General features: G+C 45.8%; 5 protein-coding genes across 8 annotated transcripts in view; 3 read left to right on the plus strand and 2 right to left on the minus strand.

Moving 5' to 3' along the window:
- Positions 1-57,922, plus strand: part of LOC8044009 (ral GTPase-activating protein subunit alpha-1) — an 85,758-nt gene extending 27,836 nt beyond the window's left edge. Inside the window, exons 13-44 of the mRNA XM_029993773.4 lie at positions 101-174; positions 2,116-2,227; positions 2,781-2,903; positions 3,699-4,068; positions 9,625-9,762; positions 11,109-11,177; positions 13,071-13,154; positions 14,386-14,538; positions 16,196-16,392; positions 16,941-17,039; positions 17,544-17,699; positions 18,903-19,034; positions 21,317-21,445; positions 23,726-23,784; positions 24,308-24,416; positions 25,016-25,126; positions 25,224-25,292; positions 28,706-28,816; positions 30,499-30,768; positions 31,745-31,948; positions 33,288-33,435; positions 34,191-34,381; positions 38,019-38,200; positions 41,093-41,200; positions 42,473-42,544; positions 44,626-44,749; positions 47,609-47,764; positions 48,885-49,043; positions 51,234-51,361; positions 52,444-52,574; positions 53,134-53,304; positions 54,621-57,922. Coding sequence (XP_029849633.3) covers positions 101-174; positions 2,116-2,227; positions 2,781-2,903; positions 3,699-4,068; positions 9,625-9,762; positions 11,109-11,177; positions 13,071-13,154; positions 14,386-14,538; positions 16,196-16,392; positions 16,941-17,039; positions 17,544-17,699; positions 18,903-19,034; positions 21,317-21,445; positions 23,726-23,784; positions 24,308-24,416; positions 25,016-25,126; positions 25,224-25,292; positions 28,706-28,816; positions 30,499-30,768; positions 31,745-31,948; positions 33,288-33,435; positions 34,191-34,381; positions 38,019-38,200; positions 41,093-41,200; positions 42,473-42,544; positions 44,626-44,749; positions 47,609-47,764; positions 48,885-49,043; positions 51,234-51,361; positions 52,444-52,574; positions 53,134-53,304; positions 54,621-54,676 — 4,395 coding nt within the window. The 3' untranslated portion in view covers positions 54,677-57,922. The remainder of the gene's footprint in view (positions 1-100; positions 175-2,115; positions 2,228-2,780; positions 2,904-3,698; positions 4,069-9,624; positions 9,763-11,108; positions 11,178-13,070; positions 13,155-14,385; positions 14,539-16,195; positions 16,393-16,940; positions 17,040-17,543; positions 17,700-18,902; positions 19,035-21,316; positions 21,446-23,725; positions 23,785-24,307; positions 24,417-25,015; positions 25,127-25,223; positions 25,293-28,705; positions 28,817-30,498; positions 30,769-31,744; positions 31,949-33,287; positions 33,436-34,190; positions 34,382-38,018; positions 38,201-41,092; positions 41,201-42,472; positions 42,545-44,625; positions 44,750-47,608; positions 47,765-48,884; positions 49,044-51,233; positions 51,362-52,443; positions 52,575-53,133; positions 53,305-54,620) is intronic.
- An 819-nt stretch (positions 57,923-58,741) lies between these two features.
- LOC8044008 (cytochrome c oxidase assembly factor 6 homolog) lies at positions 58,742-66,952 on the minus strand. Of its 3 annotated transcripts, none has more exons than XM_029993771.4 (4): positions 66,567-66,952; positions 64,894-65,044; positions 63,589-63,650; positions 58,742-58,931 (listed from the first exon to the last, which is right to left on the minus strand). In XM_029993771.4, the coding sequence occupies exons 2-4, from the start codon at positions 65,035-65,037 to the stop codon at positions 58,856-58,858; spliced, it is 282 nt and encodes a 93-aa protein (XP_029849631.1). In that variant the 5' UTR covers positions 65,038-65,044; positions 66,567-66,952; the 3' UTR covers positions 58,742-58,855. The 3 variants fall into 3 exon arrangements, with proteins under 3 accessions (XP_029849631.1, XP_029849629.1, XP_042144402.1); XM_029993769.4 differs by having other exon boundaries at positions 64,894-65,047; positions 66,567-66,940; XM_042288468.1 differs by lacking the exon at positions 58,742-58,931 and having other exon boundaries at positions 63,360-63,650; positions 64,894-65,047; positions 66,567-66,856.
- A 316-nt stretch (positions 66,953-67,268) lies between these two features.
- LOC8044007 (N-alpha-acetyltransferase 30) lies at positions 67,269-89,567 on the plus strand. The gene is made up of 4 exons (XM_002416510.5): positions 67,269-68,080; positions 81,994-82,117; positions 82,735-82,790; positions 87,941-89,567. The coding sequence occupies exons 1-4, from the start codon at positions 67,529-67,531 to the stop codon at positions 88,076-88,078; spliced, it is 870 nt and encodes a 289-aa protein (XP_002416555.2). The 5' UTR covers positions 67,269-67,528; the 3' UTR covers positions 88,079-89,567.
- Positions 89,568-93,766: 4,199 nt separating this feature from the next.
- LOC8044005 (probable proline--tRNA ligase, mitochondrial) lies at positions 93,767-113,104 on the plus strand. Its single transcript, XM_042288469.1, has 13 exons — positions 93,767-94,034; positions 98,862-99,039; positions 99,681-99,754; positions 100,199-100,279; positions 101,156-101,228; positions 103,226-103,333; positions 103,960-104,053; positions 104,229-104,266; positions 104,428-104,489; positions 105,097-105,176; positions 107,817-107,952; positions 111,726-111,908; positions 112,904-113,104. The coding sequence occupies exons 1-13, from the start codon at positions 93,870-93,872 to the stop codon at positions 113,033-113,035; spliced, it is 1,404 nt and encodes a 467-aa protein (XP_042144403.1). The 5' UTR covers positions 93,767-93,869; the 3' UTR covers positions 113,036-113,104.
- An 11,778-nt stretch (positions 113,105-124,882) lies between these two features.
- LOC8044006 (cysteine-rich motor neuron 1 protein) lies at positions 124,883-242,736 on the minus strand. Of its 2 annotated transcripts, none has more exons than XR_006077321.1 (11): positions 241,833-242,736; positions 175,168-175,282; positions 157,699-157,820; positions 149,955-150,146; positions 147,327-147,497; positions 137,476-137,761; positions 135,567-135,785; positions 133,031-133,231; positions 130,250-130,444; positions 127,933-128,142; positions 124,883-126,176 (listed from the first exon to the last, which is right to left on the minus strand). XR_006077321.1 is itself a non-coding variant. In XM_042288470.1 (11 exons), the coding sequence occupies exons 1-11, from the start codon at positions 242,149-242,151 to the stop codon at positions 125,986-125,988; spliced, it is 2,154 nt and encodes a 717-aa protein (XP_042144404.1). In that variant the 5' UTR covers positions 242,152-242,736; the 3' UTR covers positions 124,883-125,985. The 2 variants fall into 2 exon arrangements, 1 of the variants encoding a protein (XP_042144404.1); XM_042288470.1 differs by having other exon boundaries at positions 137,476-137,694.
- Positions 242,737-249,064: the final 6,328 nt, after the last annotated feature.

The raw sequence follows: 249,064 nt of genomic DNA on the forward strand, positions 1-249,064 counted from the left end.
GATATTTGTTCGACTAGTCCTGTGTTGCTACTGGACTGCAGTAATCTTTGGTTGATGGAATTAATTTTTCACGACGGATTTTTTTTTCTCTGGTGTTAAGGTGGAGTTGTGTAAGCGTGTGATGAACATCTACCGTTACATGGTCATGAAGCAGCACATGGATAAGGCAACATGGTAAGTGGAGGTCTTTGCCGTGTTACATTTTACTCCAACGACGAACACCGCAGTTGAGAAAAAATTGCTAGTCAATTGTGTTGCATACGTGAAATGGTCTAGCATAACAAACATTTAGCGATACTCTGAGTTGCCGGACGGCACACACCTACGTTCACGGTGCTCTTCATCAGATAGTTAACGCAAATCATGTGTACACTCAAGTTCTTAGAATGAAGCTATACTACCGCTAATCTTCCAGAGCCTTCCATACTCTCAAGCTCCTCTCCCTCAGTACGCACAGGTGGTTGAGCTCCTCCTTGTCTACCTCACTCCTCTTCGCCTACCCCTCTGGTCAGACGAACTCCCCTTTAGCCAATCTGCATGAAGCATCTCACTTCTCCTCTCTCACCCCTCAACCAATCAGTGTCGAGCCTCGCGGCCATGCTTTGATCCGGTCTTCACGGAATGCCAAACACCTAGCCGAAGAATGTTTCACGTTGAAAGCTACAGCTTCACGGTGCTCGTACTGAAGTACGGACTTCAGTATGATTCCATATGGAACCATACGAATTTCTAGGATTCATGTCGATTTCAATATGAGTACCGATGTAAGATCCACACACTGTTGTCAGACGCTTTATTCTATAGCTTCATGGTACTCGGATTGGAATTTGGATTCCAGTATGAATAGATTACATTCTAATATGATTAATTGTGGTTAATTCAAAGAAATTCAAAATTTTTATTGGCCCATTGTGTTTTTAATGTATATTTATGAGCCTTCTAATTCGAACGTCATTTTCGTGTAATTCATACATTTTGTCCTCACGGCCCCATTGAGCGCGCTTCTTGTTGAGCAACGGTGCACTACGGAGAAGTAACACTCACGGAGCTCGCTTCTGCAAGTGTTGCTTCTCTGTAGTGCATCGGTGCTCGGTAAGAAGTGCACTCAGCAGGGCGAATACCTTTTTTTGCTGTGTGCACAAACTTAATTTTGTTTTAAAGCGCCGTGTGCTGTCTTAACAGTCCATGATAGACAGCACGTTTGAGGGGTGAATAATCTTATCTCACACATTTCACCAAATGCTTCATGTGCGGCATGCCTGCTTATATTTGTAGGACTGCATAGAGGAAACCATCAAATGTCTGCTTTGTGTGTGTAGCCATCCATATAACAATTCATAATTTTGCCTTGCATGATGTTTATATGAATTTTTGATAATTAAACAAAATTCATGGCTTCTTGGATTTGGAATTAATGAAAGTCTACTGTACATAAATTCGGCAGACTATGTTTCTTACCATGGTTTACTACCAGAAAACAATGTTTCATACTGATTCTCACGAGGGTCGTGTTCTTATGTGGCATATATTTAAAATATTCCCTTGTTGAGAGAAGAACCTAGTGGGGCATGTCAGACTGGTCTCCGACATCTTCAGCTATCATTGGAACCTTTTCAGGCAGTTATTCCTTCAAGTTTCTTCTGCAAGCTTCTGCTGGACATCTATACATTAGTGGAATTTGGACGGTTCGATGAACACTGTACCGAGCATCGATAAAAATAGCCTAAAGCCTGCAGTCCCAAACAACGTTGGGGGTTTAATACCGATTACAATCGTGTCATATCAGTTTAAATCTGTCGTGCTAACTGGAAGCTTGCCCATCACTTTTCTCTCATTGCATTGGAAACCAGTGTTTATTTATGGGAGAAATGCACAAAAGAAGATCTGGGTGAAGTGAAAAAATGAAGCAGACAGGACAGGCGCTGACTCACAAATAACAGGTATTTAAAAAACTGCAGACAAAGAAAACAACCATACGTCGACGTAACTAACATGAGTCCATAAACCTCTTCTTTTGCACGCCACGCATTTCTCTCGTAAACACGATTTGGCTCATCCACAATGCCACTCTAATCCGCTCGTGAGTTGCAGTAAAGGCCTTGCCATTGATTGCAGGGAACAGCTGCTCGTGGTTCTGCTGCGCGTCACTTCGCTCGTGCTTAAGACGACGCCTCCCTCGCGCAAAGAGGAGGTACTTGGAGGCAGGCTGGCCCCGGCGCTTTTCCAAGTGAGCCATTACTCTATGCAGTGCTTACTACTTGTGGTTCCGGCGAGATGTGCGTCTATGACTCGTATTAGCCTGTGACGCGGCCGGCTTGTGGCATTTGGGCGCCCTCGTAACCTGCGTCTGCAAACGAGCTTCGAACATAGAGCTTTATGCTCTGAGTTTGAGTTGCGCATCTACAGATTCCAGCGCACTAAACAATATTTGTTTGCTGTTCGGTACATTCTTCAAGAACACGTGATGTTTTAGCACAAATTTTCTGTTGTTGAAAATGGAAATAGGATTTCCTTTTGTGCTAACTTTGTGCCACTTTGTAAATCAGTTGCTTGAAGTGGCACAACTAACTGTGGTGATGGTGCACATTGTCCAAATGCACAGCAAACAATGCCAAAATTTTAAGGATTTTTTGTTTTTTAATTGGAGGCATAGTTTTGTTATATTTTGCTTGTGTTGAACCTTCTCGTCTGGCCTCTCCCCAATTTTCATTACGTTGAGCGCTTATTTAGAGCTTCGTATCGTCTCCTGTTCAAAATGTGACGGTTTTCGTACTTTGCAGACGCTGATAGTGACGTGGATCAAGGCCAACCTACACGCCACCATTTCGTTGGAGCTGTGGGACGGGTTTCTTAACGTTCTCTCATCGCTAACACAGTGGGAGGAGCTGATACGAGAATGGGCGGTAAGTTTCCAGTAGCCTTTTCCCCTTCTCTATTAATTTTTTATGCTTTGTGTCTTTTTGTGGCATTGGTAGACAAGTGATTGTACGTGTCGCCAACCACACACTTGTCTCCTTGTCAAGCCATGGAATGAGCATCCCCTTTTATGTAGAACCATGTTGGTCTCAGGTTTGGTTCAGTCCTGATGGGGCCAGGATGGGGCTCAGCCCATTCGCTATGATTCCGGATTCAGTTCAATAAGGAGTCTTGGCCGGGTTTACGCCAGAGCCAAGTTTTTGTCAGTGCCAAGTTCATGCCAGAGTTGGGGTTATGCTGGGCCCGGTTACGCCAGGCCCGAGTTATGCTGGGCTGGGCTTTTGCTAGAGTGGTTTGTGCCGAAGTCGGCTTTATACAGTGATCGACATTAGGCCGGGGATGGTTATCCACTGGGGTTGGGTTTGTGCTGGGCCGGGCTGGCACCAAAGTCTGGTTCTGGCCGAAGCTCGGTTTGCGGGGGGCCAACTATGAACTGGGGCCGTGTTTGTGGTGAGAACGGGTTTACAGTGGGGTTAAGTTTGTGATGGGTCTGGCTTCGCGCTGGGGTCGAGTTCACATCGAGGGTGGCTCTACGCCGGACCTCGGTTTGGTGCCGCGTTTATTCCGAAGCTGGGTTTGCATCTGTGCCGAGCTTACACTGCGGTCTGGTTTTGTGCCGGAGTCAAGGCCGCACTCAGGCCATGCTTACACCCGGCCTGGTTTTGGCCGTAGTTGGGTTTGGTCTGGTCCCAAGTAACCACCACGCGTTCGGTGTCCCGCAGAAAACGATGGAGACACTTACACGCATCCTGGCCCAACACGTGTACCGGCTCAACCTGGCAGACCTGCCGCTGCAGCGGCAGCAGCAGCACAGGAGGAGACGGGGCCTCAAGCACCACCACGCCGCCTCCAACCCCAGTGCTTCCGGCGCCACGGCAAAGGCGGAGACTGGGCGGGGGGACAACACCGGAGGCGGCGGAGCCGGGAACGCCACTGCGGGCGGCGCCGCCCACGTCAACGGGGTGGCACCACCCTCGCACCGAGCCTCACCTTCATTGGCAGACTCGCGGGAGGGAAGCCGCGAGTCTGGGGTACCACCCTCTCCGCGGTTGCGAACCGGCAGCGTCGGGCAGCGTAGCTGCAGGACGGAAGGTGAGAGCTCTTCTTAAAAGGGTGCTCTGGTGATCTTAATGTGCTCACATTAATATCCACCTGATGGCGTCCATCTGTGGACAAAACAGTGGAAAGGGAAGTGCGCCACATAGAGAGGACGAGAGTGGCAAAGGACAATGGCGAAAGGGAGTCGACGTCGCGTGGCAGAAGCCAATGCGTGCGCAGATGCTGGGGCGAGTGTGAACTTGCGAGTGTGCGGAGCGCGTTTGTCTTGGTTTGTGCTACAAAATGGAGTGTGAACCGAGTACTACCGCTGGTCCAAGTAGGTGGCAAAAAGATTAAAGGAAGATTCATTGGTGGATCTTTAGGGAATGCATTAGGGAAACACCACACATGTCCCCCTTTGGGAAATGCTAACACTGACCCCTTCATTTTTCTGCTTTAGCTTTCTCTTTTGGCTTTCTCATTTCCTTCCTCTATTTTTTGCTGCCTCTTTTCAACTTAAACGATGGAAATTTTATTCATAGACATCTAAAAAAAAAAAATATACCAGAACGCAAAAAAGAAATTTTCCCACGCAAGCGCTCTCTTTTTATTTTTGTTGCCCTTCTCTCCCGCTCCTCATCTCCTTGCTTCTTTTTATTTGTGAGCAGTCAATTATGAAATTTAGGAGCTTTGTAAGCAACCTTTTATAATATTTAATAACGGCATTCGTAAAGCATGTTTTTTAACGCAACTGCGAACACGCTACGGCCCTTCTTTTTGAAATATTGAAAATCAAAGTCCGGAGTGATGTCGCCTCCTGGCTGTTTATCCTCCCTCGGAAAACATGGCGGCGCCCGACGCACGTAGCACTGAGGATGATCGGTGGGTCGGGGAATCGGGCGAAGTTGTCTTTTTTAAGTGCCCAACGACCTCTCAGACTTTGAAAAGGAAATCGCCAAATGGTCAAAACAACTGTGTTTGGTGTCTGTGTGTCGTTGTTTCGTTTGCGACTTCTTCGGGGCAGCCTTTCACGCAGAACCGGCGCGACGTGGCCCCTCACGTTGTTCACAAAAGTCCACTGTTGTTCTCTTTAACCTCACACTGTTTCAAAGAATTTGAGATCGCTGAAAGAGCCCTAAAAAAAAAACTTAGAACTCGAAAGGGAAGCGCTTTTTGCTCACAGCAACGTAACTTTTCTCTAGCACCAGTTTCTCTCAAACTAATATTATTCAAATCTTTGGTTCGCTCAAAATTAGAGTATGCAGCTTCAATCTGGGATCCTGGTCAGACGACGCTCACTTCTCATCTCGAGTCAGTTCAGAACCGCGGCGCTCGTTTCATACTTAACAATTATCACCGTACAGCTAGTGTATCATCCATGAAATCTCTTCTCTCCTTGCCACTGCTTTCTTTGCGCCGTAAGTGTTCTCGTCTATGTCTTTTCTATAAAATATATAATTCTAACCCCATTCTTAAAGAAAAGCTCTTCCTTGTCCCACCTTACGTTTCTCCACGCATTGATCATCAGTACAAAGTCGGCATTCCTCATTCTCGAACCTCAGCCTATCACGAATCTTTCATTCCTAGGACATCACCAGAGTGGAACCACCTTCCGGCGTCATTAATATTATTACCCTCGTTAGATCTGTTTAAAAGTGCTGTTACTAATTATTTTTGCGAAAGTGACCCGTGACCTATTCCATGTCTTCTATTACTGTTTGTTGTTGTTTTTTTCACTCACTCCCCTCTGTAACGCCCCCAGGGCCTTGAGGGTATGTAAATAAATAAAAATAAAAATAAATTGGCAGCACGCACTAAGCGGTTGATGGCGGGATGCGGGCGAACACGGTGCTGAGGCGTGAGCAAAACTCGAATTGCAGGACGACTCAATCTTTGACATCGCTGCACTGGCGCGGATCGCTCGGGAACTTCAAATTCGGCTCTCAGAAAATGTTTCTTTGCTTCACAAATACTGAGTTCCCAAATTTTGAATTTTGAGGCTAATGTCCAGCTATCGTTTTCAATCGTTTGGGATAATAACAAAGAATAAAATGATTTTGACCTGTCAGTGCCCCTTTAACGTTTCCCAAAGGGGGACGTGTTTGGTGTTTTCCAAGGGTCAAGCTAACGCGTTCCCTAAGGATCCACCAACGAATCTTCCTTAAGTTTTGTCGAGCTATTCAAACTACATGAATTTTTTAATGCAACGGAATCTCGTTAATACACTCCCTCATAGTACAAAAAATTTTTCAAACGTTTTTTTTTAAATATGGAGAGGTGCGGCCCATACAGGAGTGTGGCCCATACATGCAGTTATAGAGCGTACGCCGCACATTCGCTTAGTGCTGCTGCGTGAGCAAGCTTTGAAGTAGGCATGTACAAATAGGGGATTTTGAGTTTGAAGCGAATTCAAAGCGAATAGTAGTTTTCGCCGAACACATTTTTGAATCGAATATAGAATAGTTTATGCAAGCTCTTCAGTGCTGCTCCATGCCTAGAAAACCCATCTGTGCTCGTAAAGGTCGTTCCCAAGCCTCCACTTTTCCATATCTCGGCCAAGTTAATTTTAATACAGTCGCTGACCAATCTTTCGGACTCGGAGGGGACCCCGAAATTGTCCGAATAATCAAGTGGTCTGAAAAATTTATTTGAGCCTAATTATCAAATTTCCGTGCATATTCCGCTGCGGATCGGCCACTTGCTTGATGTCAAGTTTAAGTTCTCGTGCAACTTCCGTTTTATATTGTTCACTTTTCACTTGTTTGTTTATCTGTCTGATCACAGTGCTGCAATTTGTTGGTGCCTTCGTTGGCACAAACAGCAAAGTTTAAGTTGGCACCATTTGGCACTATTTGGAGACTATGTTTAGTCCACCAAGCTCGCTTCAATACAGTCTAAGCTCGTTATAACAGACCTTGATTTTAACCAAGATTTCGGTCTATTGTAACAGGAGTATGTTGTATGCAGATATGAAGTTGAGACAATGGAGCATAGAGGAAAACCAACCAAACTTCACAAATCGGTATGTTATATCCAAATGTCTGTAGTAACCAGGTCTGTTATAATGAGCTTAGACTGTACTAAGCCTATCAGCAAAAAACCTTTGTGCTCAAAGACCACAAGAACGACAAACTGCCAATTTTCTAGCGGTCGCACTCGAAAAACACGGACCACGAGAACAATTGGAGGAACCATAAGAACGGGCAGATGGCGACCACGTTGGCTATAGTGGAACCGGAAAACCCCAGTGGAGCCTCAACCCACCTTATTTTTTGCGTAGGACGTGGTATCGAGGCTAGAGGGCAAAATAAGAACAACCAAAATGGCAGCACTAAGCTCGCGGCGCTATTGCAACGGCTGTTCTGTGGCTTGTTATCTGAGAAAATCACACAAATTATTTCCGAAATATTGGGCAATAAGCTTTATGGCATCCGAACTTTCGGTACATGTCATACGTTTACTCTATGGGGTGAGTGACGGTTCGGCGAAGACGACCAAATAATCAAACGCGTCTGAAAAATTGGCGTCCGAAAAATAGGTCGGCGACTGTATAGCTATATTTATGGGCTGTGACCTGAGAAAATTCATTGCTTAAATGAGGATGGCAAGTGAACAATGCACTTGACATAAATCGTCTTTATTAAATATTCTTTATTAAATCTAGATTTCGAGAAAATAAAAAAAGGACTGTCATGAATGATGAACGTAGGTTGTCAAACATCTCTGCCTAACATGTACTCTTGCATAATAGCCACAGTTTAATTTTGAAATTTTTACTGTAGTGTAGATATCAGTATTCACAAAGTTGCGATTTCTTTTTACACACACCACGCGCACGCGTGCACCAGTCCTCTTTGAAAGTGGGCTTTCCTAACATGACTGCAATATTTATACTTTTCGAATTATTGATCTGGGAGGGTTAGCCCCATTTAGCGCGCTTTTTACCAAGCGCCAGTGCACTGCAGAGAAGCAAGACCCGTGGAAGTGAGCTCTGCAGGTGTTGCTTCTCCTTAGTACTCTGGTGCTCGGTAAGAGAAAATATGAATATTGGAGTTCATCTCGAAGCGTATATCAAATATCATATTATTTGAAACTACTATTCAAAAACTCGAATATTTGCGAATATTGAATAGCGTATTATTCGAAACTTCTATTCGAAAACTCGAATATTCGCACAGTACTACTCCCAAGGTATTCATTTGACACCATCAATCTTGCAGTCCGTTGGTAGCCAATTCTATTGCCCAAAGAGCAAACCCCTGTCTGCCACTGGCATCACTTTTTCATCGTTCCCAGTATAGACGATAAAAAGTGTAAGCACCAAAATTGCAAATTTATTAATTTGAAGAAAAAGAAAAGTTGGGGCGTTTTATTTGGGTTATTGGTAGTGCAGCTATGTTTAATGGTGTGTTTAGACAGTCTCGAGGTTAATCAGAGACCAAGACAAAACGCCAACGTATCTGTTTAACATTACTGGTGCCGAGTTTGGTAGAATGCCCAAGCAGGGTAAAGTGGACCTCTTTAAAGTAACGAGCGCTGTTTGGGATGTTGTCTCCAAACTACAGACAAAGGCCATCCAAAATGCGTCCGCGGATGTTGACAGAAAACTCTCCGTTGGTTTTGTGGCAAGTATGAATAAATAAAAATAAAACGGGGGGCATCGTGAGTCAGCCTTCTTTGGCATTATTAGATAGTGAGGTCCTGATCCCTTGTCATCATTTCTAGGCATCAGCCGAGAGGTTGTCCTCTAGGTCGTCTTAGAAGTCGTCCTAGAGGTTGTCCTTGAGGTTGACGTAGGCATTGCCCTCTAGGCGACGTCCTCGAGGTCGTCCTAGAAGTAGTCTTTGAGGTTGTCCTGGGCGTTGTCCACTAGGCATCGTCCTCAAAGTCATCCTAGAAGTCGTCCTTGAGGTCGTGCTAGACGTCCTCTAGGCGTCGTCCTCAAGGTAGTCCTAGAAGTCATCCTTGAGGTAGTCCCAAATGTTGTCCTCTATTCATCGTCCTAGACGTCGTAAAAATAACAGCTTCACTGGTCCTCCATCTTCACGTGAAGTGGAAGGGCTCTTTAATTTCTTAACCCCCTTAACACCATGGGGTCGTGCCCTTTGAACATGACGAAAATGGAAAACAAGGCCAGGGGAGAGGGTGAGCACATGTGCAGAAGCTTACGGGAAAAAGATCCATTTACCTGTACCACGAAGGCACTGCTGTACTATATTTGTGTATTGTACCACTGTGTCTTTTTGGCAGAATTTTCAGCGTCCTGACGCACCAGGGATGAAATTCCAATGTTGGACGGAGATATTTACCACGTCAGGACTTTGCTGTTGATATTTCGTCCTGCATTCTTCCCTGTTGATATTTCATTCTGCATTCTTTCCTGTTTTCTCGTCTCTTGCCGAGTCTCTAACTTCCGTTTTTTGAGGAACACAATCGCAAGTCACCGAGTCTGGAGACTTGTCGCCCGTCCTTGGCTTTTGTGGACAAACTGACGACTTGTATCTCAGTCTTTACCCTGGCATCACGCTGAGGTTGTGTTGTTGTGGTGTAGTGTTCTTTTTTTTGTTTTCATTGCTACTGCAAAGGTGACACTTCTTTAACGTGTTGCAGACGAGGATCGAAACGCGGACCGGGCACGCTGCAACTCCGGGGATAGTTCTCTACCGAGCCACCAGGGTGACAGGGCGTCGGAGAAGCCACCCCTTGTCATCAGGTGTTATTCCGACGGCCATCTGTTGCTGCACAAAGGTCGGTGCCATCGTTATTTAGACAGTGTGGAGTAAATGTAATTGTGATGCATACATGTTAAGGCATTGGGAAGTTGGTTAGTTCCAACGGTCGTCAGGGTCCCGATCTTGGTCACTGGGAGTGTGAGAACAAGATCTAAATTGCTTCTTGTGGAGCAAGTGAAAACAGCATTCGTAAGCTGTTTGTCTGCTAATGCGAGCAAAGAACGCAGTTTATCTTCTTTGAAGTGCCATTCGCAGACAAAAATGAATAAAAAAAAACATTGTACTCGTCTGCAAATGGACCAGAAAAAAAGTTGTCTTCTATGAACCGAGCTGTGCGGCGATGTGAGACTGGGCGCGGGATGAAATCGTGATCGACTGCTATTTCACTTTGGAGACCGTCTAGAACCTGTGCTTTTTTAGCAAATCTCAAGTTGTTCTGCTGCTATGCGCAAGCCGACATCGACCGGTGATTGATGGAGTACTTAAGACAAGCACATCAAAGGGCGCGAGTCCTCCCTCGCTATTTGTATGTTGGTGAGGCGTTCTCACCAAAATGTTGCTTGACTGTGAACTGGCGAACAGGTCAGAAATGTCTCGTCGACTGCATGCCGGAATGATGCTCACTTAGATCGAAACAGGCTGGGGTGAGGGGATAGAAGCCAGGATCTCTGGGTTCTGCAGTGCAAGCTTTAGCTCCACATGCTCCAAGTTGAGGTTTGTTAGCGCACTCAGTGGAGTCTTTCAAAGTGGAGTCTTTCATTTTAAAAAAAAATATTTAATTATAAAAACGGGAATGAGTTATTTTCTGGGGGTGAACATTTGTCCACACTTTTACATAGTTCTGTGTTGTCTAGAAATTTTACCTACAGGATTAAGCAATTAAAAGTATTGTTATGAAGCAGGATGTTGGATTCACATCTTCTGTATAGTGAACAATGTAGCTCTTTTTTGCCACATTTTTTTCTGGGTAGGAAGTTTTTTTTGTAAACCTTTTGTTGTGGCTTTGTAATTTTTTTTTTTTTTTAACGCATTTTTTTGTTTTATGCAGTCTTCCAGGTGTCTTTTTTTTTTTAAGCTGCAGACTGCTCCACAGCTACTCTAAGATGTGCATTTTACTCTTAAAAACTACATCTGAACACAGGTTTTTCCACTCTAAAAATTGCTCCAAAGTTCCATCTCTAGGTACGTTCCTTGCTGAAGCTGTACAACAAAGCAGGAACGAAAATTTCGATGTTTGCAATTTTAAATTTATTGTTATTTATTTTCTGCACTCTAGAAAACTAGGCTAGATAATAAAACTACATATGGGACAAAAAAAAAAAAAGCACAAAAGCCGAGTTCATGTTTGTTTTTTCTCTTTAGTCGAGCGGCTGCGACGAAATCACAGGGCACGGGCTTTTCCAGCTCAAGACAGGTTTGACATTGCGTCAGGTAAGGGTCCACGCTTTCAAACATTCGTCAGCAGTGTTGCAACAAATGTTACGCCAGGACAAACATGTCGTTTTCTACCTCCTAAGAATCTCGCGCACGACTCGTTGAAAACGCGCAATTCTGAATCTAAACACTCGCGGATTCGAGGTACCGAATGTTCATATCACTCCGTTCGGTTTGGCGCATAAGCACCTTTCGTTTTGCCAATTCACAAAGGCTATGAGTGCAAGCTGATGGTTGTATCAAAAGGTTTGTGATTGCACTTTTGCGCGAGGTTGTGAAAAGAGGTGAATAAAGTTTTAACACCTCCCATCTGCATAAAATACACGCAGATGGGACGCAGAAACATGAAAATCGACCTTGAAATTGTGTCAATCATTCAGTGTGTATTATTCAAACTGTAGACTTTGTGTGTAGCCAGTTTGCTCATCTCTCTTCACTCTGTAGTTTGCACAAATTGTTCCGTTCTCTGCACAGCCTTTTTTTTTTTTTATTTGCGCAGCCACTCTTTGTAGCTCACACTTGAGCTTGAAGGGCAGCTCCGCCGAGATTTGCATAAGCAGGCAACGGCGTCCAGCTTGCAAACATGCAGTTTATGTGCTACGTAAAATTGATGCTGATACCATCCTTTTGTGGTCCGACCCTGAACTCTGCTGGGTTTCTCGGATGGGGCACAGTGCCGACAAAAGAAAAGCATTTGTGGGATCCCATGTTATTATTTGCGCAAATTATATTATAGGGGAGGCTATCTAAAAAAAAAAAAATACCCGGAAAAGCTACAGGAAAAATTAAGGTGGAGGTGATGTCATAGGCGCCGCATGACCATGTGATGTGGTCACGCGAAGTAGCATGTTTTGTCGTGTGATATGTCACATGACATGACGCAGCGTGAGTGTGCAAGTTTTGGTATAAACATGATTGCACCAACGTTGATGACTCTAACATATTTTGTGTACGGGAATATTTTTTGTTTTGGCTGCTTGATTGTAGACTTCGTCAGTTTGTAAGCCGTGCCTTAGTGGGTCGCATCAGAGGGCCAGTCCTGTTATTAATGATAGCTCCAGTTGTGTGTGACAAAAATGTTTAAGGAATTGAGCACGTATATCATATACATTAGTACTTAGCGTAAGTTTTAAGTTGAGCCATCTATAGGGCGACGTCGATCCTAAAGCCGTCTATAAAACGAGCCGGAAAAAATTAGCATCTGCACGTAGCTAGATGAAGTTTTAATTGGAGGTGTACTAATGTGGTTGGTTTTAATGCACAAAGTTTCGAGGCAGTTTTGTTGCTGCAAAAAGTTCGAACAATAACGTGGAAAATTTGAACGGCGCATACCGACGCGTGCGGACACATTAGATGAACAGTCAGGTTCGAGTGTTATCAAGAGGCGACGCAACACGTCATAATTGGAAAATGCCACGACAGCAGCAATCGATCGGAGTGAAGATAACCTTTGCATAATTTTATTTCCACTTATTGAGAGGTTAACTTCGGAACTAATACAAGTCAAGACAAACAATTGTGCAGATCTGGAGTCAAACTTTTCGATGACGTTTTAGTTTTTCGAGGGAACAGAGTCTTGAAATTTCACACGGTAAAACCGACTGCTGAAACGAACGTTTGACGACGATCTGAGAAGATTGCCGCGTGCAGACGCCGATTAATCCATCTTGCTTCAAAGTTCATACCCAGGATCGACGCCCCCCCCTTAAGGAAGCAAATCCTTACGACAATGGTTCGGAGACGTGCTGAACTCCGCGTAGAGTGGAGTCGCCCTCTAACGGTGTTCCCTTCTAGCTGTTTCTTTTGTGTTTTTTTCACCGGTCCTTTTTTTCCAGCAGTTCTTTTGTTTGTTTGTTTTTCTTCTGTCTCTCTTTTTCCCGGTTCCTTCAGTGTCGTCCGACTCGAACGTTCAGTCGGACAGTCGCCAGTGTCCGCTCACGAGGAGCAAGTCTTTGGATTACTTGTCCCTCCGAGGTGAGGGAAGAGTGTGCATGCCCTCGTCCTTTCCGGGCCGCTTTTTCACGCCCGCAGATTTTGTTTTTTGCACACCGGTAGCGTGGTATGTGCCTGGAGCGCATCTTTGGCTGGCGTGTTTACGACATCTCGAATTCTGGTCTCTCGATCTCTGCCCGATGACACGACACGATAGCTCCTGTGGCGTCGTTTGTTGTCGCTTTGGGACCATTCTCGACGTGTGAGCGGTGTAGGATACTGAACACGCCGGTGAGAGATGTGCTCCATGCTCTGTAATCAATGTATCGTCGCTTTGCACTCTAACCTGTCTTGGCTCTCTCCCTGTCCTACACTTAGTTTCACTTGTTTCTGTCGTTCTTGCCTTTGTAGTCCAGAATTTCCTTCCCCATTTCTTTGTTACCCAAATCGCGAGACTTGTTTGTTTGAGGAAGTGTGCTGGCCGCCTCATTAACGAGGCCTTTTTTGTATCGTAAAAGATTGTTGGACAAAGAATTGGAGATAAAATAGACCAGTGTTCCCCCTTAACAATGTTCCGGGAGCACCGAAACAATCACTTTGGTGGAATTACTTCTTTGAGGATCTAAAAAATATGAACATAGTGAGAATCGTAAACCAGTTTTATTGACAGCTGCCACGGGACTGTAACCTACTAACATTCTCTAGTGTTTGCAGGCCATCGAATGAATTCTCAATACACTTCATTCATTTATTAACCCACTTTAATTGTAACTGTTTTGTTAGCGGATTCTATCTAACTGTAAGCATTGTTAGTAGTTGCCCAGAGCTTTTTCTGTGTGGTTCGTTTGGCCCTGTACATGCATAGTCCCATGCTCGCTTCAAGGTCACGCATCTAAAACATTGTCCAACTGAACAATTTGTTGTTCCTTGGTTTGTAAACCAAGTTGAACAACTTGGTTTATAAATTTACTTTTTTTGTAGCTAGAGCACAATAGGACTTCAGTACATTGTAGGCATAAAGGTAAAAATGAGCCTGGTAATGATAAGTATACTGCTATGCTCTAGTACTCACCGCTTCAAGAGGTACTGCTAAAATAAATTTCTACAAAAATTAAAGCCTGGTTGAATGTAAAGACAGCTGTTTACTGTTACTAGTTTGCAAAGCATATGAAAACTAAACCGTGTTGGCCAGCTGCAGTTTTGTGTATGTAGTACTATGTGTGTATGCATGTACGTGTGTGTGTTTATGACGTGGGTGCACGTATGTCCACAGTGGAGTCCCCGTGTATGTCGCACGCATCTGAGTACCGCAGCCGGTCGCCATCGCCAACGCCATCTAGTGGCCTCGAGAGCACCAGCATCAAGGACTCGCCCATTCAGATCGACGTGCTCGGTGCCAGCAGTGACAACGCCTGCAACGCTGGGGGTAGGCTTTCCCTCTTCTCCTCTTTGTCTTGACGTCGCATCATTCATAGTGTAAGTCTCGAGGGGGATCAATCCTTGACATTTTTCATGTGGATTGTTCCGCTATATATCGGGTGTCTGTGAAGATAATTTGCAGTGTTCTTTTACAAACAGCTTTTCCCTAACCGTAACGGCCACTGCCTACAGCACATTAAGGTCGGGGACTGCTGTTTCATATAGACGAGGAGAAACGCTTGTGTTGCGGACAAATTGGCATTCTTGTATGAGATTTGATTATTGTCTGCTTCCTAGGGCATAGTTTTCTAACGTTTGGTTGTAAGGCAATGTTTTATAAGTGGTTTTGTTCTTTTGACAGCTGAAGCATATAATACAGCATGCCCCCCCCAAAGGTTATTGCGATTTTTTCACCACAAAAAGTAACTATGCATCGCCCGAATACCGATTCGCCGCCCAGATGTAGCTCTAGCAGTCCGAACTGGATGCCAAAGTCTCGGAACTAACCGTTGTCGCAATCAAAAGTTATTCCGCAAAATACTGCGGAAGCACCCACTTCGTATGAGCACCCGCTTATACCATTTCCCAAGCTTGGTAACTGTGCCAATTATACATTAAGCACCCACACCCTCGAAGTGCTGCCGTCAGCTGAAAATATTCGCCCCGTTGCGGTGGCCACGAACCCCCTGTGGTGATGACGAGGATATTGGGTGAAAACGAATGTTTTCTTCGGTTTTGTTCACCCCGCCTTCAAAGCCCCTTATTGCCCGGCTGCCATCTTTGTTTTTACCACATTGGCCGGACAAGTGCCCATGTCTAGATTAACTCAGTTTTCGGTGGAAGTGGAGGTGGGTGCCTCTTGGGTGTCTCACGGCAAGTGATTTTTTTTAAAAATTTCACTAGGAAAATGGGGTTGGTTTCTGCCCGTGTTTGGTAGCCGACGCCATTCAGCTCCACGTATTCGAGCACTCCGTCGGTTTCCATTGTCCCTTTGAAAATTTCAGAAAATCACTGGTGACTTTTGAATAAGGTAACGGCATGTTCGGAAACGTTGGCATTTGGTTCAGACCGCTAGCTCAATATTTCGGCGGAGAACGAGCGTTCGGCCATGCCTAGCTTATTTTTGCGGCGAAAGAAAACAACCTGTAAATTGTTTTGGGGGTTACATCCTGTAGTTGTCACATGTACATTGTTGTTCTGCTAAAAGCTTTCCAATCCTTGTCACCGGCCAGGTCTGTCAGAACGGAAAAGAAGAGGTAGGTCTCGTGGGAATCATGGAGTTTACAAACAACCTTTGGGCACATTGCTCACCTTTTTTTTGCATATATTTTAATCATACTTTAGGGACGTTACAATGCATGCTCCAGTGGGGCATGATGCAATCTAACTTGTCAATCGCTGACTAAAGAAACAGCAAAAAATCTAGAACACTTTTTGTTTTGCAAAAGGCGATGATTGGCGTACCAGAGTGCCTCGACTTTTGCTAATAAAGATGACCAAAATCGTGATTATTATTATTAAAGCTAGGGTGACAGCTGTCTTAGGTGATGTCGTTTGCACTTACCTAACGTAGCCAATCTGAGGGATGGAGCTGATCAAACAGTGTGTGTGCACTGTCAGAAGCAAGGACCGTTCAGCACCCCATGCATTCACATATGCCGTAGATGCAGACGTGCCACCTGGTACGGATAGACGTAGTGTCCTGGCCGGCGGCGGGGTCAAGGGTTGGCTCCCCGAAGTGGCGGTGGTCCTGTGGCGCCGCATGTTGGGCGCTCTGGGCAACGTGAACGCCATACGCGACCCTGCCATCCACGCCCAGGTCATGGAACATCTCATCGACCTTTCGGAAACCCTCGTCAAGGTGCGAATCCTGGCCCGTCTTTTTCCATGTCAGTAACGTGTTCGCAGTTGGAAAGATTGACGATCTGGGGCAAACGGATGTAGCACGGTCTATATGTGAGGGGAGGGGATTGCAGGTTCAAATGGAATTCAGAGCGAATAGTGACTTTGGTCATATCATTTCTAGTTTGGGGAGTATACTTTGTTTATCTCAAGTCGGAGTGCATTAGACTCTACAAGCCATTGTGGCCAATCGAGCGGTGCCTGAAACGCAACGTCGGGGTGTTTGTCATATTTTTGTGCATGTACTATCACCTGGTAGACCAATCAAGTGCAATAGATGTGCCTTATCTTTGCGTTTTAGTCTATACTTTTATGTATATTACATAGAACTTTGATCAAAAACCTTTTTAATTCCTCATCCTGGAGAACTGCGTTGCGCCGAACGTTTCACCAGCTGGTCTGTGCTCTCGTTTTTCCCTAGTTGCTTCCCTGTGCTAGGGAAGTAGGCTTCCTAGTCAGTGCTTTTGGTCGAGGAACTCGAGGGGGGGAGCTCTATTGCAATTTCAGATGCGGGAGAATCTGGGAGTCACCGAGGACAACACAGCCACACCGCCGCCTCCCCAACTGATCCCTCCACTGCTGCTCATTGCACCCTGGCTCTTCGAGGTGAGTTTCTTGTCAGCCGAAATGTAGGTCACGCCATGTTAGGAGCAATGCACATTGCAGCAAAAATTCATGGAATATGTGTTTTTTTTTGTTTTTTTTTATCTGGGCATTTTTGAGACCCCTACAGTAGCAAACGGTGATGGCCGTTATCGACGAGGTATTGTCTTGTGACGTTGCATCGCATCGCGATGTCCTGCGACAACTTGGCGTCACATTACGCCACATTAGACGTGACGTGGTCGCTTCGCTCGTAATGTCACGTGACGCGACGTCGGTGGCAGCAGGACGTCACACCATTACGTCATTTGACACTGTGAGGTCACGTGATATCATGCATGCCAGTGCGTTCTCTTACTGTGAGCAGTTGCAGGCGGGCACAACATACGCTATCGCACTCCAGCACAAATGTGTAAACCAACCTTAAAAATCTGGTTTTTGTCGCACGCCGTGTGTGCGTCGTTGTCTCGAGACGAGGCAACTTTGTTGCGCGCCTGTCCTCCTTAGGCCCAGGGTCTTCCGGAGGGCTACGAGCGGGGCAAGCTGTTGGCGCTGCGCCTCCTGTGCTGGCTCACGGTGCGCCGTCACGACGTGCCCCTCTCCTTCGACCTCCTTGCCCGGTTCTACAACGTCCTCCACACCGGCCTTCTCGGAGAGGATCAGGTAGTCTGCGTTGAGTCTTTTTCGTGGCCTTTTCCGCCTCCTCGCTGGCGTCTTGAAAACTGAATGTGGTTCTGGGCAGACGATCGATTCGAAGGCGGTGGCCATAGTTGCGGCTGCAATTCTCGGTTGTGTTCGGGGGCGTGGGGCATAGCTGCGAAATGAGCTTGTGACACTGCGTTTCGTGTGCATACCTTTGCCGTTCAAAGCGCTTTGCTGGCTGATTTCTTAAGTGCTGCTTACACCCACATTGTCAGAAACATTCCATTGAGGGTCGAAGAACTGGGTATGCTCAATTAGTATTCAAATTGCTTTGTTCAAATACAGACTGGTCATCATTATCAATTCTGATAATCTTCTGACTTTTTTTTAAACTTTTGGCTCACACAAAGCACAGCAGCTCTAAAATTTTTTGCTACTCACAACCGACAAATTCTGCAAGATGTCTGGACGAGCAAAAAGTTAGGGTGCAAATGAGCTGGTGAAGGTTTAACATGATTTAGGACAAAACATCAACACTGGAGAAAGGACAACACAACACACAAGGTTTCAAACAGAGCTGAATTTTATTTCACGGAAGTTTGTGTTTATTTAGGGTTTCCCAAAGAAAAGAGCAAGAAAGTGAGAACACTTTTTACACAAACAGATAAGGAGGATTGAAGTCAAAAGACAACCTGCACAGGACTTGGCACAATGCCGAAACAGCAAGTAAAAAAAGAAGTTGGGTTGAACCTTTATCATTTCACCGGAACCTCCAGATAAGACACAAAAAAAAAAAAAAGCTAGATCCACCCTTTTCCGGAACAAACAGGACTGTAGGCAAAAACCTCAAACATCAAAACACCCAAACGAACACAAAACAAAAGAAAGGACACAAAACGATAGATGGCTAGGGCTAACAAAGGAACATGCCGACACTTAGTTTGTAGAGTGACCTTGCTCCAAAACAAAACAAAACAATTGATTTGTAGAAATCTTCTTAACTTTGTATCTAAACGAAGGGTTGGAGTATTTACTGCATTACCACGATAAATTACTGCCTTACCATGATCAACAGCCTTGCGTTCTATGGGTCAGATGTTTCCGCAAACCTTATCTGAGCTCCTCTAGCCACTGTAGTAATATTCTAAGTATAGTCCAGAGAAATTTACTTTTTTTGTTTATGCAATGCGCTGAGCAGTTGTTTTCGTCGTCATTGGTTCGCAGAAAGTGATCAACGCCATTGTGAAGTACTGTGGGACCAAGTTCTTCGCAAGCAAGCTCCCAGGCCACACTGTGCTACTCCTGAATTTCGTGCATGGTGCGGGCAGCGTCGTTAGCTCGAATGTCGTTAAAGGGGTGAGTGAATACTACAATAACCCACTTCAATGTCAGCTAATTAATGAGGGAAAAGTAGAGAGCATTGTTTCTTTGTTTAAGCACTGGAGGTTGGGGAAGTATTTACTAACAAACTGGCCGGTTGTGTTGAATGCATCAGTTATATCTAGGGGTGTGCGAATACTTGAATATATGAATTCAATTTGAATAGTAAGTTTCCGAATAATTTTGATTTCTGAATCGAATTCCTAGTATTCAGTTATTCGAATATTCAGTGTATTCGGCAAAAGACGCGCGGTCGGTGCTGAGTTGACATGAGAGCTGTTTTTTCTCCCGACATTAGCTCAAGGATGTTGGACGGACTATGCGAGAAACACCTCTTGGTTCTACCATTGTATAAGAATCTACCAAACAGGCTAGAAAAGAAAAAAAGGCAATGAACGCCACAAACTTTACACGCAGATTTAATCATGTTCGTGACAATCTAATCCTGAATCACAACCAAAACATCTCGTTCTCTTAACTTGCAGATGCGAATTGTTGGGGGGCCGAAATTGCACGCCATATCTAATCTCTTTCATTAGTAAAGCCTCTCGTTTCAAATTGAAGCATAAATCGGCGACTGCAAGATCGCAGAAAGAAAACCACAATAACCATGCCGATAAAACAAGCCAAGTTGTCTTGGTCGTCGTTTTGGAACCGCAAGCTGCAAGTTTGGATTCTGAACGAAACAGAATGGAAAAGAATTAGTGTGCCTAGATTTGAGAGCGTTTCTAACTGTTCGCCGATTGAGAAATGCGAACCGCGAGAACATTACGAAAGAACAAAAGTGTCGATAGCGTGCAGATGTCGTCGCTCTTCTGTTTGGTTTCCTTCTTTCTATGCGACAACACAACACATGCACACTTACGACCAATCTGCACAGGAACCTTATCCGTGGGCTTTCTAAAACAGGATAAATGGACCGAGCAATGGATGCATAGCGGCTGTTGAACGGGGACGTGCGTCACCTAACCACATGTCTTGTTACTTCGGATAAAATATTGTTTAAATCAGTTTAATCAGATTTAGATTTAACTCCTAGCCGTGTATTTTTATAAAATAAAATCACATGTGTCCTTCTTCGCCCTTAAAATCGAGAATAAATATTGCGGCATCTTTTTTGAGATGTACAGATATAAAAAAAGAGGGCGTGTTGGGGTGTTAGGCTGTGCCTTCAACAAGGAAAAAAAGCCACGCATGACTGTAACTTGTTTTTTTAGGACGCTTAGGGTAGATAGATTGTTTGTGCCATAAAAAACTGGATCTCAAAATCCACTTTAATGCCAAACGTCCAGCAGCTGCTTTTTTTTTTCACCAATTTTTTTGTACATTGAAGCTTTTGTTTTGCATTAGATGCATATTCTGCACCAGGTGCATACTCTTCACATGTAATATTCTCACAGCCCACTTAGCGAAATTCTCCAAGTAAAATCACTATTCAATTTTCAATTTTATATTTCTTTTTTCCTAATTCGATTCGGTATTTGATTCAATAACTACTATTTGGTATTCTCACACCCCTAGGTTTAACAATAGTGTGGCACTGCAGTTTGTTCATAGTTGGTGCTTGAAGTCTAATTATTAAAGTTGTGCGAATATTCAAATTTTCGAATACTAGTTTTGAATAATATGTTATTCGATACTCGCTTCGAGGTGAACTGCGATATTCATATTTTTCAAATTGTTGGTCACGGCAGGTTGGCCACGCTGCGCGCGCTTCTTTCTGAGCACTGGTGCACTTTGAAGAAGCAACACCCGCGGAGCTCGCTCCTGCGAGTGTTGCTTCTCTGCAGTGCACCAGTGCTCGGTAAAAAAGCTCACTCAACTGGGCTAAAACGCAGCTTCCTTAGGAGGAAAGCACATTTTCAAAGCGGGATAATGCACGTGCGCACCTGGTGTATTTAAAAATAAAAAAATGGAAACTTTGTGAATGTCGATATCATAATTGCAGTTAAATTTTCAAAATTAAATTGGTTATTATGCATGAGTATATGTTAGGCAGAGATGCCCTAGGTACCTGCATTAGTTATTCGTAACTGAAGAAAAGATATTTGCATGTAGCAAGAATACTTATTGATCCCCTCGATTAGGTATAGCTGAGCATCTTTATAGGTTTAATTTCTCAAATATGTCGAATATTTGCAGTTTGTGAGTTTTCTTTTGTGTCCTGGTAGTGGTGGTTTTACCACCAGTAATTACGATTATCCACCCCAAATGCCGCAGTTTGTGATCTCCCGCCGTCTCTTTGTTGCCGGACCCAGATGCCTCGGGTGGAGGCCGTGACCCTCTTGGGCAGCCTGGTCTGCTTCCCCAACATCTACCGGGAGTTGCAGGTGCTTCAGTGCCAGGTTTCCGAACCCCCAGCACTGACCTCGCTCACGGACGTCAAGGTACCAGTGGCCCCTAGTACATAAACTAATGTGAGGAATGTGAAAAGAATTGAAAAATAATAGTCCTCGATCGGTGCCCTTGTACAGTATCCTCAACCGTTAAACATATCCGCGAGTACGGCCGTAGAGAGTGCCTGCGTCGTCTGCTTGCGCGATCTGACAACTCTCGCCGCCATTCTTTACTGGTGTTGCGCTCCCAGTGTGGATGCGATGACCGATGCTTGCATAGGCGGTAGCATAAGAAAAAACATTGTCTTCTGGCTTTTGTAGGGGCGAAGCTCTTTAGGGGCTAGCCATGTCCGTATGTCCGTCCACCGTCGGGTGCACGTGCTCCTCCTCGTGAGCTCACGTGCCGTCTAGGGCAAAAATAAAAAAGATGCATCTCCACGTGGTGAATGATGTTGATTGGGGCGAAGCTCTGGTGGTGCTTGTCTGTGTAGACGGTGAGCCGCAGCATGCCGAGCCTTTCGTTCGTTTTCATTCATGTCAGAAAGAGAATGTGTGGTATGGAACGTGGTTATATACGCATTTGAGCATTTGACTGCAGCATGACATGGATGAAAACGAACAAAAGGCTCGGCATGCTGCGGCTCAGCATGCTGAGCCGCAGCATGCACCACTAGAGCTTCGCCCCAATCAACATCATTCACCACGTGGAGATGCGGTTGTTTTTTGTTGTTGTATTTGCATTGTTTTTATCGCAAAATTTTCTGTGGTGATGGCATGCTTTCAATACACTGAATATAAAGAACCATTGTATCAAGGATGATAACAACAATGTAGTTGTAATCAAATGCCATACTGGGTGGCAAAAAAAAAAAAATTAAAAAAAGGACTTAACAGAAAAAAAAAAGAAAAGACTAGGGGGTAGGGCTTGCATTTATCCAACCTTGCACTGAAGTCCTTTTCCACATTGCAGAGGCATGTTTTTACCCTTCGCATATTGCTGCTTCCCCACGTTGTGCGACTGTGGTCCCCCACGATGCTTAGTTATGCTTTGTCTCAATTCAAGTATCTGCTGTAAATAAGAGTGCTACAGTCAAATCTTGGTACAGCAAACACCACTTTAACAAACTTTTCAGATTAACAAACTTCTAAAAAATCCCGTGCTGACTGCCTATAATTGTAATGCAAAATTATTTCACTACAACATACTTCAGAATAACGAATATTTCAGAATAACGAGCTCTATATTTAGCTTCGCATCATGTTAACAACACCTCAGTTCTACGAACTCATATTCTGAAACGCGGGAATTCTAAGGTTTGAGGGAATCTGACACGGCAGTTGGAGTGGCAGGCTAGCAGACGACACGGCGAGCGGATGCCTTCCAAGTTGCAATTCGCTCCATTGAAAATTCGAGACGGCGCGAGAGGTAACGGAAGACAGACTACTATTTCTTTTTTTTTTTTTGTTGTTGAAACGACGACGGGTTTTACAAGCGCAGACGGCACAGAGCGCAGAGGCACCGGGTCCGGCAAGGGCGAGAGGGAGGCAGGGAGCACATGCACAAAAAAATCTGAAAAAAATAAAGAAAAAAAACGCAAAAAAAAAAAAAAACATTTTTTTTTTTTTTTTTATGGCGGAAGCGTGGCGAAAACGTAAATCTTTTCTTTTTTTTTACAATTTTCTTTTCTTTCTTTCTTTTTTTTTTTGTTGACGGCTATTTTACGAACCACGTCAGTCTACGGTGGCTGTGTCGCTGGCGATGCATTGGGTTTATCTTTGTCATCTTTGTTTCTCACTTCTGCGTGTGCTCTTGGCCTTGTCAGACGCAGCTTTTTTCGGTGTGTATTGTGTCAACAAAGCAAGCCCGTTCGTGCTGCCTTGGTGCCGCATAAAAAAAAAAAAAGGTCTTTCGTGCTGCAAAGTTTGTGCTGCATGCATCAAAAAAAAAATCACCGACTACTTTAAGTAAATGTGCTTTGTCTGATGTTGACTTGTGCATCTTTGTGAAAAACGAGTTCAAGGACCCACCATTGTAAAGGTAGGACGTTTTAATCATTGGAAAATAAGTAATTATGGTTAATTTCGCGGTTTTCACTATAACGACGTTTCCGAATTAACAAACAATTTTCTGCGGCCCCCTGAAGTTGGTTATACCGAGATTTCACTGTAAAAGGGTCAGATTTTTTGTCTAACAAAAATTTTGGAGCTTGAAGTGGTAGGATTTTGTTTTCTTCACCCACCCGTTGACACAGATCTTTTCTGGCATTCATGCAATATTTTGTAGTTAGATAAGCTCATTTGCCTTTCATCAGACGAGACTTTATTTTTCAGGAACGCATCCTAGGCCTGCTGTTAAAGGCGGGCAGGTCTGACCCAGACGGGCTTGCCAGGTAAGAAACCATTCAGTGCAACTTTTTTGTTTTGCAGTTTTGTAAGGTGAGCCTCTCTATGGTGGTTACTATGTTACAACTGTCATAAACGAATGGACATTTTCTAGTTTACCCTTGCATTGCCTAGTCAACACATCTTGTCAGTCTCTACTGCATTCTTTATCAGGAAATGATTGAGACATGCAAACTATCATCTCCTACTGGCTCAAGGCATACTGTCTTCATAGTTTAAATTCCTGCTCTTACTGGTCGAGCTATGTGATGGTTTTGACACCCTGATCACAACCCAACTCGGGGAAGACGTTCTAGCTGCTGTAGTGACCATTTTAGCTTTGAGCTGCTGGCATTCAATATTTAGTTAATCGAGTAGCGGCGTTAAGTTTGACGAGCACTGTGTATCACTGTACGACCTGGACACAGATTAGTGTTCCGTACGAGTTCTTATTTTTAACGAGCTACACAAGAGGGAATGGGCAGCCTTCTTTTACCTTGTTTTCAAACTGATTGCTTTTTTGCCTTGCAGGTGCAATGCCCTGTGTGCCTTGGCGATCTTTGCTTACGAGGAATTGTCCCACCAGACCAACCATCCAAGGACTCGGGAAGCCATTGGAGTCCTCCTCATTTCCATCAGGGTAACGGACGTACCTTCAAACTCGTATTTAGTACGTGGACATAATCCTACCGTAGGCCTAGAACATTTTTAATTTCATATGCTGCATGTTTCGACTTGGCGTCACTGCGAGTAGCATCGCAAAATGCAGAATGATCTGGCTGTCGCAGTGATGGCCTTTCTGTTTTGTAGAAAGGGCCTCACCCCCTTGATGTATTGATGTATCGCCATCACATCTTGGCAATCTAAGCTCTGCTGCCACTTTAATGTGAAACAAAGCACTTCATGGGCTATGACCTGACTCTCCAATTTCTGAGAACTCCTAACAAAGGCTTCATTATCAAATAAATCGTGCTCGTCTTTGGTCACGAAAGATGCGTCGCGCAATACGTGACTACACAGATGCATGACCACGCTGCAACGATCTTCCACATTGAAATCCTGAAATGCACAACGTTTTTACAATTAGCGCGCCAAACATTGTAGAAATGATCACTTATTCTAAACGTTCAACATCCCGACTTTGGGTCGATGCGCCAGCGGTCGCAGTTCCGACCTCTCGCACTGTTGCGAACTGGCGGGGACGAGGGGCAAGCAATGACGCTCGCGCCTGTCACGCAGCATTACAACCCGGTAATCGCGCAAGTCGCCGGCGACAACCTGCGGCTGCTCTGCGACCACGCTGCCTACCTCACGGAACACATGGCCCAGGTGCCGGGGATCGTCATCGAGGTGGGCACACTCTCGGAAGTCTGTGGCTGTGTTCGCGAGTCAGATTTGTTCCGTGAGAAGGGGTGACTTTGATGACGGCGGCTTGTCCGGTTTCCAGGTGATTGCCGCGACCCTCCACTCCCTCCTCCCGACCAGCAGCGCCGACGTCAGGGAAGAAAGCAAAAAGGTGAAACACGATCACGATTAGACACTCTATACCATTGTTTTTGTACTCCGACGGAGCCGACCAAACAGCGCCAAAGGTGCATAGTCATCTTGCTCGTCTTCCTTGTGCGTTTGCTATTCACTGTGCATCCACTGCGAGTAACTGGTTCGGCCCGTGATGGCGATTGCACAGAGATGAGCGCCATGACGATACACTGTTGAAAATGCTTGATTGGTTTCATCGAATTGTGCCGTTGGCTGCGTTCGGACTTCATGCGAAACAGGGTATAAGGAGTATTCACTGGGCGCCATATTTGTGGGTGATGTCTAGAGCGCATGCTCTGAACGAGCCCACATTAATAGGCTGCTAAGACAGGCTATCTTGAGGGTGCGGAATGCACGTTACAAAAGAACTGCGGAAGCTCGCCATCAGCACGCGCTCAGCAGTTGTGCACACAGCTATGGCTGCCAGTGAATACTTCCTATAGAGAGTGGCTCCCCTGAAAATTTTTTCTCAATGTCACAGCGTATCAGGAGCAGTCCAGGTATTTCTGCTAATCCTGTATTGCACAAATTATAATATATAGAACAACACTGTATACACAAAAAACCCTTATTTTATTGGGCTCGGATAGATATTTTAAATTTCACAAAAATAGCTTGCAGTAATAATGCCACGCGCGTCGGCGAGTGACCGTGTGCGTGGCCGAGTGTTTACCGTGCTTGACTGTCGTGCAGAAAGTCTAGGTTTGATTCCGGTCAGTGGAATGTTCTTTTATTTATTCTTTCGACACTGCGTTCTTGTGAGTTCGAGAACATTCTCGTCTGATCGAGTTTTGAATGTTCTAGTCGCCGAACCTTCTAGGCTGATTGTTACAGAAGTCAATGCGCGTGCATAAGGGGCTCCGCGTGGCGATCTGCAATCAGTCTTGCCCCAGTGTTCGACTTTGCTGTTACGCCGACTTCGACGCTCGCGACACTCTGCTATTATCTTTTATTCTTTTTTAGAGCGCAGCTCTTAGGGGCCCGTTTCCAGCCTGAGCGGCGTCGGCGTTGGCGTAACCGTGCACCCCTCCTCCTCCTCCCCCTCCTCCTCCTCCCCCTCCTCCACTCATTATCTAGTATGGTCCGAGGGGGCACGTGACCTCGGGGGGAGGGGGTCACATGACCAGTTTCCAGCCTGTGCGGCGTCGGCGTAACCGCGCCCCTCCCCCTCGTCCTCCTCCCCCTCCTCCTCCCCTCATTATCTAGTATGGTCCGAGGGGGTCACGTGACCTCGGGGAAAGGGGGTCACATGACCCGTTTCCAGCCTGTGCGGCGTCGGCGTAACCACGCCCCTCCCCCTCCTCCTCCTTCCCTTATTGTCTAGTATGGTCCAAGGGGGTCACGTGACCTCGGGGGGAGGGGTCACATGACCTTGGGGGGGGGCGAGGAGGAGGAGGGGGAGGTGGAGGCGAGGAAGGAGGAGCTTGAAGGACGAGGAGGCGGTGAAGGAGAGGGAGGGGGTGGAGGAGGAGGAGGAGGGGAGGAGGACTAGCAGGCATGATCACGAGGGAGGAGGAATATACCCTCCCCTCAGTACCCTTCCCTCCTCCTCCTCAAGAGCTGCGCTCCGATTCGGCGTTACAGGAAGTTGTAAACGGCTTTCACTTTTAGAGCGCAGCTCTTAGGGGCCCGTTTCCGGCTTGAGCGGCGTCAGCGTCGCCGTCGGCGTCGGCGTAACCGCGCGGTGCATCATGGGAAATGTCCCATAATGCACCGCGCGAGCCCCCCACCGGGGTCACGTGACTTCGTGGGGGGGCACGTGACCCCCCCCGAGGTCACGTGACCCCCCGAGGTCACGTGACCCCCTCTTCGAGGTCACGTGACCCCCCGATGACGTCATCAACACTGATGATGTCACCGGCATCCACATCGTCATCATCAGTGATGATGACGATGCGGATGCCGGTAACGTCATCAGTGATGATGGCGATGACGATGTGGATGCCGGTGACGTCATCAGTGATGATGACGTCATCAATGATGATGACGTCATCAGTGACGATGACGATGTGGATGCCGGTGACGTCATCAGTGATGATGACGTCATTAGTGATGTTGACGATGACGATGCGGATGCCGGTGACGTCATCAGTGATGATGACGATGCGGATGCCGGTGACGTCATCAGTGACGATGACGATGCGGATGCTGGTGACGTCATCAGTGATGATGACGATGACGATGTGGATGCCGGTGACGTCATCAGTGATGATGACGTCATCAATGATGATGACGTCATCAGTGACGATGACGATGTGGATGCCGGTGACGTCATCAGTGATGATGACGTCATCAGTGATGATGACGTCATTAGTGATGTTGACGATGACGATGCGGATGCCGGTGACGTCATCAGTGATGATGACGATGACGATGTGGATGCCGGTGACGTCATCAGTGATGATGACGATGACGATGTGGATGCCGGTGACGTCATCAGTGATGATGACGATGATGATGTGGATGCCGGTGACGTTACCGACATCCACATCGTCATCGTCATCATCACTGATGACGTCATCAGTGACGTCACTGATGTCGTCACCGGCATCCGCATCGTCATCGTCATCATCACTGATGACGTCGTCTGCGACGTCACTGATGACGTCACCGACATTCGCATCGTCATCGTCATCATCACTGGTGAAGTCATCAGTGACGTCACTAACGACGTCATCGGTACCCGCATCGTCATTGTCACTGATGACATCATCAGTGACATCAGTGATGATATCATCGGCATTGGGGGTCACGTGACCCCCAAGGTCACGTGACCCCCCCCCCCCTGGTTAGTCTAACCCCCCCCCCCCCCCAGCGCCCTTCCCTCCTCCTCCTCAAGAGCTGCGCTCTAATTTGGCGTTACAGGGAGTTGTAAGCGGCTTTCACTTTTTTTTTTGTTTTGGGCACAAGTTTGCCTCATTAAACGTCTATTTCTTCTTTTTTATTTATTGTACTTTTGGTCACTACCCATGACAATATAAATGTTTATTTTTGCAAAATTTAATGTTGCCTTTATGCACTGCCTATTTGCATTATATTTTTCAGAATTTTGCATTTACATTGATTGGCATATACTACTTCCTGAGTTATTTATTAACATAAAAAAAAATTTCTCCACATTTTAATTGAATTAGTACAAGCATAATGCTGCTTGGAACAGAAGGCTCATTTTATTGCCTACTTTCATTGTAGGGTGCACAGAAACAAGCATGGTGTCAATAGTGGTTAGCACTGTGTAGAGGAAGAGCAGTACTTCAAACGCTGCACTTCCTCTCTATATATCTACCTCTTTCTTGAGACCTATGGGGTGCAACGAACGATCAATTGATGCAAAACAATGTCGGTAATGGACAAAGTTCACACTGTCGTCTTCCGCGGCCCATGTTGCAGTTGGTGTTGTCGCTGCTCTTTTGTCTGGCGGACTGGTGTATGCACATGGCTCTCCCCGTCCTGACAAGGACAAAGCCAGACGGAACATCTCCACTGCTCTGCACCCTCAATGTGAGTGATTGCAAATCTGTCGGACTGGTCTTTGCCCTTTCATACTGAGTTGTGCTGCATTTCTACACAAGTCTTACTTTTCTTAGTCACTCTTTATAGTGAGTGGCCTTTCTTGCAAAAGTGCTCAGGGGCTAGGAATTGTGAACCTGCTAACCTAAAAAACTTAACTTTACACAACACAATTTTTTTGTCTTTTATTGGGAGTACATATTTTTATGTAGAGTGCCATCAACAAATTGTGCCTAAATTGTAATCACAGTTGAGCTAGTCATTTAGCCAGGAGTTTGAAGGACACTTTTTTGGACTCTACCATTCAGTTAGGAGGTTAAATCGAATGCACAGATAATCTAATCGATGTGTCGGAATTTGCAATTTCTGGATGTATCGATTCGCCGGTTGAATTGAATACACGGATATTTGAATTTGTTCTGAGGTTCTAAAGCAAAAGCCTTAATTGTCTCATTGAGCAACAAATCGGAGTAAAGGGCCATAAAATGCGGTTGGGTGGCACGCTCTGCTCAATCGTGTGCTCAAGGACGACCTTCACCCTTGCGGTCTTCCTAGAAGTCGTCCTAGACCTCTAGTACGATTTCTCTTGTCACAGTACGTGAAAAACGAGTGGTGTCCATCGGCGTTGGGTCCAAAATATGGCCATAAAAATATGTTATCAAGCGTCATCAGCGTGATGTCATCAAGCATCATCGTACGTCATCAGCGTGATGTCACTGCCAGAGCGCTGTGTGCAAAAGGTGCGCTTCGGACTTCATCTGTGCTTGGTGTGTGCTTCGTATGATGGACTGTGAGGTGACCACGTCTAGTACATCTACGGTGGCTTCCGCAGGCAAACGTGGCTGCCCACACAAATACGCCACAGCCTCCTTAAGTGCCCTCCTTTAGGCGTCGTTCTCGACGTCATCCTGGACGTTCCTAGAAGTCCTTGACGTTGTTCTTGATGTCGTCCTAAAGGTCGCCCTAGAAGTTGTCCTAGATGTCACTCTTGACGTCGTCCTAGAGGTTGTCCTCTAGGCGTCGTTTTCGACGTCGTCTTGAAGACCGTTCTAAAAGTGGTCCATCGACGTCATACTTGAGATTGTCCGAGAGGTTGTTTGAGATGCCATCCTTGACATCCTCCTCGATGTCGTTCTAGAGGTCGTCCTAGACGCCGTGCTTGGCGTCAATCTCGAGGAAGTTGTCCTTTATCACGTGTAGAGACAGTACTCGCTAACATTTCTCCCGTGGGACTATTAATAATGCTTTCGCCTTCCTACACGTAATGTTTGGACGTGTCAGATTTAAAGTTGAATCCAGTACACAGAAATTCGAATAACAGAATTGGTGTTACATACTTTGGAACGTTTGGACTCGAAGGTTGAATCGAACGCACAGATGTTAAAATTGATGTTTTGTAGTCTTATCTTGTATGTGTCATATTCGAAAGTTTAAATCAAATACATGGGTATTTGACTCGACGTGCCAAGGTTTGCAGCATTTGAAAATGTCGGATTCTAAAGCCGAATACACAGATATTTGAAATCGACATGCCCAGGTTTTGGAACGTTTGCATGCGTTGATCGGGGTCTCTAGTTGCGTCCGACGTGGCAGTGTCGTCTTTTGTACGGGAACCTTCACAATTACATTTTTCTCGACCTAATCTACCGACTCTGTTCCTTTCTTTCTCCCAGGTCCTGGAGCACGTGCTGACGGGCAGAGCACCGTCCGTCCAGCCGGACGTGGCGTCGCTACTGGTGACGCTCTGCCCCGGCACCAAGGTCGCCGACACGGACCCCCAGCCGGCCGAGATTCAGCCGAGGACCCGGTCGTCCAACCCGGCCGGGAGCAACCCTGGGTCGGGAGGGGGCAAGATTGCTCGCTCCATTGCCAGTTTCGTGCCGCCCGCTGTGCTCCAGAGCGACTTGCGGAGGAGCGGCAGTGTCAAGCTGGCTGCCAGGATGGTGGGTTATGTTTCGTCTCGCATTGAAGGGGCATGGAACCCTCAAGTCATTCTCTACAAGAAAACCGCCTCGAACGAGCGACACTAGGAGTGAGACGTTAACGTTGCATATAAAGTTAGTATATAAAGTCCGAGCTTCTGCGGAGCTCAAACCTGGGTTGGTGCGGTAACAGTCGGATGCTACAGCCGCTGAGCCACTAGCACGGCTGCTCTTGAAGAGTAAAGGGTTTCACTGGAATGCAAGCATGCTGGCGAGAGGGAGACGTTTTGAACGTAAATAATGAAATAAAATAATAAGTGCAAATGAATAAATAAAGAATGCAATGAATAAAGAAGGATAATAAAAAGAATGAAAAGTGCCTAGCACAAGTCCACCCAAAAATGAGGAGATGATAATGAGGGGGAAAAAAGGGGGCATTTGGGCAAAAATGGGACCTCTCGTCAGGACCACTGACCCTCTGCTCTGACCAAACGTATTTGTAGAAAACCATTTATTTCATTTTTTTTCCGGTCGTGACATTGAAATTTGGTGTTTTTTTTTTTTTTGATAAATCCAAATTGACGAAAATTGTACTGGGAAGTGTTTTTCGGATTTTGAATCCAGAACTGTAGTTACTGTCGAGATCGGTTATAACGCAGTCAGTTATAACGAAATAGCGGCTACAGCGAAGCGAGAACGATTTCCCATTCCCTTTTGCACTTCGTTGTAACCGAAGTCGATTATAACGAAATAGCGGCTACAGCGAAGCGATCACGATTTCCCATTTCCTTTCGCACTTCGTTATAACCGAAGTCGGTTATAACGAAATAGCGGATATAGCGAAGTGATTTCCGATTCCCGTTGACTTCGTTATAACCGGTCTCGACAGTATATTTCAAATGTTTCCAAAGTAGGAGTGGGCGCTTACTGCAATGTGGGCACGCGCTCGGTATTTCGTAACAGGTCCCGGACCACGGTTCCTTGTCTGGTCTTTCAGATCCTGAGCCACCTCCTGCACCAGCTGGGCCACTTTCCGATGGGGCTTGGGGCGGCCCAGCTAACAAGCCTGGTGGGGGAGCAGGATGACGTGCCCGCCTTGCGGGACAGCGAACTCTCCAAAGAAGTCTTCTCGGCTCCCAACATCCAGCTCTTCGTCCTCAACAACGCCGCCATCATCTCTCTCGTCGAGATCCCCGCCCAGGCTAGCCTCTTCGTCCTCCTCCTCTCTGCTGCCACACTCCCTTTCCCTCTTTCATTCTCTATAGTCATTGACGAGATGAGAAAGGCAGATAGAGGTCCTTCGAGGCTGGTTCGCACGGTTGTGTTTGAGTGTGCTCGGCTGTATTGCGCTTCCTTTGGCGATGGCCGTTACGAGCTCTTCCCAGCACTGGAAATGACGTGGGCTCAAAGCAATTCTAACCATGTTATAAGTGATCATTTCTCGTGGGTCGTGCATAGATTTAATCTCGCAAATACTGCATAACCTTTGGTGTAAAACCTTCGTAGATGGTGCATTGATTTGATCTCGCAAACGGTGCGAAACCTTCAGTCTAGTTACACACAGATTGGAAGTGCTTCAGGGCTTCCTAATAGATGGTGCCAGTTCGTTTTCTCCACGTTAAGAGGTTGCAAATGGACGCGACGCTCTCGAGCACGCTCGAATGCAAATCTGTGAACAAGCCTTAAAACCGCTCTAGCTGCCAGAGTAACCCAATAGACAAAGGTACTAGACCCACAGCACTAGATGCAGTAATGGTAGTCTTCATTTTTGTCTGCATTGAGGGGGTTTATAGTCCTCTTGCTATACCTGAGTGTCCTTTCTTCAGTCTGGAATATGAAGAGAAAAAAAAAAGAACAAGTCCAACCAATGATGCTTGTAGCCTGTCGGGGTGCCGCTGGCCAGCATATATCCTTGCGTAATAATCCTGGTTTTGCGATATTCTCTGCAAGGTTGATATCAACATCCATCACTTGCAGATCTTTCCTTTTCCCCAATTAACCACGCTTGGCGAGTGCACCAGCCCGATCTGAAGGTGTGCGTGCCGTGATGAAGCGTGATTCACGGGATTGTGGCGTCCGCCATGCGCTTATCACTTCTCCGCAGCACACGGGTACTGGGTGAGAAGCGCGCTTGACAGGGCCAACCTACCCGTTGTGGCTGTGAGTTGGCCACCACTTCAAAAAAGTATGAACGAAGTGAATATACAGGTTTTTTTTTTTTTTTATGCTGAGCAGATTTGTTTAAAAAATTGTCGAGGAAGCTACATTTATGCAGTTTGTGCAGGGTAGTTACATGGCCAGGGGGACATATTGTAACAGTCAGTTGGCTAATTAAGTAAAATTTGTTAATTTGCTTTTTAATTAGTGCAAATAGACATATGGTTTCAATTAGAAACTTGTCAATAATTTGTTTATAACTGAAAATACTAATGCTTATTTTATATTTCGAGGCAAATATTCAATAGCGTGTTGTTTGAAACTACCGTCATAAATTTGGATTACTGTATTCTCACGATCGTGCTGTTACGTTGACCCCTCAGGAGACTCCTGGAGGGGCGGCGAGCGTGGGGCTGACGACGGGCAAGTCGCAGGTGCGAGCCATCGTTCGCGACCTGAGCGGCAAGTTTGCCTGGGACTGCCTCACCCTGTACGGGCCCCACGGGTGTCGCGCCGGTTCCTACCCGCCCGGTCAGTGGCCCTTGTTTTCAGGCTCGATCTCGTTTCTTAGTTGGTGGGGCAACTTGTTCTAACATTATGTCGACTCGTTGGAGTTGTCCGTCGTGTTCGTCGGGGTTGTCTGTGAAGGTGTAATGTGACAAGGGGGGCATATTTCGAATACTTACGAGCACGGCCCGTGGGCGTTAGTCGGGTTGCGAGTTGAAGGTGGTCGTTCTTTTCGTGAACGGGTGTTCACTAGCTTTGCTTCTTGGGGTTCTGTAGCTGTGTCTTGAGCTGCCAAAGTGTTTGAATTCTTTTTGACATATCTGTGATGGAAGCATTTTGTTCGCTTTGACAGAACTACCAGATGGAAGCGTTATGTTCATTTTGACAAAGCGTACAAGTTTATTTCGACGACACTAAAAGTATGTGCCAGCACCTGACCATATTTTTGTGGCATGGTCGGAAGATCAGTTTGCGCAGTTCGGCGAATTGACCTTTCGTTTATTCACTCGGTTCGTTTACATTTTTTTTGTAATCTGTGTGCATCTTAAACATACATCAATGTGTGACGAATCGCAATACTTCATTCTGACACGCATTTAACAATTTAGCAACGGGCCGGGTCAAGCCACGGAGTTGAGTAGCAATATTTGGTGACAATCCCTCTGGGTCCGTCCTGAAATTCATGTAAAACGAAATTCGGGCGCGCGCAGATCGACTCGCCGCTTTTTTGCAATTGGGGCCAAACCGGTCCACCAACGAGCTCTTTCTGCGTGCGGTAGGTCCAGTGCCGGACCCGTGCCTGCACTACACAACGCAGCGGCAGCGCAACCCCGAGCTGCAGGAACAGCAACAACAGCAGCAGCAGCGACAGGGCGGAGACTCTTCGGGAAGGAGAAGTCCCCTGCATAGGCCCCCCAACCTGCTTCCGCTGCTGGACAACACGCAAGAGAACTACGACAACTTGGACGACGTGAGAGCAACGGAGCGTTTTCTCTTTCCCTTTGAAGTTACATTCACACCGCTTATTTTATCGTGCAAAAATGCGGCATTTGCTGGAGACACAATGACAAACTTATTTGTGGACGTGCAGCACGTTTACTTCGCATGTGTATGCTTCGAACAAATCTGCAGGCCGTTTGTGCGACCAACGGGACGGACTGTCGTACAAGGAAGAAACATGCCTCGGTCGTTGCCCGCAGGCTGTTTTTTTACAATGTATTTCCAGTGTGACAGTGACTTAAAAGGACCGTGGAACTGTTCTTTATCTGTCGCATTGTGAAAAGGTCTCAAGCTTCTGGGGGACGCATCGAATCGAGAAACTGTCGCCTCTCATTTTCAAGATTGTGCCATGGAAAGTACCTCATTTTCCGGTCTTTGTAAGTTGCATTGTTGCACAAGTCCCTATAAAGAAGTTTGTATGTGAGTCACACCTGCCGTAAAATTTCTTAAGAACACCCACCTGAAATGAAGAGATAGATGGCGAAAGATAATGGGGTGGGCTATCTTTGGAAAATGCCACAGCAAAACTTTATAAAAATTAGTGATAAAACACCCGGGCACCCACCACAAACCACGTAATGTGGGAACTGATGCCACAGATCGCGGACACAACAGATTTGCGTTTCGCGATGCGACAAACACGCGGGAGTTCGCTACGAACTCCTATGTGACGGGAGAGGATACCTCAGGTTGCGGATGCAGCAGATCCGTGTTTCACAGTGCGAAGGACCCACGGAAACCTGCCAAGAACTCGCATCACACAGAAACGGATAGTACGCAGGCAGCGGACGCAGCTCAGAGCGCAGACGCAGCAGAATTGCATCTCACGATGCAATATACACGCGGGAACAACTTGCGCGTTACAAGAATTAATATCGCGCGTGCATATCGCAAACGAAAGCCTGGAAACCCGCTATGAAGTTGCTTGTCAGACGTGCGGGTACCGCAGATTGTGCGGCTGATCCGATTCCCATTCGACATCGCGTGGCGTCAGATGAGAATGGGGGGGTGGGCAATGTTTCAGAATTTTTATGCTACAAATATTTAGCCAGAAAAACGGGATGGGGGATCTCTTGGAGGAGGGTGTCTTTACGGAATTTTACAGTATATGTTTGTAAGGTCAGCGTGTGGAAACTGCATTGATAAACCTGCACATTTGCATTGGGATTTGATATATGTGGAAGCGGGAGCCAGTTTCAAAATTCTTGTCAACAAGCTGAACGAGAGATATAACCCCTGCAGCAAATTTGCACAGTTAAGGTCCATACTTAAAGAAAGAAAAAAAGGCACAAAAGGTGCACCATTCCATGAGGTGCACTGACGGAAATCGTGACTTATACAGGGTCTGTCCCAAAAGTTCCCGGAATTGTTTTTTTTATAAATCATCTATTCAATATCAGTTTACAATCTTTTCAGAACTTTTCAAAGTAATCTTCCCCTGCTTCGATGCACTGTTGCCAACGCTGAACCCAATCACTGAAGGCGCCCTGGAAGCCGTCAACAGGAACCTCCTTCAGTGAGGTCGTCGCAGCTGCTTTTACCGTCTCCAGCGTCCCATGCCGAGTTCCTTTCAGGGTTCTTTTGATTCTTGGGAATAAAAAGAAGTCCGGTGGTGCCAGATCGGGGCTGTACGGTGGCTGGGGCAGCGTTGGCACACACATTTTGGCCAGCAACTCGGAGACAATGAGCGCGGTGTGGCTTGACGCATTGTCATGGTGCAAGATCCAGTTGTCGCAAATTTCTTTTCGGACTCGTCGAACCCTGTTTCGCAACCGTTTGAGCACTTCACAGTAAAACTCCTTGTTGACTGTTTGTCACTGTGGCACGAATTCACTGTGAACCACACCTTTTCTGTCAAAAAGCACAATGAGCATTGCCTTGATTCGCGATTTGCTCATCCTTGCTTTTTTCGGGCGAGGAGACTCCGTGGTGTGCCACTCGCTGCTCTGACGCTTTGATTCGGGATCGCACTCGAAAAGCCACGTCTCATATCCCTGTGATCACTCTGTCCAAAAATTCTGGGTCTGTTTCGAAGCGTTCGTGCAATTCCTGACACTTCAACAAACGCTCTTCCTTCATCTCACTCGTCAGGACCTTTGGCACCATTTTCGCGCAGACTTTCCTCATTTGGAGATCCTCTGTTAAAATGCGATGAACGATTGTTTTGGGTATTCCACACTCATCTGCGACCATTCGAACGCTTAATCGCCGGTCCTTGTTCAAAACGTGACGCACTTTTTGCACCGAGTCATCCGTTTGTGATGTCGACGGGCGTCCCGAGCGGTCGTCGTCGTTGACGGACTCCCGACCTTCCCGGAACCTCTTGTGCCACATGAAAGTTTGGCTTTTTTTCATCGCGTCGTCGCCGTAGGCTTTCCGAAGCATTTCGAGCGTCTCCGCCCCGTTTTTACCTAGTTGCACACAAAACTTGATTGCATAACGTTGCTCCAAAAACTGGTCCATTTTTTTTCTCGACGAGGGTGCTGTAGATGCCTCTGCGCGGAGCGTGACCTGCCTCAGCAACTGATAGCAGACAACTGAGACCGGTCTCGTTTCGAAGCTTATATCCCCCACTAACTTCTCCACCTGAAGCCCCACCCCGCCAGGCGGCGTTGCCGACCACAAAAAGTCATTCCGGGAAGTTTTGGGACAGACCCTGTACACCGGAGAAACTGCGGTAGTATTTTCGGTGTAAGAGCTTCTGTCGTTCTAAAAGGTGCATTCTTACCAGATTGCACACTATGGACCTTGAAAAAACTATCTCAAAATTGTTTCGTGGTGCCAGGGCTGGTCTGAGAAAACACAAAAATCGTGCGTTTTCTAACGGAGGTGTTGTCCTGGCGAAAGCCGAACATCGGCTCCTTGACATAACACTTCGGGACAATTCGTTGGAGCACTACGTCACGAAACTGTTGCTCAGCTGCCACCAGGAGAGCCCTGCCGTGAGAAAAGACAGTTTGCACGTTCAGTACTGTAGTCTCGGTGCGAAGAACCCAGCATGAACATAGGCCGACTGCGTGTTTATTGGTGCTTGTAATACAAAGGAAAAGGCCCAAGACACAGGCATGGCCACTTCTCACAACGGTAGCAACCTCTGTCCTTGTAAGATAGTGATAACGATCGCAGTTTCAGAGTTTCTGTTTTCTAGCAGCAAACAACGCTGCAATCTCACTGGCAAAAAAAAGCTGCAAAGACAGCTTGACGAGGCCAAGGACAGCAAGAACGCAAAAGAACACAAACGCACGAGACAACGAACATCATTTGCTCTACTATACTGAGAGTAAAACCATATCTACAATAATCAAATGAGTACTAAAGCTTCAGTAGGAGTTAGAAGTGTGCTCCATTGTACTAAAACTTAGATAATTATTGCAAAAATAGTAAAACCTTAAAAATTCTAGAGTTAAACTCTAAATGGCGTCCAATTGACACCCATACTGAAAGGGTGCGCGTAAATTCGTTGGTTTATCGACGATTCCCCTGATCTTGCTTGAGACACTGTAGGATAATGGATGGCGGACACCGTACTGCACAATCGGTTGGTGTCTCCGGATCGAGAGGCCACCTGGGCCCTGAACGGCGCGCTTTCCGCGCATCCGTCTCTGCAGCTGCTGCAGTACGTGGGGCACACGAGCCCGGAGTGCGTGCAGACGCCGTGCCAGCCACTCAACTCCGCCCCCAAGGCAACGCATGAGCTGGCGGGCATCCGGGAGGCGGAGACCATCCACTTGGTGCTCAGCCAGCACTCCCAGGAGGGTCACCACACCGCCAGGGCCTCCTACAGCCCCGAGTGAGTGGCACCCCCTCGCCGGCGACCCCCGCCGACTCGACCGGTCCCCGAAGGCCGGGTCACGCACTTTCGACAGGTTGCAACTCCGTGCCTTAAAACCTTTTGGCCCTTTGAGGTCATCTGTCAGATGTCGCCCGACAAATGCGTATACTCATTGCGGTCAGTTGTTGTACGTGCCTCGACTATGTTAACTTGTGTCATCTATCATCGGGTGCATAAGGGTGATGCCTGTTGACGGCGTACGCAGCCTACAGGGGGCGCTCTCTAGCTATCATCATCATCGTTTCTGACGCTTTGTGTAGGATAGCGGACTGGGTAGACCGTGCAGATCTTGGATCCCATGGCTTGTAAGCTCGCTTCATGCGCTGTTGTGGTCACGCGCGGCCAAGCCTGTTTTACGCTTTGTGTTTATTGGTGAAGTGATACTTGTAGTAGGACATTTTATCAAAGCTTGAAACCGTGGCACGTGTATAGTCGTGCTAAGAAACACTTAAGCGCTGAGATGGTGGTGTGCTGTTCTCTACCCCTACGAAAAATTTGGATGATGAAGGTAGAGTATCCAGCGCTTAAAGGGCCCATGAAACGATTTTTGGGTTGGGATAAATCATTTTAGATTGGGATTTTACTAATAGCACATCGTTCAGTGGGCCAAAAGAGAAAAGGTAGAAAGTCTAAAGCCTGACTTTCAGTGCGAAAATTTGAAAACACAGCGGACTATTTCGTACCCCCTCCCCTTCGTAACCTCTCTGCCTTTTCACTGTGATACATCCGTGGTCCCAAAAGCGCGTCATCGGGTTCAAACTGACGTCACACGAAACCGGACCTCATTTAGTCCCTTCATCCCTAAGCTGACATTGTGGTGGAAGCTACGCGCTTGCCGGACCAATCAGCCGCCTCCGTTTCATCACCTGACCTCATTCTCTGCAGCCACATTTGCCACGCTCACGTGGCAAAAGTGTGGCTAGCCCAAGGAGCACGTAGCTTCCACAGCACTGTCAGCTTAGGGGTGATTGGGGTGGGGAAAGAAACTTGTGACTGAATTTTGAGCGACGGGTTAATCTTCTAGGGGGACAATGGCTCTCTCAGGGTACACAAACCAGGTTCCAAGCGAGAGGGGCCTCCCCTTTCTTCGTCTTCTTGAACTGTTTGGTGGAATGCGCGATTTATGAGTTGAGGAGGAAAGCGAAACAGGAAAAAGTTGGAAAAGCGTTTCATGACCCCTTTAAGGACCGACGAGCAGTCAGAAAGGAGGAAGCGCTCTCTCAATTCCTCCTTTCCATTTGAGAAAGGGGGAACTCCTCCTCCTCCCGGCGGGGAGTAACTCGGAGACCCGCTCCTGTGTGGAGAGGAAGGGAGAAGATTGCTTGAGGGAGGGGACAGAAGGAAACTGGGAACCGGTTTTCTGCCCGGCAGAAGACTATTCTGTAGGTCGGCCTTTAACCCCACTACATCTGCCACGGCGAATAGTGTGTATTTTTTTTGTGATTCGGACAAGATAAAACTGAGAAAGGAATGTCTCGTCAAATTGAAAAGAGGAAAACGAAATTGGAGAACCTCTGGCGTAAACACTTCAGTGAAAGCGACTCCGTGTATCCTGTTGGTTCCAATGTGTTCCGTGAGTCCTTGTCTCTTATTAGTCCCAAATTGATTCCTTTTTCAATTTGTAAACCAGTAAACAAACATTTCCTTAAAATAAGTGGCAGGAAGAAGCGGTGGCTGGCTTCCAGAGTTGTTTCAATTAAATCCCTGCTTAGTATTCACCCGGTTGATGCGAAACGTGCGAGGCTCCCTCGTGATCAAAGTCCTAAATCTTGTATGTCGGTGACACTTTAGCGTCCCCCAAAATTTAGGTACTTAGTAACAATTGAATATCAGTGCATCATATTTTAACCGAACGACTCGGGAACCTCCTCCAGCGACGGGGGCGACCGTCCTGGGCTTACTACTGGTCACAGCCGCTAAAAGCTTCTTTTCAGTCGAAATACAAAATATAAGTGGCGTGAACCGTTTCAATTGTGTATGAAAGTAGTTTTTGTTCAGTATTTTAGATCAGAAAAGAAACAACCACAGTTTATAAAGTACGGAAACAAGAAATGACTCGTCGACATGCCCGCCACCAAGCGGTGGAAAAGGCGGCGCATACTAGAAAGGAGTAGTGGGATCAGGCGCCGACACAGAAAGGTCCCGGATGTACGTGGCGGCGCTGCGGTCGTTTACGGACTGAAGGATCCGACCGGCTCCAGGCGTTTTGAAGGCCTTCGGCTAGCGGCCTTGTCTTGCGGTTTGGCCATTTCGCGGTATGGCAGCGCAAAGAGGCTCCCATTCTGAACTGATCTTTACCCCGTGTTTGCTGTCGTTTGTGGCCAATGAAGTGTCATGCCGAATTTGTGTTTAATCGCGCAGCAAATGCAACGCGAGCCGCCCTGGCTGCCCGCTTCATACAGCCTAGACAGAACACGCTTTAATGGCGCCCTCTCGAGCCATTGACACGGAGTGCGGCAGCTGTGAGCGCTCGCTGAGCTCACTCTAGTTCACGGCCACTCGAGCAACCAAGGATGTCATGAAGAAGGTTATTTTTTGCTTGTTTTTATGATTTTAATTTGCCTATAGCTTTTAAAATAAAGCGAAATTCAATGAAACAAAAGTTTCATTAAGTTACTACGTTCAGTGCGCTCAGGTTCGGTGCAAATTAAAAACCAGTAAAAAAGTGCTTGCAGGGCCCCTTTAAGATATTGATGAAAGTCACAATATCTTAACCTCAATTGTGCAAAAAATAGCAATAGTATCTTCACCTAATTGTCAGGAATTCGAAACATCCTATGCAGGTTTGAAATGTGGCTTTAATGTATATGCGAGGTTGGTTACGGACTCCATGGTTTTTCTTCTTGACAGGATGTTGGCCAGAGCGGCTACTCCACCCAATCCGACGGAACCCCTGTCGCCGTTTCAGTATTCGAGGCTACTCCTGGAGAACTTCAACTTCTTTGCCTGGGAAAAAAGGTGATGCCGTCTGGTCAGCTTCCCCTTGTGTGCCTAACGGCTCAGAAGTATTTTGATTCGAGGATTCCCATTTTGAAGATGAGTGCTGTGGAATCTGTGAGATGTCAAAGCATCCTACACCTTTGACGTTGTGTGGGGCAGGACTTATTTCGTTGACGTTTGATCATTGTTGTAGCAAAAACTGAGGCATGCAGTTGTGTTTTGATGACTCTTTCATAAGCCCTTTTTGCGCATTAAATTTGAATCATCATTGGCTTTTTGTTTGGGATCAGAGTCATCATTAGAGTTCTTTGTTTTTGGTTTAAACCGAAGAAAGTTGATAAAAGTCTGCCCAATTTATTTTGCCGCATTCGTTTTTAATCAGAAGAGGTCAGTTTCTTCAACTGCCGGGTGCCTGGGGTGAGGGGGTCGTTGGTCGCCATTGGGTTACTATTGACCCAGTGTCCACTTCCTTTCGGAGGTGGTTTCTGGAACTCCCTTTGTTAAGCTGTAAGAGTGTTCAACATTCTATGAGGACTTCAAGGGGTCATTGTTCCTTTAATATTTTGGTCAATATATCTTTTTTTTTTTTTTGGTGGGGTTTTGTGTGGTCTCCAAGTGCTGGAGTTCGGGTATGGGTTGTTTTACATACTTTGTGCGCACTTGACTGCAGAGGGCACCCGGGAAAGTCCTGAATAATTTTTTTAACCTTCTCCCAAGCTTTTTGTAGTAATTTAAAAAGAAAATCCCACAAAATAAAAGATAGGAAAGAGGTGCCAGAGCTGTGTGAGTATCTGTGGTGTGCTGTGCTTGAAAACGTGGTACCGGTTGTGGCTTGGCAATCACATTTGATTGATTGGATTGGTGTACAGAAACCTGGGCAAATACACGTGTGTGTATCGCAATCAAATTAAGTAATCGTGACTTGATTGGAAGTGAAATGTATAGTTGCTGTGTGGATCAATATCTCCCTCGCTTGTACCCAAGTATGCTTGTTTCTTAATTCCTGTTCCAGTTTGATTTATTAATGCTATGTTGCTATTTTCCTTCCTGTCATTTTACGTTGTTTTATGTTAACAGCAATGCTAAAACCAAAATACATATTCGCCGAAAAAAAAAAAAAGAAAACTTGTTTTGTTGTATATATTTTCACCGATAAAAACCGAAAATTTGCGTTCAAAATAAAAACAAAAAAAGTATGCAGAATTAAAAATTAAAAAAAAATAAAGAAAACGAAAACTTTGAACCTTAGTCATAATCAGTGTCATGACCGAGATCTTTTTTGTTGTTCAGGCCAAAGTTTGACCTGGTGAAGAAGAATGAAAAGCTGCTTCGGGAGTTGAGGAACCTCGACAATCAGATGTGGTATGTTCGCCGATTTCATTTGCTACGCTTACAGAGTCTTTCTTGATAAACAAAGAAATGATGCTGAACTCTTGCTTCTAACTCATTGACCATCACAGTTAATAACATGAAGGATATATTTAGTGATCAAAGTATTTAGACTATCTTCGCTTCTTCCTGTCCTTTATTAGTTCTGCTTGAGGAATGTCGGCTTATTTCACAAACTGTTGTTTTGAGTTTTAGTGTTATGCTCCATAATTTTGGTGCACCGTCATTCCTTTCCCCACATGGGCCGTCATTTTATTCGCGACTCCAGCGACCTATAGGGGGCGCCACCACCAAACAAACATGGCGGCTGAGTCCAGGTCGCGGCGGCTCGGCAGGGCCGCCTGAACAGGTGGCGCGTTCAATTTAACAGATTTTCTTTTGTTTAGTGCCCAATTTTATAGGTATTTGAACTGAGACGGTTAAGTGTAGCCGGTGCAGATAAACTTGCAAAGCATAGTTTTGTTTTGCCGGTGTTTTTTTGCTCTTTTCGTGTCAAACTTTCGTTTCAAAGATTTCGTTCAAAACCGAAACTATGGGCTCCGGAGAGACGGTAATATACTAATCAGTTTTGATCATCTAAAGAAAGCGGCGATGTCTACAGAATTGTTCCACAGAGAGTAACTTTTCAGCTAACTCGCATGCCTCGACCATGCGACTTATCTGTCCGCGAAATCGAGCTTTTGTGCGTATCCGCATTACGAAACAACTCCAGTCGCCTGCTTGGCCAACAACACAGGGTGCACAAAAATTACGAAAATTAAGCAACCGCTTCTTGAGCCAAGGACCATGTTAACCCGCCGGCGCCCCACTAAGTAGCTGATACTCGTATTTCAATTCAGGTTTTAGTAGCAATCGAGAAGTCATTTTGCCTGAGCGGATTATGTGTTATATTACGTACTGGGGGGGGGGGGGGGGGGGGGTCGGGTCGGGTCCCACTAAAGCGATATTAGTATATCCTTCGGGTTGAAATATGAGCTTAGTTGACTAGCTATTAGGTGAGCTGCTGAATAAAAGTATATTTGACAGACGGAGATGTACTACTTAAACTTAGCCAAATGGTTCTATAGCCGGCAGCACGGAGACAAACTGAAGAGAGTCTTCATTGAAGATCCACGCAGAACCTCTCTGCATTGAACTTTGCTTCGAATCCTGAACGGAGACAATGAGTATATTTTTTTGTGGCCGGTTCACCTGACCAATGTAGATGTATATTGCTGCTGGCATTGACGTCCTCGTAATATAAATATTGGAGGCGCGATAGGTCAAAATGCCGTGACAGCATCTAACGTTGCGAGACTTGTCTCCCACCTTTTGAAAACATATAATTTCCCTCATTCATCATTTGCAGCGAGCAAGGTTTCCTGAATCAAGTAATTGCGAAATCAGCCCAACTCCTTCAGTGTGTTCCAGAGGCTTTTTCGGCGAAAAGCAGCCAAGATGAATAGCCCACGCACCGACCGGCGTGGGTGGCTCAAACTTGAAGCTAACCGAACACAACCAAACTCAAGAAAAGCAGCTATCGAACCTCCCCATTCACTTGACTGCAACATTGATGTTCCCTCCAGTATCAGTTACCAAGCAGTCGTCACTTTGAATGTGATTCGAGACAGACAAGAAATCAAAAAGTTTTTCCGTGATTCCTCCTTATCCAAGAAATCGAAAGTACGCGACCGTGTGCTGTGGAGTAAACGGGCTTTCAAACACGTAATAGAAGAAGACAATCTACTGAGGCTTCACCACACTAATGATCACTCAGGCGAACTTAAGAAATATTCGGACCTTAGTCAAATTACATTGTTCGCCACCGCGCCGACAACACGTCTCCGCGAAAGCCACCAAAGACGCGGAGGGGCGCGGAGCGACCTGGACCGGCTGGTTCCCGGTTTTCCCGCTTGGCGGCGTCCATTTTGCTGGAGTCGCGAATAGTTGCTTTGACTACAATATTTTCTTTTTTGACGTTTAGGTGGCTGGTTACTTTCTAGAGGCATGCACTTGCACAGTAATGGCTTTCTTGCTTAATATTCTAATCAATAATTTTTTTTTTTTTTTTTCAGCCGGGAAACGCACAAGATAGCAGTGATATATGTTGCCGAAGGTCAGGAGGACAAGAACTCCATCTTTATGAATAGCTGCGGCAGCCGTGCCTTCGAGGAGTTTGTCTCGGGCCTGGGCTGGGAGGTGAGGTTCAACAGAGCTACCGGGAACCTTGGTTACCCAAAGTCAGTCAGTCATCTTCATCTGGCAGTTCCGAGACTTCTAGGCACTGTGCCTAGAATACAGCCCCTTTACCAACTAGCAGACACAATTCCCTAGGGAGCCATTTTAGGGAGGTTTCCTCCATAGAGAGTCGCCTTGGGAGGTTCTCTCCCGAGAGCATCACCTTAAGGAAGTTTTTTTCCTGCTTAAGCCTCTCTTAAGGCCCACTTCAGACGGGCCAATTTCACCCAGTTACTTGATGTCGCAACATCAGCAACACGGACCGCTCGCATCCACACGCAGCAACCAAGTGCTGCGATTCGCCATCATCATCATTAAATTTTATTTTTCTTGCACTATTTAGACACACAGTTACGCGCTATAAACATGTTTTTATACATTTAAATTGCGTTGAGAATATATTGTCTCATCTTTCTGAAACAGTCTATTATATCAGAAACGATTGGTTTCAAACCAGAACCCAGTCTTTAGCTGTCATCGTCACCGGCACGGGGTATAACGGGAAAATATTGCGCCCCCATTTCCTGCTGCTGCTCAAATGTCTTTGAATTGCTCCGAGTTGCTCACTTGTTTCGAGCTGTACCCGACATCAGCAATTTGTGTCTATTTAGGGAAAGCTAGGGAACAACCCCACAGCCACTCCAAAATTGCTGAGAAAGTTTGCCTTGTCTGAAGCGGGCCTGAAGAAGCACCCTAGGCCCTAGAGAGTCGTTTGTTCCTCCTCGGAGGCAAACCAGACTCCCCAATCTGTACTGCTTTGTGTCAAGCGACATGCTGCGTTAACTCAGCTTACCTTCCAGATATGACAGAAAGTGATTTGTTGCGTATCATTCACGCTATGTCAATAACAAAAACGCCAGGAATCGACAATATTCGAGTTAGAGACATAGGCTGCAATGTCGATAAAGTAAAACACATTTTGCTTAAAATAGTGAATGACACATTGCATACCGGAAATATTCCTAAGGGTTTAAAAGTATCTGTGATAAGGCCGTTATACAAAAAAGGAAAGCAGCAAGAGGTCGGGAGCTACAGACCCATATCAATCCTACCATTCATGACACACATAATCGAAAAATGGGTTCAAATAGCAATGAATAATTTTTGCGACAAATTTTCCCTGATAAGCACTATGCAGTATGGCTTTCGGCAACAAAAAAGTACCATTACTCTACTGGAGGATTTTGCTGACTGCATTACCGAAACACTCGATAACAACAAAATAGCCCTAGCTCTTTTCATAGACCTGTCAAAGGCATTCGATACCATTGATCATTCGTTATTGTTGGAAAAATTATATAGTATGGGGTTTCGAGGTCCTTTTTATCAATTTTTCGAGAATTACTTCAAGGATAGATTCCAAATGGTTAAGATAATGAATAATCTTAGCAGCCCGGCTCAAGTTCAATTCGGGGTGCCACAAGGAAGTACTTTGGGGCCAATGTTATTTAACATTTATATGAATGGGTTAGGGTTTCTGCCCCTTCAGTCAAAAATGTTTCAATACGCGGATGACACCGTATTAGTTTTGCCACATGAAAAGTATGATGAAGCAATTTCTGTTTTTCAGAGAGACATTGATATGATAATTAGATGGTTTGCTGCGAATTTTATTTCTGTGAATGTTGCAAAAACAAAACTGATGTGTTTTCGAAATCCGCACAAACAGATAGTAACATCTCCAAATATTTGCTTGCACTCGGTGCAGTGTCTGGATTGCAGCTGTAAACCTTTAACATACGACAGTTCAGTTAAATATTTAGGCGTCTTTGTTGACGAACACATGCTGTGGAATGCGCAGGTGGAATGTGTTGTAAAAAAACAACGAGTCATATCAGCGTATTTGTATAAACTCAAAAGTATGTGCAGCTTGAAGATAAGATTACTTGTGTTTAAATCTTTGGCGGAAGCTGCACTACGGTACGGTATTACACTGTACGGTCATTGTTCAGAATACAAAACACGAGCGATAGATAGGATACTAAAGCACATGATAAACAACATATCATATGGAACTTCATATCAAGTATTGGAAACTCAAGAGAAAGCTAAAGAGCTGGACATCCTGTTTTTTAAAAGCTTTTTTATATATGTAGCAATAACAAATAATTATTTCAGTAATTCCTACAAAACTGTCGTAAATAAAAATAGAAATTTGAGACGTACTGAAAGATACGTCATTCCGAAAATATACACACTGTATGGAAAGAAAAACAGAAATCATTACATTCCTTCTTTACTTAACGAACTCCCAGAGTCCCTTATGAATATAGATTCCACTAGGGCACTAAAAAGGAAACTAAGGAATTGGTGTCAAGCATCTGAGCTGTACATATCGTAGCCTGACCGTTGCAGATATTTCATACTTTTATTTTATGGTTGCATGAGCAGACTTGGCTATAAGCACCTATATTTCATGCTTCTAACGTGTTCCATTTTTGTATTTATTTGTGTTGCTATTTGGGTGTTCCTTTCATTTTTGTTTTGGGCTGCGGAGTGCTTTCTTTGTTTTTGTTACAACATGTATTCTAGTTGGTCGCCTGGCCCCACATACAAGCAGAATGCTGCTTTTGTGGGCCAGCTCTTTATTTTGTATTACTTGATCTGAAAATAAAAAAATTGAATTAAATTGAATTGAATTGTCTTTCTCACTAAAGCTGTATTATCAATTTATGTGTTCTGCTAAGCTCGTTGGACACTGCACTATTCTGAAGTGGAGGCAGGGTGTGAATGAGAGGGTGTCTTTAACTGGTCTACAGAATTACTCGAAGTTGCGGCAGAACGTTTTAGCGAATTTAATTGCAATTTTATGTTATGCAGATTGACCTCGAGATGCACACGGGCTACAATGGTGGACTAGAGGCCAACCGCAGCACTGGCAGCACAGCGCCTTACTGCGCCACCTCTTTCATGGAGGTGGTGTTTCACGTGTCAACCCGCATTCCCGCCATTGAGAAGGATTCTGTCACCAAAAAGGTGGGCCCGAGGTTGACCTCCGTTTGCCTTTTATTTGATATTGAACTTGTGAGGGTGGCCTCTGCCTTCCTCGCGTTGCACTGCTGTGCTGCCAAAATGTCGACGCACATAAGGTGTCGCTTTGCCCTCGAGGGCATATAAGTGCGAAAGTTGCCCTTGCGTGCAATCTTCTCAGCATTGCGCCGCTGTAGTGCCGTAAGGTCGCCTTGCTGGGAGCTTAAGGCCCGTTCTCACACTTGCGTTTGCTTGCGACCGAATTCTTGCGATTCGTTACGGCGAGAGTATACACTGACATGGCTGATGCCATTTATGAGGCCACCCTGGAACTTTGTTTCACTTTAGCTGGGGAAGTTGAGTTCTCTTGAGGAAATATTTGTTCCTAGTAGGGTGACTCTGTTTGTTTCTAGAGCAAGTAAATATCTGAGTCGTAGAAAGACATTGTTTTAAAAAATAGTGTCACCGTATCCCTTTGGCTTAAACATGCTGTTTAAATTTCTGCACTTTAGCTGCTGTGTAAGTGTAATAACATTTCATTCTAGCATGTTTTATGCTAGCGTAAGCATATATATTAACCCTCTTGCTTTCGAGCAAGTTCTGTCGAGCCAGTACTTTTAAACTAAATTAAGGCAGCTGCTGATATTACAGAGATTCATTGTGTGATATCAGCTGTATACATGCATGTTTGTTTCATTTTCTGAAATATCATGCGAATCTATGCATAGTGTTTGTTTGTTTGTTTCATCGATATATTGTTGTTTACATTTCTTGTTTTCTCGGCAATGCATACCCAACAAAGTCATCCACGGTGCAAACGCCAAACTAAAGAAGATGGCTCTGACCTGAAAACCTGTAACTTCACTTATAATAAACAGCCATTTCTTAATTGTGTTTTGTATGTTTTAAGTGGATGTCATTTTCTTAAAAAAATTATATTTTGTGGAAAGGTCATTGTTATAATAGAGGTCTATTACGAGTGGGTTTATAATAAATTGCCCTCCGCTCTCTCAAGACTCTTACGGAGTTTTCTTTCCATGGTTTCCGACAAAACGTCAAAGGTGGTGCACGACAGTGCAGCCCAATCGCATTCCAACGGCGTTTATTTTTATTTTTTTTCCCCCAGCTGCGTCACCTTGGCAACGACGAGGTGCACATAGTGTGGTCGGAGCACACGCGGGATTACCGCCGGGGTATCATTCCCACCGAGTTCTGCGACGTGCTCATCGTCATCTACCCCCTCGGAAACTGGCTCTACCGGATACAGATCAACCCCAAGCCGGAGGTGCGACATTGCAGTCCTCCGTCTGCCGTTACTTTGCGCATCCTCGTCTGGAAGCCGTGACGCTGGGAATCTGGCAGTGAAATCTGCGGTGCCGATTTGACTAAAAATCACGATAGACTGTCGGTAGCTCGCTTGTTGACTGCTCGCATTAATCTCTTAGACGTTCGTTAAGTTACGCCGATACACGGCAGCGAGGAGTGAGCCACGAAGGCAGCTAGGAGACCGTCGGCGTCTGAGGTCGATGGTGCGTGTGTGACAGGGGGGCAAAGTTCAGTTTGGCTCGGTGCAGCGATTCGTTGACACCCCTAAAGTGACAGACATATTAAACCTTTAATTGGAATCGCGTCAGATGGAAGTGCAAGGCCTTTGTCTTTAACCACCCTAGACTGGGTGGAGAGGGAGAAGAATTCAAAATGGAATGCCTTCTCTTTCTTTTGTAAAAAGGTACTTTGTTATTTCAGCAGTTCATTCATTTCATTTCATTTCATTTATTGATACTGTCAGCCCTTGCACAGGGCTATTACAGGGGTGGAGAAAAAAAAGGACAATAACAAACAAACATGTACGCTTACACGCAAGCATACACAAAGGTTACAGACATATTGAGAGGCTTCGTCATTTCGGCAGTTTACGAAACGAATATCACTTCGTAGTTGTGAAACATTTCTTTACACAAGCTGTAGTGGTTTTAGTTTGTAGCACATACAATAATATCACTGACACGGTCCAGAAATTCATTTAGCGACATAGATGACACAGCAGAATCAGGTAATATATTCCAATCTTTAATAGCCCTCGGAAAAAAACTGTACTTAAAGCAATCGTTTTTAACAGATGGATTAGGAATGTACATGCTATGACGATGTCTTGAGGATTCGGTGGAGGAAATTTCAAAGTACTCGGATTTCCTTATTTTTACGCAATTATGAATAATCTGAAAAAGAAACTTTAACCTTTCATACTTCGTTCTTGATTCAAATGTAGGAAGATTGGCAAGTTCACATAGTTTTGTGGGGGAATGAACGTGGCTGTATTTATTAAAAATAAACCTGGATGCGAGTCGCTGGATTTTCTCCAGCTTATTGCAATTTGTGACGGTATATGGGTCCCATACAATTTTAGAATACTCGATGACGGGTCTTACCAGTGTCTTATAAGCTAGACTTTTTATTTCAGGAGTTGCAATAGCGAGGTTTCGTCGAAGGCACCACAGTGCTTTATTAGCTTTGATGCATACGTTATCAATGTGAGTGTTCCATTTTAGATCAGGAGTAAATATTAAGCCTAAGTATTTATGTTCTTTAACTCTCTCCAACTCAGCACCCGCAATGCAATAATTATAAGCCAAAACATTTATTTTTCTCGTAATAGACATGAAGACAGATTTTTCAGGATTTAGCACCATTTGCCAATTTTGACACCACTTTTTAATTTTTTCTAAGTTACAGTTTAATTCGACTTGATCAGCCGATGTTTCAATTTTATTGTAAATCACACAGTCGTCGGCGAATAGTCTGATTGGAACCGAGATGTCATTGCGCAGATCGTTAATGTAAATCAAAAATAAAAGAGGACCCAAGACACTGCCCTGGGGTACGCCTGAAACAACTGGGGACATAGTGGATTTGCTACCCCCAACTTTAACGTACTGTTTCCGTGATGAAAGATAAGAGGAAAACCACTTCGTGATGGCTGGATTCTTAAAAACAGCACTGATTTTCAATAGCAATTTGGGGTGAGATACTTTGTCGAACGCCTTTGCGAAATCTAGGAATATTACATCAGTTTGACCACGACAGTTTATCCTTTGAGAGAGATCATGAACAGTTTCTATGAGCTGGGTAGTCGTGGAAAGACCTCTGCGGAAACCATGCTGCGATTTAAATAATATGTCATATTTTTCAAGGTTCAGTTCAGTTTATAAAAGGGAACTTTTGTTATGGGCATGATTGAGGTACCGTACAAACAACTTGTGCAGGCTTTACATGAAGCTGGGCTGACAATCAGAATGATTGCCGTTTCATTTTAAGTTGGTATTTCTTGTCTGGGTCTTCTTACGCTTATATCCATCCCGAGCGATTTCACCCGAGTTAGTTGCGCTTGGTAGCCAGGTTAGTCACCTAGCCCTTCTTTTGTATCGATAATTGATGCAATGGTAGTCTTTCTAATTATGCATGTGTGACCGTGCAGGTGCCGTTCTTCGGACCCCTGTTCGACGGTGCTATTGTGGACCACGTCGTTCTGCCGAGGCTGGTCAGGGCGACTGCCATCAACGCGGGGCGGGCAGTCAACTCGCTCAAGCCCATGTTCCGCACTTAGTATCCTTTTTCCTAGGCAGGTTCTGTTACTGGGAAATGTGGAGACGAACGAGCGAACAAACAAGCCTTTGGTCATTACCATAAAGTATGCTAAGCAGCGAACTAAGCACACTTAACAAGAAAAATCAAAATAGTGAAATTTTTTAGCTAGGCAGATGGAGGAACAGTGATCCTTGTGCTTAGCTAAGTAAAAGAAAGCAAAAGAAACAACCGAGCCAAGCAGACAAGTGGGCAGGGAGCAAGGTACTTGGCGTAGTAACTCACTAAGGAATTGCTAACTACACTCATTGTCAATTCAAGGAAAAAGCAAGTTTTGCCCATTTTTTATACACCGCATGAAGTAGTTCATACAAGATTTGGTTGTCAGGGGAAGAAGAAATGCTTTTGGCGTTTGAAACATGTACGGCTTGATAAGATAGCATATATCTAATGTAAAATGCCCTTGCATATGACTTAATTATTCACAAAAAGAGAGAAATTTGTAATGCTTTGCAAGGTGCCAAAATTTTTTTTACTGTGGTTCTTGAGGTGAAAACGGGCGTAGTCAATGCTAACTAGTAACAGCTTGTGGGGAGGCGCTTTCCTCAGGAGCTCGAGAGTAGACGTAATCATTTTGGGCCACCATCAAAAACTGATGACTGTGTGTTCTCTCAGAATAGCATAGGAGGACTTTGCTATCCCTCTTACTCTGGGTAGTTGAAAAGTTGAGTGGGGTGGCGAATTTAGGAGTGAAGTGGACAGTAAAGAAGGTGGTAAACTCTCTAACGAAGAAAGTGAAGAATATAAATTTGATACAGAGAATGGCAGGGCACTTTTCTAGAACACCCGATTGTTGCCTTTCGCAGCACTTTGCTGTGTGTGCGCGCTTGAGGCTTACCAGACGCTGAAGCCTCCTCCCTGTCATTCTTATCCTGTCAGTAACTCTAGTAAGCTAATAACGACTGATGCTGTTACTTAAGACGTCGGATGAAAGCTAGAAATGTGACGAGCTTTGGCGTGGAGATACTTTGAAGTGATGTGGGAGCCCAAAAGCGGGTTTTAGTCGCGTGCTCGAGGCGCTTCCTGAGCTGCGTGCACTCTAGCTACGAGCAGCGAGCTCAAGCCTTGGAGACGATTGTGCAGAACTACAAGGAGCCGACGTCATTCGAGGAGTTTGCCTCCAAGGTGCTGGCACCGGCTCCGGCCAAGAGCCCCCTCCAGCTCCGCAGATCGGGTGAGTGGTCGATCTGTGAAACGTTCAATGGAGGCTATGGTGATTGCGGTGTAGTGTGATAACTGCGAGTTTTGTAGATTGAAGCAAGAACTAAAAGAAAGGGCGAGAATCATAATTTCTGGCGTAGTGCAAAGAGTTTTTTTTTAGGTCTGGATCGAGCGTCAGCAGTGTCGGTCGTTCTTGTGCCTTGACTGATCGCAGTTTCCGACATTACCGGTCTGTCCCATCATTGAAACTAAAGTGAAGGCTAGCTTGCTTAGATCCTTTTATTCCACTATGGTCCAGTCGTGGAGCGTAAAGTTGCGTTGCGCAACTGCTTCACACTTTCTGTCGACCGGAGGCTACTGGCGCTTCAGTGGGTGTGTGCAAGTGATAAATTGAGTGGCCTCTTGAAAGTGGTGCATTTGGTTAACCATAGGATGATGAAGGCACGCTCGAGAAAGGTAAAAATGCGAGTAGTGACGAGGGATATTGCAGCAGCCTGCGGCAACGGGCAGGGAAGAGCGAGTGAAATATTCCAAAGACTGAGCGTCGTTTCGTTGCGTCTCCCCGTCGGCAGCCGGGCCGGCCGGAGCAGAGGGCGGTTCTCCATCGATGGGATCGACGTTGGCGGCGGCACTGCTGGACAGTGACAGCGGTTCCTCCCCGCACCTCCACCACCACTTCCCTCGCCCTCGACCGGCCACAGTGTCCACTTCCGCCGGCGAGCAGGGCTCCTTTCCGTTCACAGGTGAGCGTGCGGCGAACACGCATTTCAATTGGCTGCGCGGTTTAACTGCGAGGCACTTGGGCCTAATGCTGCCACGCGCGGCATTAGGAGAGATCTGGCAAGGGGGGTTCTGCAAATACTCCTAAACTCCCAGACGTCGAAGACACTCTATATTCGGTTCAGGCTTCAAATTGAACAGGACTAGTATTCGGAGGCTTAAAAATTCTAGAGCAGGGGTTCTCAAACTTTTTGGTCTTGGGGAACCCCAGCAACCTTTAAAGAGATGCCGAGGAACCCCCCCCCCCCCCCCCCCCCCCCCCTTCCCCGCTGTTTTTCTGCCTAAATACACTTTTCAATAGAAGAGTTCACAAAATATTCATTGCGCACATAAAACAATAAAGAGCGGAACACATATTAGACTGAAGGGTGGGATTACAATGAAAGACAGTATACATATTAGTGTGAAGGGTGGGGTTGCCTTGCTCGCAACGGCGAATCGATGCTGGGCTCAGTCACGCTTAGGGCCAGCCTCATATATGGTGCCGGGTTCAGTCAGTTCCTGTACTCGCGGAACCCAAGCGAGCACTCCGCGGAACCCCTGTGTTCTGCGGAACCCAGTTTGAGAACCCATGTTCCAGAGGTATTTCAAAGTTTCAGAATGCCGAAAAACGTATCTTCAGTCAGAAAACAGGAAACAACACGCAAAAGATGACATGAACGGCAAAGAGCCGTACGGTACAGTTTTTATATGGTTAACGTTTGTTTTCTGCAGAACCGCTATTTGAAAGTGGGGTCAACCTATAACTCTTAACCAGAAGTCAGAGTAAACTTTTCTAGTCAACCGAGATGCTCTGCCGCAGTGCACCGATGCAAAGCAGTAAAATACTGCCCCATTGTACTGGCTTCAATGAACCACGTCGCTGCGCTGTGGGAAAGCAGACCTGCCGAAGCCCTCTCACCACCAGCACATGCATGTCTCGACTTCTAAAACGTGCATACCGTAAAATACCGGGCAAGCGCCCACTCAAAATTGAGAGATAATTGCGAAAAAATGGGGGATGGGCACTTGTCTAATCATCATTTTTATGTATAAATGTACTGTGCCTATTTTCTCAGATGTTAGAAATTTGTTTATGGGCGCTTAGTGTGGAATGGGCGGATGCGCGGTATTCTACGGTAGTGGTCGAGTTCACCTTTTGGGAAAGTCTTTTCTATCGCGATTTTGCCTCGTACGTGGAGTTTTAATGAATTACTATTAGCTTACCTACCGTGTTTTGTTACTTCGAAAGCCGTGCACTCGGTTTCCTCACCCAAATGCCGTTTCCGTCTCCTTACAGATCAACAAGCCATGTCTGCGTCACAGAGCCACAGTTCACCGCCTGTACCGAATTGACTCTGTCGTGGGCACCATTCAGTTCTTCACCCCGTTCTGATTTTTCCGCTTACACACGAACGACTGATTTTTTTTTTTTTTTACATTGTTATCGAGGTTGACACGCCTGTCCTGTAGTAGAGATCGGCGTGTCCAAACTTCACCAAGGCCATTGTTAATCCTGTTACTGCGGTTGTCAACTCCCTTCGTTGACGGCAGCAAGTTTGTGTTTTTCTGGCACGAGCCCTCGGAGCCTGCTGTGCGTCCACTAGAATGGCGCGCATCTTCTGTTTCTCTTCTGGAAAAAGGCGCCGAATGCTCTTTCGTACGTGGAACTGTGATCATCGGAGCTTCGTTTTTTTTTCGACAGGTTATTTTGGTACAGGAAAGTGTTTTGTTTGGTGGACAAAGGAGTGGAAGGGTGCTATGTTCATGGTGCTGTTTCTGCAGAATCTTCTCTTCCTTCCTTTTCTTTTTTATTTTGCGTGCGTGTGCATGTCTGTGTACATGTGTTAAGTTATTTAGGTCGAGCACAAACGTTTCCTCTTTGGTCCTTCGCATTTTTTCTTCCCGCAATTCAGCATGTCGAGAAACGGTGGAGCGTGACGTCGTGTAACCGAGGCATTGGATCATTTCATGCTAGTAGTCACATACTAGTGTCACATATTCAAATCAGTTATGTGCTCTCCTGCTTTGCTTAAAGGGTATTTTCGTTCTTTTATCATTTGAGGTCTTGCTTGTTGCTGACAGAGATTGTTGCATATTCTTTTGTGTTTGGTCTGCCCTAAGCCTAAGGCTTTTTTCTTCTCTTTCCTCTTGTCTAGTTGGTTGACGCGACACTCCTTTGCTTTTAGCCTCGCATCAGAGGCTCATTTGGGCTTCGCGAACGAACGGGACAGATTTTTTTTGCCTTCTATTCTCCGTTTCGCACCAAGTCCAACCGTGGCCAAAGCTACATTTGGTCTTGATGGAGTCAATCCATCAGCAGAAAAAGTGCACTGTCGCGGCGGCGGCGTCTTTGTACATCTGCTATGACCAGGTATAAAACAATCATGTGCAGAAAGAATTGCTGGATCGCAACGTGTTCACTGTGCATGATTAATTTGGCCGGCGATGGCAAACACTAGTCATGTGCGAATAGTGGATTTCCAGTTTGAAGTGAATAGCAGTTTAGGCCGAATATTTTCTAATCAAATATCAAGTAGTTTCTCTGAGCCTTTCACAACTGTTGCACCATGCTTAAAAGGAAACCCAGCTAAACTCGTGAAAATTTTTCCCAAACTTCTCTTTGTCCATTTATGAGCTCATTTTCATCCAACTAGGCTGTGACCTCAAAAAGTCTGGTTCCTTGGGATAGCGAGTAAACGACGGATTTAACATCAAATTAAACCTATAGAGGTGGCCAGCTATACCTAATTGAGGAGATTTATAAATCTTGCTATGTGCAAATATTCTTTACTCTCTCTTGAATTAAAAAAAAAAAATGTTGTGAATGATTAATGCTGGTTTTTGGGGCATCTCTGCCTAACGTATACTCTTGCATGACGGCCACAGTTTAATTTTGAAAATTTTGCTGCAATGTAGATATCGACATTCACAAAGTTTCTGGTTTTTTTTTTTTAATAACACCAGGTGCGTGTGTGCACCATTCCAATCGAAAGTGTGCCTTTCTCGAAAACACGCAACTGCAACGTTGTTACCTTTCGAAGTGCTTGTCGCAGCGGGTTACTTCGTTGAGCGCGCTTCTTACCAAGCTTCGTCGCACTGCGGAGAAGCAAGACCCGCGGGGCTCGCGTTTGCAGGTGTTGCTTCTTTGCGGTGCACCTGTGGTCAGTGAGAAGCTTGCTCGACGTGGCTAACCCACCGTGATCAGCTTTTCAAAAAATATAAATGTTGCGGTTCATCTCAAAGCACGTATCGAATAGCGTATTATTCGAAACCATTCGAAATTTCGAATATTCGTGCAACACTGGCAAACGCACAAAGACGGCGAGCGGTGCGATGACACCCTTTTGCCGCCGCTCGATTGGCTCCATCGGATCCTGGCATTGGCTGCAGTCGTACTTAACGCCAAGCGGAGTATAGTTTTATTATCGAGACATGCGAGTCGATTTGTTTCCCTCCTTTATTTTACATGTTGCCATTATCTGACCTATAGTATTACATACTCAATCCAGAAGAACACGAAAAGGGGCCAAGTTTGTGTGCGTTTCTAACGTCCGTGTATTTTGGTGGAACTACCGCCGTGCACAGAGCACCAGTTCTGTACAGCACCGCCGGGTGTACTTAACACACACCGCAGTCATGGGGACGTCTCTATCGCTTCTGGCGTACGACGACCACTGTACATAATGTAGACTGCTCGTCCGCCGCGAGCAACGTCTGATCCACTTGCACGGTTGTTTCAACCCGTCGGAGAAAGACGTTTGTGTGAGCTCGCCGACGACGGACATATTTTTTCGTGTCTCACCGTTCTTTTAATGCGCGGACAAGCCTCGTTCGCGCGTTCACGGTGCACCGCACGCTCTTCCCCCAAGGGTGCGAGTTCGAACTCCAATCTCCCTGAGCCGTGTCTTTCAGAAGGAGCGAATGAGATTGTCCCAGAGTTGCCAGCTCGTTCGATTTGGATCGCGTAACGTGCGGGTTAAGCGGTCCACACGTTTGTCTGGAACACCTTTCCTAAAGAGGTGCCATTTTTCGACGCGAGCTTAAAGGGATGTATTTCTTGCGGTGGACGGTTTCTCTTTTCCATACTGTACATATGTACTTAAAGCTCCGACGCTGTAAGTGGCGGCCCTTTATTGTTTCAACTTTACGATACCGGTTTTCGGACGAGACTATGGGATTTTCGAGGACGACTTGGCACAACCGAGACATGTTGGCAATTTGCGAGGGTGTTTAGAGCATGCCTTCCAACTTTGAGTGGGTGCAATGTACGCTTAAAGACTGTCTAAGGGCAAAGACGACCTTGACGTTTAGCTTGCGAGTCCCAGTCCGGTCATCCGCGGAAGCTACGGTTCTGCCGTTTGTAAACGGATGCCATTTGCACATAACTGTGTGTGAATCTAATGGAACACATTCTGTACATAAGCTTGTCCTGGCACAATCCACTTTTTTTTTTTTTTTTTTTGTAATTTAACAAGATTGGATGTAGCGTCGTACAAAGGAAAGCAGAGATCCCCGGAGCGGAATCTCGCTTTCAAAGTGGACAAGAAGACGCTCTTGTATGTGCAATCAATGTGCAATAAAAATGCAGCGATTGTCCGACATTGTCTTGTTGTTGAAGTTCTTTATTGCCAGGGCTCTAAGAGAAGTGGTAATGACTACATCTTAGCTTCTTGACGAGATTGGTTGCAGCAAGACGGGCTTGAGAAGAACTATTGTTACAACTAGTCTGCTTGTTATAGTATTAATGATTCGTTTTTAGCAAACATGTATTTACACGTGATATACACTGCACGACACTGTTAGCGCAAAGATGACTTCGGCGCTTTCTTCCATTTTACGCTGTAAGGGCACTGGGTGGGCATAAAAATTTACCGCTTGAGTTGGTACCCCAATTGAGCACTTTCGACCACTGTACTAATTGTTTTGATGACAGTCCCGGAATACCTAGTGGAAAAAGGATCAAACTGAGGACTGCTTGCTTGTGCTAACGGTGTCAAAGAGTGTACCTCGTACAGAAGTCTGTGGTTTGTTCCAAACGTCTGTTGTAGCATTCCCTTGGTATGAACGAAGATGTACTAGCAGGGGCCCTATGCTACATCGTGCGACCAAGGGACTGGGACAACGCCGTCTGCTGTGATTGGTCAGCGGCGCGGTGCTGACCAATCGCAGCAGACCGTGTTGTCCCGATCCCTTGGTCCTGCGATGTAGCATAGGGCCTCTGGATAGGTTTAGGAGCGTCTGGAAGTTGTTGAGGTGAATTTCCCAAACGAGTCAGAGAGTCTGACGTAAAATTAGCTTAGGTTGCAGAAGCCGTTCTCGTTTATCAACGTGGCCGTTTCCCTTCCTCCCGAAGGAGGAAAGGAAACGTCCACCGCCGAAAGAATCTGACTAAATTGGTCAAAATTAGATTTCAAAATGTAATTGCGCAGACGTCCTAAAGGAGGAAGTGCTGCATTTTATTTCGATAAAATCAGGTTTTGTACTGAATAGGTTTGAAAGACTGTGGCGATCTATACGGAGGGCTGTCTTCCATCAAGTGACCGCTCTTTTTAGCTTCTCCTGACTGTCTCCGGGGTCGAGGAGGAGTTCTGTCTTGCCAAGACTTCTCCTAGAAGAAATAACCATGTTGTAGTTGGCATGAGTGGAACACAGCAGTTATTGCAAGGTTTGCAGACGTGGGAAGACGATCCCTGCGCTATTGCACGCTGTGTCCTGTTGAGCAAGCATACTCAATCGTTTCAACATGCATATTGTTACCAGTAGGGGGGCAACATACTTGGCCATCAAGTTGTTTTAAATATTAAATTGCAGTCGCTTCTCTGAGATTCTTTGACATTGCAATAAAAAACACTATATGTAGCACTGCACAATTTAAACAAAACAAAATGAGGTCAAGGTAACTTTAAAACTTTGCTGCCAGCAAAAACAAAACTACCCATAGTTGATTCTGTTTTGTCAGAAAACATTTTAAGCATTTCAGGGAACAAGTCTTACCTTTAAAAATGGGTGAAGATGTTATAAGACCTAAAATACTGGTGTATTCCTTTGACTTATGAATAGCCTAGTTGTACTTTAAAATTTCCAGCCTCTTCAAAATTTCCTACCATTTCAACTTAAAGTGCTTTTCTCTTGTCATTGGGAGATTGTGGTAAAGCATGCAAATATTGTTTGTGGAAGAAGCATTATTAGTTTTTTTTTAGCTTTGTCTTTATATATGATGCGATATGCTGTTCTAGGCAAAGGAATCGATGCAGTTGCTATGAAAGTGTATTACAAACGTGAGGAGGTGGAATCTGTGCTTTTAATGTCTAGATATATGAAATTTTAATATATAATGTGATTTCTACTTCAATTACAGTAATTTTACTCCCAATCATTGTTGGCTACAAAAATTCAGTTAGCTCTTGCAGGGAACATGTGATGTTCTTATCCTTCAACCATCCTGTCTGTCTAATTTTCTTTCAGAAAATATTAATTAGAGATTGTATTCAAAATAGTAGCAGTTTCCAAGCGCAATAAGAGGTGCCATAATTTTTTTTCAACATGATTTTTTTTATATCTTGCATAAATTAGCTAACCCCTTGCCCACTCATTTTTTTCTTCAAGGAATGTACAGCAAAATTTTATTTTAAACAGGCAATTTGCATTAAAATAAAGCAAACATTTTCTCAACTTTCAGGTGTCGTATCTTACTGGTCCAAGTCTCACTCACGTGCAGGAATCCCAGAAAAAAGCTCACCGGACAAAAGCTCACCCATTTTTTCACAGACCCGGACAAAAGCTCACCAAGAGAAAATTTCATGTTGGTCTTAACATGAGTGCGGACAATTTAGGTGCATGCGTGCAACACTAAAATGCAACGCTAAATAAATGTGACAGGCGCATGGTTTGTTAATTAGAGTAGAAACAGGTTTAATTATCGACTGGTCAGAAGTGAATGCAGTCCCTTAGCAGCTCCAGCAGTCTTGGTAAATCTGGGTGTACGGGAACCCCTCGAAAATATTTTTCAGACGATTCTGCAGGTGCAGAGTGGTTTTTGCACCCGCTTCTCTGGCGGTGCCTCTCCCCGGGCTTGTGTCAATGCCGTGGCAACGAGCGCCTGACTTTCCTGTAGGCATCCAATCAGCCTCATGCATTAGTATTGAAGAGACATTGTGCCTAACCTTCATATGCGTGTTTAGCGTGACATAAGCACAAAGGAAAAGCGAGGTTACAGAAGGGCGGCTTTGCTTCTTCGGTCACTCTTTGGGTTCAAAAGCTTCGGTTCACAGTTTCTTGGGCGTGGCACAAGGGTGCTCCGGCGTACCTTGAGTATCTTATCAGCTCCACTCAGTTTCAGCGACCTAAATTTTGGTCCCAAACCGTTGCTTCCCTGCCTGTTATGGCTTATCTTTCGACACCTTTCCATGGGATGGGATGCCAATTTTCCTAAAAGTGGTGCTATGTCCATCGCCTCCGGGTAGAAAAAAAAAAAAAAGAATGAGGTGAGCTTTTGTCCGGGTCTGTGAAAAAACGGGTGAGCTTCTGTCCGGTGAGCTATTGTCCGGTTACCGACGTGCAGACGCCGAAGTTGATGGAATGCTTTCATCTCTCCTGTCGCTACCCATCAAACTATCGTCAGATTCTTAAAATCGGAAAGACTGAAGGATTTGTCTTCACATTTGTCTGAGCATTGATCCCCTTTAAAAAGGTTTTCTATTTTTTCGTCAGCTAAAGCGGACCTCCGTGCCAAGGCCATGTGGTTTTAGCATAAACGCTCACAAACATTTTTTTTTTTTCTTGGCTAAATCGAGTGTTTTTTCTCTGTCAAACAGCAAAACAAACGAGCAAACTGCCCAAGTTAAATGGAGCAACAGGGGTGGTTTTGCCATCTGGCAGAGTGCACTCTAAACAAGCGCTGAAACCGAAATGCAAGTCACACTCTCACGGTCGGGCTTTATGGTCCGAAAGGGGTGGCACAAGTGACACAGGCAAGGGGTTAATTCAATGTTCAGAATTACACTTAGCTAAAATCAAAATGATTCTAGTGATATAAAAAAGCAACCATTCACCACTTACCTTAACTCGAGTGCTTCTCAGAAACACATTTTCCCCTGTTTTTGGGAGGTTCGCTCACCGACTCCTTCCAAAACTATTTCGAGCAATGACACAATCCATTTTCGAGAGTTCCCCCACTTGCCCAGACTGAAACCACTACATAGCTGTAGGGTTGCACTGAAAGTCTCTTTTTCCAGGAGCTGATTCAACTAGAACAATTACTTCAATCTGTCTCAACCCTCCCAGATTCTTCCGATTTGTTTATGAAAATAGTGGAGTGTTGGCTATCAACGCTGCAATCACTTGAGGACAAGCCAAATTTCAATTAGCGTTATAGTAGTATGTATTTGGAAAGCAGAGGTTGGCAATTTTTGGCACGTGCTTGATAGAAATGGCAAGCACTAAAGTTAATTACGTCCCTCCCTATTTTCCTGGATTCCTAGTGTACAGAGGCCAGGTTCCCTAAAATGTTCCCCATCTTCCCAAATACTCCCCAATTATCAGGGGAGTATTTGAGTCAAAGACCTGAAGTATCGCGTTGTACGGACAATGCAGCACAAGTGGTTAGGTGAGAAAAGAGGAATGGACTGACAATTATGAGCATCTGAGGTTGTTAGAAGGGCATAGCATGATACAATGCAAGACAAACAGCACAAGGAAAAAAGAATGGTGTCATACATGCCAATCACTTTAATGATACCCCGAGACCACCGCCATAAGGCACCAAGGATGCACCGATCCAGAATTGTAAAAACAAAAGGTGAGTCTTGCCACTTGCCCAACCACCACAGGAATTTTGCGAGCGCCAGTCAAAAAGAACATGCAAAAACCTCTGTGTGATTTTGACACCGGCCCAACGCAGCGATATAGCTTAGTGATAAACCTGAACAGGTGCAAAACTGTTTGACAAACGCGACGACCAAACCGACGACAAGTCCAGCATACAACTCGATTGGTTCAGAGTTGGGAGGAAGACGGCCGTGGAGCAAATCAAATGTGCGTACATTTCGTGCCCCTTATTAGTCGGCGACAGGTTAAGAATTCAATAGAATATCTGCCTCCAATGTGAGATTTCGGCCTTTGATAAGACTTTGTCACATGCCCAGCCAAAACCTAGCGGAAGGCTGCAGGTGTGTGCTCTGGAGGCAGAACTTTTGCTGCATTCTTAGCATGTCGCCGAAGGCAGTAACTGATGACACCAAAGTTCCAATTTTCATGTAGTCAATGAAAGTTGACTGCATCATGCTGGTTATTTCATGCTAAACCATTCATGGTCACTTTGTCCAAAAAGAAAACAAAAAGTGGAAGGGGGGGGGGGGGGGGGGGGGTCATCTTATTTTACACATGTGTAAGTGATAGTTACCAGACAGATGTGGAAACAAATACTTTTGAGACTTTGCTTTCCGTGCTGCTTCAATTTGAAATTGGTGTTTCGAGCAATAGAAGCCAGAAATCTGTGTTAGAACCTGGGGGGGGGGGGAGGGGGGGGGGAAGGGAAGTATTTTACGCATGCATAAGGAACTTTTAGACAGAGTAACTTCCAGAGCTTCTCAATCTTATCGTAGAAATGATCGAGGGAATCACTTTGAACAACATAAAGGGTGTAATATGAAAGAAAAGAATTCGACACAGGAAGCAGCGAAAACCCAAATTCCAGTTTTGTGCCTTAACTAAACCACTCTACCTAATACCTATAGGTAGAACTCTGCAGTGATAGGGTCACCAACAAGACAATGTCAGGGAGGAGCTTTCAGTCTTCTTGCTTGCAGCATGAAACTATTTCCACTGTCTTGGGCTCCTTCCGCAAAGCCCTCAACTTTTTCTACTAACTGAATGCTGGAGAGGAGGAAATCGTGAACCATATGGTGAGCTCAGTTTTTCTTAATCCGCAACAGACTTTTTAGCCTTCACAATATGGCAGAAAACCGTTGACTCTGATGACATACCAACCGACAACGAGCAAGTTTTCTTTTTTAGACCCCAAAACAAAAATAATATGTCGTGTAGAAAAAAAAAAAAATTTATTGCAATGAGGTGACCAGGCAAGTTACATGAGCCAGGCAAGCATGGAGTGAACAACACGGGCTGCAGGGAACAGCCAAGCGGCAGGATGATCACACGCTCGACTGGTCAGGTGTTCTTTCTACGACCTATGTACAGTAGCTAGGGTAGGACAAGGCCACGCCTAGCTCTTGGGCCGGGACGAACTCTCGTCCAGGGGGTCGTACCCTTCATTCTCTATCTTGTCCTTGAACTTGAGGTACTCCCGCTTGCGATTGAAATGCTTTACCTAAAGATAAAAGAAAAAAAATTAAATAAAAAAAAAACATGAAATTTTCATTGAGATGGATCATCCAAACGTTTCCAACGATAGCAAATTGGTCCACAGCCAAGCAATTGGTATGTTTGTTGGTTTGAGAAGTGAGTACGATGTGTGCCATATCCACAAACACTGAAAAAGGCACTGGTCAGAAGGAATGAAATGGCCTTATAAAAGATTGTCTTGCTTTAACACTGGTTGCTAGACAAGCAATCGGAATAGGAATAACCTTGGAAAGCACAGAGAATGGCTGTGTTCTCCCTGGATACACTATACAGGGTGTCCACCCCAAAATAAAGCTTCCTGTTGTTTTTTCACCGCAAAAGTAAACTATGCATTGCCAAATATTGATATTCTCCACCCAAATGTAGAGCTTGCGGCCCGAACCAGGTATCAAAGTTTCAGAACAGTTATCTTACTCAAAAGTTATGCGGAGTGCAAGTTCGTCTGCATCTCTTGCAGGGGTTGTGGTGATGTCAAAACGCCGAGCTCTGATTGAAGGACAGTGGGTAGACCTCAAATGTCGTGTTATTTGCTTTCGTTGTATGTGTGAATGTATATGTTGTATCTTACACCTACTTGGGCCTTCAATGGCCTGTAGTATCCTCTAAATAAAATTTTAAAAAAAGCAAGCTACCTTGAGGTCTACCCACTATCCTTCAATCAAAGTCAATCAGAGCTCGGCGTTCTGACGTCACCACAACCCTCGAAAAAGGGGGCGGACAAACTTGCGCTTCGCATAGGTGATTTTCTGAAAAATGCAATGGGAAAATAACGACTGACGAAGCCCTTGGATACGTGGACCTGTATGGCACAAGTTACCAAGAACGTGCCCCATTTTCCTTTTAAATTTTCATAAAATAACTTGTAACTTTTGAATAAGGTAATGGTTAGTTTTTAAGCTTTGGCACCTGGTCCTGACCACTAGCGCTACATCTGGGCGGAGATAAGTGTTCGGCTACACATGGTTTGTTTTTTCAGTGAATAAGATGCTAAATCTTGGGGGGAAGACACACTGTACGTGGCAATTCTGAAGAATGTGTTACTGGTTCATGCTTAATTGCGCACTGTTAAGTGACTACCTGGTATGAGCAGAGAGAGAGAAAGAGAGAGAGACAGAAAGTGCTGCTAATTTTTTTAAAGACTTTTAAACAAAATCTAAGGCACACTCCGGGTTAATGTCACGTTCCAGAAGCAGTGGAGGCACACTTACCCACTGGCTCGGGCACAGGGACTGGTATTCGGCCTTGATTTTGGCACATGGGCTGGGGTCATCAGGGTTGCGATCGAGGCATTCCCAGTAGCGGTCCCTAGAATCCCAGCACTTCTGTCTCTGCTCCTTATTGGGGAACGACATGGTGGGGCTGCTGCACAGCACAACACGTTGCCGATCAATGGCTGGTAAACTAGCTTACCAGGAGTACCAACACGTCTATGATTCACTTGGAGTAGTTTGCCAGTTAAAGGTACAAAACAACGCTGACATGGGAACAGCTTAAAAGGGCGGTTCGAACTTCCAAGTTGTAATTAGACATTTTAAATGTTTCTAACAAACAATTTTAGAAATCCCTTTCCCCCGTCGCCGTCCCATCTACCAAACATTTCCAACGCTCCTGCGTCCTGCGAAATAATCTAACTTAGCCTAACGTAGCTTATCTCAACCTTAACTAGCCTAACCTCGCCTAACCTAACCTAGCTTAACCTCGCCCCGCGCTTTTAGATTAAGAGCGATGCTATATGCACTACGTAGTGCACTTTGGACGGGAATTGCTATATTCACTACGCGGAGAGCTCATGCCGCTCGGGCCACCCTTTTTCGAACTGCGCGTGTATCACTGGGGGGCTCGTTAACACAGCCCCCCGCCTGCGTTCACGCCGCTTCGCGGCGACAGTATGCGGCTGATAATTAGAAAAGTTAACCAGTACACGCCGCTTCGCGGCGTGTACTGGTTAACCACCCAAGCCCCGCTGTCCCCGATCTGCGACACCTTAACCCCTACGCTATGCCACCGCTTAGAAAACTTGTGATCATTCATTTTATACGAGACATACGTAGTGCATATAGCAATTTCCGGCCGAGCTGCACTCCGGAGTGCATATAGCATTACTCCTAGAGTAAAGCTATACGCACTCCGGAGTGCGCTTCGCGCGGAAATGGCTATACGCACTCCTCCGAGAGATCATGCCGCTCGGGCCACCCTTTTCGAACGGCGCGTGAATCACTGGGGCGCTCGTTAACACAGCCCCCCGCCTGCGTTCACGCCGCTTCGCGGCGACAGTATCGGCTGCTAATTACAAAGCGTAACCAGTACACGCCGCTTCGCGGCGTCCAGCCGGCAATCCAAGCCCCGCTGTCCCCGATCGCACCTCCGGAAAGGGAGTCCGATACCATTTAGTTCTGCAAAGTTTCTCGACAACATTAGATTTTTTTTTTTTTTTTTTTTTTTTTTTTACTGTTCATCGCAAAAGAGGAACTGTAAATATCGCCAAATGCCCCGACAAAACAAAATGATTGAGAAAAAAAAAAAAAAAAAAAAAGTAGGGCCACCGCGGATCGAACCCGCGTCCACTTGCGTATGAAGCGGAATCCCTAACCCCTATGCCACGGCACTGCTTAGGAAACTCATTGTGTCCACTCTTTTTATACGAGAAAAGCGGAGTGCGTATAGCCATTTCCGTCCGAAGCGCACTCCGGAGTGCGTATAGCTTTACTCTTACTCCTAAGAGTAATCGTCCCCCACAACAAACACATGACCATGTAGAATGTTTATAAGATAACTGTTCGCGGAAAAAAGAAAACTCGTAACATGCATTAAAACAACGCGCTTTGGTTTCCGCCGCCCCACGAAATTCAAAAACAGTTCGCACGCTTTACTCAGCACTTACCCTTGAAACTTTGAGACCGATGGCACCCGTTTTGTTGTCTTAATTCTTCAGTCAAGCTACTAGGCGATAGCGAGTAAGCACACGCAGATCATCCGACTTGCTTCAACTCCAACTTCGTAGCATCTGCAGCTCTGTTAAAACGATCGAAGTGTCTAGCGTTACGTCCGACGTAACTTCCCGGCGGCTGAGAAACTCGCACTAAACTCTGCGAGCGTACGAGAACCGAGAAGGTGGCTTTAGAAAACAGTTTCGAAACTAACTGTGCTTCGTTCAGTAACTCGATATTCGCACTGCTCTTGCTTATCACGTGGCTATAAAGTCGTGGAGTAACCCTTTTTAACTCGCAGCTCGGGTAGTAGGTTTGTAAACGTGACGTCAAAAAAGCGTTTTCATTCGCCAAGAGTTATAAAGTGTTTTTTGTGTTCTGCCGGTGAACGACGGAACGGGAAATGTTTTGCGTAAAAAGGCAGAAAAGAGATTCCTCCGCGAGAAAGTTTAAAGCGAGGCATATTGTTTATTTTGTTTGCCTTCTAGAAAATTATTTGACTTCGGACCAAATTTTTTACATGAATACTCATAAGTTTAAAATTATTAAAGCATCAATAAACCGACCTACCTTCTCGCAAAAGTTTCTTACGTGCTTTTCATTTTCCAGTATCATGCGCATCATGTGTGCATTTTAGCGCGGAGCACTACACTTCTGTAATGAGCATGCGTCACGGGGGGCGAAAGGCGAAAGAGAGCGAGCGAACGGAAGGAAAAAAGAAGAAAGAAGTGTGATGAAATCGTAAGCAGTGTGCGAAGTCGTTCGAGGTGTTCGATTAAAACAAACAAGAAAATTAATTTAGCTGAATTATGTGAAACGACGGGTGCCCCGTTGAATGGAGTGTGCGACGACCGTGCTACGAGCCTCGAAGGATGTGCCGGGCCCTTCAACGTCGCGGAGCAGCACCCCGTGAACGATGGAAGAGTCCGATCGGACCGAGTCGTCGCCAGTAGGCTTAGGGAGCTACCACGACCACGGCTCCAACGCTGCAGCTGATCGCCTCGTGGACGGTCTGGCCGACTTGGTGGATCCGCAGGACGTCGGACACGAGTTTTGGAAGACGTCCGAAGACATCGCGACCCGCCTCAAAAAGAAACTGCACCTCGGTCGACCACCCCCGAACGGTTGTTCTGTGGCGGCGGCGACGGAGAAACTCAACGGTGTCGTTCACTGGGGCCGCAGCAACTGCGACGAGCCGGCGGTAGCGGCTCGGTCGCCGTGTCACGAGGCCCCGGGCTCGAGTAGCGGTTGCAGTCCATCCAGTGACTGTCGGTTGGGTGACGATGTCGTCGTGCCGAGTGCGGTCGACGCGTGGACGCCGTCTGAGGACGGCATCGACTACGTCGCCTACGAATCGGAGAAACAGATGCCGGACATTATGCGTCTGTTTCAGAAAGACCTTTCCGAACCCTACTCCATATACACGTACCGGTACTTCATACACAACTGGCCCCGGCTGTGTTTCCTGGTAAGAGTGCTCGCGCGCGTAGTTGGAAACGATTCAAGCTAAATCGTACGTCTACCGTTGGTGTGCTGTGTCAACGGGCGAGCTTTTCGCGTGTACATAAGACACGAATCTTCTGTGTTTCCCTTTAATGTCGCCTAAACACGTACATTTTACCCTCAAGTTGCGCCTACTTTCAAAACGAAAATCTGCTCTGGTAATGCGGCCTCTGAGCGCGCTAGGACAGTACTCGCGCGTTGTTGCGGTGTTCGTCAAAACGCACGCGTAATTAATTTCTCGATCATAGAATGGAAGGCCTCGTTTGAAAGCATTCGGTATTAGATTTCCCCCGGGCAGAGCTCGGTGCTTCCAAGGTTATCCGAAGCGGTCAACCTTGGTCAAGAAGGACAGATAACACCCTCTCGTCTCTTATGTATGCTTATGCGTAGCGGAAGGTCATCACTCTAGTCTGAACGCTTTTCTGGGTCTTCACCTCCGACGCAGGTGCTTGTATAAGCGAGTTTTCACGCTCCAGCAGAGGGTTAAGGTCATCACCGGCAAGCTAGCTCTTTTGTCGCTGCTTGGTCTTGTGTGGAGCCGTTTGCTTGCAGCTGGATTTCCGGAGCGTGTTGACAGGCAGGCGGAACAACTTTTGATCGATGCTGTCAATGGAATGGTGACGACTTGATTTCTGCTCTGACGGAAGCTACTCATGTCCTGCTTTTGTACCACGAGCACGGACAGCGAACGGTTGGAAAGCATGCAGCGGAGTTAAGGCACCCCATATTCATATTTGCCACTCATGAGTTCACGTATACAATGCCTGAGGAGATACCAAGCTCAAGATGTAGGACACAGCTCTTTTCAGTATATAAGGATGGTACACAAACCACTTGCTCCTCTTATTATATATTCTAGATACATAGCCAGCAGTCTCTAGTACAGACCAGCCATCTGTATGACTTGCAGTTTTCCTTTATTCATCGCTAAATTCATCGGATTGATTGTGGTGGCATGCAGTCTCTGTTCTGTGCAGGCAACAGTAAGGAATAGTTGTCAGTGCAGCAGAGTGACACCGTATTGCAACCACGGTGTAAAGATTTTTTTTGGCTTGCCATAAGGCTCCTGCGGTAATTTGTTTTATGGACCATTAGTCTTTATCTGTTAAACCCACAGAGTATAGTCTCTTAAAGGGGTACTCCACCAATCTTTTGAGCTACCTCAACTAACTATATTTTCTGACTCCCCGGCCTTTACTCTCTCCGGTATGCTATTTAGAATCGCGAAACTCATAATAGTTATTGCGAAATCGGCAAATGAAAATGATGCAAAAACCAACATTCAAATATATGCGCGCTTTTCAGGGCCGTGACGTCAGTGGCAGGCAGGCTTGCCAGTCGAGCAAGCAGCCAAAAAATAGAATATGCCAATCATTTGTTCCATGCTGGAGCGCGGGTACTGCAGCGAGCTTCCCAAGCATTCATTTGACACCATGAAACTGCTTCGAATCAGTTTAAAACGAAATCTACAGCCCAAAGAGTGAACCCCTGCCTTCCACTGACGTCACTTTTTCATTGTTGCCAGTAGAGACTTCGAGCTTGAAAAACACGGTGAGGACCAAAACTGTAAATTCAATAACTTCGCGAAAAAACAATATTTTGACCTAATATTTGGGATACTATTTTCACGATGTTTGTTGGTTAGTTTAGCAAAATTTCAAGCAAATCGGAGACAATGAAAAAATCGGTGGAGTAGCCCTTTAAGAGTAGGGTTCTACCTGTGTATTTGTTGTAAATGAGGCCACCCTTACTGAGCCCAAGCTATGCATCATACAAAGAAAACAGTTGTTTTCAGACACTGCTATAAAGAACTTTGTTCTTGTAGGCTGAAAATTCCATGCTAGAATTCTAGAACATATTGTGTATCCTAAATTTCTTTACAACGGTGGAGCAGAATGATAGGGCAATGCTTCAGCTAGTTTTTGCCAAGGCCATCATTTGCACAATTCAATAGTTTGTAAAAAAAAAATTAGTTTTTACAGCAGTCAATTTGTGTAGCACTTATTCTTGCAAGCTTCCTGTCCCTGATGCCCTGTCCAAAATTTAGGGGAGAGAGAGAGAGATATCACTTGCATTTAACCTTTGAAACTGACTCATGTGGCACGCAATGGAAATCGGTTTTACTCCGTCGCATTTTGCTATGCAGGAGTGTTGAGCGAGTTGGCAGGTGTTTTTGAAGCACTTTCCAGCTGTTTCGTAAGCAGGCTCTACTCGGTTCACCCCTAGGTTGGCAGTACGGTGGAAGCTACGGGCTCGTTGGACCAGTCGTATGCCAATCGTCCGCCATGTGATCGCGCTTCCGCCCATACCGATGCACAGAGAATGGGGTCAGGTGACGAAAGGGTCGATTGGTCCTTTGAACGCATAGTTCCCACTGCACTGTCAGCTTAAGGGTGAACGATGTATAGAGTAAGTCATCCATCATAGGATTGGCATTGTGTTAACATCCGGTCGCGGGGCAGGAATAATTCTCCGCTTGTGCGGCCCGCAGGCAGATTAACGCCACAAAAAGCCGCGTGTCAGTTGAGAATTTTTCATGTCTGTTTCCAGTTAACTTAGTGTACATTTTAGGAAACTTAGAGAATATGTGCTAAATGTTGCAAATGCAGGTTATCTATAGCTAGGCAGCAGAAAAGTTGTTTTAGTTACGACTTATCTTTGGCAGGTCCTGTCTGTCCTGCGCTAGACTCGTGACAGTTTAAATTGCTTTGTGAGTACTACCGTGAAATCCCGAGAGATGCCCCACCCCCGAAAGATAGCCTGAACCCCTCTTTTTGGCTTGATTTGCTATATTTCTTGAAACACCAAAAGATAGCTCACTCCTAGTAATAGCTGTGTTGGGATCAGTGATGGCCTCGGCGTAAATGCGGCTAGTTAGCTATGGCGGGATATAACCGTTTGTTGCTGACTGGAAAGTACAGTAATCTTTGCTTCCTTGGCCCTTGCCACGATAACAAGCTTGGAAGGAACACATAACCTAAAGGTAGCTTTTTTTAAATTTTTCTTCACTACATTGAAAGTTCGCCCACTCCATATTTTTACCCGATTCGCTCTTGATTTTATGTGGATTATCTCGGGATATTACGGTAGGTGCTTAGCAAAACAATTTTGTGGATGGGAAGATTTTCTGAAGAGTTGTATAATGCCAGGAACTGCTTGAAAACTTGGTTTCTATATAACTTGGTTGTGCTTTCGGCAGTTCTGAACATTCTATGATTGGGAAGTGGCTGCTGAAAAGCACTATTTTTTGGGGATATGAAATCATAGCCGATTTGTATGCATAAATCTCGCTGCTGAGAAGTGCTCCTATTTGTAAAGCAGTGCCTTTGTGCTTCATTTAAGGGTGACTCTGAGTGTAACTATAGAGGCCATTCTAGGGTACCCCCGCTGTGCGTTCCAACCAAAAAGAGAAACTTCAGGATTAACATCAGTATTTCTCTAAAGGCCAGTGGTCAAATAGCAACTTTCCTCTTGCCTCTCCTGATTTGTAGGGGAGATGGGGGTGCTAAGACTATGTTCTATCTTGCAGAAAGGGAAGTTTGTGCACGCTGTGACAGCTCTGCAGGGGACGTAGCAGATAATGTGGGCTCTCATAGACTCATGTTCATGTTCCAGCTAAGTTGCATTATCAAACCTAAAACAATTATACTTCAAGATTCACTTCAGCGTCCCTTTAGGGGCCGGCAGTCGAATCACACTTTCTATTCTCCTCTGCCTGCTAGTTGGGGAGAGTAAGATACCAAGGCAATGTTCTGCCTTGCAGTTTGCATGTGCTCTCACAACCCTCTCTCTGCAGGGGCCGTAGCAGATGGCATATGCTCGTGTCCCAGGCAGGTTGCATTATCAAATTTAACAATGCAACTTCCAGATTTATAACAGCTGGCAGTCAAATTGTGTTTCACACCCTTCTCCTCTTCCCAATAGTATGCAAGAAGAATACACAAAGACGACGTTCTGAGTTACACAAAGTCAAGTTTTTAGACTTTGTGTAGCGGGCGTGCGCTTCCAGTATACTCCCGTTTATGCCACAGCCAAGTTCTGTTATCAGCGAAGTCGAGTGTAAAAACAAGAAGCAAAGAAAAAAAAAACTAAGTTTGAGGGAGTTTGTTGTCGACAGGAGATCACGGTCGCCAGGGGGGTGGGGACGGGGAGGGGGGGGGGGGGGAAGGGGGGGGGGGGGGGGCAGTCCAGTCTCCTGTACTTGCGGGACGGACAAGACCCACAGTGTTCCTGAACGATGATGGGGGGGTCTGTGGTTTCTAGAAATAGCCCCGAGGGCGAAATGCCAACCTATTTCGGGAAGAGGCGACACTTTTGTCATCGGTTGCTGGGTCCCCATGCATGCACGTGTTGCCACCTCTCCGACTTCGTAACTGGCATTGGGACACCCCTGGTCATCACGCTTCGCCTCGGCGTAATGGATTTTCTTAGCAGTTGGTGACAGTGAAGGGCCTTAATTGGACGACGCAGATTGTCGCCCTGTCGTTCGCAGTTGTTTTCGAGGAATTGTTGCTTTTTTTTTTTGCATTTCCAGGTTCTGTTATTGTATATTTTCAGGGTTCCTAGAGGTTTTGAGAGTCTCTAAAACAAATATAAACCTGTCCTTTTCGAGGATTTGAAAGCTAAAATTAGATCTACTTGTGTGTCTACTTTAACAAACCTGTGCAACGAGAGGGCTGGAAGGAAGGGTAACATCACTCTTGTTGGGCAGTAAAACAAAAGCACAAAGTGCAAGAACTCCAAAGCATGAGCAAGGATATTAACCCTCGGACGTTTACAAAAAAGAAAGGCAGTGAGATCCTTGTCGTCATTGTACTTTGCATTGTTTCATCCACAAAATGTCTCTAAAACGAGAAAAGTTAAATACATAGTGGTGCTTCCAAAAGGCAACATCATTGGGTCTTTCGAGGGAAACAACTTGGGCACACAGCTTAATATGCTGTTGGGTAGTTCAAGTGGACATTGGACCTGCATGCAATGCCTGCAGAATGCGAGGCATTTAGTCCAGACAATGAACGGTGTATTGCCAATGATTTCATGTGGACTGTAACAGTTGCTTTCCAGTGTTCATACTCTTTCACAGAAACACTGCTTGGGAATAGTAACGCTAAGCTGGCCAAATTCATTGCAAGTGTCATACGACGAAATTAATTTTATTGGGAGTAACACATCAGTTGCAATATGACTTGACTGAGTTGTGTGGAGGGGGGGGGGGCAAGTGGCACGTTACTATTATTAAAATACTATGCGAGCGTGCTGCTAGGTATCCATCTTTTTGTGAAGCTCCGAAAGAAAATAAGAGGTGCTTTCATTCCATTGCGGCAGTTCCCTGCTTGAGAACAGGCCTCCCGGCAGTGGTGCATCGAAGGGCAGCATGGGCGGTGGCCAGAGTTCTAAATCGAGTTGCTCCTTCGTGGAGCATCCATCAGTACCCCGTTTATTTCGAGGAGTCGTGAAGGGGGGCGAGGGTTTGAGAGGTACAAACAAACTGCTCCTGTCATTTCGTCTTGGTGCAAGGCTTAAGGCTGCGGTACCACGGCGGCCATCTTGAACAAAACATTAGTTGAACCACCAGGGCGGCGTTGGCTGTCCGTATGAGCAAATGCTGCAAAACCTGCGCGCCAATTTCGAAACCCTTTTTCCCGTCGCTTGCGACCTTGAGTTTCCTTCTCCACTCTTACGCCCCTCCTTTCACGTGTTCACCCTCTGGCGCGTCGCGCCCACGTTCATTGTTGGGAGGACAATGTACCGGATAATCCCCAACTTGAGGCCCCCTGCCAAAATTGTCCGGCTGCCAAGTGATTTGAGCGAGATGGGGTTTTGAAGCGGTATGGAAAAGTGGGACCGTCAATTTTGAACTATGCCTTTTCGATACTGCATAAGTTGTGTACGGGGCTGGCCAAGGCACGGGCGCGAGGACGTAACTGTATACAATGCTTGGGTTGCAGGAGCACTCGCGCGTAGAAATGGTAGGACGCGCTTTCTGAAATCACACGCCTACATTCCGCAGGGTTGCAATCCTGCGAGTAAAACAGAGTACATCTTCGGACAGTGCGTGAGTTGATGCCGGCCGTACGAAAATTGTCCTTTGTCCCTCTTGTTCCCCTTCTCCAGGGTTTACTTTCGTCATTCTTGTCCAGCTCGCTTGCACCTTTGCATTTAATTGCATTATAATAAAAAGACACACCTCGCGCTTCCTGTCACTACTGCCTATGCTTGCACGCGCTGCCGATTGGCGGTCCTTTCTTTATTTTGTTTCGTCGCTCTTTTGAAAATACTGAAACTAATATTTTCTCAGACCCTGCTCATCGTACCTCTGCACTACAGTTGTGTAAACACATTGTGATGTAATTTGAGATATGGGACGGAGTGTCTACATTCTTATTTCGTGTGTAATGCCGGCATAAGATTCCTTTGCTGCCAGAGGGTCAAAATAATGGTAGGGTCGGCAGCAAAAACTATTTCAATGACCGAATTATGATCAAACACCAGTAAGAACATAAAAAAGAAATCACATGGGGACAATAAAAATATTGCTACAAGAGGATGGTGCGCGGGGCACAAACAATATTCGGAGTGACGTTGAGGGAACGCGACAAGCCAGATCTTTCCTGATGGCAGCCGTAAAAGTTGATCTGGTGCCTCGTTTTGATCGGCTTTGCACGGAAACTCGTCGACTACCGACTATCTTGTCAGTGGTGAACATAGTGAACATGAACTGGATGATTCTTTTGTTGTTTTTGTTTCTGTAGTTAAATGAGAGTATGGAAATATGAGACGTCCGCTGACGCTTGCGTCGGCTAACGGAACCTCAATCGCCGATCGCGGCCGATGTCATGGGCGTATACAAATACATCAAGTCGTCTGGGCGGGAGCAGTTGAAGCGCCGCACTTTTTTGGCCGGTCAGTAGAGACTCCGCGAATTCTGACTCGAGGCTACTCTGTGCGGAGGGAGCCGCTACTGAGCGCGACAAATCGGAAACCAAGGATGGCTGAAATTTCCTAATTGCCATGAGATTTGCAAATTCGTTCTTCCCGCCGTAGTAAATTCGTCCGAATCGCTATTCGATTTATTAATCGATTATTTGGATGAAAAGATATATTTCAAAATTCGTACGTGGCTCACCAAATGGCAATAAAATTGGTATAGGATTTCAAACCTATATAGTGTCGCCCTAATTTACAAACTTGTTTCACTTGAAATTAGAGTTCACGCGCAAGCGAGCTGGTGGAAGCCTATACTAAAAAGGCCAGAAACAAGAGAAACAAAAAATAAATAAATAAGAGCGGGATAAGTGACAGTCTCAAATCACAGCTGAAAATGGTTACTTGGTAAGTGTAAATGTCCAGACATTGTATTAGTAATATATATATATATATATATATATAAAGTCAAAAATGCGTACTGTCGGAGTTATTAATTCGAAGTTTATTCCGACGTTTCGAGCGGGGACCGTTCTTCATTAGGTGATGAAGAGTGGTCCCCGCTCGAAACGTCGTAGTAAACTTCGAATTAGTAACTCTGACAGTACGCATTTTTGCCTTTGTATATATATATATAGAGAGAGAGAGAGAGAGAGAGATAGGTAGATAGATATTTTTCACTATTTGCTGACGGCCGAAACTAACTATGCAACACAACAAGTAAAACCACAGAGCTGCCCCGCCTCATATCACCCTCAGTTGGAGCTCGACTGACACATTGCGCCGATCAAGCATCACCAACAGCTCAACACCTAAACGCCACGGCGTTCACTATCTTTGTTTGGGTGATTCCACCCAGTAATATAACAACTCATACAATGCGCCGTGATAAAGTGCTTTTTGTCTTTGTGTATGTGTTTTCGTGACATCTAACCTCTGTTTGCGCTCTGACTAAGAATGAAACCATGTATACTAAAACATCGATAGTGGTCTCTATTTTTAGCGACGCTCGCACACGTCTTGCCTTTGACGCAGTGGCATTCTCATCTCCCATACACGGACATTTGGACAAAATAGGTTGGTCGGCCTTCACTCATTAGCTGCGGAACGTTTTGACCGTGACGTATGTATGATTCAAAGAAGCACCGACAGGCGGGTGCCCCTTTGAAAACAAATCATGTTCGCGTAGAGATATTTAGCGGCTATAGTATAGTCCGTGGGTATTTATTTCTAGGCCAACTCGTCGGCGTCAGTCGGTACAGGCGCTGGAGGCGTGATGAAAATGCTGGCAGATGTCGGCTTGACGAGCCCCACACTCTCCCCTTACAGCAGATGGCAAATAAACCAACAACAATATTTGTCGACGGGCAATTGATTGAAGAGGCCAATCGGTAGTAGGATGACTCGACAAAGGGTAATTCATCAAAAATTCCAACTCGTTGACAATTGTTTTTGAGGCCATTCAGTTTCCACATTGCACTCATCTTCTGTATTAGAACACATACACATGTTAGACATTTTAATATAAGCAAGTTTTGGGCACCGGATATTTTTTTGAAAAGCTGTTTCACCGAATTTCGCATCTCCCGGTTCGTCGAATTTTGATATGAAATCATAATATAATTATTATACTTGTCACTTATTCAATTAGAAATGGTTACAGATAATTATAAAATAAAAGTAAGCTTTCGCAAAAATTATGTCGATTATAGGCTATGCCAACGTAGCCGAACAGTAAAAAAAAAATGTTATGAGGGTGTTTTTGTTAGGGTTCAAAAAAGACAAAGGCGATTCTTCAAATGAGCACTGGTCACACAGGCCGACTGGTAACATAATTAAAATAAAAGCACCGACTTCACAGAACAGGAAAAAACAATTTCACTAGACGTTTCGCCTCCATGAATAAACGCCTCCATGAATAAACGCCTCCATGAATCATGAATAACCAACTCGCCCAAGCTGAAGTTCTGACCAGTTTCGCCTCCCTTGCGGGAGGCATCTTCAGTAGTCACACAACAATGCCTGTGTAAGCTTTGTGGAGAGGGCCGCGTTTTTTGTTACACACGGATGTGTGTGTCCCTGCGAACAAACCACGATTCTAGGATTTTCGGGACCCCCATCTGTCCTCCCTCGCCAAGGTCGTCGCGGCCGGGAAGTCAAAATAATGCCCTATTGTCCACACATAGTACACCAGTTCAGACTTCAGTCGGGTCGCGTGGGATGCGCACGTGACGTCACGCTTGTGTTTACAAAGCAAATGAAAAGTTCAACCTCAAGTCAACGCTATTTATCAAATATGTCCGTACTTCGTGGAGAGGGCCGCGGTTTTTCTTACACACGGATGTGTCTCTGAGAACAAACACGATTTTAGGAGATTTTCGGGACCCCCATCTTTGTCATAGGGTGACTCGTTTATCGGACTGTTCGTCGCAGCGAGAGTACAGGGAAGGATAATAATTCATACCCTATATCGTGCAGAAGAGAAGAATATAAAAAAAAAAAGAAAACGAAGCGAAAATTTCGATTTCCTTTCTTGTGGACAGGGCATTGTAGGTGAACGTGGCTTCCTTGTTTGATTCGCCAAAGTAGCAACAAAGCGACATTTTACGATTGAGCGAGCACCGTCGGAAACACTGCCCAAAATAATTTTATAGGGAGTTTCACGGCTTTCCACTGCGACATAAGCACGTGGATAGAAAAACAAATATTGACAACAATAATTGTCGAATATTTTTGGCACGCTCACACCTGGTTTTTCTTCATAATTTGATGACTCATATGTTGATTTTGTTTGCGGAACCGTACTTCTGACCGGCAATTTTATTGCGTACGCGAAGCTTTTGCGTGCGATCCACTACAGTTAATTATTTTGGGGTGTCCAAGTTGAAGCGGTGCGTGTTATTTTTCAATCTCTGTCCGAATGATACAAAGTTTCACGTTTTCACCCTGTGAGTGAAGTGAGTTGGTCAGTGCCAGCATCGAAGGCTAACTTCGAACTCTAATTTGGAAATAATGTCTCTGTTGCCGCATCGCGGACAAAGATATATATGCTCTTATCACTGTAGCAAAATAACGTGGCAGGATTTGTGCTCTTGTTATGATCGTGTACCATTGCGGTCGACGTCATCCCAGCACGGCGTATCGTTTTTGTATTCGGTTCAGCCCTGCAAACCACACTTAGGAAAAAAATGAAAGTTTGCACCTTGTTTGTTCAATTTTTTGTTATACTGCAGAAACATATTGCGCCCCGTGTTTTTGAAGGCACGGTAGACGGTGGTGACGGTGAGGTGACCGACCCCCATGTCAGCCGGGGTCTCGCTCGACCTCCTCGGAGGACAGGTCGTTTTTACTGGTGACTGGTGCATACGTGGAGCAACTCCGCGCGCATTGCGTTCTTCATCTCAGAGAACGCAATACATGACTCAGCTCTATCTCGTCATCGCTCCAAAATGACAAGTGGAATTCGCAACTGTAGTCGGTGACAGGTCAAGAACGAAGTGGGAGCTCCTCCCACCCTGTTCCACTTCAGCGGAGCGAACGGGGGAGAGGAGGTCGCCCCCTCTCCAGCGTTCGCAAATGGCAAATATTAGTTTATTAGGCCACTAACTGTCAATTTACGCTCGTTCCTTTACGTCCGCCGCAGCCGATAATGTTATCCCCGGGAATACCAAAAGTATAATTTCTTTCAGCAAAAAAAACAACAAAACAAAACAGAATAATAAAACGCCCGGTATATCACAGCTTTGACAACGCTTCACGTGTGTGAGGTTCGATGACCGACAGAGAACCACCGCTGGCCGTGCTCCCGAAGCGGGGAAGTGCAATTTATGGAGACCGATCATATTATCAGAAAGGTGCAGACTAGGGAGCCTTCATGTGCGCGAAGCGCACATGGAGGCACTCTAAGGCAGACAATCCAGGAAAAGTATTCTTGCAACTATGAGGTTCCAGTTGTACTTACACATGCATTATCGTCAAATTTGACGGAGTTCCTTCCAACATTAAAGAGTTGTCAAGAGTGAAGATTATAAAGGAGAATATCAGCAGGAATCTATTGTCTGTTTACTGAAAACAAAACAAGCATCAGAAAAACGCATTTGGGCGGCCGGGGAGGCCAGAAGCACGGACTGCGCACACCCAGCGTGGAACCAGCCAATAAGAGGGCACTCCTAGCAATCTGTTTTCAGAGCCACGGTATGCCGGCTGCCGGCCAAATGTCCACTTTAATTCTATTATGGCTTTCGAAACGTAAATACACGCTCGAGAATTTTCAACAATATCACGCGAGCGCCGACCGGCCTGTAGATCAGCGCATCGTCACGGCGCGAAGTAGCGATATCAATGACAGTACGCGCGTGCGCAGAAGAAACGCGCCGAAGTCGGCGTCGGCTGCTAAGCTGTTTCCCCAATCACGACCCACCCCTGGCGCGACGCCCACCGCTTGCTCCACCCCATAAGCAGGGGACCTAGTAATCAAAGCGACACGCACGGTACGCAAACACGAACAGCAGCCAGTAGGAAGGACACCGACACGAGCTTAGTCAGCGAACGAAAAGACAGACACAAACTTCACTCTAGGCAAACAGAGCAGGGGTAGTTACAAGGATGAGATGCGTGCGCAGACGGAGGTAAGCAGTGCACAATAAATACGCGAAAACTCGCAGCAACCGAAGAACTACGCAGCAAACACGTACGTGAACACGCACCAGAAGCACGTGCGTCACGCTGCGTATCTACGCAGAACTGGCGATTTTGGCATTTCGGTAATTTGAAACTTCGATATCGCTTCCGTGAACAATTTATTCAGCAAACTGAACCGGTGGAGCCTCGCATAAAAAAAAATCGTTTAACAATATGAAAGCGACTGAAATTCTTCCTAAAAGCTATATTAGCAGAAAGTACCGTGTTATAAAGGACCTCACGAGTTTCGACCAAGTTTTCCAGCACGTTATTTTGCAAGAAACGGAAGAAGCCAAGTGTACAACCAGTTTCCGAAGCTGGCAACCACAGCTGGAATCAGCGCCATCCTCGGCAGTTTCCTGAACCTCGCGTAGTCACATTTCAGCCACCGCCACATAGAGGGCGCAACCAGACATCCAATTTGTGTTTTCTGTGTGTTTTATGATTCTTTTTAATAAATAGGCTCGATTAGTGAAAATGTGGGCTAATAATCAGGACCTGGAACAGTAATCTCCATTTAATACTAAAAATATCGGCCTAAATGTCTGCCAAAAGGGGTCAAAATACTCGTTTTTGACTATCAACAAATACGTGATTTCACCTATATTCAAACTTTTTTTTATGGAAAATCAAAAGTGAAATTTAGAAAAAGGGCCTCGCTTTGCAAAGCAGAATATGTTTTTCTTTGCGGGCCTACAATTTTATTCATGTGTGCCAATCCCTAAGCGCTGTACCACTGTACTACCAAATGAAGTTTGCCAAAATTAACGGTTTTTGTCACTTTTCACGTGAGCATTCCGAAAAAAGTTTAAGCCATATTACAATGAAATTTAGCGTAACTCTTTCGACCATAATTACAAACTGATGTAAAAAGTTTCAAATAAAATGACAGAGTAGGCGCCCAAAACTTCGCGACTGAAGTGCTTCCGCAAAGTCAATTTTTCTAAAGTAAATATCTGTCAAAATATAATAAAAAACGAAAAAAGGGCCTCCGTTGACAATGAACGCACTCTTCTTCTATAACATTCTAAAATTAGAAAGAAATTGCTCCAATAGAGCACCCTGTACCACTGTACTACGAAACCATGTTTTGCCGAAAAGGTCAATGTTCGCGGGTGCCCTCTGAATTAGCTTTTTGCACTAGGAAAACAAGTCCTACATCAGATAAAAGATAATGTTGTACACTACAAGATGATATATAGCACATAATTTTAGCAAGCTTGAACACGCCACGATCGCATTTCGAAAACGTGCTGAAAGCGTCATATGTCATGGCCGCCGTGGGACCGCAGCCTTAAGTGGGAGGCAGTTTGGGTTTTTCTTTTTTTAACGGTGCCAAGCACGTGGGAGGTGGTATTTGCATTCCCAGACGAAAGGGAAAACAGACTCAGTGTTGCTTCAGTTTAGTTCTTGGTTGAGTTGAGCAGTTTGCTGCTTCTCCGTTATTCGCGACTGCAGCAACCTTTAGGGGAAGCCACTATCGGGCAAATATGGCGCTCTAAAGCAAGTCGTATTGTGCCATGTGCCAGCTCGACACACAGTGCTGGGGCATCCGCAAGCAAACATTGAACTGAAAATGGTTTGCTCCGATTTTTATCCTCCACGTTTCGAACCTGCGACAAGGTGTTAGAGTAAGCGAGGTTCCAAAGGCTTGACTTAGTTCGAAGAAGCGATAAAAGGACTGCCCTTCCACAGTGCTGATGAACGTTGTCTGGTTCACGCAGTTACGTAGGTTGCGTTCAGAGGAACCTGGGTAACAAGCTGATACTGCAGTTATGACAGAGGCACCGACAACTGTTCCATTCCACAAACCACCGACAACATGTAATCACGGAAGCCACAAGAGACGTGCAGAAATTGCAAAAGAACCCTTTCTGGCCATTTCAGTGTTTTCCCGCTAGGTGCCATCTGTTTTGCTGAATTCGTGAATAGGCCACCTTAGTTTTCTTGAGTGTTATAATATAGTTCTAGTGCCACTGCCATGGCATGGCTTTTTATGGGAACCACTGGAACAGTGACCAGCATTTCGCTAACAGACTTGCCTTTCTTCTTTGAGGTTGCCTTTCTGTGAAGTGCAGATTGGTATTCCGAGATCCTCCCGAACAGCTTGTTTGCTACATTGCTTTTGGGTGACCTAGATTCAGCTAATACTCTGTTTGGGTGAGTCAGAATCATGTCTAAAACTCTTTCAAAGTGTTAAGGTGGGGCTTTTAAGAGCCGAAGCTTGGAGTTTGTGTCACAAAGCGTTTGCAAATGTCGCCCCCCTCTGCCCAGGCAATGGACGGGGACGCGTGCGTGGGGGCCATCGTCTGCAAGCTAGACGTGCACAAGAAGCTGGTCAAGCGGGGCTACATTGCCATGCTTGCCGTGGATGCCAAGTACCGGAAGCGGAAAATAGGTGAGCACCCTTCTTCCTTCTATCCCCTTCCCTTCTTCCTTCTATCCCCTTCGTCTTATGATTAGGTCTAGCTACAGTTGGTGACAGGGTAAGAATGCAATAGAAGTACAAACCTTCTACCTTCAATAACACTTTGGTGTCTCAGGGGCATGTACAGCCCAAGCACGATAGAAGGCGACAAGCTCTTGAGGAAGTGTTGCGTCTAGTGCATTTTCAGTTTGTCGAGCATTTAATCTATTTTGTTTGTAGGTATATACACTCTGACGGCAGCTATTACAACATAAAAACCATCCAGGAGACAGGTGGGGTACCAGATCAGTTGTGATGACAAAGAGGAACAAAGTGAAATTCATAGTGTGGAGAATTGTGATATAGATTTACTTCTTTGCTGTGTTTTATAAATTTACTTATGTAGATACGAACAATGAAAACTTCTAGAAGTGGTCGTTTTCATTCTTGTAAATTTGCCTGAGGCTGTTTGATTTCTTCTAGTTTCCTGCTTTTGGCAACATCTTTCTATTGTGTTCTTTTTTATTTTTTCTAGTGAAAATTACGGAACACTTTAATGTTTACAAAAGTATATGAGTAGTTTTGACTCATGTCGTCGACTCGTGCAGGTTCAACACTGGTGCTAAAGGCGATACGGGCAATGATTAGCGACGACGCCGATGAGGTGAGTGACCGATTTCGGCTCAGACGTCACAAAAACAAAGCATCCCAAAATGACGGGTATTTCCACTGCTGGGGTAGGCTTGTTGGATTGTAGTTTCAGGACTTAAAAGACGGCAGCCACATTCAGATCAGCACGTCTCTGTACTAAGTTCAGTGGAGTCACCAGTAATGCTTACCACTTACACTCGGAAGCTACTTCCGTTATAATCACGCTCGATTTGATGCTAGCGTGGTAGATGGTCAGAATTAGAGAATTAAGAGAGCCTGGGCATGCCAAGGTATAATCTGGGATCTGGTTGAAATTATGTTGAGGAAATCTGGAAATGCGTGCCATTTAAGGCCAGTCCTTGGGCGAACATATCCCTACTATGCATGGTGTATCGATATGGCACACCAGTAAGAAGCACCTCCCAAGAAAGCGGAGCAGAGGGAACATGCGAGTGCATGCTGTATCTCATCCGACACAAGTTTTGTGCCAAGTGTCTCAAATAGAATCCTCTAGATGAAGCCATTTGGCTGCTCGGCGCTCAGATGCATGGTTTGCGGACATTGGCAACAGCGTTAGAATCATGCAAACACGTTAACCCCTCTGCCTTCTTATTCTGTCTGTAGTCATCCATTTCGTCTTATTCTGTCAATGCAAGAAACTCTTGTTCACCATTTAAACGCCTTTATTGACCAGTATTATCGGTTGGCAAAAGGGGAGGGGGGTTTCCTTGGGCCTTTTTGAGGCTTGCCGGGGTTCCTTGGGACGAAAAAGTTTAAGAACCCCTGCTTTTGAGTAACGACATTCCGATCATCATGGTATTCAGGCAGTTTAAAGGGGTTACAGGACACAACTCTATCAATATTTTTTCTGCAGAATTACATATATATTTATTGAAGCCTAAAATCTCAACTGCTCCGAAACTGTAACTGAAACATGAGCACGGAGACTCATGACATACCAGCAGACCGAGGAGGAGGGGGAAATGTGGAAGAGGAGAGAGTTGCTGGAAGTCAAGTGGCACGTGCCTCCCTATGTGACCGCAAGATTTTTTTTTTTTTTTTTTTGTGTATGAAGCAGAGGAGGCCAACAACATTGCATGTACCATATGCCGTATCTGTTCTGCTCATTGTTTTGTGCTTGTGCGCGACAGTTTCGAAGTAGCAGTCCCGCGTCTGTCGTGCACTGCCATCGTGCGTCGTGCAGACTGCAATACATCGCCATATTGAGAGTACTTCTGGTGATCTGTGCAACTTCTATTTTCAATTAATGTATTTGCGGTTTCTTGAAAGCTGCAAAAAGTAGGTTTCATGTTTTTTCTCTTTTTAATAGGGGTGTGCGAATGCTGAATAGTAGTTGTTGAATCGAATACCGAATCGAATTAAGAAAAAAAAAAAGCTGAATATTGAATTGAATATTGAATTTGATTTTATTTGTAGGAATTTTTCAGAGTGTTCTGCGAATGAGATTATTATATGTGCAGAGTATGCACCTGGTGCAGAAAATGCATCTCGTATAGAACAGAAGCTCAAACGTATAAAAGTTCTGGTGGAAAAAAAAAGCAGCTGTTGAAAGACAATGGGCACTAAAGATCCAATTTTATGGCGCAAACATAATTTATCTACCCTAAGCGTCACAAAAAAACCCAGAGTTACAGCCACGCGTGCCTTTTTTTCTCGTTAAAAGCACGACCTAACACCGCGACATGTTTTTTTTATATATATTGGTAGATCTCGGAAAAGGGGCATTTTGCGATATTTTGTCTCAATTTTAAGAGAGAAAAAGCGTAACCGGGATTTTATTCTATTTAAATAAACATTTAGCTGTTAAAATCTAAGTAAACAGACCTAAACAATATAATCTGAAGTAAAAAAAAAATGTGTGTGGTTAGGTGGCGCAAGTCACCGTCCAGCGGTGACTTGCGCCACCTAACCACACACTATGCGTCCATTCCTCCGTCCATCTATCCTGTTTTATAGAGCCTAGATTTAAAAGAGGGACCAGGTGAAACTGAAACCAGGGAGACGGCTCCTGCGCAGATTGGTCGTAAGTGCGCTTGTGTTGTGTTGTCGCGTGGAAAGAAGGCGAGCAAATGGAAGAGGGACGACGCTTGCCCGTTTGACACTTTCGTCTTTTTGTCACCTTCTCGCAGTCCGTAATTCAAATGTGGCTATCAAACGGTTGGAAACCCTTTCAAATCTAGGCACACTATTTTTCCATTCCGTTTCGTTCCAAATGATATTTGCGGCTTGCGGTTCCAAAAGAATGACGACGACAACTCGGCTGGTTTCGTCCGTTTCGTCGGCGTGGTTGACGTGGTTTTCTTTTTGTGATCATGCAGTCGCCGATTTCTGTGAGTGTGGCAAGTGTGTTGTAGATCGGCGCTTCAATTTGAAATTAAGGGCTTTACTCATGAAAAGAATTGGGCATGGCGCGAACTTCTGGCCTCTCAAGAATTCCTCTCTGGAAGCGGCGCAAGCGGGATGTTTCGGTTGTGATTCAAGGTTAGGTTGTGTCACGACTATAAGCAGTGATGTGATTGTTGCACCAAACTGCGCCAAGGGGTTAACCCTGCTACATCCTGCTACATTTTGCCAAAATATGAGTAATCTGCGCCAAGCCTGCGCCAAAGGACCAATTTCGGTCGCTTTTCAAAACCTAAACTAAACTGAGTACCACAATTGAGCATAGTGGTTTTTCCCGCCGTCTCCCGCGCTCTGGTCGTCTCGTATGGCGTCTATTTAAAATTTTTGTAACGATAGACGCAAACGTGTGCGTACACTCCGGTGCTAGCGTGCCAGGTACCAGCCATGCCGTAATGTTGTGAAACGAAACCATGTTTTTGCACGGCGGGAGTTACTTTGTGAGCTGAAGCACTCACTCCTGAAAGCAACGGCCAGGGGAAAACTATTATTGGTCCCCGTCTACCAGTCACCGTGGCTGCATGACGTCGGGTGCTGCCATCCCCACATCGCTGCAGATATGGTGCGTTTTAAACTGAAACGTAAGGACCACCGCAAGATCATTAACATTGCTGTTCTTGTTTAAATCTCTTTAACTGAAAGACTGATGTGTCGAAGTATTGATTACGTAGTTTTTTCTCGGTAGGCTTTCTTTTGAGAGGGACTCCGGAACGTGAAATGTCTGCCTCGAAAGAAAGTTGGTGAAGAGAAGTGAGCTAAAGCGAAGAAGGCAATGTCTGCACTCTGAACCCGCACAGCGCGCTTGTTTGTCTCGAGTTCAGTCGGTGCACAAAGCGCGCCAAGAACGTTTTGACCCTGACTCGCGATGTCTTGCATCAATGCGCACAGGTTCTTTTTTTCTGTGTGTTTAGCTTTTACCTCGCCTGCCGGCCTGGCAAGCTCGCGCCGCTGGACTGTTTTTTGTGGTATGCTGGACCATACATTTTGCATACAATTTTGGAAACAGCTGGCGGCGGAGCGGAGTGGCATGATTTCGGTTTCGATCGAACAGCCATCTCCGCGCGTGCGACGAAGCACGTGCAACTGCAAGCTGCCGAAGTTCCCCTCACTTGCATGCAAACATGATTGCACGACAGAGGCGCCAGCCGGGACGATTGCAATTCATTGCTTTACGTTTGCTTGCTTTTGACAAAAATCTGGCACGTCGGGAACCAGTAAAACGGTGGCAAGCGGTTTTTCGGAATTGCTCGGCAACGCAATCAGCACTGTACACTTGTGGGATGTCTCAATGTCTCTTTGGAGACATTGAAAGTGGATATTCTTTACTAGCAGAAGGCAAAGCGAGGCTTGCAGCAGCCTTGCAGAAAGTTTCGAAAAGCAAAAGGAAATGTACCCGTTAGTCGTACTGCATCTTTTCTCGTGTGCAGTTCCGCATTGCACTGCAGTAGTTACATGTTTCATCAGTGGGAGAGTGCTTCCAATTTATTGTATTATATAACTAGGTAGTCAAACTTTATGCATTGATATTTACTACTAAGCTGGTCATTTTCAAGTACATTTAATATGTGCAGTTTGAGTCTTAGTTTTCTATAATAATAATAATAATAATAATAATAATATTATTATTATTATTATTATTATTAATAATATTAATAATGTTTTATTTTTATAGCGGGTACATGTAATTTTACTGAAGCATTGCAAAATGTGTCATGTAATTGGCATTTCAGTTAACATTTTGAAAAACTCCCAGGTGGTCTAACTTGATTATAATTTGTGTATTGTGTCGAGCAAAGTGCCCTTCATCTGCCCACTCCTAAAACAAATATTTGTATTTTTCTAAGAATATCTGCTCCAAAAAACACTTATTGCTGCTCCAGAACGCTGTTCTGGCTGCTCCAAAGGCTGCTTTTGCTGCTCCAAAACACTGTTTTGGCTGCTCCGAAAGGTGCTCCAAAACGGCTTAGGCCAGTCACATCACTGGATAAGTAAATCTCCGTGCTATAAGTTTGTGGCATTCGGTTCTTTTCTTTTTTCTAACCTGTGCGTTATGTTTTTGTGGAATGGTAGGACCAAGAGGTGTTTCTCGCATGGTCTGTCTAACATCACGGCGCTAGCATCGAGAGAAAAAACGGCTCTTCTGTCAGCTCCGCGCCGACCGCGCGTCTTTAGCTGAATATATTGAATATTCGAGTAACCGAATACTAGGAATTCGATTTGTGAATCGAATTATTCGGGAACTTGCTATTCGATTCGAATCGGGTATTCGCACACCCTTAGTTTTTAATATTGATCATCTACCCTAGGTGACGCCCGACTCCGAATATATGTGGTACGTTAGGGCATGTGACCACGTGCCATTCCTCAACCGGCTGTTTATGGGCGAGTAAGAAAACGAATTTCAAGCCTGAAATTGTTTCCCGGGCGGTTGGGCTCTACTAAGTCACTTTAAAAGAGAAACCTTTGTGAGCATAAATATTTTCGTCAGTGTCCCTTTACAGTCATCGTTCCCAGTCGTCCGGAGCTCTATCTGAAATCCCAGCAAGCGCTTTTCCATCCTCCAGAAATGTGAGAACAGTTCGCGACAGAGCAAAACAATTTTGCAAGAGCTTACCGACAACGTTCCTAAACCTCAGGAAGTTGCATTCATTAATTGTAACTGTAGATTTCTTTGGTTGTAGCTTATTCGGTAGCTTTAGGAGTGTGCCGTCATCAGAAATTTGTCTGTTTCCCTGTTTCCAGGTGGTCCTGGAGACGGAAATCACCAACAAGCCCGCGCTGCGTCTGTACGAGAACCTTGGCTTTGTGCGCGACAAGCGGCTGTTCCGCTACTACCTGAACGGCGTGGACGCCCTTCGGCTCAAGCTCTGGCTGCTATGATCGCTGAGGGAAGGATGAGGAGCGGCGGGAGTGCAGCGGCGGAGGCTAGCCCTTGGTTTTCCCCCGAAAGCCTGCGTTGTTCTAACTTTCCTCGCCACCTTCGAAGCAACACCTCCACGGTAAACAGGCTGCCGGCGCGCCGCCTGCTGGAAGCTAGCGGGGGACGCGCGTCGGCGTTAGTTCGGGATCTGCGTTCGACCGGCAAGAGTACTTCACATCTCCGTCGCACGGACAGCTAAAACGCCGTTCACGCCAAATGACGTTTCGTGTGGATGCCGCGTGATCGGTGCCAAGCGGCGACTCGTATGGCATTTGGGCTAAATGGCACTTGCGCTGAGCTTCGTTTAGCGTGAATGGCGTTTCAGGTGCTAGTTTGACGGAGGTGTTGGTGGTCTGTTTCAGGTTTAGAATAGAGGGGCAAGCCCCTCCCAGAAAGCTCTCTGCTCGCCGCGATTGGTGGATTTCTCCTTTCCTCTCGCCTTCCCACCAGCGTTCATTCTGCCAAAGGGGAAAGGGTGAGGGCTTTTGGGAGGGGCTTGCAATGGCTTGCGGTTATTCTTACATTGCAACAGACTACACTCCCAGCCGAACGCCGATGCACCATCCGTGTCAACCTGTCCCTCACACTGGCTTCCAGTAGGTGACATACAAGTTACGGCGTTGCAGCCTTTCTTTCTAGGAGGTGTTGTTCAAAGACATTGTCTTTGTTGTTTTTTGCGTCGTCAAAGAAAGGCATTCTAGAGCAAGTCGTCGTTTTCAGGGCGTTGCGAGCACGGACAGTGACGGGAGTTTTCGGAGGGCAATGATTTTTTGCGGTAGCGTTTGCGCATAATTAATTTCATAGTGCCAGATGCGCCGCGGTGCAGGATTGGCACGAGGTAATGTTCGTCACCGAGAACGAGTGTTGGCTAGTATTTTTTAGAACGAATGATCGAACGTGAACAGCCTGAAGACAGGATTGAGTTTCAACGGTGGCAGCTTTCGATAAAGGCTAGTCTGCTTCTTTTTTTTTTTTCTGTGCCGATGGATCCCCTAAAACTAAAGATTGGAATTCGATTTTAATTTTTTTATTTCACTCTCGCGTAAGCTTTGTCTAGTGGAATAGTGACAGCAGAGGCAGAAAGCGGCATTTCAAAAGCGCTCGCTTGAAACACGTGTGTGTTGAGGTCCGCCGAAGTCGTCTGGAGATTTCTATTGTATGCAATTTGCTCGCGTTGGATCGGCAGTCCGTATTTCTGGGGGTCAGCTTGCACGGATGTCGTTGCCACCGACTAAGCGGTCGTCGTCGTCGTCCCTTTTCTTTTCTTTTTTTTTTGTTTGTTTTGTTTTAAAATTCCGCTTTGCGCCGCAGGGGCCGCACTTGCCAAGAAAGTGTTCTGGTCGTAATACGAAGGTCGCCCTTTTCCCCCCGTCGGGCGGTTTTTGTCGCTGGTGCGGAATAGAAGTTATAAGCCTGTTTCCTGGAAGTTTAATAAAATTTAAGTATGTACTTCCATGTGTTTGTCCCATTTTCGTTGTCTGTTTGTCTCCAGTTTAAATTATGTGTAACCTTAATCAACTTGTCTGTTTGCAAACTTTGTCCTCTACCTTGGTGTGTCTTCGTTTAAAATGGTGGTTGTGGGCTGTCCATTGGGCTCCTTATAGTGGGGTACATCGTAGCCAGAAAAAATGTTAGCATATTCTAGGTTACTACATCGAGATGCATCGAACCTGGCTCCTGGCTCTCTGCTGCTTGAACCTTTGCAGCCTGTTTTAGCTGATTCATAGATATTTAGATTTGAAATCTGTTGACGGACTTCTTTTCGTTCAATTGATGTGGCGTTTTTATACAGACAGCCGTCTCAGCTACATTTAAGGCAACCTGCAATGCTGTTGGGTTTGGCGCTATCTAGCAACTGAAGCAAGAAATATTGGGTATGCCAGGGAGTGGCGACTGTGTTTTTCAAACGTGAGCTATTACTCTGGTGGTGCCGCTTAGCCCAGTGCAACGTTACTGGAACCTCTCAGTTGGGAAACTGCCATAGAGCCTGTTCTGAAAAAGTGGTGCCGATCCTTATCTCAGTACTGAGCTAATAGCGATCGCAACACTGCCATTTCTCCCGCAGCGGCCACTCCGTGAACTGCACGGCTGCACTTACTGATCCTGTCGAGCCCTATTAGCTTAAAGCCTCTCTATCCTGGGAAAAGTGGCGCCATTCATTGTTGTGGAAATTCGCGAGACACATGCCGCGCGCCACTTCTGGGAAGAACATGGCGTCTGAAATTTAGCTCGGTGCTGCGCTGTGCCGCCATGATCTTCCCAAAGGCTGCACATGCATCGATGCACCTTGTGCTACTTTTGAAACATGAAGGGGCTTTAATTTAGCTCGGTCTCTGTGGACGCCAGCGGCCCAGGTTTCAAGGGCAAGTTTCCGAACTGAGCGTTTTAGCAACATTGGCCTAGTGTCTGAAATAAATACTGGGCAGGCCAGAAAATCGTGCCAGTACAACAGAAGCTACAGCCCTGGTGGGCCAGAACTGATGTTGGCTGACTATTCCTTGGGTATTCATTCTACCAGAAAAAGGAAAATGCTGACAGGCGTTGGCCTGGTGACTTGATTACTGGATAAGAGGGAAGGGTCCCTGCTAGAGTCTAGTCCCTACTAGTAGCCCCTGCCATGTTCCAGAGAATTTGTCAGCATCTGCCCTCTTCATCATGCCTGATTTTGGCTGAGGGTCTTGTATTCTTCAGCACTTACCAAAGTGCTCATCATCAGACCTTGGCAATAAAGCCAAAGCTGTGGGTGCCCGTGCGCCCGCGCACATTGAGCGCCGATCGCAGCTGTGCCATGGTGCTTAAATGCGTTCCAGACACCATCGCTGTGCTCGCGCGCTCTTCACTTCAAAAATGCCAGAAAAAAAAAAAAAAAAAATGCAGAGCTCTTTCTGCCCTTCCACTTCACGTGAAGATGGAGGACCAGCGAAGCTGTTATTAAAACCAACTAGCCATTCTTATTTCTACAGCAGAGTTGATAAGGGCTGGTTTCCCCAGGATCGCGTCCGGTACCAAACAAATGTCGACACCCGTGGTCGACACAACACTGGTTGCCGCCGTTGCTCATAGATAGCGGTGGCTGTCCAGAGTGTTGTGTTTGCTGGCTGTCTGCTTGCCGCCGTCGCTCGTATATCGCGGCAACCTTTCCAGCCTCAGCAACCAGACAACTCTTTGCTGCCGTTGCTCATAGATGGCGGCAGCATTTCTTCAGAGGATCTTCAGCTTGGCCACTGAACCTCAAACAGAAAAGGAGTGGGTGAGCACAGTCCGGGTAGAAGTGAAGAGGGTTGAGAGGGACCGTCGGATGAGCGGCATGCTACAACACCCTTCCATGCACATGTAGGCGTCTCTGAAGACGGAGATTGCCCCGTTGACTTTCTGCGGGAACACACTGGGCGGTCGACTACTTATAAAGGCCCGTGGTGGTGCCCTACGTATGATAGCAGCGTGACTGACACGGTATGCAGTGCGTGTGGAGCGGGCGAAGAGACAATCGACCAAGCTTGCTGCTTGCGTGCAGGGTGCTACACCCAACGCCTGTCGTGGGTGCCGGCTTGGAGCAGGCACTTGGTTTCACGAACGAACAGACCCATGTAGTATGCTCAGCAGGAACGGAACGAGCGGCGATGTGCGCAGCAGCGTGAATGGTTCCGCAATCTAAAGTTCCACTGCGTCGAGCGCTTCGGATTCTCTCGCGAAAGAAGAGCAGATCGCTCGCCCGGAAAGCCACCGCCGAGAACAGAAGCTACAGCTCCGCTGCTAGCTTCCTTCTTCACCAGAGTGGAAAGGCTGAAAGATTTTTTACGTCTAGGACGACCTCAAAGACGGCCCCTATGACGACCTCAATGATGACTTCTAGGACGACCTCAAGGACGACTTCTAGGACGACCTCGAGGACAATGCTCAGAGATGATAACAAGGAATCAGGACCTCACTATCTATACTCTGTTTCATACTAAGCGTGCAACACTGTTAGAGTGTACTCGAAAGGACGAGTGGGGCCACCGGAGTGCTATTTCGGTACCTCCGCATGTGGAAAAAATGGCTGATCCAAGCCACTTCCAAGTGAGAGGGCGCTACGAGCGAAGTGGTTCGGATTAGATGCTTCTTATGAAAAATGTGTTTCGTTCCAACGCCAAGCTCGACTGGCACACTGGTCAAGGTCATAGAAACGATAGAACTCCGGACTATATTTTTTATACAACCTAGACGTCGGGCGTCACATATATAAAGTCACCGCGACCTGACTTGTTGTCATAACGCCATGCGACATCAGGACAACACCAAGACGTCAACGTCATCATCGACGTTGACAGCGTGTGTTACACGACATCAAGACTGCATTCTCAAGTCATTGCATCGACAATGACGACGACGTCAATGGTGACGTTGATGACAACGATGACAACGTCGTGGGACATCAAGACGATGGCGTCCTTGTCAATCAAACGTCATAAGGACGCTTGGGGTCAGTTCGTTGACGTCGTCGTCGACAGGACGCAACTCGACGTCACGAAGACGTCATCGTCGACGACATTGCATGACGTCAAGACTTTGTCGTGACTGCGCGTCGACATTGATGCTGGCGAAGGCGACGACGTTTCACACCGTCAAGGCTTCGTCGTGACGTTGACGTTCACGATAAAGTCAAAACGATGTTAACGTGATGTCATAGTGATGTTTGACGTTGCATGGGGCATCCACGACAACGTTGGCATCGACGACCACATCCTCGATGTGGCGCGCAATGCCATGACTGCGTTACAACGGCGACTTGATGTCGCGTAATGGCGTCCTCAACGCGACGCAATGTCACGACTGCGTCACAACAGCGACTTGATGTTGCGTAACGGCGTCGTCCTCGATGCAACGTCACGACCGCGTTACAACGGCGACTTGATGTCGCCAAATGGCGTCGTCCTCGACGCGACGCGATGTCACGACGGCCTTACGACAGTATCTTGGCGTCGTCTAACGTCGTCAGCGATGACGTGGCGTCGTCGTGTCGTGGTGCTCTGACGTTACCTCTGACGTCAAAGTCATAAAAAATACAATATAGCCCCTAAGGGGATATATTGCCCATGTGACCTTGACTTGTGTCGTTGCTTGAACGCAGTGAAGGTGGCGCTGCGATCAAAGTTGCTTGGTTCCATCTGATCGCTTTCCACATTTTGAGGTGCGACTGAATGCTTGAGCGGAGCCTGTAACTCGTTCCACTCGTACCTTCTAGTACACTAACGCTGTCAAAGCTACGGGTGGCTTCATCTATGGTTTTGTTTGTGCGAGAACGCGTTCAAATGATCATCGACATCAAGCCGCATGCTCGCGCCAGTAGCTTTGACAGCGTGGCACACTAAGTATGAAACAGAGTATAATCAGTATAATAATGCCAAGGAAGGCTGACTCACGCTGGCTGCCGTGCCCCCCCCCCCCCCCCCCCCCCCCCCCCTCTCTTTTTTAACCTGTTACTACCATTGGGGGAGTTTTCTGTGAATATCCGCGGACGCATTTTTTCCCAGATCTTGGCTCATAACAGCTTCACTGTAAAAGATTTATACTTTGCTAGTTTTTGGAAACTGCAGGACACTATGGCCAGACAGCAGCATGAAGCGGAGTGTGGCGGCTTCCGCACTGTGTATGGCAACACTGGATTTGCTCAAATGTCATGGCGGCCTCCATGTAAAATTTTCCGGCGTGATCGTTGTGCTGCGAGCATGTTTCTTTAAACGCGCCTTAAAGGCAGTGAGTTTTAGTCGAATGGTGTGCCCACGCACCACGATGTTGTTGAGACGTTTTGTGAAGCTTTCGAGGCACCTGAGCAGCAGGGCGAACGTGGAGAACTTCGCCCGCTGCTCTCGCCTGTTCCAGCCGAATTCGTTCACGAAACTTGATGCCAAGCAAGGGCTCTGCAAAAGCCAGAAGGTATGACTTAATTTCTACTAATTATCACAGAGTCTTATAAAGAGACAGGGTACCTGTAACGCGACGTTTAATTAATGTTAGAAAAATATAGTCTGGCTGTGCTCGGATACGTTTCTCTCGGATCTTTGATACAAGTTCGTAAAAGTCGGTCAGACAGTTTGTCAAGAGACAAACTGTGTGATCGTGCGTACAGCCCCTTCCGGTCGAGGTGCACGACGTCGTGCGTATAGCCGTAGTATTGTTTATTTGTCTGGCTGTTTGCGTGTTTTGTTTAACTTCACACTGTTATCCAACAGGGTAGGAATGTAGCAAGCAAAGCAAGCATCAAACCGATGTATTGAGAGGGAAACAGAAATCTTGTCCTCGTCTTATTTTATTTCCCCACATATAGACCTTTCCAGCGGCAGTCTTGAGCGAAGCGATTTACAGCGCGCGACCCTGGTTTTGAGTGTGCATCAAAGTTGCCTGACCGCGCTGGGCTGTGGGTTTTCTTGTCAATGGGCTGCGACAGCCGGCATAGGCGCAATTCCGGACACTGGCGGTGTTTGCAGTGCCACGTTTTGCAGCTGTTGAGGGCTAATTTCCCAGTTTCGTGTCCGGTACCAGACAAATGTCGACACAAAACTACACAAAACTCTGGACAGCTACCACCATCTGTGAGCGACGGCGGCAACCGGTCAACCAATCTGGTTGTCACCGTCGCTCATAGATGGCGGCAACCTTTCCAGCCTTTCCGTCAAGGTGCGCATGGTCAGGTGGTCGCCGTTGTGTACATCTTCCCCGCGACGCCCAAGAGAGACATTGAAGCATTCATGATGGACGTCTTCGGCTGGGTCACGCTCGGCGACGACACGGACACGGACAGCAGAGAGGCCATCACTAGGCTTGGGCTCACAGCCTGTCAGGGCTCCCTCTGCCAGCACATTAAGACCCTATGCGCTGAACAGCACTCCACCCACAACATAGAGGTGCGGGTAAATTGGGTACCGGGACACGCGGGCGGCCGAGGCAATGAGGCTGCTCATGCGTGTGCGAGCATGCAGTCAAGTATCCGCTCCGACCCGGATATTTCGGTCCTACCTGCACTACTTGACCCCGATCCCTGGGGAAAAAAAGGCCGCAGCCAAGAAAGTGGATCGCCTTAGTCTCAAGGAGCAGACCCCAGCCAACCCTTCACTCCTACTGAGAGGTCTGCCAAGAGGTGCACAAGTGCTCATTCATAAGGCATGCACTAGGGCCGCTTTCACTGAACACATCCTGGCCCGATGGAGAACCTACACCCCCAAGAGAGGGCGCCCGCCTGCTACAGAATACCCAGGCGGTACACCCACTTCACGCATGAGTTCCCACTCCGAGTCGGCGCAGTCAACCGAGGCTCCCAGCCCGGCGGTGACCTGCTCTAAATGTTCTGCAGGCATTCTCCCTACGGTCCGACATCTACTGTGGGAGTGTGTAATGCTCCAAACTGAACGGAGTTGTTTTCTAGTCCCCATTGTGCGTGCCTACGAGGACTGGATTAACCCCAAGAGTAGTGCCGGCGCGAAAGAGACGCTGCTGTCCCTCTGGGACTTTGCGCGCGACGGGCATTGACTGAAGGTTATAACCTTAATTTTCGTTTTCTTTGATCCTCCACTGTAAACCGTCCCCTCCAGGCCGTCGTGCCATCCTTATCTTAATAAAGTGTAACAACAACAGTTAAAGAATATAGAAAGCAAACACTTGACACTTGGCATCTTCATAGATTTTAGCAAGGCTTTTGATTGCCTGAATCACAAAATAGTTCTTGACAAACTAATCAGGTATGGTATACATTGTTCATCACTTTCTTTTTTGTGTTCTTACTTAAATGAACGCGAGCAATATGTAATCATCGACGGTAAATTTTCATCGCTGTTACAGATAAAGTGTGGCATGCTACAAGGTAGCATTTTGAGTCCGTAGCTCGTTAATATCTATAATAATCTTGTGAACACTACTGAAAATGTATTTTTTTGTCTTGTATGCCCATGACACTGTTCCTCAGTGACGCAGATGCAAATGACCTAATAACCAAGGGAAATTTGATATTGTCTAGATTCTTTTTGTGGTTGCAAACAAATGGTCTATATCAGGGGACTTGAGTGTCGGGGTCAGATATCCCACTTCTGAAAGGCTGAGGGCCGACGTAAGGAGAGGGGGTCAGTTAGAATATTTTATTGAAGGGACCATGTTCTCTGCTTTTTGTAAACTCGCAGTTTGGCAGTGACATCTTTAGCTTTAATTTGTTTATGGGACCGACTGTGTGCCCTTACCTGATATAATAACACAAATTAAAATGGCACCACTCCGCCAACGTGCTGCCCTTTTTAATAAAACAAGAGAGCTATCGTTCCCGTTGCTCACTTCACTTGGAAATTGTTCCAACTCAACGTGTGTTCCCCCCCCCCCCCCCCCTTCCCCCCCCTCAAAAATTTTTTTTTTTTTTTCATAAAACAGTTTTTGCTTTATTAACAGTTTGTATAGCAGCAATTAACAACAAGAACAAAAACTTGCGTTTTATTGGGGATACTTTTTGAACATGAGAATCTCGAACACGTAGGTTTATTTTTGGCAGATTTTCCTGCTGAGCGAAAGGATGTGCAGCCAATGTCCGTCCTTGAGTGAAGAAAGCGGGGACGCAAAAATTAATATGAAAACAAAATAATATAAACTATGTGATATTTTATAAGAGCAGAGCTACAGATCGAGCAGAAACAAATTGGCGACATGAGATTGTTATGGCACATGCCATTTCTAGCGCTCAAGACATGCAAACGGGTGCTCGCAGCCGGTCGCCTGCGAGCCGCATCCCAGCGAGTCGCGGGCTGCATGTTTGAGATCCCTGGTCTGTATGTTAATAAAACAAAAACAAAGGCAATTCAATTAAAATCATTCAATAAACGTGTACATATACATAAAAAAAAACTGTTCCCAATTCATTTCGATATAATCAGTAAAAGAACATAAAACATTAGGCATTATATTATCAGAAATTCTACTGTGGGATCAACACGTAAACCAGATCGTCAGCAAATTATGTAAAATTGTGGGTGTGTTTGCTCATTGTTGGGTCATTCTCCGCAAAAATATAAACCTACAAGTATATCATGCATTATTTAAATACCACATATCTTGTTGCCATCTTGTTTTGGGTACGACCACGAAAACAATTCTTAACAAAACATTATTACTTACAAAAAGAAAGTTTTGTGTTTTATTGAAAACTTTAATTTCTTGGCCCGCACAAAAACCCTGTTTTTACGATACAAAATAAAAAATATACATCTATTTTATGACTACCTTTTGACTCGGCCATTTCGTTTCTCATCCCCTGAATTCATTAGCTTTCCTAAGCAGACATCAGGATTAAATAAAAATGTGCTCGCATCTGCACCCGCTGCCCCAAGGAATGGAAAGCGTTTCGATTTCGCACAAACTACAGTTCACAGTTTTAATCTACCCTCATTGCTCAAAAATTCACAGCGTCTCTTACGTTATCCCTAAGATGTTTGGGGGCGAAATCCCAAGCGCCGATGCATTAGAGAAAGACACTTGATTTACTTTAATTCAATTCAGTTAAATTCCTCTTAATTTGCTTTGTCATCCTTCTTAATTTCATTGCCTCTGGTTCGCCTGAGTGGTCACGCAAACGTTTTGGTACCTTTCGTGTCGCGGACGTGTTTTTGCTCAAGGACTTTGAAGGTCAACTGAACGATGAGACCATATAAGGCTTTCGCGTTAATAAATATTGCATAGATGACATGGACATTTACTCTATGAATCTTAAATCATCGTATCTACTTTTTGTATAGTATGTGATGTAAACCTGTAAAAGCTTGACCTTTTTCATGTATGTATTTATTTTGTTGCTGAAATCTCTGTAGTTATTTTTGTATAACTGTAGCTGTCCTCAAAGTGCGCGGGGCACAGACCCCGTCAAGTCAACACTCATTCAAAGTCTGTAACCTGTACAGATGCAAAAAGAAAAAACATATTATTATTATTGTTATTATTATTATTATTACTGACTGCTGACGAGTTACTGTGGGCTCGGGTCAGGGTTAAGAACTGTGTTCATAGCCTTCAATACACTACTTCTGAAAATCTCTGCACGCAACACTGCGTTTGGCCATGGAGAAGAGTGGCATGGTTCCGGTTTCGATTGTCGACTGCCCATTGACAAATTAGTGCATCTCAGTGCTGCCTGAAAATAAAGTTAACGCTCTCTTGCATTGCGCCCGTTCATCTTCCTGAGAGTTGAAAAATGGAACTCTAGTAGCCGTAATGACCTACCTGCCTAGGCTTAGCGAGGAGTAGGAGTATGGCCGGCCGCGTCTCATACCTATCTGGCCCTCCCAGCATGGCCCTCCCGGCTTTTGAGGAGACAGTGGAACAGGATGGACCGATTCAGTATACTTCTTCCATGTGTTACTGTAGTCCTGTGCTTACCTGTGCACAAACATTGGCACGTCGGGAGCCCAAACGTGCCCCTCAACACTACACAGCATTCTATTCATATTGGTAGGCAACACCGACAGTACTAGAAATTTAAGAAAAGTCACATATTCGAAAATGGGAGCATCGTATTTGATTGTGACAGGACGTCTTGAAGCGAGTTTGGAAAATCGAAGCCGAAACCTAATGGTCAATGGGTTCCCAAGATGCCTTGCGTGGCACTACGCCGCTAGGATCGCTTCGATTTTCCGAGAGGTCTATTTAGGGGGAGGGAAGATGCCAGTGCCCACCTTGGAAGTATGCTATTGCTCTCAACGTTGCTAGTTTTATAGCTTTGCGTAACTTCTTTTTCAGTTGATGCTGGACTACGGTCTTATAAGTCCCTCCGGTACTGGAACGTTCGTGCTCCTACCCCTCGCCACCAAATCTTTGGAACGCCTCGTCGACCTGATTGACTCGGAATTGCAGAGTGTCGGTGGCCAGAAAATTCTGCTGCCTTGCCTAGTGCCTGGATCCCTTTTCAAAAAAACAGGTAAGTGTCATTGTGCGCCGGCAGCCGTAATCTATTTCATTACATCGGTAGGTTAATGGGCTTAGCCTGTCTGCAGCTGCCTTACACTCCTCAAGTGAATAAATAAGCAAACAAAGGGTCTGTCTTTTGCTGACCACTAAGGAAACATCAGGAGCAGGAGTTGTCCTTTTTCAGAGCTTCAGTTTGGCATGGAAATGCAGTGGTATTAAACATTTGAATGTTTCATGTAAAAGCAGAGTTGTATAAGGCAGTGATGATAATGCAATTGATGCAAAGGCCCAGGACACAGCTGAGCTGGCTGTGTCCTGGGCCCTCCCGGCTCCCAAAATTTCCCCCTGAAGTTGTACTTCTCGCAAAATCAAGATGTTGCCTTGAAGTCTTGTGTATCACATCAAATCGTATGTTTACGCTATTAAAATGCTTTCTGTAAGAAAGAGACAACAACCGTTAATTGAGGAGGAGGTTTTCAACTTATGATTCTTACTTTGTGATCATTTGCTTAAATTTCTTGAGTGAACACTTTTGTTGTATGCTTTTATCTTCACGAAACATGAGGTATGGTAAAACCCTTGAAGGCGACATGTTCTGAAGTTTCTGGTAGGGGTCGCGTTTTCTTACTGCTTGATCGTCTTCTGCTCCAGGTAGGTGGGAGGACATGGGAGATGAACTCTTTAAGTTGAAGGACCGTCGGGACCATGACTATTGTTTGGGGCCCGTAAGTATTTTTATCCACTTATGTATTGTGGAAATACAATGTGCCGAAAAGCATACGACTTTTACAAGCTACCTACTGTAGGCCTTAATATCTTCATGGTTTTCTAGGATACAGAAAAACAGAACTTGTGGCATCCCAGTAATCAAAGTGTTTAAGAAAATAATATTCTTCAATATATTGCACCTTTTTGTTATCGATAAGCTAAGCATTTTTCTTTTGCGTAATTGCAGTTGATATACTGCTTATTGTGGTGCTGAGCCAACCTACTGTTAAAATTCAGCTAGTACCTTATTCTTTTTCTCTGTGCCACCTTAATTACGATCTAGCTGTCCTGGGGGTATAAAACAAGGAAGTAAGTTGAGCATTATTGTTGTGTGATTGTTATTTCTTTCATCGCTAATCTTTATACCTCTGTAACGTCGTTTCCCACTCCTCGCGTTGCAGACCCACGAGGAAGCGGTGTCTCAGTTGCTTGCGTCTCTCCCGTCGCTGTCGCTCCGTTGCTTGCCCATTCTTCTGTATCAGGTCAGTGCACCCAGCTTACAGGGTGACTCAAAGTGTGTCGTCCTTTCCTCATTTTCTATCTTCGAAATTAGTTTGGAATCTAGTACTACAGCATAACGTCCGACAGTGGCCTTGAACCTCTCAATCTCAAGGCACATCTGCCTCCAACGAGAGCCAAAGAACACTGCGGCTTTTTCAGCACCATTGCAGCAAAGCAGTTTTGAAGTGTCCTTAGGACTCTCAAAGATTTGTGTTGAGAGTTGGGCACCAATCTATAGTATTTCAACTACAATAGCTTTAGGTTTGCTGGGCCTATTATGACGATATACTGCCAATGAGAACAATCAGCAATGCTGGCAGGGATGTTGCAAAAGCATTGTTTATCCTTGTGGCATCTTTACAAAAGTTCGTCTCTTTCTGTGAGTGTACCTGTGAGTCTAGATCAGGGGCGGCCAAGCTGACCCGGTCTAAGAACCGCAAACAAAACCATGAAACTTCCAAGAGCCGCAGGGGGGGGGAGGAGCAAACTTGTCCAGAGCAATAAACGAAACTCGGACTACTTTCATTCAATCTGACTCAAAAGCAGTCCAACTGTACGTAAGGTAGCAGTAGCACAAGACTACCAAACCGCAACCTGTCTTTCGATTTAAAACGCGTTCCACTTTTCTTTTTGGGGTTTTGGGGGAAGTGCTCGTGTATTCGGGAGGGGAGCGGGGAAGTGGGGGAAAGGAGGGGGGGGGGGGGGGGAGAGAGCCGCAAGCCGCACTTTAACACACGAAGAGCCGCATGCGGCTCGCGAGCCGCAGCTTGGCCACCCCTGGTCTAGATCAATTTAGGACCCTTAGCATTACATTGTAGTATGTGAGCATCATTTAAGAATAATTTCGTTTACGTCAGATCAGCCCCAAGTTCCGTGACGAGGGCCGTCCGAAGTTTGGTCTCCTTCGTGGCAGGGAGTTCATAATGAAAGGCAAGCCTCCTCCAAGCAACATAACAATAAACATTTTGTAGGGGTGTGCAGATATTGAAATTTTCGAATACAAATCAAATAAGAATATTAAAAAAAAATAGCTTTGAATATGGAACATGTTTCGAATATAAATGTGCCTCTAACAAATGATAAAAAAAATGCAAGTACTTTTCTTATTACCTTCAAAACCAAAAACAATGCAACTGGTAACACTCCTTGATTAGTAATCACCTGTCAACTGTGCATCAAAGTAGACAAGAGGTGCAACTGATTAGTAATACAAATTGACAAAATTAAGAGTGTGCAAAACTGCACACATCTAGATAGCATGTAAAAATCCAGCCTGTGTCACACAAACAACTGGTGGTAGTGACCGTTTTTTTATAAATATAATTGAAATTTCTCTTGACTACCCAGCATGTTGGATATCAGCTACTAAAGCAATTGTTGCAAATTATCATGCAAGAAAATTAATTGCTGCACTTGTTCAGTATATAAGCGGTCCCTTTTTGCAGCGACAACTTCTCTTGCAGCAGAAAATACCCTTGCTCCTGCAGCAGAAATTATAGAGTCTCTAGAAAAGTTACTCACAATGCAGGCTTGGCAAAACAAAATCCAAAGCTACTCTTTTGTTTTGAGCTAATGCATACCTGTTTGCACAATTCTAATGCCTCTTTTTTTTCCCCCAAAAAATCGGTGCCCAAAAATACATGCGCGTTACAATCGTAACCAAGAACCGAAACTTAAAAGAAAAACGCAATACTCGGTATAAAGTGACTAGCTCCATCGCCATCATGACCGTTTGTTTACAATTGCCATTTTGGTACCCATATCACGCAAATGGACCTTTTTCCAGTAAGTTTCAGCACATGCGCACACCCTCTGCCCTGGCCTTGCTTCCCGCTGTCTCCATTTTCGCAGGGCACCATCCCGCACGACCAACATTGTCAGCACCTATCTTTCCGTGTATTTCGTCATTTTTTGACGATTCTTTTTCTGGGTATCAGTAGCATGGTGCATAAAGAGCAATGCTCACCGATAGAACGGCACAATGTCAATATGTTTTGACGAACGGAGTCCTATTGGGCTGCCCTTTAATTGTAATTCACAGACAAACTACCACCCGGCACTCGTTACTTGAAAAAGGTTCATTCTCTTGTGTCTACAAACTGGTGTCTGCTGTTAAGGTGGAAAAGCAAAAGACATTCTACTAGGAGGTTTTATTTAAACTAAAGGGCATCACGCTCGCAGGTAAAGTTAACGGGGTAGCACTGTGTGACCTCCCAATCCCAGCGACCCGACGAGCCCGCAAAGTGTTTGGAAGACGACCCTCCCAGAGGTTATGGTCCTGCACTCGTACAAGCACAAGAAGCGCAGCACCTAAAACGCTTTAGACGAAAGCAAGTATTACCTTTGTGGAGAGCAAAGAACCATTGTTGGACTCCGACAACGGCGGCTAATGCATGGTATTTGTTTTTGTGTTGGCGTGCGTTTCATAAAATCCGTTTTATGAAGTGAGCTATGTATTCAACCTTCATTATTTCACCTGTGCGGTAGAATCGGCAGCAATTTACTTTTTGAATATCTGGGAGCTGCCTGCGTGTTACATTTGGGTGCGGGTTAGAATTGTGCAAACACGGTAGTTCTACGTATAACGTAAACGGCAAGGGTTTATAAGAAAATGGCTACAATACCTGCAATTTAGTCGACTGAGCACGGCTTTTCAGAAAGCTCTGAATGATCAGGGCATGTCCCGCGCGCGAATTATTTGCTATTTGCTTGGAATATTCGGCCATAACCGAATATTTGGAAATTTTCAAATATGCAATTCTCGAATCGAATACAAATCGAATAAGAAAAATATTCTAGTCATATTCGAAATTTCAAATATTTGCACGCCCCTAACCTTTTGTCTGGGGGTGGAGGGGGGAGGTTGTCACACTACCGCCGGTGTATGGCTCCTGGTTTTGTGGCAACGTGTGGCACACTCTTTGCAGATATGTATAGCTTCGACAGAAGTGCTGAAAGCGCGGCAGAGACGTACGACATTGTCTGCACTGCGTACAGCCGGATCCTCGAGCGCCTTGGAGTGCCGTTTGTGAAAGGTGGGATTCTGTTGTCTTCAGCACATTCATGTCTTAGGTAGCAGTTGTGCAGAGCGGGCGACGACACATTTAACCTGTGCCAGACTGCCCTCGTCTGTCTTTGTCAAAAAGGCTTTTGTATCTTGAATATATTTATGCCAACACGCTCAAAAACCTCCTCGAACCTGTGGGTGCCCATTTTTTATTTATTCATCTTGCGTGTGGCACTAACTGGGGTGGTTAAGTTTAACATTCTACACTGATCTGTCTGAATTAATTGCAACGAAGTGCCAATGTGATGTCTATGCTAATCATGTTATGCTGTGTATCTGTTGTACAGATGGGCATAGGGTAAACATGTTTGTTTAGAGTCAATGAGAAAAGGCAGTGCACTCGCTTTCTTCTGTGGAATTTGTGACTCTTCATTTGATCTGTTTTGGAGCTTTTGGATGTTAGCATTATTCAACTTCGACTTTGATCTTGCACTTCCCCAAAAGCTGGATGGCCTAGCTGAACTCCTATTTTAAGAAAGGTGAAAGATTCTTTGCAGGAAGAAAAGTTGTTTACGTGGTGTTCGTTTTTCTGGAACTTGCTACAATATGACATCTGCTTGAGAGAAGCTTCATTTAATACTTTTTGTTGTGCAGTCAAGGCGTCTTCAGGCGCTATGGGTGGAAACTATTCGCATGAATTCCACTTTCTGAGCAACATTGGAGAGGATCGCCTTTTTGTCTGCCCAAAGTAAGTTCTAAGCTTCAGGCTTGGGGTGTTCTTTTTTCTTCTTTTTTTTAGCAATCTACATTAGAATGTGGCATTGCTGCTGTGCTTGGTGACTGTTCTACACTGTGCCTTTGTGGTACAAATATGCCGCCTCCAGGTTTTTGAAGAAGCTCCAAATCTTTATTTTTATTCGCAGGTGTCATATTGGTGTAAGCGCCGACAAAGTTGAATCAGGTGAAGGTTTCTGCTTTTTTGGTTGCTAGTACTTTGAGTGACTATAACAATTTATAAAAAGTTTTCATTTAATTTGTGGTCTTGTGGAATGACTCATAATGTTTTTTTTCCTAAGAACTTCCTTGCAAAAACTGATTGTTTTTTCCCTGGTTTTATTGCAGAGACAGAGAATCAACCCTGTGATCAGTGCAGCACTCCCCTCGAGGAAGAAAGGGGTGTGGAGGTACATTCTTTGTTCTTTTTTTACTTGTTATCGCATTGTTGGACTTTAGTAGCACGACTGTACTGCTGGTAATTCATCTCGTACATCTGATCCTTGTATTGTGTCTTCCGTTTAAAAGTAGAAATTCTGCCCACTGCAGACTATACAGGTGCGGACTGTACAAGGATTTGTTTTTCTTCTAGATCGTTCACTGTGACAAAACCTGAAGGATTTTATGAGTACCAGAGTATATTAATGTTGATTTATGGATGATAAAACCCTTGTGAGCTAATACAGCTGACATTTGTCAAGGCGTAATTTATACAATAATTTTTACGTTTGAATTAGGCACTAAGTGCAGACTATGCAGCAGGTGTGGACTATCTAAGCAAAAGCTCTTATTTTTGACCCCAAATGTGTCCCTGCAGACTATGCACCAGCTGCGTACGATGGTCCAGAAAATGGGGTAGTTACGGTTGATGCAGCTGTCACCAGACTACGCTCGAAACGTTGGCGGCACGACTGTCGCCAATTGTTGCGCTCTCACAGGACGACGTGTCTACAAAGCGGAGCTGGCAAAATTTGTGTGCATAACCGTAACTGTTGCTCATGCTTGCTTCTTCACAAGGTTGCCCACGCATTCTCCCTGGGGACTGTTTACTCCGATCCACTCAAGGCAAGCTTCATGGACTCTGACGGGAAGAATAAGTAAGTGGTTGTTGACACTCCTGTTTTTGTGCAAGTCCTTGCGAAAAACGCACTGGCAGCTGGGAATGTTCTAAGCCACGGACCAATGGAGACACGGGGTTTTGGCCATTGTTCTAGTTTTGTACTTTAACACCCATTGGCTACTACGCGTGTCGTGTGCTGCCGGGCCGTCTGTACCGCAAATTCTTTTCCGCTAAAACAGGGCAATAAGTTTGTACAGTAAAACTCTGTGCAGGAAACAAGAAAACTTTTTTATTTACATGCTTAACTGGTTTGTTCCAGTCTACAAATCACTAGGCCCTCACAGAACCTTTCTTGTATGAAAGATCTTGAAGCACTCCATTCTCGGTCGCTTAGGCATCGCAAAACCAGGGCTATCTTGCTGTGATTCTGACTCGTAACTGCTGTCGGAATCGCTCCCGTTGCCGACAGAAGGCTCTGAAAACTCACTATCCTCACCGGACATCCTGTCATCATCTGTGTCAAAGAGGTGTCTATGTTTTCATCGTCGGAAAGGCCACGCTGTATACTGGACTCTGCCATCTTCTCCAAGTAGACAACGATCGAGTGGGAAGGACGACTCACAAAAGAACAAGCTCAAACAAACACAGCGAACAGTATGACTCTCGTCATCTGTTGGCAGTGTATCTAACTACACTACCCCAAGTCTACATAGTGCATCATCTTTGAATGGCTTTTTAAAACATATGTATGCAGCCCGGCGAATCGCCGGTTTTGGCAATATGGCCCCTGACGGCACGCCCAGCGATTCGCCGGATTCGGTAGCGAATGGGTTAAATCCCCTAATTTTTTTAATTTTGTTTGGCAAAGTTGAAGGGTCTGTAAAGAATAAACGTCCTGCTTGCAGGCCCGCATTCCAGTCTCGGGAATTTCAGAAGTTTAGTGGCCATGAACATGTCACCTCTGCCTTGCTAGAAAAAAAATTGTGGCCTAGAAAATTATGGGTTTTTACTCCTTTTCTGCATTTATCGTGAGTTTAAAGCCTGGCTGTAGTTGTCACAGAAGTCGATTGCAGCCAAACTTTGGTTTTAGAATTATGTTTCTGTCAATCAAAATGGGGCAAGAAATGTGTACTCCAGTTTGCATTGAAATTTAAAATTTGTTTCATGTGCTAGAACTGCTGTATGTGTCAATTCAAACATCACTAGTGCATTGTGCATTTCAAGACCCCAAGTTAGCTATCACACTTCACTAGCAGTACTATAAATAGCAATAGCTGGTCGCCTTCTTTCAGGGCAGACTTAAACTTCTTCCTGCCCTTTGACCTTTGGCTCAGCATGGAAGCTCTGGAACCTCATTTTAAAGTCTTCAACCTGCATCACTACCTTTGTGCTTCGCTCCAAAAACATACCCATTACTGCCTCATTCTTTGACGTTCGTTTTCCCAAGCCGACAGAGAACGATAACCCTGCTCCCGCAATACTTGCCTTTTGTTCTAAGTTTTCCTTACTCATGGTCACCTGTTTCTTTTCATGGGCAGTCGCCAACCGATTTTTCTAACTTTGCGGGGACAGTAAAAACGTCAGAATAATAGAGCCGTTCGAAAAATCAGCAGATTAAAAAAAAACTTACCTTTATTACGTCTAAGCGGGCTTAGAAAAGCCGTCAATAGTGACTTGCTTCAGGTTACTCCTCCGCTTGCGTTCGGTCACTTTCTATTACCTTGAGAACCGCTGCCTTCTTTTCTAGCATTATGGTTGAGTACTTTCCGCGCTTCTTAGCGACACTTCGCGGCGGCGACAGACCAGATGAGGCCCTGACGTCCAAGCCAGCGTAGTCTGAAAACACAATTCACGGAGACAAGATGAGAGGCGCAAGTCCACGACTGCAGATTGGCGAATTAACAAAGCAAAATGGTAAGAATGATGATGATAATCACGTGCAGCTAGAGAGAAGAAAAAAAAGCCGTAGCATAGTGTCGCCTAGCGGTAGGATTTGGCAGTACTCGAGTGGCACTGCCAAACCAAACCAACCCATGTGCAGCCAACATAGAATCTAAAATGGCGGCTTTTCAGTGGTGTCTCCCGCCAAACGTTCGCAACGCTTCTGTCCAAAAAATTGAACTTTCAGACTGTTTTTTTAAAACATCGGTTGTGAATACGCACTCTTCCTATCGGGTAGGTCACTGTTCCTCCTTTAGGTCTAAAAATCGAACAAATCCGAATTATCGGCGTGCGGAAAATCGGTCGGTAACTTATTTTCCAAGTCATCAGCATTCTCAACTTAATATTTGAGAATATATAGTCATAAGGAGCTTAGTTGCTGCCCTTGAAGAAACGCCAGTGAAAATTGGGTTGGGGGTCCTTTTGCAAAGGGACGGTCGATGACAGAGTGCATTGACGCACTGAACTTGCAGCACATAGCGCGAAAGCTCGCACTACAGAACCCAGGGGTGCTGGGTTCAATCTCCACCCCTGCCCGTCTCAATCTCGATGAACATCTTACGGGCATGCGGTCATGTGTCACTGCTGTGCAGAGCACATTAAAGATCCCAGTCAAGCAGCAGTACTGCTCTGGCTAAATTTATTGTTTAGAGCAGAAACACCAGACGCACATAGGGGCTGCCTAACTTCCCGCCGTCTGAGCACACACAAAGCACTATTGCTTCTACTTTTGCAGAGCACTGGTGATGAACTGCTTCGGAATCGGAGTGACTAGGTTGTTGGCCGCATCTCTCGAAGTACTCTCGACGCAGTCCGAGCTGCGATGGCCATTGGCGATTGCTCCCTTCAAGGTGGCGGTGGTCACTCCTAAGGCAAGTGTCTGGTGATAGTAGACATTCGTACGCCGCTCGACAGCTCAAAAACCCCGACGTTTCTTCTGTGGGCCTGTACAAAGATTACGCTAAACCTGCCATACTCCATTTCTCCTTGCGGCGGATCGCAGTGGGAGCTACGAGTCATCCTAGCCAATTCACTGCCCGCTGTAAACATGTCATATGATTACACCCCCCCCCCTTCTCCCCCCCGCACGTCGGTGTGCCCCTTCCCTAAGGTCACACAACACTCGCGTGGCTTTGGATTTCTCGTAGAGTCCTCTGCAGTTCATCGTAAGGTAGGTGGCGTGGTTGCGACATTTTGGTCATCGTGCTTTCTGGGAGCTGCAGTTACGATGGGCACGAGCTGTAGGTAACAAACCATGGGCACTTCGTTTAGCCGTGAAAGTGTAAGAGCATGCTTTAGAAATTAGATACTCTTATGGCGCGTTCACACTGGAAACGGATCCGCAGCCGCCAAGCGGTTGAAAATGCTCGGATCCACTTGGCGGCTGCGGCATTTTCAACCGCTTTGGGATCGATTTCTCTGAACCGCTTTTGTAAACCGCAAAGTAGCAACCATTTGCAATGCGACGCTGACATAACGTTGGTAGCTTTCAAAACAAAATTGTGTCTGTCGCTGATGAGGCGTCCAAGGCGCTGTAGTCCTAATGTTGCAGCAGACAACTCCATGAAGAAACAATATGATCACATCCGTCACTTGAATCTGTCGCCAAAATAATTGAATAGTAATTTTAATGCGCTTCGCTTCAGTGGTTTTGTTCAGGTAAGCTAGTTTATTATTTGGGGTGCTAAAGCTCGTCGCTGCACTGCCTTGATAGTCTTTGACCATAGAACCTCATACTCCCCTCCCACCCAATTGACTGAAATGATAGCTCTTGTACCCACTAAGGCAATCGTGTGAACTACTATAGCTTTCGGCGCCGTGCTTGACCGGCAGAAAAATTTATAGAGACGTCGTGAGCTTAATTGCATAGCCAACACACTATGGTGGAGCTGGCACGTTCATGCGATAGCTCTACCTGTAACGTTTCTGCTACCAAAAGGAATGAAGGGATCCTATTCAAGAAACAAAGTGTATGTACCAGACGATGCATAGGTAATTCATGTGGCATTCATTTGAGCTTAATGTCAAAACATACCTCGGACTCGATCGACGCTTGAGTGACGAGAGGAAAGTCCGCCACCAATGAAGCCACGACCGGCTGCTGAACACATTCCCTGCACCACGGTCCACCAGTGACGCTCACTACTCCGAAAGTGGAGCAAACAACGCGGGGAGAAAGCTGGCTCATATCCCCAGAACAAAGTCAGCTATTTATGCGGGAAGGGTCCACTTTGAAGAAAGGGTCGGGGGCATGCTATTCTGAGTCACCAAGGTGCGCCTAGCAATTTTGGGCTCCGCGCATGCGCAGTGTGGAACGCGCAACGTTAACGCAAACACGCAGTGCTTGCCTTCGCTCGTATACGCAATACTAAACCTTGCTACTGTTTCACCGGTTTTCCAACGCGAACGAAACATGCTGCAGTGAGCAGACGTGCAAGCAGGGAGGCGATCCTTCGAACTGGAAAACGTTCTAGGAAGTTTTGTAATTATAAAAGAACAATGGAATCTGTTTTTTGTATTTTGGGACATTTGTTCCGGAAGGATTGGCAACGAATTCGGAAGTCTTGCCGATTGCCAAAAAAGTGGGTGACTTTGATAGCACCATATGTTTGACCCACAATTAATGTCCTTTACATAGATTTCTCAGACTAGCTAGAATTTTTTCATTGATTTTATACTATTTTTATTTTATAACCTCTTGATTAAATATGCTGAAATTGGCACCAGTGATGATAATCCACCAACTTTGGGTTACCGTAGTTGTTTGCACAATTAAAATGAGATCATATGCAACAAATTACATTAGGGCTTGAAAAACTATGTATTAAATTTTCCTAATGTATTATCAATAATGCAAATTGCAGTAGTGTAGGCTGCCAATAAACACCGCAGTCACAAAAATATATCACTTAACCATAAGTGTCTTTACAGAAAAGTTTAATTTTGTTTTCTTTTTAGAATATGAAAAATTGTGACATTGCTATCAAGATAAACATAAACCCTGAATGGAATATAAAGTCCTATGCATTACGCGTTGCCTTAAGAAACATTACACACTTATTCCGCCCAACTTGGATTCCATTTTTTTTTTACTTTTTGTAGTGAGAACAGTTTTTCCTAATTTATGTTTTGTGAAAATATCCTGAACCCGTTACCCGTGGCAATATTTTGTAGAATTTGGATTGATTTTGTTTTTCTTTTGTACTGGGAATAGTGCTAAAGCAATTATTCATCTAAATGCACAAAGACCCACAGTTCATTATTTGACATGACAATTATTCGTGTGAGAAGAAGCATCAAGAACACACAAATATTAGCGCTGATTTTTTAATAAATAGCTCTAAGTATGAAAGACCCTGTCTTTAAAGGGTCACTGATCACTCCAAAATATTTTGAAGTGCCTAAACCAGAAACTTACGTCACAAAATAAACTTTCAGCTAACAATTTATTTAGCTCAAGAATTATGCTGCGAGACACATCTTGAGTTAGGTGAGAAACCAAAATTAACACTTATATCGAGAAATTAAGTCCGAGGTAGAAGTTGGTTTTAGTTTCGTTCACAAATCAAAAAGTGCCTTCTGGTGTAAATTTCATGCCAAACACCGTTTTGCTTTCAGGATAAAGAGGTGGTCCATGTGCATAACACCCTAACTTCCTTGTATACATGGGAATAATTTGAGTCACTCAATGAAGCCAGCTCACTAGGCAGGCTCAGCAACTGGTATACCAGCACACATCTCCGGCCCTCACTATATCCGCCATTTTGTAAAACGAGTGGCACCACCTATAGACAGTTGTAGTCGCGAATAAGCGACAGTTATTGAGACCGAAACTTCTGCCAACAGTCTGAGAAAGGATTGTGCGAGTTACCTGTTGTCCCCTACCCATATACCGTAAAATACAGAGCGAGCACACTCCCAAAAGTTGGAGACGACCTTAAAAAACTGGGAGACGGGCGACCGGTAAATCCGGAGAGCATACAATCACAAGCAACACGAGACGGAGTGGGCTTCACTGCTCAGCACTGGTGCACACGCGTCAAGCTTGATTGCAGTGCGCCGACGTGCTAGGTGAAGCATCCGTCGCGGAGCAGCAGCTCGGCAAGCTGGGTGTTCTCAAAAGTCTAGCGCAGGCACCCGATACGTCCTTTGATTATTTTATAGACCGACGCGCTGTTTACAAACAAGCCCGTGTTGGCCCTCACTGGTGTGGGCACTGCACGTGCGCAGAAACGGAATTCGCGAAATGTGAAGCGTCTACGCATGTGCAGCGCCGTCGACAGCGCCACCGCAGCTGCGTGACGTCAGGGCTGCGTGTTGGTCTATAAAGATCTATAAAGATTTCAAACGTAGCCAATCAGTGTTTGTTGGAGACAAGAAAATGCTCAGCGTTTTACGGCAAGTATGAGAAACTAATGTGTCTCGCTCACGCACCTTTTTTATTCCTCGCCGGCGAGCACTGTGCCGCCATTATAATCGGTGCGTCGACTTTTTGATCAATTTGTTGGGCATGAAATCTTCATTCTCTTGCTCGAACTTGGTCAGTGTTGCCCGTAAATCTTACACCGGTGCAGAAAAGTGTAGTTCGATCGAACGACCCTACTGACTGCCACATGTTCCGCCGTCCAATTCGATCTCGGAGCAGAAAGGGAGTCACGAAGAGGAGGTTGGGCTCCCCCTCAGCCTCCACCTGACCAGCTGCCTGAGCTCCCAGGACATTCTGGCGGGGGACGTCCTCCTGGACGACCGGGACTCCTGGACCATCGGCAAGAGGCTCAAGGACCTGGACCACATGGGCGTACCTTTCGTCGTCGTCGCCGGCAAACGGGTGGCACCCCCTGTCCCTCTTCCGGCGCTGTTTTAATGCAGGACGTGTTATACGATTGGCTCGAGCCACTTGCTGCGATGCGCTACTGGCGTCGCAGCAGCGCACCACGTGGCGTCAGCGTTTGACCGGGACTTCAAAACGGCCGTCTTCCAAGACCGCTTCATTTATAGAATTCTCGTATATTCCGAGATGCGAGTCTTCGAATTTGCCGCTCAATCCGGCTAATTATGAGATCGAGACGGCAAAGATTGGCGCAAAAGCCATTTGCGGTCCGATGCAGGTTGTTGCGCGCGACATTTCATAGTATGACGGGGCGCGTAGCTAGTTACAGTTCTTCGTCGGCTAGAAGTGAGAGAGGAACGGTTATTGACTCTGCCTCACATGGAGTGTCGCATGCAACGGCCTGCTTCGCACCTGGGAGGGCTTTTCGTGCTAATCTTTGCAGTTTTGAATGCATAGTTAACCGGATTGAGTGGGGAGTTTGGTGACCCATATCTCCGAACTCTGGCTAGTTAGAAATCTATAAAATGGAACTCTCTTGGAATATGGCTGCCTTTATGTTACCAGTATAAACATATGACTAAACTAATTAAAAAGTTTGTTAACGAATTTTAGTTAATTAGAAAATTGACAGCTATGACTATACTTGCTTAGTGTCTGCCCGAAAGCGTAACCTAGGGGCAAAAAGGGACTTTGCGACCCTTCCATAGTGCCTTTCTTAGAAATGCAGAACTTCATTTTGAGAGCTCTGTGTAGTTCCCTCAGTTGCAATGCTTTTGTGCCTTTCTTTCGCATCTCGCTTTTGTGTTTCACTTTTGTGTCTTACTTTGGCGCTTTACATAACTTACCTATTTCATGTTAAAAAGGTGACTTTTGTACTATTAATATATACCAGAGTTGTGAAGCCCTTTCTTTTTAATAATGTGGCCACATGGGTTACCTCAATGCTATCGGCAGCACTTGTTTGAATGGCAACTTTTTTCTTTTCTTTCCAGAGTGCAGAGGCTATGCCACTGTTTGAGCTTCACGACGTCTACCGAGGATCTGTGACGGAGGTGACGCAGTCGGAGTTGCTCCACTTCTTCCAGCATGGAAAGTTCAGAGAAAAAATCGGGGACCACCTGTAGATATAAATGTAGGAACCAGTAGAGACATTACGGAGGTTATGTGAATATACATTACTGTTTGAAGCGAAATTCCTAGACTGGGTCGCCACAGCGTGTTTCCTCAACTGTCCGAGGCAGTTTCTGGGGTCCAGGGGTGCTATGTTGCGCTTTTTGGACTCCCAGAAGACTAGGAAGAAGGAAGTGACGTCAACAACGCAGCAAATGCAGATTGGATGTTGATTTTGTTTTCTTCTGTCAACATCCAATCTGCGTTTGCTGTATTGTTGACGTCACTTCATTCTCCCTAGTCTCCTGGGAGTCCAAAACGTGCAACATAGCCCTCCAGAGCTGTGCCTTGCCACGCGACTTGCTGCCGTCAAGCGTATTCTCCCGCAGTGCGCCTGTGCACTGTACAAGAGCGAGCCTAGTCGCTGTATGTTCCCCGAGTACTGAAGGTCCCAAGCTTCATTTCAGAACCGAGTCGCGGTGCAGCGTTTGCAATCCCCAATATGGCGCTACCCTGTGCAATTAAAGCGAAGTGCGTACGGTGTAGCCGTTCATTCTCGTGCGAGCTCTTCAGTCCATGTTCCTGGCCTTTGGCGACACTAGTTTGTCTTTATTAAAGTTCTTTCCTTCGTTCTGAGCGGTGCGTGACTCGCTCCTCCCATCTCGTCTCTCGCTCGCCTGGAAACACATTGAAGTTGAACGTTAGGCTTAGCGTCCGAGGTGTAGAGTTTGAAACGCAGCACCAGCGCAACCAGGGCGAGCAAACGAGCCAGCTATCTTCTTTGGCAAACCAGATTAGCGGCTGCTTGATATAAAAAAGGAAATAAAAACGGAGAAAAAACACCTTTCGTTTAGTCTTAACATTGATGTCCAGCGCTCCCACCTGTGCGTACCCGCCGTAGCTGTAATAATTCGAAAACGAAGTGGTGGAACCGGTGGAACTGCTGCGTTTGGCGTTGTTGACATGACATTGTTGGCGATGCCACTAAAAATTAAAAAAAGTACAGTTTTTTTTTTGTTCTTCTATGCCTAAGTACTATGCGCAGATATTGGAATTTTCCAATAGTAGTTTCAAATAATATGTTATTTGATATTCGCTTCCAAATGAACTGCGATATTTGTGCTTTTCGAAGTGTTGATCGCGGCGGGCTAGCCCCCTTGAGTGCGCTTGTCCTCAAACACAGGTGCGCTACGGAGAAGCAATACCCGCGGAGCGGACACTGCAATCTTGCGACCCGCTTCGCCGCAGCGCAGCCGCGCGCTTAGGCGAAAAACACACCTTCAAATAACTAGTATGGTGCATGCACGCACCTAATGTACTAAAAAGAAAAAAGGGGAAATTTTGTGATTGTTCATATTACATTGTAGTAAAATCATCAAAATTTAACTGGCTTTTATGCAAATGTATATGTTCGGCAGCGATGTTCTAAAAACCTGTGTTCAATATATTTTTTTAAATTCAGAATTGAAGAAAATATTTTCATATAGGAAGATGACTTATAAATCCCCTCAATTAGGTAGGGCGGGGTCCTTTATAAATTTAATTTTATGTCAAATTTGTCAATTACTTGCCATTCCAACGTGGATACTGGATGTTCTGAGGCTACAGTTTATAAATATAGCTATATTAAATTTGACAGCTCATGAGTGGGCAGTTAGGAGCTTAGGAAAAACCTTCGCGAGTTCAGCTGAATTTTCGTTTAAGCATGGTGTAACAGTAGTAAAAGGCGTGGAAAAAGGTGCAACAACTCTTCAATATTCAATTAAAAAATATTCGGCCAAAACCACTATCCACGTTGAATTTGCTTTGTACCCAAAATCCATTATTTGTACATGCCCAACGAAGAGTTATTGGTTACATCTACAAAATTGCCGGCATATCATTGTTCAATAAATGAATATCTGTAGAGGCCAGGTCCCTTGTAGGCAGAACACTTTAGTCCCCCAACATTCCAACAACAGCAGTTTTTTCCACAAGCTAACTTTCAAAGAGATTGTATAAACTTTTCTGACATGAAAGCTCAAATTTGTCTGCTCCAAAAAGCCGTTTTTCCCTGCTACAAGAGCTGCTCCAAATCACCATTTGCCATTTCCACCACTGGAAACGTTTTATATACAGGCTTTTGTTGTTTTGGGCCGATCCACAAAATGGCCGACTGATAAATTTTTGCCACGGACGAAACCGGCCAATTGGAATTGGATTCTTGGGGGGATTGACTTCCGGTAAGCGAACTGAATGGAATTTGGTACTCTGGGAACATTCAGCGACTTTAAGCGAGACTATGCAAGGCGGAGAAGCATTGTGCCATTTGCTCGGTCTAGTGTGCTTCTCTGTACAGCGGATGCACACCGCCAAGAAGTGGAACCGTGCAGTGTGGAAAAGCAGCCAGCACTGTGGAAAAAGAAAATTGAGGCTGAATATATTTGACAGCTTGAACCAGGGGAAGATATAGAGAAATTGAGACAGGAGAGAATAGACAGCTGACTACCAACGATTATTTAGTGGGAACTTCTTTTTCCTTGCGTGTTTTCAGACACCAACAAAAATTATTACATATTAAAACCTATTATACTAATATAATAATGCATGTGTATGTTTACAAAATTTTCACATTACCTAAACCTAAACTAATATTTTAAATTCACCCGCCACAAGCTCATACTGCCATTTTCTGGACCGTAACGCACCGTAGATATTGTCTCTCCTTTTTGTGAATAGTGATGGACGGGGTGCTGACGCACCCACTCGCTTGTTCTTCGATAGCAAGCGCCTCGAGCATCTCACGCGCATGAGTATTGTTATTACTGGCTAGGATGGTTATGTCCTTGAACGCTGCACTGCAGTGGCAAGTCCTGCAATGAGCTGCAAGATGCCCTGCCGACGTTCCTTGAAGGGATGCTGCGTGCTCGCGGGCTCTGTCGTTAATGCATCGGCCCGTCTGGCCGATGTAGCACTTCCCGCATGAAAGGGGAATGTTGTAAACCACTCCTGTCATGCATGGTACATATTGTGTTCTGTGGGCAATGTCGCACGTTTTTTCTTTGCCTGTTCTGTTGTTCACTCGTCTGCACATGGAGTACGCTTTGTTAGGCGCGGAGCATACTACTTGGATCTCATTCCTCGCGGCGATCTTTTTCAATTTGTGCGTAATCCCGTGAACGTATGGTAGCACAGCGATCTTCCTTCGGGTTTCCTCGTTTACTTTTTTGCCCGACTTTGCACTCTTCAAGTTTCTGCAGATGGTCTCACAAACGGGTACCAAGATACTTGTTGGGTATCCCGAATTCCGTAATCGTGACATCTGTTTTTCAAAGCTCGGCCCTATCTGGTGTTTACATGATTTGTTTAAGGCAGAAACTAACGCCGTGCTGGCGATACCTCTCTTAATAGTTCTTGAGTGGCCGGAGGTAAACGGCAGAAACCCTTTTGCTGACCGGGGTTCGTACCTCCAGCAAACGTGCCCTTGTTGGAAAATTAGCGCGAGGTCTAGGAATTTGATATTTTTGTCCACAGGTGATTCATGTGTGAACACCAATTCGGGGCAACTTTCTTGAAACACTTGCAGAATAATATCCTTGCATTCTTCACTCTGGTCGTCACCTTCTGTGGCACAAAGTACTAAAAAATCGTCCACATATCGGAAGATGGCTGTGACCCTTGTATCTGTGAGATTACTTGCGATGATCTTTCCGCATGCCCCCAGGAATAAGTCACACAATTGCGGCGCTACCCGAGACCCAATACATACTCCACTCTTTTGCACATATTGTTGATCTTGAAAGTCTACTACAGTGGAAGTCAGATATACACCTAATAGTTCCAAGAAGGTGCTCACACTTAGTCCAGCATTATTCTGAAACGCTGTAGAGCCCTGCTCCTCGATGGTGGATCGGAGAATCGCCATGAGTCTTCTGTGTGGGATTGAGTAATGCATATCTTGGATATCGATGGAAAATCCAGATGTGACGCTTTCTCCATTCTTCTTAAGATATTCAATTAAATGTTCCGAGTTCTTAATTCTGTACGGATCGTCGGATTCTATCAAGGACAACTGTTTCGCCAGGAACGTCGACAAATGGACTTGCCAGGTTCCTCTTTCCGACACAATGGCCCGAAACGGTATGCCTTCCTTATGTGTTTTTGCTGAGAAAAAAACTTGCAGGTGTCCCTTCTTCGTTTTCTTTATTTTTGTGCTGAGGCTGTTAAGTTCGTTATTATCAAGTAGCTTCAGGGCTGCTGGTTTAGACTTCTTGCTTCTTTTTTCTTCCACATGAATGAAGTTCTTAGCCATTGCAGCAGAAGCTTTTTCTTCGTATGCGTCTGAATCTAAGACCACAAATCCGCCTTCCTTATCAGAAACACAGAGCTTAAGATCTTTGCTGATTAGCTCATGTACTGTGGTACCAAAGCTCCTATTTGCTTTTGCTGAGCTTCTTTGGCTTGCGATGCAGTCAATCCCTTCACTGATTATGCTTGACGCGCTCTCTTCTTGAGCCTTGGATGCGATGTTTCTGACCAAGGCAACCTTGTCAATGGGCTGTAGCCGTGGTGGTAGAGCAAACTTCGGCCCTTGTTCTAGTATGTTTCTCGCCTTATTTGAGATACTAATATCTCCGATGACTTGAAGGGCCTGTCTTTTTGGATGTTCCTTGTCCTTCCTTGCCAGGTGCTCCTTGAAATATGGGAGATACTGTGTTGTCCACATGGTCTCTGTTGAATGCCTTGCGATAGTCAGGTGGTTAATAAAAACATTGTAGTGGGGACACTTGGCACGTAGAAAATCTGTGAGAAGACGTTGTTGTCGCCAAGTCTCTGACCTGAGGATCTTGCTTACTCGCATAGCATGTCCCTGCGACGGAGCTATAAGGCCGAAGACTTGCCTTACATCATCTAGGATGATATTCTTGTTGATGCTACGTGCTAGTAGCCTACCTTGGCACGTGGTGGTGGCAATAAGATGGCTTAGAGTCTGCGGGGCCATTGATTGAATGCGTAGGAAGGAGGGGCTCAAATAACTAGAAAGAAACTGAGTAACGGTTGATAGTGGAGCTTGTTGGTACATACTTGTATATATTTGACAGCTTGAACCAGGGGAAGATATAGAGAAATTGAGACAGGAGAGAATAGACAGCTGACTACCAACGATTATTTAGTGGGAACTTCTTTTTCCTTGCGTGTTTTCAGACACCAACAAAAATTATTACATATTAAAACCTATTATACTAATATAATAATGCATGTGTATGTTTACAAAATTTTCACATTACCTAAACCTAAACTAATATTTTAAATTCACCCGCCACAAGCTCATACTGCCATTTTCTGGACCGTAACGCACCGTAGATATTGTCTCTCCTTTTTGTGAATAGTGATGGACGGGGTGCTGACGCACCCACTCGCTTGTTCTTCGATAGCAAGCGCCTCGAGCATCTCACGCGCATGAGTATTGTTATTACTGGCTAGGATGGTTATGTCCTTGAACGCTGCACTGCAGTGGCAAGTCCTGCAATGAGCTGCAAGATGCCCTGCCGACGTTCCTTGAAGGGATGCTGCGTGCTCGCGGGCTCTGTCGTTAATGCATCGGCCCGTCTGGCCGATGTAGCACTTCCCGCATGAAAGGGGAATGTTGTAAACCACTCCTGTCATGCATGGTACATATTGTGTTCTGTGGGCAATGTCGCACGTTTTTTCTTTGCCTGTTCTGTTGTTCACTCGTCTGCACATGGAGTACGCTTTGTTAGGCGCGGAGCATACTACTTGGATCTCATTCCTCGCGGCGATCTTTTTCAATTTGTGCGTAATCCCGTGAACGTATGGTAGCACAGCGATCTTCCTTCGGGTTTCCTCGTTTACTTTTTTGCCCGACTTTGCACTCTTCAAGTTTCTGCAGATGGTCTCACAAACGGGTACCAAGATACTTGTTGGGTATCCCGAATTCCGTAATCGTGACATCTGTTTTTCAAAGCTCGGCCCTATCTGGTGTTTACATGATTTGTTTAAGGCAGAAACTAACGCCGTGCTGGCGATACCTCTCTTAATAGTTCTTGAGTGGCCGGAGGTAAACGGCAGAAACCCTTTTGCTGACCGGGGTTCGTACCTCCAGCAAACGTGCCCTTGTTGGAAAATTAGCGCGAGGTCTAGGAATTTGATATTTTTGTCCACAGGTGATTCATGTGTGAACACCAATTCGGGGCAACTTTCTTGAAACACTTGCAGAATAATATCCTTGCATTCTTCACTCTGGTCGTCACCTTCTGTGGCACAAAGTACTAAAAAATCGTCCACATATCGGAAGATGGCTGTGACCCTTGTATCTGTGAGATTACTTGCGATGATCTTTCCGCATGCCCCCAGGAATAAGTCACACAATTGCGGCGCTACTCGAGACCCAATACATACTCCACTCTTTTGCACATATTGTTGATCTTGAAAGTCTACTACAGTGGAAGTCAGATATACACCTAATAGTTCCAAGAAGGTGCTCACACTTAGTCCAGCATTATTCTGAAACGCTGTAGAGCCCTGCTCCTCGATGGTGGATCGGAGAATCGCCATGAGTCTTCTGTGTGGGATTGAGTAATACATATCTTGGATATCGATGGAAAATCCAGATGTGACGCTTTCTCCATTCTTCTTAAGATATTCAATTAAATGTTCCGAGTTCTTAATTCTGTACGGATCGTCGGATTCTATCAAGGACAACTGTTTCGCCAGGAACGTCGACAAATGGACTTGCCAGGTTCCTCTTTCCGACACAATGGCCCGAAACGGTATGCCTTCCTTATGTGTTTTTGCTGAGAAAAAAACTTGCAGGTGTCCCTTCTTCGTTTTCTTTATTTTTGTGCTGAGGCTGTTAAGTTCGTTATTATCAAGTAGCTTCAGGGCTGCTGGTTTAGACTTCTTGCTTCTTTTTTCTTCCACATGAATGAAGTTCTTAGCCATTGCAGCAGAAGCTTTTTCTTCGTATGCGTCTGAATCTAAGACCACAAATCCGCCTTCCTTATCAGAAACACAGAGCTTAAGATCTTTGCTGATTAGCTCATGTACTGTGGTACCAAAGCTCCTATTTGCTTTTGCTGAGCTTCTTTGGCTTGCGATGCAGTCAATCCCTTCACTGATTATGCTTGACGCGCTCTCTTCTTGAGCCTTGGATGCGATGTTTCTGACCAAGGCAACCTTGTCAATGGGCTGTAGCCGTGGTGGTAGAGCAAATTTTTTAGTACTTTGTGCCACAGAAGGTGACGACCAGAGTGAAGAATGCAAGGATATTATTCTGCAAGTGTTTCAAGAAAGTTGCCCCGAATTGGTGTTCACACACGAATCACCTGTGGACAAAAATATCAAATTCCTAGACCTCGCGCTAATTTTCCAACAAGGGCACGTTTGCTGGAGGTACGAACCCCGGTCAGCAAAAGGGTTTCTGCCGTTTACCTCCGGCCACTCAAGAACTATTAAGAGAGGTATCGCCAGCACGGCGTTAGTTTCTGCCTTAAACAAATCATGTAAACACCAGATAGGGCCGAGCTTTGAAAAACAGATGTCACGATTACGGAATTCGGGATACCCAACAAGTATCTTGGTACCCGTTTGTGAGACCATCTGCAGAAACTTGAAGAGTGCAAAGTCGGGCAAAAAAGTAAACGAGGAAACCCGAAGGAAGATCGCTGTGCTACCATACGTTCACGGGATTACGCACAAATTGAAAAAGATCGCCGCGAGGAATGAGATCCAAGTAGTATGCTCCGCGCCTAACAAAGCGTACTCCATGTGCAGACGAGTGAACAACAGAACAGGCAAAGAAAAAACGTGCGACATTGCCCACAGAACACAATATGTACCATGCATGACAGGAGTGGTTTACAACATTCCCCTTTCATACGGGAAGTGCTACATCGGCCAGACGGGCCGATGCATTAACGACAGAGCCCGCGAGCACGCAGCATCCCTTCAAGGAACGTCGGCAGGGCATCTTGCAGCTCATTGCAGGACTTGCCACTGCAGTGCAGCGTTCAAGGACATAACCATCCTAGCCAGTAATAACAATACTCATGCGCGTGAGATGCTCGAGGCGCTTGCTATCGAAGAACAAGCGAGTGGGTGCGTCAGCACCCCGTCCATCACTATTCACAAAAAGGAGAGACAATATCTACGGTGCGTTACGGTCCAGAAAATGGCAGTATGAGCTTGTGGCGGGTGAATTTAAAATATTAGTTTAGGTTTAGGTAATGTGAAAATTTTGTAAACATACACATGCATTATTATATTAGTATAATAGGTTTTAATATGTAATAATTTTTGTTGGTGTCTGAAAACACGCAAGGAAAAAGAAGTTCCCACTAAATAATCGTTGGTAGTCAGCTGTCTATTCTCTCCTGTCTCAATTTCTCTATATCTTCCCCTGGTTCAAGCTGTCAAATATATACAAGTATGTACCAACAAGCTCCACTATCAACCGTTACTCAGTTTCTTTCTAGTTATTTGAGCCCCTCCTTCCTACGCATTCAATCAATGGCCCCGCAGACTCTAAGCCATCTTATTGCCACCACCACGTGCCAAGGTAGGCTACTAGCACGTAGCATCAACAAGAATATCATCCTAGATGATGTAAGGCAAGTCTTCGGCCTTATAGCTCCGTCGCAGGGACATGCTATGCGAGTAAGCAAGATCCTCAGGTCAGAGACTTGGCGACAACAACGTCTTCTCACAGATTTTCTACGTGCCAAGTGTCCCCACTACAATGTTTTTATTAACCACCTGACTATCGCAAGGCATTCAACAGAGACCATGTGGACAACACAGTATCTCCCATATTTCAAGGAGCACCTGGCAAGGAAGGACAAGGAACATCCAAAAAGACAGGCCCTTCAAGTCATCGGAGATATTAGTATCTCAAATAAGGCGAGAAACATACTAGAACAAGGGCCGAAGTTTGCTCTACCACCACGGCTACAGCCCATTGACAAGGTTGCCTTGGTCAGAAACATCGCATCCAAGGCTCAAGAAGAGAGCGCGTCAAGCATAATCAGTGAAGGGATTGACTGCATCGCAAGCCAAAGAAGCTCAGCAAAAGCAAATAGGAGCTTTGGTACCACAGTACATGAGCTAATCAGCAAAGATCTTAAGCTCTGTGTTTCTGATAAGGAAGGCGGATTTGTGGTCTTAGATTCAGACGCATACGAAGAAAAAGCTTCTGCTGCAATGGCTAAGAACTTCATTCATGTGGAAGAAAAAAGAAGCAAGAAGTCTAAACCAGCAGCCCTGAAGCTACTTGATAATAACGAACTTAACAGCCTCAGCACAAAAATAAAGAAAACGAAGAAGGGACACCTGCAAGTTTTTTTCTCAGCAAAAACACATAAGGAAGGCATACCGTTTCGGGCCATTGTGTCGGAAAGAGGAACCTGGCAAGTCCATTTGTCGACGTTCCTGGCGAAACAGTTGTCCTTGATAGAATCCGACGATCCGTACAGAATTAAGAACTCGGAACATTTAATTGAATATCTTAAGAAGAATGGAGAAAGCGTCACATCTGGATTTTCCATCGATATCCAAGATATGTATTACTCAATCCCACACAGAAGACTCATGGCGATTCTCCGATCCACCATCGAGGAGCAGGGCTCTACAGCGTTTCAGAATAATGCTGGACTAAGTGTGAGCACCTTCTTGGAACTATTAGGTGTATATCTGACTTCCACTGTAGTAGACTTTCAAGATCAACAATATGTGCAAAAGAGTGGAGTATGTATTGGGTCTCGGGTAGCGCCGCAATTGTGTGACTTATTCCTGGGGGCATGCGGAAAGATCATCGCAAGTAATCTCACAGATACAAGGGTCACAGCCATCTTCCGATATGTGGACGATTTTTTAGTACTTTGTGCCACAGAAGGTGACGACCAGAGTGAAGAATGCAAGGATATTATTCTGCAAGTGTTTCAAGAAAGTTGCCCCGAATTGGTGTTCACACATGAATCACCTGTGGACAAAAATATCAAATTCCTAGACCTCGCGCTAATTTTCCAACAAGGGCACGTTTGCTGGAGGTACGAACCCCGGTCAGCAAAAGGGTTTCTGCCGTTTACCTCCGGCCACTCAAGAACTATTAAGAGAGGTATCGCCAGCACGGCGTTAGTTTCTGCCTTAAACAAATCATGTAAACACCAGATAGGGCCGAGCTTTGAAAAACAGATGTCACGATTACGGAATTCGGGATACCCAACAAGTATCTTGGTACCCGTTTGTGAGACCATCTGCAGAAACTTGAAGAGTGCAAAGTCGGGCAAAAAAGTAAACGAGGAAACCCGAAGGAAGATCGCTGTGCTACCATACGTTCACGGGATTACGCACAAATTGAAAAAGATCGCCGCGAGGAATGAGATCCAAGTAGTATGCTCCGCGCCTAACAAAGCGTACTCCATGTGCAGACGAGTGAACAACAGAACAGGCAAAGAAAAAACGTGCGACATTGCCCACAGAACACAATATGTACCATGCATGACAGGAGTGGTTTACAACATTCCCCTTTCATGCGGGAAGTGCTACATCGGCCAGACGGGCCGATGCATTAACGACAGAGCCCGCGAGCACGCAGCATCCCTTCAAGGAACGTCGGCAGGGCATCTTGCAGCTCATTGCAGGACTTGCCACTGCAGTGCAGCGTTCAAGGACATAACCATCCTAGCCAGTAATAACAATACTCATGCGCGTGAGATGCTCGAGGCGCTTGCTATCGAAGAACAAGCGAGTGGGTGCGTCAGCACCCCGTCCATCACTATTCACAAAAAGGAGAGACAATATCTACGGTGCGTTACGGTCCAGAAAATGGCAGTATGAGCTTGTGGCGGGTGAATTTAAAATATTAGTTTAGGTTTAGGTAATGTGAAAATTTTGTAAACATACACATGCATTATTATATTAGTATAATAGGTTTTAATATGTAATAATTTTTGTTGGTGTCTGAAAACACGCAAGGAAAAAGAAGTTCCCACTAAATAATCGTTGGTAGTCAGCTGTCTATTCTCTCCTGTCTCAATTTCTCTATATCTTCCCCTGGTTCAAGCTGTCAAATATATACAAGTATGTACCAACAAGCTCCACTATCAACCGTTACTGAGGCTGAATTGCTGCCATGAAACGTAGGAAACTTCTCACATTTAGCTTTTTATTAAAGGGACCATGCAATGATTCCCGGGCTTTCGGTAATTACCGCTGATTTTATGAGTAGATTTATGTATTAAGTAAATTAGAGTAAAATTTCATGAGCAGCAAGTACAGGGTTTTATGAGTTTGCATGGAACTCAAGAATGAGCCTATATACTCCATTTCACTTTTAAATACAAGCATAGTCAAAGCTACAACAGTGAACGTCGCTGCCAAGCACGCATTCTCGTGCAGCAAAGCATCGTTGAGGGCAATATGCTCGTGCTCGTAGCTTTGGCTTTGCTCGGGCATAAAGTGAACTAGACTATGGTCATGGTGAAAAGCACTCGCACCGAGCATACGAATCCGTCGGATTGGTAAACATTAAGCTGTACAGAGCGCGACACTGTTAGCGCGAACGAGCGATCTCCAGTTTTCTGCGTTTTTCTCGTGGAACCGAAAGGTCGTCATCAAAGGTATCATTGTTATAGAAAGAGCTCATTTTGGGCTCTAATGTAAGGAGTAAAATTGTGTGCCCACTCTTTCCTAATAAAATGCGAAAAGGCGCCGATGTCGTGTTCGCGCTAACAATGCCGCGATGTGTACATCAATGTCTTCGCACAACTTGCCTCGAATCAAGAAGCTCGAACCGTAGCCAAAGCAAACCACCGAAGAGTGTCCCTCATGGAAATGACGGCAAACTAAAAACGACCAAGTCACACTCCACAGTGAAATGTTTCGGCTTTATTGAGGCGCTACACCGGTGAAGGAACGCTGAGAATGCTTTCCTCTGTCCTTTTTTTGTTTTCATCTTGGTGTAACTCCGAAGGAATATGTAAGAAGTTTATATACACATTGTTTTAAAAAAACCGAACAAGAAGGTGGTGTTTTCTTTCTCTCGCTAGTGGCAAAACTAGGAAAAAGGGAAGAGACCAAGACACTCCTTTTCACTTTACGGCATTGTACAAAAAAAAAAGGGTAAGGGAAAAACGCACGCTTAAAAACGGCGTCGACCCGATAAAAGTGCTCTCGAGTGCGACGACCACACCACCAAACGCGACGTGCGTGACTACCGCACTCGCGTGCTATCGTACAAAAACGTCCAAACCTTGCCGTGGTGGTCGGTTTACGCGTCTAAATGCAGTCGCGGCTTCTTGTCGTCCCCGCTTTATTTTTCTGCGTGTCGAGGGACAGTCGGCCGGGAGTGAGAGTTTGCATTACGGTTGCGTCGAAAGTGCGGTGCCGTGCCGGACCACGTGCGCCGGGCGACTTCCGCCCCGTCGCGTCGCACTCCATCGTATCACACAAAGAAATGGATGCTGCCCGGTTTCGCCGTGGCAGCCCTTCGTCTATGGCACGTTTTGGCACATGCAAACTGCGGCGGCGTCGCTGCAGTCACTTCGCCGAAGGGTGCACCCGTCATTCGCGGTAAGGGAGCGATCCACAAGTAGTTCGTTTGTCGTGGGATAGAGCTACCCTGCGGCTGCCGCCAGGATCGATGTGCAGATAGAAAACGTAGCTTGCAGGTCACGTCGTCGTCGCGCCACTTCACACCCCACATGGTTTGTCACAAACGGCCGCGGGCACGAATCCTTGGGTGAGAAACCTGGCGTATGGCCGTGGGCGAGAAAGCTGGCACGTGGCCGTGGGCGAGAGACCGATTTAAAAAAAATTTGCGGAAGTCACAACAGGGGACGTGGTCCTCGTTTCCTGCCCGCTTTGGCATAAATACTCGATATCACAAAGGCTTCCGCATGCCGGTGGGCACGGAGAATTGGGGGGAGAGGGGTGTTCCGGATGCCGTGCGGCTCTTGTTGGATTGGATTCAGACGTGGCCGTTGGGTGTCTTCTGGTACGGCTGTCTGGCCTTGTTGAAGCCCTTGGCACGGTGCTTCCTCCGTTGCTGGAACAGGTTGTAGCTGAACAGGGAGATCAAGAGGACGACGAGGAATACGATGGCTACGATGTAGCCGACGTCGCCGGGGCCCACCTTGGTGTCGTCGCCGTGGCCCAGCTCTGTGTGAGGAGATACGTCGGAAGTGGCGTTAGGTCGCCATACTCCGTGTTCAGGGGGTGGCACACACTTTCCAGCAGTGCAGTAAACTGGAATTACTATTTCAACTCCCCCACTCTTCTGGGGCTGTAAATGAACTAATTCAAAGTATTTTAGTTGTAGCGATTACCTATAGTTTTAGTACCTAAACACTTCCAAGTTAGAATGAAATTCCAGTAACTCCAGCTGTAAGTTAGTTACATAGCTTGTAACTTACCGTAATATCCCGAGTCATCGCCCATCCCCGAGCCATCGCCCACCCCATTTTTTGGGCCAATATCGATTTCCGAAAAAACACCTAGTCATCGCCCACCCCTTCAAATACCCCAGCGCGAACTCTGCGATCCGCGAACACTCATCCTACCCGAATGACGCGGCCGCGGACCTTACAGTTGGAGGACGTCCGTGACAAAGTAAAACGGAGGGAAAGACACTTCTTTTTGTTTACGCATTTCCTCCGTGAGCGACCTCAAAGTGGTCGTGTATCCGTGCGAAAAGAAAACGATGGAGATAACAAAATAAGAGTTTGTTAATGTAACCGCGGAGTGTTAGGTCAAAGTCAGTCACCGCCGAAGTAAGGTCACCGCGAACCCGCTCCTTCTTCCCGCCCGTCGCGACCGCGGTTGTGCAATATTTTAGGCAAAGCTAACGCGTAAATAAAGCTTTGCTGGAACGCCCAACACACACGTTTGCAGAGCGTCCGAACCGTGCATTGATAGCCCGCCGTGCACGGACGCACGTATGTACGCACGAAACAAGAAAGTTGCGCAAGAGCTTGCAATTGACAAGGCGCCCGACTTGGCCCGACGCCAAAGTATTTGCCAACGCGACCGCCGGCTTTCCCGCATTCCCAGCATTGCTCTTGGTCGCTTCTTTGGTCCGCTCGCTCGCTCGCTCGTTGCGCCTGGTCGGTTTTTCTATTTTCTTGTAGACTTTTGTTTCTTTATTTACTAACTAGGAGAACATAGTGGTGACATTCTTTCACGGAACAAACGTTCGCGCTATATGCAGATCGGCGGTGTTTCTAGCGCGTATGCAAGCAACGAACTTCGCTATAGTAAAATATTCTTTCGTGAGCATTTTTTTCTATAAAACAATGAAACTAAATCGAGTTTTGAGTTTGATGTATCTCTTGTGCATCAGCGCTAGATACGCAGAAAAAAATAGGCGGTTTTTTCCGCTTTTTTTCAAGTGTTTGTGCTCACCCACCGAGACATGGCCCACCCCACTTTTTTAATGAATTTCAGGCGGTAGGGGGGTGGGCGATGACTCGGGATATTACGGTAATTTAGCTACAGTTACCTAAACATTATCTTCACAGGTGCACAAATTCACATTGATTCTGTCTTGGGCGTTGAGAGCTTCAATTAACTATTTATTGTTTGTTTGTCTATTGATCCTAATCTCCTGCGGACTAAGGAATTTTTTGGTGATATCTTGGGCTTCGCTTTGTCTCGCATAATTACTCTGATGGCTTGCTTTTTTTTTTATGAAAAATGAGTTTGACCACCGTGCAGTTCTGCTCCTGTTGCTCACACTTTTCCTTTTCCTAATCTAGTATTTTGGCTACTACAAGGTGACATGCGTGCCCATACACCTGTCACAATAGTAAGACGCACGCGCTGCTTGCTGCTTGTCCTGCGCCTCAGGTCCGATGTAAAATTTGCAGCGCGCGATGACCAATTTGAATTCTAGGAGACGAGCGTTTTGGGTTCTCACCTCGGCACTGCGTGCAGCAGTTTCCGGAGGTGTGGTTGCGAGTGCGGCACAGATCCTGGTGGCAGACGGTCTCGCGGCAGAGGAGGCGGCCCCGGTCGCACTGGCACCGGTTGCAGTTATCCAGGGCACGATGTTCGCCGTCCGACAGCACCAGTTTGCCCAGAGCGCACTGGGTCGCCGAGAGCGGCGACGAGGGCCTCGATGACCCTTCTGAAAAAGGGAGAGGAAAAGGGTTGGGGCCATGGACTCTCGAGCTTCTTGATCTAAAGGGCATTTTCCCGTTCTCAACACTGCCGCTGCAGAATAGTTGAACTGCACTGACAAGTGTTGTCAATCTGACCCCCATAATCGGTTTGGCTGACTCTAAAGTTTTCTTGGGTCTAGGGATTTCCTGCAATCGGTGGTTCCAACTCCAAGAAAGTTTCTGTGGATCTAGAAATTTTTACAATTCCCGTTGCCAACCTCAGGGAAGTTCCCTGGTTCTAGGAATTTTCCAAAAATTAGTGTTGCCAATTGTAAGTTTTCTGGGTCTGGGAAATTCCTACAACCATAATTGCCAACTCTAGGGAAGTTTTGCTGGGTGTAAGAATTTTGTACATAATTGGAGGTAGAAATGTGTGTTCTATGGAGCTTGTTCACTGCATGTACTAAGACAATAAGTGGGAGTTTTTGACTCTATAGTACAGCCCAGCATTCCAACTTGTCTGTGGGTGACTGCAATGGAAAGAGGGTTCAGGTAATGGCAGGGGCAGATCCAAGAGGGAGTGCAACAAGGGCAACCCCCCCCCCCCCCCCCCCCAAACAAAGTCTACCTCCCCCCTCCCCCCTTCTCGGAGGGCAATTTGACAAGGGTGGACCCTCCGGTGCCCACGAAAGAATAAGAAAATTGTACCCTTACAAATTTTCTGCCCGCCCCCCGGGTAATGGTACTTCATTTCATGGACAGCAGATATGATATACTGCAGATGCAATATGCTCTTATCCAAGGTTTATACTTTCAATGGAGACATCAAATGCTCCAGATATGCAGGGCCACTCTTTGCCAAACTAAAAATAATTAATGCCCTGATAACAGCCTTTCGTCTTGCTTGGAACAAACACTTGCCTCGCATCACAAAAAACAGTGCTCAGTGCCAGCACCGAAAAACATTGCCTGGATTATAGGCCCGCTTCAGACGGGACGACTTTCCCAGCAATTTTGGTATTGCTGGCCAGCTGTTCCCTAGCTTTCCCCAGCACAACAGAAATTGCTCGGATCGCGTCTGGTTCAAAACGGACGAGCAACTCGGACACGTTTGAAGCAGCAGCAGCAGCCAATCAGGGATGGAATATTTTCATGTGGCAAACCAAGCCGGAGATGATGACAACTAAAGACTTGATTCTGGTTTGAAATTCATTGTTTTTGGGAATGAACCATTTCAAAAAGATGAGGTAGTATTCTCAATGCCGTTTAAAGGTAGGCGGAGTGCACGTTCGTCTGCTTCTTTTGCAGGGGTTGCAGTGACCTCAGAACACCAAACTCTGATTGGAAGGATAGTGGGTTGACCTCAATGCTAGCTGCCTCAAGGATTACCCACTATCCTTCGATCAGAGCCAATCAAAGCTCGGCGTTCTGGTGTCGCCACAACCCTTGCAAAAGAAGCAGATGAACTTGCACTCGGCTTAAGAATATGTTTATAGCGCGTAACTGTGTCGATAATAATCCCTTGAGAAAGGGAACAAGGACAGCAAAGGACAAACACAAATCTGTGTCTAAATAGTGCGCAAAAAAAAAAATGAATGATGATGGAAAATCACAGCAATCGATTGCTGCGTGTGAATGCGGGCGGCCCGTGTTGTGACATCAAGTTGCTGGCAGAAATTGCCCAGTCTGAAGCGGGCCTTGCAGCTTATTCTAGGCATAGGGAAACTTACCTAGTTCAAAGCTTCATTCTAAGGGACATGTTTTAGAAGTCTCCTAGATCTAGGGGCAAATACGACGATGCTTACTGGATGCAGATAATTTGGTCACCCTCGACGCACAGTGGTTCGTGATTTTTGCTTGATGTGTGCTTAAACTGCATAACAGCTTACTAGGAACAAGAATAAGCCGAAGGAATTGAAGTTTGCTAGACTACCATAAAATACCGAGCATCCGCCCATTCTACAACAACCGCCCAACCCTCAACTTTGTAACATTCGGAAAATACAGAAAGCACATATATTTACATACGGTTGACCTAGGAAGCGCCCATCCCCCACCCAGTTTACACAGTCGTCCCCAAATTTTAAATGGGCGCTTGCTGGGGATTTTACGGCAACCTCCCCTGCCACGCACCCGTGCACGGAATGCAGCAGCTTCCGGAGGCGTGGTCGGCCGAGCGGCACAGCCCAGCGGGGCAGCCCATCTCGGAGCAGTGCACCTGTCCCTGGGTGCAGTGGCAGCGCTTGCAGTTGTCTGGCGACCACCACGACCCGTCCGGGTACGACTTGCCGTCCGTCCGGCAGCTGGGGGACGGCTTGGACGCAGACACTGCATTCGGGAAAGGTAAGAACAGACGGAGGGTGCCGTGTGAGCACGTGCTGTGAAGTTTGTCCCTCTTTGTGATATTAACACGGAATGCAGCCAAGGGCTGGAATGCTTGAGGAAAGTGTGACAGAGCATCACGGAAGCCATTACAAAATCTGTAGCGCATACTTCGAGGACAATCTGTACAAAAGAGTGGTAAACTGAGAAGAACGTAATTCTATAGGTGCCCCAACGGGATTCCAACCGAAGACCCCTGGAACGTGAGCTAGACATTCTATTATTGCACCAATGGGTGGGTTGGATGCAAATCTAGCTAGCTTTGCGTCTACTGTGGTGGCCTCTACTAACTGTTTGAAAGTGAGTGCCAGTGCTCGAGTTCATACAGTTTATGGAAAGAAACAAGAAATCCAAGACGTGCTCACCATCACATAAAAATGGGGAGAGTTTGGAATAAATTAACATGCCATAACCTAAGAAAAAAAATGAAAAAATTTGACATGCATTACAAACGAATGCAACGAAAGCATATTCTGTATATACCAACTCTATCCATGGGATCCAGATAAATTGGGCATTTTTCTTCAAGGTCGAGACTAGAATACTTTTTGTATGAACCCAAGAACAGGCAAAACGACACATCTTTGAACTTTCGGCACATCGAGTATCAATGTGTTGAAAGTCGAAAATCCTTGCGACTAATAATAGTCATTTTTACGATGAGGCACTCTTTACGAACAATTCTGATTCGAACTGCATCTTGTGGTTGGGACGTGCAAATTGTCGATTGTACGCCGTAAATATGGGGAGACTTGCCCAAGCAATAAAAATGAAAGACGTTTGCAACTCCCTGTAACGCCGAATTAGATCGCAGCTCTTGAGGAGGAGGAGAGAGAGGTACGGAGAGGAGGCTATGCCCCTCTTCCTTTCCTGCTCGCCTCCCATTTAGGGGAAAATTTTCCACTAAATTTAGCGGAAAAAATTCTCCGCCAAATTTAGCAGGGGAATTTTTTCCACTAAATTTAGCGGGGGAATTTTTCTGCTAAACTTAGCGGGGAAATTTTTCCGCTAAATTTAGCGGGGAAAGTTTCCCGCTAAATTTAGCAGAGAAATTCTTCTGCCAAATTTAGCGGGGAATTTTTTCTGCTAAATTTAGTGGGGAAATTTTCCGCTAAATGTGGCGGGGAAATTTTTCCGCTAAATTTGGCGGAAAAAATTTTCTGCTACATTGGCGGGGAAATTTACCCATAATGCACCGCGCAATTATGCCGACGGCAACGGCGACGGCGTCGCCGCTCAAGCCGGAAACGGGCGCCTAAGAGCTGTGCTCTAAAACAATCTGCACGTGCCCCATGTGCACACACAATCCCTAACCGATCAACCCGGTAGATTAGAAAAGAAGCGGCTAGTTTCGAGATAATCGTTCAAATTTGCTTCATCTCGTACAATCCTATCAAATACCTCTTGCATGGGAGCACAGTCGTAATTATAATGAATTGCTCCATTTTTGTAACCCTAAAGCAAACTTTTTCGGTAAAAACATCTTCAGTGCATCATTCCTGTATTAGTATTTCAAGCGCATTTACATCTGCCTCGCTACATCAACATCTTTGAATACTATATATAATCTTAGTGAAGTCAGAATTTACATGAAAACAATCTTCACTACATCGGTACACGCTCAAACGCCTGCTTTAGTGTTTCAAGCGTACTTGAACATTGGATCACTAGTAGGTATGTCAAAATTGCACGATGATAACACGACGCAATGCGTTCAGACAGCGGCAGCTGTGCTGCTTATTCGGCAATGTGACAACAATTGATTGACATTGCGCCGATCGTGCGTCATACAGTGATCTGATGTTTAAATGACGTTGCGTTGATTTAGCGTCAATATGTCGTTGACGAATATATGAGTTTAAGGTTGCAATGCGTTTTCCCACCAAATTTAGTAGAGAAACTAAATTTGTGCATAGATGACGTGACGCCAATTTTTCCGCTAAATTTAGCGGGGAAACTGAATTGGTGCATAGGTCATGTGATGTTAATACTTTTGCTGGATTTAGCGGGGAACACGAGTTAGTCTGGTATGTCCCATGACGTCGGTCCATGTGACATCAATTTTCCCGCCAAATTTAGCGGGGAAACTGATGTGGTACATAGGTAGGTCATGTGATGTCGATTTTCCCGCCAAATGTGGAGGTGAAACTGGATTGGTGCTTAGGTCAAGTGACATAAATTTTTTCCGCTGAATTTAGCAGGGAACCTGAACTTGTCTAGGTCTCGCAACGTCCCGTCACGCAACATCAATTTTCCCGCCAAATGTAGCAGGGAAGCTTTTTGTTTACGCTCACGCTGTCGCGAAACCTGGGGATGGGCCACTAAAAGCTACCGCAGTAATATCCTTACCATAGTCGCGGACAGGACGAGAAAGACGGGGAAGTCGTTTGGTCGTCCCACCCCTGGCATCCTACCTTCGACAAAGCTTTGGCGTCTCGTAAATTTCGGGCACGTACGCGGAGCCAAAGCACGAAGGGAGTCGGCGAGCGCATGCGGAAAGCCGTTTTTAAAGCTGAGACGGTCTTTGCTCACCCGGGCAGATTGGGCAGCACCGGTTCTTGAGGTAGAGCGGCTCGAGACAGGTAGTGGGTGGGCATGTCTCCCGGAAGCAGCGCTCCTTCCCTGCCTGGCACAGGCAGCTCAGGCAAGGCTCGCTGCGCCACGACTGCCCGTCCTTGAGGCCCCCGACGCACGGCAGCTGGTTGGATGAGTTGCCCCCAAGGTGGGCTTCCTCTGTGGGGATCGAGCAAGCATCACGGTCGTGCTTGATCCGTCGGCGAAGGACTTCGTCAGCGAGAGACGAAGAGCGCGCGTGCCAACGTCTTTTAAATTAGGTCGACTCATTCGTGGAACTGCCACTAAGGGGGCCCTCTCCCTCTCAAGCCTGCCAGCCATCGTTTGAGGTACCATCTAGATGCTGCGTTTCAAAGCTGTGTATTTCAGAGGCACGGCGAGCACCCTCTAGATGCTGTGCTTCGAGACCTGTATAACCATGGTTACCGTTGCAGCTGTCCCCCCAGAAAAACGGCGGTGCATTAAACAATGAAGGTGGAATTGAGGGGGGTACTGCTTGTGGAAGTGGCATCTATGGGCTGTTCCATTGTTTGAAAAATCTAATGATAATAATAATAATAATAATCTAATAATGTTGGTTAGCTCTTAGCACTTCTTACGATCCCGATAAATATTGTAATAAATTGGTGTCACGATGACGTCACTTTTATTTTTTTTTATATCAGAAATTTGTGGGAAGGCTTCGGGATTGCAGTCAACATGTCGCCAAAAGATTTAGCCTGTTTAGAGGCAAGAAGGATGCCAGTGTCATTTGATACTAGTACTACTAATGATAATGATCTTTATTGGCCCAGGAGCGATGCATGCAAGAGCTCTCGTTTTGTCTTAAGTTTATTTTTGCTTCTGGGGTTTTTAGAAATAAATCTAGGAAATTGGGAATGGTTAAAAGTTTAGAGCAGAACGGCAGAACGGACGACAGAACTTCAATAAAAGTTTGATCTTCGAACGTCCAGCTTGAAAGTTACGGCACCTTCAGTCGCTACCGCATACCTGCCAAGTCTCTCGTATTACCCAGGAGACTCCCGAATTTCGACCAATTTCTGTGGTTGTACGATTGACAGAAAAATCTTCCTGGAAACGCGAATTACCAATCCTCCTCCACCTCCCTCTCCACACTTAAATAAGGAGATTTTGCCGTCGCAACAAACAGCTGCAATGATAGTGGGGCCCAGCTGTTGCTCGCTAGCATGAGCACTGCAATAAAGATGTAATGAAGTTGTCTTCATGTACATTTGTTGTCAATATTTCTTTTTATAAAACTGCTACTCCCCCACCCCCCTCCCCCTTCTGCTTAGAAATTCTCACGGATTTGGTTTCTCCGAACTTGGCAGGTATGCTACTGGTGATGCAAGTTTGTAAAAAGAAACACCGAACATTTGTGAAAGAAAGTTATCTTTGTTATGTTTTTACGGGGCTAAGCACAGAAAAAGGCCTTAAATCCTTGAAAAATTTCCAGGCAATTTTTTTTTTCTTTAACGCTATTTCTACATTCCCCGATTAGATTGCATTAAAAAAAAATAAACATTCAATCAATACCACCAAGAAGATGAGGCTTGCTCACGACATTGTCGCAAGTGGATCCCCGACTCGCCCCAAGCGACAACCACGTCAAAGCTCTACGAGAGTCGCCTCAAAGCGGCAGACGGGTCCGTCTCGGTGATGCCGTGTGCCATCGTCGCGCCTACTGTCCGACGTTCTGAGACACGCCGACGGCGATGCTAGCACAAGCCGGGCGCACTGCGTGAATTCATTAGCAACGACGTTCAGTGCAAAAAAGCGCATGCCTTGTCTTCTAGGCGGTGTTGGTTCAATGGTACTGGCATTCCGTCCTCTCTCGAAGACAACCCACGAAAATCTTTGACCATTGAAGATTTACAAAAGCCTTTGCATCTCTATACCCGTTTTCACCTAAAAAAGAAAAAAAAAAAATGAAGATTTACTTTTTGTTTACGTGCCGCGCGAAGTAGTTCTTATAAGATTTAGTTGTTTCATATTTCATACACTTTTAGTGTATGAAATGTGTCCGTCTTGTTAAGATAACATATATCTAATCCAAAAAAGCTGCTACATATGAGGAGTTTTTTTTACTTTTTCCAAAATGAGCCAAATCCGTGAGAAGCAAAACTGAAATAAACAGGAATGTGTGCCTATCGGACTAGCTTTGAGCCCTGTACCATGACCACCTTTACATAGGATTTTCTTGCATAATGTGACCGATTTCGGATTAATACTTTTTGGTAACGATGGACTCCACATATACTTCGAATTTCAAATGAAATTGGCTTTGTTTCAAATTCTGGATTCGGTTCATTTAGGGGAAAAAATAAACTCTTTAGATATCCTAATTATCTATATAAATTGGATGGGAATTCAGTAATGCTCAGCAAGAAGTCAGACTTGTTTTTACTACGGTCCTCGAGGTGAAAACAAGTATGGTTGCAACGGGCCTCGGAGCTTTTGCCACAGTCCGCAACGACCGCAGACAGCCGCTCACCGTTGCAGACGGGACAACACTGCCCTTGCTTGCGCACGGGGAGGGCGCAGGGGGCCGCTGGACATGGGGTAGACTCGCACATGGCGAAGCCGTCCACGCACACGCACTGGGTACAGTCGTCCAGCCACCAGGAGTCCCCCTCTCGGTGGATGTGGCCGTCCAGCCCCTGACAGACAGCCGCGCTCACAGGGGCGCGCCGAAATGGGATGGTGACGTCGTCTGCATGGACCGCGGGGTTCATTCTGAATCTCGAGGAACAACAGGTCTGCCGTCTCGTTGACATTGCCGACACAGACGTTTGTACGTGCATTTTGATAAGCTTTTTTTATTTTTGACACAGATATTCATTTATTAAAGTGTGATTGACTGCGTTGCAGCCCTTATAACTGCTTATGACGAGCGAGCACACTGGCGTCGTCTGTCGGGTAGCCCCGGAACTATGTATGCAACTGGTCTGACGGTTTTGTGGTATTTGCGAGATCAAATATATGCACTGTCTACGAGAAACGGTTGCTGATAATAGGGGTTCCGTATTTTCAGAGTTTATTTCTCGTGAAATTCCGCGGGTGTTTTATTTTTCGCTTAAAGTTTGGGGTTTGTCAGAGTTTATTTCTGTTAGATTCCCAAATCCCCTGAAATTCAAAGTTTGTTTTACGGTGTTCCCAATTTTTTTTAAATAAAAGAAGCCAAATAAATTAAGTCAGAGTACCATGACCGGTTGTCTGAAGAAACCTTGACAAGCTAAAAGGCTAACTCTGTTTATCAGTAGTTCGACATTTCAAAGAAAACTGTAGTTGCATCTCAGGACCACTGACCTTGTGCTCTTACTTGTAAAACACCTCGAAATTCTGAGTTGCCTCGGATAAATCCAAATTGACGTAAAATTTACCAGCAAGTGTTTTTCCGATTTATCCGAAAACACTGTACCCTACTTATAATTTAGTCAAATGTTTTTCAAGCCCATGGTGAAAGAATGACGTGCATAGAAGCAAGAAAATGTAAGCAGTGAGAAGCAGTGAGCAGGGGCGGATTTAGAAGTGGGGTCCGGATGTCCTGACCCCCCTCTTGATTTCTGCATGTGTAAAATTTAGGGCGTTAAATCAGGGAGAGGGGGAGGGGGTTCCTCAACATAGGGTACGCTGACCAACAGCTGACCCCCCCCCTCAGGAAATTCCTGTATCTGCCCCTGGCAGTGAGAGAGAAGCAAGAAAATGTACGCAAAACGGGAAGTGTTCCAAGGCTGTTTGATAATTTACATTGATGGGTTCTCACGCCATGAGCGATCACGAGGGAACATTAACGCCGGTTATCACGCCTGCGACTGCTTATGACAGCATGCCTTAAGACCTTTAACCCCTTAACTGTTAAGTCTTAGTTTTTGGGCATTTCTGACCCTCATACTGCTTAATCGTTGTCCTCAAAATTAAATTGGTTGCCTTCAAAATCAAACTTCTAGCCACAAACAAAATGGGAGCAAAATTTGAAAAAAAATTAGTGCTGCCGTCTGTTACCACAGCCATCCAAAATGGTTGAGTGTGCCTGAACCGGGGAAAGCAGACGAGCTATATTCGTTCTGAACGGTTTGGGGATGGCTTCACATTGATAAACTTTTGGGTTCCATTCCCTTTTTCTTTCGCTCACCATTCCTTCTTTTTTGGCTCAAAAAACTTTACGTCGTAAACGACCATCTCTCGCAGACTGTTACTGTATGTGTGATCTCGCAAACACCGCGGAACCTTTGCTGTAGTAAAATACGGTTGCAGGGTCGCCTCACAGGTAGTGTCATTGTGCCAGCGCGTTCTATCTATCTATCCCAAGCAAACGCAAGTGTGCGAACCGGCATTTGGTCAGTTTGCCGCTGGCCACCGGCGTCGGTTCTTCGTTGGCTAGCCCTGGCGGGCGAACTCACTCTGACACACGGGGCAGCAGGCACCGGGCTCCATGACGGGATGTTCGCAGTAGGTTCTTGGGCATGCCACCAGGGAGCAGACCTCGCGGCCGTTGAGGCAGGCGCAGTGCCGGCACTGGTCGCGCCAAACGCTCCGGTCGTCTTGGCCGCACACCCGCGTCGACGGCGAGGTTCGGTTGGCGCCCACGTGGAAGACGCTCGAACCGGGTGAAGCGGTTTCTGCGGGGAGCCGGCGCCGTAACAGCGTTGGGATCGGGGAACTTGATGTTGCGAGTCTTCAAAAGGGCTGAAAATCGTTCCCTTTCTTTGTGTTTGTCGGTAGGGGAGGGAAGAAGCCCATTTAAAACATGAAGCGCTTTTGAACAGAACTCCTTCAACCCCAAAATTTTGTCCGTTCGTCGCCCGCTAAGTTTACCGGAGAAATTGACATCACGTGACCTAAACAACTAGTTCCCCCGCTAAATTTAGCGGTAAAATTGATGTCATGTGACCTGCCGTCACGAGACCAGTACACCAATTCCGCTTTCTCGCTAAATTTAGCACAAAAAGTGATGCCCTATGACCTGACGTCAAGTGACTTATACAGTAATTCAGTTTCCCCGCTAAATTATGGATTCTCCACTCCCCGAAACGACTGTTTAATGTCTTTTAAACAAATTAAAACGACCACCCTTTAAATTTTGCATTTCATGCATTATGTGAGCTTTAGAGATAAATGTCGGTGTCAATTCTTTTTGTAGACTGCACAACGCTGTTAGTTTAAACACAACAGCATCGGCACTTTTGCGCGTTTTACTTTCATGGCGTGCTGGTGGGCACTAGACTTTACCGCTTCGGTTAATGTCCCGAATCGGCCCTTTCCAACGCACTAGGTTTCATCATGGCCTTTCAATTCTAAAAGAAAAGTAGGGAACACTGACGATAGCTTGTTCGTGCTAATGGCGTCATTTAGTGTACATGCTTTAGGGGACCAGATAATGTGCAGTGGGCACACACGCGATTTGTAGCGTTTGGTAATATTCGTTTAGTTCCCGAGGTAGTACAAGATGCTTGTTCAAGCATAATCTCGATGTCGTTTCCTATTCCAGTTAAGCGGTAAAATTGTGCCCGTACGTGAGGCCTTTGAATATTGGTTCGATTGCCCTGTTTTCTATTCAACCCCTTGAATCGAATAGTCGAATTCGAAAATTTACATTTTGAACTCGATGCAAGTTTTCCCAAAATTTTTCAGAATAGACCGCCGTCTCCATTGAGTGCATTTCCCCGCAGAGTCCCGGTGCACCGCGGAAAAGCAACACTCGCGGCATCGGTGCTGCGGGCGCCGATTTTCCGCAACACGATGGTGTGTACATGGAGGACAATGAGTAAAAAGTGCGCGCACCGTGTATTTTTTGAGGGCGCACCCTTTGACGACAACGCGGGAATTCAGCAATTACTCATTTCGCACCGGCGATGATATTTTCGTACTCGTGTGTCTGTCACTACCACTGATCTAAAATCGTCACAAGGATGAGTGGTTGCTTGAGATTGTGGGAAACAAACTTTCCAAGAACTGAAGCGCATATGCATGCACCTCATAACGTCGTACACCATAGCACACCGTGCCGCGATGACACCGCCTAGTGTAACCAAAGCTCGTGCACTAGCATTTTAGCATCACAAGAATGAGATCGAGAGCAGACTCAGATTGGACATGAGCATCAGCGTTTGGGCTTGGGTCCAATAGTTAAGTCGGTGCCATCTGAGTGTGAGGACGTCATGTGGAGGTAAAGGAATCTGTTCACAGGCTTCGATTACCCTAGGCAGGGTGGAGAATAAAAATCAGGATAATTTGAATCGTGATTTAAATCACACCGGTCTTCTAATGATGATTTAAAGAGACACTGACCCCCCCCCCCCCTCAAAAGAAAAGCTTGCATTTTTTGTTAGGTGATGTAATATAGTATCAGGAGACTATCCAATCCAATTAATAAAGCCAGAAAGCTCAACTGCTCGAAACAGAAATAGAAACATGAGCACGGAAGCTCATGGCCGGAAGTCGGGTGGCTACACTCGACTGCATTTGTTTTTGCTCCGCTTCTCTGTTTTTCTGAAGCAGACGACGACGACGAACTTGCGTGAACCGTTTGTTGCGCGATTGCATTGCCCTTATATTCCTTCTGCTCAGTGTTCTGCGCTTGAAGATCGGTTGGCCGGTACCACGAACGACGTTGGTTCGTCGTGCACCAACATCGCGTCGTCCAGCTTGCGGTACGTCGCCATATTGAGAATGACTTGTATACTATGTATACTTCCAGTGATCTGTTCAACATTTTTTCCTCTATCAGTGTATTGTGTGTTTTAGATCACCCACAACCTTCAATATATCTGGTACACATATTTTCAACGCCACGTGACCATGGAAACGAGAGTGAACACGACTGAAACCGGCCGATTCTTGACCGGCTGTTTTCGGGTGTAAAGAAAACTAATTTCGAGCCGCAATTTTTGTTCTGGGTAGTTGGGCTCTTATAGGTTATAGTCAAATAAAAACCTCGGCGATCATGAATACCCTGTCAGTGTCCCTTTAAATCAAACTTTTCCCACACAAATTATCCCAAAAATATTTTTTTTTTGTAATTCACTGTTTGCTTATTGTCTAGTGCTTTCTATGCACGTTTCTTTTATGCTTAAATCAAATAGCCATCAGGCAAGATATATTTATAACAGGAGGATGATCAGTAAAAAGCGTTGCTCTTCTGGGCAAATCAGAGTTTGTTAGTTACATAATGTCCTATGGCAAGAAAATTAGAAAGCAAAAAGAAGAAACAAAAAACAAGAAAAATATATTGTAAGCAAATCAGAACACACACATACACAAAAATAAAATCTTTTTCAACCAAAAAATAAAATCTTTTTCAACCAAAAAATAAAAAAAATTTATTGAGGTGAATTTGTTTTAATATCGTGGGTTTACATCCATAAAAAGTTGTTAATTAGATGATACTTTAAATTTCCCGTATTTTTCCACATTATTTTCAGTGACTGGATGGATTGATCAATTTATCAATCTGCCATTTTTCAAAATACATCTGGTGATAAGGATCACTTTTTCTAGCTATAATGATTTAAATAAAATTAATCCAATTTAAACCAAACTAATCTGATATATCTGGTTTAAATCAAACTAATCGGATGGATATGATTTAAATCAAACTAATATGATTTAAATCAAAGTAATCTGATGGCTCTAATTTAAATTAAACTGATATGATTTAAATCAAACTAATCTGATGGATCTGACTTAAAGAAATCTCGAAAATATGATTTTAATCAAACTAATTGATGGATCTGATTTAAATCAAACTAATCTCAAAAATACGATTTAAATCAAATTAATCTGATTCAGATCATATTTATCCGATTTAAATCAGACTGATATAATTTAAATCAAAGTAATCTGATCGCTCTAACTTAAATTAAACTGATATGATTTAAATCAAACTAATCTGATGGATCTGATTTAAATCAAACTAATCTCAAAAATACGATTTAAATCAAATTAATCTGATTTAGATCATATTTATCCGATTTAAATCAGACTGATATAATTTAAATCAAAGTAATCTGATCGCTCTAACTTAAATTAAACTGATATGATTTAAATCAAACTAATCTGATGGATCTGATTTAAATCAAACTAATATCAAAAATATGATTTAAATCAAATTAATCTGATTTAGGTCATATTTATCCGATTTAAATCAGACTGATATAATTTAAATCAAAGTAATCTGATCGCTCTAACTTAAATTAAACTGATATGATTTAAATCAAACTAATCTGATGGATCTGATTTAAATCAAACTAATATCAAAAATATGATTTAAATCAAATTAATCTGATTTAGGTCATATTTATCCGATTTAAATCAGACTGATATAATTTAAATCAAAGTAATCTGATCGCTCTAACTTAAATTAAACTGATATGATTTAAATCAAACTAATCTGATGGATCTGATTTAAATCAAACTAATATCAAAAATACGATTTAAATCAAATTAATCTGATTTAGGTCATATTTATCCGATTTAAATCAGACTGATATAATTTAAATCAAAGTAATCTGATCGCTCTAACTTAAATTAAACTGATATGATTTAAATCAAACTAATCTGATGGATCTGATTTAAATCAAACTAATATCAAAAATATGATTTAAATCAAATTAATCTGATTTAGGTCATATTTATCCGATTTAAATCAGACTGATATAATTTAAATCAAAGTAATCTGATCGCTCTAACTTAAATTAAACTGATATGATTTAAATCAAACTAATCTGATGGATCTGATTTAAATCAAACTAATATCAAAAATACGATTTAAATCAAATGAATCTGATTTAGATCATATTTATCCGATTTAAATCAGACTGATATAATTTAAATCAAAGTAATCTGATCGCTCTAACTTAAATTAAACTGATATGATTTAAATCAAACTAATCTGATGGATCTGATTTAAATCAAACTAATATCAAAAATACGATTTAAATCAAATTAATCTGATTTAGGTCATATTTATCCGATTTAAATCAGACTGATATAATTTAAATCAAAGTAATCTGATCGCTCTAACTTAAATTAAACTGATATGATTTAAATCAAACTAATCTGATGGATCTGATTTAAATCAAACTAATCTCAAAAATACGATTTAAATCAAATTAATCTGATTTAGGTCATATTTATCCGATTTAAATCAGACTGATATAATTTAAATCAAAGTAATCTGATCGCTCTAACTTAAATTAAACTGATATGATTTAAATCAAACTAATCTGATGGATCTGATTTAAATCAAACTAATCTCAAAAATACGATTTAAATCAAATTAATCTGATTTAGATCATATTTATCCGATTTAAATCAGACTGATATAATTTAAATCAAAGTAATCTGATCGCTCTAACTTAAATTAAACTGATATGATTTAAATCAAACTAATCTGATGGATCTGATTTAAATCAAACTAATATCAAAAATACGATTTAAATCAAATTAATCTGGATTAGGTCATATTTATCCGATTTAAATCAGACTGATATAATTTAAATCAAAGTAATCTGATCGCTCTAACTTAAATTAAACTGATATGATTTAAATCAAACTAATCTGATGGATCTGATTTAAATCAAACTAATCTCAAAAATACGATTTAAATCAAATTAATCTGATTTAGGTCATATTTATCCGATTTAAATCAGACTGATATAATTTAAATCAAAGTAATCTGATCGCTCTAACTTAAATTAAACTGATATGATTTAAATCAAACTAATCTGATGGATCTGATTTAAATCAAACTAATCTCAAAAATACGATTTAAATCAAATTAATCTGATTTAGATCATATTTATCCGATTTAAATCAGAATGATATAATTTAAATCAAAGTAATCTGATCGCTCTAACTTAAATTAAACTGATATGATTTAAATCAAACTAATCTGATGGATCTGATTTAAATCAAACTAATATCAAAAATACGATTTAAATCAAATTAATCTGATTTAGGTCATATTTATCCGATTTAAATCAGACTGATATAATTTAAATCAAAGTAATCTGATCGCTCTAACTTAAATTAAACTGATATGATTTAAATCAAACTAATCTGATGGATCTGATTTAAATCAAACTAATCTCAAAAATACGATTTAAATCAAATTAATCTGATTTAGGTCATATTTATCCGATTTAAATCAGACTGATATAATTTAAATCAAAGTAATCTGATCGCTCTAACTTAAATTAAACTGATATGATTTAAATCAAACTAATCTGATGGATCTGATTTAAATCAAACTAATCTCAAAAATACGATTTAAATCAAATTAATCTGATTTAGATCATATTTATCCGATTTAAATCAGACTGATATAATTTAAATCAAAGTAATCTGATCGCTCTAACTTAAATTAAACTGATATGATTTAAATCAAACTAATCTGATGGATCTGATTTAAATCAAACTAATATCAAAAATACGATTTAAATCAAATTAATCTGATTTAGGTCATATTTATCCGATTTAAATCAGACTGATATAATTTAAATCAAAGTAATCTGATCGCTCTAACTTAAACTGATATGATTTAAATCAAACTAATCTGATGGATCTGATTTAAATCAAACTAATCTCAAAAATACGATTTAAATCAAATTAATCTGATTTAGATCATATTTATCCGATTTAAATCAGACTGATATAATTTAAATCAAAGTAATCTGATCGCTCTAACTTAAATTAAACTGATATGATTTAAATCAAACTAATCTGATGGATCTGATTTAAATCAAACTAATATCAAAAATATGATTTAAATCAAATTAATCTGATTTAGGTCATATTTATCCGATTTAAATCAGACTGATATAATTTAAATCAAAGTAATCTGATCGCTCTAACTTAAATTAAACTGATATGATTTAAATCAAACTAATCTGATGGATCTGATTTAAATCAAACTAATCTCAAAAATACGATTTAAATCAAATTAATCTGATTTAGATCATATTTATCCGATTTAAATCAGACTGATATAATTTAAATCAAAGTAATCTGATCGCTCTAACTTAAATTAAACTGATATGATTTAAATCAAACTAATCTGATGGATCTGATTTAAATCAAACTAATATCAAAAATACGATTTAAATCAAATTAATCTGATTTAGGTCATATTTATCCGATTTAAATCAGACTGATATAATTTAAATCAAAGTAATCTGATCGCTCTAACTTAAATTAAACTGATATGATTTAAATCAAACTAATCTGATGGATCTGATTTAAATCAAACTAATCTCAAAAATACGATTTAAATCAAATTAATCTGATTTAGATCATATTTATCCGATTTAAATCAGACTGATATAATTTAAATCAAAGTAATCTGATCGCTCTAACTTAAATTAAACTGATATGATTTAAATCAAACTAATCTGATGGATCTGATTTAAATCAAACTAATATCAAAAATACGATTTAAATCAAATTAATCTGCATTAGGTCATATTTATCCGATTTAAATCAGACTGATATAATTTAAATCAAAGTAATCTGATCGCTCTAACTTAAATTAAACTGATATGATTTAAATCAAACTAATCTGATGGATCTGATTTAAATCAAACTAATATCAAAAATACGATTTAAACCAAATTAATCTGATTTAGGTCATATTTATCCGATTTAAATCAGACTGATATAATTTAAATCAAAGTAATCTGATCGCTCTAACTTAAATTAAACTGATATGATTTAAATCAAACTAATCTGATGGATCTGATTTAAATCAAACTAATCTCAAAAATACGATTTAAATCAAATTAATCTGATTTAGATCATATTTATCCGATTTAAATCAGACTGATATAATTTAAATCAAAGTAATCTGATCGCTCTAACTTAAATTAAACTGATATGATTTAAAGGGACCATGAAATGACTTTTTTACTTTTTCCACATAACTTTTACATTAAACCGTCAATGTTCACTGAATGCCGAACAGGCATCCGTTTTCGTCTCGGTTTATTAACTTCTACACAAAAAATTAATGAAATATCGACTTTTTCTTGACCGCAAAACAAGCCGTGACGTACGATGTTTCCGGAACCGGAAGTTCTCTCTGCAGTAGGAGATGGGAGCGTTAGCGAGTTGGGGTGCGCCGGTGGGTTTTACTGCGCCGATGTCACCGACGTATTTTCTGAATCGGCGCCTCTCATCGCCGCATCGCAGCTGAACGAAATTCAATGAGATACGTTGCGCTACAGCGACAGCATGGGACTAGTCCCATACGCCGGTATGCCTGTTGGGAAGTGCAGATGGGAACAATTTGCCGCGGCGTTTTTCGCGGTCTCGGAGATGCAGGAGCGAGCCGACGTTAAAAAAGATACGTTTGAACTGTCAGCAAGAGCCACGTAAATACCTGTTCACACTCGGAGCGGACGCGCGCGTTTGATGAAGTGCTGTATTCGCGCTGTTGGTAAGCGCTTCGGGACCGATCTTTTACAATTGCAACTCGATACTGACGCGACACTCGGCAAAGAAAGGTTGGACCGGTATTGCACGTATACCTCCCACGAACTGTTACAGCTCGACAGTGACGTGCAGTCTGTCAGATTAAAAATGGCATACCAATAACAAAGTGTACATACCGTGCTACGAAGGTAATCCATACAGCGTTTATTTCAGCTCTATATCACACAAAACAAGGAGAGGATCGACGAGGGTCCCTTTTCGACGAGTGTTCGTCAACACTGCCTCGGAAAACAAGGGGAAGAGATTGACCTCACCTCTTAACCTAAAATTGAGGTCAGCGATCAAACTATAATACGGAAGGGTCCACAAGGGTAGCGCGGGCATATTCCATTCAGTACGCCGGCCGGTCGTAGGCAGACGGTCTTGCGACGAAGCAACGCTGCGCCGAGTCGGAGTGCCTGCTAGGCCTATATTCTGAGAGTTTCGTCGGAGCGGGATTCGCGGCTGTTGTCGCTCTTCTCGGGTGTTTGTGGATCCAGCGTTCTTGTTCGTCGTGGTTTGTTTTAAGTACATTTCTTTCTTGCTGCTTGAAGTCGGCACGCGCGAGATGAACACGTAGAAAAATAAACGTTCAGTCAGTCAGAGTTTTGAGAGGAAGGAAACCAAAGGAAATAACCGTTCTGACTTGGCCCTGCCCTACTGCGCACGCGCAGTAGTTGCTTCGTTTACCACACGATAGATGGCGCTTGGCTCTCAGCATTATCAAATTTGGCAATTTTCGCCACACATCTCTAATTATGCTACAAAATGTGGATCTGAATATTATTTAACAAATTTTTTAGGAAACATTCGCCGGCTATTTATTGTTTACGATCGCGGTGCTGGTGAGGTAGGCTCTTACCCAATAGGCGATGTGGATTCGGCTGACGTGCACCGATTCTGCGTATGCATCGTAGTGAAAAGGCAGAGCTTTCGAAGGAAAGAAGTCGCAAAAGAGTCCAGTTTTCTTTTAAAAGTTCTATAGCAAATAAATTTTTTTGGCTCCCTAGTCTTGTGTTTTTGTGTTCCTTTTCACACCTTTTACGACGTGCGGTGGATGAAATTCGATTTTAAAATCATTTCATGGTCCCTTTAAATCAAACTAATCTGATGGATCTGATTTAAATCAAACTAATATCAAAAATACGATTTAAATCAAATTAATCTGATTTAGGTCATATTTATCCGATTTAAATCAGACTGATATAATTTAAATCAAAGTAATCTGATCGCTCTAACTTAAATTAAACTGATATGATTTAAATCAAACTAATCTGATGGATCTGATTTAAATCAAACTAATCTCAAAAATACGATTTAAATCAAATTAATCTGATTTAGATCATATTTATCCGATTTAAATCAGACTGATATAATTTAAATCAAAGTAATCTGATCGCTCTAACTTAAATTAAACTGATATGATTTAAATCAAACTAATCTGATGGATCTGATTTAAATCAAACTAATATCAAAAATATGATCTAAATCAAATTAATCTGATTTAGGTCATATTTATCCGATTTAAATCAAATAAATCCAATTTAAATCAAATTAACCTGATTTCAAATCAAATATACATGATTTATCTAATCTTTTAGTTATATTGTTTTTAAATCACGAGTTTTTATTTTTCGCTTTGATTCTAGTTGGTGTTGGCCGTAAGCGGTGGCACCGCCGCACTGTGACGTCGAAGGCGCGCGTCGACCCAAAGGGGCGGTGGGCACCGCGCACGCGCAAGAAGACCTTTCTCGAAAGGCGACGACGTCGGCGGAGCACTCACTCTCGCAGACGGGGCAGCAGACGCCCGGCTGCTTGACCGGGTTGGGGCACTTGGTCTGGCACATCTGGGTCTCGCACTTGGCCTTGCCGGACACGCACTCGCACCAGGTGCAGTCGTCCTCCTTCCAACGCTCGCTGTTGTTGAAGCGCAGCCCCGACGACGTCAGGCAGCCTGGAATGGGCGGGAGGTACACTGCGTTGGCAACCTCCAGGGGTGATCGCTAGGTGGCGCGAGCTGCCGCCCGGTACGGAGGGTACAGCCACTACTATCCATTCATTCGTAGAAGGTCGATGGAAAAGGTCTGGCATTCGTTCCTTCACCCCGAGAACCGCAATGAAACAAGTTCCTCGCATTTAGCGGAGAAATCTCTCACCTAAATTTAGTGTCACATGATGTCATGGCGTAACATGACACCAGAGTGTCGCATGAACACCGTCCGCTAATTTTATACACGGCAGTGCCAAAGCATGTCCAAACATCACACAACAATAACCGTGTAAAAAAAAAAAAAAAAGATGTTTTGGCGCGCGCGTAGTTTTTCAGTGAGGACATGAGCCACACAAACTGCAAAGTTTTCCTTTTCGCCCCCTCGCTGTCGTCTGCTCCCCTTGTTTTCGGGAGATCCTGAACCGACAACGGCGAAGGCCTCGGCAGCCAGCAGAGCGTGTAAGTGGCTACCGAAACTCGAGTGATGAGCACGCTCCAGGCCCCTGTACCAGGACGCATGCAAAAAATGACTTTCCCCCAACACCAGTAAGAAAAAAAAAAAAAAAAAAAAGGCTTTAAAGCGATTTGGAACAAAAACTCCACTCTCAGTAGAGCAAAAGCGTGAACTCCAGAAAACGTGTCCTGTTTGGAGAACCCTTACCCCCTAAAAAGAAAGAAGAAGAAAGTTTTCCTTTTCAACAGTCTAATTAAAACACGCGTGTCCAAAAAAAAAAAAAAAAAAATTGAAATTTTGTGCGCGAGGTTTATGACGTCACGGGTCATTCCGGAATGACCATCTCGGTCGTGAAGGCGAAGCCGATCCACCTCTCCTCCACGCGCACGAAATGCCGAGAGAAAAAACAAGTGGAAGGGAGGTAACTGCCGACTAAATCGCGTCTCGCGCCGTCAATATTGCCCTAAAAAATTTTGTTTCGCATAAAATTAATTTTCTGACGCGCGTATCCCAACTGTGACTTAAAAAATCTTTTCTTTATATTTTTTTAGGGGCTTTTTGAAAAGACATTGACACTCTCCCCCAAAAATGTTTCTAATCTTTTGCCAGGCGATTTATTATGGTGTCGGGAGACTACCCAATCAATATTTTGCTACAGCGTCACGTATATTTTTAATAAAGTCAAAATACGCAACTGCTCGAAACCGAAGCTGGACCGGGGAGAAAGTTACCAGAAATCGCGTAACTGTGCAACTTTTTTTTTTTTTTTTTTTTTTTAATTACGTGTTTGCAGTGTTTTAGAGGCCACAAAGAACGGGTATCATATCTTTTAGTATGTTTTTAGTATTGAGTGTGTGCCTCCGATGGCCCATGACTTTAATTACCTTCGGTAGTTGTGTCTAAACCACAGAAAACGGCACGTGACCACGGAGAAGAGAGTGAGCGCGACTCAAACCAGCCAGTTCTCGATCCGTGGTTTTCGGGTGGAAAGAAAGCAAATTTCGAGACGCAAATTCTGCTCCGGGTAGTTGGGCTCTCATACGTCATGTAGAAATAAAAACCTTGGCCACCATAAATACCCTGCCAGTGTCGCTTTAAAGAGATACTTCAACGAAATTTGAAATATACCCGTCGTGTTCAGAAATAGGCTGAATATGATCCACAATATCCGTAAATGACAATCGCACGTTTGTATTTTAAGCCTGGTGGCTATATTTTTCGTTATAAACGGCCCACTCTGGCAAGCGCTCGGAGAACAGCCAGCAGAGGGCACGTCACATCCGGCGCAATCGTGACGTAGTTTGTCTCAAGATGAGCAAAGCTGAGGCGAGACTGACGTCGTCAGCCTCGCCGCAGCCGTTCCAGCCACCGAAGCGGTCGAAGCACGCCAGCGATCGAGCCACCCGCAAATAACCGCAAAGCTGCTTCCGTGTGAATTTTGAGTGACGGGTAAATCTTCTATAATCTTGTATAGGGAGAATTGCGACGTTTGGGGATACGCAAAAGAGAGTCCCGTTGAGTGGGGAGTTCCTCCCTCCATTCTTCTCTTGTGCTTGCCGTAGAGCTGTCGGGATGACGTCAGGTTCAAAGCATGCATAGTTCTAGGCGAGACAGTTACCGTCACTACCTGTCAAGGTTCCTAGACGGGCATTACAAACGAGGCGTTAGCGACACCCACCAGGTGCTCTTTGCTCATCGTTTAATTCGTTTTAAAATTCCTTTCCGTGTATTTTTTAACAAGATATTGGTGTGTCCGATGTGATGCTGCTCCTTTGAACACGTACAGACCAAAAGATAAGCGCCAAAATTTCGTTGTAGTATCCCTTTAACTGCGTGCAACCTTTGCAGGAACGGCCAAGTACAGGGAATTGCTTTTAAAGCGGCGAAAGGGTTTTCGGCGACGTTGGCGCGATTTTCGCGGCTGGCGTTTGGACAGTGAGAACGCGCAGGTGGGCGGAGTCGCTCACCGAGGCAGACCGGGCAGCAGTCCCCGTCCGGCTTGTGGAGCCAGGAGCAGTGGACGTCGACGCCCTTGCACGGGTGGTCGTTGCAGTTGGCCACCCCGTTGCGGCACGAGCAGCTGCTGCACTTGGTCTGCCACGTCTCGTTCGTCTTGTACGTCTCCTTGCCCACCCGGCACACGCCGTCGCCGCTGCCGGCTGCCGGGGAACAAAGAAACACGCCAACTCTACGATACAGCAACAATCCAATCAAATTTTAGGGGTTTTCACGTGACAAAACAACGAAGGGCATCTGGCATGCCCCAGCGGAGGGCCGAGGATTCATTTCGGCAACCCGGGGATCTTTTGACGCGTAACCAAAGGCTCGGTTGCCTTCTCCGCAATAAGACTCGGTCAGATTGCGGGCACCTCGGCGGGGATTCGAACCTGCCACCTTTAGCTCTATAGACATTTTTCTTTAGCTCTACAAGCCCATTATAGATATCATAATACCATTATGATCTGTAGACTCGCCGCTCCGCCTTTGTCTGTACTTCAGGTAAATTTTCTTTCTTTAGCACTATAGAAAGACCAAAACAAGCCCATTATCGATCCAACATGGCGGACAAGAGGGGGATAGACTTGCGACGCCCGTAGACCGGTATAGCGTATGAATAAAACAAAGCGTGTCGTTCTCTGTTTGTTGCCGTGTGCGAGACGATCATCGTTCAACCAAGACCTACCGTGATGCTGCAGATGAAGTGTTTAAGCCAGTCGAAGGCAAGAAATCTTGCCATAGTCAAGATATGTGTGCAAGTGTTCGACGTGAGCTCTCACGCTCATCAAGTTGAACCGAATGTATGCGGGTGTAAAGAAAGGTACATATCAACAATGTTCGCGCGTTGAAACTATTAGGCGTACTTTATCTAAAACTAAACTTATCGGTGTGCGGCTACAAACATTTTCGTTGACGTTGCTTAGATGATGTAACCATTCAGGCCTCGCATCACACTACATCGTGCCTCGCATTAAGAACTCTTCGGTTATTCGGTTAGCGCATCAACTTTTAGGCGAACCTACTGCAAATCGCCCTCCTATATATCACCCAGAACGGATCACCAACTCAAGATTCAGACGCCCAAATCACGCACACTATTATTTTCCTCGTCGCCTGTTGTCATGTGCATTAGAGATTGGAACGATATGCCATACGAAGTGGTATCGGAGACTAACCTAGCAGCATATAAATTAAAATGTGAACAGTACATTGGAATGAGCAGTTAGTAAGCGGTCTCTACCTTGATATTTATTTGCCTTGCACGCTGTTGTATATTTGTGCATTTTCATCTTGATCTTTTTTGCGTTAATCTTTGTTTACACCCATTCAATTATGTCGCAATATATGAAATAGCAATGTTATATCATGTATGTGTTCTTTTTCCTGCTCTTTTGTGTGCACGCTTTCCCCAGTGCATTTTTGTGCGTATTATTCTAAGATGTAAATAGTATATACGCGAAAATACTGTTTTGAAGTTCTAATTGTATATTATGAATTTCCCCCCTCATGCAATGCGCTCGCAAGTCGAGTGCCTTTGAGGTAATAAAATGAAATGAATTGTGCTAAAAAGCGGTTGGATGGAAAGTATGACAACTACAGCATACAAGGGACGACTGAGGTCTTTATCCTGCGTTCTATGTATCGAAACATCGGTATCCTTGGTGTTATATTGCGATCAGCTGGGCGCCGCCGATGATCGTCCTGTTTTTACGCATAATGTAAACAAGCCCCGGAAGCGCCAATCTCATTTCGATGTGCTTGTGTACCCCTACAAGCCTCGTTTTGGCTCTTGTGGAAAGCTTTACTGTAATAGCAATAGTCTCATCGGTCATTCGAGTTGTATGTGCCACGTTGATATCTGCTGTGTGTGATCTGCTGACAAACAAGCCTGTATTAGATGCGAGAAGGAGAACGAAGGTAAAGCTTTTTTAACTGTTTTCTTTTTACAGAACAGGGCAAAGCTTCTGAAACAAGAGCAACCTAAGCTGATATTTGAGTGCGCTCAAGAATGAATGGCAAAAGGTGCTTATGCTAAGTGGTAGATGTACGCAGTTGATTTTCTGTTTGCCTCTGCATTGTAAATTGGAAGATATGTATCAGCAGAAGACACGTGTCCTTTTGAAAATGTCTTTTATTAGGGCAAAAATAGGTTTTCATACACAACCGAAGAGTTTGCAACACCATTTAATGCGAGGCCTGAACGCTTACACCATCTAAGCAGCGTCAACGAAAATGTTTGTAGCCGCAGACCGATAAATTTAGGTTTACATAAGTATACGTCATAGTTTCAGCCTCAAACACGCAACGTTGTTGATATGTACCTTTCTTGATGCCAACTGCACCAACGTGAGAGAGTCCACGTCGTCGAACACTTCCACACATATCTTGACCACCCACCGCAGCGATGCAGGCGTCGAAGGGGCGCAACGCAGTCAGTCGCCGTCACCCGACGCTGCTCGTTTTGCATTCACGGCTTTCCGCCCAGGTGCTTCGTTTGTACTTGACACCGAGTGTTATTTTCTGTGCTTGTGTGTGCTCAGTGGCTGGATATGGGCCTCAAGAGCAGTTCTTCAGGCTCAATAGCGTTCGCCGAAGAACTTCTGAAGAAAACGCCACCCAGGAAAAAAAGCACGAAGACGCTACGCACCAGCTTGGCAGACTAAGCACTGGGCACGGAAATCGGGCCCTGCGGATTATACACCAAATGCAAACTATCTAAACAAAACAAAAACATTTTTATGCTCAAATTGGCACACTGGTGCCTCTTATTATGCATTGTATATTCACTGCTGCTGTTTGTTGTGGCTTTAGACTGCCTTCCTGTAATGATGCAGAGGGGTCCACTGAACCTTGAAATAAAGATATTTAAGCACATCTAGATGCAATGTCCCTTGAAGCCAGATGGTCAGGGAAAAGGTGTGCCATTACCTAATTTGCCAACAGCACACCATGGTCACAATCAAAACTTACCGAGTCAATGGGCAGTTTTCCACCACAATATTTATTGCCGTGTAATCACCAATTTGGTCGATTAAAAATCTTGAGGCTGTAGCCTATAGCACATCCACTCTGGATCTGCAAAGCTTATGCTGTAGACATGCATCATCACATGAGCATGTTTCTTATCAATCTTAAACGTAAAACGCTAGTTATGCAACGAAATTCCCATATCACATTTTTAGCAAATTGAATGGTCCCACCTGTCACACTGTTAGCTTTGGAAGTAAACCGATTCACAATACCACCAGTGGCATACATCGTGCCAAGCATTAGTGCCGCATGTGGCACAAAAATGTCCTAATTAGGGAAACAAACTTAATCGATCGTGTTGATTAAAGCACTTAAGTACGGGAGAAATTATCAATCAAAGAAAGTCAATCGAAAGGGAAGTTTTCTCGCTGAACGAATATGACTTTTTATTGGGCGTTCCGCAATGTAAGGCCGAAGACATTCACTCCGTGATCCGTACAGAAGCATTTGCTTAGCAGTCGGTCGTTCGTGCTAAAAACAACCAAAACAAAGGTGGATTAGAAACGCGATAGATTCGCCTTTGCACGGAGTACTTACACTCAAAATCGTGTCAACATAAAGCGACTATGGCCCACCTTGCTAGCAGCAACCTTAAAATTTATCCGTGTAGTCGTCGCACCCGTGCACCAACCGAAAGCGTTGCTGCAAGCCCCTCCGCCCTTCAACTTTGATTTGAGTCGCTGTTGAGTCTGAAGAACTGCTCTATGAGGTCCATATCCAGCCACTGAGCACATACACAAGCACAGGAAATAATACTCGGTTCCAAGTACAAGCGAAGAACCCGGGGCGGAAAGCCCTGAATGCCAAACGACCTGCGTCGAGCGACGGCGACTGACTGCGTAGTACACAGGTTGCGCTCCTTCGACGCCTGCATCGCTGAAGCGGGTGGTCGTAGCTAGTCGTAGCAGATCGTGTCACCTCTGTTGCTCGTACCGGAACACTAGAGCCGCGTAATATTCTTGCTACCGAAGTTTATAAGCCTACGTTCGCGGCCAACGCATTTACACAAAGCCAACGCCCAGCGAACCTATCCCCCTCGTTCTCTTTCGGCGACCGGCCGCCAGGGCGGTGACACCGTCGCTGAAACTCCTCAATAGATATCATAATACCATTATGATCTGTAGACTCGCCGCTCCGCCTTTGTCTGTACTTCAGGTAAATTTTCTTTCTTTAGCACTAAAGAAAGACCAAAACAAGCCCATTATAAATATCATAATACCATTATGATATGTAGACTAGTCGCTCCGCCACCTTCACGTAAACGTTGTGAGACATAAGAAATGTCAAATTTGACCAAAACTCGACCTAAACGACGAGTTTGAGATTTTATTCAGAAAAACAAAATTCCTAAAAATATTTGAATACATCACGGTATTCGTATAGTACCTATTAAATGAGGGAAAAAGGTTAAAAGGGTGAAGGAAGCAAATTAGCGCCAGCAGAGGGAGTCTACCACGCGACCTGCTATGGCGGGCAAAAACACTAGTTTAGCCACTGCGGCTTTGCTACGCTTCGTAACTCGAGAACAGAAAATCTGGGAACATGGGGTTTGCGCCCGCCTTCATTTGAGAAATGCCCCCACAACATATATGATATATGTTTTTTGTCAAAATTAAAAATTAGACCCTCTTAGCCTGCCCGATTTGAGATGAAACCACCCATATATATATATATATATATATATATTAATTAATTTATGAACCGCATACAACATTTTATAACACCTTTAGCAGAACCAGTATCGAACTCATTAACTCAGGCATTTTCAAATGTTTAGGTCTTCTCTGGCCTAATACTAAACTACTTACTGAATATCCTAAACAAGAAATTTGCCGCGAATTTCGTGTTAGTTCTTGATTTAGATTTTTTTGTTATTGAGTTTTACTGTTACCACTTAGGTTAAATACATAATCTTAGCTAGTTTTTATAACCCACAAAAATCATACGGTATAACAACATCATTAAACGGGCATCGACATGTTGGAATGCGTAATACTTTTCTGCGCATCATAATTAAGGCAATTTCGCTGTTCATGAGCAGACAAAATAAACCGATGATGACAACGCACCATGTCAGTACAAAATGTCTTCCCGAGGCATCGAGATTCATAAAACAAATTCGACATATTGATCCCTCGACCCCCCCCCCCCCCTTTTTTCCCCTAACACGTGCCAAAACAGGTCTACCCGACACCACCTATTTCCCTGTTTAACTGAACGCTGTTCTTTTTTCTCTCTCTCCCCCCCCTCTCCCAAAATCGTGAATGCAATAGGTATTCAAATTAATCTGATTGTATCATGTTTCTTTTTCCTCGAGACCACACACACACACAGCGACGGGATACGTTGTAAACGACACGCGCAGAAAAGGGGAGACACCTGCCGACCCGTAATTGCTTGGCAAAGTTGACAAGCCACGCTTTGGCTTATAAGACAAGGCCCGGCACCTTTCACCCCCCCCCCCCCAAACCCTCCTACGTCATCACAAGTGGATCCAGGCGTGCAGCGTGTTACAACGAGCGCGGCGCCAGCACGCGGTCAAGCCCAAGACGGACGCGTATGCCGCTTTGCGTCGAGCTCCGGCGTGTTTGCCGCTTGTGGGAACGGTCGGGGTCCACTAACGATGACGTCATGCGCCGGGCCTTTCCATCTAGGTGATGTCTGGCACACGCGCAAACCGCGCCTCCTCTTATTACGCGCTATTACGGACCACACCACCACTTAGTTACCCCAAATAGCGTCAACAGTCGCGGCTTGCCCGATCGTTTCCTTCTACACCGCGAGTTCTTTCCCGTTCGCTAAGACGGCAAACAGGTATACGAGAGTGTCTGCACGTACCATTAGCGTCCCTACTTGTTTGCCGAACGTTTGGTCGAATCGGCAGCATTTGGCGCCTGCTATAATCATGCTCTGAACTTTCGGCCGCAGTTGACCAAGCTCTTTGGTGTACGGGTGCAGGACATCACTCTTTCTGTGCGATCCGCGCGCTTGCGCACACCAGGTGTGAGCACCGCGCATGCGCCGTGGCGACAGACGCAGCGCTACCGTAGCGGTGAGAAGTCGGAGCTGCGTGCTTGTGTAGGCGCACCAAGCGAACATGCATGGCGCTGCCATTGAGAAAAGAAAAATCGTCCTCGCTCGTTATTTCTTTCCGCTACTCTATCTCTGCCCTATACACGGGTAATTGTTATCAGTTATTGCTATATTGCCAGCAATCGTCGCAAGCTGAAGTGGTGTTTGTTGTCGAGACGGCCAAGTTTTTCTTCCGACATGATTTCCCGTCACGTGTACAATTGTACGCGCTTTGTGACAGGAAGGAGCAGCCATTGAGAACAAAAATGCATTATCTACACCAGAAAGGGAACAAGAAAGTAAAAGGAGAGTCCATATTAAAAGCGCTAAACTACAGTGAACTGGTACATATAACAATTCAGACTATAGAAACGAACGACTGGTTGTCCATTCAGAGAACATTTAGCCGTTCGATAAGGTAATGGCGTCACACCCACGCGTGACGTCACAAGTGGCACCGCACGTTGCATTATGGGATTTTTTGGTTCCACCGACGCCAGATGTTTTTGCGACACGAGCTACTAAATGCTACCGCGTTAAAATTTTCAAGGTGTGTGGAATGAGTGCAATAATTAATGACTTAGCGTATAGGTGGTCTTGGCTCGATCTAGGTATAGTCGATGACAAATTAAGAGGAGAGGGAACGCTGGCAATGAGGTCGCCTCCCCTCCAATGTGGGGGGGGGGGGGGGGGGGAGCTTCAACTTTATTCTTAACCGACTATACAGGGTGATTAGACGCCAGGCTCTTTAAATCGATCGCAAAATTCGGTTTCTTAACCTATCGCGCTACGACTTTGTGCAGCGTTGCCCACAGATGGTGCATTTTTTGTGTAAAATTTGCAAAGAGCGAACTTATCTGAGGAAAAAGCGAAGAAAAGGCTTAGCTCCTACGGAAATGCAGCGACGCCACCGGTCTTCAAACAACACGGCGCCGTTTCGCACGGGAGACAAGAGATGGCGCAACGAACGCCGCCAACGAACGAGCATACGGCACCGAGAGCCGGCGTCTTTAGCAGACGATTCTTTCTACTCAAAAGCGGCGCGCGTTCCGCAAGCGGTGACAGTCGCAGTAACAAAAACAGGCGCGGTAATAACAAGGAACTGCAGTTCCTTGTCTGCTGAAGACGCCGGCTCTCGGCGTCGTCTCCTCGTTCGTTGGCGGCAGTTGGCGTCGCGACCGCTTGCGCCATCTCTTGTCTCCCATGCGAAACGGCGCCGTGTTGTTTGAGGACCGATGGCTTCGCTGCATTTCCACAGGAGCTCAGCCTTTTTCGTTCTTTACTTTTTCCTCAGGTAAGTTCGCTCTTTGCAAATTTCACAAAAAAAAAAAAAAATGCACATCTGTGGGCAACGCTGCACAAAGTCGTAGCGCGATAGGTTAAGAAACCGAATTTTGCGGTCGATTTAAAGAGCCTAGCGTCTCCTTGAATTACCCTGTAGATGACCTCATAAAAAAATCTAGTCCAGAGGTCTTCTGTTGGGTAAACACCGAGCTCTGCGGGCAAGAGAAGCTGGACAATAAAGCGACCCCCCTTTTCCTCTTGTTGAACCTTCTCGCGTTTCCTTAGGCAAGATCGAAGGGAAAAAAAAAGAAAAAAAGAAGAACTCACCCGGGATGCACTCGTAGGCATCGCAGCATGACCCGGGCTGCCGGTTGCCCTTCTTCACCAGGCGCCGCACGGTGTCCGGCGGGCAGTCCGGCCACAGGCAGTCATTCGGCAAGCACGCGCACCTGGGCCACAGAACAAAGCAAGGTACGAAGCTCAACTCCCAAGACTTCATGTTGTCATTTGCTCGCTGACTGCTGAGCTCCTCCAAAAGGCCGTTATCGCCATGTGACAAAGCCCGAAAGCGTTGCGCGCACTTGCCTTCGTGTTCGACCGGCTCAGCCGAGTCAAAAGAGACCAACTTCAGACCGGTGATCATTTGTCGCACCGGAAGGCGATTTTACGCTCATCCAACACTCGCATAAATATTCCGACCTGCCAGAGCCTGTTTCTTGAGCTCAGTTGCGTAAACCAAAACACAACATGCAATCCAGTTCTTTATTTACTTATTTTTCCACTACCGTACAAGCGTTTTCGATAAGGGCCCGCAGCCGTACACAAGCGGACATCTTTACCGGCGTCGGTGACCTAGATAGAGGCTGACTAGGCTTCGCTAGACCGGTAGAGGGACCTCGCGGTACAACGGTCTCGGCGGCCTTGAAAAAAAAAAAAGCGTTCGGTTCCGTCTTCTGCTGCGGTATCTACAAGGTCGTCGCCGTGCCGTCGGAGGTTTCCGCCCCTCCTCCTCCCACACCGGCGTCTGTAAACTGGAGCGATGTTGGGATTAGAGCCGTTAGCCGTGTACCGCCTGTACTCCGCTTAACCCCGCAGCTGACAGTGCGGTGCGAGCTACGCTCTCGACCGACCAATCGATCGCCCCCCTCCCCTTCCATCGCGCGAACCCGCTTGATTAATCGTTTATTATCGATTAATTAATCGACAGAAAAAGTAATTCGTCGTTACTTTGCCGATTACTTTAGAATTTTTAAGATGACACATTTTTTTGCGGTTTCGTACTGTCCGTTATTAAATTACAATCGCTGAATTACGAACTCCTCGTCTTCTCAATGCACCGATTTTGGTAGACCATCATCCCGTCAGAGACTTCATTCGAAGATTCCCCCGGGTAGAAAACTTGTAGAAATAAAGCGCGCCATTAATGAACGGGAAGAAAACAAAAAAGGTAATTTTAGTATACTTCCAGAAAGTAGTCGATCACGAGTCATTTGGTTACTTGTAACGAGTGTACCGTACGTACAACCCTGGTGTATGGCTGGGAACGTGATCACGTGACGAGAAATAGACGCACGGCTGGTACCAACGGGCCCGTAGTTTGCACCGCACTGTCAGATTGTAGGTGAAAAGGGTGTACACCCTCCGGCAATATGAAGGTGAACACCTCCTGCTTTCTTGCCTGTTTTACGGCTCCCGAAAGCTATATTAACTCTCAACGTCTCAAATGGTACGTGGCTTGGGGTCTGAACTTTGCGTTCTAGCCCTCTTCTGGAACAGAGCTTGTTTCAAAACTTGCAGGAGCGTCAAACACAAGAAGAAGGGCTGTTCACCTTCGTATCGCTCATGGGTGTACTGTACGTTCAATTTATCCCCAAGTCGACACGCAAGTCACGACGTGATCGTCCCGTACCCGGGCGCCGCAGAGAGTACGGTCAGGTGATGAAAGGGAGGTAGTTGAATGGTTCGACGAGCGCCTAGCTCCTACCGCACTGTCAGCTTAGGGATGAATAGAACGTGGTTCGGTCCTCACCTAAGGAACTAGTTCCCCCCGGAAGCAGCGGAGAGAAGTGCGCGGCGACGAGGGAGGGGGAGAGATTACCGGGGGGAGAGGGCGACAGGTAAACGGCCCTGAAAGCCGTTTCTTTCCCACAGCTGCCCGCGAGCCGAGGTATGACCGCGCGCATTTCCGTTCCCCGTTGCTCTCTGATCACTTCCTTACAGGGCATGGCTCTTCGAACACGAGCACACCCTCTCCCCCCCCTTTCCCTCTCTTACATTACAGTCTCTCTCTCTCTCTACGTGATCTGGATGTATTGAGTGTGTACTACGCGGTGGTATATGGAAGTCGGGAATTAGTTATCCCCCCCTACCCCCAACCCGCCGCTGAAAATAATTCCATGCAGGAAAATAGTTTCTCTTTAATAAGAATCAACAATTCATCTATTATTTAGTGATTCCACAAAGTGTCAATGGACAAATGGGCGTGAGAGGGGACAGAGTGACCGCCCCTCCAGCCCCTCCGTTTCTCGATCAAAGTGGCATGTCGCCATCGTTTGGGTTATTATACACGCTGGTGCCGATACTAACATACCTTATTCCCGCACCGGTGGTGTCGGCATCGAGTCATAATAACCAAAGTGTGGGCTGAAATCGAGCAATATATAGCTTTCCAATAAGAAAGCAGTCACGAACCCGGCTGAGCGAGGTTCAAAGATCAAGCGGACGCCAACGGCGAAACGACGGCGCCCGGAAATTGTGTTCGCAGTTCGGAGTATGCTCCCTTATCAGTCGGTTTCGAACGTGGCCGCAATTCACTTATCATCGATACGAGAATCGGCAGGACTCTCGCTGAAGCACGCATTGGAACGGATTATGTCGTCATATACGAGCGATACTGCAGATAGTGCTGTTTACTTGCACGATACCGGATTACTTTCGCCTAATTTGTTGGAAGACTTTCACACGAATGTTACTGGAATACTTGCCGTGAAAGGTGGCTCGGTATCTCGGTAACACAAGAGAAGGTCAGCCACGGCAGCGGCTGTAATCCTGCGCGCGTGCAAAGCGTCCAATGTAGTCGAGGGTCGATCGAAAGAGCAGCAAACTTGGACATCGTAACTCGTTCCAAAGCCACTCAAGGCTAGTGTTGCTTTAGAAGCACAAGTGTAGTTTTTTTTTTTTTTTTTTAATATATATTGGGGTGGTTGTTTCGGCAGTTTATGACATTAGAGTCTTGAGCTTGGTAGGTTCATAAAACTTCGTATTTTTTTGGTGATAAACGTGTTGACGGATATGTTGGCTTTTTACTGGCATTTTACAGAAATTATATCGACAGCCTAAGTAAACTACCAAGCGTAAAAGGAAAAAAAAGAATTACCCCAATGATTAATCTTTTTTTTTTTTTTTTTTGCCATTTGTAATATAAATTGCAAATTCAACTTACTCTGACCTGAGCCCTATTTCTAAAAAGAAGGCTCTGTGTTCCTTTTGTGCCCCGCCTATTCTTGTTACACAAGGTAATAAGTAATATGTTCAAAAATGCGAAACGTTTTTTTCAGGTGATGTGGTAACAGGTGTTAACATCTACTCCAATAGCGTCCAATATGGCTCCTCCGAACCAATATTTTACCTGCTACAAAACGTGCCATAAAAGGTGAACTGCCACTCTCATCACTGTAATAATAATAATAATAATAATAATAATTTTTTTGCCGCCGTTTTAGAGAAAGTATATTTACAGGCTAAATAAACTACCGACCTTAAAAGGGGGAGGACGAGACAGGCTTTATCTTAACTAAAGTGTTTCGCTATGATTCGTTTTTCGACTATTTTTAATACCCATTTTAATACCTGAACCTTATTTCTAAAATGGGAGGCTTTGTATTCTTTTTGCGTCCTATCTATTCTTATTATAAAAAGGAAATAAGTAATATGCTTCAGTACCATAGATGAACCTCAATCGTTATTAACGATTAAGTCTCATTTAGCACTGCAATCACCGTTTAATTTTCGAGTGACGTGCTAACATGCGCTGTGATCGCTCCAAAACCGTTAGTGGCTTCGGAATTAAAAACACCGCGGAAAGACGAGGACCAGACAAAGAAGTGACACGGACGTAGCGCTGAAGTGGCTCCTTCGAACCAATATTTCGCCTGCTACAAAACATGCTACAAAAGGTAAAATGCCCCCTCCTTCAATGCCATATGAATGATGCAATATATAGCAGTTTCATGTGAATGGTACTGGAACATACATTACTTTCATGTGAATGATATTGGCATAAAAATTGCTTTGATATGAATGATACCGGAATGGATGTGACGTTAAAATAAACGGCACTGGACATGTAGAATTTTTTAAAGTAATACTATGTGAACTTTATACATGTAAATATTACTTAAAATGTAGGTTGCGTATGAATGACACTGGAATATGAACGAAATCCATAAGCGTGATCTGGAACATGCATGAACTTCATATGCGTGAACTGGAACATGTATGAACTTCATGAATGAAACTGGAGCCTGCATGAACTTTATGTGCGTGATACTGGAATATGAGTGAAACTGGAACATGCAAAATTTTATATGCGTGAACTGGAACATGTATGACCTTCATGAATGGAATTGGAGCAATGAACTTTATACGCGTGATACTGGAATATCAGTGAAACTGGAACATGCATACATTTCATATGCGTGAAATTAGAATGTCTACGAACTTCATATACGTGAAACTGGAATATGTATTAACTTTATATGAGTGAAACTAGCATATGTATAAAATTCATATCCGTTACACTGGAATATGTATGACATTGACAAACGTGAAACTGGAACATGTATGAACTTCACCTGCTTGATACTGAAGTAGATACACAACTCGTGTAAACTATTCTGGGATAGACGCGACATCAATGAGCATTATGTCACGATGTGGTTCCGTTACCAAACGCACTGAACGAGGTGTACTCGTGTCACATGTCCATAATGTCGGAAACGACTCGCACATAATATTTATATTGGAACCACTGGACACAGATTTCGTGTGAAACCACCAGTATGCCTACAACTAAGGCCCTTACGTACAACGATGTCAGAGTCGGAAAAGTAGCCCCGTGTTTTGTGGCAAGTCCATTTTTCGTCGAACAGAAGTCAGTGGCGGATCCAAAGGAGGGGCGACAGGGGCGACAGGGGCGGCCGCACCCCCCCCTCCCCCCCCCTCCCCCCCCCCCCCCCAAACAAAGTCAACCCCCCTCCTCCCACTTCTTGGAGGGCAATTTGACATGGGTGGACCCCCAAGTGCATACGAAAGAATGGGAGAATAGTACCCTTACACATTTTCCGCCCCCCCCCCCCCCCCCCCCCCCCCCCCCCCCCCCCCCCCCCCCAAAACGGAGTTCTGGATCCGCCCCTGACACTAGTTGACTCAAAGATTCTCCTTGACAATTACCGCTACAGGTGTGTTAAATTGAAAGCTCCCAAACGATCAGCGGGATGGAGTGCGAGCGTAGAGTCTACACGGCGGGCGCACGTTCTTCGCCTATGAGGGGAGGGGGACGAACTTGAACTTCGCAGCTGACGCTGGACGCGTGTGCAGCTTGGCGACGCGCCCACCCGCGCTCGCGTCCTACCCGAAAAGGGAAGGCCGGCAAACAATGAAAACCCGGTGCGAGAGATTCCAAAACCTTTCCCGCTCATCCATCAATCCCGGACTGGCAGCGTCTAACTTCGCAGCTGAAAGAAGCGACAAAAGCGCTACGCCATCGCCAACGTCAATCTCGAAAGTGACCGCGAAAAAAACCCTTAAAAAACGGGAGTGTACAACAACGGAAAGCGGCTTGCACGACGCGCTGCGCGGGTTTGCCGATCCGTCGCTGTCCTTCTTGCCGCTACCCCTGTCCCGTTGGTAACGCAACAGCTCCCAACAGTGAACGTAATTACGTTGCGTGTATGAGCGTGAGTTGGCCAGCGTACATATGAGCGTGAGTTGGCCAGCGTACATATGTATATATGATACATTTTTGCCAGTGCAGTACCGCGCTTCATAGCCTGAAGCCTACAATCCAGCAGCCTGTTGATATAAACAATTCGGTGCTTGCCCACACCACCTGTGCGCAGAAGCCACAGATAGCGTCTGCGCGTGCGCCGTAGACTGCTCGATCGGGGTCACGCGGTCTATGGACCGCACTTAGCAACGCGAGCTGCAAGCAGGTGTGACGAAAGCGATGGCCGCCTGCGAACGTCTCCTGCGTCCTCCTCGCCGCGCGAGAACGCAGCGCATGCGCACTTGCGACAGGGTTTGAGATGGCGCCTCTCTTCAATCTGGGCTCTCTGGTGCGCCGTGCCGACAGCAGCGGCACCGCAGTGACGTGTCGTCAGAGTCGCGTGTTGATGGATAATGAAAATCAGTATGATCTACATAATTACTAGAGGGTAAAAATCAAGATGATTTGTATCATTATTTAAATCGCCGAGATTTCTTTCTACCTTCCACTTCGTTCGTCAGTTAGATAAGGTGGCGGTTGCGAGCAAATCAGAACGCGGAAGGAAGAAACAAAAACTAGAAAGGTAATGCCTAATTATAAACAAAATAGCACGCGGAAAAAAAAAATACTTTTCAGCTAGTTATAATGATCTAGCTGTTTTTGTCCTATAGTGCGGCTGGGGTTAGACCAATAAAAAAGTTGCTAGTTAAACTGTACTTTAAATTTACAATAAATCTTTCTTCCGCAAGCTACAGTGATTTAAAAGTAATTAATCTGATTTAAATGAAATAACTCAGATTTAGATAAAAAAACCTGATTTTAATTTTTTTTTTTTTTTCCAAGTATCGATACACGACCAGCACGCCTGTATACGATGTTCACCCAGATCGAGACGGGCAGTGGTGGGGATCGAGCCCTGCATCCCTGTGTTCCGCAACGCGAGCTTTCACTCCACGTCCTCCGAGCTGCGGTGCATTTCACACACCCCAACACTCCATCTGTGACTGACACGATAAGAACGGCTGGGCGTTTCTTGGACGCCTCCAGGGTGCGCTACAGTTCCTCCCGTCCTGCTTTGGCGGTGCGTGCACACTGACGCCGTAGCGACATCGAAGGCTCTCGCTGGAGCCGAAACACTCGAAAGACCTCCCTGCAGTTCTCATCCTGTCACTGTGAGTGACTGTATACGGGAGGAAATTGCCACCAGAGCTCCCAAAATTGCGGAGCGCGTGTGGCTCTACGACGGCAGGGTATACCGTGTCATATCCGTCTTTCGGAGGCAACGTATAGTGGCAGTGCCCGGTCGTGGATGGCTGCGCCGCGACACCGCGGTGCTCAGCGAAGCAATTGACGGCAGCGAAGAAAGAGCTACAGAACGAAGCATAAAGAGGGGCTGCGGACTAAATTCAATCTTTTGTGAGGCCCGCGCTGTCCGAAAGCGTGCCAAGTCAGGGTGCCGGCCAAGTCCGTCCCGACCCGGTTTTAGAGGGGACCGCGCGGTTCTTTGGCTGCCCACCTTTCTTGCGCTGCCCACGGCGCCTAGACTCGAGTGTGTTCCCAACTGCTTGATCGCCTGCCACGCGACAACGTCGCGCATGCGCACTTGCGATCGATCTCCGCAGGAGGCGTCTGCCATTAAGTTGCGAACGCTCCCCCACGGTTTGAGTTGCACCCTCTCTACAATCTAGGCTCTCTATCGAGACGCTGCGACGACAGTGACCACCACACTCGCGTTCGCTTTTATTATTTTTTTTTTTTTTCAGAGCTTTTACGGCCTACCACTAGGATTGCGACATCAGACAACATGTCACTATGGCTTTTGTGACGTCATCTGTGGCCACTTCGGGACCACTTTCGATGCACGGGCGGAATAAGCCGGCATAGAAGAACGGCATAGAAGATGCCAACGGCTGTACCCTTTAAAGGACCTGTGCAACGACATTCAATTGGCATGTTTTTCACTTTACACGAGCTTACTGGCACTAATGGGACTCGAGGATACTCGCACGCAACGCCACTGGCCAAGAAACTCCTTTGTTGCGGTGTAATTTCAAGGACAAAATCGATCATTTTCATTCAATCTCTCCTTTGCAAAATTTGACGACGTAACGTGGAGATTGAAGTACTCCCAAGTGACTATATTTGAATGCGGTTCATAGATTGGACCCGAGCATTGCGTGGGCACTTGATTTGGGCTCGTAATAATTACTAGCTCGAGAAGCATTCGGGTAGTGGCCCGTGTCCAATCGCTGCAACGACGACAGTGAGCCGAGCCATAACAATGTCTGGAACTCAGCGCGTGTCCTGTGCCTTGCCAACCCCAGCGCGTGGCCATGATCAACATTGGCGGCATATAATCGACTCCAGATCACGTGGCCGCTTGTTCTGGCTGCGAGTTGAGGGCGTGAACGCTGCTCGTTTTTCTTTAACTTTTTTTTTAATGACTTCTATTGCGTGGGGTGAAAAACGAACGCGTGTTTCATAGGTCATTAACGTCAGAAATCCGTTTTAAGGGGTATTTGCGCCAAGTACAAAAATTGTTGCCTCGCCCCTTTAAAACAGGCGGTGGCTTGCGCCACCAGCATAAAAAAAAAGAAGAAAAGTATGACGTCGTCTTTTGCCCTTTATTGCCAATTTCCTCCCCCTCTGCATTTTTTTTTTGTAACTATCACCAGGCCGTAAAGGATCGGGCAAAAAAAAAAAAAAAAAAAAAAAAATTAACTTTTGCTTTTTGCCCCCGGCGAAGGGAGTCGGCAGTTTTCCTCTGGCCAAACCTTGTCAGCGTTACTCGGGGCCCACTGGTAGACAGGGTTGAAACTTTAGGCCGGAGCCACACGGGAGGGAGTCCCGATTTTCCCTTGTCCCGCCCGTCCCCAGCTGTGCTAGTTACTTGTTGTAAGTCATTCAATTTTCCCTAGACAATTTTCACCAATCTTCTAACCTCCTCTTACTTACTGTAATCCCATTCTCCTGCATTCTTCTATCCTCGCCAGCAAAACCCAGCGCCCCCACCAGGTCCGTTATTCCTACAGGGAGAAAGGACGAAGCCCCGTCCACTTCCAAGACCAAACGTTCCAGCGCCTCGTTCTCAAGATGACATATAAACGGCACATAATGCGCCTATCCCTTAAGAACTTCCACGCAAATTATCAAACACCTTTTTCCTTTCTCGTGTCTCTTGTTTTTTTGTTGTTTTTTCTCGCGTGATTTGTACATTATTAAAAGGCTGATTTTGCTTACATTCTTTCCCTCCCCACATTTGTTTTTCTGCCTCTAAACGATAAACGCACCGGTGACGCCTGTCGGAGACGCGTTCCAGGTACCCCAGTACAAGCTGCGCATGCGCGAGGGCAACCAATCCGCGCAGGACGTGTGTGTGCCGTTACAAACGCTGCCGACGGTTTCAGTTGCTCCCACTCTTACCTCTAGGCTTCCTAGCGCTGTGCTTCGGCCGTGCGCTCGAGCGTCGCGGCTAGCGGTGACATGTTGGTCTGGCGCGAGTCCCAATGCGGCCTGCGTCTCAATTGGGCCCACGCCGTCGTCGGTTTCGCTTGGACGTGAGGAGAGGTACGCGGATTGCCGACGTCCCACACGGCGGGCAACTCGGGCGTCCTTTAGGCGAAGGACATGGGAGAAATCAAGGTGCCCGCCATCACGTGCCACGCGAATTCCATCTAAGACGCTCTGCGTTTGTGAAGTTCTTGGAGGTTATAAACGGTTGTCTTTCGCTAATACGTATAATACTTATCTTGTGCGAGGATGAATTTGACGCATCGGTTCGCAAAAACCAACACGCGTGTAAACGAAAACTCGTTCTCATGCTCTACTAACACGAGGTGTTGTTCATAGGCTTAGAATAGGCTGGACAGGGTGAAGAACAAAAAGCTTTCGGTCTTTCCACTCTGTTGAGGAAGAAAGACCAGCGGTGCTGTGCAATGGAAAGTAATGCCCGGCCGCAAGTCGGCAAGCCAGAGTGGAAAGGCTGCCGCCATCTATGAGCGACGGCGGCAACCAGATGCGTGGCTCGCCGCCGTCGCTCATAGATGGCGGTAGGTGTCCAGAGTTGGGTGTCTTCATTTCTTTGCGGGGGACACGGTCCTGGAGAAACTAGCCCTTAACAGCTCCGCCGTAAAATGGTTTCATGGTCCCTTTGAGACGCAGTCACTGCGCACGACGCTCTCCGACGCTGTTTTGTTTGAGATGTGCTGTGGCGATTTTCATTGTGTGTTTTCGAACCTAACTTTGGGGGGGGGGGGGGGGTTCGTCTTTAGACGGCCAGGTGCTGTGAATACTATCTGATTCGTTCGAGAGGGCTGGCGCCGAGCGAACCTGCCGTCGCAGCTTTCTGTTTTAGCCGCTAGGTGCCGGCGATTTCGCTGGAGTCGCCAATACCCGAGAGAAGAACTATAGAGTCCTGGCCGCGGTGTGTGTGTGTGTACAGCGTGCGAAGTGATTCACAGGTGCGCCGAGCTTCGAGTACGACCAGGTTCGACTTTTCCGAACTTTTAACGCAAAGTTCGACGAGAGGACGAGGAAGCATGCTGGTGCTCTCGGGCGGCACTTTCGGGGGTCCTCCGACGCTGCCCGACAGAACGCAAAGCAGCGCACGTTCCCGCTGCCTAGAGCACCATCCGCGTGCACTGCGTTCTTAATTAGGACGTAAACTTTCAGGTTTTGAGCGAAAAACACCGATAAACATCCGTCGGTTGTCGAAAAATGCAAAATACAGGAGAACACGGATACGCATCTGGTAGTGTAAAAATATAAAATAAGTTCAAACCGAACAACACCGATTTGAGGAAGTTTGTGTTCCGGTTAGGACTTTTTTTGTCGAAATTCTCCACTCTATTGACTTGAGGATCTTAGTTTTTCATTTGAGTTTTTTACCAATAACCACTGCCTTTTTTTTTTCTTTCCTTTTTTTTGCGTCTGTCCGAAACAGATAACCGAAATAAATCAATATTGAAAAATAAATAAACACAAAAGGATATCCGAACATTTCTCTTATAAATAAACACCTGAAAATATCACCTACCTGAGTAAGGTAAAAAAAGAAAAAAGAAAAACTGTTTGCAAAACACGGTCTAAATAAAGAATGCACCCAGAAGGACCCCGAATATAGGGATCCCAAAAAAGTGACTATATCGTCAATGTCGTGCGCTGGATTCTTTTGGGCAACAAGGAAAACTGGGCCAGAGCTCATCCAGACACAGTTTCGACCTTTCAACATAAACAACGGCCGGAGTGTTTGATATGGCGGCTTCGGATTGGTATGGCTTGGCTGCTGACACAAGCGCCTCTTTCTCTCTCTCTCTCTCTCTCTCTCTCTCCAGTCTGCTCTTGTGCAACGCGCGCGTGTTTACGGCGGCATGTGTAGGAATGTCTGCGTCCCACCCGAATGTGCGCGCGTTCTCGCGTGAATGTTACTGCAGAAACGGGTGGGGAGCCTGTAATTTTTTTTTCCCGTCTTTTGGTGAAGAGAGACACTGTTTGAATGTCTGCGCCGGCACCCGTCGTGCATGTGTGTATGTAGAGCTCTTATGTTCGCACGTACATTTGTGCGTGCACGAGCTCTGTTTTGTGCTTCTGTGCGAGAGATAGAAATAGCTAGGTAGACACATATACGCTTAAATGTATAAAAAAGGACGAAGAGGACGGAGAGAATTGTGCGTTTAACTTCTATTCGTCGAAGTGCGTACCTCTGTCGGCACACGAACGTCCCGCGTCGTGGTTCCAACTCCTTCGTGTGTGCGAATGTGAAAATGAATGTTTTATATGTGTTATGGTGTCGGGAAATTTATGCCGGAGAATCGAAGGTTCAGATTCTCTTTTCCTAACCGACGAGCGTATTTAACGGATTAAGGCGATTTCGGAGAATGTAGTTCAAGTTGCGAGATCTTCGAAGGTAGGGAGCCTTCATGTGTGCTGCGCAGCACACATGTAGGCTCCCTATTCGAAGGTATGTTTGTTTGACAGATTTTTGTTTGAAGTACACGAGTGTTTACACTGTTGTACTTCCGAATTGTCAGTGTGCATAGAAGGACGATAGTATAGTAAACAACTCGGCTATTGTTTCGCATTCTCAAGGAGGCATAGTAGTTGTACTTAGAACGAGTTACCGGTTCCACGATGTTTTGAAATATTTCGTTGGTTTTAGCACGCGTGTCACCTTCAGAGTATTTTGCTTTCTATTCTATAGCTTTTGCATTTGACATCACCGACTATGATTTAGCAGCGCTGCCGTCCAAGACTTCTATTCTGACCTGCGTAGCTGGACACTTCCTGTGAAAACATTCGAGTGCGAATACCGCAGAGAACGTCTGGTTTTTGGAGAAGACACTTCCTCACGATGCATGCAGTGGTTCATCATCTGACAGATGGTTTACATTGAGGGGGGCTGCTCCTTTCAACACAACTGGTCGTCAGTCTGGTAATGCATGCTGAAGTTGTTGTGGACAAGCTTATGCCGTCCCAGCACATCGCCCAATTCTTGCGGTTACGCGATCGACGCAATATTGTCGGGGACCTGACACTACACGCTGCCAAAGTTCAAAGAGTTGGACACTTGTGCATGGGAGTCGATAAATATTCTTCTCAACAATGTCTGCAAATCGAAAAAGGACGCCAGGCAACGTATGTTCCAGTCAAAAAGCAACTGTCTGTTTTCCTCAAAATAGCGTTGTTTAAGAAAGAAAAAAAAGTGTGAAGGAACCACGATATTTCTACAGGCCGACATACCAAAACCAAAGGCAAAAAAGAAGTTGTCCCGCGAGACTAAATATACATTTTGTAACACTTATTATATGATGGCCTTCTGACACGTAGTCAATCAGACCCATTTTATGCGCATTTGCTTGTTTCACTCTATTAAAACTAGATTTTTGTTTTTTATAAAACAAATGACTTTTTAATTAGAGGGATGTCGCTTATTTTAGCACATTTCAAATACAAAAGTGGCCGTCCAACCTGTGGTGGGAGGCCGAGAGCGTGCTGTTACTTTTATTTTATCTTTCAGGAAACCACCTGGAACGCGCTAGGCGTAAAATACTATTTCACATATGTTCTAGTTGTGCTGTAAGCATGGACGTCAAAAATATGTTTCAAATGAAAATATTTCTGGTTGCAAAGCAGCGCTTCGGTCTTCCAAAGGATAATAAGTTAAACAATTGTGGAAAGGGTGTATATTCGATAATATTTATCACCGAGTGTTTTCAGTCGTCGTAACTTCATAGACGAACTGTAGAACTTAAGAGTCGTTTTGCAATCTTCTAATATTAAAAAAAAAAAAAAAAAAAAAAAAAAAAAACTAATTGGATAAATTATACGTGGTCCTCACGCACGGGCAAGTGAACATTCGTATAATATTTCCACTCAAAGCTACCAACTATTCAAAGCTACCCAATCAAAGCCAATCAAAACCCATGGCTCCCAGCCGACTGTCGCTTTTCGGCTACAGTGACGTCACGGAGCGTGCGCGCAGGCTTTAGTTCCTAAAAGGCGTTCACTCTCGTTGAACTTCAGCGTGTTTTGCGTTTGGGGCGCGGGTCGGGGTTCCACTAAGGATGACGTCACGCGACGCAGGCCTTGTCTGTCTTCTTTCGCGTGCTCGTGCGCGTGCATCACCTGCTGCGTCTGCCGCTCCACTGGCGGACATCTTTACGAGTGACTCCCCGCGTCTGTTTTTTTGTGTCTGGGGCTGCTCAAGAGACCGTTGCTCGACGGGAACAGAGGGTACAGCACCGCGGGATTCCGCGCCTTTCCGCGCTCTTTCGGGTTATGTATGTATAACAACGATACGACGAGTGCGCTACAGCTGTTCGCCACGCCACCGTGCAGACGTTGTAAGCGGGCCGCAAGCTTTGGAATTGCTTCCCCCCCCTCCCCCCCCTTTTTTTTATGTTGTTTTTGTTACGTAGGCTTTTGCGTTAACCCAAGACAAAGACTCGTTTCCCTGCGTTCGTTATACCCGCGGGCCTGTTGTTTCTTGCTCTTTTCGACGCATTTTACGTGGAGGCGCCGAGTGATTTCGGTGGGACTCGATCGACCGCCTTCTGAATGGTCCTTTTGAAAGCGATCCAACTTCCACGTAATCCCCTGGTAAAATAACTAACATACGTTGTTTTTTTTCAATGTTTCGACACATTTCGAGAAGTATAGATTTACAGTATATTTTTAGTTTATGCATAGTATATACAAAACATACGTGTCTAGTATAATGTAAACCATAGTTGCCAGACTGGCCCGACGCGCAAGCTACCCCACCGCTAAAGCAGCAAATAGGGAGTTTTCTTGGATCGTTTTCGTCGTCCCGCAAAGCTCACCGCAACCCGCTACGATACCCGCAACTCTACAGCCAAGGCCATGGGCGCGCAGGCGCAGTAGCGGCTTCTTCGTTGCGGAGGGCTTGGCGGAGGGGGAAACGCGGTCTACGAAAACTCCCTAATGTATGCAGCAACGCGAGGATCTGACGTAACAACGCTGCTGCGGTGTCGCTGCTGCTGTCGGCGCGGCCGCTTCATAGTTCATACGCCTCATGCGAATCTCGTTTCCGCGCGCGATCGCAGTGCCCAGACAGTTGGCGAGGGCAAACGCGGACTTTTTGGTCACTAGAGAGTCGTTCTATACGCGAAATGTATATTTAAAGCGTATACTTCGGATAACGAAAGCTATGGGAAAAACTGGCGACTCCAGCGAAATCGACGGCGGCTATGACAGAAAGCTGGGTTCGCTCGCCAGCCTTCTCGATCGAATCAGATATTCACAGCGCCCGGTGGTTTAAAGACAAAGTCGTGAAAGTAGGTTCAGAAACACGCGATGAAAATCGTCAGAACTTTAAGTGTTCTTTCTTCTTTTTTTTTTTTTTTTTCATTTTGTGAAAGAATATATTTAGTATACTGTTTTTCGTGTATTGCTTTTTGCGAAGGGAAACAAATAAGCCTACCTCTTTTCTTTTTTTTTTTGGCATTTGTCCTTCGTATAACGCTTGTAACTTTGGAAAACGTGCAGAACTTGCGGCAAATCGTCGAGGCTCAAGCAGTGGCCAGCAGCTGTAAGATTATGCTTTTGATGAAAGCCACGGTATACACTCTGTACTTAGGGTTATATTGCTCGGAGGAAACTTTCTTCCTTTAAGCTTTCCTTAAAAAATTGTTATTATGAGGCAAGAAAAAAAAAAAGATAAACTACGCAGCTCGTTTCTTGGTTCCTACATTAATACCTGGAAGGTCCTAGGACCGTGTATATCAGACGAAAGGATATGGGCTGCCGAATATTGCAATACGGAAAAGCATATCTTCACGAAACGAAGACACTCAAAACGTCGCTACGTGATACGCTACAAGCTTCGTAATACTATACTCTGTTTCACCTTGTGTTGTACCGCAGGGAAGTCTACAAGCGCGAGCTCCTTGCTCTAGGGCACATCTCGGCGGCACAAGCTCTCGTACACCAAGGGCAGCTGCCAACGCTATGATTTCGCGCTTCTAGCCTTCGCTGCGGTACAACATAAGGTGACACGGAGTATAGTAGCGTACCTTTCAAATATTCGTTTCATTCCAGCGGACTGATGGTGCGCAAAGTTTCGGTTGTACGACCGCGACGGGGGTTGACGGACGACGACGAAAGAGAGGGGAATGCGAGAAGCGGAGGAGGGGAAGGAAGAAGGACACACGGGTGTCACGTGTCGGGACCTGCGGCACGCACTTGCCGTCGGCGGTTGGCGCCTTTTAGCGCGATCCGGGCGCCCGTGGGAACGAGAGCCGGAAGGAAGTTTGCGAGTGCTCCGTGCGAGGAAGGTCTGGTGTCATCTTCGCGAACGTCGCGTCGTGTTCCCGACTCGTGCCGGCGGGCTACCCTCGCCGATAGATTCCCACCTAGAAGACTAAGGCCTGCACTTCTTTCTCCCCCCTAAACGTCATTGCTAGTGGATCCACGCAGCTGCGCCAGCTGTCTTGCAGCGTCTCCGAATCGGCGCGACGCTAAGCACGCGGCGACGCCGTGGACGCACGCTTCTGCCGCTTTGCAGCGTATACTCTCTTCGTGCTTCAGCGCGTTCGCTGCTTGAAGCGGGTCAGGGGCCCATTAACGATGACGTCATCCGCGGGGCCTTGTCTTGTAATATTGCAGCTATTGCTATTGCTCCCACGCTGATCACACCCGTGAGCATAGCGTCTGCTAAAGTACGCCACGCTCAGATGGGTGGATCGATCATAGAGTTATTAGGGAGTTTTCGTAGACCGCGTTGCCCCCTCCGCTAAGCGTTACGCAGCGAAGAAGTTGCTACTGCGCCTGCGCGCCGATAGCCTTGACTGTGGAGTTCCCGCTATCGTAGCGGGTTGCGGAGGGCCTTGCGGGACGGCGAAAACGATCTACGAAAACTCCCTATTATAATGTACGCTAGAGGTTCAACTGGCGCTAGTGTCTATGCGACTTCCGGGAGGCATATTGAAGCACACAGCAACCAGTCCACTTTTGCGGTGCTCCTGTTCATTCCTATGAGAAAACGCGCGTGCATTTTGTCTCTTCGCCGGAAAATAACACGAATAACTTTTCTTATTTCAGTTGTACCGGATAGTGTGTACCTTTATTGATATGGTGAATGTGTAATTGCTTTAGTTAAAGCATTTTTCTTCACTACTGAACGATGTTAAACTTCGCTATATTTCCGGCCCAAACCTCTGTTCCATGGCAGGTACGTAAAAATGAGCGAGGATTCTAAGCAAAATAACAATCGAAAGGAATGTAGAGTGCGTTCACGGTTCGCTAGCATTCCGGTGGCGCTTATATATTGCTAATATACCCGTTCTGTCACTCACTATATGAAAATGACTCCGTCGTGCATCTTGACGATCTGTTAAAAAAATAAAGTACATGGGCTACGAAAGGTGTGTTTTCTTATTATTTCCTATGTCGGGCAGTTTTCATCAGGCCCCTGTTCTCTGCTTCTTCCTATTTGCAAAGATTTGGAGCGTGCGGCTGATGATTTGAACCCAGAACAGGCATCTTCGCACATATTCAGGAGCAGAAAGAATAAAGCAGTACTTATTTATTTCATATCTGACTACTAGTATATTCCGTGGCTTTCAATTTATTTTGATCGTCTGCATGATAAGGAGTTACTTATCCAGTGTTACTACGTAGTTCTTGCCGTCTCTCTTGGTTTTTCACATGTAATTCGTTCGTTTTAGCACGTACATCCCCCATGCTGGAAAGCGCCGACGCCGTGTTCGCGCTAACAGTGTCCGACAGTGCACATAAATACACGTACGAAGCGGTTTTAACACCGTTTTTCATGCCACGAATTTTAAATAAAAATGCTGTAACTGACCAGTTATTTCGTCTGCGTGACTGAGAAACGTTCCAATGTGCCTAGTACGTACAAATTATTCGTGATATTTGCTCTTATAATCGAGCACAGGGAGAAAATGCACTCGCTTTTTCCCATAGAAATGCATTACCGGAAGTCAATTTCGGACTGGTTGCTGTCTGCTTCAATTTGCAGCAGCACACTAGCGCCAGTTGAACCTCTAGCGTACGTTATAATAACTCTATGGGATCGATGAACGGATCATGGACGAATAGATAGCGTGGACGATGAATACGATGATGATGGCGATGATTATGATGATGATGAAAGGGAAGAATATTGTCACAAATGGCTTTTCGCGTGGGTGGCGGGCGCGATAACCGTCAGGCCACGCGCGCGCTGCCTACTTGGCCAGCTGCGCGCGCGGCAATATTATGATTATACGGCATAAAACAAAAGGCTCCTAATTTCGGTTCAACGTTAGAAGGTTCGACCGTGTACTCACCCCTGACTGATGGGGCAGCAGCTTCTGGGCGAACTGAGCGAAGGAAGGGCGTAGCTGTCCTCGGGGCAGGATCGGCTCGACGTTGTCGGACACGCCAGCGCCGAGCAGTTGCGCTCTGCGGGAGAAGACGAGGGCACGTCAGTCGCCGAAAACACACGCACTTACGGACACCAACGCAACAACGATAACGAAATCGAGAAGAGTAGCATTGGGGTTATTCGCGGAGAGGAGTTTGGGTATCGCCGCCTGGTGGAATTTTTTTTTACAAACCAGAGTGAGGATAATGCCAAGCTTCTACGCACTATGAAAATTAAAACATAACCGCGTGGGCAGTCCGACATAGCTCTCTGGTTTCTGCGCCGAATCGCAGAAAAACGGGTCGTGTAGCGATCCTGGATCCAGCTTTTAATGGGAAAATCGAACGCGTATCACTCAAAACTGCGCCATTTTAGAATGTGCAGTGCCCGTGGAGTCATGACCACAAAGAGACGATCTCAGTAACCACATTATTCGGTGCCCCTTTTATTTCTACGGAGCCAGTGAAGTCGGAAGGCAAAACGAGGGGAGGGGGGGGGGGGGGGGGGGGGGCGTGTTTCGAGCTTTTCTAACGGAAGCATTTTATTTTTCTTCCGTTTTCTTCCCCACTGGCACTGGGACGACCGTGGGAAACACCGCCTACTTCCTCGTATTACCGACAGATGGCGGGAGCGCTGGCCAGCTTCCGCAACTCGCTGCCGCCACCGATATATTGCGGGGCTTGTAAGTACCTGTCGCGGTTCGACGCCGACGCCGCAAAATTAGTTGCCTCGGTCGTAATTCTCTGTTTCTTTTTTTTTTTCTTCTTTTTTTTTTTTTTTATAGCCCTCATGGGAACTTGGAAGCGCTTATGTGGACGTCGCCCGCCGTGCACTTTCGTCGTCCAGATAAGATTAAAAAAACAAGGAGTTGGCCAAAGCGGGTGTAAGAGACAAAACGGAACAATGAACTCTACGGAAAAAGGCCGATGCTTTCACTTTCAAGCAGAACTGACAGCTTGCCTATCGCTCACTGCTTACAGCGAGAAAAAAATAATCACGACGGATGACGATACTCAACGTACAATTACGGCTGAACCGCATGACGAAAATAGTGCCTGGAGAAGGGGAACAAGGGACAAACACAAATCTCCAAACACAGCTAGGTGACTGGTGCGCGACCGAAAAAATCCGCCTGGTCCGGTTTAGCGATTTAGCGAGCGACGGCGAGAAGCGACGAGAATCGGCGGTAGGCGACGGCGATTTTTCACGGTCGCTGGTCGCGTCGCTCGGTTTTTTTTAATTTCTAGAAAACGTCGCTCAACGCACTATTGCCTGCTTCCGTCGCTTTCATGCGTTTTGCCTCGTCGCGCGATCGGCCGAGCGACAGCGGGTTCCAGTCGTCGTCGCTTGCTTCGTCGCTCGCCAAATCGGTTATATGCGTCTAATACTTTACACCTACCAAGACAAAAAAAAAAAAAAAAAAAATCCGGTGTACTTGTGGATTAGATTAGATCAGAAAACTGTTATTTAAAAATTATGGGTTCTGCCACACTTCTTGACCGGAATCATCTGGTGATATACACGGGCGTATAGACCTTTTCACCCTCCGCCACATGGGCGCTGCCATCTTGGAATCACGTGATGCGGCGGCCATTAGGTTGCTTCAACTTGTTGCTCCGCTCTCCCCTCCGCGCTACTCCGCGCCTCGGCGGATGCGTTAAATTCGTGTTTTTCATCGCGTTTCCCCGCGTTTTTTATCTTACTCCGGAAAGTGTTGTCTGATACTTATACAGGGTGTCACAAAAGAAAATTTACACGGTCTTTTTTATCGCAAAAATAAACTAGGCATCGCCGAACGCTCACTCTCCGCCCAAAGGTAGAGCTAGAGGTCACAACTAGGTGCCAAAGTTTCATCCCGATCCGATAAGTTAATCAAAAGTTATAAGCGATTTTCTGAAAATTTCAATGGGAAAATGGAGCCCATTTTTGCCCGTTTTCGGTTTCTGGTGTCATAGAGCCCCATGTGTTCGAAAACTCCGTCGGCCGCCATTTTCCCATTGCAATTTTCAGAAAATCACTTATAACTTTTTATTGAGTTATCGGATCGGACTGAAACTTTGGCATCTCGTTGTGACTTCTAGCTCTACCTTTGGGCGGAGAATGAGCGTTCGGCGATGCCTAGTTTATTTTTGCGGTAAAAAAGACCGTGTAAATTTTCTTTTTTGACACCCTGTACTTACCACGTAATTGCATTACATTATGTGCACAACTTCTGCAGTTAGTTTTGTAACAAGTTTTAACTATTTTGACCGTCGGTGTGCCGGATACGTGTTAAGAGGGTATATGGGAACATGAATCAGCGTTAGCGCTCACGCACATTGAGTACATGTATGACTCTAAAACAGCACGAGGGTTCAAAAGTCAGAAACATATGAGAACTCAGGTTTGCTTACTAATAGTGGCGGAACATTCGCAATAGGAAGAACAAGGTAAGTATATATATGATCGCGCATTTAGGATCTCAAGGAAGGTGACAAAATTACTCAGCATAAATAGCCACGTGTGTTTCCTGAAGGCATCGTGTTTTGTATACATATAACATATCGAGAACAGTTGCTTTTGATTACGGCACAGGGGGAAATTCGTGGACAAAATAGAATACAAACGTTTAATTTGATTTTTTTTTGCTAGGAATAATGGTACGTCAACGTCATACAATTTGTTTACAATATCACCTACATCTGTTCACCTTCTTAATCGTTTTTGCGATATAAACATTCGCTTGATCGGTTTATGTATGAATTCCAAGAAACTGTATACCGTCCCATGCCTTTTAATTGCCTAAATGATTTCCTTAAGATAACCACAAAGTTAATTTTAATTATTTAATTTCAACAAAATATTGCGATTCCTCGCGTAAGAAACTGTCGCAGACAACTTGAGAGTGCCTGGGGTACACAATATGTGACACCGAAAAGAACCTGTCCGCATGAAAATCGCCCGAGTGCAGCGTTGTCGACGGCGAATAGGAATTTACTTTCAGTATCTGGCGACGCCGAAATTTACAAAGCGCATCATTTCAGATCAGTAAAAAGCTTCCTACATAGGTCTATGGCGTACGCAGCTCCTGGCGCTCGACTTAGCCAAACTTTTCATATATCACTTCTTTTGCGCCCTTTGATTTTATTTGGGAGATTTTACGGAAGATAAATTTCAGACTACATTTAGGGGCTTTCACCTATCTTATAGATTGAAAACATCGTAAGCAAATGCCCATACAACGAATAGTCCATTTTATAAGGCCAATATTGTGAAATGTTGTTAATGAGTACTTCAGTTAAAGAAATTTTCTAGTTGGCCTAGTTTGGTCCATAAAAATATTCTTCTAAGTTATTTTTTTTTTCAAATAAAACAGGCCGAGACAATACCACTTTTTTTATATTCTCTACGTCATTATGGGAGACGTTTCCCGTGCGAAGTTCATAAAAACTTGGCGTACAAAAACACAACATCGAGCAATAAACTTGTCCTTTCATCTGTTCTTTATGATTCAGGAGATAGTTAATCATGCTGTCGACCTGCTTCTTTACTAAGCGCTCATGCATTGTAGTTTGTTGCAATACAAGTTGAGCAGTAGAATCTCTGGCTTGAGCGCGAGCTACCAACCTGCCGTACCACACGGTGTACGCGCAGCCAAAGGCACGAAGGCGGACAACAAGCGCATGCTGGAGCGGCTGGAGGCGGAGCTTGTCCTGCTCCTTACTTATTTATTTTATTTGGTGTTTGTGAATGTGCTCGTAATTTAGGCTTGAAACCGCTTCCTGGTTCTCCAAGTGGCTCAGTACCATTCGCTGAGTGCTACAATAAATAAATTTGTATCACAAAAGAAGCGAAAACGGCATGATATAGCAACACAATCGCGTGCACGTTAAAACCGAAACCAACCAAATTGAAGCAACCTCGTGGCGGCGAGTGTGCCAGCGCCCTCTACCCGATGGTCATGCAACTACTGGAATGAAAAGGTCTATATGCAAGTGAAATGCCAAATCCCTCCGGACACGTTTTTTTTTTTTTTTGTTCGTTAACAACATTATAGTTACGTCTTTCCCTCGTTCGCACTGATGACGGTGTGATTTTTTGCGATCTGGAGTATTTTGCTGGCCAAGCTTCGTTAAGGAAAACACCGTTATAGAATTACAGGTGCGCACTCTGTTCAAATTTAGTACAGAAATATTTACCGCCATTTGACGGACCCCTTTTCCGCAAATATGACGCACGCTATCCCCGTTTTTATTTCTTGTTTGTTGAGTATAGTTGTACAAAAAAACAAATAATTATTTTATTCCTGACGTCCGATTCTTAGTAAAAACTTGGAATATATTCGTATGTCATTATATGACTCCTCGAAAATCAAGCTTGCCAGGTTGGTCTATAAACAGCCCAACTTAGTTTTGTTGTTGGCAAGAAAATCTGGTGGTTAGCTATCTGGCTGTTATTGGGCTATTTCATACACAAAATTCAAACAATTTCAAAAATCTTGGTTTCAAAGCCTTAAGCATAGTAGTTTTGAGCCAGGTAGGAAATAAAGATCAATTCAACAGAGTAGGAAAGGAAACTATCTGGGCCACAAGCGTAAAAATTCAATAAATGGATTAATGGAAAATCCAATAAATTGTGTTGGTCGCAGAGACGCCATCATTTTTATATGAAGTATTACCGTCTGAAGTTTTTTTTGTCGTGTTTAAATACTGCAGTGACGCACCCGTGCTCTGTCACTGCCACTGGTACTGGAAACTCGTATTTCTGGTCTTCTCTTTGCGTTCTTCTGTGAATACATGTATATAATTATGTCATCAGTGCTCCAGGCAAATGTTCCAAATACCCCGCATGAAGATCTATATTTTGGGCTTTGGCTAATTTGGGGCCATATCTCACAAAATTTGGCGGGTTAATCTGCGAGTACCTAGTACCTGGCAGTGACAACCCTCCGAGTCGAAATGCAGTTCGGACAAACCCGAATAATGGCGTCTGCAAACGACCACGTGGGTGGCATGTGCCTCAAGGGCAACGAACGACATGACAGAGAAGTACAGGTAGAACCAGGACGGTGGAAAAACAAAAACCTTAAAAAAAAAAGTAAGGAACAGGTAAACATAAAACGCAGAAAAGTGAGTGCAATCCTCCACGTTCCCTGGGTTTTCCCTTCGCACCCCGTTCAAGGGTAGTACATGTCGCCTGAAGTGCGATCGTAAAGTGAGAGAAAAATCCAAACGCCTTGTAGTTTCCTAGTTCTTTCTTCTTTGTTTTTCGTCGTGTATTTAATGACTTTGGAAAGGGGGAAAGCCCCGTTTTAATGGCCACGATTCGTGACTCCCCCCCGCGCACGCTAATCCTTGTTTTTCTTTTACGACTCTTTAATCCCTCAATCTGGAGGCTCGTAAAGTCAGCCAAAGGCGCCTTTTGGACTCGCCTTGCCCAGTGTACGCCACTTTTATATGTATATATAATACCTACTCCACTTCGGTCTAAACTTTATTATTTTTTTTTACAACCTCGCTTTTTTATATTTTAATTTATTCTTTTCGGGATTTAGCTCGCATTACTACCTTTTCTTGGCCCGTTTTCTCCCCCAATCTTTTTTTTTTTTCTATTTTTGGCATTAGCATTTATGATGGTTGCTAGCGATATAACTGCCTCCCACAACTGCATTACAGCCGCACGTAAGTTCTACATGCATGTCTTACAACTTTTTTTTCTCTTTTTTTAAGGACGATTAAAAAAATAGGACAAAAAAGCGAATAAAAAATGCGCACACTACATGTTCCAGGTGTGCTCCCCGTGTGCATGTATAATAATATTCCTGTTTTTTCGTTGTTTTATGTCGTTTTGCTCTTCACGGGGAGGTCGTATTCTCAAGTGTGCGATGCCTGCATACTTGTTTTGCGGCCTTTTGTCGTGTTTTCTTTATTCTGTAGCTCCCGGTTTGCCTTGCGCGCGTTTGATGAGACGGGGTTTAAAAATAGGTGACCGACGGAACCTGATTCTCCGGGCAGCGACTCCTTTTTGTCTTGTTGCGTGATCTCGGCTTGCCTCGCCACTCACGTTCGTGATCTCCAGCAGCCACTTGCGAGCGAACACGCGCTCGAGCGTTTTACCCTGCAACTCGAAATGCGCTAGCAAGAGCCGGACAAAACGTCTGCTTAGCGCGATCGAAACAGCAGTGTACGTGGTCGTACTATTAAAAAACAACTCATATTTAAAAGAATATATATACAGGGTATTTTTTTTTAACTTAACAGATTTGTTTAAAAAAATCCGTGAAAGTTACACTAATACGGTTTGTGCAGGTGAGTTATACGGACAGGGGGACAGAGTGTAGGAGGATAATCGTAACAATCAGTCGCCAATTAATTAAAATTTGTTAATTAACTTTTTAATTAATGAAAATAGACATAGGGTTGTAATTAGAAACTTGCTCAGCGTCATCGAAAACCACTAAATCAACTCTTTTTAGAAGTATATAACGCAGGGGCAGTATATTACGGCGTTCCGTAAAAACGCTCAATTTAGACGCGTCAGGTTTCGATTTCTTGTCGGAGCGCATCTCTGGACCCGCGGTCCTGCTCCCCGGTGGCTGAGACGCGCAACACAAGTGCGCCCAACTTCCCTCCATTCTACGAGGGAGGAGAGGGGGTCGCTTCGCGCCGCGACCACTGGGGGGCAGGACCGCGGGCGCAGAGATGCGCTCCGATAAGAAATCGAAACCTGGAAACTTGTTCAAATTGAGCGCTTTTTTAGAAAGCGGTAAAATGCTGCCCCTGCGTTATATATTACTAAAAAGAGTTCATTTAGTGGTTTTCGGAGACGCTGAGCAAGTTTTTAATTGGAACCATATGTATATTTTAATTAATTAAAAAGTTAACAAATTTTAATTAATTAGCCGACTGCTCGTTACGATTATCCCCCTATGCTATGTCCCCCTGGCTGCATAACTTACTTGCACAAACCGCATAGGTGCGATTTTAACGACTTTTTTTAAAACAAATCTGCTAAGTTAGTTTTTCTTTTTTGTTAACTCAGCAGAGTTTTTGTTAACTCTATATATATATATATATATATATATATAAAATTGTTTCATGTACTACCTTCCCCTGTCCCTACACCGCTTCGCGCGAATCTTCCATAGCTGAAAAAAGCAGTGCGATACGATATTCATGAGCTCCGTCGCCTTTGCCTTTACAGCATCAACAGGGACAAATATCATTCATTTCAGACGAAAGTTGATCTTGGGGAATAGGAACAAGTCAGATGGGGCCAGGGTCAGGTGAGTGCTCCTCCAACACGGCGATGCTTTATGCTGGGCCCGGAACGACATGACTGACAAGGCTTCGTGCACACGGGCGCGTTGTCTCGCTGAAGGATTCGCGAATTATTTCTCCGCATTTCAGGGCCAGGTCGTTCCTGCAGCTCAGCATAGCATCACCGTGTTGGGAGGAACATCGGCCGCATGCAGCCGACCTGGCCCGAAAATTATTCTTCGCTGTACCGCCGAGCACCGACGCCGCGCTGTGTTGGGGTCGGTGCGAAGACGTGTGTGCGCTCGTTTCGCCTGTCTGTGGGTAACGAAATCTAGGGATTCGAGAAAATATAACTTTTTTATTTCAACGTGTCGCCGGAAATAATTTAGACCTGCTCGCCGAGAACGGAGAGGTCAAAACAAACCGATCATTCCATGGAATGATCAGCTTCTCCTCGACCTTTTGTCGCCATTTTGGTTCGTGCGTGAACCAAAATGGCGACCTTACGGGTAGCTTGGCGCTATACTTTCCCAGGATCCGGTGACATTAGTCGGGCCCGACAGCACGCGATATGTAGAATCCCAGAGTCTATAGAAAAAAAAACGACGAAATAACAGCTCCAACGGCATAAAGAACAAGAGCCGCGGACGAAGAAGGCTGCACGCGCTCAAGGTGGCTGTATACGTATATCGGCTTTCGGCAGGGAATTCCAAACAGGCCGGCGGAGGGAATGACTCGTCGCGTGCATCGAGTGCCGTCGGCGTGAGTCGAATGTAAACACGGTGTCTGAGCGTGGGCTGCGCTGGGGGACGACGCCGATAAGGCTTCCGTGCAGGAATGCCGTCGCCGCTGCTGCGGGCGTCGCCGAGTTCAGTGCGGCAGCCAAAGACGCGCTTCCCACGCCGACCGAGGCTTACTGAAATCAACCGGGACGCCGTGAAACTGTTCTCACATAGAGACAAAGTGTCCCCCCCTCCTCCCCTCAAAAAAAAAGAAGTTTGGTTTGAGACAGACCGAACGTTTCGTCGACGTTTCGGCCCGAGACAGGCCTCTTTTAAGTCTTGAAAAAGGTCCGTATCAGGGCGAAACGTCGACGAACTTTACGAATAATATGTTATAAAACTCCTAACAACCGTCTCAAGTACGTTTTTTTTGCCGTATATATATATATATATATATATATATATATATATATATATATATATATATATATATATATATATATATATATATATGAATGTCGTTAATTTGAACCCGAGGAGGACCAAAACTTTGTTTGAATAATGCAAATTTTGAATGACCGGGAGTTTCTTTCGTAGAAACACACAAAGCGGGACCCGCGTGTTCGTTTCCACTGTCTGCAAGTTTGAATGAAGAGGTTTTGAATAATGAGATGGCACGCGGGGCAGGGTCATGCCCCGCATGTCTATATCAACAGCTCCTAGATAACACGGCCGCAGTGCTGAGAGAGATGTCGTCATCAGCGAAGGCCAACGCTGGGTACAGGATTGGACACGACGATTGCGTCAACGTTCGGCTCAAACCCGACTGTACCCGAGCGCTGACGCAGCACTCGTTTTCAGTCTGTCTCCAGCGTTGTTGGGTTTCGCTGGTGACGCAAAAAAAAGTCATCAGTATATACGGCCTTGTCTTCTAGGCGGTGTTGACTATATATATATATATATACACCAACATACCGTTTGCAAAACAAGCCCACGTTTGCCCCCACCGATGTAAAGCATCTGATTGCGCATGCGCGGTGCAGAAAGCCATCTATATACTCTATAGGTACACTCCAAGAAACCCGGTGCGTCTACTTACCCGGAAAGCACCCGATAAGGAACCGCTGCAATGTACACGTGCGGAAGGAACTCAGCCAATGACTAGACTCAATATATGCGCAAACATAAAAATAAAAATCTCCGGTGTGAAGCTTGTACGCATTACTAAAAAAAAATGGTCATCGATTAGAATTAGAAATAACTACTCTAGGTGTAAAAGTATTCAATTACATTACTTGATTACTCGAGAAAAAAAGTAGCTAGCCGTCACTTGAAAAAAAAAAAAAAAAAAAGAACTACAAAGAAATTAAAAGTTACTTTTCTGATTACTTCAGATTTGCGAAAGGATAGATTTTTCTGCCGGTTTGAGAACGGGTCATGTCGTACTGTTCGTTATCGGATTAATAGAACCAAACCGAACTACAAACTAGTTATCTTTTTAATATATCGATTTTGGCAAACTTTCCTAATGTCGGTGGTTTGGTTCGAGGATTTCTCGGTAAGAAACTCGTAGGAATAAGAGGGTCGCCACTCGGAGGAGGAGGAGGAGGGAAAAATAGTAGCGGTTCCAAGCACACATCGCGACACTGTTAGCGCGAACACGACATCGGCGCATTTTAGCATTTTACTTCTAAGTAGTATTAGCGAACACAAAATTTTATAGCTTACATTATAGAACTAAATGAGCTCTTTCCGTAGCAACAATACCTCGGATGACATCCCTTGCTTTCAAAGAGAAAAACTGGAAAAACCGGTGATCGCTTGTTCGCGCTAACAGAGTCGCGCTCTGTGTGTTAGTACTTCCAAAACGTAATTAAATTACACTCTCGCGACTCCTTCCTCACAAAAAATATTCAAATGGTTACAAAATTGCTATAAAAAACTATTCGATTACGAGTAATGTTATTACTCGCAACGAGTGTACCGCGCGAGTCTGCGCGCGACACCGAGATCGATGATATATGTTCCACGTACTGGCCTCATATGTCACGCCGCAGCGGATCATTTTAAGTCTAACGTATTTTCAGCTTCGTGATTGACCCGACTCGGCTCCGCAGATTGCATAGATTGGCTGTCCTGAGTGCTGTGCGCGGAAAGCAGACTCGCCGCATTTCTCACTTAAGATTGTGAAAATAAATTGTGCGCGAGGCATATATCTCTTTTGAATGCTGGCAACCTCCAGCATATACGCTCGTTTTCTTCCGCAGTGCTTTGCCCGTTTGTGCAGATGCATACTCGACGCTCACGAGACCATCGAAAGACCTCCTCCTCATCATCCTCCTTCTCCCCCGCCCCTGCCGTTCCCAGCGTTTGTGCGTATGGCGCGTGCTTCGCTCGCGTGCTGGGCTCACTGACAGACTGGGAGGGGCGGGGCGTGTGTTTCGAACGTCCAGCGTCAGCCCGCTCTCCATGCTTTCCGTCGTTCTCACATCGTCGGCGACCGTGGTATCATCACCGCATGCTAATCAGTGACTCCATCGATCGCGCGCTGGGAAAGTAAAAGTTTTTTTTATTTTGTTGTTTTTTGTATGTAAGAAACGATGTGGAGGAACAATGCTTTTCAAAGGCGGCAAGTGGTTTTTTTTTTTTTTTTTTTTTGACTACAACAAATAACATGAGGCACCTGAACGTTTCTTCATCCCGCTAAAGCCCGAACCACATAGGGCGTATTTGCGACGTATTTGCGGGTGTTTTGGCGGGCGTACTCCCGACGTACAGCGGGCGTCGAGACGAGCGCTTCCTCGGTCGGCGTAAATACGCGCGTATTCGGCGATCCGACCGAGACAGATCTCGGCGCATCGGCGTATTTCGGCGCGACGTATCCGGAAGCGTACGGCGCGGTGCCGGCCAATCAGCTCCCGAGTTGAGAGCCGGAAGTTGCTCGAGAATCGGCTTGCCTAGCTATGCGGTCGGCTGGCTGGCTTGACTCGGCCGCCGAAATGGGAGCTCGCTTGTCGCGTTCGCCGGTGTATCGGCGAACTGTACGAAATCGCTATATCTCTTTGGAACGAGCGATGAACGACTGAGACAGAAGAAAATACCATCGTTGTTGCGAGCGATGTGAAGAGAATTACAAAAGGAGGGGTTTTGAGCAAAGATCGCCGCCGTCCTCCTGCCGGGAGTTTTCGGCGACTTGACGGTTGCAACGAACATTTTTGAAACTGGTGTTAGCAACTTAGGCTTTGGTTGCTTATTAACATGCAGTTATTTCTGTCTCCTTGCCGAACGTAATAATATAGCAGCCGATCTACATTTCGCCTCCTTTCATGAAAGGCGCGAGTCGGGCTACACTGGACCAAACGCCAAGGAGACGTCGACGAAAAGCGTCGTGTGGGGTTTGGCGACCTTCCCCTCTTCCCTTCTGTGAAAAACGCGCCCGCCAAATCCCGTGATTACGCCCGCTGATACGCGCGTAAATTTGTCGAGATTACGCCCTATGTGGGTCGGCCTTAAGCAAAATTGAACGCTTGGTTCGCTAGACACCCACTGGCCCCGGCGCCCGTTATGTGTCTATGGTTCGAAATTCTTTCTTGAACAATAAAGGAAACAGGGTCACTGGACACATCTATGTGCCAAAAAAAAAAAAAAAAGAAGCAGTCTAGTTGTATGTACGTAGTGTAGTCCTTAGCTGCCAAGTCTGTTAGACTTTTTTTTTCTTTTTAATCCTAGAACATTTGTCCAGGCGATCGACACAGGGGGGGGGGGGGGGGGGGGAAGGGGGGGACACAAGGGGCAAGTTACAGAGAGCCACAAACCGCAAATTACAAAAAAAAAATTACAACAGTAAAAACGTTGCTTCTGTTGTGAGTTGATATTTCGCTTATAAAAATCTGTTTTCCCTGGATGTCTGTCACTATTGTGCAAAAACCCGACCCAGAAACCGGTCCACACAATGTGTACCCCCCACCCCCTTCCCACAAACCACCACAAAAAAAAAAAAAAAAAGTACCGGCAGGAGACAATGCATTATTTGTCGTGCTCCAGTTCGAAGCCCAACGGTGTCTGCCTCCCCGCCCGACACCGAACCATTCACGAAATCCCGTTACTTGCAGCGAAAGAGCAGCCAACAAAAAGCGCCCCCCCTCCTTCTGTCCCCAACTTACAGTCGTGACGACGAGCAGACACGCTTTGACTGCGAGCGTTCCGTCTGCGACCCGAATTTCGCCCGAATGCCGTCGTCGGCTGACGACGACGCCTTCCTTCCCCACCGACACATTCCCAGCTCGACGGCTCCGGCACCCGGGCTATGCCAGGAATGCGCGCTGGCCACACTCGCACTCTATGCTCCGTCTCAGCAGAAATCTAGGCAAACGGCGAAGGCAACAACGGCCTCAGTGAGCCAGTCGCGGCGCGTCGAAGCGAGGCGCGTGACATCCTACATCGTCGGAATGCTCTCCTCCTGCTGCCAGGTGTTTGGCTCCTTCGCTCCCATTGGCTGCCGGGGGCCGTAGAGCGTTCGAAATCAACCGTCTATAGACTCGGTTCACCTCCGAGTCTCGCATAATGAACACACTTTCTTTCTCAAAAAAATGACCTGGGGTGGGGGGGGGGGGGGGGGGGGGGGGTTCATTACGCGGGGTAAAATTTTTGCATTTACGCACTTCATGCACATGTTAGTTTAGTACACAGTGCGGTGGAAGCTATATGTGCTCGTTGGACTACGGCTATCTTTTCTCACGTGATCGCGCTCCAGCAGATGCCGCTGCGCACAGAGATTTCAGGTGATGAAAGGGAGGCGGCTGATGGGTCCGGCAAGTAAGTGTCTCCCACAGCTCTTCTCAACTTATAGGGGTGAACGAAGTACCCTTTCACCGCGGGCTCAGTCCGAGTCCCACGCACCTTAAAAGGCCGGCGACCAGACCCGAGATTCTGCGAGGCAGAAGATCCTCCTAACCATGGGGGAGGAGGAAAGAGGCAACGGTGGACGGGGTAGAGGGAGGGGGGGAGAGGAGGAAGCGGGGGAAAAGGGAAAAGAGCGAACTGGTCGTCGGTCTTTAAAGTTCCTTTTGTTCAGTACTAGATAATATGTTGAACGTGTGTGCTATTTCAGCCCCTTTATTTTAAGTCGATGTCGCTGCATGTGTACTGTATTGTAGTCCTGACGTTCTACACCCACACCTGTTAAAGCCCAGGGGGGGGGGGGGGGGGGCGCCTCACGCGGTGTACGTGTATGCGAGGAAAGGGCCTGTAAACTTCGGATGAACTGAGACAGACCCATTTTAGGCAGGGGACAATCCCGTCGGCAAAGAAGCGGCCCTGTCCTCCCGCGGGGCATCGTTCATCATCGACGCGTCCACAGAAGAAGTGTCGTGTTGCCTCGTCGTCGGGAGCCTCCCCTCCTCTTTCTCGGGCTGCCTCGGTCAATCGGCAAGAGCTGTCAGCGGCGGCCCTGATTCGCAAGATCGAGCGTCTTCGGCTTCAGGGGCGATTGTGCCGAATGAGCGCAACCGCGGGTGGTCGCCTTTAGCGTCTCGCCGAGCGTCCCTTCGACGGAACGCCCGGGAGACGTCGCGACGATGCCTGACGTTAGAGATTCGTCGCTTTGGGCGTTCATAACGCGAGAACTCAAAACCTGAAACAATTTTTTTTTTATATATATATTTGCGTGTGTGTGTGGTTTCGAAGTTAACATGGGTTGAACGTGGAGCCATGGTGCCATTCTGCTGGTCATTTCTGTTTGTTCCTGTCCACAAAAAAATGAAATCGGGGGTGCGATATGTGTGCGGAGTGCAGAAGGTACACCTTCAGAAGCGAAGCCACCAGAATGGCGGCTGATGTGACGTCGGTGCAAAACACGTATATTCAATGGGGATAACTTACTGTGGCTGTGCAGTCTATAAACACTCACGACGAATTGGCTTCTGCTTTGCTTTCTCGACACCGCGTATTTCGAACACGATAGCTGTACTGACGCAAACAGTTTGCCACAGTTTCACAGCATATACAGTCGAACAAAGTAGCGCCATTGCCTTCCCTGGCTGCTAGCCAGACACAAACATATACTAACATAGAGACGACAAAACCGAGCAAGGTAATTGACTGATCGCGGTCCTATAGTTGCCATGAAAAAAATCGCCATTTCGGTCCATCAATTTCTGCGAAGCGTGGAAAGGGTCGTTCTGCAACCAGTCGCCCCAAGACCGCTACATGGAGTACTATCGTACTAAAAACGTTTCTCGCCGCCGATATAAGCGTCTCTGTCACGCTTCGCTCCAGAGATCTCTTACAGTAGACTCATTCCAAGACCAGAGGCGCCTCATCGCGGCGTATAATGCCGCATTGTGCATTGTGGGAATCAGTGAGGAAGCACAGGTTCCCAGAATGCGACGCGCGCGGTGATGGATTTATTGAAGTATACTCTATTGTATCGTTGTTCTCGCGTATTTAAAGAAAGGTCAATTACTTTTCAATGCAGCGAAGCACCGGCACCGCGTGGGGTGGCGTTGCGAAGATGTGCGCTTGTTTCGCCGGTGTGCGGATAACCAAATCTCGGTGTAGTCACGAAACGTCCCAGTCACCAGTGAATTTAAAATTTAGATTGCCTTACCAAGAATGAAGAGATTAAGGAGACACCACTCATTCCATGGACATAAATGGCGACCCTACATGAAGCATGGCGTATACTTTCCCAGGATCCAATGACGTTATTTCAGACTAGAGTGACTCTAGCTCGGACAGTTGCGTTGTTGCGCTACAGTTGCGCTGAGAGCGACGCAAGCGACAACAACAACGGCAGGGTCACCGGGACACATGTTCGCCGTATACACAACGCGGCAAGCAACAACAACAACGAAAATCAGCTTCGTGAGGCAATGGTGAGTCACGGTTACCTCGGCGTCTCTGCCGTTATGGGCACCTCGGTTGCTGTGAACGTAATCGACGTAAATGTCTGGACGCAGCCTCGAGTGATAAGAGTAAAACGGCTTAATATATATATATATATATATATAAAAAAAACTCAAGCGCAGCGATTCTTTTTTTTTTTTACCTGGCACGAAATTTGATTTTAATGTTCGCGCGTCGTCCGAGTTCTCTCTCTCTCCCCGTTGAGTTCACGAGCTGTCCGCTAAATCGTTTCGCGGATCGTTTTCGCCGTCCCGCAGCGCACTCAGCAACCCGCGTATACATGGTCCGGAACTCTTGCAGACAACGTCACAGCGGCGAGTATTCGCAGTAGAGCGGCGTCCTCGTTGCTGAAACCCCAATGGAGGGCAGAAAATGATCCACGAAGTCTCCTCACTGAGTAAGATGTGCGCGATATTAAAAAAAAAAGAAAAACTAGGCAGCCAGTTTTAGGTTTTCACTAATCTTTCCAAAAAGAGCTCGCCGTTCTCACATTCCCTCTAATTTCCTCCTCTCCCTCTCTTTCTGGCCGCATGGCCACTGAAGGGATGAGAACGCACAAGGCGCCTCTTTCCGATGGCCGACCCTGCAGCTCGCGCCCGCCGCCTTCCGTCGTGCTTCGTCTTCGCGAGCACGCTCGAAGCCCACGAGACGCCGAAGCGTCATCGAAACGTGTGAAACTCGCGGCCGAGGCGGGCTTCCTTGCCATTCTCAGTTCAAGTGCAGACAGAAAGAAACAGAAGAAGAAGAAGAAGAAGAAGAAAAAGAGACACCTTATCACGGAGAGCTGAAGGCTGTCTCCAGCGTACAAGAAAGCTGATGATTAGGCGCCCGGTCTTGCCGCCTTCCTGCGGTTGCTCGAGAAAAAGAAAAAAAAGAAAATGCCAGCGCGGTCCATTGAGAGAGGCGACATGTCGTGCAGACAGCCCTTGAGTGGTTTTATAGTAAGGGAGGGCTGGGGTGTCTACAGCTGTCCCGAGCCGTCAAAAACCGAAATAAACCACCCGCGAGGTGCCGACAGTTTCGGGCGAAACAAACGCGCGCCTTTCTATCTCCTCTCCCCTCGCATTGTTTTCCTCCCCCCTCTCTCTCTCTCTCTCTCTCTCTCTCTTTTAACTTTCTTCCCATCATTCTTCTTTTTCGTGCCCTCTGTTGAGCTACAGCCAGCAGCAACGTTGCAGCATCGTTGGGTGCCGTGTAAATGATTGGTGTATGCAATATAATACACAATAAGACTCAAACGGCGCTAAAAGTTCTCTTTAGTGAACCGTTAGTTGTGAACAGATATCCGCGACGTATGTTTTTACATTCTACTCAAAAAAGAACTTCTATAAAAGAAAATAATAAATAATACAATGCGAGCTTCGAAGTGAGGCAAAGCGCATTTATTTGGCACCACGATAAGCCCGACATGAGGCTCTATAATAATGTATCGCAGATTATTTGTGCTCTCGAGCTTGACCTCTTGCATGTCATTACAAAGAATTAAAAGTGTACCTTTCGGCAGACATTTTTTTTTCTAACAAATAAATTAGGAAAAAAAAAAAAACTCTTTAAGCATTTGAATTTTAGAAACCCCATGTTTCAATTGTACTAAAAAAAAAAAGCGGAAGAATTACGATTGCTTCCACGCATATTTACTTCGTCCATACTGCGAAGCATTCGCGAGTGCAGAGTTCGATAACACAGGACCATACCGTACGTAATGGTTTCAATCCTAGTGAATTATAGGTATACCTGTATATATATATAGACGATTGCAAGCATCTGGCCGCCGCCATGTCTTGCTCGTGCTGGGAAGTGGCGCATGCTGGGAAGTGGTCCGAACAAAACTCCACTTAAAACGCGAAATACCTCACGTTCCGAGTGGTCCTATATACAAACTATCAGTGAAAACCGTTTCAGCACACCCGGCTACCCGGTTTGTTAGTAACCAACTAAACACCAACACATACACACACACGCGCACATACACATAAAAACAAGCCCGCGTTCGACACCCGAATCGCGTGATGTGAAGCGTCTGCGATTGCGCAGTGCCGACAGCAGCGCCATCGTGCGGACGTGACGTCAGAGACACGAGTTGGTCTATAGACTACAGTCACTGACATCTCTCTGTTTTGTATTTGCCTTAACTCATGCCCGTTCCTTCGTCTGTTTATCGCGTATACCTTCCGCTCTAAGTTTGAGCACATTTTTACACTCTGCTTACTCTTTTCCGTGCCTTTATCTTCGCGTTTATCTTTTCTACGCGCGCACACGAAACGATGTCCGAAGTTAAAAAGGGGGAGAAGAGGCTGACGCCTATATAAGGCAGTTAAACGATTGTCGAAGTGAAGGATGACCCTTAATGGGTTTTGCGTGTACACTGTTTAACTGCCAGCGGCCGTCTCCCCTCCGATTATGCATCCGATTCTTGCCGCCGCCGCTTAGGGTACAACCAGGGTATCTATAAATAGACGGATGGATTACTCGGAGGAGCGAAGGCCGAAAGTGCGTCTAGTGGAAACGTTATACGTGCATCGAAGTGAGGCCGGGCGTCTCGCGTACTATATATCACTCTACGTGCGTTGTTACAGAGTCGAAGCGTACTCCTTCACGCGATTATTTTGTGTGGAAGTAGAGCCGAAATTTCCTGAAATGCGACATAAGGGTACTGCTTTCTGTATAGTGTCGCTACGTGTGTTAGTTGTGTTGTTTGTGCAGAATGTAGCGTACAGAAAACTTTCATATATGAAACTTTCCTATGTGGTACATACACTATTTGTATAGAAAAATATGAAAAAAAAAATTTGATATTCAACGTAAAAAAAATGGGCTCCAGATTTGCGGGGTATGCTGCTAAATTATGAAATTGTACAGCGAACTCAAAGCGTTTGTGGAAACAGTCAAGATTTAAATGTATTCGTCGAAAAAACGCCACATGCGTAAAACACACACAGTTCTACGTTCCTACGTACGTTCAAAATATGTAAGTCACGTCACTTACTATTTAGGGAGACCTTTTGTGACGGTTGCCAGAAACTTTACGATTACCCGAAACATTTCATGTTGGCGCATTAAAGCACGAAACGAGAGGTTGCATGCGACGAAGGTACACACGTTGACTCGTGTCGTTTCTTATATTTACATTTACGGAGATGTAGAATGCACTTGCGTGGCGCATTGGTCAGGCACGTAAGTTCGTGCAACTTTAAACGGTTCCGCCATACGTTGACGATAACGTGACTCTGTATACGCTTTGATCTGAACAGAAGGGACTTCGCTTATTGTAGACTCGGTCCCATTAGAAGCGGTTAAAAACAGTCCGATATAATAAAACTGAACGAGTGACGGGACAGTTATTATAACCGAAGTGATTCTAAGCGGTAACGATTCTTCTCCGAGTCGAACACCTGTATATGAACCGGATTGTCCGCAATAAACGGCACAACCCTTTGGGTGCTGCCCTCGGGTATTACTAAAGGAAGCGCTTGGGTGGGGCCAGCCAGGTGATGTAGCGATCGAGTTGAAAGCTTTTTTTTCTTTTTTTTTTATTGTCAAATTTGCTTGTCTTTTTTTTTCCCTTCTTTTTCATGGCTGGTTATTTCGGAGTGACCCGTGGGAAGAGAAAGTAATTGCCAATATACAACTTAAAAAAAAAAAAGAATGAAGGGTTTTTTGGGTTGGGGGGGGGGGGGGGCGGCTCGCCCTTCGATTATGCCAGTACCACCGGTTGCGGCCATCTTTTATTAGTTCGGCGGGTATATTTATAGTTAATGGAAGTTTCAACGGGGACCGCCGACTGATTCGCTTTCATGGGTTCCCTGGTCGCACACCTGGCAACTGTGATTCCCGCTTGCGTTTTCCTTTTTTTTTTTTTTTTTGCCGACGATAGTTTATTTTTGTTTTAGTGAAAAAAAAGAAAAAAAAGAACACGTCAACTTAATCCCTTCAAATTTAAAATGAAAAAAAAAATCACATCTGGATCTATGTGAACACATCGCAACTCGGAGCACACGGAGCGAAAGTTCGCGCCGCAAAACCCAAGGTTCCCTAGCAGGTTCAAAATCCCCAACCCTTCGATGTGGAAGAGCATCGTATATACCGGCCTGTGGTCGTTTTATCACTACTGCGTGATGCTGCACTTTCATAAAAGACCGCGGCACTGGCTAAATCTCTCACCTACAGCGGGAGAACCAGGCACCCATTGAACAGATGTCACACTATTTAAGAAAAAACTGCGCATCTACTTACCCGCAAAACACTCAAAGAGTCAATCTTTGCGATCTACGAAATCAGCTCAGCGAATGATGAGGCGGAACATCTGTTTAGACCTCGAAATTAAGTCTGCGCTGTAGCATTACGCAGTGCAAAGCGTCATGCTTGCATTGCGCACATTTATTTACTTCATCGTTACCGTAGCACGGCCAGGGGTATTGACATTTTACAGTCTACCGCGTCTTTCTCCTCGGCATTGGCCTTTGTGAAGGCTCGGCATCGGCCTTTGTGAAGGCTCGGCATCGGCCTTTGTGAAGACTCGGCATCGGCCTTTGTGAAGGCTCGGCATCGGCCTTTGTGAAGGCTCGGCATCGGCCTTTGTGAAGACTCGGCATCGGCCTTTGTGAAGACTCGGCATCGGCCTTTGTGAAGACTCGGCATCGGCCTTTGTGAAGACTCGGCATCGCGCTTTGTGAATGCTCGGCATCCGCCTTCGTGAAGACTCGGCATCGGCCTTCGTGAAGTCTCGGCATCGGCCTTTGTGAAGACTCGGCATCGGCCTTTGTGAAGACTCGGCATCGGCCTTTGTGAAGACTCGGCATCGGCCTTTGTGAAGACTCGGCATCGGGCTTTGTGAAGGCTCGGCGTCCGCCTTCGTGAAGACTCGGCATCGGCCTTCGTGAAGTCTCGGCATTGGCCTTTGTGAAGACTCGGCATCGGCCTTGGTGAAGACTCGGCATCGGCCTTTGTGAAGACTCGGCATCGGGCTTTGTGAAGGCTCGGCATCCGCCTTCGTGAGGACTCGGCATCGGCCTTCGTGAAGTCTCGGCATCGGCCTTTGTGAAGACTCGGCATCGGCCTTTGTGAAGACTCGGCATCGGCCTTTGTGAAGACTCGGCATCGGGCTTTGTGAAGGCTCGGCATCCGCCTTCGTGAAGACTCGGCATCGGCCTTCGTGAAGACTCGGCATCGGCCTTTGTGAAGACTCGGCATCGGCCTTTGTGGAGACTCGGCATCGGCCTTTGTGAAGGCTCGGCATCGGCCTTTGTGAAGACTCGGCATCGGCCTTTGCGAGGGCTCGGCATCGGCCTTTGTGAAGACTCGGCATCGGCCTTTGCGAAGACTCGGCATCGGTCTTTGTGAAGGCTCGGCATCGGCCTTTGTGAAGACTCGGCATCGGCCTTTGTGAAGACTCGGCATCGGCCTTTGTGAAGGCTCGGCGTCGGCCTTTGTGAAGACTCGGCATCGGCCTCTGTGTAGACTCGGCATCGGCCTTTGTGAAGGCTCGGCATCGGCCTTTGTGAAGGCTCGGCATCGGCCTTTGTGAAGACTCGGCATCGGCCTTTGTGAAGACTCGGCATCGGCCTTTGTGAAGACTCGGCATCGGCCTTTGTGAAGGCTCGGCATCGGCCTTTGTGAAGGCTCGGCATCGGCCTTTGTGAAGACTCGGCATCGGCCTTTGTGAAGACTCGGCATCGGCCTTTGTGAAGGCTCGGCATCGGCCTTTGTGAAGACTCGGCATCGGCCTTTGTGAAGACTCGGCATCGGCCTTTGTGAAGACTCGGCATCGGCCTTTGTGAAGACTCGGCATCGCCCTTTGTGAAGACTCGGCATCGGCCTTTGTGAAGACTCGGCATCGGCCTTTGTGAAGACTCGGCATCGGCCTTTGCGAAGGCTCGGCATCGGCCTTTGTGAAGACTCGGCATCGGCCTTTGCGAAGGCTCGGCATCGGCCTTTGTGAAGACTCTGCATCGGCCTTTGCGAAGGCTCGGCATCGGCCTTTGTGAAGGCTCGGCATCGGCCTTTGTGAAGACTCGGCATCGGCCTTTGTGAAGACTCGGCATCGGCCTTTGTGAAGGCTCGGCATCGGCCTTTGTGAAGACTCGGCATCGGCCTTTGTGAAGGCTCGGCATCGGCCTTTGTGAAGACTCGGCATCGGCCTTTGTGAAGGCTCGGCATCGGCCTTTGTGAAGGCTCGGCATCGGCCTTTTTGAAGACGCGGCATCGGCCTTTGTGAAGACTCGGCATCGGCCTTTGTGAAGACTCGGTATCGGCCTTTGTGAAGGCTCGGCATCGGCCTTTGTGAAGACTCGGCATCGGCCTTTGTGAAGGCTCGGCATCGGCCTTTGTCAAGACTCGGCATCGGCCTTTGTGAAGGCTCGGCATCGGCCTTTGTGAAGGCTCGGCATCGGCCTTTGTGAAGACTCGGCATCGGCCTTTGTGAAGACTCGGCATCGGCCTTTGTGAAGACTCGGCATCGGCCTTTGTGAAGGCTCGGCATCGGCCTTTGTGAAGACTCGGCATCGGCCTTTGTGAAGACTCGGCATCGGCCTTTGTGAAGGCTCGGCATCGGCCTTTGTGAAGACTCGGCATCGGCCTTTGTGAGGACTCGGCATCGGCCTTTGTGAAGACTCGGCGTCGGCCTTTGTGAAGGCTCGGCATCGGCCTTTGTGAAGGCTCGGCATCGGCCTTTGTGAAGACTCGGCATCGGCCTTTGTGAAGGCTCGGCATCGGCCTTTGTGAAGATTCGGCATCGGCCTTTGTGAAGACTCGGCATCGGCCTTTGTGAAGGCTCGGCATCGGCCTTTGTGAAGACTCGGCATCGGCCTTTGTGAAGGCTCGGCATCGGCCTTTGTGAAGGCTCGGCATCGGCCTTTGTGAAGACTCGGCATCGGCCTTTGTGAAGACTCGGCATCGGCCTTTGTGAAGGCTCGGCATCGGCCTTTGTGAAGGCTCGGCATCGGGCTTTGTGAAGACTCGGCATCGGCCTTTGTAAAGGCTCGGCATCGGCCTTTGTGAAGGCTCGGCATCGGCCTTTGTGAAGACTCGGCATCGGCCTTTGTGAAGACTCGGCATCGGCCTTTGTGAAGGCTCGGCATCGGGCTTTGTGAAGACTCGGCATCGGCCTTTGTGAAGGCTCGGCATCGGCCTTTGTGAAGGCTCGGCATCGGCCTTTGTGAAGACTCGGCATCGGCCTTTGTGAAGACTCGGCATCGGCCTTTGTGAAGACTCGGCATCGGGCTTTGTGAAGGCTCGGCATCCGCCTTCGTGAAGACTCGGCATCGGCCTTCGTGAAGTCTCGGCATCGGCCTTTGTGAAGACTCGGCATCGGCCTTTGTGAAGGCTCGGCATCGGCCTTTGTGAAGACTCGGCATCGGCCTTTGTGAAGACTCGGCATCGGCCTTTGTGAAGACTCGGCATCGGGCTTTGTGAAGGCTCGGCATCCGCCTTCGTGAAGTCTCGGCATCGGCCTTTGTGAAGACTCGGTCCGTCCGTAGACTGCAGTGATTGGCTCCCTGAAGTAGATTGCATTGATCGTCTCTTTTGAGTAGATTGCAGTGATTGGACACTGAAATAGGTTACAGTGATTGGCTCCTCCACGCAGTTTAATGTGATTGGCTCCATCGAGTATATTGCATTGACTGAGTCCCTCAAGTGGACTGCAGTGTTTGGCTTCTTCACGTAGATTGCAGTAATTGTTTCCCTCCAATGATTAATGATCGACCCCCTCAAAGTAGATTGCAGTGATTGGCTTCCCCAAGTAGACAGCGGTGATTGGCTCCCTCAAGAGCCTTGCAAGAAAGTATATTCGCACTGAACGCCCCTGTTTTTGGAGTACACCGATCTCACCAGCGAGTTTTGACCAGACTTGTATGGTAACGCGTTACAAGTAATGGATTACTTGTAATCGATTACATTTTACTGTAATTTTGTAATGCTACAATTACTTCATTTAAGGAGTAACGATTCTTCTAATTGAATGACTTTTTTTGCTGTAGTCGATTACAAAATTACCCATTACAAGTTTTCCAAATTTCTATTTTTATTTCTGTGTGTGTGTGGGGGGGGGGCGGGGGGGGGGGGGGGGCTAGATGTGCTGGAGTCACTCACCTCTGGGCAACGGTCAATATCTTTTTTCTTTTCCGAAACCGCTAAGCTCGATACCTCAGTATTAGTAGGCCACTTCAGTATATGCTTCGTTTCCTGGGTATCTTTTTTTTTTTGGTACACCGGAGACAACGTCCGGGCATGCAAAATTACCTTATCCAGCCTCTTGTGAGTAATGTAATGTGAGTAGTAACAGAGCTCTTTTTATTTTTATTCTTTTTTCGTTTTTTTTTAACAGAGGGATTGGGTGTGTTGGGCGTAACTCACTCAGCTTTAAGCAAAAACGGTCAAGGCTTTCTTTTCATCTTTTTTTTTTGGAACAGCTGAGCGCGAGATTCCTAGAATTACGCTACCGTAATAAAATAAATAATAATAAAAAAAGTTGAATGAAAAGTAACGTGGAATGTAATCGATTACTTTAGAGCAATTTTTCGATTACTTTATGAGGCTGCAATTGCAATTGTAACCGGTTACTTTTTACAGTGAAGTAATTGCAATTGTAATCGGTTAATTTTTTTCAGTAACGTGTAGGTCGGGTTTTGACTATACGCCACCGCTTCCGCAATGCATCGAGGGAACTTAAGCCTGGTTCAGACAGTTGCGTTTGACTGCGTTGCGGCAGCGAGAAACCAGGACATCCCTGCTGCCTGTATCGCGTGCCATGATGATTCCTTGAATTGGAGTCCACGCTTCATACGAACCACAGATGTGCCGGTGACTCGCTTTCGGTTCTCGACGCAACGCAGTCAAACGCACTCAAACGCAAGTGTCTGAACTAGGGTGCCTAGATGTCTGTCTGTCTCAGGGTGAGGACATCCATTGTTGCCCTGAATGTGCCACCGCGTGACGTTCTCGCGCACTCGGTGCGTGACTTGGGCGGTAAAATGGCGTCTATGCATTAGCCAAAGCTACGCGCTCGAGCTGAGCGACACCGGATTGCGCGCACTTCAAAATGCATAAAAAAAACGATTGAGCGGAAAAATGGCTGAGATGTCACCACTCAAGCAAAAGCGCGCGTGTGTATGAAGGCACTCTAGTCTGAACCGGCCTTTAGTCTTTCTGCACGTGCGACAAACTCGAAGGAGCTCTGCGCGTGCAGAGCACGAGACCGCACGAGCGCTCTCGCGCGCTGCCGTCTGTCTGCCTCTTGTAAACTAAAGTGACGGCGGCATCCCTTGGAGCGGTCCAAAAGCGCTCCATGCCCGCGCCTTCAGTGGTTGAGATACATACGAGCACGCGCCTGCACGCCCAAAATAATGATCCCGACATGTAAAAAAAAAAAGTTTTAAAATCACTGAGGGAATTTCTCGTTTAAGGTGCTAAATGTTGCCGCGCGGCTCGAAAATTCCGAAGAAATGTGTCGCGAATTCACGTGACGATCGCATCACACGCGTGCATTCCGCGGGCGCCAAGACAGAGTGCCCCGCTAAAGCCCAGATTCCGTTCGCAAAGTTCTTCTTTTTCTTTTTTTTTTTTGATTGCGCACGCCTAAAGGTTGGCGGCGACGAGGAGCCGAGATAAGGAGGGCGTTTTAATCGCTCGCCCGCCGCCAACTCGAGAAATAGACATAAAATGTGGGACGCTAAAGGTTAAGAGTGAATCCAAGGCGAGCGAACTCGTGCATAGATTAATGAGTTTATCATTGACCGGTTCTCTTCTTTTTTTTTTCTTTTTTTGCGCGCCCGGGCGCGGACTGATGGCGTCGAGATATGTGTATACGTATGTCTGGGCGCCTTCTTGTTATTGAACTGACTTTTTTTTTTTCGACGTCCAATGTAAGAAGGATGGCTTTGCAATTAGGCTTCCGAAGTAACCATTAATTGCGAGAGGTTGTCTATATTATCCTCGTTACTTTAAGCGTATTACGTTATAGTTGCTTTCACGATTTCGTTATACATTGCATCATTTTATCCGACGCCTATTGCACGACGAGGTAAATCGAAAGTGTTTCCTCGATGGCTATTTGTTTTTTTTTGTTTTTTCCAAGCCGTCACCTCCATTTCCCCACGAAAATAAACGAGCGCCACTGGGCCCGGCCGAAAAATGCTGAGTCACTGAGCTGTGGACGTATGCGCAGAGTCCGATATATCACGCAGCCGATGAACAGCGCATGCTCAGAAGGCGTTCCACAGCCCAACAGACAAAGATGTCAGCGCGCAGAGAGCGATTTTTGCAAAAGGTCTCTACGGAACGAAATTGAGGGGGAGGAGGAGGGGAAAGTCGGAGCGCCGAGCTTTGATCGGAAAGATCGATGTGGGTACACGCTCGCAGGTTTCGCGCGTGTTGGAGACGCGTATGTACGGTTCCAGCATGTCTGCGGACAGTCGTACGGCTGTCCGTTCTTTTGTAGGATGATATTAGTAGGAGCGTGAGCGACGGCTCCCGAGCGCACGCACTAAACGATCGAGCCATTGGGCCAGGTTCGCCCACGGTGCAGATCCTTCGGAACAACGGCGTCGTCGCAGTCTCGACACGAAATGCATTCTCGAGGTGCCGCGCCGCCAACTGACAAAGTTGGCAGGGTTGCAAATGACCAGAGACGAAACAAAAATAACGACTGAAAAAAAAAATATATATAGAACAAAAACGAAGCAAGGTGGAAAACACTACGTGGCGCGGTATCCGCGAGTCAAAACATTCCAGCCAGCCAGGGGGAGACTCGCTTGAGGTAAAACGAGAGAGAGAGATAGAGAGAGAGAGAGAGAGAGCGAGACGGAAAAAGAGAAAGTGGTTGGTGGCACCTAAAAATAATAGTCCGTCCATTTGCACCGAGATATCTTATTGTTTTCAGCGCGGTGTTGCTGGGTTGGCATGCTGTCACTGAGTTCTGGCGTCCTGCGCGCCTCCTTGCTCCAAGCCATGACAGGGCGAATTTTCGTCTCTATGTTTTCTTCCTAAATTACGAAACATTCTCTTCTTCTTTTTTTTTTTTTTGGGGGGGGGGGGGGGTTTCTAATTATTAGCAACATGAATCATATTCTTTATTTGTTTATTTTGCACTGGAAGGAAAGGGGGAAGGCAGGAGATATGTGGGGTTCGTCGATGAAACAATAATAATATGTTTATTATTATTATTATCTAAGTGCCCCAAAACAAACACAATGGTCTTTAGATCGCTGCACCTTCAAAACGCTACAACACATACATAATGATCACCACTCCAAGACGCACTAATACAAAAAGAACACCACACTCTAAGAAATGCCTGCGTGTCTACTTTCCCGCAAAACACACGAAGAGCCAATCTCTGCGATCTACGAAATCAGCTCAGCGAACGATGAGGTGGAACATCTGTTTAGACCTCAAAGTGAAGTCTGCGCTGTGGCATTACGCAATGCCAGCATGACGCTTTGCATTTCGTAATACCACAGCGCAGGCTTCATTTTGAGGTGTAAACGGATGTTCCGCCTCGTCATTCGCTGAGCTGATTTCTCAGATCGCAGAGATTGGCTCTTTGAGTGTTTTGCGGGTAAGTAGACGCGCAGGCATTTGTTAGAGCGCAACACGCAGGACGTGGTTAATCCGGTCGCAGTTATTTATTCTCAGAATAAACTATTTAGAAAAGGCAGTTCTTGAATTCGCGCCCCAACGTACGTTTTTCTTTTCTTCTTTTTCTTTTTTTTTTATTTAAATAAGATTCGATGAAGTTAATAACTTTTCTTCTCGGTTACTTTGCATTTTAAGCAGACGAATGTGAAATGAGCTTAAAATATAAGAAAAAAAATCCTCCCTTATTTCTAAATTACGATAGGCTTTGATAGACGCGAGAGATTTCTCGAACACAGTTTAGGCGAAACAAACGCACCGTATCTAGCCTTATCCTTGCGTTAAATTATAGTGTCCTACCTCGTTGCACGATTTCGTTTAGCGATTCATTAAAACTAAGATCGATTCATTTGCCGCGCCCGAGATGAGATACCAAAAAAAAAAAAACAAAAAAAAACATTCCCCTGTTTTTGAAGGAAGAAATCAATATTGTTATCGGTCTGTGGATTCAAAATAGTAAACATGCGCACAAAGATATACACGCAAACCCGAGTTGCCAGACAAACTCGTTTTTTGTGGAGCTCGTTTCAAAAGCAAGGGTCCTAGCGGACAACATTTCCAAGTTCGAATCACTTTTTTTCTTTTTTTTTTATGTTGAAAATTTGTTTTTGCTAAAAAAGCTTCTTTCCATTTTTTTTTTTTTTGGGGGGGGGGGGGATTATTTGCATGTTTGGTTAGTGTAGCGAAGCTGCTCTGCGATCAATAATGATAAGGCGTTCGTCGAAATAAAAGTAAAATAAAAAAAGATAATAAACGGCACAAAATAAAGCTTGTCCGCGGTTTATAAATACATCTGAAACGCGAAGGTCGAACATCTGCATGCAAAGCGACGGTGTTTTTGTGAGATAACGACGCGAATATATCTTGGGCACCGACGGAATTTCTCTAAATGCAAATCACACGCGCCGCGCCGGTAAAAAAAGGGTAAAATAAAAATAAAAAAAAAACCGCATCGCTATTTCACCATAAATTTTGCGGGCACACCGGTGTCGATCTACAGACAACACTATAGAAAATCGGGAGAAGCAAGTTTACTTCGAAGCTTGCTTTTTTTATGTGCGTGTGCCACGGGTGTACACACGCACATATATAATTTTCCTGTGACGTCATCATTGGTAGCTGCCATTCCATACTCGTTCTTGCCGGAAAAAAAAAAGGTTTGTTGGTGTGGTGGCTTGTTTGCGCTGAGCAGCAGGGCTGCCATAACGGCTGCTGACGTAACCCCCCGAATAATAATAAAAAAAAAAAAAAAATGTTTTTTTTATTTTTTAAAAAAATTAACTACGCGCAACCATTCATTCCTCGCCCAAATGTAGTGCTATCGGTCCGTACTAGATGCCAAAGTTTCAGATCTAACCGCTTTCTCGTTCAGACGTTATATGCGATTTTTCCCAGATTTTCAATGGAAAAATGGCAGCCGACGGGCGAAAGACGGGGCTCTATTTTAGCGCCGAAAATTCCAGAAAATCACTTATAAAGTTTTGTATGAGATCTTTCGGGTAGTTCTGGAACTTTGGCATCTGGAAGAGCCGCATATGTAGAGAGTTCGGTCATTCATCGGTAAGAATGGGGCGAAAATAAGGGCACGTGGTTGGCCGAAATTGTTTCCACGATTTTGGGCGCGATGATTGACAGCTGTTGTGACCGACCACCCGGCTACAAATATTTCCCTATAGGAGGCAATGAGCTTAACGAATGAACCATCAATCACAATTTCTGGGTAAGGATGTATTCGAGTGTTTCATTTCAGCACGCTAAAGGGTTGAAATGTACGACTCTCGGTGACTGAAACGGCAACGCACCTGACGCTGTAATCACCGCGACATTCGGAACGCACTTAATCTTTTTTTTTTTTTTTTTTTGACGGCACTCGCGGCCACGACGAAGTAGACGGTAAAGAGTGCGGACTCAGCTCCGTGGGCGTTTTGACCCCAACCCCGAAAGCGTAACCCGCATCCGCAGTTGCGCCTCATGTTCCAGGAAAGTTTTCTCGTCAATGTCACCTTTCCCGTCTCAGTAAGCGAACTCAGTAGCTTGAAACTCCTCCCCTTTTTCAACCAATCTTTTACAATTACATATTCATGTGCATTCTTACTTCTCAAGTTCATCAAGGGGGGAATATCTGGCGGTGCCGGCGGCGTCGCCTTCGCCGCTCCACCGGCTCTGCCGGTTCGGATTCCCAGTAGCGCTACACACTTGGGTGCAGAAAGAGCGTTCAACAAAGCGTAGTTTAATATAAAAAAATACGAAAAAAAGAAAACTAAAAAAATAATTTTTTAATCTATGTTTTCGGTGGGGAAGGGAGAAAGGGGGCGGGGGGGGGGGGGGGGGGGTTACTACACACTGTATACACTTTTTCAGCGCATATCATCCAAACGACAACTTGCCGAGCTGTGTACGAGTGCGCGGTGGTGCTTGATGTTCAGCGGAAGGGAGCCACTGCGCGTGCTCGGAAAGCGTTCCACAGCCCAGAAGATGGCAGCGCGCAGGTGGCGATATTTGAAATGGTTCTGCACGCACAAACGCCACACGACGCGGAGAAGAAGAGCCTTCGTGCGTTTTTAGTGACCGCGTTTTCCTCTGTTTGACGATCCCTCCGCTAGGCCGCACCCGTTTTCGTTGCACGCACAAACTTCGGATATAGAAAACAATCGTAAGGGTGCAGGCGAGCTGGTGAATATTAACCATGTTGAATTAACCTGAGACTGGGGTAGAGAAGAAACATCAGAACATAGAAGGGACAGAAAATAGTCGGGACGACGTCTCAAACTCAGCTAACTCGTTTATTTAAGTCCGCCGGGTGGCGTAGAAAAGAGACAGTCTAGACGCATACGGATTCGAACGCGAGCACAGCGAGGTCCTTGCTTCGAGTGCCGCATGACGACCAGTTCAAGGGGGAAAAACTTGGGCTCGCGGCATTTGAACCACGGATATTGCGGCGGTGATCATGTTTTCCAGACTGTTTTTTGTACGATGAATACGAGCAGCGTGACTCCCGGCTTTATAGGCGTCTTCGAAGCTTGCATGCGTGTATGAAGCAAACGTCTCTCGAACGTGCTTGAAGCATGTACTCGGAGCATTCGGTCATCGTCCCTGTAGCGAACGCCGTGTATTTTGTACGGGGTACGAGCAGTGTTATCTACCGCAGCTTTACTGTTTTACCCGGCTACTGACTCAGCCGTGGGAGAGAAAGTCTATACGCGACAAGAGGAGGCACCAACGCGCGCACAAACAGCTGGAATCAATGATGAAAGACACGACGACCTTGAATTAATTTTCGCGTCTGCTGTCGGAAGGATCTACTACTAATAATAAAAAAAAAAACAAGTTCCTCGGTAACATCTTTAACTTTCTTTCATTCTTTTTCTTCAAAGCGTGCACGGGCAAAAATCGACGAGCCAAAAAGGCGACGAAAAGTATATACACACGCCACCTATCCCCGTTGGCGTTCTTTATTCGTTTTAATTAGCGAACCACTTCCCTTTGTCTCCGATAATCGTTTTTTTGTTTCCCTTTTCTTTGTACTTTGTCTCGTCTGGTAACTATATACCATCCGTGTCGTGTACGGGAGATCTAAAAACACACACACAAAAGAAAAAAGAAACGTCAGCGAGGTGATTAACACGTTCGTCGCGGCTAATGATTTCACAACGCGCAGCCTCGGTTGTTTATTTTTTTTATTTTAGTTTTTCTCCAATCGGTTACGCCGTTGTTTTCAGGACTCCTGTCACCACCTGTCCGCACTCGCGTCTGCTTTCACCGATGACTGAACATGGATTGCAAAGCGCGTCGAACTTCTTTGTTTGTTGTTCCGCTCTTTTTCTCCTCTACCTGACTTCGCAACTACTGGACCGTGACTCGCTCAGAGGCGGGACTGTCACTGAAACCCGTGTTTGCATTTCGCCTTTATCTCTACAGTCACCGATATAGCTTTGAAAGCTATGCTTTATAAAAAAAGGAGCCTACTTTGAATGTTAAGACCGTTCTTAACGACTAAAGCAAGCTTTCTTATGTTTGTATTTTTATTGTCAAGCGTGGAGTGCACCGCCTTTTTTGGTCTCAGATTTTAAACTTGGCTAGGCGCGAATCTATGATCGGTGTCCGACGCTGCAGGAATTCTGGATCGTTTCCCATTTACGTACTTAATTATGCACTTCAAACCCTCGTTTCGTAACTTAACCACATTGCTTAACAACTTTGTCTTCAACCACCATTAATAATCAATGTTAAAAAAAAAAAAAAAAGAAAAACAGTGTGCGCTTATTTTTAGGTAATAGTGTCGTTATTTTATTATCGTATGGCGTTTTGTGTGTGCAGGGACACCAGACCCGCGGTCAAGCTGCCAATTGGAAGCTCTTTGTTCGCTGTCCTCGGCCAGAGATGTGCTCTAATAAAGTTCAAAGTTTTGTTAGAGCATATACGATTTCGCAAAACGAGGGCGGACGGTTTGGACGTTGGAACTCTCAGTCGCGCGGCTCGACGTTAACCAGCGAACTGAGCATTGTTTTCATCACCGCCACCGAAAAGAAAAGGTTTTTTTTCTTTTTTTTTTTCAAGTTATTGAGCCGCTTTGCCGATCGCGACGGAGTTTGGAGAACACCGGGCCGCATCATCGTAGAAGGCCGCGTGTTGAGGTATCATCGTACTAGGGCATCAAACATAAATGCTCTTACATCATACACAAAAGCCACGGAGTTTCTCTGTAGACAGGAGGAGAGAATGATCCGCGGATACACCTCAAGCTTGTTCGAAGCACGCTTGCTTCATCGATGTATCCGCTTCGAACACGTCGGCAGTGTCAGCGTGGCATTTCGATCGGGCCGAGGTCCAGCCACGAGCTGCGTATACTCAAGCTTCCATCGTATATAGAGGCGTCTGGCAAGAAGTACAGAGGAAAACTAAAAGAACCCCCCACCCCCGAAAAAACAAATGTACAGTGTTTTTTTCGCCAAAATGTAGCGCTATAGCAGTCGGAACCGGATGTCAAAAGTTTCGAAATCCAACCGCTCTATCTCGTTTCAAAAGTTATAAGTGGTTTTCTGACACTTTCACCAAAGGGAGGGGGGAGGGGGAGGGAGGGAGGGGGGGGGGGGGGGGGGATGGCGCTTGCGTTTTCGGCCGTTTTCGTTAACTGGCGCCCTATTCGGCTCCGTGTACACTCGAGAACTCGGTCGGTCGCCATTTACCAATTAAAAACTTCAGAAAAGAAAAAAAGTTTAAATTAAGATAACGGTTACTTCTGAAACTTTACCGTCTGCTTAGAACCGTTGGCACTACATTAGGGGCGGAGAATGAGCGCTCACAAAAAAACTACGTATGTATATATATATATATATATATATATATATATATATGTATTTTTTTTCCCCACGGTGTTTTTTTTTTTTTTTTTTTTTGTGAGAAAGGGGGGGGGGGGGGGGGGTCACCCCAATTTTTCGGGAGTCGCAAATATAGTGTACGCTAGAGAGTCTATAGTGTACGCTATTTCATTTCTGGCAAAAGCGTTCTTCGTTTCACACGACTCCGCGAGTTTTGCGTCTAATTATACGTACCGAAAGTAATTGGCGCGGATACACACGCACACCAAGTAAGACCGTCAGCGCGTATGTATGCAGGTGTAGCACACGCATACCAAGACGCATCGCACTTGGCGTTGCGTCAAAAAACACACAATCTAAAAAAAATAAAAAAAAAATAAACGACAACTGGGAATGTTTAAGAAACGAGGGCATTACGTTACTTCACGCTTCTTGCATCGTGATTGGTTCGCCGGCCTTCTTATCGGCGCATGTTGCTCTCTCATTGGCTGGGCCACTAGGGAGCGATATTGAGATGCAAGGGGCTCACCCACGCCCTCCCTGCGTGTCTTAGGTTCTCAGTGACATATACGAAAGTATCCGCTCCATAAAGTGATCGATGACATTGCTCGTTACGACCGTAACGTATTTATTATTCAAGTACCCCGTCCGTCCTTACTGCGGGATCTTTGGTTTCGAGGAGCCACTAAAGACATCCATTTTACACGCTCCATACATTAAGCAGCCTCTTTGTTTTTACGTTCGAGGTCAACTGGTCGTAGAAATAACCGCATGTTTGCGAACAAACGTTACCGTGAAAGATTGCTTCAGTCGCCGAAAAAAAAAGCAAAGCCTTGTGCTGTAGGAGGACTCGAAAGAAAGAAGAAAAAAAAAAAAGTGTTTGCTGCGTTAGTGGGAGTCAGCTATTACGCAAACTCGCGAGCGTGTATAGTTGCCGAGTATAATTTACGGTTTGTTTCGAATACTTCCGACCTTCCCGCAACTATTTACGTGCCTGAGTTATTCGGCTCCATATTTTGTCGTCTGACTAAGTACACGGGTCTTTACGAGGGCGTTCACCGAATCCTTTGCTTTCTATTTTGGAATATTTGCGAGTCAAAAAGCCCTTAGTCGCCCGCGCCAAACGCGAAAAGAAATGCGTCGGAGCATTAGCATTTCAAAGTTCAGAATCTATTGACTTTAGGGCTGTCTCGAGCCTGCCGAGATTCGAGTTAGGCCTGGGTTCGACTTTTTCGAACCTTCAACGCGAAGGTCGATAAAAGTTCGACTGAAGTTGGACGGAATTTCGGCTGAAGATCGGCTGAAGATCGGCTGAAATTCGGCTGATGTACGGCCGAAGTTCGACAAAGGTTCGACTCAAGTTGGACGGAATTTCGGCTGAAGTTCGACAATAGTTGGACGGATGTTCGGCTGACGTTCGGCTGAAGTTCGGCTGATGTTCGGCCGAACTTCGACAAGGTTCGACTGAATTCATGCGGATGTTCGAGTGGAGTTCTACCGAAGCTCGGCCAAGGTTCAACAAAGATTCGACGAAAGTTTGACCGAAGTTCGACCGCAGTTCGACTATTATGAGCATGTGCGCAAAGTGAAAACCAGCTGTCGCCATATTTGCATATTATTCGCATATAGGCATATTAGCGTTTGTTTGCTTTTGTAGTCATTTTCCAAATTGTCTAAATAAACTACCGTTTATTTAACAATTTAAAACTCCGTTCAAATGTCGAACTTGAACGAATTGTGACGAGAGTTTGAAAGTTCGACGAAACAGCCGACAGTGTCTGCACACTGTCGGCGCTAAAGTTCGTCCGTGAATATAAAGTTTTCGAGCACTCTCGAGCTACAACACGGTACGTTAATGTCAAATTACCGGTGACATTTCTCGTGTTTTCTTTTCCTTCGAAGCGATGTTAGCAACGTCTGTCTCGTAACCTTTTGCGGGAGCCTTTCGAGAGTACTTTACGTATATGATCTATCGCCTTCCATGAGAGAAAACTCTGGGCATTGGTCAGGAAAACCTTTCGAAGACATTTAACCGATTTTGCCACATATATATATTCATTGTCCGGTCTTTACACAGGTGCTACTTTAAGGCGCTCATCAGACTAAAGAAGAAAGGACCAATGCAGACATTCGCACAGGCCTACAAAACAGTATGGCGTCGCCCGCCATTATAGGTACCCGCTGGTGCGTGCAAAAGAACCGTCATGTGACACGAGCGAACCAATGACTGCCACCACACGGTTAAACAATAGAGCCATGGGGTTGTCGCCACTCAGCAGCGCTCACCCCCTTTTATACGGACTGTAGCGTGGCGTGTTATCGTTCCCGATAATATTTCCAGGAAAGCGGCTGTAGAGAAATAAAGATCGAGATAAGTATAGGGGGTGAGAGACAAAGGGACAGGGGAAGGGAGAAGGCGCACGTGGAACCCAGAGCGCGGACACAAGCTCCCATCTATAGGCGGAAGTAGTGCCATTAAAGAAGGTATATATACGCTTTAGAAATAACGACACTCTAGCCATCTTCGTTCCTAAAACCATTGTTGCCAGTTGTCAGACGCTTCGTGAAAAAACCCGGGAAACATTTTTTTTTTCTTTTTATCTTTTAGGCAAAATTAGTTCGTGACAGAGCAACACCATATATCGCCCCGCGCTTCCTTGTACCATATATATAAATCGCATTTGCGAGTCGTAACAATCGCCATTAATATAAAGTTTTTTTTTTTTTTTTTTTTTTTTTTTTCAAAAGTGCGCGCTATTTAGTAGCTGGTGCGCCAATTATTTGGCTCCGCCATCGTTCGGGCTCGCACTATGGTGAGCCCATTGGACACGCGAGGGCGCTGCTTCAGCGTTCGGCGTGAGCTCGGCGCTCAGCTCGTGTATCGGTATAAAGTTAAACGAGTACAACGTCAGAGCTCGGCGAGGACTCGGGTCCAGCCACACGCTTCGTGCCCGGGAGGTGGCAACCGTCAACGTTGCCTGCGGAAAGGCCGTCTATTGCGCACGCTCTGCGCTGGGCACCAAAATGGCTGCGTCCAAGCGAAATTTGGGCATTTCGGGTGCCCATAGACTAAAGCCAGGGTACTTACGCCACTCGTTCCATATGTAACAAACACTGCGAAAACTACAATTCCAAACTCAGTCCATTGACGTCGAACGGACGATGCCGACTTTCACGAGCGCCTCGATGGTCGAGTGATACAACCTATTAAAATATCTAATGTACACATTCGAGACTTATGGGAAAACACTCGAGGTCTTGCTGCTCCAAAACCTGCGTTGTTGCTTTTTTCTGTAGTCTTTCATAGGTATTACATTAGCTATTTTAGAGCCCAGCTCTTAGACGGCCGTTTCCGGCTTGAGCGGCATCGCCGTCGCTGTCGACGTCATTGCGCTTTGCATTATGGGACGTTCCTACAATGAAGTCACACGGCGCCTAAATTTAGCGAGAATATTTCCCCGCTAAATTAAGGGGGGGGGGGGGTATTTATCGGAAATTTATCGGATAATTTTTCGCGCTAAATTTAGAGGAAAACATTTCCCACTAAATATAGTGGAAAAATTTCCCCGCTAAATTTAGTAAAAAAATTTCCCCTAAATTTAGCTTAAAAATTTTCCCTCTAAGCTTAGCAGAAAATTTTCCGCACTAAATTTAGCGAAAAAAATTACCCGCTAAATTCAGCAAAAAAAAAAAAAAAAAAAAAAAAAAAAAAAACGCCCGCTAAATTTAGCAGCAAAATTTCCCCAATAAATTTCGCTAAACAATTTTCCCGTTCGGAAAAATCTGCCCGCTAAATTTAGCGGAAAAGTTTCCCCGCTAAATTTAGCAAAACAAATTTCGCACTGAATTTAGCGGAAATATTTCCCCGCTAAAATTAGCGGGAAATTTAGCAAACATTTTCCGCTCAACGGGAGAGGAGCAGAAGAAGTGGAGGGGAGGGGGAGGAGGGGCATAACCCTCCCCTCCGTACCCTCGCCTCCTCCTCCTCAAAAGCTGCACTCTGATTCGGCGGTGCAGAGAATAGTAAACGTCTTTCAGTTTTTAGTAAATTATATCACACAGCTATCAAATCGCTCGTAAAAGTTGGTATCGTCAGCTCGACGTCAGTGGACTGAACGTTCAAATGTAGTTTTTGGGCTGTTAAATATGGGACAAGGGGTGTAAGTACCACACCCCTATTTCTGAGAGTGTACGTCACACAAAAGAACCGTGTCTTTCGTATCATGCATGAGCAGTGGGACTTGAGCCGGAGTCACAATGCTTATATACATCGGACAAAAGACAGTGTGCACACACACTGGTTCGAATGCGAGTAACCGCAAGATCCCTGCTTCGAATGCCGCGTGGCAATGAGTTCGAGGAGAAGGCTTGGCAGGCGGCATTCGATCCACGGATATCGCAGTGACTCGTGTCTGCCAGACTGTCTTTTGTATGATAATATGAACAGTGTAAGCCGGGATTTCATAGGCATTTAGTGATTTTAGGCGGAAGTATTACTCTACCTATTTGGAGATCTGTCCATATCTTTATCTAAAAAAAGGTGTAAGAAAAAAACAACTAGTAATTGGAGAGAGAGGATTGTCGGGGATCGTAAAAATACGTCGGCGGCCGTTGCACTTGCTCCGGCATTTTATTTTTTATCCCCTTCCCTATCTGCACCTTTCCCTCTAAAGAGACAGAGAAAGACAGACGGAGATTAGCGGAGATTAGAGACAACGCGGTGGTGTAGGTATACGGCCGCTTCTTCGCCCCTCTATTTTTTCTTCTTCTTTTTCTCAGGCCTTATTTCCAGACGTGGAACAAGTTGTACTGCCGGGGCCTGCTCGCTGTCTGCGATCGAGACCAAAACACGCAATCCTCGGGTCAAAGCTGTTTTCTTGTCGTCTTGTACCTTTCGGGAGACTGTTTTTCAAAGTTCGCCGACGACGACGACAAATTTTTTCTCTTCCTTTTCTTTTTGTTGTTGTTGCGTGCGCTAGCGATACGTATAACTTTGGTGTCGGTTGGGAAACTTTCTTGTTGAGATACGTGAAAAGAACGCCCCTAATCTGGCCGGGGTCGGCCAGCTACGTGGCGAGGTTCAGAAAGTTCGTTTAATTAAGCAGAAATAATGTCCGGTCATTTTGTTTTCATTTGAAAAAACTTACTCGGCACCTTTCGGCGCAATTGCTATTAATGTGGATAAGATTCTCGAGATAACGTGTAATTTTGTTTGTGTGTGTTGTATAATATTTACGAAAATGTTATTCGTCGGTTATTCGGTTCTTCCCGGAATGTCCTGACGACGTACTTTCGATCTTTGTGGTTTGTTCTTTCATGGGTAGGTAAACTCTATTTAATGGAAAAGACAGTAAACAGATGGTGCCATATCAAGAAAGCGAAGCTGAAGCTTGAACCAGGTTAATTCTCGACATCCCAAATGTTTGGTCGTGCAAGGATATTCTAGGAAAGCTATTTTCTTGGTGCGTAATTAAAAGCGAATCCACTGTTCAAAGAAAAGCATTGAGATTAGCAACTGACAATATAGTTAATAGGTAAGCAACACCCAAAGTGTACCTATATTCTTCCCGTGAAATGAAACGGTCGTTAGGACCTACACAAACACATCATGATGATATACAGGATACGAAATTATAGACTTCGGAATGTACAGCCGCGGGCACAGCAAGCTGGAACGTGTCGACGCGCTCGCCTCGCTTGTTGGTACCACGTGTCCACTGGCGAGAGGGAGGATATGTATTAGTCCCGGGAATCCTGTATACCTTCCTCCCACTAGACCGCCAGGGATAGATTGCATCGCGCCACAGTTCTACTCTGACCCACGGCTTCAGTCTCAAGTAAATTCACCAGTATCACCAGTAACGCTATCAGTAAGGTCAGCGGTAAATTCATCAGTAAATTCATCACTAAAGTGACAAGTAAAGTCACCAGTCAAGTCACAAATAAAGTGATCAGTAAAGTCACCAGTGACGTCATCAGTGAAGTCACAAATAAAGTGATCAGTAAAGTTACCAGCAACGTTACCGGTAACGCCAGCACTATAAGTCACCGGTAAAGTCACCAGCAACGTTACCAGGAACGTCATTAGTAAAGTCACGACCAAAGTCATCAGAAAAGTTTTACCTGGACAGGGCCAACCTTCTGGGACATTCCATGGAATAAAACGTTTTCAAGGAAATATCACTATTCTAATTGATTCGCGTTCTATGATACCCAGGCAATAACAGTTCTCGGGAGCATTACGATCTTTTGTCATGAATAGCAGAAATTGCCAGTTGTGTTAATGTAACCCATAAGATTAAAAAAAAAAAAAAAAACATTTGTAGAGCTGTGGAGTAAAAACTATACGCGTCCAAAGATTGAATTACTGCTCATTGATATTTCACGCATGTCATTTAAGATATTGCCGGGGAACATCGAGATGTTTGTTCTTGTTCAGTTGACATTCTCATTCCAGTGCGTGCGCCGAGGCGTTCATGTCCCAGAAAGTTGAGGATGTCCAGCGACCTTTACGTGTAAAGACAGTAAGGAAGTCACCGGCGTTTGTTATAGCCCACGCGGAAAGCGGCAGTACTCCGCTTTCGGCGAGGTAAACACTAGGAATCCGGGCGATTCTGTTTTGACTTCTTTTGACGGAGCATCGACGGTCTCCGTTCCGCCAAGGGCGGCTAGCTGCTGCCCAGCGTCCGCCCCGAATGTCTGCCGAGGCTCAATGAACCGCACGGGTCATTCCCTCCACTATACTGATCGGAGGTCAGCAAAATGGTGGACTTTGGTTCGACCGACCGTATTTATATAGTTGCGGGAAACTTCTTCAAAATGCTCCTGTCTGGTCACACGCAACTTTTCAGGAGCACGCACGTTTCAGAGCAGTGTTGTCTATTCCTGCTGTCATGTTGCGTACAAGACGACCTGAAGAGCAGCGTTGCCAATTTAGCGATTTTCCCACTAAACGTAGCGGTTTTCTGTGTTGGCTAGCGGGTGAAATTGTCGTGTAGCTGTTGGCGAAATTTGAGTGGTTTTCAGGTCAGGTTATAGAGTGTTTTATGGTGGTCGAAAATGCTGTCCCAGTTACATTTTACCGATCGTAAATAGCTTAATTAACTTCTGTGGTATGTTAGAGTCATATCGAGACGTTACGTTCGCTTACTCTCGACAAAATTGGCGTCAGTGAGAATGACTCTAGCGACGCCGTTGAGATATTGCCGGGGCCAACATTAAAGCACAACGTCAAAACGTTCGTTTTTTTTTTTTTTTTTTTTTTTTTTTTTTTTTTTTTTTTTTTGCCTGCGCCTTAAATTTAGCGGGTTTTAGCGGTTTTTCGGGGTTCCCTTAGCGAGAATTTTCGATTGTTGCGGTGGAGACACTGCTGAAGGTGTATTGGTGGCGGTGAGAATGTAAAGCAAAAACGTGCGCCTCTCTTACTTTGAAAGTGGTGTTCGTGCCGTACCCTGTCCGTTTGTCGTTGCTGTGTTTTAACCCTGGGAACCGACAAAGCAACAAAAATTGACTTGCTGTAATGTACGCATCTGTGACACGTCTATGAGGGAAGTGGTTAAAGATCTATTTCTCCTGTGGTCGCCAATTGCGACCACAGCGACGCTCTTAATCGCAAAACATCAACAAAAAAAAAACAAAAAAAAAAAAACGCTGAGAAACGCACTTATCGTTTTGCTTCGCGACACGTTCTTAATTCATTCTCATCGGCCGATTCCTTAATCTTATGACTGCGTTTCTTTAAGCTGTCAATGACGATATAGTGTAGATCGCATCGGTTGCCAGAGGGATTGTTTTCGTGACGTCAGCGAGTATACAGTTACTTGTTTAGAAAACTGAGAGATTGCTCCATGTAAGAGAGCAGGCAAAATTCTTGAGTGGATGTCGTATACTTTTTTTTTTGTGTTAATTCAGGAGCTTTTCTTGTTTTAGCCGGCGACTCTGTACTGTGGCAAGGGGAAAATATAGTCGCTGTGGTGCGCCAAGGTCGTTAACTCGTTAGGGGCAATCTCGAAACGAAACGGATGTGCTCGTCACTTACTTTACAGACCGCCACTGATTCGCTCTAATGTAAGCAATAAAGTAAATGCAGACTTTTGATTATTTTTTTTTCGCACCAGACGCCGTTTTAAGGCGGCCTAAATTTAAGCTGCACCAAAACCCTTAGATCAGAGTTCAATTATTTGCTTTATTTTCGTCATAAACTCCAAAACGCGTACGTAATTATGAGATAGAAAAAAAAAGATATCGTGTGTGGCAGTCTAGAAAGAAAGAAAGAAAAGAAAAAGAAAGAAAACGGCCGAGCAAAAACAAACACGCATTTCCTTTTTAGTGGCCTTGATTGATTTACGGGGTCGATGACGGCCGCGGCGGTTTCTTATTTTACATAGGGGGGTCTTTAGGCCCGTAAAGTTGACACTAATCAGTGGCTTCGCTTCTCCGTTCATATACGAGGCGGCATCGCACAAAGTGTGCGTAATAAACGGAAGAAGTACGGAATAAACGGCCTGTCGATTCGTGTCAGATGTACACACATCGTTCCGCATGAAGATGTGACTTTAACCGGGTTTCTTTTCTCTTTTTAATTTTTTTATCGCGCCAAAAACAACTTTTAAGCCTGTGTGTTTTCTCTTTCTTCTATTCGTATCGTAGTTGGGTATAATAAGTGGCCTGTCTCCGCATTATTAATATTGTTAATTTTTTGGGGGGTCTTAAAGCGAAGGTGGGAGTTGACAGAATGCAAGTGTCACTTTAAGCGGCGAGACCGGCACGAACCCAGTGCTAATGAGGAGCTCCTCCTTTTTTTTTTTTTCTTTTATGGAGACCAATCGGTGCACTTAATAGCTGGCCTTTCTCGACGCCGCCAGTTATTCTCACACGGTGGTTCGCGATGAAGACGCGACTTTGAAAGCGGAAATCTGTTTCTACGCTCTCTTCTTTTTCCTCTTTCGACTACCAAAGTGGCAATAAACCGCAGCGGCGAAGGCAATTCCCAATCTTAACTAGCATGGCGTCCACACAAACCACGAGCGTAAAGTTAGAAATAATAAAAAAGGAAAGACGGAACGTACATATACCTAATGGTAGCGGTGATGGTAATGGTTTCCCGATTTCAGCGATAACGCATATTTTAGCATACCGAAGTTCGGAACCGCCGCCGCCTAGCTATATAGCTGGCTACATAAAGTACGGTGGGAAGATACGAGCGAAGTTGTACGCCAATTGCGGGAATCGTGCTGCGTTCATCGCGAACTTTTTCTCGAACCTAGAGGTTTCGGATGCTTCAACAAACTTTTCGAACTTCTGACAAAATCGACGGAGTTCGACGTTTTCAAGAGTGTTGGTCAACTTGTACACCAAAATGTTAAAACTCTGGGGGGGAAATAATACTTTAAACAATGGTTTGTTATAAAATTTCAGGGGATAGCTACAAATGGTGTGCACGACATAAATGCAATCATATTGTCACGAAGAAAAAAGGTTCTTCTACGTTAATGAAGATGATGTTGTTAACAGACAAATGTTGTATTTAAGGAACACAGACACCTTTCCCGTTTACGTCACTTTCCACACTATATAATATGAGATTCCACTTTTTGGGGGTACTGCTCCTAACCTCTGGCGACTTTCCCTGTCGTCCTTCTCGACCACAGTTTCAGCGCATATGCCGAGCCCCAGCCGAGCTCGACAAACGAGGATCCACACAAAGGCGGGCGGGGCCGAACCCCTCCACAGCCGTAAGGGGTCCCTAGTCTGCAAGTTAACGGGCGGAAGACTCCACAGTCGAAGGGGTTTCGGACGGGCAGCTTGGACTCCAGAGGCAGGGTGATGTTCGGGGCTGGGAATCCAGGAGTCAAGTGTCCTCTGCGAAACCCTGGCGGCTGCTTATATTGAGTTTAACAGCATTCTGGTGCCACTTTGGCAACCCGATGCCAGACGGTTTTTGTTAGAGTCAATCGAGAGGCTCGGAGCCCGAGGCAAATATAAAAACATTTCCAAGAACAAGCGCATACACGAGACATAGCACATTCCAAACGAAGCTCACATAGAGCAGCCATGAACGACACAAAGCAGATTCGTAGAGACAGAGAAGTTATACACGGAGAAAAACCGCCTCCAAAATGGGAGATACCCAAAGCAGACGTGCACAAGACAACACAACTCCGACGCGGGGTTCTATAAACTAAGTGTATCGTTACAGCGTTCTCGTTCGCCCCCGAATACGGCAGATATCATGGGCCGTGCCGTGGAGACAAGCGAATTGTCGGAGAAGGTCAAAACATAAGGAAGAGGTATCAGCTATAGACTAAACACGCGCACGAACACAACTTCGCGACAATATAAGCCTTTAACCCGTGGTCACGCTCCAAAATACACCACACAAAAGACGCCCCGCAGATATTGCTGCGGAGTCGGCTCCTTCTCACTTTCTGACGAACTTTTATCGAACTTTTGTCGAATTTCTGTCATACATCGATTAAAAGTTCGAGAAAAAAAAAGAAAGAAAGAAACTCGAACTTGGACAATTTGGAACCTCGGCAAAATCGCGGTATCCAAAATTAAAAAAAAAAAAAGAAGAAGAAGAAAGGGTAATGACATTAAACTCTGGTTGGTCGACGCCGAGTGCGCTAAAAACCAAGTTCAAGGTCGTAAATGCAATCGGGTACGGAAAGCCACGGCGGCAGCGACCCCCTTGGCGACCAATGGCGCGCAACCAATGTTGTTTTTTTGTTGTGATGATAATGATGATGATGATGATGTTTTTGTTTTGAGTACCCGGATGACGCCGTCGGCGACGCGCTACTCTTCTGCGGTGTTTGGTGTTTTGGTAGACGCGCAATGTTTCCTAGGGTCGCTCTTTCTTTTTTTACGCACAGCCAAGTTCAGCGTGGATCTCATTTTAAGTGACGGGCTGTTTGTTTTGCATTCCTCGCCATCTTGTTGTTGTTTTTTTTCGTATTTTATTCCTGAGAGAAAGGAAAACGGTAGTAAATTAAAGTAACGGAGAGGGAAAAAATAAAACTCCAAGGTTACTCGTGTTGGAGTGTCTTATTTTTAAGACCCTATGGGTGGCGGGCGGCGTACGTCAGTCTCTTGGGGTTAAAATCCTTCCCGCAACCCCCCCCCCCTTCTCACGTTGGAAGAGTTAATTTTTTTTTTCGCTCTTCACTTTGCACCGTGTTTGTTTACTGTCATCGTGTGAGCCGGTCTCGCTAAAGTGAAGGCTAGCAGACAAGTCCTAACATTTAAGGGCCCGGGATAGAAAAAGAAGATACGAAGATACAAAAAATTAACAGGAAACAAGTTTGACAGCGAAACTGTTTACAATCTCGTGATTTTTATTATTATAATTTTTTTTTAAATAACGAAGGTCTTGTTTTACTGTTGTTGCCACGATGTCGCTCGTCTCTCTCACCCCACGCAACAAACAAGATGGCCGCTCGCCACTGTCACGTCTTCGCCTGTGTTTCTTGAAAAGGGACGCGGCAGATTCAGTGACGTGCAGCTACAACTCCCAACTCGCAGACTTCGCAAATATATAATAAAGGCTAAACTGAGTGGGAAAAAGGAAGCGCAGCGGCAAACATGGCGGCGGCTTGAGAAGGATGTCTGAAAGCAGACGACGAGCAATCTCGTGTAGCAGACGATGACAGGACGCGCCGAGTATTTCCTATGCTATAGCAGACGGACAAGCGAACGAGTTTTCGCGTTGCAGACGACAAGCGGAGGCGAGTGCGTTTCTCTAAATGTTACGCTGATCTTTTTTTTTTTTCTTTTCGTTTCAGACGACATGACCGTGACAGCTCGTGTTGGCCTACTCTCCGACAAGAAGACACTTTGCGAATTTGCTTTTTTTTTCTAATTATTTCTTTTATTTACCATTTCGAATGTGCACGCTCGGCGGCCCGGTTTTCAGAGACATTTCGAAACGTTGAAAGCTTTATGTTAAACGCTTCGCGCAAAAAAAAGCTATTCCCTACCTGTTTCCGGATCAGGTATTAAAAAAAAGTATGCCGAGTTGATGTTTGTATACGGCTAGATGCAATATGCACCAAACACACGGCGACACCGCTGTAAAAAATTAATTTAAACTGCAAACATAAAAAAGTGCGTGCGTTTGCGCTTTCCTGCAGAACACGGAGATTACTAATCACGGCGAGCAACAGAAGTATCCCGGCGAACGATAAAAAAAAAAAATCAAAATATCATTATATCTGAAAAAGAAAGAAAAGAAACTTTCAGCCTTTCCACTCTGGTGAAGGAGGAGGACCAGCGGAGCTGTACAATGGAAAGTAATGGCCGGCCGCAAGTCGGCAAGCCAGAGTAGAAAGGCTGCCGCCATCTATGAGCGACGGCGGCAACCAGATACGTGGCTTGCCGCCGTCGCTCATAGATGGCGGTAAGTGTCCAGAGTTCGGTGTCTTCATCTCTTTGCGGGGGACACAATCCTGGGGAAACTAGCCCTTAACAGCTCCGCTGTAAAAAGTATAGTGCCCACAGAGATGGAGATCTGACGTTTCACTTGCTCGCGTCACAATGCATTTCTTCATATGTATTACGAGCATCGCCATTCACTGTGGTCGTATCGTTCGCCGTAATTAACTAATTCCGTGTTACGCAAAAAAAAAACTTTTTTTTTTTTTAAGAGTGCGTACAATGGAAATTTTGAGGTAGCAGAAAAATAGAGCCGACGCCGCGGCATTTAAAATAACACGCTTGCAAACGAAAAAAAAAAAGAAGTTAGCAGAAAACGTTACAAGGCAAATGTGCGCCACAAAGCAGCACAGCTGCTGTAACACGAAGCACGGGGAGAAAATATCTTCGGGTAGAGGGAAGGAGAGAGAGGGTAGAGAGAAGGGGGGAAAGGGGGGAAGTAAATAACGGTTTCGGGCAACTGTGGAAACGGAAGCCGGTAACGGGAGAGCCGGGCTTGCGCAAAAGCCTTCGTTCCAGATAAGGTTTCTCGACTTCCGGAATCGCGATGTAAATGCATTCCTGGTTTGTGTATACAGCAAATAGATTCTATTTCGCCCACTCTGTCCTTCTTCGAACTCAACGAAATAACACCAAGAGCTGTTTTGTTTGTTCTTTTTTTTTTTTTTTTTTCATATCGTAGCATTTGCGTTTATGTGTATCTTCTTTTAACGCTGGCGCAATGCATTGAAGTCTGCGTCGAAACGGGCGGATGACAAAATATCAGAAAGCGTGCGAGCAAAGAAGGCGGTAACGGACATCTACACCAAGCCGATGACGTCATTACTTTGTGCTGTTGCTCCTTACGACAACATCAAGGCAGAACGCACGCGCGCGCGCAAACAGACACACACACGCACGCACACACACACACACGCGCGCGCACGCACGCACGCACACAGACACACACACATACAATGCGACGTCTTCGTGTTCCTCCCGTCCGTTTCGTTTGGCCATCCGAGCCTCTCCCCCTTCGTAATATACAGTTACTGACATTATGTAAAGCACGACACAGTGCCACGTACAGTGTTTCTTGTCTCGCGATTGTCTCGTCGCCGTTCTTGCAATGCCGCAATTTCGTTTCCAGTCGGAGGCTGAACGCAGCATTTGCGCATCCGCAAAGTGGCAGCTTCGTGCGTCTTGGCGTCGCCGCCTTGGAACACTGTAGCCTTGTGCAACACCGGATGGATAGATGGATGGATGTCAAGGTTATATATACCCTTTGAAACGGGCGGTAGCTTGCGCCACCTAGCCAGTCTAAAAAGACGAACGCGCAGCTTGGATACACCAAGTTGAACTACGACGAGAGAGGTAGAACACCCACGTAAAGTGAGCATTGTCGCGCGCGCGCGCGCTTGGACAATCGTTGAGGATGATGACGTCAGCACATTTCGACCACACCTTCGCTCTCGCGTGCCCCGCTGCCCGCGATATGAACGGCGCCCCTGATCGCTGTGGTGACCTCTCGCTCGCCGCCGCCGCTCCCCCGCCCAAGCCCGCGGACGTGCTGTGCCGTACCATTATATAACACTCGCGAGAGCGCTTCGTGAACCGAATGTCTAACCAGACCCATGCGTCTTGATACTCACTTTCATTATTCCGCTGTGTATACGCGCGAAGCGCTGCTCAAGGTCGAAAGCGCCGGTGTCTAGCGCTTGTACGAGTTGCGCAACCGCAGATACATATAGAGCCCGGGGGAGAAAAAAAAAAAAAAAAGGTTGCTGGCGTGATGAATGGTGCCGTTGCTTTTGTCTCGCGCCGGGGGATCGTGGGAGATCGCACCGTGAAGGTTGCGTGGAAAAAATCGACTCTGCTTCACGTCGCGATATGGACTGCGGAAAACGCTAATGGGCCGTCGAAGCCGATCCCTTGCTGTCTGAGTGTCAGATGCGATTCGCGGTGCGCGTAGACACGTGGTTAAGGTTCACATGCGCCGGATTGGCCAGCCAGGTTCGTATTGCATCCGCCGCTGTCCACCGGTAAGGCGAAACGGAGTGTCGTTGCTTTGCGAAGAGCTCAGGAGCGGAGCGCTTTCGTGTGTAGGCACGAAACACGACTCAGCGAAGCGTGAGAGTTGGCGCGGCACACTCCGACGAACTGATGTCCCGGTGAAGCCCGTGGATCGAATTCGTGGAACACGTTTACGCGTTGGAAAGGGGCAGATGCTCTGCGTTAGTGGCTACGAAAATCCAGTCCGATTGCTTTCCTGCAAAGCAATTGAAAGGGCCAATCGCCGTGATCTCCGAAGGGAGCCCGCGACCAATAGCGAGGCTGAGTGAGAACATGCTGAAGCGTAAACAAAAAGTCTGCGTTATCACGTATGCTAACGTCCCGTTCAATGTGAAAGCACAGATTTTTTTCTTTTTAGGTATATTGCAACCACGTCATTCGTCGAACCTCTACGTAGATTCCAGCAATCGGCTCTTCTAATTGTTTTGTTTGTTTGTGTGTGTGTGTGCGTGTGGCAATCAATCAATCAATCAATCAGTCTTTTATTTCACATCAGAAATTGATGTAGGCTGCAAGGGCAAAAAGTCAAAAGTTTGACTTGACAAGGCCTCTGCAGCCCTACAATTGGCACACGGCGACATATATACTACACATCAAGTGTTAATATTTAGTTTTCAGGTTTTTAACATTAAGCAAAACAATCAAAAAGGACAAAAATAACTGCATCAACTAATCGGACCATCGAAGACATCAAATAAATAATATATATTAGGCACATGACGACATATTTAAACATAATAATCGTATTACCTCAAGGATAACAGAAAAAGGTTATTAATCAATATACTCGAAGTCGCAGGGGACTGAGCAAGCCGTTAATTTCAGGGAGAGAGAGAGAGAGAGAGACACACACACACACACACACACACACACACACACACACACACACACACACACACACGCACGCACGCACGCACGCACGCACGCACGCACGCACGCACGCACGCACGCACGCACGCACGCACGCACGCACGCACGCACGCACGCACGCACGCACGCACGCACGCACGCACGCACGCACGCACGCACGCACGCACGCACGCACGCACGCACGCACGCACGCACGCACGCACGCACGCACGCACGCACGCACGCACGCACGCACGCACGCACGCACGCACGCACGCACGCACGCACGCACGCACGCACGCACGCACGCACGCACGCACGCACGCACGCACGCACGCACGCACGCACGCACGCACGCACGCACGCACGCACGCACGCACGCACGCACGCACGCACGCACGCACGCACGCACGCACGCACGCACGCACGCACGCACGCACGCACGCACGCACGCACGCACGCACGCACGCACGCACGCACGCACGCACGCACGCACGCACGCACGCACGCACGCACGCACGCACGCACGCACGCACGCACGCACGCACGCACGCACGCACGCACGCACGCACGCACGCACGCACGCACGCACGCACGCACGCACGCACGCACGCACGCACGCACGCACGCACGCACGCACGCACGCACGCACGCACGCACGCACGCACGCACGCACGCACGCACGCACGCACGCACGCACGCACGCACGCACGCACGCACGCACGCACGCACGCACGCACGCACGCACGCACGCACGCACGCACGCACGCACGCACGCATACACACACAGGCGCGCGTTGGCATGGCTACTTGAAATGGCGACGACCACCCAGAATCAGGCAGTGCCACTTTCATCACCCCGACAACGGGCAGGTCAACAACGCGGGTCAATTTTTTTTTCTTCTCTTCCTTAATCGCATCGTCTCTCGACCTACCACCCATAATCGAGGACGCCGGGGGCACGCATATCACGTATCCATCTATATGCGCACGTGCAAGCTATCACACTGGGCGTGCCGCCCGCCCGCACGCAAGCACCCAAGCGCGCGCCAGTACGAGCTAAATATTTAAATGAACCCCTTTCGCTCCCAGTTTCTTTTTTTTTTTCTTCTTTATACTCTGTTCACCCTTAAGCTGACAGTGCGATGGAACCCACGCCTTTACCGAACCAATCAACGGCCTCTTTTCCATCACCTAAACCACGCCCTCTGCGCGTGCGCACGGGTGGGAGCGCGATCACGTGATGAAAGATCGACGTAAGGCTGGTCCAAAGACGTACGTAGCTCGGGGGTTAACAAAAGTGAGCAGTCGATATTTTTTTGTTGTTTTTTGTTTCCTTCTTTTCCTCCTGCCCTGAACTCTTTTCCGAGCGTGCGCTTTAATGAGGGCTTAATTGCTCCTTGATTAATGCCTTCGCGTCAACACGTACACAGCGCCGGCGCAGTGTTTTCCTTAATTATTTTCCCCATTTAATCCACGCCGCCGCATGCCGCGACTGAGCTTGATTGCTGCTTTGAGGGGGAAAAAAGGGGGGGACATACGACGGTGTTGCCTGCTCTGGCGGTTGGTGGAACACTTTCGTTTTTGCGCATGCGCAGGAGCGAGATTCGCGTGAGGTGACGTGTGGGCGACGCCCGAGCATCTTGTTGGTCTATAAGACGCAGGGCTGAAGGGGTGTAAAAGGGGGGGGGGGGGGGGGGGTTGAGGCAGTCAGGGCTTAGTTGCGTGTATTTCTGGTGTCTGTGCTATATTTTGTTGTTGGTCGTGTTGTTGAAGAATGGTGCCGCTTAGTTTGGCTCGTTAATTATAGTTATCGTTGTTTTTTCTTTTTCTATTTATATTCGGGCCGAGCGGGGGAGGGGGAATGGGGTCAGGGAGAAGCGCGCGTGGAAAGCGGAATGATAATAGAAATAAAAAGGGTCGAAAGAGAGAGATGGAGATTAGGAATGATGGAAGGTACGTTGGGTAACGTCCCTAATGAGAAGGTAATCGGGGACAAGGGTGCCGAATATAACCTCTCTCCTTTTAGTAGCTACATAGCTACAACTTTTCGTTTCGCGACATGTGGCCGACTGGGCTGTGCGTTTCGTCCAATCACAGAGCCGCATTCGTCGTCGAGTTGGTGAATTCGCGCCGCAAAAAAAACAATTCCACAACAACAACAACAGCAACAGGTAGTGAAAGCTCGCGCTGCAGAACCAATTGAGATTCCGGGTTCCGGCAATCACGTGACCTCGGCGCCGGCCAATCATAGCCGCCAGATTTCTCGCCCACTTTTTTTTTTTCGCCGAGCGTCCAAATTAGGGCCCCATGGACGAACATCGTCCCGGCGTGCGGTTGAGGTCCTCAGGCTAGCGGGTGTACACAGTGATGTCTCGAACTTAATATGGACGAATCCGTCCCCCCCCTCCCCCCCCCCCCCCCCCCCCCCCCAAATCGTCTATAATGTGAGTTGTCCATATTCATGAGACAAAAATACGTGTATTTTCCCAGTTTGACCCCGAAAATGGGGTCTCCATATTAACGGGGTCTGTATTAACGAGACATGACTCTATACTGCACTGGCTAACTTTCTCATCTACAGCGGGGAGAGTCCATTGTTGCTGGCTGACTTCCCGTCGTGTAAACGTACACGCGACGCAATTATTATTTCTACAACGAACAAACAAACAACAAGAAGCACGACACATAACCCGAGAGAAGGGGAGTGTCACGCATACATATATATAGGTTTGCCCCGTCATTATGGGGTACTTAAGGACGCGGCGACGTTACGTTTTGGAAACGAGCTGTGCGCAGCTGTCGGTCAGGGACGAATTCAGGCAGGGAGATTACGCGTGCCGATAGCGCGGAGTGTCGAACGGCAGCGCAGCCTTCCACCACTTCCTGTCCTCGTAATTAGCGACCCTTCGGTATTATACGCTTCATGTACAATCTGAACGGAAGAAAGAAAGAAAAAAAATTGCACGGGCAAGAGTTTGCTTTTTTTTTTTTTGTAATAAACACTACGCGGCTTCTGAAAAAAAAAAAAAAAAAAAAAACAAGAACAACAACGAAAAGACAGGTAGGTGTAGTCGTTTCAGAGAGCAATTATCCGAAATCCATATACGTATGTATATATATATATATAGTTATGGACAGCTTAAGATACGTAGGGGCGTGGCGTGCCCTGCGTGCATCTCATTATCGGTCGTCAGCCAATGGGATTGCTGCATTAACCGCTAAGAACGCCGGAAAACCAATCACAAAGCAGGAAGCGTGAACCTGAGTCACGCCGTACTTTTTACGCTGTCAATAACTATACAAAAAATATATTGTCGAATAAATCACAAGCTACACACATACACTACACACATAGATAAATACACACACATACATACCTACACAGGAACACACACAGAGGACAAACACGTGTGAACTGCAAGAAACACATACACACATACATGCGTACATATAAACGCGTACACAGGAACACGCACGCACACACACGACAAATTCTCGTGAACTGCGCAGGACCCACACCCTATCTGAGCAAGCCACGAGGAGGAACTACCACTGTCACAAGTATGCGACTACGACAACACGGAAAAAAATGAAGTTCCCAGGGAGAGACAGATGTGTGGCCGTCCCCCACCCCGTACCTTCTCCTTTTGGGGAAAAAAAAATCTAAATGAATTGCGTGCGAAGATAACCGCCTCCCGCGGAACACTCGAGAAAAATGCCGCCGTGAAGATTGAGTCTATAGCGAAACAAACGCCCACAAAAGCGTAACGGTATATGTATCTATCTATCTATATGCACGTAGTTCTACGTTAGAAGCGGAGGAATGGTGTGAAAGCAGCGGGATCGGAGGACGAGGAGAACAGCGGCGGAGATAAGTGGCGTCGTTCATCAACCGAGCGGCCTTTTTTTTTTTTACTTCGGGACAAGTTGTCAGTTAATTTCGCCGTTCTTGTCTCGCTGCGCGTATCGCGCTCTACAGAGTATTTCGGCGAGCACGTATACAACACACGCACCACCCAAAGCACTGGACGCCCCCCCCCCCCTCCCCCCTTCCCCCCTCTTTCTCCGCCCCCACCCGGCCCAGTAGAGGCACTCCGTCTTCTGTCAAATTCCAGCTGTTGAGTGAACCGCGGAATGTCAGTTTTCTTTTTTTGCCTATTTGTGCTTAAAAAAAGTAAAAGCTTAAAAAAAAAAAAAAAAAAAAAGAGGAAAATAAAAAAAAAGGAGGGTGGGAAAGGGGGGGGGGGGGGGGGGGATCTCTCGAGAGACTATTGCGCTTTTAAACTCCGTTTCGCCTAAAGCCGCTGTAACGTTCCCTCGCTGTGCCTTCCTCCCCTAACAACCACGTGACATGCGCAGGGCGCTGGATTGTGTTCATGCGGTTTCGTAGCGTATCCCCCTTGGCCTTTCATGTAAGGTTAAAAAAAAAAAGTAAAAATGCGGTGCTTGCAAGAAAGAAAAAAAAAAAAAAAGGAATGTCGGATCAAGCTTACTCACTCGCTCGTCACTCACACAAACATACAGGAGGAGTGTATCAGTGACCTTTTCGGTGAAATATATCTCGACAGCTGTCTCAGTTGAGGCTTCTTTCTTTTTATTCTTATTGCCATTATTCCACTTTCCAAATCGCTTCGCTTTTTTTTTTTTTTTTGACATTAAACAGTTGCGTGCGAAATAACGGATGCCTCAAATCGATTTGTTTTCTTCTTCGCCCTTATCTTTCGTTTATTATTGCGATTTACCCACCCGCGCGGCAAACGTGTCGCGCGACCGTTCTATATATATTTATCCGGGGATGAATTTTTTCGAGCGCAATTGGGCAGGAGATGGAACTATTCGCATCTCCAGCGACCTATAGGGGGCGCCACCACCAAACAAACATGGCGGCTGAGTCCAGGTCGCGTCGGCTCGGCCGGCCGCCTGAAAAGGTGGCGCGTTCAATTTAACAGATTTTCTTATGTTTATTGCCCAATTTTCTTGAACTCAGATGGTTAAGTGTAGCCGGTGCACATAAACTTGCAGAGCATTGTTTTGTTTTCCAAGTGTGTTTTTTTGTTCTTTTCGTGTCAAACTTTCGTTTTGGAGATTTCGTTCGAAACCGAAACTACGGGCTCTGGAGAGACGGTAATATACTAATCAGTTTTGATCATCTAAGGAAAGCGACAATGACTGCAGAATTCTCCTACCGACAGTAATTTTCAGCCAATTCGCATGCCTCGACCATGCGACTTATACGTCCGCGAAATCGAGCTTTTGTGCGTATCCGCGTTTACGAAACAGCTCCAGTCGTCTGCTCGGTCAACAACACAGGCTGCGGGAAAATTACGAAAATTAAGCAAGCGCTTCTCGAGCCAAGGAGCATGTTAACCCGCCGGCACCCCACCAAGCAGCTGACACTCGTATTTCAATTTAGGTTTTATTAGCATTCGAGAAGTCATTTTGACGAGCGGGTTATGTATTATGTTACGTACTATGTCCCACCAAAGCGATATTGGCATATTCTTTGGTTTGAAATATGAGCTTAGTTAACTAGCTATTAGGTGAAGTGCTGAATAAAAGCATATTTGACAGACAGAGAGATACTAAGTTAAACTTAGCCAAATGGTTCTAGCCGGTAGCACGGAGGCGAATGCGGACAAACTGAAGAGAGTCTTCATTGGAGATTCACGCAGACCCTCTCTGCATTGAACTTGACTTCGAATCCTGAACGAAAAAAAATGAGTATTTTTGTGGCCGGTCAGCCTGAGCAATGTAGACGTATATTGCTGCTGGCTTAATTTTACGGGGGTATAATATAAATATTAGAAGCGCGATAGATCATAATGCCGTGACAGCATCTAATGTTGCGAGACGCGTGCCCCACCTTTTGAAAGCAGATAATTTCCCTCATTCATCATTTGCAGCGAGCAGGTTTTCCTGAATCAAGTAATTGCGAAATCAGCCCAACTCCTTCAGAGTGGTCCAGAGGATTTTTCGGTGAAAAGCAGCCAAGATGAATAGCCAACGTACCGACCGGCGTGGGTGGCTCAAACTTGAAGCTAATTGAACACAACCAAACTCAAGAAAAGCAGCTATCGAACCTTCCCATTCACTTGACTGCAGCATTGGTGTTCCCTCCAGTGAAATGCCTCGTCCGTCGTCCTCCCACTGTTCTACATCCTTATAAAGAAACCCCTTATCAGTTACCAAGTAGTCGTCACTTTGAACGCGATTCGAGACAAACAAGAAATCAAAACGTTTTTTCGCGGATCCTCCCCATCCAAGAAATCGAAAACACGTGATGGAAGGAAACAATCTACTGAGGCTTTGCCACACTAATGAACACTCAGGCAAACTTAAGAATTTTTCGGACTTTCGTGAAATTACACGGTTCGCCATCGCACCGACAACACGTGTCCGCGAAAGCCACCAGAGACGAGGAGGGGCGCGGAGCGACCTGGACCGGCTGGTTCCTGGTTTTCCCGCTTGGTGGCGTCCGTTTTGCTGGAGTCGCGAATAGGGGGCGCTTTATCGAGCTTGTTCTCCACACAGCCCGGTGTTTACTAACACAGGAAAACAAAGAAATTAAACCTCGCCTAGCACGGTCTGGGCACGAGCGCGTCGCTTCGACTCGTGCTTTGGTCGCACGAGGAGCGTTATTCGAATCATCGTCTTCGATTTCTCTGATCAACAACAAACAAGAAAATTAGATTTGTTGCCCACACAGCTGAAGCAAACTATACTATAGACGCTTTGCAGCAGCTGTGCATGGACGCCGCCATAACTGACCTTCAGTTTTTGTTTCCTCTTATTCCGTTTATTTCACTTCATCATTACCATAGCAGGCCAGGTTATTGCCACATTAGATTCAACTGTGTCCTTTCCTAAACCATCGGCCTTTGTAGAAGATCGTCAACTACCGTTTCAGTTGCTCGGCATCTCGGTAAGACAAGAGAAGGTCAGTAATGGCGGCTGTAATTTGGCGCGTGTGTAAAGCGTCTATACTTCGTCTCACCTTAGTACGACTATTGTTAGCAGCGCGAGCTAAAAGCGCGAGCTAGTCGATTTGAATGGAGCCGCGGCGGCTGCACGAGCGCTCGTGCAGCAAGTGCTCTACTCAAGGCAGTCAAGGCTGGCCGCTCGCGCTAGCACAGCCTTCGCGGTTAGTCCATGCTAGGGTGAGACGAAGTATAGGGGCAGCTGAACTTAGGAAACAAGGAATATATAGAGAAAAAGGCACCGCTGGACTATACCAATAGACCCTTTCCGGAATTCAGTCTGGCCATTTTGATCACTATCATCATCATCTGAAAACGGCATGTGTGCTATACTAATGGCGGCCTTCTGTTTACTGATGAAGGAAGAAGTTGAAGATGCTCCTATGCAGATGATTCGAGGCCTATACATTCTCGATGTTAGCACAACGTGAAGCAGGAATTGGACGTAAGAGCTGCATAAGCGTTCATTTCTAACTCCGTCCCAGTCAATCTGTTAGTAGCACTCACTCGGCCTCAAAGCCCCTTGATGTATAGAACTCTATCAAGGCGTCTATGTGGGTTGGCGCTTCGTTCCGACTGGCTGCATTTGTTTCGCCCTTGACACTGAAAGAGATTGAAAAATAATTGTTGTGAAGTGCACATTCTCGTTTACCGTTGACCTTTAAGTGATGGTGCCCCATTAAATACTGCAGCCCACAGGTTCATTGCCGCCATTAGTATAGTAAAAGATTAACTGCCATTTGAGTCAGCAGATGGCACTGAATTCCGGAAAGGGTCTATTGTGGTTTCATACTTCTTCCTCTTTTTGACCCCTATAGCTTTGTGCTTTTTTCTTCTTTTATTGTTTGTATTAAAAGCCACGTAAAAACAGATAACTAATGTCGTAAAACCTAACTTAACTTAGATTTGAATCACCCGCTCTTCCCCTGGACATAAATCACCGCAAATATTGTTCTTCTTTGGTGATGAGCTTGGTCGAGGGCTCGCTGACGTATACCTGCTTCGTTTTCTTCTATGGCCATGGTCTCGGTCATCTCTCGTGCATACTGGTGATTGTGTTTTGCGATGAGGGGGACGCTGTTGAACATTTCACAGCGTTCACAGTACTTGCTGTTGTGCCTTTTAGAGATACTGCCTGTTCTCTTGTCCCGTCACTATAGCGCATCTGCCAGTCTGGCCAATGTAACACTTGCCACAGGATAGGGGAATAAATGATATACAACCTCGTTTTCACAAGGGGCATATCGTGTTCCGTGAGAGATGTTGCAGGTTTCCATGTCGTCGGTGTTCTGGTTTACCTTATACGTAGGGTTCGGAGTTTTCGGTTTAAACCGATAAAAACCGATAAAAGTACGCCGAATCCATTTTCGGAAATTCGGTTTTAACCGAAAAAGGTCAGTTTTTAGGTTCGGAATTTTTTATTAAAACCGATAAAAGTATGTCGAATCAATTTTCTAAAATTCAGTTTTAACCGGAAAAGGTCACTTTGACCTTCCAGTCGTACCGCAGTGCCGTGGCGAAAACATAGAACGACAGTGTCTATCGAAACGTGTCCGAATGTATGGGATACACGGATGCCATCACGACGTTTTGGTTTAATGTGCGCACCATTGATCGGAACTTGAAGTCTGAAATGCTTCATAACTTTGCCATGCACGAGCATGTTTTCAAACTCGTTTTAAGGAAGACTGATTTTATGCAAGCTCTGCATGCTGTGTTGAGCTTCACAAAGTCGCACCGTGTCTCTTTTGGGTGGCCACAATTGGTTGATTGGCCGATTTTGGCTCAGGCAGCGCTTCCTCTCCTCAGCCTGCCAGTGTCCAGTATTAGTGTTGAGAGGGCATTCTCGAAGCTCAGGGCCATATAGCAACAGGAAAGAAAGAGTGCGGATCAACGAGGAGAACCTGGGAATGTACATCTGGGTGTACCATTATAAGATACCGCAATCCCGATGTACAGAAGGTGAAGTTCTATGTTTTTCGGGCATAGGCTTCATATCTGACTTCTTCGTACTTCTCAGGTTTTTCCTTGTTTCTTCTAGAGCTGCACACATTTACCAAATAAAGTGCTCATTTCTTTTTCAATGTACCTATGCCGTTATTCTTTGAGTGATCACAAGTATCAGAGCTACAAGGATCATCCGATCCGGTGTCCGTTGGTGTTTATTTTATATTCACCGAAAAAGGCCGATAAACTTTTGTGGGCATAAATATACGCCGAAAAACACCGAAAATTGAATTTTAAAATAAACACCGAAAAAAGTACGCCGAAGTTTGAAAAAATAGAAACCGAAAACGCAGAACCCTACTTATACGGCACATGGAACATGCTTTTTTTGGTGTGGAGCACACAACCTTGATGTCCTGCCTCGCAGCCATCTTTTTTTTTGAATTTGCGTGTTATTCCATGGATATAGGGTACTATTGCGATCTTTTGTTTAGCTCTTTTCTTCCGCGCTCCATCTGTGTCCGATGTTTTGCACTTCAGTATACGTCCCCTGCGGTAATAAGAATTGCGTGTATGGTACCGCAGAACACTCGCGCATGCGCAGTTCGTACCGGGGGTTCATATCGTATACCGTATCGGATGTGGAGACACGGTTCCGTAAAGCTCTCTAGTGGTCTACACAGCAACCGTACATTCACTCCCAATCGGTTCACGATTCCTGAATTTTTTCCCTCCACCACCTCGTCCAGGGGCCCTAAACTCGTCAAACACAAAGTTGCAGCCGAAAGTTGGCGGAGCGCGCTGATTGGACGTCGGCAAAAAAAAGCGCCAAGTCATCGTCGTCAATCGGTGCGTTCCGTCGTCCCCAACTTTGTGCTTGACGAGCTTTGAGGCCCAGACGTCTCTTTCTTTTCGGCGTTGTCGTGCTCGGCGCCCTCCTGCCGTCGTCCGCGCGACATGGAAGCTCTTCGTTGCTTTGCGCCTTTTTCCTATCTTTTGATTGTGTGGGATTTTCTGTTTAAATTACTACAAAAGAGCTTGGGAGGGGGTGTTAAAAAAAGATTAAGGACTTTTCCGGGTGTCCTTTGAGGTACGTAGTGCGCACAAAATACGTAGCCCCTCCCCCCGTGCACCCGGCAGTTGAAGAAACTGACTTTTTCGGTTAAAACCGATTGAGGCTAAATAAATTCGGCAGACTTTTATCGGTCTATTGTTTTGTTCTTGTTTAAACTGAAAATGCTGAATGCTACAGACGCTTTACACACGCGCCAGAATACAACCGCCATTGCTGACCTTCTCTTGTTTTACCGAGAAACCGAGCCATTGAAATTGGTGTGGACGAGCCTCTACAAAGGCCAATGCTGGGGAGAAAGACAGTATAAAATCTAGGGTGGCAATAACCTGGCTTGCAATGGTAATAATGAAGTGAAGCGAACGGAATTAGAGGAAACAAAAACTGAAGGTCAGTTATGGCGGCGCCCATGCACAGCTGCTGCAAAGCTTCTATAAATTACGAAGTGTCACGCATGATGTAAGTTTTTTGGACAACAGACAAGGTGGACGTAAATAAGTGCGTTTGATTTTTCTATACCTCTCTGATTGTTTTCCTGATCTCTGAATGAAGAGGTAGAAACCATGTATGTATGTACATATACTCTGTCTAAATAAAAATAAATAAAAACGTAAAACTTTAGGACGAGGAAACGTCGACACACGTCGAGGTGAATTTGTAGGAACTTCCTTTTTCACAAAAAAAAAAAATAAAGAAAATAAAAAGGACAAAGGAAAAAGAGGCAGTGTTTGAAAAAGCGCGTCTTTATAAATATCCGCGAGCCCCCATTTTTTTTTTCACTTGAACATATCCTTGTTGTCTGCCGCGGACCTCGGAAAATCAAATAAAATAAAGAAGGCGCGAATTCTTTCCTTCTTTTTGTCTGAACTTAACGGGGGAAAAAGAAAAGAAAAAATACGCACTGCACTTTTAGAACGTTTCCACAATTAAATGCAAATGTCACGAAAAAAAATTTACCCACTGGAAACAATTGCATGATTTGTTTAATTTGTCAATTCGTCGCAACTTATGGAAGTTCTAGAAGGCGCGTGTTTAAATGAAGGCTTTTGAAACTCTTAAAAAAAGGGTTAAGAAAAAAGTACCACTTTCCCAGAACAAATTGCCAGCCACGGCGGACGTAAAGAATCGCCAAAAACCCACTAATCAGCTAAATAATTGACAAACATTTACCAAGTAATTTATAAATTGGATAATATAAACCTATAGTTCCAATGAGAAACTTGTTAAGCATCACCGAAAATCACTAAACCAAGTAATGTTTGGAAAAATATAAGGCACGGCAACATTTATTTTTCGGAATGCCGTAAAATATGTTGCCCCGATCTTTTATATATATATATATATATATATATATATATATATATATATATATATATATATATATATATATATATATATATATATATTTCAAAAATTAGTTGGTTTCGTGGTTTTCGGTCATGCTTAGCATGTTTCTCATTGTAACAACACGTTTATTTTTAATAACTAACAAGTTGATGAGTAAAAGTTAGTCAATTGTTTATCTCATTAGTGTTATTTATTTTTCGCGAACGTCCGCCCTGGCTGGCAGCTTTGTTCCTGGAAAGAGATTTTTTTTTTTTTTCTGTCTCAATTATTTTAATTTTAGGGATTTCTGAACGCCTTCGCTCAAACACCCGGTAAAAGTTCGGACAGAGTCTAATAACCCATTCACACGGCCAGCATAAAGGTTATAGCTTTAACATAAACCGTTTTCCGCTCTTGGGTCCAACCCTCACCCCACCAGCGTGCTTTGAGAGAGAGCCTCGACTAGCTCCGACCTCGAGGCTCAGCTACGGCTTGTCACGGGAGCCCGGGACACGGCCCGACTTTGAGGCATCTTGGAAGAAGGACGCCTCCCGAAATCTCTTTCGTATCATAAAGATGGCTATTCTCTCTTTCGCGCGGAGCATCGCGAACTGATTCGCCGCCAACCGTAAAGTTCCCTTAGAAACCTCTATTATATGCTCTCATATTTATTGGACGCATTCATACAACTGTGTTCAGTAGGGAAGGGAAAGCACAGCAAATGGCTTCTTCAAGCGCTTTTCTTGCCCCCTCCTTTACTCTCTCGCTAAAACACCAATCCACACCCTCCTTCCTTCCTTCCTTCCTTCCTTCCTTTCCCCCCCCCCCCCCCCCCCCCCGTTCTTCTTTCTCGGTCCGTTCGCCTTCGACAGTGCCGCCAAAGAAAACGTGCGTAGTCAGCTGCAATCGCAAATGAGCCGTTACATCTTTTTTTTTTTTTCTTGCATGCTTATGTGCGGAGCGGTTTGTCGGCAGTCACGTGCACGACCTTTCGTGGACACAAAGATGACAGATGACGTCGAGAACCGTTTTATTGTGTGAGCGGCCCACTTGGGTTGTTTACTAAACAAAGCGTCGCGACAGAGTGCACCGCCCACAGGAGTGGGCGTCTACAGTGTCGAACCGGCGGACGGCGAAGGGAAACAATAAAAACACAACGGACGCCAAAATACAAAGAAAAAACAAGGTCCGTAGAAGACATACAACAGACAAAAAAGGTGGGAGGGAAAGGAATGAAAGTACAAACAAAAACACTTTCGCCGAACACGTGTCGCCATATATCTCGAGGCAAGACCAATTTATTAATGGATACAGATTCACAGTCCCATTTCCTTATTATTAGTATAGTTATTAATATTACATCGAACTTCCCTCTGAATAGTTTAGTGTGCGTGCGTGCGTGCGTGCGCAGGCACGTAGCCAGGATTTTCTTTCAGGAGGGGGAAGGGCCCGCTCATAAAAAAAATGCCGTATGAGGGGGGAGGGGGGAGAGGAGGTCCCAGCAAAATGGAAAATTTCGGGAAGGGGGGGGGGGGCCCCATGGGCCCCCCCCTGGCTACATGCCTGTGTGTGTGTGTGCATGTTTCTGATTCTTTGATTGAAGTACGTCAGCATGAGGGCCACTGGGTTCTTCCCGAACACTAAATAAACACTGATTGATTGATTGTTATTAAAACAAGACGGAATATTGCACCGTGTTCATTGTGACACCACGAAAGACCGGGAAGTTGATCAATATATTTATATCTAAAATGTATATACTTGTTTGGGGGGCGGAGGGTTCTTGGATGAACTGATGGATGTTAAAGGAGCTGTGCAACGATATTCAATTGGAATGTTTTTCTCTCTACACGAGCTTACTGGCACACCTGGGACTCAAGGATACTCACACGCAACGCCATTGGCCAAGAAACTCCTTTGTTGCGGTGTAATTTCAAGGACAAAAGCAATCATTTTCATTCAATCTCTCCTTTGCAAAATTTGATGACGTAACTCGGGGATCGCAGTACACCCAAGTGACGATATTTGAATGCGGTTCATAGATTGGACCCGAGCATTGCGTGGACACTTGATTTGGGCTCGTGACAATTGCTAGCTCGAGAAGCATTCGGGTTGTGGCCCGTGTCCAATCGCTGCAACGACGACAACAGCCGAGCCATAACAATGTCTGGAACTCAGCGCGTGTCCTGCGCTTTGCCAACCCCAGCGCGTGGCTATGATCAACACTGGCGGCATATAATCGGCTCCAGATCACGTGGCCGCTTGTTCTGGCTGCGAGTTGAGGGGGTGAACGCTGCTCGTTTTTCTTAAATTTTTTTCTGGGACTTCTATTGCGTGGGGTGAAAAACGAACGTGTGTTTCATAGGTCATTAATGTTAGTGATCCGTTTTAAGGGAACAGGGTAGGCCCTATTCCTCCCATGTGTTTCAGCCTATGTATGTGACCCTTTTTTTCAGGATCTAGTAGGGTTAGAGGATTCATGTTGGTATCATTGTATTTAGCTTTCTGTGTTCTCTTTACTGAACTAGATTTATTGTTATATATGTTTTAGTTCTTTTTTGCTTTTGTTTTTACTGGACCCTCCTAATTTTAATGCCAAAATAGACAATAAACAGCTTGTCAAACAAAATTGTCTTGATTAATTTCTATAATTCTAGTTCAGTAGACTCCCCCTTGTGTTGTCTTGTTAGCGGGAAAAAATAATACTTCTAGTTTTTATGGTTTCAGAGAAAAAGGGTCAAACGTTGCAAAACAATTATGTTTTGAGATAATCGACTTTGAAGTGAAAAAAGGCGCTTTATAATAAACTTGCACTCTAGAAATGCATGCTGATGTATCCGTTCGGTAGCCACCAGCCAGGTTGTCACCTCCATAGTCAATATTTAGTTTCTTTGTTTGCTGTCTTGCTTTGTGGGCCTCTTTTGTGACGAGCTGTGTAGCATTGTGTGCCAAGTAAAGTCTTCGCCGGTCAACGCCGCGCAACCACTGCACCATGAATCATCCTTTTAAAACGCCAAGTAGAGGCTTGAAGTTGTTCTTTTTGACGTCTCTCTAACCAGTGTGTCCAACAGCACTTTTCACAGTTCAGAAAGTAGGTGCAGGCGACGCCAACTCTTAGTGCTGCTTTTTCAACCAGCTGCAAGTCCCCACCGCACACTTTGCACACCCAGCTTTTCGCGACGGTACAGGACAGAAGGTCGATGTCGATCAGTGCACAGTTGCAGTCACTAACACTTGCCTTGAGCTCTTCAAAGCATGCTGCCGAGTGCGACAGCTTCGACGAAGACGCACACGTGGTAGCCGCTGCGTCAGTCATCAGAATGCGTTGCGGGGACTCGGCGGCATAAGAAGTTGACCTATGCCGACTACTCTGGAAGTGACGCTTCTAAAATATTTTCTTCGTCTTTCGTCATTTTTAACATTCCAAATCTAGTGTTAAAGTAAACAATAAATTACCTTGCCCGTGGAAGCATGCCGAACCAGAAGCAAAAGTATGCGCGTCGCGACTGACGCCGGCAGTGTCTGAGGATTTATGGGGCTAAAAATGTAAAAGCTAGACAGCTTTTTGATGTTGCTGGACGAGCAATAAACATTCCGCTAAACCTAGTAAAAATCTTCGTTTTTTTACGGTTTTTTTTACAACATAGGAGAGATACAGATCGTGCATAGGTGTAAAAGGGGGCGTGGTCGGTCACCACCTAGGTTTCGGAAAAGGTAATTTTTCCTGTAGATAAATCGCGCACGCTCAAATAACACAGTCAGCATTATTCAGGAAAGACTGGGAAATCCAAATCCCTAAAAAACAAAAACTCAATTTTTTTCAAAATTTTGCCCTACCCTGTTCCCTTAAGCGGTATTTGTGCACAGTACAAAAATTGTTGCACAGCTCCTTTAAAGGTTATAGCCCTTGTAACGGGCAGTAGCTTGCGCCACCTAGCACAAGTCTAAAAAGACAAAAAACATGATTCCTCCCGCCCTTCTAAGACCAATTTTGTCCCCATAACTATCACTAGACAGCGTGGGATATCACCAGGATGACCTTCGGGGGATTGGGCAAAAAAAGACTAAAAACATCTTCATTTGTACAAGCTCAACGTTGCCAACCGGCTTCAAAGAATTTGCTACCTGGCAAAAAAAGAAAAAGAGAAATGAAGCGAAACGCCGCTGGAAGTTTCTTCGGAAGCAGCTCGCGCACTTATACCTGCGCTCTCCGGTGAGTTGGCCTTTGATAACGTGTACTATCTCTCTTTATCTCTTCCTCCGTATCAGTGCCCACGTGACTTTCTCGCTCACACTCTCTCTGTTTTCTTTTCTTTTTCCTTTGGTTTTGCCCACACGATACGTTTTCTTTTTTCTCTCCAAAATTACTCGCGTTTTCTGCGGAACGAGTGAAGAAGAAAATGCCTATATCTGCGAGGAGCGACGTCAAGACTCCACAAAGATAACGCGCCGTTATATAAATATATATATATACACATATAAGAAAGGTCTGAATCGGCTTGATTGCCGGCCACTCTTGTTGCGCACGGAATTCCATCGGAGGAATTCCAAGCCCCCCGAGAAACCGGAAATCCCAACAAAACATCACGAAGTAAAAATAAAAGAAAGAGAAGAAAGACAGATAGACTTTGGGGGGATGAATGCTCACGAGGGTATTTATACCGCTATCATGTTCCGCCTCGGCGTTCATTTGTTCGGCTTATCCGAGCCCGTAGCCATGTTCTGGGCAAACGAGAGAACTAAAAAAAAAAGAAGAAAAAGTTAATATTGAAAGAAAAAGAAATTGTTTTGGAATGGATTACACCTAAAAACATTTAATCTTTCTTCCAAACCTTAACAAAAAAAAAAAAAAAGAACGTTGTTTTAGTTGTTTCTTTTTGTAATGGTTTTCGGTTGTTTTTTGTAATGTACACCTGAAAACATTTGATATTTCTTCCGGGTTTCCAACTTGTTTTACTTCAATTTTGGGTCCGCGTTTTATGGCCTCTCGCTTAAATACGCGTACACACACACACACACACAAAAAAAAAAGCTTTAGTGAAAACAAAAAAAAAAAAACATTTGTATGGAATACATTATTTTCAAAAGTGGGCGCCATCTTGTAGATGTTGCAAAAATTATCAAGTCCGCCGTCAGTTGGGCAGGCACCCTGAGCAAGCATTGAACACGAGGGTTGCGTGAGCGCTCGGCGTGAACTCGGCAAAGCTCGTATCAAGAACGAGTACCTACGTCAGCGCTCGGCGACGGCTCGGACCCAATCACAAGCTTTGTTCCCCGGAAATGGCGACCGCCAGTGTTGCTCGAGGCCTATCGGGCGATCTCAGTTTCGAAACGCAGACGATATATATCCATGTACAGACGGCGTGTATAAACAACGCCCGGAGAAAAAGCGTTTTCAAGCTGCCACGCTTCGAGAGTCTCTAGCCACTATGGGTGGAAAAACCCTCTGCTGAGGCAAACGTATATTCAGTCATGGAGATACGTATATTGTTATTCTTTAGTATCGTGGGTCTATTAGTTGTGTTCACTTTGAGCTGCGCGGACAGCACAAAAGTGGTTGAGAATACACCTTACATATAGACATGAGTGCTCCAGTATCTGTTGCATATACAGAATCCATCATTTTGTTTTGTTGTTTTAGATTTCTATTTGAAGATTGTCTTGTCATACCCTTCCGAGTTCGCAGAAGTAAAACCGGGCCCGGAGAATGTGGTCACAATGATGCTGCGAAACACCTGGCTATACAAGTTATGTAAGTTGTCTCCGGTTCTTCTACGACACGATTAACATCTCCGAGAGACGTATTGCCTGAAGGCGAATTCTTTGGTACGGGTTCGTTTTAGTATGCACTCTCCTACAGACGTAATCTTCGCTGGTGTATACTTTGAGATACGTTCTTTCCGACGTATTTCCTGGTGCGTATTATCTGAAGATGTAGACCTTGGAGACGTTTTTTGTTTTTTTTTATACACATACTTGAGAAACGTATTTTCTGAAGACGCAATCTTTGATATGCAGTCTCTGACAACTCATTCTCTGAGAAGCATTCTCTGAAGACGTATTCTATTACATGCATTCTCTGAAGGCGTACTCTTTGATATGCATTCTCTGAGAGGCGTATTTCAATTGGGGTAACGCATTCCTCTGAGTCGTATCCTCCCAGTGCCGACAGAGGAACTTCTCAAAGCGGCTCCTCCTCCCGTTTCACCCGCGCTAGAATGGCAGACGACATACAAGGAGCAGCAGACGAAATGCGTGCGCGTGTTTTCGAAGGCAGCACACCCAAACGCTCGCCGCCGGCGTGGGCAAGATGCATGCAAGCGCGCGAGCGAGGCGAGCAGGCCCCTGTCGACTTGATTCGGACCGGGCAAGGCGAACGAGGTGAGGTCACTCATGACGTCACCGACGCCGCCGCCGCCACTAGAGAGAGAGAGAAGGAAAGTAAACAAAGCGAGAGGAAGGAGAGGGAGAGAGTCGGGGACGCGGCGGCGGTGATGGTATGGCAACACACCGCGCAACGGCTGAGCAACAGGGCCAAAGTCCGTCATGTCCCGCGTCCGAAACCAGTGCATAGCGCCCGGAATTATGCACGCGTGCGCACAAACGGTTCATAGCTTCTAAACATTCGTACCACAAATACCCCCCAGTCGAGGCCAGAAAGAAAAAAATGGCCTTCTGATTGGTTGTCTCCGTGGCTACTGACCCGTACTCAATCTTAACTGTAAGTTAGAAACAAAGCTACTGCTAGTGTTAAGGCGATGACGGTGCTGTTGTTGAGAATAAGTTAGTCTAGATCGCTAAATCTGTGCACGTTTCGACGTAATTTGGAGAAGTAGCTCCGATGGAACAAAGAGCTTCGAAGGCAGAAACTCTTGTACAAAAATATCGATCGAAAATAACACAAAATTCGGAACACGCGAAAAATGATTCTATTTTCGACAAATGGGGGAGGGGAAAAGGAGGGGGGTTATTTTTTACTGCATGTAAATAATTTTGTCCCGATTTTCGTATACGAGAAATACTTCCGTCTGACTCGTTTTCTCCGAATTTCTCCTCTTGCCGAAAGTATACTTTGTGCAATGTGTTTAAAGTATACCCATACGAACTATACGCCAACTTGGGCAATGTGCTCAAAGTATACCTATACAAGCTATATGACAAACTCGCTTTATTTTTTTACATCGTTTTCTGTGATCTTTAAAGTCGCGAATTCGCGCGCGGAGTCCTGGGCAAAATGCCAAGGTACGACGCGCCAAGCCCCACAGTATTTGCGCATCGACACCCTTGGCATTCTGTCTCGGACGTCAGGTGGGTGAATACGCTGTCTGGCGGCGCCAGGTCGAACTGGGCCTAAACTGCAGGAAGCGCAAAGTATCCAGGTATAAACAGGTGTTCTTAATTCTATTGTGTGGATGAATAACGAGGCATGCGTGTAATATACCTTTTCGTTTCGTTTTTGCCGAAAGTTCGCCAGCAGGTGACAATGAATGAAATTAGTTTGAAGCGAATAATATAAAGTGAGTAACTTTGCAACGCCGGACCTATCCCATGCGGTTATCGAGACCGCCAGGAATGCGGAAAATGTCATACGAAGGGTTGTTATTGAAGGCGGCTATTTTCCCAGTTCGCGACAGGCCAACGGACCGGGGGGGATTCCTCGTGCCTCCGAACAATGGTTTTATCTCGTCGTCGAGGTTAACTACACAATAATATTAAACAATGCAGTGCTATAAGACGTCACACATAGGGATGGAAAAAAAGAAAGGGGGGGAGGGGCGTTCGAGCACAGAAAGAAACTAAAACAAAGTAAAATGGTGCTTGATTCAACGTTTTTAGCTCCAGGACGCGACTCTTCAGCGACAACTCGATCCAGGATCCGCAAACTAATAACGCGCACTAGCTTCGTCATTTCCGGCATAAATTGCCGAAAAGAATTCTGCCTCGAATGCTGATCCAATCGCGTATCGAGAAAGCAGACGACATTGGGCATTCGTAGAGTCGACTCTTTTCAAATCGAAACCAACAGCGACAGTTCCGTGGACTTCGATCGCTTTTAAGCAAAACGGGAAACAAGCATAAAGTCGTCTGAATAGAGGTTCAACAAAAAGATCTCACCGTGACAAGTGCCTTCCTCGTGATCGTCGGCGAGGCGGCCGACGCCGAGATCGGCGATGCATTCCAAGGGAGCTTTGCAAACACCCAGCTTACGACTCCCGCCGCACGGTAGCCCGACTTCCTCGCGGACACAGTTGCGACAACATCCGCATTCGTCTACCGTCCACTCGGAACTACACTTCCCCACGAGAGCAGCTTCGCTCGAGCACTCCTTGGCCGCGTCGCACTCACTCTCCGGCGGACACTGCAGCCCCGTCGTCCTGCCGCAGACGAGGACGACGACGGAGAACAACACGACCGCGCCGCCGAACGCCTTCATCGTGGGACCAAACTACCGTGCGTTGTCACTCGGGAGCCGACGACGCGACGACGGCAGCATCGAAGCACCCTTCTATTGTTTTGTCCGGAGTCGTCCGCCGAGGTCGAAGTCTCGGACGAGCAGAGACGACGCGAAGACGGCGACGACGGCGAGTGATGCGCCGAAGCCCCGACAGGTGTGCAGCCGCTCGTACTTGGCGGCGTTCCGCCGCTTTTCAGGGCTGGCTCGGTCGCGGGCCCGTTCTCCTTGGACGTACGGAACGTCGGTTATCCTCGGTCGCTGGGATCGGAAGATTGCGACGATCTCCCCGATGTGATCGTAAAGCTGCGACGTCAAAACTTGTCCGTTCAGACGTGATCGGCGACGACCGCCGGTTCGAACGCGTTGACGCGCCGCTGACGACTCGGTAGCAGACGACGCGCAACGGACTGCCGCGCTGAGTACGCGGTCCGTCCTCGTTTGTGGATATGCCGCTTATGCCGCTTCTGCCAGCGCGCAGGGCGATCGGCGTGTGGTGTGGAAGTTCTCCGCAGGAGCGCGGCGGCGCTCGATTCGCTTGCGCGCTCCGCGCACGGGCGCACGGCGGCATCACTTCGTTTACCGAGCGTTTTCTTTTGTTTTACGTCATCGGTAGCATTATCCCGACCTGCTCCAAGCGGTAAGCAGGCAGGACCTCGACGAGGGTACGTTATAGTACGTTGCAAAGGTTGCAGTCACGCGTATTGCCGCCCCACGCTAGCATGTGTGAAACCTAGCAACCGCGTCTGAGACGCGGGCGCGCAGACGCGAACGCGCGCTAGGTCGCGCTGCGACGCAACACTCACCATGACGTAAAAAGTGTAGGCCAGGCCTTTTTTAATAGGTAGTGTTTTGTTCGGTCCGCCGCGGCCGCAGGAGATTTTTGCTTTTCGCTTTTCGTGTTTGCATCTTTCGCACTTGTCGTTCTCTCGCTCCAACGCTTTGGCGTTTTGCTTTAATACCGTTCCCTTCCCCCTTCGCGCTTTGAATTTGTTTTTTTTTAGTTTTTCGTGCGTGCGTTTTTTTTTGTTTTTTTTTTTTATTTTGCCTGCAGTGTTGCGGTGTTCCTTTCGAGAGGCGTTTTATTGACATTCTCACGCGCTGACGCTCCCAGATTTACTCGTATTTTTGTTTGGCGCAAAGCTGTTCCTCTTCCACCTTTTTTTCTTCCTTTTTTCTTTTCCCTGCTTTCCGTATTTGAGTTTTGAATTTGCTTGTTTTATTTCTTGATTTTGAATAGAGTGCCCGTCCTTCTCTCGCCGCGTAAACGAGCGCGGACTCGGAGCGTGTAAATGGGTGCCGCCATGATGATGTGTAGCCACTCGCGCCCCCCCCTGGTGGGCGTACGGGGCAGGAACGAGGCGGGCGTTCCCCCACTTTCTCCCTGTTTTCGTCATTCACTTTCTGGCGTGGTCGTTACAATTCTCTGTTTTTTTTTTTCTCTTTTCCATACATATAACTATGCCATTAATAATAATAATAATAATAATAGTAATAATAATCACGGCTGTAGGGTCAGCTACGCCCGTGGGTCAACTTTGCTCGATGTTTTGCTAGTATGGGCTTCATTACAACGACAAACAAAAACTAAAAAAAAAAAGCGTATGACGGGCGGGGAGCGAAGAGAGGATCTCCTGCCTACATTCTCCTTCTATTTACGCGTGGTGGTTTTTGTGTGTGCGCCATTCTTAACGACCAATAAAGCAAGCGTGGGCGAAAGGTGCGTGCTGACGGGGTGAGATAATTGCAGGTGTCAAAATGAATGCACGCACGCACCCCCGTCTATTTCAGGCGTATACGCGCTCTTCTCTACGCGCTGCAGACAGCGGAAATAGTTTTTTTTTTTCTTTTCGCTTTGCTCGCGTCTAAGTTTTGAAATCTGCACGACGTAGCGTTGTGAAAACCAGTGTACGGTCAGCAAATGTGGGCAAATACGTCGGATACACCTACGCAAACTTTCAGTAATTACTTCTTTTTTTTTTTTGAAATATTGGGGTATATTGTTTCACTGCCGAGCGTCCAAAGATCTTTTGAATTGGCGTTTTTCTTTTCTTCCTTTTTTTCTTTTTTCTTTGCTGGTCAGGAATAGTAAGTTTTCCCCGACTTATATTATTTTCATTAATGAATACGTGCCTCAGACGATTAATTACTGCTGAAACATACCGAGCTCCACCTTCGATAATTACAGGCGATTGAGGAAAAGCCCGTACCGTCAACATCTCGAAAGATAGTCCTCCTGTTTTTCCTCTCTGGCGGTTTTTCGTCCCGAAACAAGCCCGATATTCGGTAGCAAATACTTTTACGTGATTTTGGGGGATCTAGATATATATGCGTTGCGTTTCGTAATATTCTACTAGGATTGCTACGGAACATTAAAATATTTCGGAATGGGAAGTCTCCCTGATACGACCTCCAAGATTTGTTGCTGTTGAAATTTCTCTCAACATTGATAACTTTTCTCAATTGAAAATATGTATGAGCACACTTTACTTGGGAGGCTTATACACTCCGTGCGACGCGACTGGCGCGCCGCCGCGCGGCCGGTACCGAAGGTAGGCAGCGAGAACCCCAGAGAAAACGAAACCGAAACCACGCCGCGTACGTTGGTACGCATTGAAGTCGGAGTGGTGCGGTTGCGCTGGGTTCACGGCATGAAGTGCTGCCTTTGCTGCGTCATTAAGTGCTTCAATAGTTATGCGTCGTATCTCGTGGAGACAAAGTTTCACAGTTTTTTACCTCGCCGATGTTTTGTGGGACAGCGACAACGATGGAGCCGTGCCGTACGACGTGAGAAATTTGGTCTCCCGATCATGTCTGCCACTGTGTCGGTACGGCTGACATATTCTACACTGCCGCTTTGCGCTCTGCGTTTGTTTTCGTACCAGTAACGCCTACATGTGTCAGCGCCGATGGGACGAACCCACACTCGCAGGTATGCAGTGCCAATTTCGTTGGAAAAATGCCCTCCAAAGAAGTTTCGTCCCCATCGTACGTGTCGATGATATTTCCAGACAAGTATGGCACGCAATCTGTACTTCATGAAAAAAGATTCGAAAGGTAAAAAAAGTGACAAATATAAATCTAAAGAAAACAACAATGAAACTCGGAATCACTGGAGAATCGACGTTTGAGTATTGAGGTTTATGTGGTGTGCTTTCTTTCTTGACCAGCCTCCTTTTGGATGTGGAAACGCTGACACTCCGAGTTCTGTAGACAGCATTTTTTTTTCTCGGCTTTTGAGCCACCTATCGCAAAGTGGTTCGAACTGGAAGTACCGTCCACTGGTCCCTTCCTACCTGTAAAGTGTGCACCTCCCACGATGAGTGGTATTATCTGACAGCCTTTGACGGTCAAAGCCAGTTCCCATTTAGTTACGCCGCCCAAACTAAATTTCCACCTGGTTTCGCTATGCCAACTAACTCTTTTTGTTATAATAAGTGTTGTGCCAAGTGACGGTCATGTCAAAGTACCTGTGCGCCGAAAATCAGCACCTCGCACAACAGGTTATTACACAACAGCTGACCGCAAAAGCCCTTGGCGGCCAAACCGTGTGTTGGCCGACAACTTTGTTTTCTCGGCTTTGGAACCACCTTTCGTAAAGTTGTTTCAATTGGAAGTACAGTCCACTAGGCCCTTCCTACTGTTACGATTCCGGGCCGAGCATGCTCCCACTTCCAAGCGTCGTGGACTTCGAAGATACTGAGGAGCGATCACTGAGAGGAGAAGACGTTTATATACAGGAATATTTACATCGTCATCTTTCAGCTTTGGCGTCTGAGAAGGGAAGACCCTTGACGAGTCCGAGCGCCGGCTAATGTAGCCTCCTTGAAGTGGCGAGGGGGTCCCTGTCCAAGGTCCCGCGAGGGGAAAGGGCACTTTCGTCACCACGGGACGTCTCTGCAGGTCTCCCGGGACGCGGACCTCCCACGTGGTCACACCCCGGTCCAAGCATCCCTCTCGTCCCGTCTCCCAGAAGATCGCGGGAACAGGCAGCTCTCCCGATCACACGCCGAGACCCAAACGTCTCCACTTGTCTACGTCGTTCATTAGGGCTTGCGGCCAACACATCCATCGTGCCATTACATCCATCGAGCGATTACGTCCAATTTCGTGCCATTACATCCATCGTGCCCGTACATCCATACTGCCAGCACATCCATCGTGCCATTACATCCATTTCTGGCCAGTTCATCCAACGTGCCATTACATACATCATGCCGCTACATCCATCGTGCCATTTCATCCGCCGCGCCATCACATCCATCGAGCAACTTCGTCCAAAAGCGTGTCATTACATCCATTGTGCCGTTACATCCATCGTGTAATCACATCCATCCAGCAGCTTCGTTCAAAAACGTGCCATTACATCCATCAATCACGTAGGTTTATTTCTTCGTTTAAGCATGCTGTATAATAGTTCACATTCTTTGGAAAGTTACACGCTAAATTGACCGTACAAACGCGAGTACAAGGACCCTTTGTGCGTCATGCACTTTCTGCGGCCCTCGGCGTTTCCAAAGTCGAACACGCATCGTCGGCGCATTGTTTATTGTTTCCACATTGATCAAACATTGGTTACTGCTTTTTCAGAAACAAAATTAACTAAATATAAACTTTATATAGAATTAGAACGGTACACAGAATCGCACCTTTTATTTCGATTTGAGAAAAAAAATCTGAATGTCTTATAGAATTAAATTGTGATATGCTAACGTTCTGGGAATTATCGTTTGTTCTCTGCATGTGGAACCCGAACCAATGCAGAGAGCAACTCGTACGCTTCTTGAGTAGGTGTTGCGGTGACATCAGAACGACGCCGAACTTTGATTGGCTCTAAATGGAGGATAGTGGGTACCTTAAATCAAGCTGCCTTGAGGTATGTCCACTATCCTTCATTCAGAACCACTCAGAGCTCGGCGTTCTGACCTCACCACAACCCCTGCAAAAGGACGAACTTGCATTCCACATAAGAATGTGAATAACGTAAACAGCCCAGTGGCGGCCATCTTGGCTTCTATGGATGCGCTAGAACGATGGATGTAATGGCACGCTATGACGTCGTAACAGGAAGGATGAGCAATTACATCCATCGAGCAACTACGTCCATCGAGCAACTACATCCAACGAGCAACTACATCCATCGAGCAGCTACATCCATACACATGTCAACGCATCCAACGAGCTAGTATATCCACCGTGTCATTACATCCATCGATGGATGTAATGGCTCGGTGGATGTACTGGCTCGATGGATGTGTTAACACGTAATCGTTCATTAGCACCCGGTCCGAAGGCCGAGGAAGCGGGCCCCCGTTTCTCAGCGGGGTGTCAGGGGGGTCAGCTCCCGCTGTGCCGGGTGGCCCGCTCGGTGTCGCCCGGAAGCCGCACCCCACCCACGCCGCGTCGGTCGGCATGTTCGGCGGCGCCAGAATGCCGAGCCCGAGTCTCTGGTCACTCGATGGGTGGTCGATGGCGCTGCCAGGAAGCCGAACCTGCCCTCTGGGTGGCCGATCATAACACTACCTCTAAAGTCTCCACCTCCCCCGACTAGTGGTATTCCCTTGACAGCCTTTTCATGATCAAAACCGGTTCCCATTGAGTTACGCCGCCCAAACCAAATTTTCACCTGGTTTCCCTATGCCACCTTTTTTTTTTTTTTGTATAATAAGTGCTGTGTCATGTTACTGTCAAGTCCAAGCACCTGTGTGCCCAAATCTGCACTTTGCACAGCCCGCTATAACACAACATTTTGGGTCCAATATTGGATATCCCGTACAGCTTTATTTCTTTATTCGTTAGAAACATAACTGTCACACCTGCTGTCTTAAAGAAACTTGGCTCTCTTCGTGCACAAACTTAGTGAACCTCTCACTCGCCTCCAAATATCATCGTTCCAGCAGTCTTAGGTTTACAGCGACGAGCGAAATAAATTTCCCACTCAGAGCAATTAAGGTGGCGGCCGTCTTGTTTTTCGGAAAATTACTCCAACTCCTTTTTCGGCCGCAACTAGAGAAATTACCCCTAATGACGACTCAAACTCAATATATAAGAAGTGGAGAACAGCTAAATGCCCTTCTGCCCCAGCACTCATGCAACGTCACCCTCAACTTATCGGCTCAAAAAGCAAGTTTCGTCCGTGCGCGCTTCCGCCGCCACAGCTTGGCATGCTAAAAGGCGCCGCAGGCTGCTGAACGCGCCTCACAGTCGAACGCCAGCTCCTCCGCTAGCGGCGCTGCGCGCGTTTTTCAAAGCGCCCCCTATAGTTCCCGCACGGAGTGTATACTCGCACTTAGCTCACAAACCGTAATAAAAAAAAAAAAAAAAAAAAAAAAAAAAAGAGTCCGCTTGACGCGGTATGCGACTAATTTCCCCTTTCATATGTTCAATTATGATATATCTACGTGCATATTGCAAAAGCTTTATGCTCTTTTATCGAGACGTACACTTTTCGAAACACCAAAAAAACACAGTTTCTTTTTTCAACAACAAACTGTTGTACGAAATATTTCGCGTGGCGCGTGAACAATGCCCTAAACTCCCTATTTTCTCGATGTGACAACATGAATAGCTAACAAATTGTTTTCGGGATGTGCTTTTCCCGGTTGCATTCAGAAGCGATCAGCATTTCGCACCCGCATTAACGCTAGCAATTTTTTTTTTTTTTTTTGTGTGTGTGTGGAAAGAGCGCAGGTTATATCGGATCCTTGGACTTTAAACGGTGGGATTTATGAGCGGATGCCAGCCAATAAATAAAAGTGACTCCACGTGTTGCTGCTCTATTGCGGCTCTCTTTTACTACGTAGCTGGAAGGCGTTTCCGACTGATGTATTTAGCGTCCTAGGCAAAAACGGAAGTTCGTCTGCTTCCTTTTGTACGGGTTCTCGTGACGTCAGAC

This window comes from Ixodes scapularis, unplaced genomic scaffold (assembly GCF_016920785.2).
Source record: "Ixodes scapularis isolate PalLabHiFi unplaced genomic scaffold, ASM1692078v2 PGA_scaffold10__122_contigs__length_95168666, whole genome shotgun sequence".
NCBI lineage: Eukaryota > Metazoa > Arthropoda > Arachnida > Ixodida > Ixodidae > Ixodes > Ixodes scapularis.

Coding starts and splice junctions, on each gene's coding strand:
- LOC8044008 (XM_029993771.4), bottom strand. CDS start 65,037: ATGTCGTTCCCCAATAAGGAGCAGAGACAGAAGTGCTGGGATTCTAGG. Junction 63,651..64,893: donor CCCTGTGCCCGAGCCAGTGG/GTAAGTGTGCCT, acceptor TTTTATCTTTAG/GTAAAGCATTTCAATCGCAA. Junction 58,932..63,588: donor GACAAGATAGAGAATGAAGG/GTACGACCCCCT, acceptor TATTTCTTCTAG/GAGAAGTCTTGGCAAGACAG.
- LOC8044007 (XM_002416510.5), top strand. CDS start 67,529: ATGGAAGAGTCCGATCGGACCGAGTCGTCGCCAGTAGGCTTAGGGAGC. Junction 82,118..82,734: donor GTACCGGAAGCGGAAAATAG/GTGAGCACCCTT, acceptor CGACTCGTGCAG/GTTCAACACTGGTGCTAAAG. Junction 82,791..87,940: donor TTAGCGACGACGCCGATGAG/GTGAGTGACCGA, acceptor CCCTGTTTCCAG/GTGGTCCTGGAGACGGAAAT.
- LOC8044005 (XM_042288469.1), top strand. CDS start 93,870: ATGGTGTGCCCACGCACCACGATGTTGTTGAGACGTTTTGTGAAGCTT. Junction 104,267..104,427: donor CGCCGACAAAGTTGAATCAG/GTGAAGGTTTCT, acceptor GTTTTATTGCAG/AGACAGAGAATCAACCCTGT. Junction 104,490..105,096: donor AGGAAGAAAGGGGTGTGGAG/GTACATTCTTTG, acceptor CTTCTTCACAAG/GTTGCCCACGCATTCTCCCT.
- LOC8044006 (XM_042288470.1), bottom strand. CDS start 242,151: ATGAAGGCGTTCGGCGGCGCGGTCGTGTTGTTCTCCGTCGTCGTCCTC. Junction 175,283..241,832: donor CGAGGAAGGCACTTGTCACG/GTGAGATCTTTT, acceptor CTTCTCCCGCAG/AGCGCAACTGCTCGGCGCTG. Junction 133,232..135,566: donor GTGTTGTCCCGTCTGCAACG/GTGAGCGGCTGT, acceptor CGATCCCCACAG/AGGAAGCCCACCTTGGGGGC.